Source organism: Phocoena phocoena, chromosome 15 (assembly GCF_963924675.1).
Source record: "Phocoena phocoena chromosome 15, mPhoPho1.1, whole genome shotgun sequence".
Lineage (NCBI taxonomy): Eukaryota > Metazoa > Chordata > Mammalia > Artiodactyla > Phocoenidae > Phocoena > Phocoena phocoena.
Window position 1 is genome coordinate 5,083,383 of NC_089233.1, and position 286,801 is coordinate 5,370,183.

Consider the following 286,801-nt stretch of genomic DNA (forward strand, 5'->3'; position numbering starts at 1 on the left):
TCACATGGCAGGGCCCTAGCTTCACAGGAGGCTGGGAAAATAATTGGCAGCCTCCCGTGGCTGGCACTGGGAGCCAGAAAGAATGACAAAAGGCCACAACACCCATCTCTGGCATTCCCCACAGCTGTTGCCAAACCAGAATCTCAGAGGGCTTTTCACTGCACGGAGCCTCTGATTTATGTCTGTGTGGAGGGGATCTCTGATGGACAGGGGCTTATCTCTAGGATTTAATCAGCCGCACTTTTTAATGCTTTGCGTTGCCTGTCACTTTGGATGTAATTCAATCTGTGTGGTGCCTCTTGAAATTCACCTCCATCCTTAGGAGAAGTGAATGCATGTGTGGCGAGCTCTTACAGGGCACAAGTTAACTCCTGATCCAGCAGAAAATTCCCCCTACAACTCCTACTCCAGAGTTTCGGCTTTCTCTTCTTTATCCCTCAGAGGAGAAGGGCTCAGGCTTCATGACCAGGACAGAGGAACCGTCTCGCTGTAAGACCTGAACTCAATGCAGATTTTTCATCCACAAAGAGAGCTTTGGGCTCCATGCTTCTGAAGACCCTTCCAGCCCAAACTGATATTCTGGGCCTCAGTGCTGCTGCATTTTCTAAACTTCCTGGGGTCCCTCCGGGATGCAGGTGTTGTTGGCACCAAGGACCGGGAGCCAGAAGGCTTTCCAATTGGCCTTGTCTCCTTTTCTATTAAAATGTCTGCTTGCTCAGCAATTCCACTTCTGGGTATATATACACCCCAAGGAATTGAAAGCAGGGACACGAGCAGATATTTGCACACCCACGTTCCTAGCAGCATTATTCACAAGAGCCAAAAGGGTGGAAACAACCTAAGTGTCCACCAACAGATGAGTGGTCTATCCTTACAATGGAGTATTATTCAGCCTTAAGAAGGAAGGAAATTGACACCTGCTACAACGTGGACCAACCTTGAGGACATTATGTTCAGTGAAAGAAGACAGTCACAAAAGGACAAATAGTACATGATTCCACTTATATGAGGCACTTAGAAGAGTCAAATTCATGGAGACAGAAAGTACAATGGTAGTAGCCAGGGGCTGGGGGAGGAGCATGGGGGGTTATTTAGTAGGGACAGAGTTTCAGTTTGGGAAGATGAAAAGGTTCTGAAGACGGACGGTGGTAATGGCTGCGCAACGCCGTGAATGTACTTAATGTACACTTACTTAAAAATAAAGTGTCGCCTTTTATGTCATATATTTTACCATAATAATAATTTGAAAACGTCTGCTTGCTCAGAGCCCAGTGTCTTCAAAGACTCTGTCTGCTGGATCTCACTAGCAGGGCTAAAGCCAAGTAACCTATTGCCAAAACATCCCATCAACTCACTCAGTCCCTAAATAATTGTAATCAATACAGAGAAAAAGAACGAGTCAACCCTTCCCTGTTCTCGCGTAAAGGAGGCAGCACCCCCTGAGCCCTCAAACCTGACTCGTGGAAAGGTGCCAATTTCTGCTTAGGTATTCCAAAATCCACATAGGATGTCTTGTCCCCAGACAAGCCAGCTCATGACTCCAGCTTCCTTCTGAACACAGACACACATACCCAGATTTGAATAAAGACATGACAAATAGAATTTCAACTCCATGCGTCTATACCTCGCACAGAAACAATGCAGAAGAGCCAAATGAAAAAGCTACCCGCCATCACCAGACAGCAACAATCTTTCAGGTCAAATTCAAAGAGAGTACCTGGAACATAGCCAACCACCCCACCAAAAATAAAACACTCCACTGCCCTCAGCCGATTCAATTATCTCTCTAAAAAAGGGCTTTTTTTAACACCTCCCAGCAAGCAGCAGATTCAGTGAGTTGGTGAGGATAACAGTACATAATCAAGCAAGTAGAGCCCAAGGTGTAAAATAAAACGCGGACTGGCTCGGCCAGGAGCAGCGGTGCCCTCACGCCATGAACATAAATGTTTAGAAATGGATATTATCGTTTTTTTTGTCATCTGGAATATTTTCCTCTACGGAAAGCATATTTTAAAATGTCTTCACTATTCTCTACTTGGGAAGCGATGTTGGTGACCAAGTTTCTGTCCTTGACAGGATATCACCTAGTCGAGTCTGTAAAAATCCACCAGCTTAAAAACAAAAATAAACACACAAAGAAAACAGTCTGCCCTTTTCCCTATAAAATAATTCAGGCTCATTATAGAAGAGTGAGAAAATACCAAAGAAAAAAATTTAAAAAAAGAAAAGAAAAGAAGAAATGAATAATAAATAACGGAAGGAAGAAAAAAATGAAACACCCATAGTTCTACCTTTCAGACGTAAGCATGTTATTACTCTAGTGTTTTGGTGATTTCCGTCTAGTCCTTATGAATATGTATGATTTGCATATGAATACGAACATGGGCTTATGCTGCCTCTTTTAACTTAACGTGGCAACATGGCATTTTCCCTTGTTAACGTGGTCACTCTGGTCTTGATCCCCTTCTTGCCTTTTAAGGCCTTTTGGCCTCTGTCCTCTGTGTGGACTCTCTCTCTCTCTCTTGCCTCGCACTTTCCTTTCTCATCCAGCCTTACTGCGATGTGATTTTCCTCTATTTATGCCTCCTCATTGGAGTTTCTGTGCTCGGGGGCTGTGTGAGGCCATCAGACCCTTCTGGGCACCCAACAGCCAGCCCCGTTGGACCCTGGTTCTCTGGCCAGGCCTCTCATCAGCCAGGGCAACCTCTGCATTCAGTCTCCCCCGCCTCACCTCCAGCTCTTTCACCGGCCTGGATTTAAATGGCTCAGGAGGCCTCTGGTCTTTTCTTTGAAATGCTTTCTTGGAGGGCAAAGGAATTTGCAGTTGGTTTTCCCCACAGGAATCATTAGCTTCCGTGGCTTCGACTCCATAGCTATCTTGAAAAGAAGAAAGTCACAGGTGCTTGTTCTCAAAGGAATCTGGGGCGTGGCTGAGCAGGACCCACATAAACACAGCTCGAGCAGAGGAGGACGAAGGCTGGGTCCAGGGATGCCCGGAGACATCCCTCACACCCACGCCCAACAGTCCCAGGAGCCGGAAAGCCCCGGGTCTAGCTGAAGAGCTGCTGGAGGTATTTTGTCCTCTCAAGACCTAGGACAGACCTGGTGTCGGTCCCTGATGCCCAGGTCCCCTCTGCCCCGTCCTTCCTCGGGGTCTCCGCCAGCCCGCCCAGCCTGGGACGAGCCTTACCTGTCCACAGATGGCAGCCTCACCCTTCATGAGGAAAGGTGAGCAGCTGGGTCAGGGCCCATCTCCCCCAAGAGGAAACAGGTGTGAGGAGGGAGACTATGGCCTTGGACCCAAGTGAAGCCCATAGCGGAAGGTCAGCCTCCCTATGAGCCCTTCCTGCTGCTGATCAAATATCACCCCACAGCCTCATCATCCTCAGGGAAAATTAAGATGCCCCAATTCCCGCACCTGTAAAATGGGCACAGCTCCGACCCCAGAGGGTCATTCTGCGACGTAATGAAGTAACGCACCAGAAATGCTTGTGTGTCACCCAGGACACAGCTCCTGTCTGAGCATCTGGAGCAGAATCTGGCTCGTCTGTCCCTGGAATCAGAGAGAGGGACACACACTTGCCCGCTGGAAGAACTGTGGTTTATGGTTACAATCCAGATGTTCAAAGAGCAGTGAAAAGACCTGTGTTTTTTTTGTTTGTTTTGTTTTGTTTTGCGGTACGCGGGCCTCTCACTGCTGTGGCCTCTCCCTTTGCGGAGCACAGGCTCCGGACCCGGAGGCTCAGCGGCCATGGCTCACGGGCCCTGCCGCTCCACGGCACGTGGGATCCTCCCGGACCGGGGCACGAACCCGTGTCCCCTGCATCGGCAGGCGGGCTCTCAACCACTGCGCCACCAGGGAAGCCCGAAAAGACCTGTTTTAATCAAATCTGGCAATTTTAAAAACGGCCACACCTTCCTCTGCTAGTAAGTAATAAATTCACTGAGCAACAGAGAAGGAGCCACACGTTCAGGCCCAGCCTGTTGGCAGATGTTGGAACTGCCCGAAACAGCTTCAGGCTCAAGAAGGTGGGGCGCAGGGAGGTGCAGGAAGTCACCTGGGCCTCCCTGACTTGGGCTCCAGCAGCCGAGGTGGGGGTGAGGGTGCCGCTGGTGACCCGAGGCTGCCTCCTGGGCGCTGGGCCTGAAAAGGAGCGCAGGCAGGATCAGGCATCAACGGCAAACAGTGGCCTGTGGTTCATCTGGGTGACTTTGGACCCAGGTTCTGGCCAGTTGGGCTCTGGCGGAGTCGATTCCTTACTTGTCCTCGTCTTCGGGGTCCCATGAAGGCTTTGCTTCCCCGACATTTGGGGGACAGACAGACAGCAAGAATAAGGAAAGTTCCTGCTTCTGCTGCCCCTCCCTGGGGCACCAAGGGCACCTCGAATGGGTCGGAGTGGCACTGCTGGGGGAGCCTCCCTGGGAGTCCCTCTGCTCTGAAGCTCCCAGGCCTCGCTTCCTAGTGCCGAGGAAGAGCCAGATGATGGTGTGCGTCGGCTGATGGGTCCGGGCGAGGCACCCGCCCGACCTGCCCAGCCACCCTGTGCCCACGTGCCAGCCCCGCCCTGGTGAAACTCCCCCAGCACAGGCTGGCCTGGAGTGGCTGATGCAGGCGGTCACCCCTGTATGTCAGCCTCAGTGTTACAGGTTTGGGGCAAGGGAAGCTGAATCAGGAGGGGATTCCCAAAGCAGCCTCGGTGCTCCCTGTCCTAGGACACCACCTCCTGAGAGCAGGGGCCTCATCTTCTTGTTCACTCTGGTGCCTCAACCCGGCCCGACACATCACGGCCGCCTCCAAAGTTTGTTGACATCACAAGTGAATGACTGGTGCGGAGCAGACATGAGCAGTACACACACCCTGCCCTAGAGAAGCCCTCGGTCCACAGCCACTGGGGAAGGAGTCAGGAGAGGGGTGTGGAGAGCAACCCAGGTTGCATCAACAGCAAGAAGGAAGGGCCTTTTAGATGGAGGGAACACCTCCGAGGTGAGGGGTCAGTGGGAGTGGAAGAGAGGCAGGGCAGGAGGAGAGGCCAGCGGAGGCTGAGGAAGGCCTGCCGGCCAGTCCAGTGGGAGGCCCTCGGTGGACAAGTGCCACTGATGCTTTTCGGAAGAGGACTGACGCATAGACCTTCATCTAGGAAGAAGACACTGCAGGAGGCGGACTGGGGCAGATGGGAGAGAGGGAGAGTGACACAGTGACAGCGAGCTCAGCCGGGGACCCAGCTGGGCAGTGGTGCTCAGGTGGGAGCAGAGTGGGCGTGGAGAGACACAGAAGGAGTTACAATAAAACCCTGTGTCTGGCTGAATGAGGATAAGAGGGCTAAGCCTGCAGCAGATTTTCCTGGAGAAGCTTCCAGAGGACAGTGGATGCACATCTGGCCCCGCCTCTGGCTCACCCTGCAGACTGAGGTGGTGCATTGGCCGGACACACAGACATCAGCCCACCTGGGTCCTGACACGCCACAAACCCACAGCCATTCAACAGTGGTGGACGGAGATCCCACTGGCGCCGGGCACCTTCTAGCAGTGGGGATGCAGCCGAGAACTCAACAGGTAGGGGTCCCTACAGGGGACTTCTGTTCTAGCAGAGGGCAACAGGCGATAACCCTGAGCACAGAGAGTGAAAACTGCTCTGGGGAATGATGACGTCGAGTAGGGGGTCAGACAGGGACAGGGACGGGTCACCAAGGGAGGCAACAAGCAGAGGTGTCCATCATGTTCTCTGCCCAGTGCGGTGACTGACTGCAGCTGATGCTCGGTGAATACCTGAGGGTGTGACTCAGGAGCAGCCCCGAGGGTGCTGGCTGGACCCGCGGGAGGGAGCCACCAAGAATCCTTGCAGAAGACTTAGGTAGCTGAGAGTTGGTTTCGAGGATGTTCTGATGCTCTGAGAGGTTGCACAGGGCTGAGAAGTGGCTGGAGAGCAGTGGACAGCCACAGAAGAGCTGGGCTTGGGTTCAGGACATGAGCAGCCACCAAGGGGGCTGGGCAGCAGGGAACTGTGTGCCAGGATGACGCAACTGCCAGCATCACCTTGGACCTGGAAAGACGTGCTATACCCTGGCTGCTGGGGCCCCGGAGGGCATGCCTGGTCCATAGTCTTCATAGTGGGAGGTGACCTTCCTACTACCAAGATTCATATCATGGGGGTTTCTCAATATGGGAAGGAATTTAGCTTCTGGGCAGGCCAAAGAGAAAAAACCCAAGTATTCATCCCAGGAGGAGAATCTGTCTTTCGCAACAGATTTATTTTATTGAGCAACTATTGCCTTCAGGGTAATATTTGCTTCCCCACCTCCTCTATTCTCCCATCCCTACCTCTGTCCCCGCCAGGAGGCACCCCCTAATAGGGCCTCTCACCTGAGGGGCGCACATAGGGCAACTTGGCTCCCAGCTCATATTCACAAAAGTCCTTCAGTGTTTGCTTTTGACATTATTCAGTTTTGATTTTGAGACTCGCAAGGACTCTGGAGCCAGGCTGCCTGAGTTTGGATCCTGCCTCTGCCACTTACTAGCTATGTGACCTTGGCTAAAGTACTTAACCCCTCTGTTTCTGTTTCCTCTTCTGTAAAATGGGAATGCCAATACCTTACACCAGTCACAAAAAGCCACATATTCAATGATGCCATTTATAGGAAATGTCCAGATTAGGTAAATCCATAGAGACAAAAAGTAGATTTGTGGTTTCCAAGGACTAGAAGGAGGGGCGCGATGGGGAGTGACAGCAAATGAGTGCAGAGCTTCTTTTAGGAATGATGAAAATATTCTAAAATTAGATAAAGTTTAAAGAGTTATCACAAAATGCTTAGAGCAGTACCTGAAATATAGAAAATGATTTGTAAGTCATTGTTAAGGAAAACTCACTTCCAGATGAAGGCATTCACCCTGATGAGCTTGGGGAAAATATGCTCATAATGTAATTTTAAAGTGGTATTCCATTCCTGAATCTCACTGTCTGTCGGGTACTTTTATAAATCCTGTAATTATCTTGGGGATAGCATTGTGCATTCATTCATTTTTACGATATTGGGGCCCCACCTCCATAAATGGGTGGTGGCTCAGGGCTCTGAAAGGCCACCACATCTGGCGAGCTGTCCTTGACTCAGTCAGCTTTAGACACAGGATCTAGAAGGCAACAGAAGGTGAGGACTTCATACAAAGGCATTTAGAAGGAGAGTTGAGGATGAGGTGTGTGGCCTTTGTTTCATTGGCAGAGAACTAGGAAGAGGTGATTTCCAAGCTGCATGGTCTCTTTATTTGCTCAAAGCTGAATTAAAGTAATGCAACCACAAAAAGGATTCAAGTCAGCAAGCGGCAGGCAGAGAAACCCTATGGAGGGTGCCCTATGGCAAGACCACTAGTGCGCATAACTAGGGCTCTCTGGGAGGAAAAGAGCCTTGATTAGTAATGTTTGCCAATTTCCATGGTGTAAATACTCAGGCTATAGACATGATATCACTGGAGTCAGAGTTGGCAAGAGTTGTGCAGTAGTACAGTATTATATAGCATTTCTGCTATACTATATAGCTACAACAGATGTAAATAACCTCAAGGGCTTCCCTGGTGGTGCAGTGGTTGAGGGTCCGCCTGCCGATGCAGGGGACATGGGTTCGTGCCCCGGTCCGGGAAGATCCCGCATGCCATGGAGCGGCTGGGCCCGTGAGCCATGGCCGCTGAGGCTGCGTGTCTGGAACCTGTGCTCCGCAATGGAAGAGGCCACAACAGTGAGAGGCCTGCGTACTGCAAAAAAAAAAAAAAAAAAAAAAAAACCCTCAAAGCATAGATAACAGTAAATGTAGCAAAATAATTGACTTTTTAGTATTTATAACCTTTGCTTTTTAATAACAACTTTGAGATATAATTCACAAACCACAAAATTCACTCCTTTAAAATGGATTTTAGTATATTCACGACGTTGTGCAATGATCACCATTATTTAATTTTAGAATATTTCCAACACCCCCCAAAGAAACCCCATACCTATTAGCAGTCACTCCCCATTTCTTCCCTTGGCCCTAGGCAACCACTAACCTAATTTCTGTCTCTATGGATTTACTTAATCTGGACATTTCATAAAAATGGAATCATACAATATACCTTTCGTGACTGGCTCTTTTCACTGAGCATAACGCTGAGGTTCATCTGTGTTGATTGGTCTCACTGAGGTTCATCTGTGTTGTAACACGTATCAGTACTTCACTCCTTTTAATTGCTGAATAATATTCCATTACAAGGATATACCATATTTTGTTAATCCATTTATCGGTTGATGGACATCTGCGTAGTTTCCACCTTTTGGCTATTATAAATAATGCTGCTATGAATGTCGGTGGACGAGGTTTGATGTGGACATATGTCTTCAATTATATTAGGTGTATATCTAGGAGTAGAATTGTTGGGTCATATGGTGACCCTACGTTTAACATTTTGAGGAACTGTCAGACTATATTCCAAATCAGTTGCCCATTGGCACCTCATTTCCTAAATTTTTCTTTTACATTTTCAATCAGCCATCTGGTGTCACTGGCTCGGGAAGCTGCAATGTTAAACAGTTGCCACTGGTTGTTTTCAACAAACTGGGGGTAGTGCTGTTTGCACTAAGGGAGTTCTGAATCCTGTCAAATAAAGACAAATCCTGAGAATGATGCCTTTCTAGGGAGCTGCCTGACAGGTCAAATAGTGACAGTTTTCTGGGGATGCAGCTTTCGGGAGAGCTCCAAACCTGTTCTGTCCCCTCCAGTAGCTTAGCTAGGCTGTTCATTTTCACAGCTACCGTGGTTGTGAGGTTGATGTTTTTCAAGACTACCACGGAGATGGGAGAGAAGAATGTGGCTACAGCAAGTGAAAACACCGCAAAGCTCACAGTTTTTCCTGAGGTCAGCCATTTTTCTTTAATAAATGCTCCTTGTGATGTTGCAAACCTTTGGCTAATTTCTAGAGTTCTGAAGAAGTTGATTTTGACAATTTTTGCTAGTTTTCTCATTGCTTTCCATTCTGAAAATGCTTCTCCTTATTACTTTTGTTTTTAATATAATTTATTTAATTGCAAGTTTATATAAATTAATTTTCAACAATGGCTGTGTCTAACAACTGGCATGCAAAATTCCTGAAGATTTGACAATTGGCTTTCACAGGCTGGTACCAGCTGGCTCCAGTATACCACTGACAGGACCCTCACAGATGCACCCATTTGATCCAGCTCAGCCCTGCAAACATTTAGGGTACTCAGAGATGCATGCTTATCCAGTACTAAACTGAATCCATATCCCTTGAATCCAGCCCTCAGCCAGAGCTTGCTGGCAGGACAGACAATGCCTGTAGAATCATCCAAGTGATGGCTTGGCATGCAAGAAAAATTGGAAAAAGCCGAGCACAGGTGAGAACAGCTATAGAAACACTGAAAGATATTGCTTTTCATCTTAGGGATCTAATCCCAAATTGTGCCAAAGGTTGTTTTCTGATTCCTAGAGGAAACTAAACAAAGCAAACAGGTTCTTATTTGCTTTATAAATTCTCTAACTGGAAGTCTTCAAGAGAATCACTGGGCAAAGATGTGAGCAGTGAAGTAGGTGGTAGGTTAAAGGTTTCCATTAGACACCGCCCGAGGAATGTGCACCTTAACCCTTGCTCTGTGAAGTGGAAAGGAAAAAAGTTTTTAAAAAAACTTTTCAGCTGGTCGATTAATAACGAAACCTGCTTTGGGATTGTGGTCTGACATGTGGTCGTTGGAGCTCACTTTAATTATGATTAACAGCCACAAGGATTATGAGTCAGGGCTTTGGGTGGGCCAGCACCGCTGCACACAAATCCAGTGACTCCCCACGGGAAACAGTGTGAGCATTCCCTGGCTTTCTCAAACTCAAAGTCTGGAGCTTCCTGATCCAAGGAGAAGCACAACAGGGTGATTGTGGCTCTTTTCCAGACCTTTGCCTTCCTTTCCTTTCCCACATAGAGATCAGCAGACAGCCATATACGCTTTAACCCAGCACTTCCACGTTCCAGCTATTTGTTTACTTAGGTGTTTATTGGCTTGCCTTAATCATTCAACAAATATCCCCTGGGCATGGTCCATGTGTCCACACGGGGTTGGCCCCCCACAGAGAGCTGGCATTTGGGATGGACATTTGAGGAGTCCGGAGAATTGGGGAGGCTCCCCCGTGCTGCCCCATCTGATAAGATTCAAAACAGTCCCTCTCATGCACAAACTGGACTCTGGGTGCATTCTCTGGAAGAGCCCAGCATTTTCCCAGCCTCAAGGCTTCTGATCATTGTCACTTCTACCTGGAAAGTATTTTTTTCTCTACCCTTTCTGCAGAAGGATGCTCTCCTCACGTGTTGGCTGAGTCTTGTCACTTGGTGGGAAGAGGTGGGCACCCAGAACCAGGCACCACTGCTTTGGAGAATTCCTACTGGAGCCACCCCCAGAGGACACGTGCACAGTTCCTGTCCTTAGGGAACTTACAGGGACAATAAAATATGGCAGCTGGGATAGCAGTCTGTCCAGGGCCAGGGAGGGGCACTAGGAGTTGCTAGTCATTTCTCCTGAGGTTGAGAGGTCTTCTTAGATGACATCATTCTTCAGGTGAGTCTCGACAGTGGAAAGGGAGTGTGCCAGGTGGCCAAGAAAGGACAGGAAGGGAACTCTTGCCAAGAGGAACAGCTTGAGCTCAGGAGCTGAACTAGTGGGTGCGAGGGGAGAGGTATTCTATTCTTGTTGAATTGAAATAAAAAAGCCCAAAGCTCCTTGGTGGCTGATAGGTCAACCTAAGAAGAGTCTAAAACGTCTGTTGCAAGTAAAAAAGGCAGAAGACAAAACAGGCCTATTTTTACACGTTTTGAAATACTGAGAAAAAAATTCAGAATGGATTCTGGATGCTTTTCATTATCTTCTTTATACTTCCCTTTTTAAAAAATTGTAAAATAATTGCTGGCATCACCTGCTGCTCACCCACTTCTTGGTCTGCAGGGGGCGCACCGGCGGCCACCCTCCCTCAGCCAGGGTGATGGGCGGGGCCTCCCAGGCGGGTGTGGAGCTGACGATTGGCGGGGTGGGCTGTCTATCACGGCGTCCCGCCCCCCCACCTTACGTCACATGACGCAGCCCATCATGGCGGTGGGAGCGCGGCTGCACTGGCTCGCGGCTCCGCAGAGCTGCTGCCGTTGCTTCTGTTGAGAGGCGGCGGCGGCGGCGCAGGCGGGCGGGCAGGAAGGATGGTGTTTCTGTGGTTGGAGCGGTGGGTGCGGACCAGGATCTGGGCTGAGGTTTGGCCGAAACGACGTGTGCTCAGGAGCAGCCGGCGCGGGTGCCGCTGAGGCAGCGGAGGGAGACAGGACCGACTGACGGACGGACGGACGGAAGGCAACCCGAGAGCCAGTCTCCGGGGCTGCGCCGTGGGCGAGATGCCGGGGCCCCCGCCTTTGCTGCTGCTGCTCCTGGCCGCCGGCAGTGCCGGGGCCGCGCCACTTCCGCAAACAGGTGCAGGTGAGCGGGCCCGAGGCAGGGACGGGGCTGAGGGGACCGGGCTGCGGGGCCGCTGCGACGGGGGTGGCTGGGAAGGAGGCTGCAGGCCCGGTCCGGCCTCGGCGCCGAGGAATCGGAGGGCCTGCCGGGGCGGGAGGCCCGGGGAAACCAGTGATTAGGGAGATTTTGCAGCACGGACGTGTGTTGGGCGGGGTGGGGGGGGGGCGGGCTGCCTCTCGAGGGCCGAAGCGGGGGCGAGGCGATGCGGATGGGGCTGGGGAGGACTGCGAACGGGGCGGCAGCGACCGACCCCTCCCGGGGTAGACTGCAGCACCGGCTCTGGACCTGTTGCCTGAAGGTCCTCAGCCTACATCCCTTGCTGGCAGTTCTGCTTCCTTTTCCAGATGTCACCTGCCTCCTGTGCTTTTCTCACATCTTATAATGAGAACCGTTTCTTAGCCCTAATCATACTTAAATGCAAATGACTTGGAGAGCTGCGCAGAGTTTCCTTCGCTCCCTGTAACTTGTTCTGAAGTTGTAAATTGATTTTAGACGCTGTGCGTTTTATTCAGATTGAATCTCTGGGAATGAGAAGGAAACCACTCTATAAATATCTCTACTTTAGGAAGCCAGTGATTAGAGTAGCAGCCTTTGAATAACTATTGACAGAATGGCCCAAGGGTGATTGAAGTTTCTATTTTAGCTACGTCAGTGTGTGATTTTCTTTTTTTCTCCCCATCGTTTTCGTTTGTGGTTTATTTTCTCAGATAAAACTTCAGTCCAGGAAAGCATCTCAAGTTGGATAACTTTTTTTTAAGGAAAAAAATAATCTAGTCTAATTTACCATTATCATCTGTTGCTTATCTTTGAAATGAGGGGAGACTGAAATTTCATAGAATCATGGAATCTTAGAGATGGGAGAGACCTTAAAGAAAATTTAGTCCAATTTCTTTCATTTTGCAGTTGAAGATAGTGAGGCCCTGGGGGTCAAATGACCTACCCAAGGTGACACAGCTAAATTTTAGGAGGAGCCACAACTTAAACCCAGGTCTTAGATTCCCCTAGCTGTGTGATTTTTCTGCTTTACCACTTCAGGTCTCTTGTTAGCTGTTTAGAATACTCTTGAGGTCAAGAGTTATTTTAGAATGATGTTAGTTGGGTGCAGAATGTGGAAGGTACTGTCCCTGGTAAAGACATATTTTTCAAACACATCTACGATGGAAGCTAAATATAATTGTTTCCAGAGACACACCAGGTCATGTCATTGAGTGCCCTTTAGTTGGGTATAAACTGTTATCATTGTACCATGTAGTGTATTGCTAAATTTCTGCCACTGCCTTAGATCAAATATGTGTAAGGTGAATTCTGTTTTCTGACCTGATAGATAAGAAGAGTGAATATTATGAGGAATGTATAGGCAGCCCAGGTATGAGTCACAGAAAGTACCTGGGAAATTATAAAAGACTGTAGGGAGAAGTGTCGATGTTGATATTGAAACATGTTCATAGTGAAATTGAAAATTAGCACTAGAATAGGACAGTGGATAAAGATTACATATGTGAAAGGGATTCAAGAAGTTTCCAGATGACTTTGCTCTTAATCGAAGTTTTACATATTTTGTAAAACAGATTCTATTTAGGAAACTTTGGAAATGTGGCTGCTTATAAACCTTTTTTTTTTTTTTTTGGCTGAACCGTGAGGCATGTGGGATCTTAGTTCCCCGACCAGGGATTGAACCCATGCCCCCTGCAGTGGAAGCTCGGAGTCTTAACCACTGGTCCACCAGGGAAGTCCCTATAAACCTCTTAATGTGTTTATTCCCTTCTTTTACTATTTCATGGAGGTATGAATCAAAAAATGGAAGTTTTTGTTGGAGTTTTGTATGTAAAACAAAGCAATCAAGAAAATTAATCCATAAATAGAAATATTAAATCTTGGCATTAAAAAAATGTAAAGAACTATTCGGTGACTTGTAGCAGCTTTTGTGGATTTTCCCTCATGTTCTATTGCTTGGAGGGTGTATGGTGAGACTTGTGGCCTATGGATGACAAATACCTACTACGGTTAAATTATGTGGAAAAAATGCACAATCACACATAGATTTGGGAGTTTTTATTTCCATTCAGAAGGGATTGTTAATCCTGGTAATGGGGGTAGATTCTTGACCAAGAAGAGTAAAGAAACCTTTGAGCTAATCCTGATAAGTGAGTTCGCTGGTTAAGAAAGAGGAACCCCTCTGGAACATACATAGTAGATAAAAGAGCAGTTAAACATTGAAAACAACTATCAAGCTTTTGATTATCTGGGGGCCTGTACTCTTTACAAAGGGAGAGCTGGCCATTTTCAAATTCAGAGTAGATCCATTGCATATGGTCTTTGCCTCCTTGGCCTTATTCTGCTTAAAGTTCAAACTGGTTAATACTGCCTTGGAGAAAGCATGGCTTATCAACAGTAGATTGGAAAAAATACTTGAATTTTATCCTTTGCCAGCCTGTTTGCATGGGGAAATGAGACAGTTAACTGAAATTCAGCATTTAAATCAAAGTTCATTTATCCCACGTTTCTTTGTCATCCAGAATCATTTCTAAAAGGTTCTAAAGTTGAAAAAAGGTATTTACCCATTCAGTCATAGTAAGCTTTGTAAATATGTGGATTGCCTTTGCCCATCAGGCAAGAAGGCATTTCTAGGTCGAATTTGGGGGGGAGAATCTCTTTATCACTCTGAGAGTCCCTTATGTCCTCCCTGGGGGGCGGGGGGGGGGCGGCTTTCCTGAGAATCTGTATTTCTGCAAAGGCCCTTATTATATAGACTGAGATCCCGGTCCTCACTTAGGAAGCTTACGTAAAGGCAGGAAGTCCACTGTTTCACACACAGTTCAGTTACCAAACTAAGATTACAGTTAAGAAATTCCTTTTCTCCAGATCATAGTTATCAGACCTTTCTTCTCTTGGCAAATATTTATGTGCCTTTTTTAAGATTCTCAGAATTCACATCATAAAGAAAGATGTTGTATGCGTGAAGGCATTCCTCTAAGTCCACAACTTGTTATTAATATTAGGGCAGTGCTTAGACAAGGAAACTCACTTCTATTGTTCTGTGGCATATTAGGTCACAGAGTACAGAGGAAGCTTTTAGCAGTTCCAGATAAAGGACCTCACGGAAGTCTGTGAAGCCGGTGGGACTCAGCTACTGATTAAACAGCAGCTTGTGACACCGGGGCTTTTGTTTTAGATTAAGCAAACAGGCTTGTATCTTGAAAAAGATTTCTGAAGTAAAGGAAGTGCTTTCTAAAGTGTGAATTTTTGTGTTTATTTTAACAGCTTCTGAGAGCTTTCCATGCAAATTCTTGTCAGGATATATGGCTCTAAGGCTTGAGATCTGATTTAGACTGGGAATGCTGTTAATTGCTTTCAGTAGGTGATATTTTGGGGTTAACTAAATATGTTCATTTGCATAGTGATAGGAAATCTGTCCAGCAACTTGGTAGCTGATCAGCATCGAAGTTATCAGACCTCTGCAGTTTTGCTGATATCGATGTGCAGATGTGCTGACTGTTCACGCAATTCTCTTGAAATTTAGAGCCCTTGGGCCCTCTGTGCTCCTGTGGGCTGTGTCACTTAGAACAGCTGTACATATAATGAAAAACACTGCGTAATGTAAATGTCATATAGGGGATAGCCAGGGTTCTGAGACTGTAAACAGACTGGTCCTCAAAAAAGCCCTTGTAGGTGGACATATAAAAAGAATCCACCTTTTCAGCTCAGTTGAGAGTAAAATTCATGAACCAGTCACAGGAGGAGCAGGCGTTGTGGCCAGAGCTTGGACTTTGGAGTTAGTCTGGGTGTGAGGCCTTCCTCTGCCACTTTAAAGCTGTTAAGACCTTGCCCAGTCACTTGACCTCTCCAAGCTTCTTAGAATTCAACTATTAAAAAAGGATGATGATAATATTTACCTAAGGGGTTGCTGTCACGTGATAGCCATGCGTGCTACAGGTTTGGCCCTTGGCAACATAGATTCCTTCATTGCTTCAGATTTCTTTGTAAATTTGGTGGGTTATCCTAGAATTGACTAATGGTGGGTGGTATGGCTTCAAAGAAGGAAGTCACCGTGGTAGCTGCGTATCATGGAATGCCTAGAACTTATGGATGTAAAAAAATCTTTGTTTCTCAAAGTAGCAGATTATATGATGGGTGAAGATCCTATAGAGAGAAATCTGGCTTATTGAAGTATGATGTATAAGCTGGTAGTGTTACTTCTTTTTTTGCGGTACTGTTGTGGCCTCTCCCGTTGCGGAGCACAGGCTCCGGACGCGCAGGCTCAGCGGCCATGGCTCACGGGCCCAGCCGCTCCGCAGCACGTGGGATCTTCCCGGACCGGGGCACGAACCCGTGTCCCCTGCATTGGCAGGCGGACTCTGAACCACTGCGCCACCAGGGAAGCCCTACTTCTTGAAATTTATAGTCTTGGGGAATTATGCTAGAAAATTTTAAGATGATCTGGATTAGTCTGCTTTTATATAATAAACCTGTTTTTGAACATCGAGATGACTAAAACTCTTGCATGTGAACAATTGCTGGTTTTAATTTACTTAAAGGAACCACGGGCAATCTAAGTTTGGTTGATCCCAAACAAAATTGTGTCCTCGCAGAAAGTGTCCCTGAAGGGAGCCCGTTCACCCAGACTGTGGTAGGACCAGCACGGTTCTGAGGCTTCCCCTTAGAAAATGTCACTTGGAGAGACGAATGTGGCAGACTTGCTTTCTCTCTCTCTCTCTCTCTCTTTTAAAATTATGTATTTTTGCAGTCCTCTAGCGGTGCTTCACTCTTTGAAATTTTTATTTATTACTCAGACACGAGGAAAGGAATATTATAGAAAGGAGAAGCTGGACAAACGTTCCTGGTCTAAAACAAACTGCTGTATCTGGGGTGGTTTTTAGATTCGAATTCCTGCTTTTCTGTGAATCCTCATATGAAGACACTGTAAGAAAGCTGAGGAGCTGTGGCAAAACCTGTGTCAGAGCAAAATGTTGGAGTGAAGTATTTTTAAGTTGTAGTAAATGACTGATTTGGAACCATGCCTTGGCATTACAGTTATTTGCCACAAAGAACAGGCATATCAGAAAAATAACCTCAATATTTCAAAAGAAGGTTTTGTGCAAAGGTTAGCCCAGTGCAGAGATTCCAGATTTCATTGGACTTTATTGTGATTCAAGTGGGCAACATGAGAACAGCTGAAGCCGAATGTCGCAGCGCAGGTGCCTGAGACACGACACGGTGAGCGCCTTTACTTCTCTGAAAGCCTCTGCCCCACACCCACTGCCCTCCACCCTGACTGCAGAAGAGCGCTTTGTACTCTTCTGCTTTCCTGGGGCTTCAGAGGGGTGGTGGTAAACCTAACATTTTATTTTTAACAGCTTGGCAGATTTTGCATTTTACTATATTATATGTTTGTTTTAAAAGGCTTAAATTCCCATTACCTCAAACAGATGTGCCACGACCCGGTGCTGTGGTGCAGCTGGAGTAGCTCTGGGCACCCAGCATCTGACCCCAGTTTGGGAAGCTTTGGGCAGGGAGGTCATGGCAACTGAGTTTCTGCTGTCCCAGCCTCTGCTCTCCCCCTCTCATGGCACTTTCTTAACAGCTAAATTGATCTGCTCATGGTTTGCGAAATATCCTGTGCAGAGTTCCATCTTCCAGCGCTTCATATTCTGTGTGCAGTTGCCTGACTCTTCCCCTTGTATCTTTTAAGTGCTGTCATCTCTTTCTTTGTCTTTTTTTTTTTAACCTCTTTGCAGCCCCAGTTTCCCTACTAAGACCTTTCTCCTTGCCCAGGCTTGGCGATGGCCACCCCTGATGAACTCTTAGAGTGTTTCCTTGTGGGACAAGACGTTCCAGGGGATGCAGCATGAAAACGTGGGAATTTTCTAATTTATTTTCATTTCGCCCTTAAAAATTTTTGACTTATGTGACTTTTGAGGGATAGAGTATATTGGTACACTAATGCATTTGTATGACTTGTAAATAAATTTACATGAAACGGAAGGACTACGAAGAAAATTTACTGGTGGGTTGCGTCATCAAAAAAGGTTTGCGTTTGTTGTACTGGCCTACCGCTTGCACTTAGCAAATACCACCTGTTTTTTTAAGTCCTGTCTCTTCACCTGGATTGTAAGCTCTGTGTCTCATCGCCTCAGTATTTCTCGTGTTTGCGTGGTTTTGAAGTTTGTGGGTGATGCTGAAGTATGAGAGAGATGGTGCTGGAGAACTGACTTCACCAGACCAGCACTCCAGAGCGTGCGTGTGTTAAAAGGAGAGGGTGTCAGCTTAGACCCTGTCATTGTCCTGTGAACTTCATCCAGCCCCAGTCCTTCATCTGGAATGAGGCCATGGATAGTTGTTTTATTTTTAGCCATAAACTTTTTCTTTTAGAACAAATGTAGATTTACAGGAAAGTTGCAAAGATGGTACAAAGAGCTCCTGTGTATCCTTTGCCCAGTTTTCCCTTTTGACGTTGGTAACAACAAGTAGCCGGTACTCATACATTGTAACCAGCGTGCAGACTTCACTCGCATTGCTTCAGTGTTTCCCTGATGTCCTTTTTCCGGTTCAGGATCCCACAGTGTGTCTGGTTGACATGGCTCCTTGGGCCCCTCCAGTCTGTTCCCTGTTTTTGATGATCCTGACATCTTGAGGAGTCCTGGTCAGGAGTTTTGTAGAACATCCCTCAGCTGGTGCATGTTTGATGTTTTTCTCGCTATTAGGCTGGGATTCTGTGTTTTGGGGAGGAAGACCACAGAGTTGAACTGCTGTTCTCATCACATCATGTCAAGGGTGCGTGCTTTCAAGACTACTAGTCCCTTGATCCCCTGGCCGTGCTGTGTCAGCTTTCTCCACTGTCAGGTTACCCTTTCCTCCCTTCTCCACGCTGCGCGTACGCACAGCCCGCACTTAGTGGTGATGAGTTCCGTGCCACCTCCTTGAGGTAGAAATCACCTGGGTTTCTGTACAGGGTATTTAACTGTTCTTCCCCATTTATTTCCTTATTCAATTATTTATATCAGTATGGACACATGGATATTGATTTTACACTTTGGGTTATAATTCAATACTGTTATTTATTTTGCTGCTTAAATTGGCCCCTGGGAGTCCTTTCAGTTGGCTCCTGTGTCCTATAGACATATGTCCATCTTTCTTTTTTTTTTTTTAAGCACTTCCTTGTTTTCTGGCGCTGTAAGCTCACCTTGTATATTCCCTGCTCCAGCCCTAGGATCAGCCATGTCTCACGCAGCTTCCTTTTATTGGAGAGTGATATTAGAAACCAGTATCTGGGCCCTGGATTTGCTTGCTGCTACTGGCACATTTATATTAGGGTTTTTCTTTTTTGTTTTTATTTTAACATCTTTATTGGAGTGTAATTGCTTTAAAATGGTGTGTTAGTTTAAGTGAATCAGCTATACATATACATATATCCCCATATCTCCTCCCTCTTGCATCTCCCTCCCACCCCTCTAGGTGGTTCCAAAGCACGGAGCTGATCTCCCTGTGTTATGCGGCTGCTTCCCACTAGCTACCTGTTTTACATTTGGCAGTGTATATATGTCCATGCTACTCTCTCACTTCGTCCCAGCTTACGCTTCCCACTCCCCGTGTCCTCAAGTGCATTCTCTACGTCTGTGTCTTTATTCCTGTCCTGCCCCTAGGTTCTTCAGAGCCACTTTTTTTTTTTTAGATTCCATAAATATGTGTTAGCATACGGTATTTGTTTTTCTCTTTCTGACTTACTTCACTCTGTATGACAGACTCTAGGTCCATCCACCTCACTACAAATAACTCAATTTTGTTTCTTTTTTTGTCTGAGTAATATTCCATTGTATATATGTGCCACATCTTCTTTATCCATTCATCTGTCGATGGACATTTAGGTTGCTTCCATGTCCTGGCTATTGTAAATAGTGCTGCAGTGATCATTGTGGTACATGACTCTTTTTGAATTATAGTTTTCTCAGGGTATATGCCCAGTAGTGGGATCGCTGGGTTGTATGGTAGTTCTATTTTTAGTTCTTTAAGGAACCTCCATACTGTTCTCCATAGTGGCTGTATCAATTTACATTCCCACCAACAATGCAAGAGGGTTCCCTTTTCTCCACACCCTCTCCAGCGTTTATTGTTTGTAGATTTTTTGATGATGGCCATTCAGAGTGGTGTGAGGTGATACCTCACTGTAGTTTTGATTTGCCTTTCTCTAATGATTAGTGTCGCTGAGCATCCTTTCATGTGTTTGTTGGCAATCTTATATCTTCTTTGGAGAAATGTCTATTTAGGTCTTCTGCCCATTTTTGGATTGGGTTGTTTGTATTTTTGATATTGAACTGCATGAGCTGCTTGTAAATTTTGGAGATTAATTCTTTGTCATTTGCTTCCTTTGCAAATATTTTCTCCCATTTTGAGGGTTGTCTTTTCGTCTTTTGCTGTGCAAAAGCTTTTAAGTTTCATTAGGTCCTGTATTATAGGGGTTTGATCCTCTTCTTCCTGTATCTAATCCTAGGTGTTGGGAAAAGAGAGAGAGTCAGTGAGAGATTTTGGAGGGACAAAGGGCCTCTAAGAGACAGATGACTTGGACGGACCCTGTGCACGTTTGACCGTGTCACTTGACCACCGTTTAATCGCCTATTAATACCATCGTAAATACTACACATCCCACACTTGTGGTATAGTGGTATTGGCAAGATGTTATTTTTATTTTCAGAGCAATGGATATTTGAAAGATTTTATTGACTCTCTCCAAGAGCAGCCTAATCTCTAAGAATAGGAGGGAAACCTTGTAAGCTTAAGTTAGAGAGAATTATTTTAGGGGGCCTATCAGCTTTGGAAATTGTTGAAAGGGATCATAGGCAACTCCTTTAATTGGTGAAAGTTCAGATATAACGTCCAGTGGCAAGTCTCTTGGAAAGTACAGGGGGCTGTAGACTTGCTGTGATTTTTTTACAGAGCTTTTTGTTTCTTTTCATTTTTTATTATGGAAAATTTCAAACATACACAAAAGTAGAATAATTAATATAATGAACCCTCATGTGCCTGTCACCCAGCATCAGCAATTTTGAATTTATGGTGAATCTTGTTCACATGTACCTTTCCCACTGGCCCAGTGGCCCCCACTGTTTTGATATAAATCCCAGCCATGGTATCAAGTTCAGCTGAAATTGTTTCAGGAAAAAGTAAAGATGTTTTTATAAAACAGGATTATTTGCATCAAGATCACCCAGGTACTTGTAGAAATGCAGGTTTGGGGGCCCCCAAACAAACCAGCTCAGTTGGAATTCTGGATGTTGGCCCGGAAATCTGCATTTGTAGTACTTTTCAGGCGATTTCTCCAATCCCGAGACACAAAATATTTTATCTTCTACTAGAGACAAAATAAAATCAGTTATTTAATAGAAATCTGTTGACTTGTGGAGCTAGTGAGACTCAAGGAAGGAAGAACAATTTAAAATTAAAAGATTCATGTCAACACCTAAAATCTGAAGTGCTCTCTGCTCCTGACCACCATACATGAGTATCATTCTGAAGAAACCTCCTGTGCAAAGTATGTGTGCTATAACCACAAAGGAATTTAAACAGGGTAGAACACACTTACAGCACTTAACTGCTCCAAAGACCTTTCCTTTCATTCTTTTTTTTTTTTTTTGTAACTTTAGCCCCTTCTCTGGGAGTCAGTATAAATAATAACCTCTTTACATTTTATAAATCTCCTGTATAAATAATCAGTAATAAAGAATCGTGAGCTGGTAGCCTGACAGTCAGATGCCAGTACTGTGAGCTGTGAACCTCATGGTGTAGACGTTCCTGCCCTGGCCTGCCAGGTTTCTGCCCACTGCAGCTCAGACCAGCAAGGAAACTAAACTTGAGCAGGTATAACTCATGACATTCTTAGTTCTCCAGGTGACAGATGTGCATGCTTTGTGAGAGTCCCTGATTCTTGACCTGTACAAGAACTTGCGGGGTTAGTGTTTTCCAGTATAATACCATGTTGTTAACATTTTGCTATAAAAAAGTTTGTTTTTCTAAACTGATTTATTTTGGAATAGCCTCGGGTTTGTAGCCCATTTTGTATTTTTCAACAGGTACTTTTTTTAAAGCTAGTTGACGTAATTTGATGTACTTTCTGTGGGTGTATTGATGTGTACAAAATATTTTTATGACGAGCTAAAGAAAGCAAACTATCTCTCTCTAAAACTGCTACAGAATGATGATTGTATAATCATTTGGGTTTGATTAAGAACGTCATAGGCCCGGGACTTCCCTGGTGGTGCAGTGGTTAAGGACCCGCCTGCCAATGCAGGGGACACGGGTTTGAGCCCTGGTCCAGGAAGATCCCACATGCTGCGGAGCAGCTAAGCCCGTGCGCCACAGCTACTGAGCCTGTGCTCTAGAGCCCGCGAACCACAACTTCTGAGCCCGTGTGCCACAGCTACTGAAGCCCTCGTACCTAGAGCCCATGTTCTGCAACAAGAGAAGCCACCGCAATGAGAAGTCCGTGCACTGCAACGAAGAGTAGCCCCTAGTCGCTGCAACTGGAGAAAGCCTGCGCGCAGCACTGAAGACCCAACGCAGCCAAAAATAAATAAATGAATAAATAAAAAGAACATCATAGGCCCACACACTAGTACAGATAATTCTGGACTCTGTTTTCGTTTTTCGTTGGGTTTTTTTTTTTTGGCAATACATATGCTTTGCACAGGAGAAAAGAATTTCATTCTAAGAATCTAGGATAGTGATTTTTGACAGAGAAGTTGCTCTTATCCTAAAGTGAAACCACTAGAATTTAATTTTTATTTTTTAAAAATTTTTTAAAATTTATTTGGCTGTGTCGGGTCTTAGTTGCAGCACACGGGATCTTTGTTGCAGCACGTGGGATCTTTCATTGCAGTGCACCGGCTTCTCTAGTTGTAGTGCACCGGCTTCTCTCTAGTTGTGGTGTGTAAGCTCCAGAGTGCGTGGGCCCAGTAGTTGTGGCACACGCGCTCTCTAGTTGTGGTGCACAGGCTTAGTTGCCCCACGGCATGTGGGATCTTAGTTCCCCGCCAGGGATCGAGTCCGCGTCACCTGCATTGGAAGGCAGATTTTTAACCACTGGACCACCAGGGAAGTCCAGAATTTAATTTTTAAAAACTCGTGGGTTTTTTTTTTTCTCCTTGAGGTCCATGTTCAAAGTCCATCCTGAAAGTGTCTTTTTCCCCTTTTTGCTACACTAAACAGGAGGCTTGAGTTTGATGTGATATAACTGCAGCCTTTAATTATGGCAGGTAAATCTCTAAGACTTTTTGGACTTAGAAGACAGAGGAGGATGAGTTTGCAGTCATTTTGCACATTTAAAATATCTACTCTAACCAACCAGTAATTGTAAAATTCTGTAGTTTCAGTTTATTGCAAAACCGAAGGTTGTGATCTACTGGTTACCTCTCAGATCAGCCTCTGAATTTAAGTTTAGCGTGTTTTGCACGCTGCAGATTCTTCCTCAGAACCCTCAATAAATTCAACCTGCGCTCCTTTCAGAAGGAAAAAAAAATCCCTCTTCCTGGTGCTCCCTGGCAGTGTGCCTCCCTAGAATGGCTCTGTGTCAGCAGCAAGTGTTACTTTCCAAGGATGCAGGCTGCAGCTTCCAGGCGCAGAGCCCCACTTGACTCTGACTTCAGACTGTTATTCAAATGCAACACCCGGACACTGATTGCAGGTAAGGCGCTGAAAAATAACAAACTTACCAAAATAGTCCCCTGGGAACACTCCACCAGAGGCCTGATGAGCAGTGCAATCCCGAAGTCTGTAATTCAACTTTGTTTGCTTTAAATAAAAAATTTCAATAAAAGATCTGATTACCAATTTTCACTGTAGAGGCACTTGGAGAACTCATGCAATTTTGGAATTATAATCCTTTTGTATAGAACTTTAGAGCTGAAATGCCAGTTTACAGGTGAGGGAACTGAGGCCCAGAGATGTGAAGCAGTAAATTCAACCCCGTACAGCCTGTCAGAGGCTGACTTCATTCTGGGTTGAGGTGATCTGACATCCAGTCCACCCTGTTCTCCGGTTCACTGCCTCGTACTTTCAGGAAAGCTCTTACTAGTGTGATGCACACGCATAGACTGATTCCAGTTGTTTTTCCTTTGAATATTTATTTCTATTTATTATCTGAAAGTCCTGAGTGAAATTTAAAAATATTTATGATATACTTGATTCTTGAAGTACTATAGATAATTCCTTATTGAATTAGGAAAGGTGCTAACTTCCATAATTAGGCTCACAAAACCACATTCATATTTAATTTTTTTTAATTTGTAAGAACAACAACTTCCACCTATGAAGTGATTTGCACTGTTTAATTAAAGGTGATTTAAAAATATTTCTGACTTGAAAGAAATGTAATCGTAAACTTGTAAATATTCGCTTGTGAACATGAAAAATACTTAAACACTGTGATTAAATAAATGCCTTTGTGGAGGTGTGGACCATGTCTACAGTCTGCTGGAGGCTGTGGATCCCAAGAAGAGTGCTCGCGAGCAGATAGTTTGTGTGTACTTTGAAGAGTCACAGGCAGGTGTCAAGAAATGTATGTGGCGTTGTAGACACGTCATTTTCCTCCTTGTTCTCTCAGCTCCTTTTTTTTTTTTTTTGTAGTACGCGGGCCTCTCACTGTTGTGGCCTGCGGAGTGCAGGCTCAGCGGCCATGGCTCACGGGCCCAGCCGCTCCGCGGCACGTGGGATCTTCCCGGACCAGGGCACGAACCCGTGTCCCCTGCATCGGCAGGCGGACTCTCAACCACTGCGCCACCAGGGAAGCCCTCTCTCAGCTCTTTAAGACCACCTCCTTGATTGATGCCCTTGATCCCATCCTGCCTCATCTCTTGCTTCCCTCCAGGGCTCAGCCAGCAGCAGCAGTAGCTTCCATATTTTCTACTGGACCCTCTCTCTCAGTTCACGTATAAAAGATGACAATTTAATGTATGTATTTTCCCGCATAGCTTTATTCTACTTTTGAATAACTTTATTAGTGTAAGCTCTCAGGAGTAGTTAAAAAAAGAAAAGTGAACCATTCTTATGTTTCTTTTGCTACTAATCACCATATTTCTTTCCAAGACACTTTTTTTTTTTACATCTTTATTGGAGTATAATTGCTTTACAATGGTGTGTTAGTTTCTGCTTTATAACAAAGTGAATCAGTTATACATATACATATGTTCCCATATCTCTTCCCTCTTGCATCTCCCTCCCTCCCACCTTTCCTATCCCACCCCTCTAGGTGGTCACAAAGCACTGAGCTGATCTCCCTGTGCTATGCGGCTGCTTCCCACTAGCTATCTATTTTACGTTTGGGAGTGTATATATGTCCATGCCACTCTCTCACTTTGTCACAGCTTACCCTTCCCCCTCCCCATATCCTCAAGTCCATTCTCTAGTAGGTCTGTGTCTTTATTCCTGTCTTAACCCTAGGTTCTTCATGACATTTTTTTCCTTAAATTCCATATATATGTGTTAGCATACGGTATTTGTCTTTCTCTTTCTGACTTACTTCACTCTGTATGACAGACTCTAGGTCCATCCACCTCATTACAAATAGCTCAATTTCGTTTCTTTTTATGGCTGAGTAATATTCCATTGTATATATGTGCCACATCTTCTTTATCCATTCATCTGATGATGGACACTTAGGTTGTTTCCATCTCCGGGCTATTGTAAATAGAGCTGCAATGAACATTTTGGTACACGACTCTTTTTGAATTATGGTTTTCTCAGGGTGTATGCCCAGTAGTGGGATCGCTGGGTCATATGGTAGTTCTATTTGTAGTTTTTTAAGGAACCTCCATACTGTTCTCCATAGTGGCTGTACCAATTCACATTCCCACCAGCAGTGCAAGAGTGTTCCCTTTTCTCCATACCCTCTCCAGCATTTATTGTTTCTAGATTTTTTGATGATGGCCATTCTGACTGGTGTGAGATGATATCTCATTGTAGTTTTGATTTGCATTTCTCTAATGATTAACGATGTTGAGCATTCTTTCATGTGTTTGTTGACAATCTGTATATCTTCTTTGGAGAAATGTCTATTTAGGTCTTCTGCCCATTTTTGGATTGGGTTGTTTGTTTTTTTGTTATTGAGCTGCATGAGCTGCTTGTAAATTTTGGAGATTAATCCTTTGTCAGTTGCTTCATTTGCAAATATTTTCTCCCATTCTGAGGGTTGTCTTTTGGTCTTGTTTATGGTTTCCTTTGCTGTACAAAAGCTTTGAAGTTTCATTAGGTCCCATTTGTTTATTTTTGTTTTTATTTCCATTTCTCTAGGAGGTGGGTCAAAAAGGATCTTGCTGTGATTTATGTCAAAGAGTGTTCTGCCTATGTTTTCCTCTAAGAGTTTGATAGTTTCTGGCCTTACATTTAGGTCTTTAGTCCATTTTGAGCTTATTTTTGTGTATGGTGTTAGGGAGTGATCTAATCTCATACTTTTACATGTACCTGTCCAGTTTTCCCAGCACCACTTATTGAAGAGGTGCTTTCCTCCTCTGCCATCCGTACACCCTTGTCTCCATCTGCCTCTACAGCGTCCTGTTTCCTGTTTGACCCTGTTTCTTTGTCCCATCCCCATCCCTTAAATGTTGTTCCCACTCCCTTGGCCCTCTCTTTTCTATTCCCCTCCCCGTCTCCTCTCTATTTGCATCAATTAGTGCATGTAGATATTTTTTTAAAGTGAACGTGTTCCAGAGCTTATAATAAAAATAGCTTAGGGTGGGCTTCCCTGGTGGCGCAGTGGTTGTGAGCCTGCCTGCCGATGCAGGGAACACGAGTTTGTGCCCCGATCCGGGAAGATCCCACATGCCGCCTAGCGGCTGGGCCCGTGAGCCGTGGCCGCTGAGCCTGCGCGTCCGGAGCCTGTGCTCCTCAATGGGAGAGGCCACAGCAGTGAGAGGCCCGCGTACCACAAAAAAAATAGCTTAGGGAGCCCCTGTCCCACATCCTGTTCTTCATCCCTACCCTCTGCTCCCCTGGGCATTGCCTGCCAGCTCTTTTAGCCATGTTGCTAAAGAACAGGGTGGAACCACTATTTCTTGGTTTCAGTAGGTACTGAATTTCTGCTATGGAAAAAGAGGATTTATATACTTACACACGTACACACCCTCCCCCTCCTCAGCATCGTTATTTACACTTTTTGGTTAAATCAGCATTCTTTCTTTTTTTTTTTTTGCGGTACGCGGGCCTCTCACCGTTGTGGCCTCTCCCGTCGCGGAGCACAGGCTCCAGACGCGGAGGCTCAGCGGCCATGGCTCACGGGCCCAACCGCTCCGCGGCACGTGGGATCCTCCCGGACCGGGACACAAAGCTGTGTCCCCTGCATCGGCAGGCGGACTCTCAACCACTGCGCCACCAGGGAAGCCCTTTTTCACCTTTTTTAAGGAGGGTTTTCTCAAATGTCAGGCGATCCTTGAAAGCCTGCCCATGTTGAAGAATGAGGGACACCGATGCGAGATGTCCCCTGCGACCCTTTCCCCTCACACTCCTTGTCGCATCTGCCGCCAGGTCCCAGGCACTCCTGCCTCAGTGCCCTGGAGTAGGAGTGTGCCCCTGAGCATCACCACGTGGGAGCTGTGTGACCCTGGAGAAGCATCTTTGCCTCTCCCGGGCTCAGCTTCTTCACTTTAAAGTGGGGCTAATAATAGTACCCACCTCAAAGGGTCGTTATTGGGTTGGATGAGTTTAGAACAGTGCCTGGCACATAGTAAGCACCATTTATGTATTAGCTATTTTTATAACCACCTGGGGCCAAACCACCATCATTTCTCCTGTGAATTATTCTAATATCAGAATGGGTTCCCTGATCACTTCATATAAAGTAACAATCTCCCACATCCCCTCCCTGCTTTATTTTTCCACATTGCTTATCACCGTCCAAGGTACCATATATTTATTAATTTGCCTGTGGTCCATCTCCTGCATGAGAATGTCAGCTGTGAATGCAGGGGCTTTGTTCTCTCCACTTCTGTATTCCCCGAACCTGTGGCAGTGCCTGTTCTGTAGAAGGTGCTGGGTAAACACTTGCTGAATGAATCGATGTGTTGGGTGGGGCTTACTGGTGGGTAGACTTCACAGTCTGGTGATGGAACAGCTGTTTCCATAAGAGACCCTTGTCCCCAGAACGCTTCTCATTATCTATAGGTCTCTTGACTTGGGCTGGACACCTGAGTGTCTGGAAGCACCTAGTTATATTGGGTTTATTTTTCTGTATAACATAAAGACAGTATCAGGGGAGCATTATCAGATAGGAAGCCCTAGGTAATCTTGCCTTGATGTTCCATAGACCCTTGTCCAGTTCAGTATTGTAAGCAGTTTCTGGCTTAGTTATGAAGGTAGTACTTTATTATGGAGAATTTTGAACATACACAAAGTAGACGGAAGAGTGTAATGAATTCTCTGTACCCCTCCCCCAGTCCAACCATCCCTATGGCCAGTCCAACTGCATCCGTACCACCGTCTGCTTCCTCTAAAGAGAGAACTTTTAAAGACATGGCCAGAGAATATGTGTCAATTATATTGGCAAGACTTTCAGTTAGACCTTAGGAAGCTGGAAAGGTTCTGAGACCATAGACTCTATCAAAGTGTTGTAGGAAATATTAAGAAACAGGTAGACATGTTTATCTAGGATGTTTGGGGTCTGCCCTGCCTGGGAAGTAAGGAGCACACATCTAGGTTATCTGTCCTTCCCTTTTTGGCTGTATTTTGCAGGAAGTGTACCGGCTAAGTGTTGTGAATACAATACTGCCATTGACTTGCCTGCCCGATGCTACAGATTTCAATGGGAAGTTGTATGGAAAGACAGAATGTCCTTTTCCCCAGACATTAGTGGTGCACTGAAGTGGCCAGTTGTGGGGGAAGAAGCCCTGGGAAACTGGCCCAGGGTTTCTACTTCTGGGACCAGATCCTGCCTGTTCATCAGCTGGCTTCCTGGACCACAGGGAGGTCCTGATTCAGAGCTGTTACAAACATCTGGCACTGTGGATGACTCCACACCTTAACTATGCCAACAACCTAATTAAGATTCTAGTTCATAAAATATGATCCCTGCCGTCATTTTCCTGGGGTGTGGGCCCAGGGTAGTCTGGCAGAGGTCATCTAAACCTGACATTCCTTTGGCCAAACTGTTGACATTCCTTTGGCCAAGCTCACGTGAGATGAGCTCTTTTGTGGTAGTCTCCATCCTAGTTAGTGATTTTAAAATTGGAATAAAATGAGCCTCTGATAACAGCTTTTAATGGACACAGCTGAGAGAAACAGCGACTTCATCTAAAATGATCTCATTCACCGGTATTCAGTCAGCGCTTAAAGTATATAAGCTTTCTGCAGGTGTGAGAGAACAGTGCGGTTGGCTGACCTTGGAAATTGTTTCTGAACAAGGGGAGCACTTCACTGGTTAGCACACAGCATGGTTTGTTTTTCTAGGCTGTTGATGTCCTGGCTTAGGGGTCTTTGTGGAATCTCTGATTCATCGGCTAGATCATCAACGCACTATTTACTGTTCCCTGCGGTTGGGTATATTTAGTGCTGTGTTTCATTTTCCCTTCCTAATATTAGAATTCATCAGGGAGATTCCAGAGTGTTTAATGTTATTATAAATAGGTGTATTGTTAAATTAAGAGGCAAGGAAAACACTTAGTGACTGAAGATTCTGTGCACAGGAAACCTTTATGATAGATGGGTTTGTAATTTTGAGGTGTTAAATAAAAATGTGTGATTTGCAATGATTGTCTGAATCTTTTTCCTTGAGTAGTATGATGCATTTGACTGGTCTGGCAGATGTAGAACTGCTTGTCAGGATGTTGGAAAAGGAAGGTGGACTTGTTGGTCCTACACTTAAAAAAAAAAAAAAAGCCTGGGCTTGATGTCTGGCACTGGTTTGGAAGATTGCTGGTCCTTAGCTTCTCTGAGTTCTGCCAGGTTTCCTTTGTCTAGTCAGCCCAGTAGGCACCAGCTTTAATTGTCAAGTAGACACATAAATCTCTCCTGTGCATTTCCTGAGGGTGAGGGTGGAGAACAGAAGGGTTAGGTACGTATCTGACACTCGCTTTAACTGCTATAGAGTCCGTTCCCATTTTCAAACCACTGCGTCCTGGGAAGCCAGGGAGGAAGGCTGCATATACTTGGCTCTGGTGCCAGCAAGAATGGATCCCCTACCAGTGGGGATGGTGTTCCTAAATTAATAAATTTTCAGTGTTCAGGGCTGAGCTCAATCACCCTCCAACTTCAGAAGGTGACTGACTGTATTTGGAGATCAGGCCTTTGAAGATGCGAATGTGTTAAAATAAGGCCATCAGCTCTTTCTTGCTAATCCAATATGACTGTTGTCCTTACAAGAAGAGGGAATTTGAACACAAAGAGACATCAGGGATGCTCGCTCAGAGGAGGACACAGCGAGAAGATGGTCATCTGGGGGCTTCTCTGGTGGCACAGTGGTTGAGAGTCCGCCTGCCAATGCAGGGGACACGGGTTTGAGCCCTGGTCTGGGAGGATCCCACATGCCGCAGAGCAACTGGGCCCGTGAGCCACAACCACTGAGCCTGCGCGTCTGGAGCCTGTGCTCCGCAACGAGAGAGGTTGCGGCAGTGAGAGGCCCGCACACCGCGATGAAGAGTGGCCCCCGCTCGCCACAACTAGAGAAAGCCCTCGCACAGAAACGAAGACCCAACACAGCCAAAAATAAATAAATAAATAAATAATTTTTTAAAAAGAAGATGGTCATCTGCAAGCCAAGGCCTCAGAAGGAACCAACCGTGCCGACCCCTGGGTCTTGGACTTCCAGCCTCCAGATTGGGAGACAGATTTCTGTTGTTGACGCTGCACAGTGTCTGGTGTCTGGTTATGGTGGCCCGAGCAGACTAACACGCAGGTTTAGACTCGTGTCTTAGAGGCATCTGTTAAGAGTCCCTGTTACTTGGGGTACCGACAATGGAGGCTCCTTGTGCAGCACCATCGGGGGCCCGTGGAGGAGAGGGTGCCTTTGGATCCTCTCTGCCGGCGTGGGGTGAAACCACTCTGACGGCTTCCAGTGAGATGAGACTGTGCAAAGAGCATGGCGTGTGGAAATAAATACCCACTATCACAGGAGAATATAAGCTGGGGGAAACCCACTCTTTAAGAAAGCTTATTTTTTAAAGAAAACAACTTAAGAGTTACACTGCTAAACATGAATTGCAAAATGGGCAAGTAAAGAGTGTTTGTGGGAGTTGTGTGCAACCTGGGGAACGAGTGATAAGCCATGACTGGGGCAAGGGAGGGACTCCCCAGTGCCGTGGACATAGGGTGATTAGTGATGGGGGAGAATCTTTGCTGAGTAAGAGCATAAAATTACTGAAGGAATGCTACTTTTTGGTCTTATTTGTTTGACCCTGAAAGCATGTGTTTATCCTGTTAACCAGTAGATTAATGATGGATTTCTGGTGGGGGAGAAAGTGAACTTGAAGACTGAGGTCACAGAGAATCCATCTGGAAGGACTGGGAGAGGTCCGTCGTCGCTCCAGGTGGAGAGCTGGGGCGAGTGATGAGGGTGCTGGGCGAAGAGGTGAACGGGGGCTGGAGGACCAGGGATGCTGTAAGGCTTGTTAAGGGATTTGGACTTTCGGCTGACAACCATGGGAAGCCCCTGGTACAGAAGTCAAGACGTGGAAGGATGGAGCCACCTCTCCCTGTGTCCCCTCCTCCTGGTCTCCCTCCCCGTAGGTGCCCACTGTTGCCCGCTGGTGACGTTGTGTACACACTGTTGCGACCTGTTCTGTTTGTTTCTGTTTTTTTTTTTTCTTGTTTTCATTTAAACATACATCCTGGAGATGGGTTAAATTGTATCCCCCTCCCGGATTCATATATTGAAGTCCTAACCTCTTATAACTCAAGAGTGTGATCTTATTTGGGGACAGGGTCTTTACAGAGGTTATGAAGTTAAAATGAGGTCATTAGGAGGGCTGTGATTCAACATGACTGTGTCCTTATAAAAAGGGTAAATTTGGACACAGAGATAGGCATAGAGGGAAGGTGATGTGAAGATTCCCAGGGAGAAGACAGACCTGGGACAAATCCGTCTCTCACGGCCCTCAGAGGAACCAACCCTGCTTCATCTTGGACTTGTAGCCTCTAGAATTGTCCATACCAGTTCGTACTTTGTTACAGCATTTCTAGCAAGCTATGACACACAGATTGTAAATTGTTATATCTACTCTTTTTTCCTATTTAAACTTTTTATTTAATGGATGTGAAGAAATTATTTAATAAATGGAAAACTTCAAACGTACACCAGACTAGACAGAGGCTATAATGAATTCCCAGGAACGAACGTACCTTTCACCCACCCATTGACTCGGATTGGGGCCATCTTTTTTCATAATACCGCCATCAGTTTCTCTGCCCTCATACTATTCTGAACCAAATTCCAGTCATTGTTAAATAGGTCACTATCTCTGAGAGATAAAGACAACTTTTAAAAACAGAGCCCTTATCACTCTCTCCTAGGAGAACTAGATCATGCTTCCCTAATATGGTCAATTGTCAGTGTTCAGATTTCCAATCGTCTCAATGTCATAATTTTTTTAAGGTTTTTGAATCATGATTCAAATTAACACCTGTACATTGCAGTTGGTTGGTCTTTTAAAATCTCTTAGTTCCTTCTCCATCTCTCTTTCTCTCTCCTTGTAATTCATCAGGGTTTTCTCCTTGAGTGTTTTTCGTAGCCTAAATTTTGCTGATTATGTTCTTGTTGTGAAATTTAATATGTTCCGCTATTCTCTTTATTTCCTGTTAATTGGTATTTAGATCTAGAGGCTTGGTCAGATGCAGGTTTGATATTTTGTTACTATTGGATTGTTTGTTTTGGGTAGTACTGTGTAGTGGGTGGTGGTGTGTATTTCCATCTGGAGGCAGGTAATGTCAGGTTGTCTGTCTTTTTGCATTATTAGCTGTCGATACAAGTGTCCTGTCATGAAATATTTTTCTTTTGGGTTTTTTTTTTTTTTTTTTAAATTTATTTATTTATTTATTTTTGGCTGTGTTGGGTCTTCGTTTCTATGCGAGGGCTTTCGCTAGTTGCGGCGAGCAGGGCCCACTCTTCATCGCGGTGCGCGGGCCTCTCACTGTCGCGGCCTCTCGTTGTGGAGCGCAGGCTCCAGACGCACAGGCTCAGTAGTTGTGGCTCACGAGCCCAGTTGCCCCGCGGCATGTGGGATCTTCCCGGACCAGGGCTCGAACCCGTGTCCCCTGCATTGGCAGGCGGATTCTTAACCACTGCGCCACCAGGGAAGCCCCAATGGGTTTTTTTTTCTAAACAGCTATTTAAGAATGTAAGCACTATTCTTAGCCAGCACGCCATACCAAAACCAACAGTGGGCAGTCTTTCCCCACAGGCCGTTGTTTCCTGAGCCCTGTTCTAGGGTCTGTATATCTTGGACATAAGAGGAAATATCTATTTGGTCTTTGTCCCCTCCTCTGGCACGGAGCTCCTGAAACCCTTGGAAGTTCCTGAGTGATGGGGTGACAGGAGCACCTCTTGTTATTAATAACAAGCGCCTTCCAACCACACCTGAATTTATGCTATTTAAGTGACTCTTGGCCCCTAAGTACCTTCAGGATGGGGGCCGGTGGCCAGAGGAACCAACCATGTGATTAAAGGGTTTGAAGTTTCAGTCTTACCCTTTACGACTTGAACCACTGGCTAACCAGATAGTAAATATGGGGAAATTTTCTTTGTAAACTGATATCAGTATATCAGCTGGTAACCAAAGAGGGAATGACAAAGTTAGAATATCAGCGTTTTGCAATCTCTCATGGATCTAGACATTGATCATCATTTCTTTTTATCTGTGAACCTTTAAAATTTTTAATTTAATCTGAAAAAGGATTCACAGGTGACTCTTCAGTTAATTACGCATGTGCTCAAGTTTTAATCATGGTTCTAGGCAGGGATTTATAATGGTTGAATTAATAATCGGATAGCATTCCTCACTTACTCTGCGTCATTACTGAGAAATTGTGTTCCCCAGATTACCTGTTGATAAAACAGATAAGATGCACCTACCTCTCAGAGTTTCTTAGGTTTTCTGCTTATTGAATCAAGTGCTAGGTATCTATTAAAATGGTTTGGAAACTAAAATGAAAACTCATAGACTGTACCTTGGAGATACCATGTGTTTTTGCATCGGTGTCTTGGGGAGGTGTACGAAGTACCCCAAACCTCTAATTATCCTTGTTCTCAGTTTGTAATCTGCGAGGCAGCCTCAGTGTGTGGAGAGACTCCTGTCATTATTGATGTTTTTCTGTAGGCGATGATTGGTTTGACTTAACACGTCTCTGAATGCTGCAGACTTGAGAGTGTCAAAAGAAAACTGTCTTTCTTCATAGTTTCCGGCTGTCGCAATCAGGAACCTTCCAGGGTCCTGGGTTGTAGTTTGACCACTGGGGCCACGGGGATTTTAGTGTAGTTCCTCAGGTCTAGAATTTACTTCCTCTCTGAGGTTTATGCAAACCCATCTCACCTTCCAGCCTATAGGAGGCTGGTTTGATTTCTTCATTTTATACAAGTTTTTCTTTATTGTATGGAAGTGTTCCTCTGTTGGTATACAGTTTTTTTTTTTTTTTAAAGCATAGGACTTTGGGCTGATCAAAAGAAAAATACAGTAAATAAAATAGTTTCTAGGAATGGTAAAACTGTAAAAATGTCTACTAGAGGCTATCTAGTAAATATCTCAGGTAGTGATTTAGAATCTTTTCAGTGGGCCTGGTAGACATTGAGGTGGAGTAGACTTGTATGCCTTGAGGAAATCTGAGTCCAGGAGAGCAGAGGCCCCTGCAGTGTCTTAACAGAAATAAATATGTTATCAAGGTCAGGCAAAACTCCACATAACTAGTTATTTTTAACACGGGTATGACTTTTCATGCCTGCCTGATGACTCACAGAAGACAGTTTTATGGATCAGATATTGCGCTGGCCCTCAGGCAGTTTTGATCAAATTTTATGATAGGGTGTAATGATAAATTATAGATGAAAAGAGAGAAAAAAGTTGTTTACTATTCATCCTCTGGAGTTTGGAGAAGTATGAACTGTCTTAATTACAGTGAGAGGTTTCCTTCGAAGCACTTAGGCTGTTTTTAAATGTTAAAAACAATGAGGCAAATCAATGTGGTATCAAGGGACTTGTACCCAGCACCCCTGAACCCAGAGTCTGGCCTAGACGCTTTCCCGCCTCGTGTCCTTAGGCACATCGGTGTCCTCGTCTGTGACATGGAGCTGGCGTTGTGACGATCAAATGAAATAATACTATATTTTATCAAATCTCAGACATGACCGATAATGACACACCCTTATTTTTGTGCCATTAAGAAAGAAGAGGGCTTCCCTGGTGGCGCAGTGGTTGAGAGTCTGCCTGTCGTTGCAGGGGACATGGGTTCGTGCCCCCGTCCGGGAAGATCCCACATGCCGCGGATCGTCTGGGCCCGTGAGCCGTGGCCACTGAGCCTGCACATCCGGAGCCTGTGCTCCGCCACGGGAGAGGCCACAACAGTGAGAGGCCCACGTACCACAAAAAAAAAAAAAAAAAAAAAAAGAAAGAAAGAAATGTTGCCAATGAAAACAGCTTTCTTTCGAGTGTAAGATAGCCCTGAAATTTAGAGATCTTAAAATGCAGTGGGCAAACCTCATCTTAAAAATCAGTAAAATAGGACTTCCCTGGTGGTGCAGTGGTTAAGAATCCGCCTGCCAATGCAGGGGACACGGGTTCGATCCCTGGTCCGGGAAGATCCCACATACCGCGGAGCAACTAAGCCTGTGTGCCACAACTACTGAACCTGTGTTCTAGAGCCGGGAACCTAGCTACTGAGCCTGCGTGCCTTGAGCCCAGACTCTGCAACAAAGAGAAGCCACTGCAACAAAGAGTAGCCCCCACTCACCGCAACTAGAGAAAGCCTGTGCGCAGCAACGAAGACCCGACGTGGCCAAAAATAAACAAATAAGTAAATAAATTTATTTTAAAAAGTCAGTAAAATACAGTGTATATGAAAGTGCTTTGCCACATAAGCCTCAGGAGTCATATTTAATCCTTATTATATGAGTCAGGGGGAGTGAAACAGAGTTACAAGAAAATACCAGTGAGCAGCACAGGCCGAGCTGAGTATTGGTTCTAGAAGGTCGGCTCTCAGTGGCTCAGGCCCCTTGCTTCGCTTAGTTTTCCAGATGGACACCGGTGTCCCTAGTCAGGGAATTCTGCGTTCTTCTGTGTTCATGTGTGGATTTCCCTCTGTGTTCGATTTTGTGGGTTTAGAGCTTGCACGTGCTTGACAACCTTTGGTCAATGGCGTTATTTTTAAGAAGGAAGGCTGCAGCGGAGTCCGAGCCCCCTCGTGACAAAGCAGGTTCCAGCAGGGCTCATTCTCAGATAGACTTGTGTTATTGGAAAGGAATTCATTCCTGCTCTGCACTTGACGTGCTGACTCCTTTAGGCTTCTCTGCTCTTCACTAAAGAAGAGCATTTTATGTTCAAGAATGTGTTTTACTCACATAAGAGTTTGGTTAGTTTTTGCTTTCTTCAGGTACTGTGATCTCATTTAAGAAAAATGGTGGCATCGTTCCTTAACTTGTCTCCAGGCCTCCTGCTTGGTGCCTCTGAACATGTAATTAGCCGTTGGTGGGGATTTTAAGGAAAAGTTTATTTCTGACTTTACTGTGATAATCATTTCACAATATATATGTATATGAAATTATCATGTCGTACACCTTAAACTTACACCGTGTTATATGTTAGTTATATCTCAAAGCGGGAGAGAAAGAAGAAAAGTGTATTTCTTAGTAGAACGCTGGTAGGTAAGACTTAACAATTTGCTCTAACAAAAAAAGGGTCAAACTAGCCCTAGTTGAATAAGATGCTTTCCAGATAACTAAATCTTTGCTGAAAGTAAGCAGGGAGAATCTTTCTGGTCTAGACAGGGGTTGCAGACTTTTTCTGTCAATGGCTCACATGCAGTATCTATTACAAATTCTTTTTTTTCCCCCCCAAAACAGCCCTTTAAAGATGTAAAAATCATCCTTAGCTGCCCCCGCCCCCGCAAGCAAAAAGTGGTCACAGGCTGTAGTTTTCAGGTTCCTTATTGTGACAGGAGCTCCTTGGAGAAGTGGCTGATTCTAAAGCCGGAGGAGGGAAAATATAAGAGGAGCCTGGAGCTTCCCATAGCATCAGAGAGTGAGGAAGTATAGGAGGAAAAAAGTAAAGGATGGGGCATGTCTGAAGGACCCAGGAGTCAACTTGAAACAGCTCCCAGGGGCCAAAGCTCGAACAATTTGAGCCACAAAGAAATGAGAATAATGGATTATAACCCAAAGAATAAAATAAATATCTTATGAGTTCATAACTTTGTAAATGACTGAATAAGTAAGTGTGGGAGGAGGGACAAATCTTCCTTACAGAAGCGTACCAAGTAGTAAATGTAGAAGGAACGAGGGGAATAGAAGAATCACCACTAGAACCTCACAGTATTCATTGCTGCAGGGAAGACGCACAACTCCGGTGAAAACTATGGTGTAAAGCTTCCCGGAGACCCGGGGCGTGTGAAGAGCCTCAGAGTGTATCCCCGGGTATCAGTTACTCTAGTCCTTTTAACCTGTGTCTACACATCCTGGGACACGCCTCCCTCCGGGAAGTACAGCTTAATTCCCTTACCCGTGCGTGTTCCCTGGACTTTGTGACCCGCTTCTGAAGAGAGGCGTATGCGAAGGGAAAAGGGTAACTTCACTGTGGGCAAACCTGGCAGAAACCCCCTGGGCCAAGGGATCCAGTTTCACGTCACTGGTAATGATTGTGCCAACATCACATGCCCCAGATACGATGTCGTGAGAAGGACCTTTCACCATGTGGTGTTCTAGATTCTTCCCAGATATCTGTAACCTCAGTCCAGTCATGAGAAAACATCAGGCAACCCCATTTGAGGGACATTCTACAAAATAACTGACCAGTACTCTTCAAGAGTGTTGGAGCTATGAAACACGGACAGAGAGACATCAGAGATCGGAGGAGACTAAGTGGACATGATGAGTAAATGCAACATTGGTGGCCTGGATTGAATCCTAGAAAAGAAAAACGGTGTTGATGGAAAAACTGGTAAAATCCAAATAAAGTCAGAAGTTCAATTAGTGTTGATAGTATTGTACCAGTGTTACTGTTTTAGCTTTGATAAGTACACTATGTAAGATGCTAATGTTAGTGGAAGCGAGGTGAAGGGTATATGAGGACCGTCTGCACTGTCTCTGCAACTCTTCTGTAAATCTGAAGTTGTTTCAAAACCAGAAGTTTTAAAGATTTTTTTTTTTGATTTGTACCAATTTTAAAGTCTTGATTGAATTTGTTACAATATTGCTTCTGGTCTCGAGGCATGCGGGATCTTAGCTCCCTGACTAGGGATTGAACCCACACCCCCTGCATTGGAAGGTGAAGTCTTAACCACTGGACTGCCAGGGAAGTCCCCAAATCAGAAGTTTTTAAAAAAAAACCCTCTAACTTCTTATCCTGGGTTGGTCATCAGCTTTATCTTGAGCATTTGAGCATTATTTTATTAACTCTTGGTCCCGTTTGTATCTGGCAGAAAATATATTGATTCACTTATTAAAGTTGATTTTGGAATGTGCATGTTAATATTGTTTATTTCTCTTTCCAGGGGAGGCACCTGCTGCAGAAATTTCCTCATCTTTTGTGATCCTGTCTGTGTGCGGTTTAATGGTATTAATAGTGTTAATTGTAAACTGTGTATCCTGCTGTAAGGACCCAGAAATAGACTTTAAGGTGAGCACAGACGGTAGGAACATTTAAAGTCATCCTCTGATACGTTTACCAATAGAACGGCTGGATATCACAGTCCCTTGGGTGCAGGAGTTGGCAAATTTTTTTCTGTAGGGGCCAGATAGTAAATATTGAAGTTAAATAAAGAGCTATTGTAAATAGTAAATACTGTGGGCCATACAGTCTCTGTCATGGCTACTCAGCTCTCAACTCGGCCTCTGTAGCCACGTGAGCCACAGACAGCATGGGAACAGGTGGTCACCGCTGTGTGCCAGTGAAATCTCGTGTACAGAATAAAGTAGGTGGTCTGGATTTGGCTCACTGGCTGCAGGTGCTGGCCCTGCCTCAGAGCATCACTGACAGTAGCCACTTGCCTGTTCTAAGTTTTGTCAAGTGAGGAATAAGGAATGATGATTGAATTCACTTGCTATAAGACCTGTAAGGAGAAGCAGGCTGGTTTTGATTTTTTCCCAAACTATGTGCTGGTGAGTTTGTGGTTGTTGAGATCATTGAGGCCAGTGTGTTTTGTGTGTGAGGAAGAGCATCTTTCAGTTTACCTCGAGCCCTGAGTTCCCTAAGGAGGAGAAAAGAAGGGTGCCAGTTGTAAAGCTTGCCCAGGGTGGAGGGTGGAGGTGGGGGAGGTGATAATATAGAAGGATTGTTGTCGTAGCTGTTGAGGATGGGTGGAGTCTGCCAGAAACCAGCTGGGATATCCCCTCTAGAACTTACCGCTGGCATGTGTTAGGGCTCAGTGAAGACTTATTAAAAGGAGTACATAAAAGAAGGGGAAAAAAAGGACTGTGCACATGCAGAGGAAATGGTCTTTAATATAGAGCTTTACCAACTGGACTAGGGCTGTCCCAGGAGTCCTGAGGGCTGTGGTTCAAATCAGGGCAAAACCTTTTTCGTGGATGTGTGGACCTTATTTCTCGAGCCTCACACCTGTTTCTGTCGTGTGTTCCCTTTACCTTGGGTCTGGTGGCAGCTCTGAGGAGAGAAGATGTGCTGTCCCTTTGGCTGGACACCAGTGTTATACACACACAGGATGGAGGCTGGAGGACTGGGGTGGGCGTCCGGGGGGAAAGGCTCATGAGCACAGGTCATTTTCTTTAGAAGATTTCACCGCAGACATGGAGGACGTGAGTACCTAGGCCCTCGGATCAGTGCAGACACTTCTGTGGGAACCCAGCAACTGCGCCGCACAGGGCCACAGAGGTGGGCAGAGAATCCGTGTCCCTTGACTGTCAGTCTTGCTGAGGGACTTTGCACAGACCCCTGGCCCTTTGAGGACAAAGATAAAGCCTGATCAGTGTTTCTGAAAATGAAAGCCAGTTTCTCTCTCACATCACGATACCTCATTCTTGCCTCGAATTGTTCTAACCCCCCTGACGCTTAGTGTGGACACAGGGCATTTATGATGACTTAGATTCAGGGAGGGTGTGTTTTTATCGGGCTTCCCCAGGTGATTCTGATGCAGGCGGCTCAGGGACCACACCGTACAGAGGATCCTCTCCAGCTTCCAGACTGTAACTGAAGAAGAGTGTCACCATCTATCATTTGTGGGTTTCCTTTAGACTTAGAAGTGTGGCGTTTCAGAACTAAATGGTCCCTGGGAAGTCATTTACAGGCCAAGAAGCTGCAGTCTTTTACAAGTGACCTGGTCTTCTCTCACGGCCCCGTTGTTGTTTTATACTGTTGTGGTTGTTATTTTTATTGTTGCTGTTACACTGTATTACTTCTGTGAATCTTTAGAATCATCTGCTGCCTAACGGTATATCCTGCCGCTGCCAAGGTTAGGAGTGATGGATGAAGTCTTTTTTTAATGAGAGAACCTTTAGGAATGTCTGAAGGGGAAATTGGACAAAGCTGTTGTGTTTAGAGGTGACCTCACAGATTGAAGTGTCCTGCTCTCCCCTCCCCCGATACAAATAGTGATAGTGTCCTAATGCGTTTGACAACGTGTATGACATACATAAGAATATGCCCTCTTGCATGCATGTGAGAGCATAAATGTTATATCAGAGAAATCCACCCTTGCAACTTTCAGCTTCTCCCTTGCATGGGGGCGGGTGGGGTAGAGGGAGGTCGTAGAAAAGGGAGCTGTGTAGACGAGTGAAAACAGTCTCGTTCAGCTTCTGTCATGGATCCTGGTGGGGTAATGCTCATTAATTATCTGAATGAAAGACCTTTATAATCATCCGTATCTATGTTAGATTAACATGGACACCAAGGTAGGCCCAGCTCACTGGAATGATGACAGGAAGAGTCAGGATAGCTTTCTGCTGGACAGAGTCACTTAAAAGGTTTCCACAGCGTTATTGGTGCAGCCTCAGTATTAAAGTTGCCATCTTTAGAAAGCTGGATGTTCTTAGAATGTTTATTGCACTTATGTGATACAGAGTTTAGTACTGACCTTCCTGGTTCAGATCTTGATAGTTTTGTTTTCCAGTTTAATAATTTATCCATTATTACTCTTTCCAGAGAAATAGGACTCGCTTAAAAATATCTTTTCTGAGTCTTTTAACTATCTTTATTTTGATTGAAATCACACAGCAACTAGAAGTACATATACAATTGAAAAATAAATGTTTTGATTCAATATGCAGAGAGATTTGTGAAAGTGAATAATAGTAATAAAAAGAATACCTTAAACTATAGTAACTTAAACATAAAATTTTGAAACTGGAAGATTATTTCCCTTTTAAGTTCCAGGGTCATTTTAGAAAACTTTGCATTTAACTTCAAGTTATCAGTTTAAAAATTACATAAAATATGTATAATTTATTTTCAGATCTTATTTATTCTGCTATTTTGAGTTGGAGAACACAATTACATATGCTTTTTACCTGAAGTCAGCACAAATTGGAAAAAAAAAATTATGGCAGTGTGTTCCAAATGAGTGAATAAATGTTCATATCTTAAATGTTAGCAGATGTTTTTGGTATTTACTCTCAAGCTGATTTATATTAGATATAACATTGCTCGTCCTTTATTTTAGGAATTTGAAGATAATTTTGATGATGAGATTGATTTCACACCACCAGCAGAAGATACTCCCTCTGTTCAATCCCCAGCAGAAGTTTTCACACTTTCAGTACCAAATATTTCACTACCAGCTCCATCACAATTCCAGCCTTCTGTAGGTAAGACCTTCCATCCTGAGGTCATGTTTCCATGAATAATTTCTGAGAAATGAGAAAGCGAGCCTTACTACTAATCATAAAAAAATTGGACTGCCTGTCTCCTCTGCTTGCTAATTTTTCTTCCTTCTGCTCTCCGGTGAAGCTGAATTCTAGTGGTCAGGCCCATTGCATTCCTGCAAAAGCTGAGTCCTTTCCTTTTGGACCTTGGCTCTGGCATAAGAGTAAATTGGTCTCCTCGATTCTTCAAAGTGGAATACTCTGACAGAGGCTTCTGGCCTCTGTGTTGGTAGGAAGGCTTCTCTGCCAGTTCTCAACACTGCCTGTCTGGCTGAGTAGGACACTGCTGTTTTCTACTGGGATGTCCTGCATTTGGATATTACTTTTCATGCTAAGATAGAAGATAGAGGTTTGACTAGATGTTAATTAATTTCTTATTATAAAATAGAGTATCACTAGTGGTTCAATAATTAGGGATTTCTAATACTGCTGAGAAGGTTCTTTAAGTCTTTGTAGGTACCAAGCCTGCCTTGGTACTGCACACACAGTGGTGTATGTTTAGGGCAGTATAAACTGAACAGTTGATTAATATTGCTATAGGCTGTATTTTAAAAAAAGCTAGCTAAAACATGACACAGCTGGTGTGTTTCATACAAAATATTTATATGTGGTGTGAGGTAATGATCCAGGTTAATCCTATAGGTGGATGACTAGTTGTCCCAGCAACAAGTTTTGAGGAGACGGTTCTTCCCGCCTTGAATTGTCTTGGCACCCTTGTTGAAAATCAGTTGACCATATTCGTTTAGGTTAATTTCTGGACTTTTCAGTTGTATTCCATTGATCTATATGTCTATCCTTATGCCATTACCACACTGTTTTGATTATGTAGCATTGTAGTAAGATTTGAAATTGGGAAGTATGTGTCTTCCAACTTTTTTTTTTTTTCTAGATTGTTTTGGCTATTCTGAGTCCCTTGCAATTCTGTATGAATTTTAGGATCAGTTTTTCCATTTCTGCAAGACAGGCCACTGGAATTTGTGTGTGTGTGTGTGTGTGTGTGTGTGTGTGTATGTATGTATGTATGTGGGCGTGTGTGCACCCATGCATGTATATCATTTGATTCCCTTCTCATTCCCTTTTGTGTACATTTTTTATATTTTTAAAAAGTGATTATAATGGGATTACAATTACCTTAAATTTATAACAACTGAGTTTGAATTTATAACAACTGAATTTATATTCACCAACATATAAAACCTGTTCCTTCCCTTTATGTTGACACACGTTACAGCTTTATACATTGTGTGCCCATTAACATAGATTTATTGTTGACCTTTGAACAATGAGGGGGTTAAGGGTGCTGACCCACATCCCACACAACCATGCACCCCCCAGCCCTGCACACAGTTGAAAATCTGTGTATAACTTTATAGTCGGCCTTCTGTATCCATGGTTCTGCATCCAACTGTGGATTGTGTAGTGCTATAGTATATATTGAAAAAAATCTACATTTAAGTGGACCTGTGCAATTCAAACCTGTATTGCTCAAGGGTCAACTATACAGTTTTTTAATGTGTTTGTCTTTTAAGTCATATAAGAAATAAAAAAGGAGCTACACACAAAAATACAATAATACTGGCTTTTATTTTACCTATGTAGTTACCAGAAATCTTTATTTCCTCATATGACTTCTAGTTACTCTTTAATGTCCTTTTATTTTAGCCTGAAGGACTCCCTTCAGCATTTCTTATAGGGCAGGTGTACCGGCAGCAAACTCCCTAAACTTGTTTATCTGGGAATGTCTTAATTTCTCCTTCATTTTTAGAGGACAGTTTTGCTAGGTATAGAATTCTTGGTTGATGGTACTGTTCTTTAGCACTTTATATGTGCCGTCGCACTCCTTTTGGCCTCCATGGTTTCTGATGAGACATGCATGGAATTGTTATTCTTATTGAAGATCCCTTGAATGTGATGACTTGTTCTCTCTTGCTGCTTTCAAAATTCTCTATCTTTGGTTTTTGATAGTTTGATTATAATGTGTCTTGGTGTGGATCTCTGAGTTTATCTTACTTGGACTTTGTTGAACTTCTTAGATGTATAGATTCATGTTTCTCATAGATTTGAGACATTTTTTACCATTATATCTTCAAGTATTCTTTCTGCTTCCTTTTCTCCCTCATCCTCTGGGGCTCTCGTTATATGTATGTTGGTCTACTTGATGGTATCCCACAAGTCCCTTAGACTTCATTCATTAATGTTTTCATTCTTTTTTCTTCCTGCTCCTCAGATTGGATAATTTCATTTGACCTCCCTTCAGGTTTACTGATTATTCTGTCTGCTCAAATCTCTTGTTGAAACCCTCTTGTGATTTTTTTTTTTTTTTTTTTTTTTGGTTATTGCACTTGCAGCTCCAAAATTCTATTTGGCTCCTTTTAATAATTTCTATCACTTTATTGGTCTTCTCTATTTATTGGGATATCATTCTCTCAGTTTCCTTTGGTTCTTTGTCTGTGGTTTCCTTTAGCCCTTTCAGCATGTTTAAGACAGTTGATTTAAGGTCTTGTCCAGTAAGGCCAATGTCTATTTTCTCAGGGACATTTTCTTTTAAATATCTTTTGTACCAGTGCATGTAGCATTCTTTATTGTTTTTTATTTGGTTTGTAATTTTTTGTTGAAAACTGGACATTTTGAATAATATGCAAAAAAAGAAGAAAATAGAAAGGAAACAAACGACAGATGCTGTCTAGGTCCTGGCAGACTGGCTCTGTGTTGGGGCAGGTCCTCAGCCTGGCTGCTGACAGCTCTGCCTTAGCCTTCACTTCCTGCTTTGCTGAGCATGAGACTTGCCAGAGGTGAAACCTCTGTTCTTCTCGGGCCTCTTCTGAGTGTGTGTGCTTCCCTGGGCATGCAAGTGGCTCTCTAAGTTTCCCTGTTTGTGTAATAATAGCTTTTTTTAAAAAAAGCCCATATCCCCGCAAACCCCCCAAATTTCACTGGGCTTTTCTGCTAAAGCTCCAGCCTGTCTGTTATTGCCTCAATTGGGTTTTTTTATTTGCCCCGGGCAGCAGCGCCTTGGCCAGTTGGCTTTCGTTGTTTTTGAGGCACGTGAAGCCTCTCCATCCTGATAGAGCCCAAGTTAGGTGGAACAAGGGGCACCACTGCAGCAGGCCTTCCGGGAAACCCCAGTCAGGTCAAAAAGAAGCACAGTTCCTGGGGAAGAAGGTCACTGTGCTCCCTCTGAAACCAGCACCCACTCTGGCACATGGGTCATCTTTAAGATGTGCTGCGAGAGAGGTAGGACATGAGTAAATTAAAGGCCACAAAGCAAGTCTTCCTGTTTCAGTGGCCTTCCTCCTGGTTCTCTTTGGTTGCTATAAACTTTTTCCACTCTCCAGAGTTCTGATAAGGTTGATGCTTACAGTTTTTTGACAAGATTTTCAGTGTTTCTAGGGAGGGACAGCCCCGGAGGTCCCTACTTCGCCATAAAAGTAAGGACTGAGTAAAGGCCAGTGAGGTGGTGGTGACTGGTGGTGACTGGTGGTTATAGTAGGGTAGTTGGTCAGAGGATTCCGTGCAAGAGCTTAAAGTCAGGGCAGGATACTCATTCACAAATGCTGTCAGTTTTAAAATTTGAGACCGTTTTGGCATTATTAGTTTGAGAGAGATGTTTTACGTATTTATTTCTACTTTATTATCACAAACATTAAATTTATGTTAGTGTTTGTACTTTATAGGTTATATATTTAATATTTATTTCAGTTAACTACTTATCTTTAGTTTTCAATGTTCTTTTTCCTACAGAAGGTATGAAGTCTCAAGTTGCCCGCCACAGTCTAAACTATATACAGGAAATTGGAAATGGCTGGTTTGGAAAGGTAAACTTTGTTCGCTTTCATTTTTTCCCCTCCTACTTATACTGTTTAGAATTTAAAGCTAATTAAGACTTGTGTTATGTGACATTCCATATACTGTCTGCACACTATGGTACCAATTGAATTTCTCCATTGGCCCCTGAAACCATGTGGAAGTGTGAGCGTCAGCATTCCTGGGTGTGTGAGTTTTTCCAAGAAGGTCTTTTATTTCTATATCAGAGACTTTTCTAGTTGTTGGCAGACAACGGTAAGAAGGGAAAAGAGACGGGAATTTTAGAAGCTTTTTGTCCTCCTCAAATTATTTGTTTCTTCTTTCTTCTCCCCCTTCCCTTATGACACTTAAACCACTTTATAATAGATGGGTAGTATGGTTACAATGAAAACCATTGTGAAGAACTGTTGTGTTTCTCGTAGCCTGTCAAGTGACCTATAATAACACACTTTGTTGATCTTTTTACCACAGAAGGAATGATCTTTTTTATAACAACTGTTTCTATGATGGAGCAATCATTCTTTGTAAAAGGGTGTAACTGAGTGATCATTGCATCATAAGCAGGGCGGTCACGACCAGAAGATGTATTTGCTCTGTAGTCAACCATCTCATGCTTCTGTCTTTCTGATAAGAGTTGTTTGTCCTGTATCTTTTATGTCGTCCAAACTTTATTAGTTACCAGATCTTCTAAGCCATTTAGCAAAACCTATAATGTGTCAGACGTTGTTCTTGGTGCTGGGAGTATGATGTGGAGGAAGATGGTAAAGTCCTGGCCTGTGGAGTCCTGGGAATGTAGCAGCAAACGAGATGGAACCCTTGCCCTGACAAAGCTGAAATTTCTAGTTGGGGCTGGGGGGTGATCAGACAGTAAACAGTCAATGGTAGGAGACAGGCTCAGAGAGGGGTAGGGGAGCCAGGGGACATGAGGTATTTCCTGCATTTAGAGACTTTGACTTTTCCTCAGAGGGGGCTAGGAAGGTGCTCCAGGATCTGGGGATGAGTGATATCACCTGGCTTACGGGTTGAGAGGATCGCCATGTTGTAGAGGGCCACGGGGAAGCAGGGAAATTGGTAAGAAGGCTGCCGCAATTGTCTAGGGAGAGTTGCAGGCAGGCTTGGACCTGGATGATAGCATGGAGAGGTCGAGGTTCCAACAGGAGCACACAGGACTTGGGATGGAACAGATACGGAGTCTGGAGAGGGAAAGAAGTTAAGGATGATGGCTTATGGCCCGATTGGCAAGAAGCATGGAGTTGCTGTGATCTGAGATGGGAAAGACTAGGGAGAAGCAGACGTGGAGGAGGAAGATGGGTTCGCTTTTGGATACATCAGGGGTGAGATGGCTCTCAGATGTGCAAATGGAGATACCATGTAGGCAGCTGGAAATGCAAATTGAGAGTTCAAGACAGAGATATAAACTTGGGAGAACTCAGTATAGAGGTGGTACTTGAGGCTAGATGAAATCACCGAGAATGCTAACACAGAGGAGAGGGGGAGGCACAAGGACCGAGCCCTGAGGCCCTGCAGCGGGGAGGTCAGCACAGTCAGGGAGACCCTGTGAGGGAGACAGAAGAGTCAGCCAGTGAGTAGGAGAGGGCACAGGAGAGAGGAGCATTATTCTGAAGGTCTGAGGAGGAGCTCCAGAAGATGAATTGCAGTAGATGCTGTGGACACACTGAGCAAGATGAAGGCTGGAGAATTAGGACCCAGCAGCATGCAGTCCGTGGTATCCTCAAAAGATTCAGTGCTTGTGACGTCAAAAGGGCCATGTCACATCCTCACGTGTGATGGGTTCCAGGGAGAAACTGGAGATGGCACATTTAGACAACTCTGTTGAGGAGTTTTAGTCTAAAAGGGAACAGAGAAATGATGAGCTGTTTGGGCCCATCCAAGGGCCAAGGGGAGGGTTTTTGATTGTTTTTTTTATAGTACATGCTGCTATTTTAGCATGTTTATATGGGAGGGGGGACTGATACTGTGGGCGGGGGTGTGAGCGTAGAAGGGATCCATAGCATTATTGTAGGACTTGGTCTTAGGCACAGGGACAGTTTCTCTCCTGAAATGGGAGCAGAAACAGGATGTGTACACAGGTGCAGGTGGATTTGGTGTTAAAATGAGCAGGTACACTTCTGATCATTTTATTCAGTAAATAGGAGGCCCGTTTGAAACGCAGGAGTGAAAAGATGTACGTGAAGTTTGAACAAGAGGAGAACGTGGGAAAGTATATCAACTGGGGAAATGGGGGTGGTGGTGAGCAGCGCTGAGGACCCTCACAGATTTAAAATGAGACCACTCATCATGGCTTTTTTCTACTTTTGATGCTTTTTATTGTAGGCAAGTAGATGGATTTAAGCAGCACCGAGGCTTGGCTGAGCTAATAGACCTCAGTGAGAGGGCGCGGGGGTGATGGGAGTGAAGGGTCATGGGCTCTAAGCTGTCAGGGAGGGGAGCGGGGCCTGCAGTCAGGACAGGAGGGTGGAAAAGCGGGATCACTAGTGGATTGGGGGGCAAGTTGTGCACTTGTTGGATTAGACTGTTGAAGTAAGTGAGCTGGAAATCTAAGGATGGGTAGAGAAGAAGTTAAAATTCAAGGTTTTGGACATAACATAATTACTAGCTAGGTCTAGACCCCTGGAAGTATTTGCTGAGATGGGCTCATAGGAAAGATGAGTGGGAGTGAGGTCAGAGAACTGAGAGGTCCCAGTGTTGAGTGAATAGTCCCTGCATATGTTGCCCTCCAAGGATGACCACAGTGCTGGCTACCGAGAGAGAGACAGTGAGCCAGACCACTGCACTGGTCCCCTAGTTATTCTCCCCTCTTTGCAAATCAACACCATGGACGTGTTAGGCTTGTTATATCTGTGCAAACTCGTTATTTGAAACAGAGAATATGGCTTAGTTAATTATCAGAGCTTCCTGTTCTATGCATTCTTCTGCCCTTACATTCCTAATATAACATTAAATTCTGTTCAGCTTCTTATTCTCTATTTTCAGGGCATTAAAATTAATCTATTTTATAAAAATATAAAAAACCTATTTTAAAAGGAAGCCTTTTAGTTTTGACCATTCTCAAATTAGATAAAAATCTTTACTTCATCATAATTTTCATCTTAAATATTGTATTTCATCTTAAATAGTGCCTTTGTATTGTCCTATATTAATACTTAATATATCACTTGTAGCTTGTTCTTATTTTCATTCGCATTTTGTGTTCTGTTAATTTCATAGAGTGTTTTTTTCCTGTGTTTTGACTGAAGCTTTAGTACAAGATAAAGGCCTGGAATAACTGGCATGCCCTGGATTTTTAAAGCTATAATGCAATGATAGTTTGTACACTGGCTGTTTGTCAGTTTATTTTGTCCTGTGTGAAGTAGACATAACAAAATAACACAACTCATTTGAAGTGTTTTTGAGAAATATTTGGGTTATATTTGAACCAAACTAATAAATTACTCTTCTGTAATATCATTGGCAATTTCTGTTAAAGTATAAAACATTTTTAAGTAAATAGAAAAGAAGTACATATAAATATATGAATGTTGTAAACACCTGATGACTGTTTTAAAACTTAAGGAAAATATTTTAGCTTTCCAAGCTTTTCGTGAGGTAGAATTTAAAATAATAGAAAGCCATCTGACTGTTGCTTAATTTGTTTTCCTGTATTCCATTTCCTGGTAAGTGTAACATACTTCTTTATCATGTTGATGGAAGTGAAGTGAAAAACTATTCTTTGGTTTTAGGTGCTCCTTGGAGAGATCTACACGGGCACTAGTGTAGTGAGAGTAATAGTGAAGGAGTTAAAAGCAAGTGCGAGCCCAAAGGAACACGATACTTTTTTGAAAAATGGAGAACCATACTAGTAAGTAAACCGTAATGAATGTTTTGTAAACGTGGTCTGTGGTCTGTTGAAAATCAGGTGTTTAAAACGCCTTTGGGATTTCTGCTTGTAAAATACAAAATTTAAATAAGATCCAGAGTCTCATAGCATAAGACCCAAAATGTCCAGGTTTCAGCTGAAATCACTGATCTTTCCAAGAACCAAGAGAACTCAACTAAGTAAGAAAAGACAACAGATGGTGGGAATGTAATTTGGTGCAGTCACTATGGAAAACAGTATGGAGATTCCTCAAAAAACTAAACGTAGAGTTGCCAAATGGTCCAGCAATCCCACTCCTGGATGGGTCCAGCAATCACACCCCCAGACAAAACTCTAATTTCAAAGAGATACATGCACCCCTCTGTTCATAGCAGCACTATTCACAATAGCCAAGACATAGAAACAACCTAAATGTCCATCAACAGAGGAATGGATAAAGAAGATGTGGTACATTATATATAATGGAATACTACTCAGCCATAAAAGAGAATGAAATAATGCCATTTGCAGCAACATGGATGCAACTAGAGATTATCAAACTAAGTGAAGTAAGTCATACAGAGAAAGACAAATATCGTATGATATCACTTATATGTGGAAGCTAAAATATGACACAAATGAACTTGTTTACAAAACAGAAACAGACTCACAGATACAGAGAATAAGCCTGTGGTTACCAAGTGGGAGGGGGGCCAGGGTAGGGATAGACTGGGAGTTTGGGATTAGCAGACGCACGCCGTTATATATAGAATGGATGAGCAACAAGGTCCTACTGTTACAGCACAGGGAACTATATTCAATACCCTGTGATAAACCAGAATGGAAAAGAATATGAAAGAGAATACATTTACAACTGAATCACTTTGCTGTACAGTACAGATTAGCACAACATTGTAAATCAACTGTACTTCAATAAAATAAACACACAAAAAAAATAGAAAAGACAACAGATACCAACACCAAGATGACAGAGATGTTAGGATTATCTGACAAGGATTTTAAAGCAGCTGTTGTAAAAATGCTTCAATGAGCAATAAATTATAGTACCCTGGGACTTCCCTGGTGGCATAGTTGTTAAGAATCCGCCTGCCAGTGCAGGGGACACGGGTTTGAGCCCTGGTCTGGGAAGATCCCACATGCCATGGAGCAACTAAGCCTGTGTGCCACAACTACCGAAGCCCACATGCCTAGAGCCTGTGCTCTGCAACAAGAGAAGCCACCGCAGTGAGAAGCCCGTGCACTGCAACAAAGAGTAGCCCCCGTTCGCCGCATCTAGAGAAAGCCTGTGTGCAGCAGTGAAGACCCAACATAGCCAAAAATAAAATAAATAAATAAATTTATATTTTAAAAAATTCTAGTACCCTTGAAACAAATGAAGAAAACAAAGTTTCAGCAAAGACATAGACTACATGAAGAAGACCAAAGTGGACACTTTAGAACTGAAAAATATAATAATCAAAGTAAAAACTCAGTGGATGAGTTCAACAGCAGAATGGAGAGGACAGAGGGAAAAATCAGTGAAGTTGAAGATAAAACAATAAATATCACCCAGTTCAAACAACAGAAAGAAAATATGCTTAAAAAAGTGAAAAGTGCCTCAGGGACTTGGGGGACTTGAACAAAAGATCAAGACATCCCAGATTGAAAGGAGATAGAAAGTGGATAGAAAAAGTATTTGAAGAAATATTAACTGGAAAATGTTCCACATTTTGAAAAGACAAACCTACAGATTCATAAGTTGATCAAATCTCCAACAGGATAAACCCAAAGAAATTCATGCCAGCACACATCATAATCAAACTTCTGAAAATGAAAGACAAAAAAATCTCAAAAGCTGGGAGAAAGAAACACCACCTCACCTGTAGGGGGGTTACATTGAAAAGAGGACAAGTCTCAAATTAATAACCTAAGCTCATACTTTAAAGGACCAAAAAAAGAGGAGCAAGATGAACTCAAAGCAAACAGAAGGAGTAGATATTAAAGATAAGAGCAGAGGTCGATAAGATTGAAAACAGTAGATAAAAATCATTGAAACATAAAGTTGGCTCTTTGGAAAGATAATAAAATTGACAAACCTCTAACAAGACTGACAGAGAATAAAAGAGAAGACACAGATTCCTAATATCAGGAATGAAAGAGACCCTACAGACATCAAAAGGATAATAAGGGACAAACAGCTCTACGTATATATATATTTGACAACTTAGATGAAATGAACTAATTACTGAAAAGGCACAAACCACCACGACTCACCCAATATGAAATAGGTTATTTGAATAGACCTATAATCATTGAAGAAATGGAGTTTGCAACTTAAAAACTCTCAAAAAGAGTCCCCAGGCTTAGACAGTTTGACCAGAGCATTCTACAAAACAACTAAAGATGAATTAATGCCAGTTCTACACAATATTTTCTAGAAAATAGAAGAGGAGGGAACACTTCCTAACTCATTTTACGAAACCAGTATTACTGTGATACCAAAACTTGACAAAGTGCAAAAAGGAAAACTGTAGACCAATATCTGTCATCGATGTTGGTGCAGAAATTCTAACCAAAATATTAGCAAATATATAAAAAGTTATATATCATGACCAATTGGAATTTATTCCAGGAATGCTAGTCTGATTCAGTATTTGAAAATCAATCAGTGTAGTCCACCATAATTACTGGGTAAAGAGGAAACATCACATGATCCTGTCAGTTGATGGAGAAAAACATTTGACAAAACTCCATACTAATTCATGATAAAAACTCTTTGAAAACTAGAAATAGATGAGAATCTCCACTTATTAAAGAACATCTACAAAAAATCTACATCTAGCATCATACTTAATGGTGAAAGACTGAATGCTTTTATCCCTAAGATCAAGAAAGACGTAGATGTTCGCTCTCATCCCTGCTATTCAATAAGAGCCAGAAGTTCTAACTAGCTCAATAAGGCAAGAAAAGGAAACATTCAGAAGCCCGTAGATCAGAAAGAAAGACCTAAGTGCCTGTGTTTATATGCAGAAAATCCCAAGTAATCTCCGAAAAAAAAAAAAAAATCCCCTAGAACTAGTAAGAGAGAATTCAGCAAGGTTGCAGGATGCATGGTCAACATACAAAAGTCAGTTTTATTTCTGTGTCCTATCAATAAACATGTGGAAACCAACTTTAAAATAACTTTTATATTCACTCAAAAACAAAAAAGAAATACTTAAGTACATGTACAGGACTTGTATGCTGAAAACAATAGAAACTGATGAAAGAAATCAAGGTCTAAATAAACGAAGAGACATACCATATTCATGGGTTGGAAGATTCGTGAAGATGTCCGTTCTTCCCAGTCAGATTCCTGCAATTCCTATCAAAATCCCAGCAAGATTTTAAAAACCTATATACAAGATTATTCTAAAATTATATATAAAGGCAAAAGTAGGATAGGTGAAACAAGTATGAAAAATAAGAATAAAAATTGGAGGAATCATTTGACCCAATTTCAAGACCTTATATAGCTACGTAATTAGGACTGTGTTTTTGGCAGAGAGATAGACAGAACCCAACAGTAAAAGACAAAAATAAACAAAAGACATCAAGTGACACCAAAGAGGATCTATGGATGGCAATGAAAAGATCAACATCATTAACTAGGGTAATTACAGTCATGATGAGAGACCACTTCACAAGTATTAGGAAAGCTAAAATAAACCAGCAACAATACCAGATGCTGGTGAGGATGTGGAGAAACTGGATCTCTCACACATTGCTGGTGGGAATGTAAAATGGTACAGCCACTTTGAAAAATAGTTTTGACAGTTTGTTAAAAAACTAAACATACACTCACCACTGTATGTATTAGTCAACGTTCTCCAGAGAAACAGAGCCAGTAGAATCTGTAGATAGATAGATGGATGGATGTATGGATGTATGGAAAGATGGATAGATGGATAGATGGATGGATGGATAGATAGGTAGATGGATGGATAGAGAGATACATAGATGAATGGCTAGAGGGATGGATGGATGGACAGAGAGGTAGAGAGAGAGATGGATGGATGGATGGATAGCGAGAGAGAGATAGATGGATAGATAGGTAATTTATTTTAGGGAAATGGCTCATGCAGTTATGGAGACTGGCAAGTCTGCAGGGTGGACCAGCAGGCTGGAGACCCAGAGCAGAGCCACTGTTCAGTTCATGTCCAAGGCCATCTGCTGGCAGAATTCCTTCTTCACTGGGTGAGGCTAGTCTTTGTTCTTTGGACAAAGCCCACCCACATTTTGGAGCACCGTCTGCTCTTACTGAAAGTCCACTGATTTAAATGATGATCTCATCCAAAAACACCTTCACAGAAGTGTCCAGAATAATGTTTGACCAAAATATCTGCATTGTGGCTCAGCCAAGTTGACAGAAAATTAACCATCACATCTTGTAACCCAGCTGTTGCACTCCTAGGCATTTATCGCATAGAAATGAAAACTTATTTCCATACAAAATCTCTTGTGTGATTATTTGTAGCGGCTTTATTTATAGTAGCCTCAAACTGGAAAAACTAAAATGCCCTCTATAGGTGACCGGTTAAACAAACTGTGGTCCATCCAGCCATGGAACCCTGCTCAGTAGTAGAAGGGAAGGGACTGCTGATGCAGGCAGTGACTCGGGTAATCTGGAGGGCAAGTGAAAAAAATCAATCTGCAGGGCAAGTGAAAAAAATCAATCTCAGAAGGCCACATACTGTGTGATTTCACTTACATAGTATTCTCAGAATGAGAACATTATAGAAAAGGAGACCAGATTCGTGGTTGCCAGGGCTGAGGAATGTTTGGGGGCGGCGGCAGTGTGACTATAAAGGGGTAGCAGAAAGGGGTGGCATGGGAGATCTTCGTGGTGGGGGGCGGTTCTGCATTTCTGCTGAGTGGTGGTTGCACAAATCCACACATGTTGATAACAGGGCTTGCAAGCCACACACACACCGCACCCTAGTGTCAGGGCCCTAGTTTGGGGATTGCACTGATTGTGTCAGGTGTCACCAGTGGGAAAAACTGGGTGAAGGGGACATGGGACCTCTTTGTACTATCTTTGCAACTTAATTCATTATTGCTTCAAAATAAAGTTTTGAAGTTTAAAAAACCATTTTGGCATATCTTTTTTTTTTTTTAACTTTGTTTTAGACAAAATATTTTCCAAAAAGAGTTTGTGTACTGCGATTTATGAAAATAGTATATAAGCCAGATAGCCTAAGAGGTAACTGAGTATTTTATTATGTGGATTGAAATGCTCATGGAATATAGTTTGCCTTCTTTTAAACGATGCTTCAAAATGATATCTATAAAGTTAAATTACTAAAGTTACAGATTCTTATGTTAGGAGATGTTTTAATTTGTGAAAATGTTCGCCTGATTGGCCTTGAATTACTTAATCATTACATGACTTAGAATACATCTGTTAAATAGAATCTTAATTGTGCTCTTTTCAGTTGATCATATTTAAATCGTTAAGGATGTTAAATTTGCGGTTACTGTTTGAGCAATTCTACTAGCCTGCTCCCTCATGAACAATACTATGACTTTTATTTTTACCAGTATTCTTCAGCATCCAAATATTCTTCAGTGTGTTGGACAGTGTGTAGAAGCAATCCCCTATCTTCTGGTGTTTGAGTTCTGTGACTTGGTAAGTTTTCAGTAGAAATTCAAAGTCAAGTATTCAGAAGTTTTTACCAAAGTGTTTTTGACAGATAGAAATGCTGGATGAGGGACTGCTTTCACTTCTGTCCCAGCTAGTTATTTCCAAAGAAAAATTATTAATAAACTTGATATATTAGCTTTCAGTGGGTTATATTATAGTAACCCCCCCAAATCTCAGTGGCTGATAAGAGCAAAGTGATTCTCATTGGCTCTGGGTCAGCTTCAGCTCTGTTCCAGGCTATGTTCACCTCTACCCCAGGGTCCGTGTTTTATTCTATCTGTAGATGCTGGGGAGAAAAACGTGTATTCTGGTGATCTGTACAGTATGTCTGTATGGATCTTTTGGGTCAAGTTTATGAGGCTGTTCAAATCTGTATCCTTCTGATTTGTGGGGAGGGGGCAGGGACAGAGGGAGCCTGGGTCAGTTTTCTATCAGTTATTGAGAGGCATGTTAAAATTTCCTGCTCTGATTATGGATTTTCCTTATTTTTCATTATAGTTCTAGTTGTTTTGCTTTGTACATTTTGATACCCCGCTGTGTCAGGGATCCAAATTTAGAGTTGATATAACTTCCCTTAATTTGAAACTTTTATCATTATGAATGCAATCTCTTTAAGATTAAAAGCATTACTGAGGATTAAGTCTGTTTTTATTGATGTTCATGTAGTTAGGCCAGCTTTCTTTTGGTTAGAATTTGCCTGGTTTATCTCTGTCAGTCCTCTTCTCTGGTTGACATCTCTTGTAAATAGCTTACGGTTAGAATTTTATTAACCTGTCAGTCTCGGTCACTTAACATGGAACAGGTCATCCATTTATGTTTATTGTACCTATGAGATATTTGGAATGTTATGTGCCTGTTGTGTATTATTTTTCTTACCTGTTTCAACTTTTCTTTTTTGCTTTTTTTCTAGCCTTCTATTAGATTCTTGAATTTTTTTGTTTGTTTCAGTTTTCCCCATCTACTATTTTAGATACTGTTTCTTAATTTTGTGTATGGTTACACTAGAAGTTACAACATGCATATTTAGTGTAACAAGGTCTAAAATTAATCAATATTTTAACCCTTCTCCAGAGATGCTGGGACCTCATCAAGCTCTCTCTCCATGTAAAGAAACCAGAGTTAATCCTACTTTTCTGTGCCCTCCCCACGTTTCCCCCGTCGTGGAGGGTGCTTCCTGATTGAACACTTGGTGTAGAAAGGCAGCGTGCGGTTCTCAAGGGACCCAGAGAGAAAACTGGCCATTGTCCTCTAGGCCTCCTACTTAGAGGGAGCAGACACGTGATAATTGCCATTTAGCCTGATTATTTAATAGAGGCACGAGAACGAAGAGGAAGGAGTTCGCAAGGATGTTTCTCATAGTTTTATTGCGTAGCTGGTTTTGATTATCTCAGAATTATCAGAGCACTGGTATGTATGATCCTTACTTATCATAATATGAAAATAACTCCTTTTAGTCTAGCTCTTGGTGACCAGTATGATAGGTGACACAGCAGGTGAGGAAAGAAGACCAAAGATGCATTTTTATGTGATGAGACAAGTCTGCTTGTCAGAGTTCTGCTTTTCTGAGACATTTAATGGTATCTCTTTTGGGTCCCTAAGCTCCTGATATTAATTATAAATGACAGTGGGAACGTTCTTCATGAGTGACTGTAACAGAAATAGCAGCGGGAACCACCATCTTCTTGAAGTCGCACGTTTCCAGGCTAATCGAGGTGGTTTATAAAACTAGCTCATGTACTTTGGCATTTTCTTATTCTTTACCCTGTTTGTCCATTCCTGAAAGTTTTACTAGACAATGTTGTTGTTTTTCCTGGAAAAGTAAAAGCTTAATGTTTTCTTCTAAGTGGGTTCAGGTAATGGGTTTAGTTTTAGTGCTGTTCTAATTTGTTTTTGCTTTTGTTTTTTTTCAATTTTATTTATTTATTTTTGGCTACATTGGGTCTTCGATGCCGCGCGCGGGCTTTCTCCAGTTGTGGCGAGCGGGGGATACTCTTCATTGCGGCGCGTGGCCTTCTCATTGCAGTGGCTGCTCTTTGTTGTAGAGCACAGGCTTAGTTGCTCCTCCGCATGTGGGATCTTCCCGGACCAGGGCAGGAACCTGAGTCCCCCACATTGGCAGGCGGATTCTTAACCACTGTACCACCAGGGAAGTCCCCAACATTCTTTTCATAGAACTTTTCCCTCATACTTTTCTATCTCAGATTTAAATGCGTATTCTCCAAGTACTGACACTAGGCTAAGTATTCAGAACATACATATTTACTTACCTACATTTCTGTTGGCTTTCATATTTTGGGGTGAAGATTATGGATACAGCCCTCCAGAATTAGGAAATGTGACTTCTTGAAACACATTTTACGTGACTCTCCTAAGTCATGTTCACTCCTCAGTCGCTCCTGAAGGCTGAACATCTGGAAAGAGCCCATCCCCACCAAAAGCTTTCACTGGCAGTGAGAGCTAGTAGCCGTTTTTATTTAAGTGCACTGCCCAAGGGTACATTGATCAATAGTAAAATTAAAAATAATTTTCTCCCCGAAATTAAACTAGAATTCCCACATGATCTGGCAGTTTCACTTCTAGGTACGTATATCCACACAGTTGGGAGCAGGGTCCCATCTTCATGCCCGTGTTCACAGCAGCATTATTCACAGCAGCCACGAGGCAGAAGCAGCCCAGGTGTCCGTCAGTGGTTGAACAAATAAAATTGGGTCCATCCATACACTGGAGTATTATTCAGCCTTAAAAAGGAAGGAAATTCTGCCGCACGCTGCAATATGGAAGAACCTTGGGGTCGTTATGCCCAGTGAAAGAAGCTAAGTCACAAAAACACAGATACTGTAGGATTCCACTTATATGAGGTCCCTGGAGTGGTCAGACTCACGGAGACGGAAGGTAGAAGGGTGGGTGCCGGGGGCTGGCGGGAGGAGGGGATGGGGGAGTCGGTGTTTAATGGGGACAGACGTTCAGTTTGGGAAGATGAAGAGAGTTCTGTGGGTGGACGGTGGTGATGGCTGCACAGCAGTGTCAGTGTCCTTCATGCCACTGAACTGTACACTTAGAAACGCTTAAGGGCGGTGATTTTATGTTACGGGGTTCTCACCACACAAAAGACCTTGGTAATTACCTGCTGTTGTGGAAGGGGCTGTACCGCTGTTAACTATACTTGGAGGAGGCTGGTATGCCCTTGGGAAATCTGTCAGTCAGCACTTGGAATGTCCAGCCTCATATCCAGGTAAAGGCCGTTAACCCAGGGAGCCCCCAACCTTGCCAGGCAGTGATGTCACATTCATCTCCGAGGGCAGTTTCGTTCTCATCATCTCTGGACCCTAGTAAGTTGCAGAGGGACCAGCTCCTGAGCAGCAAGGGCTGGGCCTCGACCGGGGGCACTGGCCCTGCAGTTAGGTCCTCGGGGCTCAGTGTGTGCAGAGACCAGGTAGCAGAAACGGTCAGCTCGTGTCAGGCCCGTGAGCCTTAGAGGTGCCTTCCTGCCTGGACTGCAGGGACGTTCCCAGCACACCCCAAAGCCTGGCTTCACCTGAGCCCTGCTCCCAGCCTGGATGCCCCAGAACCCTCCCAGAAAGAGGCCAGACTGAGCAGAGGGGCGTCATTCAGGGCAAAAGCACCTTCTGGCCCGGGTCCAGAGGCCAGAGGCCTGTAGCCCAGGATTGGTAATCAGCCGCTGCAGCCACAGTGAAAGGAGCCACTATCTTCACATGTCCTTAGTAGGTCAGGAGCGATTGAGTGAATGTTGGCCTTTTCCGTCGTCACCAGGCAGTGACCATGCTCAGCGATAACATCTTTTAAGGAGAAAGGAGAGAATATTTTCACACTTACTTAAGTCATTCCTTGTGAGATGGAATTACCAGTGTCTGAAAAGCACTTTATCTTAGAATTTTTATGAAAGAAAATGAAAACTCTTCTGAGTTTGGTAGCTGGACCAGAGTCGCCGATGTGTACTGCTGGTGGTGCAGTGTTCGTGAGGGGAGAGAACACGGCAGGGTGTCGTGTGTAACTTGTGGCCATAGGAGGTACACTGTGCTCTCACATGTCTATGCGGGCAAGATTGTTTGGGGGTGAGGGTCACTCAACAGAAATGTATGAGCACCTGTTGAGTACAAAGAGCTGTGCCCAGTGCTCTCAGGAGCACGGGTGAGTCACCCTGACCCTGCCTTTTCTGCCTGTAGAGCCAAGCGGGCCTGCCTTCAGATGCTGGTCCTGCCACTTACTTGTGTATCACCTTGGAGAGTTACCTGACCTCTTTAAGCCTCAGTGTAGACATCTGTAAAATGGGAGTGATACTGCCCACCCTGTAGGCATAGTAGGTGCTCAGGAAGTAGTAGTTATTTTTATTCATTTTTAGTTTCTTAATTGATCATAATTTAAAGGTTTGAGTAGTTCTGTGTAGCAATTCTAACTAGGCTCACTGACTCCTTTGGGAAGGCTTCACAAAGGAAGTGGCGTTTGTTCTGAGTGTGGACAGGTGGGTGGATGGACTTTCCTCCGCAGGAAAGCATCATAGGAACAGCGTGAGCCAGGCAGGGTAGCTCAACTGTGCGTGTGGACCGGGGTGGGGGGTGGGGCGATAGATGGTCCCGCAGTGGGTGGCGTGGGGACCGGGTGAGAGAGCACTGCGTTAGGAGAGGCTGGTTGGCATCCGCTGGGAAAGATCAGCTGGAAGGGTGACAAGCCGAGACCAACTACTTGGAGGCCAGACTGCAGGCCCAGGTAAGGACAAGGAAGTAGATCACCTCCACTCTGTCCTATCTCCCATGACAGTCAGCAGTTTCTTCCTCTGTCACCGGACTCCGAAGCAAGAGATGATAGTCTTTTCTTTGCAAGGGAGCGATCTTGGTGTCGTGTGCAGATTTCCACAGTCGTCTGCGGGCCGGGCTTGCTCCAGCCGCTCAGGAGAGGCAGGGAGGCAGGGTCCCAGGCTCCCAAGGCTGTGGGAAGCTTGGCCACTGCCCACACAGGGGTGGCGGTGTGAGGAGGGAGGGCTCCGACCTGTGCCAGGCCTTGTGCTGGGCCTGAGGTGTTTGCTTCTCCTTCACTGAGTCTTCTTGCCTCAGTCTTCTTCGTTTTACAGATTAGAAAACCGGGCTGCAAGAGATGAAGGGCCTCTCGGGGCCACACCCATGCCCAACCTCAGGACCAGGCTTTCTGTCTTCTCTTCCTTGGTTAGTTGACTTGCCTGATGTCACATGGTTGCTTGTGGCGAAGTGGGGATTTTAACTGATGGCTTAATTTTATTCTTTGTACTTCTATATCAGGTAGTTTAATGGCTGTACGTTTGTCTTCCACCAGTGGGAAGCCTCCATTTTCGAATTGGCCTTTTGTACAGAAAATGCCTAGTCCATGTCCGTGTCTTATGTGTAAATGAGTTCGTTACATAAGCCCATGCACTGGGGCCCTCCCAGGCATACAGAGATGGGTGATGTGTCCCTGCCACTCGGGAGCGGGAGTAGAAAAGAAAGGACATGGGCTTACTGTGGAACAGAGGTGCACATGGACGGTGTCTCTCACTCGGAGCCAGCGGGAGGGACACGTGCAGAGCAATGACACGGCATCATCAGGCTTGGAAGGGGGGTGGCTGGTGGGGGCGCCACATCCCCGGGCCCTGCCAGTGGCTCCCTTCCCCACACGTGGCTGCTGCCCTGGGCCCCGAGGCCCCGGCTCTTTGTGAAAATAGATCCGGGCCTTGGTGATGGGTTGGATGTGGGCGTCTCGAGAGAGAGCAAACTCAAGAATGAGGACTTTGGTTTTGGCCTGATCCACTGGGAAAGCGGTGATGCCATTTCCTGAGATGGAGCAGATCGTCGGAGCTTTGCATTGGGCGTGTTAGGTTTGAGGTGCCTCTCAGGGCATCTAGGGAAGGGTGTCAAGTCCGCAGCTGGACAGATGAGTCTGGGCCTCAGGAGGTGGAGGGGTCTGAGTCAGAGAAATGTGTGAGAGATGATTTTCAAAGCCACAGGGTGATAGAGTCACCCGGAATGAGTGTCACGGTGAGGAGGGATGAGGACCGCAGACAGAGCCCTGGGTATGCCGACGCCTATAGACCAGTAAGAGGGGGAAGGTCCAGCACAGGGGCCCCAGAAAGGAGTGGCCAGTGAGCTCGGAAGAAAGCCAGGAGACCGGTGGGGAAGGAAGGAACGGACCCCTCACTTGGTCCTGCCCAGCAGGAGCAGCTAGAGCCCAGCCCATTGGGGGGCGAGGGGTTCGAGAGAGATTGGGGGGCCAGGAGGCAGGCCAGCCAGTGCAGACCCAGGTTTTGAGGCGTCTGTCCGTGAAGAGGGGAGGGAAGTGGGGTGGGAGCGGGAACCGGGTTTGGAGGCAGAGGGCACTTGCTGGTTCTTTGTGGGATTCACCTGAGAGGTATTTGAGCAGAGAAGGGATGGGCTCAGGGAGAATAATCCGTGATAACAGAAGGTGCTGTGCAGGTGTGGATGTTGGGGGGTGGGGCGGGACTCGAGTGATGGAGGGAAAAGTAGGCACAGTCAGAGGACTTGAGGGAGTTAAGAAACCCTGGGGCTGGGGGCGTTCCCAGGGCTCCCGCCCTACCTCCCTGTCTCACTTCGTCGGTGGACACCGAGCACAGCACGCGGCTGTGGCTGCCATTCTTTCCTCCTTTCACTCAGATTTTTTTTTTTTTTTAATCTTTAAAATTTTCGGCTGCGTTGGGTCTTCATTGCCGTGCGCGGGCTTTCTCTCGTTGCGGCGAGCAGGGGCTACTCTTTGTTGAGGTGCGTGGGCTTCTCACTGCGGTGGCTTCTCTTGCTGCAGAGCACAGGCTCTAGGTGTGCAGCCTTCAGTAGTTGCGGCACGCAGGCTCAGTAGTTGTGGCTCACGGGCTCTAGAGCACAGGTTCAGTAGTTGTGGAGCACAGGCTCAGTCGTTGTGGCGCACGGGCTTAGTTGCTCCGCGGCATGTGGGATCTTCCCGGACCAGGGCTCAAACCCGTGTCCTCTGCACTGGCAGGCGGATTCTTAACCACTGCACCACCAGGGAAGTCCTCAGATTTTTGTTTAAAAACATAAATTTTCCTCCCAAATCCTTCTATTAAATGTATAAACAACTAATTTTTCAGTTATAAAGCTATTTACTTGTTGGGTTTTTACGTTGTATTGGAATTCATTCATTGTTCTCAGTGTCCTGTGAAAAGCTGGCCGAAGCCCTCATGGCAGCTGATGCTGGGATTTATGAGGGCCCTTGTGAGTAACCCTCTAAAGGTCTTCAAGCGACTGATTCCAAGAAGTCGGCCAAGGGGCTGCTCTGGTATCTGAGATCTCAGTGTAAGCACTTTGCTGCCATCTAGTGTCATACATTTTTCTTTTTGAGTGTTTTGCAGAGGGGCGCAGTTTGGGGAGGATCTGAGAAATTTTTAAAACTTGGATAAAGGAAACTTTATTTTAGTTCAGAATACATTGCTGTTCTCAGTGTTTTTCTCTTCAAATAATGGACCAAAGTAATAATCCCTGTCTACTCGCTAGGCATCATTAAAACATAAATTAAATAAGCCAGATATCTAAATACAGCTTTATCAGTTTTGGGTAGAATGAGTCAATTTTTAGTACTTATATAATATAAATTTTTTTCTTTAATTACAGATTTTATGCTGATTTTTCTTTCAAATGGTGGTGCCAGGAGAGCCCTGAGGCTCTTTCTAGAACACAGAAAGAGTCCCTCCCAACCCATCACAGGCCTCATCCTTGCGAAACAGTCATGGGCTCCTCAGTAATCGCTCATGTTTACTCCCCAGGTTAGAGACGTCTTTTCTGGGGTCGCGCTCACTTTGCGCCTCCCCCCCCCCCCCCCCCCCAGTGCGGGTTGGGAGAGGCCTTTAGTTTTTGTCAAGCTGGAAACTTCCAGAGCGTTAGCAGTCTGAAGCAAAATCCCCTTCTGTTCATTATACTTTATCTTCTAGTGAAATCTGGGGAGTGGCCTGTTGTGGGGAGAAGATAACTTTAGAACAGTGAGTGGTAAGGAATATGCTTTAGGGAACCTTGAAAAACAACTACACCCACTCTGCCATTCCTGCCTTCATGGCCAAAGTCACTTGGGAAGTACTTGCTGTTTGCCCGAAGCTTCTGTTTGTTTTGAGAAGTGGCCAGATGCAGCACAGCATAATCCTACTTTTGTGTGAGGATAGTTTTTTCCTTAGATGGATATTGCAAGAAAGGGGTTAGACAAATGCATTTAAGTGGTCATTTCACTGGTAATGTAAGTAAACTTCAGCTCTTTGTTTTCATATTTCGTTTCCATATGAGCTACCTTATGAAAATCCCATCAGCCTGTAGCCTGGTGCTTTTTGCTGGAGTTTTTCTGGGTTAATTTAATTGTCGCCCAAAGCTGGGTTTATTCCCACCACTCCCATGCTGGACAGAGCCTAGCCTGGGTGAAGGTGGGGTTGGCACGGGGAGGGGCATGTATTTTTTTTTTTTTTTTTTTTTTTTTTTTTTTTTTTTTGCGGTACACGGGCCTCTCACTGCTGTGGCCTCTCTCTTTGCGGAGCACAGGCTCCGGACGCGCAGGCTCAGCGGCCATGGCTCACGGGCCTAGCCGCTCCGCGGCATGTGGGATCTTCCCGGACCAGGGCACGAACCCGCGTCCCCTGCATCGGCAGGCGGACTCTCAACCACTGCGCCACCAGGGAAGCCCAGCATGTATTTTTAAAGGGGAAGAAAAGGTGTCTGTTTCTCCGCTGGAGCAGCTTGTAATTGCTAGGGGAGCAAAAGGGGAAAGCACCACGTTCTCGAAGAAATAGGAGGACGGTGACGTGGGCGAGCACACACCTTGGTCCTGAGGGGAGCAGCTGCTGCCCTGGCAGAGCTGTTCACTAAGTTTGGGAGACTCCTCCACAGCTGTGTGATTGGCTTGAATTTACTGGACACTCATTCTTATAGAATAATCGATTTGATCTACGTGCTAATTTGGTTCACTCACCAAATAGAATTTTCTTGGCAAGTTGGTAAACTGTAGAAGTGCAGCCCCACTGTTTGTTAGCTCTGTGGCCTTGGGCAAAGTTCTTAACCTCCCGAAGCCTATTCCACATCTGGAAAGTGTTTTAAATTGTAAGAGTTATTTGAGGGCAGCAGGTGTGGAAACTCCCAGAACAGTGCTTGGCAAACGTTCGAAAGCCCCGGTGGTAACAGCTATTGATATCAACATTATCGTTCATATTAAGATGATGGAAACTGGGAATGAGAACAAATTTAGGTTCTTGGTGTGGACCTAGAAGTTACATTAGAAGGTATTTATTATTCAGTGTGGACAAATGCCAGTAAAGGAATATTGTGTTTTAAAGTTTAATTCTGGGAGGAATTTGCTATCTTCAGTAGCAGTTATAAGGAATGTATCAGAATCTTTAATTGGTTGAGAAAAATTTCCTTCCTCTGGAGTCTTTTTTGACTCAGATGTAAAGAAAAGTGAAAGCTGTTGACTTGCTTTCTAAATGTTATTAACTGATGATATAAAGCTTAAACTTGGAGTTAAAGCACATCAATAAATACTTAATCATGTGGTAAGCAGAATGTAGAAGATTGCCTCCAAAGTGTATTTCCCAAAAGAGATACACCATCCCCCAAGACATACAGCCCTAAAATTAAAGTCATGAAACAAAAACAGGATAAGATAGGGGAGTCCTGTGCGAATACGTGGGGTACTCGGCATTGAAACGTGCGCTGGGTGTCTAAATGTGAGTTTGCCCATTTTCCTGCCCGTGCTGCTGTCCTTTGAACAGGCTTATTTAAATTAACATCACGAATTTTTCTGGAGTGGCTAGAATGTACTTTCTCGCAGTGGTCTCTGGGCAACACAGGGCCCTGGGGAAGCCGGCAGAGAACTGAAGCAGTTACCGGCACCGAGAGTACTTTTTCTTCCTCTTCCACCCGTTTTTCTTTCCTCATCTCCCTCTCTGTTGCTCATGAGTGCTTTGGTGGTGGCCTTTGTGATGTGATGTTCTCCTGGAATCCCTGAAGGTGGTGTGAATGGCACTTCTTTTTCTCTCCATCTCATCTCTTAGTTACCTGGAAATTTCTGTACTTCTGCACTTAAATTGTGCATTATTGCCAATTTATCTTTTTTAACTGTTGTTATCTGTGTGTTTGTATAACAAAGGTAAACTAATGTTTAATTTAGAATGATCCTAAAAGGAGAATAGTGTTTTCTCTACCTTTGAAGTATTTGGTTGGAATTGCTTTTTTGTAATTTCAAACTTGTTCAGGGTGAGCTTATTCTTTATTAAGCTCAAATCGAAATAATTTCCAATAAGTAATCTCAGCCATCTCGGTCAGCTGAGGCGTGTGTGGAGATGCCCGTTGTTCCCCCGGTCCTCTTTGGAAACTGACCTGGGCTGGTTTCCGCAGGGCGATCTGAAGGCTTACCTGCGCGGCGGCGAGCCCGAGCCGGCGCGGGGGGACGCGCAGACCATGCTGCTGCAGAGGCTGGCGTGCGAGATCGCGGCGGGGCTGGCGGCCATGCACAAGCGGCACTTCCTGCACAGGTGGGTCCCTCTGCTCGCGTGCACCTCCCGCACTGCTGACCCCAAAAGTGTGGGAAGAGGCCCTGCAGGAAGCTCAAGGAGGACCGGCTGTAACGTGAACTCTCGATGTATAAACAAGGTGTCCACTCCTGCCCAGTGTCAGAATAAGGGTTGAGCTGGCTCCATTTAAACCAATTCCCGGGGAACAGAGTGCCTTAATACAGCCTAAGGCCTAGAAATTAGTCCCAGAATTTCAAAGAATGCGAAAGAGTGCAGAGGGAACAGTTGCAGTCTTGCATCCTCCTCCTGTCAGCTTCAGGCTCCGGCTCTACCTGCTGGCTTTCACGGCGTGGCCCACCTCCCATTCCGGAGATGGGAAGAAGGGATCTGAAGGGCTGACATCATCTTCTCACAGAAGGTCACAGCACTGGTCTCCGACCAACACCACCCAGGCCAGGCTGGGCGTGAATGGGGGTTGTGTGTGAGCAGCACAGTGGTCGGTATAACACGTTTCTGTCCAAGCCTTTCTGTTCCTACTTGAATAGCTGCAGCTCTCTGGAGCGCATCGTATCTTGTTCAGATTGTCAGTGTAATTTCCGTAATTAAAACAACAAAGGGCTTTGAGTCCTATCTGAGATGATGATTCTGTGAATAGTCTTTTGAGCTCTGATTTATGTTTAAAATTATTTCTCAGGTCTTTGGACAAAACCGGGCAGTGTCTCTTTAGTTGACTTTAAGTCATTTAACTCTTAACAATCCAAAGACCTGGAAAGGAGCACCTGTGTGTACCCACGTGGAGGGTGTCCGTGAAGTATTATATATTCTTTAAAGCAGGTTGCACGGGAATATATTTATGACAACGTTAAAAAAAAAAAGCTTGTATTTGTAGGGGTGTGTGTGTGTGTGTGTGTGTGTGTGTGTGTGTGTGTGTGTGAACAGACATGGAAAAATACCTTACTTCAGGGTGGGAAGGAGGAAAATTAACATTTTTCTTACACATCTATCTTGTCTGACTTGCATAGTGAGCAAATCATTCTGATAAAGTGCTTTTTAAGAGACCCAGAAGATCATGAGTTTCTTCAGGCCCAAGGCAGAAACCCTTACACAAAAGTTCAAAATATAAAGATCTATTTGTTTTATAATGGAGAAGTCTTACATTTTGTTTTTTAACTTCATGACAGGTTAATTCCCAGCATATTTGTATTGTTAATCTTTTGTGAAACACAGATGATTATTACCTAATACTTGGTGTAGGAATTTTTAGATTTTGGAGAATGGAGCATTTAAAAAGAACATCATATCAGAATCAGCAACATAAAGTTATCAGAGACAGCTAGAAATTGTGTTTAAAGCCCAAGTCGGTTTCTACTCTTGTATTTTAAAAATTGGCAAAGATGTCAGAGTAACTGTTATCTTCCTGTGAGTTTCTTTAGGTTAAAGTTTTACTTAATTTAGAATCTTGTGAACTTTAGAACAAATAAAGTTGATAAATTTACTCACGTGGTTTGGATTTAATTCAGGTGCATAAACTCAAGGTAAAGAAAATTCTTGAAACCGTTGACAGCTGTTTCATTTTATTTTAAAAAGTAGCCATATTTTATGTAAAATTTCCATTTGGGGCAAAATTTTGTGCTTTATTTTTTTGTTGGTAGCACAGCGTAATAGCATCTTTTAAAAAGTGAAGTATAATTGATTTACAGTATTGCATTAGTTTCACATGTACAGCATAGTGACTCAGTTATATATACATATATATATATTTCTTTCAGATTATTTGTCATTATATCAATAGGTTATTATAAGATATTGAATACATAGTGGCGTATTTTTAAGTTGGACTTTAGAGTATTTGTTTGCTAACTCAAAGTCGGACTTCCTGTGTTGATTGAAAATAGAATATCCTACACGTCCAACTGGAAGCTGATCTAGTAAAGCACCCCCAATTAAATTTTATTTTTACTTATCGTCTAAGAGGAGACGTATGCCTGGGTCTCGGGTAGCCTGTGTTTCTGCAGTCAAACACGTGACATCCGTGAAGATAAGCAGCAGGAGCTGCCAGTGTGTTACGCTCCACACCATCCTGCCCTGCTGGCCAAGAGCCTGGGACTTCCTGTCCCCAGCCTGTCAGTCTTCCTGAAGGAGCAGCTCCCATGAGAAACCACCAGCTCACTGCAATGAGCTAAGTGCACAGGGCATCCAGCCCGCGGCGTGGGCCTTGTGGTGGCTCACATAGCTGGAGACCTGTGTGACGGTGGCCTTGAGGAGTACCCAGGTGGCAGCTGTGCATGAAAGGACCTCTGTAGGATTTGCCCCGTTTTAAAGCTAAAGTTACTCTCTGCTGAGAAGCACCGAGGTGACTAGTCATCCAGCCTAAGAGCGTGGGTGTCCAGTATTACAGGAGCCCAGTGTTCATATAACCCAGCTTACACGGAAGGTACGTGTGAGAGGGTTAGGAAGGACTGCTGTAGACCTGTGGGCTGGCTGTGTTGTGTGTCGGGGAAGAGAAGCATGATGGGGGCTGACTTGATAAGCAGGGGTCCAAACCCTGAGCAGAGTTGCGTCTTTGTGCCATGTCGGAGTCCTCTTGCCTTAATCCTCTACCTGTATCTCTGTGAGCTGCATCCCACCTTCAGTTGGTAAGTGGCAGAGTCTCTTCACAACCCACATAAGGATCTTTCTTTTTAAACCTTCGTGGCTGCGAACGGCAGGTTGGTGCTGTTAAGTGGCCTCTCCTCAGCTTTACCAGTGTGAGCTACGTTCCTTAATCCTTCTGAGCCTGTTTCTTCTATGAAATGGGGATAATCTTGCCCTGAAGTGTTCTGGTCAAGATTACAGAAGGTAACGTGGGCCAAGCCCTAGAAGAGTATTCTGTAGCTTTCGGTTGTTTGTTGCTCTTTTGATCAGGAATTCAGGGTCTCTGGGAGACCCTAAGTGGTAACGTAAATAGAGGAGCGGATGGTTTGGGAAGTGTCTCCAGCCACACTGAGGCGCTTCCATGAGAGCAGTCCTCCTAGAGATGGGTACACTCTCATTCCAGTGGAAGCAGAGAACAAGTGGTGATGCTTCCTTGTGACTCGGGATGGGAAGCTGTTTAGAACCCCTTTCCTCTGTGAATGCACGCTTCCTGTGTCTGGCGGCTCTGCTCACGCAGCTGGGTCCCACTGACAGCTGAGGCCACCTCGAGCGTGCTGCCAGCCAAGGGGGACGGGGCCAGAGCTTTAGAGCCTTTCAGGGCTGGATCGCTTGGCAGCTTTGCCACTAGACCTGTTTTTCAACTTGAAGGAAGAATATACTGGGTATGTTTGTATTTCCTGACCCAAACCAGCCATTGACGTCAAGAGTTACCTCTGCCATTAAATAGTTACACCTTTGCATTTTCCTATTCTTTAGCTTGGCATGTTATTGGCCTTCAGAGAGTGTTTATTTTTACTAATTTTGAATTGAATTATATCATCATTTAGAATCTGGATAACACTTCAATGTTTTGAAAACATTTCACATTTTAAAAAAATTTATTCTTATAAAAACCGTATGAGTTAACCCTTACAGGTTAGGCCCCCCCTTTTTCTGGCAAGGAAAAACGAGGCTCTGATGTGTGAATTGACTTAGCCCGAAGTCACACAGTTCTTAGCGGTGGAGCCAAGACTCGTTCCCAGGCCTCTGACTTTGTCCAGTGCTTTTGCCACTGTACTCTGGTGACGGGATGTTTGGGGTAGAGGGAGGGAGCCGGCTTAGAAGAAATTCTCTCAGTCACACCATTGTTTTCCTCCTCATTACCCCTGGTTTTCAGGTAATGAGAAGCACTTCCTCCTTCTCTGAGAGCAACAGTTGAATTGTGTAAGAGTTTGACAATGTCGTTTATAACGAGAGCCGCAGGTCTTTTGCAGGTATAACTTTTCATCTTTTATCTAAGCTTCTCATTTCCTGTATCTGAAGACCTGCAGGAAACATGTGTGAGGAGAGAGGCGAGGAGGGAGGCAGCTGGGTGGTCCTGGAGTGGCTCTAGTGGCCTGAGTGGAAGGTGCCAGGGGCTCTGCAGGTGCCCTGCTGGCCTCGCCCTGCTGCCCTGCCACAGATGATACTCACATGCCCCGGCCGGAATGCTGGCACCCAGCTTTTAATTCTGGTCCTAGGACACAGGTGTTGGGGAGGTTGAGAATGATCTGTTGGGGCTTCCCTGGTGGCGCAGTGGTTAAGATCCGCCTGCCAGTACAGGGGACACGGGTTCGAGCCCTGGTCCGGGAGGATCCCACATGCCGCCGGAGCCACTAAGCCCGTGTGCCACAACTACTGAGCCTGCGCTCTAGAGCCCGCGAGCCACCCTACTGAGCCCGTTTGCCATAACTACTGAAGCCCACGCACCTAGAGCCTGTGCTGTGCAACAAGAGAAGTCACTGCAGTAAGAAGCCTGTGCACCACAACGAAGAGTAGCCCCCGCTTGCCACAACTAGAGAAAAGCCCGCGTGCAGCAACGAAGACACAACACAGCCATAAATAAATAAATACATAAATCAATGGAAGGATCTGTTTGCAGGGTCTCCAGAAATTCTGGTTGGAGGTGCTCAGGGCCTCTGCGGCAGGACCCGCAGGGCCGCACGGGTGCAGCTCTTGGTCCAGAGGGTCAGGCTGCTTTAGAGCCTTGTATTCTCCTGCCCACATGTGGCCCCCCTCCATTTCTCCCTTCACTCCAAAAGACAGGGACCACATCTCTCCTTGAGATGGGAAGTTTCCACAGGCACACCTCGTTTTATCACGCTCCGCAGGTGCTGCGGTTTTTTATAAATCAAGGGCCTGTGGCCGCCCTTTGCTGAGCAGGTCTGTCAGCGCATTTTTGCTCACTTCCTGTCTGTGTCACCTTGTGGTAATTCTCGCAATATTTCAGACCTTTTCATTGTTATTATGTTTGTGATGATGATCTGTGATCAGTGATCTTTGATGTTACTTATTATAACTATTTCGGCACTTTTTAAGCAATAAAGTATTTTTTAATTAAGGTTTATACATTGATTTTTCTTTTTTGGACATAATGCTCTTGCACACTCAGTAGACTACAGTGTAGTGTAAACATCACTTTTCTATGCACTAGGAAAGCAAAAAATTCGTGTGACTCGTTTTATTGCGAGATATGCTTTATTGCGGTGGTCTGGAACCAAACCCGCAGTGTCTCCCACGTGTGCCTGTATACTGTCTATAACAGTAGGAGTGTCCCGAGGTTTTCCCCAGATGCCTCCACAGGCCTGATGTCTTCTGGATGATGTGCCGTGAAAACACGGCTTGTAAACGTAGTGTAAAGAAGAATTGAGCACATCTACCTGGAAATTGAGATCAGCACGTTTATTGAGGTGCAGCTGCACGCACGGCACCGTGCTCTGACTGGTAATAACGGATTGTTGGTGGTGGTTATTGATGGTGAAAGACGGAAATACTGACCCTGGCAGAGTCACTTCAGTTCTCTGTGCCTCAGTTTCCTTTTCTGTAAACGGGGAACATAATAGTGCCCACCCCAAAGGCTTGTCGTGAAGATTAAGTGAGTTAATACGTGTCAGGTGCTTAGAGAAACACCTTGTGTCAAGTGCTTGGCTCACATTAGCCATTATTGTACGATTGGATCAGTGTCGTTGTACACACCAGGCTGTCACTGAAGTACATCAGCCTTAGCTGTTGCTGTCCTCATTCTCATTATTCTTACATTTCAGACATGGGAGCTTTGGAAATGAAAATCATCGAAAATAAGAATTTGATAGTTTTTGGTCTTCTACAGTCATATAAAGACAAACGTTTTAAATTTTGGACTATAGAAATCCAACTTCTGATTACTTTTATTTGTGGTTTAAAACTATAAATTAGGTATCCAATTCTATTTTAATTTAGTGGCTTTTTTATTCATGTGCCAATTGATAATTAAAAAGATTCTAAGGGGTAAAGGTGAAATCCAAAAAATGTAATCTGCTATTTTTATGGGAAGTTCCTTTAGAAAAAGTAGTTTTTACTTTGCAAATTAGGTGTTTTTGAAAATTAACTTGTTCTTAAATAAGCTATGTAAGTAAGTTGTTTTAAGTGAGTCTTGAAAATATGCTCTTTGCCTCCCTCTTGGGGAGGTGGAGTTTGGAAGAAATGAGAGTGATTTGGAAAGGGTCTCCTTATAACGCTTGCATATCTTTGAAAAAGGAGTTAAAAACCAAACATTTTTAATAATGTAGATTATTTTCGAGTGCTTGAAGTTGTAACTTTATTCTTCTTTACTTACATTAAAGAGACTACTACTAGACTATTACTCAGGTAATGCAAGTTATTTTTAAAAATTCAGACAATTTAGCCAATTTAGAATTCTTTCTTGGTAACTCTAAAAATACTAGGAAATGAGCCGTAAATCTGGTATTAATGTAGAACAAGGTATGGATAATGGTCAGTATTTAACCTTAGCAGTCAGAGTGATGTACAAAAAAATCTGATCATCTCCATTCTTTAAGTAATTAGGAATATGGTATTATCTTTATCTGTGAAAAAGGATTTTAAAACACGAATTATTAAGCAGGGAGCTCAGTACACTAACTGATTACTCAAGAAAGCCTTTAGCCATAGCAATTTCGTGTCACATCATCCTGGGTGTTGATTCTCCTTGTTCTCGTGTTCACTTCACTCTTTCTGTTTTCAGTGATTTAGCCCTGCGGAATTGTTTTCTTACCTCGGACTTAAATGTGAAAGTGGGAGATTATGGAATAGGATTCAGCAGGTACAAGGTAAGCCAAAGGTTTAAGGGTCCTCTCCTTGACCTGATTTAATTTCATACTCATGAAGTGGTCATATCACGAAATGCCATGCCTTTTGGGAAAGCGCGGTAAATTATTGCTACCTGTATAATAAAATACACGTCATATAAATACTTCTCTGTTACATGTTCAGTAAAATTTCAGCTCAAATTCAGTAAGCTTGGGATTTGGATTTTTAAACTCTGTTATAATTATATCCCCAAAGAAAATAAATGAAGTATTTGAGATTTTTATTCGTGTGTGTTTGTGTAGCCCAGCTGAGTGAGGTGCCATAATGTGGGGCAAAAAAATATCACGCAAATGTAAGTCAGTTCTTTGTCTACATGGTAGCTCTAGCGTCTTGAGCGCTTGCTGTATACCACCCAGGCACTATGAAGTACTTGCCTGCACGAGCTCATGTAATCCTCACTGTAAAGGGAGGTAGGTGTGTCTTCTTGATCTTACGGGTCAGGAAGACGGCTCAGTATGTTTGTTGCTTGCCCAGAGTCACAGAGCTGGTAAGTGGTTGACCGTGGACGCAGCCGGTCTGTCTGATTGGAAAGCCTGCGCTCTTACTCATTAACCGCCCCACTCCCCTGTTCAGGGATACGGCCCAGCATATTTTACAAGATGTTTTGCTCAGAGTCTGTGTTCTGTGCATCAGACACGGCGTACCTTCCTTTTCCAGGAAGGATGACTGAGCAAACGTTCATGGCTCAGAGACCAGCTCGTGAGGCCCAGGAGGCTTCAGGGAAACCCTCACCCACCTTCTGCCCAGAAAGTCGGTCTCGTGCCACCTTCTTTTTCTGACATGTTTTTTTGGGGTGGAGTTTGTGTTTTCTGAGAATGACCTGGAATTAAATCATTGAGCTCACTGAAAGTGTTATAAAATTCAAAATTCTGTATGCTTTCTAACAAAACAGGAGGATTATATTGAAACAGATGATAAAAAATTTTTCCCTCTGCGATGGACTGCTCCAGAATTAGTAACCAGCTTTCAAGACAGACTACTAACTGCAGATCAAACTAAGTATAGTAATATCTGGTATGTATAGATTTATCATTCTGTTAGGCTTTTGTTGTTAGTAAAGTCCTGACTTCTTTCTTCTCAAGTACTTTCTTAAGGGAAAGTAATTGAATAAGACGGAGGAACACCAGAGTGCCTGATGGTGTGAAAAAAAAAAAAACAATTTATTGACATCATAGCAATTATCACAGTTGCCATGATGCTGTTAACTTTTCTCTTACCCATTTGACAGTAATAATCTCCATAAAAGCAGGAACCAAGGCTATTTTCTTTGCCTACCACAAGGCCTGGCTTATAATAGATGTTTAGTAAATATTTATTGAAGTGAATGAAAAAACAGAAAGGTTTGGACCATTGTGTAATACTGAGATGTATGTCAGTTTAATGGAAGTTGAAAAAATGTACCTAAGTCTTTAGCAATTTCTATTACAGCTTCCTTAATTTACGTCTACACTTTTTTGTGTTATTGTCCCGCTTTTTCTACTTTCTTTTTCTCTTCTTGCCTTCTGATTTTTTTTAAACTTTTTTCCTCTTAGCTTGGGAGCTGTATACTCTATTCCTATACTTTTATTGGTTACCCTAGAAATTATAACATGTATACCTCACTTAACTTAGTCTAATAGTGGTTCTTATCTTGGCCCTGTTTCTGAGCAATACAAGGACCCCAGGCTACTCTAACGTACTTTAACTTGGTTTAGTTTTACTCTACACACACACATGCAATTGTATGTCATTATTGTTGGGTATGATTTTTTTCTTTTAACCCTACAAGACATTACTATTATTTTTTTTAGCATCAGTGTTTGTTTAGGTTTATCCACGTAATCAAATCACTTTGCTGTTTTTTTTTTTTTTTTTTTTTTTAAATCTCAGACCTTCCATCTGGGATCGCTCTCCTTTTGTCTGAAGTATGTCCTTCAGAATTTCCTTAAGTGAGGTTCGACTGGTAATAGATTCTCAGGTCTTTCTCCGTAGGTCTGAGTGTACCTTTACTTCGTCCTCGTTCTTGAAGTATATTTTTACTTGATGACAGTTATTTTCTCTCAGCATATTGAAGATCTCACTCCACTGGCTTCTGGCTTCCATTGTTGTTCTTGAGAAGTCAGCTGTAAATCTCCCTAAGCTCTTTGGAGGTGACGTGATGTTTTCCTCTCTGGCTGCTTTTAAGCTCTTCTCTTTGTCTTTTGGTTTTTGTAGCTTCACTATAATGTGTATTGGTGTGGATTTGTTTGTTTTTCTGCTTGGGATTTTTTTGGCTTTTCATATCTTAGGTTGGTGTTCACAGCCCTTGTTTACCCTTCAAATACTGCCTCTGCTCCATTTTTTCTCCTTTTGGAAGTCTGATTAGATATGTGTTAGACCTTCTTGCTCTGTCTTCTGTCTCTTATTCTCTCTTTTATATATTTCATCTCTTTGACTCCCTGTGCCACACTCTAATTTTTCAGACCTGTGCTCTATCCACTAATTCTCTCTCTTTTTAAAATTCTCTCTTCAGCTGTGTCTATTTTTCTGTTAAATCTCTCTGTTGAATTCTGTAGTTCAGATATTGGCTTTTTGGTTTTAGGAGGTCTATTTGATTATGATCTACATCAGATAATTCCAGTATCTGAAGTCTTTGTGGACTTGATCTTGCTGGCTCTTGATGGTGGTTTGTTTCCTTGGGGACTTTTTTATGGTGAGGATCTTGGAAACCTAGAATTGAGAAACGTTTCTCCAGAGAGGGTCCACATTTGCTTTTGTCAGGTACTTGGGAGTCCCGTCATGTAAGGGACTACTCTAATCCAGGGCTTTATGTATCCAGCTCAAGATCTTTTAGAGCACTCAGATGGTGTGAGTTTGGGCTGTAAGTCCAAGTAAGGGCCAGCTCTGTGGTTACAGCTTCTTTGGGACTACACTCCCCCGCCAACACACACACACGTACTCACGCTCCCACACGTCCACTAATTCACAGGACCTCAGTGCCAAGGCAGCTTGCCTTCCAGGCCCCTGAGAAAGGCAGGGGGCAGGTTTATTCCACTGTGAGGAGGTCTCTGTGAGACCCCTACCCTTGTGCAGGCGCAGGGCTTTGGCCTGTCCACCGCCACCATCACCCCCACTGAGCCTGGCGCACCACAGACACAGAGGCGCAAGTTCTGTGCTTCAGCAGGTGCTGCAGTCAGAGGTGGTTTTAGTGTTCTGCTTAGTTCGCTAAGCTCTAGACTTTGTCCAGGTAATTCCCTGCTATCTTACCTGCTGTTTGTTGTGTTTAAGAAGTTGCTTTTCACGCTTCATTCATATTTTTACTATTCTTGCAGGGTGATTGAACTGAAAACTTAGCCTGCGTTCCCGGAGACAGAGTCTCCCCCTTGTTTCTGACGGGTTGAGCAGCCTCTGGTGGCAGGGCTGGCAGTGGTGCCAGCTTCCATGAGAGGCAGGGACCAAACTGCCCTGTGCCAGGGGTGAATGAGAGGGTCCTCTCTCAGTGAGTTTGGTGGAAGAGGGGATAAGAGCTACAGGACATTTTTCTTCCCAGAAGAAAGAGGCTTGCTGGTCCTCAGGGAGACACAGGCCAGTGTGAGGCAAAGAGCTGGAGAGAAAGGAATGCTGGCGGTGGCCAATGGCACTTGTCCCCGAGGAGACTGGGCGGGAAAGACTAGGGAATAGAGAGCTGCAGGGCAGGGTGGGCACACGTCTCCTCTTTCTATGTGGCCTGTGCCAGGAGAAAGGGATGCTCAAGGAAGATGTTAGGAGTCGGGGGAGCGGGGAGTTGAGAAGAAAACGCATGCTTCACGGTCTCTGAAGAACTGGGGAGGGGATTGGTTTGGGAACAGGCCTTGCTGGGAGAGAGAAAGATAGTTACATCGGGGATTTGGAGAAAATAAGGCAGGTAGAGGTGCGTGCCCAGGGTCAAACCAGGCTTGGTGCTGATAACACTCATTTTGCCCCTAATCATAGGCCACCTTTGTGGTCTTTAGCATCTCATGTAAACTTCTTATTTTCCTCAGTCAAATAAATTGTTAATTCCCTAAAGTCACTGGCAGTGTCTTAAACTTCTGTGTATCCAAAACAGCCCTCTGCCCCTAGCAGTTCTGTGCCAGGGAAACTTCTCCCGTCTTGAATTGGATTGGGAGATTTGGGTCCTTTTCTTTCCTTTGGTTGAAATGCCCTCTCCACTTAGATACTGAATATGTTGATTTTTCTCACTGATTTGTGAGATTAGTATAAGAGAGTTTAACTCATACGTTATATTGTACTCTACCACGTCAAGTAGTAAACTTATTTACTCAAGTACGGCTCATTATCCACACAAGCATTCTGGTGGGTATAGTCACGGAAACCATCAATAGCCAAACCTGGCTGGACGTCGGAACCATGAGGGAGCTTGTTAAAGATGCAGCCACACCTGCATCCACCAACGAAGAGTCCTCGGGGTGGGTGGGGCGGGGAGGGTCCTAAGTACCAGCATCCGGTCAGCCAGGTTTGGGAGCCGGTGCAGAAAATAGACTGTAATGTGCGGCAGAAGTGGAGGTGGTGGGAACGAACGCAGGGATCACACAGAGGAAGTGGAGAGGAAGTGTCCCTCTGGCTTCAGCCACAGAGGCCGTTTCCACGGGGATAGCACTGGGCGCACGGGCGAGTGGGCCGGGTACTGCGAAGGTTGGCCCTGCCCGTGGTGACGGCTGTGCACCTGGAGGTGGTGAGGGGCTCGGGCATGTGGCCGCTTCTGGCAGAGTAGTGGGGGGCGTCCTTCCGAAGAGCAAAAAGCCCCAGATACTCAGGAATAGCTACAGCAAGAAATACATGGGGCAAACAGGGAAGGATTGTTCATGTCAAGATTTCCGACGTTTACTGCTGTTGTGAATGGGATGTTTTTTCCCCCACCAAAAATCTCAGAATTCAGTGTATTTACCTTGTACCTAGCTGTGTTGCTGAACTCTTAAAAGTCATCGAGATGATCTTTCTAATTTCTTGAGTTTTAAGGTTGACGGTCATATTCGCTTCTCCGGGTAATCATGCCTCTTAGCTCCATCTCATGTTTTTTTTTTGCATTGGCCAAAATTCCTAAAGTAATATATTCCGTTAGTAAATCTGAGGAGGTATTCTTGTGGTCCTCATTTTAATGGGCCTTGTGCTTGAAATTACTAGTGACTGTACAAGTAAAAATGTAGGTGTTAAAACTTCGACATCCGAAGAGGGAAAGAAATAACCGTGTTCTTTTTTCTGCAGGTCCCTGGGCGTGACACTTTGGGAGCTTTTTGAGAATGCCACTCAGCCTTATTCCAACCTTTCCAACTTAGAGGTTCTCAACCAGGTCATTCGAGAGAGAGACACAAAACTCCCAAAGCCCCAGCTGGAGCAGCCTTACTCTGACAGATGGTAGGTAACTTCACGTCACGTTCTTTTCAGAAGATAAGGAAATCCTGTCTGCATGGGTCTTAGTTATGTATTCTCTAATTTTGAACAGTAAATGTTATGAAAAGCAATCGTTTGTATATTATTCATGACTGATTTTAGAATTAACATCCCTTTTTTTAATGTAATGCTATTTTTAAAAAATGTGTAGAACGAGCAGGAATTTATGTATTACATGCAGTAAGAAAAATGTGAAGTCTGAGCTAATTAGAAAAGTCAATTCTGAGGGAGTTTCCTGTTGTGGAATTATTTTTTTTTTTTTTTTTTTTTTTTTTTTTTTTTTTGCGATACGCGGGCCTCTCACTGTTGTGGCCTCTCCCGCTGCGGAGCACAGGCTCCGGACGCACAGGCTCAGCGGCCATGGCTCACGGGCCCAGCCGCTCCGCAGCATGTGGGATCCTCCCGGACCGGGGCACAAACCCGTGTCCCCCGCATCGGCAGGCGGACTCCCAACCACTGCGCCACCAAGGAAGCCCCCTGGAATTATTTTTAAATGAGGCTGTTTGTTTAAGTGATAACCTGACGTGCAAGAAGAGAGACGGGTGGCATAGACATGTTCATATTTAAATTGGCACATGCGGCTCATTTGCATAATGTATGTTGACATTTGCAAAACAAATTTACTTCTTATGATGCTCCAGACCAGTTCTTACTCGGTTTCCAATTAGGATCGGGCTCACCTGTGTCAAGGCCTCTGTCTGCGTCACCCTGTGCCCGGCTGATGTTGCCCCTGGAGCTCGGTGCCCCTCTGTGTGGGCGTTGCTCAGCCGCCCTACTTGCTAGAACTAACTCACCCAGAATAACTGGACATTCACGCTGTGAACTTAATACCATGACATCGTCTTTGTCTTCCCTTCCACTCACGGCAACAGTTTAAGATGCTGGCCGTATTCAGCCAGACCTTCGAGGACCAGCTCCTGGTTGCCGCCGTCTCTGGGCTTCTTTCTCTACTCTTTCCCTCCACCCTCAGCTCCTTTCATGACCCGAGGAAGCCGTGTGCTGCAGGAGATCATGGTGTCACTTTTTATTGGGGGAATAATTAGAGATTAGTCACGACAGCATCTGTCTGTGTGAATTCTTGCAAAATAAAGTGAGTAAATCTCAGAACATTAGATACGGGCATCCTTTACTAAGCAGAATACCTATGGCAGTTGTGTTAAGAGGAGAGCGTTTTAGAACTGGTTCTAAATTCGGTGGCTAAGTCTCTGGAAAACGCCAGAAGAACAGATGACAAAGCAAAAGAATTGCAGTGACACTGCAGTGTCCTGAGGGCACAGAAATCTGTCTCCATTTTCCCTTTCACGCTGATACCACCGTGAGCTGAACCCCTTCAGGTGGTCGGTAGCGATTAAAGTGTCGAGGCTTCTGGGGTGTTGAGTTGGCCCAGGGGTCCTTGTGAGGTCTTTCCTTATTTTAAAACAATTCATCATCTGTCCGCTAATCACTTGTCTGTGTCGCCCAGGTATGAAGTCTTACAGTTCTGCTGGCTGTCACCAGACAAGAGGCCGGCGGCCGAGGATGTGCACAGACTGCTCACCTACCTGCGGATGCAAAGCCAGAGGGACCCGGAAGTCGACTTTGAGCAGCAGTGGAACGCACTCAAGCCAAACACAAACAGCAGAGATGCTGCGAGTAACGCCGCCTTCCCCATCCTCGACCACTTCGCCAGGGACCGGCTCGGTCGTGAGATGGAGGAGGTCCTCACCGTGACCGAAACCAGCCAGGGCCTGAGCTTCGAGTACGTCTGGGAGGCGGCCAAGCACGACCCCTTCGAGGAGCGCGGCCGGGGCCCCCCGGACGAAGCCGTGTCCTACACCGGCATCTTCTTTGCCACCGAAGCGTTTGAGAGTCCGCTCTCAGATCCCGGGCCCGGGAAGCAACATGACAGTGGCCAGGACGTCCCCCTGCGGGCCCCCGGAGTAGTGCCCGTCTTTGATGCCCACAACCTTTCCGTCGGAAGCGACTATTACATCCAATTAGAAGAAAAAAGCGGTAGCAACTTGGAGCTGGATTACCCACCTGCACTGCTCACAACGGAAATGGATAATCCAGAAAGGGTCGGAGACACAGCATCCCAGCCTCTGACCCTCAGGAATGTCGAATTTGAGGAGTCTAGTACAGATGAGGATTTCTTCCAGAACACTACAGACCCCAAGGATGCCAGGGTACCCGAGGATGTGCATGTTACCAAGGGCCCCGAGAGCCCTTTCGACAGTATATTTAATGATCTTGACAAATCAGAGGCTTTGCCCAGTCACCAAAAAATATTTGACTTAATGGAACTAAATGGAGTCCAAGCTGACTTTAAGCCGACCACCTTAAGCTCAAGTTTGGATGACCCCAGAGAGTCAGTAATTACGCACCACTTGAAGAAAGAAAAGCCCCGTAAGCTTTTTGACTGTGAGCCTCTTTGCTCATCAGAAAACCTCGTGCACCAAGATGGTTTCGATCAGTTGGATGTTGAAGAATTGTCAGAAAACTTTTTATTTCTTCAAGAGAAGAACTTACTGAAAGACTCCTTGTCCAGCAAAGAACATATAAATGATCTTCAAACAGAACTTAGAAATGCTGGTTTTCCTGAAACCATATTAGAAAGTCCGAGTAGAAACTCGCTAGATGCTGAGTTTAAGTTTGCTGAAAATAAACCAGGCTCTTCTTTGCTGCAGGAAAACGTCAGCGCGCAGGGCAGAGGCCCGGGCGTGGCGCCCAAGGACGGCACTTGGGACGCGGCCTCGCCGCCTTGCCCGAAGGCGCAGGTACCTCCTACCTCGCTCGAAACAGATGGGCCGCCTCACGATGTCGCTCCAGGTGTGCCCCTGAAGCAGGGCGGAGCTAAGCCCATGTGTTTGGATGTCAGTGTCCGTGAAGACGGTGTCTGCCGAGAGGTAAACCCAGACTCCACACCCGCCCCGGTGGACACATCTCCCACCGGCGACGGGTCCCGAGACCTGACTCCCCAGAGGGAGGGGGCCTTGAGACTGACCCAGAGCGACTCAGGCCTTGTCCACAGCACTTTGGCCAGTAAGGTGAGTATAGGGAACAGCCTTCCAGAACTGAGGCAGAACTTACAAAGTCAACCACCTTTGGAAGACCACTGCCGTCGAGGCCTGCCCGAGAGATCCTTAGAGGCCGTGGATGCTCTGAGTCAGCTGGGCTGTAAAGATGCTGCTACAGAGGAGCGGGGCTTGGTGTCTGCCCTCTCCTTGGACTCTGCCAGTCAGGACAGCCTTCTAGAGGACAGCTTGTCGACGCCCATCCCGACTTCGGAGCAGTCCGTGGAGACCCCAGGCTCCCTGGACTCGGTGGATGTCCGTGAGGTTTTACTGGGCTCCTTAGGCCCTCACACGCCACAGAGACTCTTGCCCCCCGATAAGCCTGCGGACAGTGGCTACGAGACGGAGAACCTGGAGTCCCCCGAGTGGACGCTGCACCCGGTGCCCGACGGCGCCATAGCCCCCGACGCAGGCTCGGCGGGCGACGGCGTTCGCGGGGGGCCACCTCCCAACCCCGTCATCGTCGTCTCAGACGCAGTCGATGGCCACAGGGGTGCAGAGGTCACCTCTCAGACTTCTGCCCCTGGCTGCCAGGGCTCGTACCGAGACTCCGCTTACTTCTCGGACAATGACTCTGAGCCCGATAAGAAGTCAGAGGGGGTCCTGGGAGCCTCGGCATCGGCCTTGGGAGCAGACCAGCCCCTGCCTGAGCCAGGCGCCCCAGAGCAGAGTCCCAGCCCCCCGGACGGCTGCCTGGAAACCAGCAGCAGCCAGCCTGGCCAAAGGTGTCCCCCTGCTCGGCAGAACGCCAGTCACCTGGAGTCAAGAGAAGCGGCAGAACCAGCACCCGCTGGCGCTTCCAGGCAGATGCATCCCCCCGATGACGGTGAGGCCGGCAGCCCCTCAAGTCTGCTGAACTCGGAGCTCAGCAGCGGGGATGACCTTGAGGCCCAGGAGGAGCCCCCCTGCACGCTGGCTTCCACCGGAACCAACACCAACGAACTCCTGGCGTTTGCAGATGCCTCCCTCCGCTCTGGCGGCCCAGCAGCCCCGATGGCGGAGAAGGCCTTGCGCAGCCACTCCGAGGGCCCCAAGCTGAAGGAGCCAGACGTCGAAGGGAAGTACCTGGGGAAACTCGGCGTGCCAGGGGTGCTCGACCTCACCGAGGACGGAATCGACGCGGACGAGGAGGACGAGAACAGCGACGACTCGGACGAGGACCTCCGGGCCTTCACCCTGCACAGCCTCAGCTCCGAGTCGGAGGACGAGGCGGAGCACATAGTGCCTGTGGTCCTCAGCCGTGAGGACGGCCGCCACCTGCGGAGCCTGCTGAAGCCCTCAGCCTCCGCGGACCAGCCGCCCGACGACTGGAAGAAAGAGAAGAAGGCGGTGACGTTTTTCGATGACGTCACAGTCTATCTCTTTGACCAGGTATCTGTTGTCTGTCACCTCCAGGTTGTCCTGCTAGGGAATTCCAGAACGTGTTAGGGGAACAAGGTGCTTGTTTTTTCTGATTGCTGTTTCGAGGCCACGGATTGTTTTGTGATAACTCAGGAAAAGGAATTTGGGGTTGGCTACAGTGTCAGTTCCAAGAACACGCAGAAATGGGGTTTGCACAGGGAACAACTGTTACATTACAGGAAGAAGATCTGCGTGCTCTTCCTGGGTGTCCTGGCCGAGTCCTGCTGAAGTCGCTAACCCTTTCCAGACCAGATTTTTATACTCTTGACAGTCGGCAGGAACGCCCAGCGTGCAGGTGCTGCTTGAACAGTCCGAGGCTCACGTGTAGGCCTGGAGACACCGACCAGCGGCCCTGCCTGTGGAGTGGGGACGGGGATGGGGCAGCAGGACAGAGTGTGTGGCCCTCCCGGCCAGGGGCTGGCCCTGCCCTCCTCCCTGTGGTTGCGCAGGCTGCCTGCTGTCGCCACTCAGGGGGCCAGCCTTCGGCCTCTTTAAAAATGAGGCAGCCTACAATTCAAGCTTTTTTTTTTTTTTTTTTTAATGTTCTTTGTTGACTAGTCTTCGTAGCCCTTGAATTTGCTTCTTGAATCAGCTGGATTGTAAGTGAAGCTCCCGTTCTAGAAGGCGTGGGAGTCCTTGTTGGTTTCTTCTTGGATCTGCTTGCCCTCCCTTTGTGTTTAGTCCTTGGAACCGAGACCTTGGTATCTCAGCCTCTCGTTCAGCATTGGGCCTCTTGGGCCCCACACTTGAGGCTCTGCCCACACCCGTGGGGGTCCTGGGTGCCGCCCCGCCTCTTCCCTGGGAGCTGGGTCTGCTTTCAGTTGCTCGTTACTTTATGCGTTGTCGCTTCTGTGTGTTCTCTTTCTACGGTGTCGCTCAAAAAAATTTGAACTGTGGCGTGTGGGGCAGGGAGGGTAGAGGTAGTTAAGTGTTTGGGAAAAGAAAACGGAGACTCCTGGCCCCAGCCTCAGTTCACCAGATCTGTGAGAGGGGCCGGGAGGCTTATACACATCCCAGCTTCAGAACCTGAGGGCTCAGGGAGCCTGGGAAACTGGTTTGCCATTTTTTTTTACTGAGAGTGGAAGAGAGAAGGGATCACCTGGCCCCAGATTTTGTGTTTTGTTATCAGTCGTTCGAATTCACGTATCCCTTTCTTCACCTTCTCTGTGAACTTGAATTGTACCGAGACTTCACCACAGAGCAGACAATCTGTAGGTGGGATAGAAAGAGTTACAAAGTGTGTGCTGTGAGCAGTGGTGGGTGAGGGCTGGGGAAGATGTCTGGGGGGTCTAGTTGCAGCAGAGGGATGGACTCAGCTCCCGTGGAAGCGCCCGCCTTGGCTACAGAAGGGCTGCACTCGTGTGACGACTTTGCGGGGGGTGGGGGTGGCGGTGATGTTTTGGTGGCTTCAGAAGACAGGGCAGGATGGCGTGAGATCGAGATTCAAGGCATGAGAACGAAGGTACAGAAATCAAGTGTAAGACATGCTTAGTAGACGTGAGATTTGAGAGGCTTAGTGTCGTGGAGAAAGTTGGGAAGTGGGTGAAGTCCTGAAAGTCTTCCTTTCTGTGGTCTCGAGTCAGTTTTCTCATGCGCTCCAGGCAGTGTCCTTGGAGTAGCAGCCCCCTGCTGGCTCAGGCTGGCGGCTGGTAGATTTTCTCCTGCTTCTCTTACTGTACAGCTTAACAAGCTGGTTTTGAAGTAGCTTCAGCGCCTTAGCTCCAGAGTTTTAACTGAGCACTCCTGGGTTTTGGCAGTTCTGTGTCTTGGTTATTTCACTGTTGGTTCAGCAGATGCTTGGTGAACACTTACTGTATGTAAAGCAACTTTCTCGTGAAATCACGGCACAGTGAGTGAGCGGTCTGGGTGCCGGCACTTCACGCGCAGGGTCTCCTTAGCTTCCCCACACATCGGTGGTCTCCCATGTGCCTCTCGTGGGCCCTAAGTGGGCCTGGCGGGGTGTTTGACCCTCAGCTCTCACACTGCCCCTTCCGGACGCACAGTGTTCTCAAGGCCAGAACGGTGGACAGTGATGCTTGCTTACAATTAACGGGACGCCTGGCTGCCCTCCAGCCTGTCACAGGGCAGATGAGCTCTGAGCTCAGGCCCATGCGTCGCAGCGCTGGTCACTGTAACGACGGGGCCGGGGCTCGGCAGTGTGGCCTTGGAGCCGTGTAGAGCCACGCTCGGGACACCTGCGTCGTAGTCTTACAGCCAGGAGCCCCCAGAGATGTGAGGTGGACTGCCTGTCCTGGGGCAGATGGGGAGCCTGGGGGCCTGTGTGCTGCTTTTCTGTATTCACAAAAATATTCTACTGGGATTTTGATGGGAGTTGCATAAAATCCATAGATCAGTTTGGGGGAGAATTGACATGTTTACTGTGTTGGGGCTTTCAACTCATGAGCACGGCACGTCTCTCCATTTATTCAGTTCTTAGTGTTTTGTAGTTTTCAGCAGGCAGATCCTCTGTGTGTTTTGTTAGATCTATACCTAAGTATTTCATTTCTTGGGGAGCTAATTTAAAAGGTAATTTTAAAATTTTGGTTTCCATTTGCTCGTTGCCAGTATATAGAAGCGTGATTGACTTTTTTCTTAATTAATTAATTAATTAATTAATTTTTTATTTTTGGCTGCGTTGGGTCTTCATTGCTGCATGCGGGCTTTCTCTAGTTGCGGTGAGCAGGGGCTACTCTTAGATGCGGTGTGTGGTCTTCTCATTGTGGTGGCTTCTCTTGTTGCAGAGCACGGGTTCTAGGCATGCGGGCTTCAGTAGTTGTGGCTTGTGGGCTCTAGAGTACGGGCTCAGTAGTTGTGGCACACGGGCCTAGTTGTTCTGTGGCATGTGGGATCTTCCCAGACCAGGGCTTGAACCTGTGTCCCCTGCATTGGCAGGCAGATTCTTAACCACTGAGCCACCAGGGAAGTCCCTCAACACATTTTCCTTGATTTTCCTTGAGACTTTTCCTTTGACCCACGGATTATTTATAAAAAATATTGTTTAATTTCCAAGGGTTGGAGATTTTTTTTTACCTTTCTGCTACTGATTTCTAGTGTAATTCCATTTTGGTCAGAGAACATATCTTGTAGGGTTTCAACTCCTTTAAATGTGTTGTTTTGCTGTAGAGCCGGGATATGGTCTATCTTGGTGAATGTTCCATGGGCACCTGAAAGAGTGTGTATTTTGCTTCTGGTGGGTGGATTGCTCTGTAAATGTCAGATGCAGTTGGTTGTTCATTTCTTCTGTATTGTTACGGATTTTTCTGTCTACTTGTTCTGTCTATTACTGAGAGAGAAGTGTTGAAGTCTCCGGCTATAATTATGGATTTGTCTGTTTTCATTTCTGTCCGTTTTTGCTTCATCTGTTTTGTAGTTCTGTTAGCTTCATACACATTTAAGATCATTATATCTTCTCGGTGAATTGACCTTTTGTCATTATATGATGTCATTCTTTATTCCTTTCTCTGATATTCATAAAGCTACTGTGGCTTTCTTTTGAGTAGTATTTGTATGATGTCTCTTTTTTCATCCTTATACGTACCTGCATCCCTGTACTTGATAGTAGTTTCTTGTGGAAAGCACATAGGTGGTTTTCAAAATCTATTCTGAAACTTTTTGTCTTTTAATTGGTATTTTATGCCACTTACATTTAATAGAATTATTTGTATTTGGATTTAGGTGCACCATTTTATTCAGTGTTTTTGTTTGTTCCTCTGGTTGTTATTTCTTTTCTTCCTCTTTTTGCTTTCTTTTGGGTAATTTGAACAATTTTTAGAACTACCTTTTATCTATGCATTTCTTACTATATGTCTTCTCTTAGTGTGGTTTTTGGAGTGGTTCTTGGGTTTACAATGTACATACTTAACTTTTCACAGCCTCCTTAGAATCGGTGTTTTACCATTTCAAGTGGAATATAAGAACCCCTGTAGCCTTTGGGCCCTTCATCCCCCCCACCCCTTTTCTTCAGGTTGTCTGATGTGTCGTATGTTTATTTATCAAAAACCCCATCACACAGTGCTCTATGCTTTACTTCTAGTCATCAAACGTTTATGTTTTAAGAAACTGAAGAGGAGAGGAATAGGATTATATCCACTCAGATAGTTACTACTGTTCTTTTTTCATTTCTCATGTTCCAGGTTCCTTTTTATTATCATTTCCCTTCTGTTTGAAGAAGCTTGTGTGACCTTTTTTTTTTTTTTTTTTTTTTTTTTAACAAATTCTCTTAGCTTTTCTTCATCTGAGAGGGTCTTTATTTTACACTCATTTCTTAAGGATATTTTCTCTGAACATAGACTTCTGAGGTGATAGTTCTTTTCTTTCAGCATTGTCCCTGGCTGCTTTCAGGAGTTTTTTTTTTCTTTGTCTTTGGTTTTCAGTAGTATGATTATGGATTTCTGGAATACAGGCATGGATTTCTTTGTATTTATCTCATTTTAAGTTTGCAAAGCTTCCTGAACCTGTAGTTTTATGTCTTTCACCAGATTTGAGAAGTTTTCAGCCATTGTTTCTTCTTTTCTTCTTCACCACACTCTGTCTCTCTGTTTCTGGGACTCCAGCGTTACACCTTTTGGTGATATCCTAGTATATAGGCCCTGAGGCTCTGTTCTTTTCTTTCCCTCCAGTGTTTGCTTTTGCTGTTGTTCAGACTGGATCATTTCTGTCGATCTGCTTCACATTAACTTATTCTGTCCTCTCTCATGTCCATCCTGCTATTGAGCCCGCCCAGTGAGTTTTAAAATTTTGGTTATTGTATTTTTCTGTTCCAGAATTCATTATTTTTATCTATTCTTTTGCTGAGACTTTCCCATTCATTTCCAGTGTGTTTTCCCATACTTTGTAAGAGCATATTTATAATTGTTCTCAGGGAATTCCAACATCTAAGGACATCTTGGCATTGGCATCTGTTGATTGTTTTTTCTCCTGGGAATTGAGGTTTTCCTTATCCTTTGTTTGCTGAGAAAGTTTAGATTGTCCCCTTGCTATTTTATCGGATTCTGTGCCTTGTTTAGATTCTATGGATAATGTTGATATTTTCTTCTTGGAAGGCGTTGACCCAGTTGGGTTCAGGTCACAAGTTCCAACCCGCCTTCTGGGGATTGGGGTCCCCTTTCAGAGCCTTTGTTGTGCTGTTTGAACCTGTCCTGTGCGTGTGCCACCCCCTGGCCAGACTGGACCTTGGCAGTGGTCTCCCTGAAATTCAGTTCTCAACGCTTTGGTGTGCTGTTTAGGGTCAGATCTACCCTGAGCAGCTGGGGCTAAGCCAGGAGCTCATAAACAACTGATGGGATCCCTTTTTTGAGCTCCCCCCTGCCTGGGCTGTCCAGTGTCTTGGCCACTCTTCTTGGTCCTCTGGCCAGAAGACTGGGCTTCGGGTCACCACAGTACGCTGTGCAGCTGTGCAGCGGGAGGACGGAGAGGGAAAAGGCGTGTGGGTGCTCCAGGCAGAGAGGAAGCTCACCGCCCTCAGAGTTACAGGTGCCTGCCACCCCTGCTGCTGTCACCCACGATTGCTTGGGCTGGGAGCAAGAGAACAGGGGGAGAAAAGCAAACCCCTGGAATTTCCTCTCCTCTTTCTAAGCATCAGAAGACCCCCCCCCCCGTTCCTGCATCTGGAGCCAGGACCCAAGTGGCGGGGGTGGGGTGGAGGGGTGGGGTTGGTTCACCGCTGGCTTGGTGTCCTTTGACTCCCGCGCTCTGCCCCAACCTGCCTGCTGCGTCTCCTCCTCCGAGGTCTCCCGTGGCCACTTTGTATGTCTGCCCAGGATTTAGAGCCCGTTCCACGGGAGAGATGGGGCGTGGACTCCCGGCCCACCTTCCCCAGGGGTGGGAGGGACAGGTCACAAATGGTCAGCGAGGGCCCCTGCCCCAGGGCTCCTGAAAGCAGGCGCTGGCTGATGGGAACTTATGTTGGGCTTTTCAGGAGACCCCGACCAAAGAGCTGGGCCGCTGCGGAGGAGAGGCGTGCGGGCCGGGGCTGAGCAGCCCCACACCGTCGTCAGGCTCCCCCTACCCGAGCAGGTGCATGAATTCCGAAAGTTCCACTGATGAAGAAGGTATCTCATTGGCAGGTTTAAAAGGCAACTAAACATGAGTGTGATGTGAGCTGTTTCTGAGGATAACTTCACATGTCTGTTGCCCTGCGGGTGTGGGGTGGGCAGCTCTGCCGTCTGCAGCCAGGGTGGTCTGTGCCCCTCTGAGCCCACCTGGACGCCTGCACTGCCCTCTCTGTTCCTTAAAACGAAGTCATGAAAGGAGAGTTACTTTTATGTCTTACTTCCAGGTGGAGGCTTTGAATGGGACGATGACTTCTCCCCGGACCCTTTTATGTCAAAGACAACGAGTCACCTCCTCCGCTCCAAACCTTCCCTTCAGACATCCAAGTACTTCTCCCCGCCGCCGCCGCCGCGGAGCACGGAACCCAGCTGGCCTCACGGGGCGCCCTACTCCAGGTTCTCCATCACGCCCGCCAGCATCGCCAGCTTCTCTCTCACGCACCTCACAGACTCGGACATGGAGCAGGGAGGTGAGCAGGGGGCGGAGCCAGGGCAGGGCCGGCTGCCCGGGAGCGGGGTGCTCTCCCGGTGCTGGCAGACAAGGCTGTTCGAGTCTTTACGAAGAGCTCACAGCCTTGGCAGTGTGCTCCGGAGCCCCGGCCCCCACTTCCGGGCTCCGTCTCTGCCCTGCTGGGCCCGGTGGCCCTGGGGCTGCTCTGCCACCTTTCTTCTCCTTTTTCCCTTTGTTCTATCAGCTCCCAACCCCCATCCCTCCTTCTCTCCCCCAGAGAGGAGCAGCTCTTCAGAAAGCTCATGCTCTGAAGAACACTCGGCCCTGACTTCGGGCTTGAACCCAAATGCACTCGGGCCCCTCCCCCGGGAATGTTGATTTTGCCATTAAGTCCTAGTCTTCGTGTGCCACCAGAGGGCCCGGGGGAGGTCATGGGCCAGGCACATTTGAAGTAGTGGTATCTGAACATATGGATCCTTTTTTCCCCACAACTAGATTGAAGATAAATGTTAATAGGTACACTTTTTTGATGTGAAGTTTGCAGATCAAATAATAATAACTGCGAAATATAAAGGCTTTTATTTGTGTTTGTCCTGGGTTTAATTGTGCCGATTAGATAACGCCCATGACCTAATGATCTGTTGGGGGCAGATGTGTGGGGCTCAGAGCCAGTTCTCTCCCGCGCCCAAAGCATTGGCACTGAGCAGCGTGTGAGCCGCGCAGATGTGTCTGCGAGAGAGCCTGGCAGGTGCTGCTGTCGCAGGAAGCGGTGAGCGGCCGGGCAGGTGGCTGAGAGCCACACTTCTAGCTTCAGTTCCTCTTTCTGCAGCGAAGCTCAGACGCCGTCCACACTGTTTTTATCTGTGACGATCGTTTTAACACACAGCTTTGCTTGCTCTCTCCTAATAGGAAGCAGCGAAGATGGGGAGAAAGATTAGGTGATGCTAAGGCACCGTGGGCCCAGGCGGCTCCCCGGCGGCGGCGTTTCTGGCTGCCCAGTGGCACCCACTCGACAGCTGCTGACATGGGAAGCGGAGGAGGACTCAGGAGGCCGAGGGAACGGCGCCGCAGGACGCCCGGCCAGGCGTGGTCTCCCAGCTCGTCCAGCTCGTCCAGAGCTATTTGCTGCCCTCGCCGCCCCGCCAGCTGGAAGGGCCGGCGCACCTGCCGTCCACGGGGAGCCTGAGCCTGGCCAGCGTGGGGGGCTGTCGTCTCTGGGCGGTTTCTGGTTCCCATGTGGGGTGTTCTCCGCGTCCGCACCTGTGCATCCCGTCCGTGCACAGGTCCCCGAGGACCACGATGGGAATTGGCACCAGTGAGCCATATTTATTGTTTTTAAAGAAATCACTAATTGCTTTCTGTAATTGCACTGTGGATAAATGTCCTGAGAGTCCCTGATATTGTACAGAATCTTAAATTATTCAAGGAAAATAAGGCAGGTCAAGCTGGTGCTATCCACTAGTTTGATTTTTTTTTTCTTCTGTTTTATAGTTTGTTTGCATGGTACTTGTAAAGCTTAAGTATTTTGAGTGTTATGCTGTCTTTAGCAATTGTTGGAATTGTACATATGGTACTCTTTCGTAAATGATAAATGATTCTGAATGTTAGTGTTTTATGTTCTTATAGGAAATATTTTTGATGAGTCCAAGAAGACTGCTCTGTTTTGCTGATTGAATGAAACACATTTCTGTCTCTTCTCTCTAAGGTGGTTTTTTCCTTGTTGCAGTTGAGGCTTCTCTGAGGGGCTGACGGGTCTTGCAGCCCCTCTGTGTGATTCTCCCACCCTCCCCTCCCCCAACTTTTAAAAAACCCTTTTGGTAAAAATCGACAGGTGGTTCCCAGAGCTCAGCTTGGTTGGAACATCCAGGTCCCCCCGTTGTCCCCAGGGGCCGCGAGGCCTCCTCCCAGCTGGGCCCCAAGTCACTTCCCCTCAGAGCCGGCTCTTCTGCTTGGTTTCTAGAAGCGCAGACAGCGGTGGCTTGAGGGCCCTTGTGTGGTCACTCCTCCCTTCAGGAGCATAGAAGCGGCTCCACGGAGGGCCCTGGGGGCCGAGGACGGTTTGTGTTCATTCTGTCTGTGCGCTTGAGGTGTTGAGCTTCTCACAGCCCCCAGAGCCAGTCCGGATCACGTCCCGTCCATGTGTGGCTGGTCTCTGTAACCGAGGCAATACACTACATCCCGCAGCCGTGAGGACGACGGAGGAGCCTCCACAGCCAGCACGTCCTCCTGGTTGGGCCCTCGGGCAGCCCGAGTGGCCGTCGCCCCCAGACGCCGCCCCGGGCTCATCTGCACTGACCCCCGCCTTCTGCGTTAAGCCCCCAGTTCTCCCCTTGCTCTGAAAGGACCGAGTGTGTCCAGTGCAGCCTCGTGATGTTGGCAGGTGTCGGGTGTTGGTAATAAGAAGCTGACCTCACTCTGCGGCCCTCGAGTTCTGCTCTGCCAGCAGCGTGGCAGCCAGTGTATACGGGTGGGGCCTTGGGGCTGGGTCCCCGCACGCCGGCCCCTCACCCCAGGGGTTTCCGGCGCTGACGTGCTTTCCCGACTTGAGCGAGAGGCTGGGATGACCCTCCAGGCCCGCCTGGGGCTGCAGGACATCGGTCACGGGAGCTTGGGGACCCGATGCAGGTGTGTGCGCTGGCTAGAGTTGACGTAGTAAATTGTGACCTATGTTATCAATTCTGGCTCGCCCCCTTTTTATACTAGCAATGACTTTCCAGAGCGGCAGGGGCGCCCTTCCCCTCCCCCGGTGTGAGCACAGAGCACTGCCAGAGCCGGACCCTGGGACGTGCATGTTGAAAACACAGTTAACAGGGCATTAGGAGGTGATTTTGCCAAAACTGTCATAACTCTCAACTTCTTGCTCTGGAGACTTCCAGGGTTTTCTGAATTTTTACATCTACCAGTCTTGGTTAAAAGAAAAATGAGAGGCAGTTATACTAGTTTTTTTAAATTTACAGGTTTAAGGAGTTCAGATCTAATGACTAAAATCAAGTAGATCCATAGACTAGATAGTCTTCTTCTACAGTCAGCCTGTGGTAAATTTATTGATGCTTTGGGGCTGTACATTTTTCACTATGATTAAGGAGATTTTTAACAACATAATTCCCATTTTAATTTATTTTAAGGTCTACATCACTCTGATACAATGAATTGCCAAAAACATTTTATACAGGGAGCTAGGGGTGGGGCTGGGTTGGAGTAGTAGGTCTTAGTGTGGTGTTGCATGGTCGGGTAGATTTTATATTTATAATGAACATGGGAATTAACATGTTCTTTTGAAATCTCAAGTAATACACAGGAAATTATGTAGATTAAAATTTTCTGCCCATTTTTGAAATGTCAGCATGTGCTTTGTTGTTTGTTTCAGTTTTCTTTTCACTCGGTTACCAGTAGGTGGGTTTGTAAACCGCTTTTGTTCTAATAAGTTACACAATGAAATAGTATCAGTGGAATTCTCTAGGTCACGTGGGTGAGGTTTGTCATACCTGGTTCACAACGATATTTCCTGGCCTCCTTTGGGATCTGTCTTACTTCGGTGGAGTTTACGTATCTTAAGTCCTACAATAAAAATAATCTAACCTTCATCTCCTTCCTAGCTAGATGTTAATTTGTGTTATCAAAGGACTTGGTCATTAAGCCGGTAAGAGCAATGTAGAAAAAGTGCTCCCCGCAAATCCTTCTGAAACTTGGACTGTGCGTCTGGGTAAGAAGCCATTCATCTTAAGGGTGAAGAAGCTCCAAGAAGCTGAATGGAGGACAGAGTATCTGTTCTATTTTTGAGTGTACAGGCGATTGTTTCTATGAAAATGGGTTTATCTGAGAAAGGCCTTGGTATGTCTTGCTGCCCTGAAACCCCTTTCAAAGCCTCCTTCTTTTATTAACACTTTCCACAGGGTGTCCGTGGGGTTAATGGCTTTCTGTACGTTTGTCCTGAGGGCCCAGGTGCAAGGGAGGCAGCTCAGCCCGTCATCTGAAAATTCCAGAAGCGAACCAAGTGTGAGGCTGGGGACGCCGGGCTTCAGTTACGAGGGGCTTCAAAATATTAGCCTTAGGAGAAGTAGCCTTAAAATGAGAATGGGCGTACACAGTTACTTCAGGTGTAAGTCTCAAAAACAACGTTCCTAAGTAGTAACGGGGTTGGCCCAAGCTTTGGCCATCAAGAAGTAAAACACTCTTTGGTATGTAAATTAATTCTTAAAAGATGTGCGGACAGTATTGAATCGCCAACAACCTGTTATTTGAATGGCTGGAACACGGTTAAGTTCAAGTTGGCACGGGCGTAGATAGACGGTAACAGCGGCCCGCTGTGAGTACCCACTGCTTCATTCCAGCCGCAAATGAGGACGCGTGGGGCCATCCCACCTCCGAGGTTTCCCTGTTGTGCTTTAACACAGTTGTAAGAGGTTCACGGCAATATAACAGTTAATGAACTTTCAGTTCCAATCGTGTACATTTTTAAATTGTGAGATTTTTACTGTATATTGATGCATAGTATGATTCAATAAACTGCTTGTAATTTAAAAACTATTTAATATTCAAAATAAATATAGTTATATATTTATAGATTCTGTTACCGCATTGATTCTGTGTGTTTTCCACGGTGTAAGGCCTGGGGTGGGCGGTCTGGCACCGCCCCACTGTGGGTGCTTGGAGCCTGCAGCCCTGGGTCACTCACTGCCCTGGTCTCTAGGGATGGGATGCCCTTTTCTGGGACAGACCTAAACCCCACGCACCCGAGAACACGAAGATTTGCGTAATCACCGGAAAACTAGCATGGACTGTTTGTGCTGCCATAAAGTGTACCTGTAATTCAAACATTGATGAATTTCAGAAGCATTTTTTGTTGTTTTTTTTAGTATTTATTTACTTATTTGGCTGCACCGAGTCTTAGTTGTGGCACGCGGGATCTTCGTTGCCGTGTACGGGATCTTCACTGCGGCACACGGGCTTCGTAGTTGCGGCACGCATGTGGGATCTAGTTCCCCGACCAGGGATTGAGCTCCGGCCCCCTGCATTGGGAGCGCGGAGCCTTAGCCACTGGACTGCCAGGGAAGTCCCAGAAGCGTTTTAATTTCTGAGATCCAGCCTCTAAGGAGCGCTAAGCCCAGAGGCTAATCAGCTCAAAACCAGCCTTTCTGCTCCCCGGGTGTCCCCTCCTTGCTGTCCTGGTCCCAGCTGTCACAAGCAGGGAAATGGGCCTCCTTGTACCAAAATAGGGGCCTGGCCCCAGCTCAGGTTACACCAACTGCAGAGTGACCCTCGGGGAGTAGATGGAGGAGACCTGTGCACTCCCATTCCCAGAGCCCAAGACAGGCAGCGCGTGGCAGTGTCCGGGGGAAGTGCGGGGCCAGCGTAGACCCTGGGCCTGCAGGACCGGAGCCGGTGGGAGCCCAGGACCGTGTGCCGCCGCGGGTCCTGCTGCGCTCCGGCGCCTCCCATCAGCCCCCAAGACCCCTGTGCAGTTGCTGCTTTTAACGCCTTATAGTGAGTGCTCCGGTCAAAGGTGAGGAAACTGAGGCAGGGGACGATGAAGTAAAGCAGGTGGGTGGCAGCCGGTTTTGAGCTCGAGCTGCCTCTAGCCCCTGGAGACCTAAAACCGATGACCAGTTATTTCTCGGTGAGCTGCCCACAGGCGGCCGGGCAGATGCTCCCCGGGCAGGGCTCCGCCGGCTCGCACCTGGCCCGGCGCCGCGGGCGTGGCGGGGTCGGGTCCTCAAGCCCCCGGTGCTGCAGGGTCCTCCCGAAACGCGGGGTGAGGGCGCGGGGTGCCTGGGCTATTGCTCTTCGGGGCTGTGGCCGCCGCCCGTTTGAGAAACTCTTATTACCGCAAAACGGCTTTTGCACGAATCTGACTTTGGCTCCGTGTGCTGAGCCTTAACCCCAAGGCCAGGTGCGGCGGCCAGGTGCTTCCCCTCCGCGCCGGCCGGCTAGCAGCGAGGCCGGCGGAACTGGCTCCGGGGGCCTGCGCGGGGCGGGGAGGCGGCCCGGGAACCCTTCGTGGGCGGGCGGGGAGGGGCCCCAGGTCCCCAGCCGGCAGGTGCGCCCCGCCCCCGCCGCGGGGCGGGGACACGCGGACTCCGGCCCCGCCCCGCGCCCGCCCCACGGGCTCATTTACATGCGGCCGCCGCCCCGCCCGCGGCGCCTAAAGCGACGTGTCCTTGCCCCCGTGGGCAGCCCCAGCGCGTGCGGCCACGGATCCCCAGGTAACGGGGTTGGGGTGCAGGTGGGGCGGCGGGGAGAGGACCCTGGGGCAGGGCCGGGTGGCGTCTGGAGGGAAACCTGGGTGGAGGGTCCGGGTCTCGAGCTCTGGCCGCCGCCATCCACGTGTTGGGCCTGGGGACTGCGGCGGGCTCTGGTCACCGTCCGCCTCTCACCTCCGACGGCCTCCTCACGTCCACAGCCATTCTGGCACCAGTGTTGTCCCTGCATGTGTGACGTCCAGTGGGGCAGGACTGTGAGTGTAGTGGTCGGAGTTGGTACCTGTCCGTCCAGGCGACCAGGAGGTAGTGCAGCCTCGGGCAGAGGGCCTGCCCTGGGCTAGGATGGGGCCGCGCCTCTAGGCGGTCTCAGCCAAGTGTCAACGGCCACCTAAGCCCAGGAGGCACTCAGGAGGCAGTGAGGGGCATGGGGCCGGAGAAAGGTCCAGGGGTCAATACGTGTCACCCAGTGGGGAGAGGGGGCCACCAGACCAGGGAAAGGTCTGAGGGGTCAGTGTAAGGTCAAACAGGGGCATGGGGGGTGGGGTGGGGTCAGCTCAGGGCCCTGCGAGTGACTGGGAAGGACCCTGGGGTCACTGTGCACCAGCTGGGCAGCCGCCACGGGGGACCGCTGCCCTGAGCGTCCACTGGCCTGCCGAGTAACCGCGGGGTGGCCTGTGTTCTGGATTTCAGCTCCAAAGGCCCCCCCCTCAGAGCCACCCCCCCCACCCCCCAGGACAACCAGTCTGGAGCCATGAAGACCAAGAGCCGGCCTCCCCGGCGCCGGGTGCCCCCGCAAGACCCAGAAGCCACCCCAGGGGAGCAGACGCCCGACAGGCCACCGCCGGGCTCGGGGCCAGACGCGGCCAAGGCTCTGCGGAGCCGGAGGGCGCGCGCGCAGGGGGCGCGGGCAGAGGGTGGGCGCCGGCGGCCGGGGCCGGGGAGCCGGCGGGAGAGCAGCGTCCAGCGGCGGCTGGAGAGCAACGAGCGGGAGCGGCAGCGCATGCACAAGCTCAACAACGCCTTCCAGGCGCTGCGCGAGGTCATCCCGCACGTGCGCGCCGACAAGAAGCTCTCCAAGATCGAGACGCTCACGCTGGCCAAGAACTACATCAAGTCGCTGACCGCCACCATCCTGACCATGTCCAGTGGCCGCCTCCCGGGCCTGGACGGGCCAGTCCCCAAGCTCTACCAGCACTACCAGCAGCCGCAGCAGGCGGCCCGGGGCGCGCTCGGGGCCTCCGAGGCCCCGCCCGAGGGCCACCTGCAGAAGTTCTCCACGCAGATCCACAGCTTCCGCGAGGGCTCCTAGCACGCCACCCCGCCCGGGTCAGCGGCCCGGCCCGCCCCTCCCAGCCCTGGGCCCTCCGTGCCCCGCGGCTCCGTTTCCCTGCACACTCTGCGCAGCCCTGGGCACGTCCCAGGGCCCAGGGACAAGACCGGTGAGTGGCCTGGTGGAGGCCACGGCTCTGGGCAGCATGAGGCCCATACCTCCACAAGGTCCCAGGGCTGCCTCGTCATCGTCTAGGCAGGAGCTGGCCGGCCCTTGTCACTAACTCCTCTTCACTCCCGCTCCCTCCCGAGGTGAGGGGAGATTCCACGCAAAGGTTTGCTTGGGTAAGTTCCCCAGTTACTGCTCAGGCCCAGGCCCAGGCCCAGGGCGGAGCCTCCCCCAACCTGCACCATAGCCTCCTCGTTCGGGGTAAACTGAGGCACGGAGCAAACAAAGCCCACAGCCTCGAGGGGAGTGGGGCTGAGCAGAGGTGCTTGAGTGTCTAGTTCAGCATCTGTCAGCGAGAAGCACCTGTCAGGTCCCCTCCCATTAATTCTGAAGGGACCTTGTCGGGGAGAGGGGCTGGGGTCTTGGCTCCTCCGGGTGGGGCTCCTGACCGTGGAGGGTCTGCGGCCCGTCACCGAGGGTACCGGAGACGGGGCTGGGGGGGGTCGGGCAGAGAGGCTGCTAGGCCGTGGTTCCCCTGAGCGGTCAGGGGTCTCCTGCAGGGAGAGGGTCTGTCCCCAGGCCTCCCTCAGGGTCCCACCGAGGTTTGCCACTCATTGTGGTGTTTGTGGTCGTGTAAGTGGCAGAAGGTAGTCTGACAGACTTCAGGATGTTCTTGGGTCCTGGTTGTACTTGGGGCCCCCTGCGGGGAGGAGCCTGGGGTGGCAGGGACTCCCCTCCCCCAGCGGGTGCCGCTCCTTAAAGACGGGACTGAAGCTTGGCAGGTCCCCACCGCCTCGGGCCACGCTTCCTTCTGTGGCGTTCCCACCCCGCTGGCTCTGACAGGCTTGGCGACTTTGCTCCCAACCCTGCTGGCAACTCCTCTCCCTTGTCCGGCTGCCCACAGCCAACATGGGGAGGGGACAGGGCCCTCTGCCTCTCGGGTAGGAAGCCCAGCCACAGGGCTGCGGAGAGGCCGGAGTTGGCCTGGCACACGGGGCCGGGTTCCCCGTGGCCAGATCTGCCGCAGAGCCGTCAGGGGCCAGGCACCTCTGCACGCTCTGCGTGGGGCTGAGCCAGGCCAGGAGCGGGGCTGCCGCAGCTGAGGACCCAGCCTCCGTGTACGGCCTCACCCTCCCGCCCCGGCAGTCCCGGCCCCGGCCACTTAATGCCCCGCCCGGCTTGGCATCAGCCCTGGCCTCGTCAAGGACAGCAGGTGGCACCCCTGGAAAGAGCCATGAGGGGCTTCAGTCCCAACTTTCCAGGTCAGACACCAGCCGACACCCCTGCCCCCCCCACCCACAACACCCCAGTCGCTAGGCCCCAGTGCCTGGTGGCCCCCGGAGGCCTGGTCTGGTCCTGGCCCCATCGCCCCAGCCGACCTTCAGCATGGGTCGGGGGGGGGGACCCCAGGTGTCCTGGCCTGCCCCCCAGGGGTGGCCACGCGGGAAGGTCAGTGGTCAGGGGCCCACCAACGGGAGCCGAGATTGCAGGCAACTCTGAGCTCGGGACAGATGGGGCCCACACGGCCCGTGGTAGGAGAGGGAGGCCTGCAAGCCTGGCACCTCTCGTTCTGGCTGAGCTGAGGCCAGAGCAGGGCTCAGCGCATCCCTGAACTTGCCGAATGAGCCGACAAACTGAGACTGAAAGCCTGGGGTGGGGTGCGCCCAGCAGAGGCTCCGTCCAGCAGCCCATGCCTGGTGACCGGGGGCCTGTGGATCACCACCTTGCAGAACAACAGCCTTTGTGACTCTGTCCCTCTGTCCCAAACTGGCATCTGCCCCCACTCTGCTTCCCAGAGGGTTGCCTGGGCCCAGATGTGCAGTCTTTTCCGCCCGAGGCTGGAGGGCACTTGCCTGCCCTGTGGCCACATCACGAAGGAGCCTTAAAGGTCCCAGTCCAGGTTTGGGGTGTTGAATATGGGGAAAGGGGTGGTGAAGGGACAGGTCTGGTGAGCCTGCTGCCAGGTCCGCTCCGTCAACCCTCGTCTTGGACTCCAAGCCCAGGCTGGACGCTTCTGTCCTGCAAGAAGGCCCTGCCCTGCCCTTCCAGGCTGTGCATTTCCTCAAGTCAGAGACTCACGCACTCTGAGCCCGGGCCGCCCGGCCGGCACCGGGGGCCACGGACCCACCTGCAGACCAGACCTGCGTGAGCTCGGGGGCGACAGAGAAACAAGAACTGCGACTTTTCTATAGAGAAAACCTACCTGGAACTGAACGGCCAGTGCCCCTGCTATAATTACGGTGAAAATGGTTCTTAAGTGATCCCAATTTGCTTTCATTTTTCCTAACAGCCTCTTCAAAGTACTAATGAAACCAAAATAAAAGGTTTCATGGCAACTGCTACTTTTGCCCCAAGCTCGAATGGGTGGGGAACTGTGCCTTTTAATCGTAGCGCAGCAATAAAAATATCGCGTCCTTGACGGTCTGGCCTACGTTTTTATTGAATAAAGCATCCGAGGACTCGAGATGTTCGCTGATGCTGAGCAGGTCAGCAGTCGGCTCTCCGCAAGGAGGGGACACGGTCGCCCTGGAGAGAGGGCAGGGAGAGACCAGCGAGTCACAGCAGAACGACAGGGCGCTGCCACAGAAGAAACGGTAATGCCCGCGCGGAGAAACCTGACAACCACGAGTGTAAACAGACAGGAGGGCGCCGCCCACCCGGCCCTTCACTTGCTTTGCCTGGGCACTGCCCCCAGACTCTTGCCTCCCGGTCCCACCTCCAGGAGATGAGGCAGAGGCCAGCGGCCCCTCCAGTGCCCCTCAGGAGGGGGCCCAAGGGAGACCTTCTTAGAGTCAGCTTCTGGGAGGCAAGCACCGCCCCACAAAACAGCGCACAGCTGAGCCCTCCTGACGGGAATGCCGGGGAAGCTGGCGGTCAGTGAGCAGAGACGGGACACGCGCTCTGATGACCCCGGGCAACGCGTCTGGCTGTGGGAAGCAAACTTGAGACTTAACCAAATGGGGCCTTTTTCTGATGAAAAAAAAAAAAAAGCAGCTGAGAAGCTGCCCGCTGGGAGTGGGGCTGCTTGGGGGGTGCCTCCCTAGGGCTCTGCTCCGGGCTGAGGCCTCCAGGCCCCTCTCGGCTGGTCTCCACCCTCCCCATCCCGTGACATGATCCGATGTAAAAGGAGCCCCCAGTCCCCAACCCCGTCAGAGGAAGGGCTGGCTGAGGACCGACGACGGTGACTCTGCACTTGGACGGCTTCTCGCGGCCATGGGCGGCCCCTCCGTCCTCCGACTACCCCAGGAGGGCCCGGCCCACCCGGGGAAGAAGACGCCCCTCCCCAGCACTTATTTCCAACCTTCCAACTCCTTGCTTAACTTTTGAAAGGAAACCCCGTTTGCGAATCCTGCTCAGAGAACTGATCAGGTCCAGGCGAAGCCACCCTGAGCCCCACAGCCATTTTTCTTTAGGGGGCAGGGCTGACGCCGTCTGGGGATGCCTGGGGCTCAGGGGTCCTTCGTGGGCTCTCTTCCCCAGGGGCAGTGCTCCTGGAAGCCTCCAGGCTCCCGTCCTGGAAAGGGAGGAGGCAGAGAGGGAAGGGACGCGCAGGAGAGGCCGGGGCGAAGGGGTCCGCACCGCACACCCCACGTTTTCCTCGCAGCCGGGGACACACAGCGTCCACAGAGCTTCACATTTCTGGGTTGTTTCAGTGCCTCCAAGGTGGCCATGATCTCAGGCCAGGTTCCCTCCCCAGTCTCGGGTCTGGGCCTGGAGATACCACTCCTGGGATCCACGTTTCAGCACGTTCAGCACGAGAACAGCTCCCGACAGGAAGGCTTGCATCAACCTTGGTCCTTCAAACCCAGCATCACACCTGCTCCAGGTGAGGGGAAGCAGCCTCAGCAGCAGGCGGGATTGGGGGTCTCCTGCGGGGCACCGGCCACCTGCGAGGGCCCACTGGGGAGGCCCTGCTCCTTTCTCCACTTGCCGGCTGTCTCCTGGGACGAGCTCCTGGGGGCCCTGGTGGCACTGGCCCGGACGGACAGGTGATCCCAGCCCCCCTGAAAGGAGAGAGCGGAGTGACCCGGGGCTGCCAGGGGTCGAGGGGCAGAGACCATCCTTCTAGACGGTTGGACTCTTGGGCGGCTCTGCCCGGGGCCTCCCACCCGAGAGCCCTCAGGGCTCGGAGCCCCAGGCCAGCACAGCCGCCCCGTGCCCAGCCCTGCTTACCCCGATGCCATAGTCCCAGCCCTGCCCCTTGGGCTCCAGGGGCTGCACACCCGTGCGGCGACACACAGTCCCCCGGCTCAGGCTGTGGCTCCCCTGGACTTTGTTGGCGATGACCCAGACCTGGAATGCAGACCCACTGAAGGCCCGGCCCCACCGCTGCAGGGGGACCATGGAGACGGCAGCGGGGAGACCAGAGCAGAAACCCGGATCCCCCCAAGTCCCCGACCCCGGGGCAAGCACCCACCCCCCGCCCCTGTCGCCCCAGACCTGGTCCAGGGGCCCCACGGACACGTGGCGCACGTTGTTGGACACGTGTTCCCAGCTGGTGCCCTGCGGGTAGCTGGGTGTGACACCCTGGCGGTACCACAGGTTCCCTAGGAGAGAAGCACCGATACTGTGAGGCCCCGAGCGTTGGGATCCACTTCGGAGTCTGCAAGGCCGGGAGGTCTGACCACGAGACAGGCGGGGTCTCCCTCTGCATCCCCCCCACTGCCCGGGGCTCCTGCTGACCCACAGCCGGAGAGACCCTGGCCGTAGCCAGCCCTGCCCTTCCCACGTTTGCCTCCCCCTCACTTCATAATTGCCCCGCTGTGCTGGGCTGGCGTCCTCGTCTGCTTTCTATGCATGAGAAACCGAGGACAAGGAATTCTTTAAACAATAAAGAGACCTGGTGTGGAATAAAATCCCTGGGTTCCAGTCCCGATTCCGCCCTTTCCTCGCCTTGCTCAGCTGGGACAACAACTACAGACCATTAAAGGGCACGGGCGGAGCTGGCTGGAGGCGGCACGGGGGTGGGGCAGGGATGGCCTGGGCCGGGCAGGTGACCTCTGCCAGCCCCAGCTGCCCTGGGGCTCCTGAGTCACGGGCCCGGGTGGCACCGTCTAGAAGATGCTCCCAGGCCTTGGCACCGGGTCCTCCTCCCGAGGTGCAGGCAGGCCGGAGCACCTGGGGGGCTGGGGGCCCCCGACCCTGCATGACTCAGGGGAGGGGCCTGCTTGGAGGCTGACCTCGGGCTGGCGGCCTCTCATGGGGCTTACGAAGGTCTCATGTTGGGGCCTGGGGTGGGCGAGGGTCTGGTCTCATCCCATCAGGGCACTCAGGGAACCCCAAACCTCCCCTGGTGACCGCTGGGGATCAGAAACCACTTGCCGTTTTCGTCCAAGGCGAACACCGCTGTGCGCCCCACGGACACCTGTTTCAATCTCTGTTTGGGAGGAGATGGGATGAGGTACCAGCAGTCGCCTGCGATGGGAGATTGGATTAGGGATGCAGCACCGAAACTGTCACCCTGGTGCTCCTGGAGCACGTGACCTCCTCTGCAGCTCATGGGGTCGAGCAGGTGCGGCTGGCCTCTGTCCCCAGACTGGCCGGACCACAAGTGTGAGAGGGCCCAGCGCGAGCTGACCTGTGTCCTGCTGTCCCTTCGATGCCCCGGCCTGCCCAGCGCCCTCCCCAGGGCCCGCCCGAGGCTGTGGCAGCTTCCAGACGGTGGGGTCCGATGGGCTGCTGTCCCGAACAGGGACAGGAAGGTGCCCGGCCCAGCACGCGGTGGAGACTCAGCCTCAGGGCCACTGTGCGAACCCACTGCCCCTCGTGGAGGGTGGCGATGCGCCAGCCACCACCCACCCACCCACCCGTCGGTCCATCCATCCCTGTGCCGGACACTGCCCAGAAGTCCAGAGAAGAACAAGCCTACACGGCCTGCGCTCCCGGAGGGCAGCCAGGGTGGACACTGTGGACGGGCTGTGCCGGTGCCCAGGGCCGTCCCCGAGGGGCAGGAGGCCAAGGGTGGTGAAGGGCAGCCCCACTGCCAGGTGACCACCCCTGGGTCAGTCAGTCCCAGCGGGGGAGGGCGGCCTCTGGGGTGAGCCCAGCGCAGCCCCTGCGCCTGGTCCACAGGTGTGTTCGGTAAATGCTTGTTGAACTACACGGAGACCCGTCAACCGGCTTCCCCGGAAGCGGAAGCAGCTCCAGCCGCCCCCGGCGCCCGTCACAACATGGCAGCGGTGGCGGCAGGTGGAGATCCTCCCGAGGGGTGGCACTCACCAGCCGGCTTGGACGGGGACACGGAACCACGGTAGAAGGCGGAACCGTCCCTGGCCACGGCCCACACCTGGTAGCAGCCCCCGATGGAGACGGAGGCGAAGGGCTGGTCGGTGCCCACATGCAGCCAGGAGGAGCCCTGCAGGCGGGGAGGAGGGACACTCAGGGCGGCCGGGCCCCGCCTCTGTCACCCACCCGGGTTCCGGGAGCTGGCGGCTCCTCACGCTAGCTCACGTCCTCAGCTCCAACTGCCCGCGGGGCTTGGCGACCGCTCGGGCCACGAACGGTGTCCACCGGTCCCAGGGAACGTCCCGGGCAGAGGCCTGGGGAGGCCTGATCCCTGCCCGACTCCACCAAAGGGCCCTATCTCGGTAAGAATACGCCAGAGCTTCCAGGGGGCTGGCAGGTGGGCAGGCCCTGGGTCCCACAAGGTGCTCACCGCGGGGTTGAGCTCGGACACGCCCAGACGGCACAACACGTCCCCCTTGTCACTGACGGCCCAGAGCGCGATGCCGGGCCCGCTCCCGTGGGCACCCGGGCTCTCCGGAATGATGGACACGTCCCCCAGGGCGATGGGGGCCACCTCCAGCCAGGGCCCGCTGGTCACTAGCTTGCACTTTCTGTGCGGCAGAAAGAGAGCAAAGCCCCGGGCACCCTGATGCCGCCGTGAGCCTCAGGGCCGTCTGCTCTGGACAGAAGGGAGCAGCCAGGCCCCTGGCCCTGGGGAGGGCTGGGGCCACAACCTCCGACCCCCCAGAGGAGCCGGTGGGCACCACCCTTCACGCCGTCCGCCCCTGCCTGGCCTCCAACCCCAGCCGGGCCTTCCTCCCATCCTGCGGGTCCTGTAGAGCCTGCCAACATTTGTCTTGTTTGTTCTTGAAAACAGACTCTTCAGAAACAGCACTGGGAGCCCGAGGGCACTTCCTGGGCTGACATTTACTTTGATCCTCTTTTCTCCTCCTGCCTCTAACCTCCCCTTTGCTTCCACAGGGACTGAGGCCGAGTCAGGGAGGGGCATGGCGGCACCCCCGAGTTACCTCCCTCCTCACCTGGTCCAGCACCTTCTCCTGACGAAATCCTTCATGGTTTTGTGCCCGTGGTACAGGCTGCAGAGGAAGAAGCTGACGTCGAGACCATGCCGTGGAAGTTTCTGGAAGGTGACACTGCACGCACATCCTTTCCCCAGGAGTTACAGAGCCCAGCCCTCAGTGCGAGCCGAAGAGGGGGCTCGGGGGCAGCAGGTAAGGGAGGACACCGTCCTCCTGCTTCAGATGCCTCTGGCCCCGCCCGGGCCTCCCTGCGGGGTCTCCCTGGGGCTGGCAGCTGCCCAGCTGGGGGGTGAGCTCTAGCTAAGGGGCCTCTGAGCCCTCCCCACCCCCAGGCGCCATCAGAACGCTTCTGGGGAGCAGTCAAGCTCAGGGCCCAAGGCCAAAGCAGGGGGATCAGTCCAGGATAAACCAGCCTGGGGCTCAGAAGCCAGGCTCAGGCCCTGGCTCAGTCTCGCCCGGCTCCATCCTCCATCTGGACATGAACCATGTACCGTGAAGGGTCTGCACTGTGGGGCAGGGGGCAGGGACTCTGCCTGGCTGACTGGGCCTGACACTCAGGGTCGCAGCCCCCTGAGGCCCCCTCCCCACGCAGAGAGAGACATGCTTACGCAGGGAAGTCGCTGGCGTACTGCCACCCCTCCTGGTCCGTGCCCCCAGGGACGCTGAAATCCACGAACCAGTCAGAAACCTGGGGGACGGCCGGGTCAGTGCGGGCAGATACCCCCCACTGCAGCTCCCGCCCCAGCCCCAGCCCGGAGCTTACCCAGGCCCACTGCAGGGACGGGGGCTTTGTGCTGGCCTTGGTGCACTCCTGCAGGCCCGTGGCGTCACTCCACATGTACCGGTCGGTGGGCAGACCCCTGTGCAGGACAACAGGGCTGAGGTGACACCAGAGAGAGGGGAGAACGGCCCCCCTGCCCAGGCCCCTGGGACGGCTGCATCTCTGGAGGGGCGAGAGGGCGGAAACAGGATGGCCCCAGGGCGGGGACAGCAACGGGGGGACCCTACATCACACGGGGGCCAGGCGCCAACCAACCACAGCCAGGCCACCCACCCGAGGGACCCCACACCTTGTTCTCTCATGATGTGGGTCATCGTGTCCCGAAAAGACGCTGAAGCCCTAACCCCAGTGCCTATGAGTGGGACCTCATTTGGAAATAGAGTCTTTGCAGAGAATCAAGTTGAGATGAGACGGTTATTTAGTGGGCCCCAGTCCACTAGGACAGCGTCCTTACCAAACGGGGACATCTGGACCCAAGTTTCCCAAATTGGGAAGACGACGTGAAGACAGGGAGAAGGCCATGTGACAACTGAGTCACCAGACAAGGAACACCAGAAGCCCCCGGAAGCCAGGAGAGAGGCCGGAACAGATCCTCCCCAGGGCCCTCAGGAGGAAGCAAGCCTGCTGACACCTGATCTCAGACTCCGCGGCCTCCAGAACGGAGAGAATAAACGTCTGCTGTTTAAGCTGCTCAGCCCGTGGTGTTTTGTTACAGCAGCCCCGGCTGACTGATACACTCCCAGCAACACACAGCGCACGGTGGTCTCTGCGGGCGGCTGTGGCCCTGGCTCTGCACTCTCTACACGGGCTGGGGAGCCCGGCGCTGCTTTTCTTCTCCCGAGGACCAAGCAGGGAGTGAGGAGGAAGGGGACAGGCAAGCAGGTCAGCATCCCACGTGGACCCTACACACAGCCGGGGCGGAGGCTTCCAGAACACACGCGGGCAACGTCTATCAGCTCCCTTAGAAGGGCTCAAACCCTAAGTTACTGGGGTGAACGGAGAGACTCGCAAATATTTACACACGAGGAAATCCTTTAAACTGTCCAGACGACAGCAAAAGGTCACAAACAGTCTACATGTCCAAGACCGAGGAGGGGTGAGATAAGCCAGGTCCACCTTCGGGGATCAAATTGGGAGGCTGTCACAGGCCATCTGTACATGTCTGACTGTCCCCCTGCCTCCAGCAAATGCGGGCACACTGGGGACGGGCAGGGGGACACACACCAAAATGCGGAGAGTGGCTACTATTTTTGGTTGGTGGGATTCGAATTTATTCTTCATGTTATTTGAAATTTCTTCCTTTCGTCAATTTTGAAAACACAAAGGAAATTTAAAAGTTTGTGCCATTTATCATAGACTCAAAAATATGAAATACCACTTACAAAAGATGTCAAGACCCCGTTATAGAAAATCACAAAACCCTATTAATACGAAATTAAAGATCTACATAAATGGAGGTATGAACTGCGTCCAGATTTTGGAGATTTAGGAATGTGAGATAACGTTTCTACCCAAACTGACCTATAGATCCAAGGCCATCCTGACCAAGACCCCAAGAGCTTTTGAGGACTGCTTCTAAAGTTCACCTAGAACTGATCCGGGAAGAGCCAAAGCTAGATGAAGAAGATGAGAGGCTTTGACAACTTCCCATAAAGGGACGGCAGCTGGAACAATGTAGGGTTAGCACGAGGATGCCCAAAGCCGCACAGAAGAGAAGGGCTTGGGAACGGCCACTGCCCCCGTGGACACTGGAGTTAAGGCAAAGGTGGCCGCTGTGATGCAAGGGGGAAGGACAGTCTTTTCAATAAATGGTGTGGGTCACTGGAGAGTAAAAAACCTAAAACACTTTACCCCTACCTCACCTTATATACCAAGTAGTTCAGGCCAGGGGGTTCTAGACCTAAATGGACAAGACAGAGGAATAAAGCTTCCGGAACAGGGTGGACAAAAACACGCCTCACAGGCCTAATCAGGACTGTTTCAGCACAGCCTACAAAGCAAGGGTCGTTTTTACATTTTTAAATGGTTGAAAAAAATTCAAAGAAGGATAATGCTTTGTGACACGTGAAAATTCTACGCAATTCAAATTTGTGTCCAGGTATAACGTCTTATTGGGACACAGCAATGCTCACTCGTTTACGTGGCTGCTTTCAAGCGGCAGCTGCAGAGTGAGTCACTGTGACAGAGACCCTAAGGCCCACCACACCTGAACTATTTCCTATCTGGTCCTTTATAGAAAAAGTTTGCTGACTGCTGTTCCAGAGATAGAAGGATGTATTAATCCCCTTGGGGTTAATGAGATTTCTTAAGAGGTTTTTTTAAAGGCCCCATCTTTATGTAAAGAAAAGGATGATCAACAGGACTACATTTAATAATGAAGTCACCACTAACAGGGTGAAAAGCAAGCTGCAGAACAGGAGAAATAACAGAGAAAGGGCTCGCACCTTCATATGTAAAGAGCACTGGCAAATCAAGAAAAAGAGATCATCCGACCAAAACATGGGACAAGGACTCGAAGGGCATTTCACAAAGGAGGGTATCCGAGTGCCAGTACATGTTTGAAAGGTGCTGTGTCCCATTAGCCCCCAGGAAACAGAAACTGGAAACAGGAGATATTACTACACGCTCATCAGTGTGTCTAATACATAAGAAACCAGCAAAGATGTGGGGCGTGCCCTGCCTGTGAGAGTGTGGACAGGTCCACCCACTGCAGAGAACTGGCTATTCCAACACCAACTGGGTGGACTGCAACACCACTCAGTCCCCACAAGGTAAAGGCACGGTCCCCAGCAAGACCGCCCCCACTTCAGATACCAGCCATACTGCACTTCTGACCAACTGGCTACAAATGGGGGGCAGTTCTCATTACCTCCTCGGGTTTGATAGTTTGCTAGAACGACTCAGGGAACTCAGGAGAGCTCTCTACTTAGGATCGTAGTTTTATTATACAGGATATGAAATGGGACCAGTCGAAAGAAGAGACCCACAGGGCCAAGTCTGAGAGGGTCCCCAGCGCAGAGCTTGGATGAGGCTCAAGTTTGAGAACCGCTGTTCTGGCCGGCCGAAACCCCTGCAGTGGCTTTAAGAGGTAAGAAACACCACAACTCGCTTGCTTTCTGAAACAAACGAACCAAATACCCCAGGACAAGGTATGAGAAATACGTTTCTGTGCTGAGTGGGCAGGAAATAAATAGCTGCATACCATCTAGATTTTCTAGAGTGTCCCGCCTCTGCACCAAACGCAACATATTGACGGTCTTGTCCCAAAGCCTCACATTTGGAGAATTAAAATAATTTCGGTGGAGGCTGTGATGTTCTCAGCAGCTTCAATTAAGCAAAATTTTGTAAGAAAGTTAAGTAACCACCCCACTCAAAAAAGCACCAGCGGGGATGGGGAGGGAGGTGGCGATGTTCTATTTTGTGACCCGGGTAGTGATTACGCTGGTGTTTGATCTGTGAAAATTCAATGATATATATGGACATATCAACATATTTAGATACATCTCACCGTATGTACGTATATGTGTATGTTACACGCGCTTTATGTATGTCATGCTCTCAGTAAGCGAGTTTTTAAAATACGCATTATACTTTAAGGGAGAAAATCCTGCTAAGCGGTAAGATCCAGTCAGTTCCACATCTGGGGCCAGACGCCAGCTCTCCCGCTACAGCAGATGCGCCTGTTCAGCTCGGTCCTGTTTCCGCGGGCGCGCGACTGGCTCACCTGCTGGTGTAGCCCGTGACGGGGTTCCAGCGCTGGTTCTCGTAGATGTAGACACACTTTACGTCCGACTGCGTGTAGATGTTGCTGGTACTGCTGGCCAGGCCTGGGGGTGGAGAGGAGGGTGCTGGACCCAGGCCACACCTGCCCGCCCGACCAGGTGAGAGCAGGCGGGAAGAGAGGGCCGAGAGGATTCACAGGCCGGCTGAGCTCCTCTGGGGTTACCCAGGGTTGCATGTCCTGGTGGCAAGAATCTGACACTCCTCCACCTCACGCCCTATTCTCACCTGCTCCTCTTCCCCCACCTTCCAGCCCACTCACCTGGCACTGGGCAGGTGTGAGCCCCCCCCAGCTCATTTCTTACTAACAAAGGTGCCTTGGACCCCTCGTGTAAGCCCATGAGCCCCACTTTCCTCACCTGTAGGACGGGGACAAGAGTAATTCCTGCCTCACAAACAGGGAAGCTGTTAAACCTGCACGGATGTGCCTTCCTGGGGTCTCAGTGGACCACAGTTCTACAGGATTAGCCACCTCCACTGTGAGGCGTGTGGGCTGGGGCATGGAATGTCCCACTTCGGTGTTTGTTTCTGCCTCTGTTTACCAGTAGGAGACACAGGGACCCTACCTCCACAACTCGGGGAGCCCCCAGGGGTTCAGCAAGCTCTCGTCCCCTAAGGCACAGCCCATCTAAAGGGGAGCTGGAATCCGGGCCTGGGAATCAGGAGACTGGCCCTGGCGGCTGTCTTTCTAGAACCTTCACGGCCTCCAGCTCAGCAGTGGGTGCCCAGGAAGGCCCACTGGGGGCCTGGTCTCTGGGCTCTCACGCTTTGTGCGCTGGCCCCGGGATTTGGAGGTTGGCAGTGGTGAAGGTCACCTGTCAGCCAGCTGTCAGCTGAGCATCGATACTGGCGCAGCGGCTCCGGCGTGGGGCAGGGAAGCCAGCCAGGGATTAGAGGGGGGACCGGCCCGTGCGGGAGGCTGGGGGCAGGGCTGGGGGAGCCGGTCCTGCCACCCTCACCTTGGAAGCAGCCTCCGCCGTAGCCACCCGTGTACACCCAGGCCGTGTGGTCGTAGCCGATGCCCCACACCACGCCCCGGCTGTTGGCCTCCACCACCCGCAGGTGGCCTCCCATTTGCCGCCAGAACCTGGAGATGAGGAGGGAGGGAGGGGAGGGGAGAAACTGTCCCGCAGGGCTTTCCAGCGGCTACCCCTCTGCTCCGTGGCCTCCCAGACGTCCTGCTTCACTCACCTTCGGCCTCCAATGACAGACTCTATTGAGCACAAGGGAACCCGCCTGGCTTCCCACTGGGAATTAACCAGCTAAGGCGAACCCTGAGCTGGTGCAGGAGCCGGTCAGGCCCCCAGCGAGCGGGGGCTTCAAGAGCCCCTGATCCCTGGAGTTATGCAGACGGGAGCGAGGTCAGCAGCCTGAGTCCCCCCTGCACCCTGGGGTCTGGGACGGGCGCGTCACGCCAGACCAGGAGGGGCCACCACTCGGGCCAGCACGGCCTCCTGGAGTGCAGGGTCCAGCTGCCACCTGGGGCGCGCTCCTGCGGGCGGAGGCCCTGCCACTGTCCGGAGGCAACTCGTCTGACTGGGCGCCGGGCACACAGGGCCACCAAGAGCGGACGAGCGAAGGGCAGACAGACATCCCCTCTCCCTCCCGTGCAGGGCCTCCCAGCCTCACCCACGACCCCCTGGTCCTCACGGGCTCTGGGTGACCTTCTGGGCCAGGTCCCCAGCTCCGTCAGGTGCAGCCAACTCACATCTGGTCACAGGGCAGCCAGTGCTTGGGGGCCTCGAGGTCTGGGCTGGGCTCGCTCACGAAGATGTCCCCCTTGCAGGTGACGGACCAGATGGCCTGCGGGGAGGGGCGGCCGTGCACCCTGCGGCTCTCGCAGCAGGACAGGTCGAGCAGGGCGAGCTGCGGCGGGGGGATGGCCGGTCAGCGAGGCTGGGCGCCCAAGACGGAGGCTCCCTCATGCCCGCCCGCGGGACCCCCGCCCGCTCACCCAGTCGCTCATGTCCTGCTCGGTGGCAGCGGCCAGGCGCACAGGCCACCTCTGCCGTGTCCTCTCGGGGGTGTACACGGCGAAGGAGTGCTTGGCCTCACTGAGCACGGGGACCAGCGCCGTCACCTCGTTGAGGAACACGTGGATGTACTGTTGGCAGAGGACAGGCAGCAGGGCCGTCACCGGGGAACCCGCGGGGCTGGGGCTGCCTTGGGCCCCTGGGTGGAGCCCCCGTGTGGTGTGGCGACGGGGACGGCTGGGTCACCCTGATTCGAGAGCCGACCCCTGGGGGTCCCGGGCCTGCGGGGTTTAGTGGTGGGTGGCAGGTTCTGATGGGGAGGCCTTGCTCGTGAGCAAGGGCCTTAGTGATGTTTTCGATGTGGACGAGGGCATTTAGAGCCAGACTGACTGCATTCAAACCCCAGCCCCGGAGGGGGCGGCTCTGTTTCCAGAGCCTGGTTGCTTATCTGGAACATGAGGGCCCCTCAGCAGCTGCTGGGGGTGAGGCCGGCACACGCCTGCCAGCCACTGCCCGGGTGCTGCCACCGCGGACGGGTGCTTTGCAGATGCCACACGCTGTCCTGGGCCAAGCATCTCGGGGCCCGTGTCCCGTGCCCACTCCTGCACCCCGGCTTTGCAACCCCTCCCCTGGGACACCCCACCCCCCTGCACCTCCCCCCTCCCCTACACACCCCACCCCTGCACCTCCCTCCTCCCCTACACCCCCCCCCGCACCTCCCCCCTGGCGCCCCCACCCACCTTCTTCTCCTCATGGACCACGTAGTAGATGAAAAGGATGCTGTCCCGAACCCCATCGTGGCCCGTGAACTGTTCCAGGGCCACACGGACATCCACCCACTTGTGGGGTTTCCAGTCGCACCACCACTGCAGGGCCCCCGTCTTCACCCACACCGACTGCAGCACAGCGGGACGGTGGGACAGGTCACAGGCAGGCCCTGGGGCGCCACACTCCGGCCCAGTCCCCGGCACCCCGGGGCCACTCTGCTCCCTTCACTGCCACACTGGGGGCTCCTGCCCGGCCCTCCTGGCTAACCCCCTTCACCCTGAGGACAGAAGTGACGCCATCAGACACCGCCAGGCCCTGAGCCAGCGAATTGTATGATTCTCAAACAGTCTGTGGGATCGGCACTGTTACCCCATGCTCTGGATAGGGAAACTGAGGCCCGGGGGTTCTGTGCCTGGCCCGATGTCAGAGAGAGTCAGCGGCAAAGCCGGGACCCACGCCACCCGAGACGCAGCCAGGTCCTCTGTACCTACAATGCAGTGGGGCCCGCACGGAGTTCTTGAAGGCAGGTGAATCAACAAACGGACTCATTGCTTCATCTTTGATTCTACACGGGCCTGGAGGGGACGGCTTCACATCCGAGATGGACAGACAGAAGGATGGCTGCATCCATCTGTGTCCCTCCCACCTACCTCAGGGCTGGCATGCAGCAGGTGCTCAATGAATGTGTGCTGGAAAAAGTGCACCCGGGCACTGCCCACCTGCTCCACGGCCTGCTCGTAGTGTCGGAAGTTCTCCAGCTCCCGCTTGGTCCTTTCTGTGAGCTGCTGGAAGATCTGCTTCCGCCAGGCGGCGGTCTGGGCCGGCGTGATGGACAGCGAGAGCATCTGCATGGAGGCGGACAGGCCTGCGGGCCGGTCGGAGCCTCAGGGCTGGGCAGCAGGCCAGGCCTCTCTGCTCTGTTTTTCACCAGTCCTTTCTAGAAAGCTACCATCTCTGTAACATGTCCCGTGAGCCCTCCCTCCCATCATTCACCCTGATAGGAAAGTTGATGTCCCCCAGGTCAGCCTAGAATGGCCACCACTGCTGGGACAGGGGGAGGGAAGGGGCTCCAGGCCCACGCCCTTCCTCCTGACAGCCTGGACTGGTCTTGGAAGGCTCCAAGAAAGATGGGCTGAGCACGGTGGGGGCATCAGGCCTGCCCCACCTCCCCTGGGGCACCCTCTGGGGCGCTGGGCCGCTGCCCTTACCCGAGTGGACGGTGAACCATTTGAGTGTGGTATGGGCCTCCACGGCACAGCCTCCTCCGGACACCCAGGCCCACAGCGCGTGGCAGTTGGCGCTGTCGGGCTCCTCCAGGCCCAGCGGGAGAAGCGCCAGTGAGGAGAGGTTGGTGGCCTCGGGAAAGTCGGCGGCCGCATGGCTGGGCCCTTTCTTGGGCTCCTTCAGGTCGATGTTGGTCCAGGGCAGCTCGGCCGGGGCGGAGGCAGGGCCAGCGACCTCCACGTCATGCTCAGGGTCAGGGTCAGGGTCAGGCCCCGGTCTCTTGGCTTCCGAGTCGCTTGGCACACGGGACTCACCACCACCCCTCACCTCGTCGCCAAAGAAGCAGCCGGCGCTGGAAGGAGAGGGGCAGACCCATGATTCCCTCTGGGAAGGACCATGCGCTGTGTGACCCCTGGCCAAGTCATGGCCTCTCTGTGCCACACACACCAGTACCTGCTCCCCAGGGAGCTGGAACCCCTGGGAACTTTTTTTTTTTTTTAATTTTTGGCTGCGTTGGGTCTTCGTTGCTGCATGTGGGCTTTCTCTAGTTGCGGCGAGCGGGGGCTACTCTTCGTTGCGGCATGTGGGCTTCTCATTGCGGTGGCTTCTCGTTGTGGAGCATGGGCTCTAGGTGCGTGGGCTTCAGTAGCTGTGGCATGAGGGCTCAGTAGTTGTGGCTCGCAGGCTCTAGAGCATGGCTCAGTAGTTGTGGCGCACGGGCTTAGTTGCTCCACGGCATGTGGGATCTTCCCGGATAAGGGCTCAAACCCGTGTCCCCTACATTGGCAGGTGGATTCTTAACCACTGCTCCACCAGGGAAGTCCCACCCTCAGGAACTCTGAAAGGTCCCCAGGCCACACCCAGACCAACCAAATCAATGTTAGGTGGAGATCTGGCAGTATTATTAGTTTTTATCGTAAAATACATGTGATGTAAAATGTACCATTTACTATGTTGTGCAACCACTACCAATTTCCAGAACCTTCTCATCTCATCATAGAAACCCTGTACCCATTAAGGAGGCACTCTCTAGCCTCCTCTTTTCCCCCAACCTCCTGGCAACCACGAATTCGCTTTCTGTCTCCATGAATTCGCCTGTTCTGGACACTTCATATAAATGGCATCGTACGGCACGTGACCTTTTGTGACTCGCTGCTGTCAATTAGTGTACGATGTCAAGAGTCATCCATGCTGTAGCATGTGTCAACACTTCCTTCCCTTGTATTGCTAAATAATATTCCGTTGCATGGATAACACTATGTTTTATTCATCCATTGATGGACATTTGAATTGTTTCCACGTTTCAGCTATTGTGAATAGTGCTTCTTTAAATATTCATGTACAAATTTTTGTTTGAACATGTTTTCGGTTCTTCTGCGTATCTATCTAGGAGTGAATTTGCTGGGTCCTGTGGTGACTCTAACTTCTTGAGGAACTGCCAGACTGTTTTCCAAAGTGGCTGCCCCACTTTACACCCCACCAGCAGTGCAGGGGAGTTCTAATTTCTCCACATCTTGTCAACACTTGTTACCGTCTCCCTTTTTGATTACAGCTATTCTGGTGGGTGTGAAGTGGTATCTCATGTGGATTTTTTTTTTTTTAATGTGGTTTTCCTTGCATTTCCCTCATGTCCCACGACGTTGAACATCTTTTCCTGTGCTTGTTGGCCACTCATGTATCTACTTTGGAGAAATGTCTATTCAAGTCCTTTGCTCTTCTGAGTTGAGTTGTTTTATTTTTTTGTTTTTGAGTTGTAAGAGCCCTTTATGTATTCTAGATAACAGACCTTGCTAAATATATGATTTGCCACTATTTTCTCCCATTCTGTGGATTGTCTTTTCATTTTCTCGATAGTGTCCGTGGATGCACAAAATTTAAAAATTTTGATGAAGTCTGATTTATCTATGTTTTCTTTAGTTTCTTGTGCTTTGGGTGTCATATTTAAGAAGCCACTGCCAGTATATGTATAGCTGATTCACTTTGTTATAAAGCAGAAACTAACACACCATTGTAAAGCTATTATACTCCAATAAAGATGTTAAAATATATATATATATATATATATATATATACATATATATAAAAAGAAGCCACTGCCAAGCCCAAGGTCATGAAGATCTGGCGTCAGTGGTTCTGGAAATTCTCAGCTGATCCCAATGTGCTGCTCCCTTTGAGAACGGCCAGCTGAAGAGCCTAAACCCTCAGGTGAATGTGAGCAAACCCTGCCTGGCCAGCCTCCGGGCATCTCTAGAGCGCTGACCACCAAGCTGGGGGAGCAGAGGGTGTGGACCAGCGTCTGAGGGGGTCCCAAGCTGCAGTCGGACGGCAGCCGGCTGCAGAGTGCTGTGCCGAGGGCCCTGGGCCCCACGACCGGGCAGGTGAGCGCTGGTGGCGCCCCCAGCCGAGACGCTAAGTCACCTGCCTGCGTTCTGAGGGCCAGTGGGCAGGGCTGGGATGGGTCCACACGCCCTAACCCCAGGGATCTCAAGGCGTGGTCCCCAGAACTGCGGCAGGAGCACACCTGGGACCTTGCAAGACACGCAAAATCTCAAAAAAGTAGCTCTGGGGGCGGGGCGTGGAGATCCCCGGGAACGAGTTCTCCAGGTGATTCTGGGGCACGTCTTAATTCAGGGCCTCTTCTCCAGGCTAGAAACCCTCCATCTTCTTCTCTGCCTTCCTTTAACACAGGGGCCGGAGCATCCTCCCGCAAAGAAGGCTCTTGTCTCCCAGACCTTGAGGCTTCAGGACCAACAGGCCAGCCCTGCTCTGGGACAGCCCCCAGCCCCTACATGGGAGGACATCCTGGCCTCGCCCAGCTGCCCTCTCCCGCCTCCCGCGTGCTGCCCCCGACCTCGGGCCGAGCAGGACCCCAGGCACAGGAAGGGAGAAGGCCACACAGCCGCGGCTCTCGTGGGTCGGGACCTGCTTTTCTCCCGCCTGGGGTGAGGCCGGGCAGCAGCCTCCTCCGACACGGCCCCCCACCCCGGACCGACCCCGCGGAGCCCCACCACCTGACCACCTGAGGAGGCTGGACAAGCTGCCCGAGTGTGAGCCATCACACTCCCGGCCGGCGACGATGGCCTTCCACGTCTTCCCGCTGAGCTCGCTCTGGGTGACGCCGTGACGGAAGTACAAGGCCCGGTCCGCCCAGCCGATGCCCCAGACCTGGAACAGAGAGAGGTGCTGCTGCGGGGGGGTAGGGGGTGGGGGTGGACCTGGAACAGAGAGAGGTGCTGCTGCGGGGGGGGGAGGGGCGGGTGCAGACTGGGGCTCCCTTCCCCTGGGGGCGTGGGGGGAGCCCCCCAGGTCTGGAGGACACGCCTGCAAATGCAGGCAGGGGGTGGGGGGGTGCGCCTGTGTGGGTGGGCTGCGAAGGGGCTGGGGTGGCCGAGAGCTGAGTCCAGGACTCAGATGCAGGGAGCGGAGCCCCGAGGGGGCTGGGGGAGGGTGCGGCTCCAAGGTCAGGAGGAGCAGGGACCCAGCCTAGCTCCCTGACCTCAGGCAGACTTGGGCCTTTGGGACAACAGCGTCCAGAGGAGGTGCTGGTGCCGGTAGGCACTGTGCGGAGACAGGAAGTCCACCCATGTCCCCAGCTTCCCTGTGGCCTTGGTGGGAAGGGAGCTGTTCTCCAAGTGAACCCAGAGGATGGTCCTGGTCCTTTTAAAGATGCAAAATAACCTCCTTGATTCTGACCTCAGTTTTATGGGGAAGGTGGCCGGGCGGGCGCTGAGGAAGGAAAGTGTGCTGGGCAGCTGAGGGGCCCAGGGGAGGGGCCTGGGAGCAGCCCCTTGGGAGCCCTGGCCTTGGGGGTGCCTGAAGGCGGAGCCGTGGCCCCAGGTGGCCTTGCTGTGGGGGGGGGGGCTACGGCATCTCTGTCACTTGGTTATCGCACGTGGCCTCCGTGCTCAGGCCCATGGGCACCAGCTGGCACCCCCTTGCCCCTGCCCTTGCGTGCCCAGCTCACCTGGGCAGGTGAGGAGTGTGTGCGGACACAGGAAAGGCCAGCCCCCCCGCCCCCAGGAAGAGCTTTCAGAGCATCGGGAAAGGCATCACCTTCACACCCTAAGTCTTAAAACTAGCCAAACCACATTATCCACCAGAAAGAGGCTACGACAGGAATCACGCAGGCGATGTTTAAAAGATGCTGCTCTTACAAAGTTGGAAGATGTTTTGTCCTGTACTCAGTGATCTGATTTCGCCCTGAAATTTCTCAACAAAACTTTCCAGTCTCCAGGATGAATGTCCCTCCCCAGATCCGTGCTCGCTACCACTGCTCTGAGGGTCCTCGGGGGTGTGACCCAGGACAGTGGGGGCTCCAGGACTTGGGGGAAAGCAGCCCCCTTGGGTGCCCTCGCGGGCCTGGAGTGGGCAGAGGTTCTGGGATGCCCTCCGGTACCAGCCTCATGAGCATGCCCAGTGGAAAGGGATGGCGCGAAGCATGGGGGGCCCCATTCTGATTCCTGTGCCGTCCCCCACCCCCACCCCTGGGGACCAAGGCTCCGGACCACACACACCTGGTCGTTTAGCCCCACGTTCACCATCATCATTTCTCCAACCATCTCGATCCAGCTCGTGCCGCAGGGGTTGTGAGAGTTGACGCCTCTTCGGAACCAAACCTGGGAAAGTCAGAAATAAACACACCTCCCTGGAGGGCCACTGAAATAGAAGGGGTTTTTTTTCAAGGCCTGGGAAAACAAATGAATAATTTGGTCCTTTGGTTCAGGCCGCAGACGAGCACAGCATATTGTTCAGAAAGGATGCCCCTGACGTGGGGTTAGAAAGAGATCACGGAAGCAATGCGAAATCAGCTTACTTCACTGGACTTGCCTCTGATAAAGTCAAAATGACAAGCTCTGGATAGAGAAGAGGGGAGGCATTCATTTAGCTGAGGGCTTCAGAAAATTAGCTTCTGATTATTTGAAACGTTACAGCCTGTTGCACAGTAAATACAGTCATTCTGCACTTTGTACAGGGGTGCAGGCAACGCTGGGGGGGTCACCAGACATCTGGGAGATCACCAGTGACGTCAACAACAGAACACGCACGGTGCCTGGCTGACACTGGATTTGTCCCAAAGGGTGTGGACCACTCTCACGAGAACAAAAAACCACACAACCCTCAATGTTAAACAGAGCCACTGGACCCAGCCCCCAGGGACCCCGTCCTACCTTACGGTCCTTGGTGACGGCCCAGACGACACCGACTCCTGCGGAGACGTGCAGGATCCCGTTTTCAGACGTGGGAGGCTCCACCACAGACCACGAACTTCCTACCCGGCCCCAGAAGACAGTGCAGGTGGCCCCCGTCACCGGGAGCTCCGGGGAGAAGGTGGGCGGCCCCGCCCTCCTCTCCTCCGCAAGGTGCAGGGCTGCCCACCTTTGGGATTGTTCCTGTTGATTCCTTCCCGGACCAAGGCCTGTCCCTCCCAGAGCGACACCCACAGCAGGTCGTGGGGCCCACAGCTGATCTGAACCGCCTCCCCGGGGGTGTCCACCAGGGACCACGACGAGCCTTCGGGGTTGGGGTGGCTGACGTCCTCTCTGTACCACACCTGGGTGGAGAGAGAAACCCATGGGGAGGGTCAGGCAGGGTCAGGCCGGGGCTCTGTGGCCGGGTTGGCTGCCCGAGCTTGGCTGCATTTGCATCAGCCCACGCATAGCCCAAGCATGGGGTCTCCAGGGGACCGGGGGTCTCCAGGGGACTGGGGACCAGGGTGCCGGGACTGTCCAGATCTCGCTCACCCTGCCCCCACTGCCGTCGGGATTCTCGACCAGATTAGATGACTCCCCCACCCCTGCTAAAAAATGCGACACTGACACCTGGATTTTGGCGGTCCTAGGGGACAGACCTCTTCTGTCGCCTGCTTGACTTGTGAGAACGCCAGCCCCAGCCCGGGTGTCCTGCGCCCCCTAGTGGCACAATGCCCTCAGGACACCTGTCTCTAGGGGAAGCCAGGGGCCCCAGCGGCTGGATGAAGAAACCCCCAAGCCCCCTTCATAGGAATGTCTAAAACGTCCACTTCTTTTTCTCCTTAACCTTAAGACGGGGAGCATAATCACAGGGAGCATAATCAAATATTTAAGACTGAGCCACCCGCTCCTATTGCCCAAACTGGCTGATTTCGTCTGGAGGGGGCAGCACATCGCCGCGTGGTCCATGAGGCCTCCCAACCCTGTCACCTTGCCCTTTTTTTCCCTTTTAAAATTCTTTATTAGTTAGTGGGATTTATTACTCATACTAATTTTATTTGTAAACTTTAAATTCTATGCTATCTGAACAGACTGCCTTAACACTTGTGAATTATGTGACATGATCTCACTTATAATAATGAATAAAACATTTTCAATGGTTTAGCATAGACAGAATTTTCCAAGGACAAAAGAGACAATAGACTGGTTATAAGCCTCCACCATGATCACCATCACTCACAAATGCGTGTGCTATGGGCCCTGTTTGCACGTGATGGTTTGCTGGGTGCTTCTTCGAACACCTTATCCAGTGAATAAACCAGCAGCTGGATCAACTGCCTTCCTGCACTGCAGAACCCGGTCTTGGCAGCCCCGCTTCTGCTACCTGCTGGTTTGGGCCCAACTGTCTGCCCGGCTCCTCCGGGAGCCCCGGGTCCTGGTTTCACCTTTTACGGACCACAGGAGTGATGCAGGGCAGCGCTGGCTCACACCTGGCGCTGCTCTCAAACCCGTTCTCCCCTCTCTTTGCATCCAGGTGGCGTGGCCCCTCGATGGGGGCTCTGTCCCCGGCCAGCTCCCCACCACCCTTCAGTGTGGCTCAGAGAAAACTACTATGGGTTGACCTAAGCCCAGACCAAGCAGGACCTGAAGGTAAGCCTGATAAAAGCCTGCTGTGGCTGCTCCAAAGCCAATCAGAGAACTTTGGTCCATTTGTGTTAAGGGTACTGAACGGTCACGAAGTACGCTCTACAGCCGCAGCCGAAGTGCTGGGGCATCTGCACCCAGGCCCATCCGTGTCACTGTCACTGTTTCTGTCAGCAGTGGGTTTTATTCCTTTGCTTAGCTCACAAGCTCCCCGAGAAAAGAATCTCCTCTCCTCCCACCCACACAGCCACCTCCACCCACCCATCACAACAGCCATCCACCCATCCACCCACCCACCCACCCATCTACCCACCCACCCACTCATCAATATGCTTATCCACGAAGCCACTTGTTCATCCATCCATCTATCCCTCTCCCTGTGCATTCATCCACATAACCGTCCATTGATCCATCCACCCACACACACCCACACCCACACGCACACATCTATACCCCTATCCGTCCATCTACTTATTCATCCATCCTCCTACCCACCCGCCCATCCACAATGTTACTGGAGACCAGCGTGTGGGAGGCAGCACAAGGCAGTGGGCAGGGAGCTGAGATTCTATCTGAGGAGCCAGTATTGATGCCCTCTGAGCCCAGGGTGGACACTCATCAGTGCTCCAGGGGCTCAGAGGAGGGACAGGCCAGGAGCAGCCATGCGGTGGGAGGTCAGAGGCTTCTGGGAGGAACAGGACCCCGTGGGTCCCCAGGACAGCAGGATTCACAGGAGGGGGACTCTGTGGGGACCCCAGTAACAGGCTGACCACTCAGGGCAGCCCCAGCTGCGGGGACAGGAGGCGAGGAGAGGGTCCCGAGGAGAGCCCTCCTCCCTCCTCCACCTCTGGGAGGACAGTGGACGACAGCTTCTCTCCTGCCCGCTCCCTGCGGCCGGCCTCCTTCAGCCGCCTCCCATGCCAGGCCGGGGGGGCGGGGGCACAGGCCTCACCTTCCCCTGCAGAGACACGGCCCACACGGACAGGCGGCCCACGGGCTCGTCTGTGATCTCCCAACCCCCCACAGAGATGTCGCTGAAGGGGTCAGGCAACCGCTGGGGGTCATCCTCCGACGGGATCTGAAACGAGGAGGTGTGAGGCAGCAGCGGTCAGTGCCTGTGGCACCTGGGCCAGGAGGTGGCCCTGCTCCCCGCCTGGTGGACACCTGGACGTGCACACTCCCACCCCCGGCTTCCCCTCCGGCCCTCAGCACGCTGCCTTCCGTCCTCCAGCTCGGCCCCAGCGGACTTCGCAGGGCCGGCAGCATCAGGACGGAGGGCTCCCAGCCCTGGGCCCCCTCTGCCCTGTCCTCCCCCTGTTGGCCGCCAGGCCGGGGCTGCTGTCCCCAAGGAGTCACTCCTGCCCCTGCTCTGCAGTGGCCTGACCGCTGTGGCTCCTCCCTTCCCCCATCACAGAACACGGCCCTGCAGTGAAGGCCTCCCGTGACACTGGCCGTCACCTTGCTCCCAGGCTGCTCCCAGCCCCAGGGCCAGGCAGGCTGGGCTGGCAGCCCCTCCTCGCGGTGTGGACCCTGCAGAGGGGTCAGGCGAGGGCCTGTGGCCTTCCTCTCGTTTGAGGCCACGTAGGACCCCAATACAAGCCTTGCGTCCCTAAGCTGGTTTTTGTGGGTCACTGGAAAAATACAAGAGCCGGAGCGGCTCCCACGTGGGATGGGGGGCAGGGGAGGAAGACGTGCACAGACTGAGCCTGAGTCTGGGACAGGGCAGCATGGAGACCGGGTCAAGACAATTCTGTGCCGTCCGGGGCCACGGTCTGGCCCGGCTCCCCGACCAGCCATCTCCCAAACGAGGGCCGCCCAGGGCCACAGCCTTCCGAACAGGAGAGCAGGAAAGGCCAGGCCAGGCCCCGGGGCGGGCATGGCGTCCCCAGAGCAGGGCAGGGAGGGTGGGGCTGAGGGCCACGTGACCCTCCCCACTACAGGGCTGCGCTCTGGGCCCCGCCCCCTGCCCCCCGGCCACACGCAGGACCCCGGACCTTGGCCCAGGTGTCCCGGGACTTGTATCTCCTGTACCGGGTCCACCGCCGGCGCCGCACACAGGAGTTCCACTTCTTGTCCCTCGTGTACGTGGCGGGGAAGTCAATGGCATATGTCCACCCCTGCAATACCAAGATGGGGGGACGGGCCGTAAAGCTCTCGAGGAAAGACGTGAAAGAGCTGGGGAAGGGGGAGCAGGATGGAGGAGGGGTGGAGAAGCAGCAGCGCGGCCCGAAGCATCGTCCCCATGGATCCCGTCCGGCAAGCGGGGAGCACGCGGGGCCCAGGCTGAGGTCTGATGCCACGGGGTGCTGGGGGGACAGGCCGAGCCCAAGGCGCTCCCTCCCCACAGGGGAGCCCCGGCGGGACCCGAGTGCACCTACCCCTTTCTCTGTGGGTTCCCCTCCAAAATTCTCATCCACGTACCAGTCCGACTCCCACTCCCAATGCGGCGAGGGCAGCGCCACCCCATCCAGCGGCCGGTGCTGGAGCCCACTCACGTCACTCCACGGCCAGCGGTCACTCGGCAGGAGCGTCTCACAGAAGCCGCCCACGGGGTTCCAGCGCTGGGGGCCGGAGGCAGAGGCCAGCCTTAAGCCTGGTGGCCAGGGCCTCTCCGAGGCCAGTGGGGACCTCCTCTCGTCTCCAGGGCGGGAAGGGAGCAGAGGGCCTGGCTCTGCATCGTGAGCCCGCAGCCCAGTCCGGTCCCAAAGGGCAGAGGACCTGCCGCGCCGAGCAGTGGGGGACACGACCGTCCTGGGCTCCTGGAACCCGGCCCGAGCCCCGTGCCTGTGCGGACCCGGCCAGCTGCCTGGATAGGGACCCACAGGGGCTCTGGCCTCAGTTACTCGGATGCTGCAGCCCTCGGATCTCAGCAGAACGAAGGCGGTGAAGGCGGGAAGAGGCCAGGAGCCTGGGGTGCGGGGGCCCTTACCTCCCGGCAGAGCGACCAGCCCAGCAAGCCCGCCGCTCGGGACCCCACCTGATTCTCATAGGCCTCCTCCCGGCAGCGGATGGGGACGTCGCTGGCGCCCACGTGCACGTACACCTGGTTGTCGCAGGCGATGCCCCAGCAGCACGGCGCGGCCGCACTGACCCGCTTGAACTCCAGCTGGGCGTCCCTGCACAGCTCCCAGTGCCGCCCGGCCGTGGACAGCGTGAACACCCTCCCGAAGAGATCCACCGCCCACAGCTCCGAGCTGGGCATGGCCGCGGCGCTGCGGGAAAACAGCGGCGGGAGGGCGAGGGTCAGCACCCACAGCCGCTCCCGGCCCGGGGCCAGCCGGGCCAGGCAGGAAGCCCGGGCCATGACCATCTCCTGCCGCAGGGGGCTGAAAGGCCCCCCGCAAAGCAGGGGCAGAGCCCAGCTGCAGTCCAGGGCCCTTTTCTCTTCTCTGCCTTTCGCCCTTCTCGTGATGGGGATTTTTTTTCAAACACACAAAAAAGTCCAGAGGACAAAACGTGTAACATCCGAATACCCACTGCCTCCAATTTAATGAATGTTATTATTATCTGGTCATAGTTCGTTCAGATCTTTCTCGTCTAAAGAATAAGTGAAAAGTTGTAGATTTAATGAATCCCAAACCTACATGCATCCTGCTGCCTCCCTGGGAGGCCTCTGCCCCACAGTGGAGAGGGACCCCCTCGTGCTGGTCCCCCTGTGACCTTCCTCTGTGCGTTCGTGGGGTGTCCCCACAGGCCCGGCACCGCCCCCCCCATCCCCCGAGCACCCTGTATGGTCGCGCAGGAGCTCTGTGGCTGTGTGCGTGGCAGGGATGGGAGGGGCCTGTCTCTACCCTCCTTGTGCGACCACCTTCCTCTCTTCCCCGACCCCTCTCCTGCCATTCTCCAGTCCGGTTCCTTCTTCTCTCCTCTTCCTTTCTTATTTGCGGGGGGTGGGCAGAGTCACGGCTATGCTCTACCGCTGACCCTCCCACCCCCAGGGCTGACAGTCCTGCTGGGACGTAACTCCTAGAGGCGTGGCTTTTGCTGCCGTGGCCAGGCCCACGGCAGCAAAACAGAGCAGCTGGACGAGGGCAGTGCAGGGAATCCCAGTGAGCAGCTCTGCCGGACAGGGCGGCTCCCACATCCAAGACCCATCACTGCCCCAGGGCGAGACACGGCTTGTCTGGTTCGGAAACCAGAGCTAAGGGGAGACAGAGCCTGGGCGCCTCGAGGCCGGGGCCGGGCTATTCTGCTCCCGAGACCTGCCAGGGGCACCAGGGCGCTTCAGAAAGCGTGACGACTGGAATGACAACATGGACGATGGAACGCGTCTGGAAACAGGAGCATATGCTACGAGCAATGAGGCTCTTTCGGAAAAAAGTGTGTCTTACAAACACCGGAGAAGAAAGAGCGCGGGCGGGGAAGGAAGTGACTGAAGGATAAAGAACAGGAAGCAGGGAAGTGGAGCAGGCGCCAGCTTTGGGAAACACCCAGAACAGGAAGTGGAGGAAGACGACGGGGGTGGGGGCGGGGAGCCTGACTGGCAGAGTGGAGGAGCTTGACCCCTCCACCCGGGGCCCCAACGCCCAGGTCAAACACACGGGAAGTCAGGACGCTAGCCTTCTGAAGCCATTTGAAAACTGGCATCTGTATCCGGGTGCCTGAGATGGGACCCCTGGAGGAGCTGTGGCACCCCCAGATGCCCCTCCACTCCTCCCTGGGCAGGCCTGAGGGTCCACTCTCTCCCCTGCGGCATCTACGCCGTGACTAAGAGTGCCCAGAACCACGCCGGACCCACACCATCCCGGCCCCACCACTTTCTAGCATGAACAAAAGCCCACTACTGACTAACCTCTCTGTGCCTCGATTTCCTAATCTGTAAAAGGAAGAAAGGAAGACTAAACCAGTTATGTGGCTGTTGTGAGAACTGAATGAGATAACACAGGCACAGAGCTACAATAAAGTGCCCAGTACCCAGCAAGAACTCAATGAGTGTTACTGAAATCATTTTATTACTTGCCATTTGCTCTCACAAGCTGCCACTTATCTTCTATCTCTTAAAAACAAAAAACTCAAAGCCCTTTCTGGTCAGCCTGAGTCTTCGGCCTCTTCATTTCCTCTGCATCTCCCAGTGCTCTGCACAAAGTGGGTGTTTGTTCAAAGTTATGGAAAATCACCGCCACCTACATTCACCACACCACCACTCCCTGAGCTAAGAGACGGAAATATGGCTCCAGGGAAGCTGAATGTCACCAGTTACTTAAGGTTAAAAGTAAGGTACTAGGAGGTGGATAGATAATGTGATAAAGCAAGAATGGCAAAGTGTCAATAGTAGAATCTAGGTGGTGGGTGTGTGGGTGTTGACTGTATAATTCTTTCAACTTGGCTATATGTTTGACAATCCTTATCACAAATTGTTGGGGAAAAAAAGTAAGATTTTTACATGGGGGGAGGGGTGATGTCGGTTCCCATGGTGACATTTTAATATAAATACAGTCTTCAAAGGTATTTCTTGGCTCACAGGTCACTGTACAAGTAGCCAGTTAAGTCAGGCTCAGTCTGCATTGAGCTCAATGAATGGTGATGTTGAACTTGGATACACTTTCCTCCAGAGAAATGACTAAGCAGATAGATGTACTTTCAGCCTTCTGGGCAACTACCAGAAGACTCTACTGCAGAGAAAAGATGGGGGGGTTATGTTTGCAAATTCCCTTTGGTGTGGAAATCCCGGTACCCGTCACTTCCCACCTAAAGATGACACGAGGTGGACATCCTTGGTCAGCCTCACCTCCTTTCCATGCCAGCCAGGATGTAGTCCCAAGATCTCCCAGGCCACTTCCTGGCTGTGAGGTGATGGGGTAACCTGTCCAGGGACATGGGGTCACTGGATCAGAGAACTCTTGAATGGGAGGTTGGAGCACTAAGCTGCATGATTCTGGGATCCTGGGATCTCTCTGTTTTCTAGGAGTGGAGTGAGGGAGGCAACATCTTCTGAGAAAGCAACCTCCGATTCACCAAGAACTTCTGCACAATGAATTCCAGGTGGACCTTCAGTCATTCTTCTCTGTAGGCCTGCTCACCACCCGCAGAGTCATCTACCTTTCTGCTCGGGTTAATTAACAGATCCCTTCATAGATGTAAAGGTACCCAAGGGAAGGTGGGGGTTGAGGGAGTAGCGCGGGGCTGCGGTACAGGGAGGGACACCGTCCCAAGGGAGTGCCTAAAGCATTTACTTCCCAGGCCACCTTAGGACTGCTTCCTGCCCAAGATTTCCTGCGGTTTTTTTATTATTATTATTATTACACCCTGTCACACCCACCCCCTGAACAAACAGAGAAAACCCTGGCTACTAAAGCAGCTCACTGCCCACCAGTTGTGGGAGCTGCTGGAAGGCGACATCAGGGTCTAAAGAGGTGGGAGAAAACAGCGGGACATGCACGCTAGTTGAGTCCTTCCATTCCCACAGGGAAGGAGGTGCCCTGAGCCGCCAGCTCTGAAGATGAACCCCCGGCTCCCATCATCTGGGCGGTCGGCCTGGTTTCGTTCAGGTTCCGTGCCCTTGGGCGACAGGTGGGTCCCCTGCCCGGCCACCAGTAGCATCTCAGCGCCGGGCCCTTACCATCTGCCTGAGCTAATCCCACGCCAAGCAGCTTTGCTCTCACCACTGCCCAGAGGAGGGACAGACGGGCTCCTCGCAGCTCGATCCTCTACACCCGCCAATCACTTCCCAAGTCACTCCAGCGCAAAGGCTGGTGCGGGTGTCACGTTCAGGGGTCGGGGTGGGGGTCCGGGGACGGCGACCCGCCGGGTGTGCAGGAAAGAGCACTGGCACAGCCCCTTCCCACCTCGCCGCGCGTGGGGCAAACGCTGCTGCTGCCTCCGCCGCCCCTACCTGTCCGGAGGGGTGGGGGCGCCCGTCCCACCTCCAGGCCGCCGCTGCACTCACCTGGGCCGGCGCCCGGAGGGCGGGGTCGCGGCGATTGCGCCTCTGAGGCCGGCAGAGCGAGCAGGCTCTCCCCCGGGGCCGGCGAGCCTGTGGGCAGGAAGCGGCAGCCAGGCCCGCGCCCATTGGCCGGCCTCGCAATAACGCAAACGCAGGAGGCGCGCGATTGGCTGCGGCACGCTGCGTCACCAGCCGGCTTTGGGGTCTCGGCTGGGTCGCACGCCCGCCCACTTCCGGGATCTCGAAGAAGTTGAGCTTCGGGGGTGCGGTGATGGGGCGAGCTGCCCGCGCTCCCGGTACCGAGGCGGGCCTGCAGACGGCCCGCCGCCCCCCAGGACCCGGCTGGTCGCCCCCTAAGACCGCCCGCCACCCCCAGGTCCACCTGCCGGAGCAGGCGGTGTGCTCTCTGGGCCGCAGGCGAGGAGAGGGGCCAGGTAGGGAGGTGCCTGGGTGCGCGGCTCTGCAGGGACTGGAGGAGGGGGGAGGGGAGCCGGCTTCTGGGCCGTTGGTCTCGGGCATCGAAACAGGTGTCTAGGTGGTTTCCATCTAACTGAGATGTCTGAGTACACATAAAGTTTCTTCTTGGGAGAAATTGTGACTACGGCGTGGTGTGGTAGCAATAACAGGTCACCGTTTTGTTCAGGCTCTTGTGTTGCCAATGACAGAAAACCTAATTCGAGGTAGCTTGTATAGTGATACTGCCATGTGAGCGCTGGCTAGGTGCCAGGCTCTGGTGTAAGTGCTGTACATGGACCTTGGGATGGAGAAAGAAAAATTTAAAAAAAAGGAGTTGTGACTGATGAAAGGCCAGGCACAGCCAGACAGAAAGGCTGAAGCAGTGTCACTTGGACCTAGTCTCCCTCCCTTCCTCTCTGGTTCTTGCTCTTCTGAGGACGCACTGGGGAAGCCCTCCATGGGTTGACTCCAGAGGGAGAAAAGGCAGAGGCCTCTGATTCACCCTGGATGGCATTATGGAGTCTTGTGTGTAACGAGGGAATGGCATTTGTGGACTGGCTTAGTCTGGAGATGTGGGTTGTTGTGGATGATATGTTTGTGTCCCCCCCAGAATTCATCTTGAAACCCTAATCGCCAGTGGGATGGTATTTGGAGACAGGGCCTTTGGGAGGTAATTAGGTCATGAGGGTGGAGCCCTGATGAAGAGACTAGTGCCTTCATAAGAAGAGACACAAAAGACCTCACGCCTCTTCCCCTTGTGATGATACAGTAAGAGGGTGGCTGTCTTCAAGCCAGGAATCAGGCTGTCCCCAGATGCCATCTCTACTGGTGCCTTGATCTTGGACTTTCAGCTTCCAGAATTGTGCGAAGTATTTGTTGTTTAAGCCCCTAGTCTGTGCCATTTTTGTTGTAGCAGCCTGAGCTAAGACCCTTAGCATGAGGGCTCAGCCAGACAGAGGGCGTGGGTTCCTCAGAGGAAAATTAGGGTACTATTAGCAGGAGCACGAGTGGCCACTAGTCTGCAGAAACATTAGTCTCAAAGTCGAGACCACTGGACTCTGTTCTGTGTGTGACACTTTGTAGCCATTTCTTCTCTCTGGCCTTGGTTTCTACTTTAGAAGAAGCGTGAATTCGGAGCTCTCCATGGTTCTTGCAGTGCTCATGGGCTGTGACAGAGTTGAGTGCCAGTTTTCTTGGATTCAGGGTCTGACCCAGTGGACTCTCTGGGGACTCATGTTCTTCCCCATCGGCCACCCCCACCCCCAGTCCTTCCAACCTTGGCAGAGCTGACTCTTCAGTTATTGTCAGGAGGTCTGCATTTTTCTGCCCTCACCGCAACGGATTATCCTCATTCCTATTTCTGCTTTTTAATCGTAGCCTTCATTTCCTGTTTCTTTTTTTAAAACAATTATTTATTTTTGGCTGCATTGGGTCTTCGTTGCTATGCGCGGGCCTTCTCTAGTTGTGGCGAGCGGGGGCTACACTTCGTTGTGGTGCGTGGGCTTCTCGTTGCGGTGGCTTCTCTTGTTGTGGAGCGCGAGCTCTAGGTGCACGGGCTTCAGTAGTTGTGGCTTGCAGGCTTTAGAGCGCAGGCTCAGTAGTTGTGGCACGCGGGCTCAGTAGTTGTGGCACGCAGGCTCTAGAGCGCAGGCTCAGTAGTTGTGGCACGCGGGCTTAGTTGCTCCGCGGCATGTAGGATCTTCCCAGACCAGGGCTTGAACCCGTGTCCCCTGCATTGGCAGGCGGATTCTTAACCACTGCGCCACCAGGAAAGTCCCCATTTCCTGTTTCTTCTCCATCCTAACGCTGCCACTTCTCTCCTAGGCCAGACACAGTGGGTTCAGGTTCCAGGTCCATCACTTACTATGTGAGCCGCTCACCTTCTGAGCCCGTGTCCTCCTCATCAGCAAAATGGGAATAACACCACCACCTGCCTCTTTGGGTTGGAGGGAGGATGAAGTGAGAAAGTGCGTGTGGAGCATTTACAGCAGTGCCTGGCGCCCGCAGAGCACTCACACATTCCTAGTATTATTCTTATCATCTCTGTGTAGCTGGGTTGGTGCACTTGCCATTTGCATCACTGCTTAGTGGAAGTTCCAGAAACACTTTAGAAACAACCCTGGATCCAGCGCCCTCCCAAATGATTGATGGAGAGATGCTTTCAAGGTGACGGACGTTACCGTGTATATTCTGGTATTTGGGACAGGGAGGGATGGCTGGACTGATGCCAGGATGGGCTGGCTAGACGTTCCCAGTGGTCGCCCATCAGCCACAGGCAAGAGCTCAGGCTCTTCCCAGCAGCCTCCCCGCCGGCTCCACGTTTTGTGGTGCCTCATCCCCCGTGAACCTATACGCTTGAGCCTTGGCAGAGGTCCCTGTGCGGGCCCTCCCCACTCTGTCAGACCCCTAGGCTTCCCCCACGCAGCTCCCACTGTGCCAACGTCCCACCCACCTTCCTTCTTCCACTGTCCATTCTCATTCAGCCTCAAGTCTCAGATCAAAGGTCAAGTCTTACTGAACCCAAGGGAAAGCAGATCTGCGTTATTGCACCCTCATACTTTGTACTCTCTCCATTCCAGCCCATCACATGTTGTATTGTAATCGTAATCCCATCTGTCTCCCTGACTACACTGGGAGATCTCCAAGGGAGTGCCTTTCTTACTGACATTGGAATTTCCACGGCTTTATCATTGCCTAACACACAATAGGTACTCAACTTTTATTAAAGGAATGAATATCCCTCCCTCAGTCCCCCAGATAATGGGTAAGTCATGCACTGAAAAATGTTGGAAGAGCCCGAAAAAAAGGGGTATAGATTAGCAGAACCGACCCTCACACATCTCGGCCCCCTGCGTCTCACCCCCACCTCCACCAGCACTGTGCGTGGCTGTCTTCACCCTCTCATGAGGCAGTAGGCTCTCCGCCATGTGCCAGATGGAGGTGGCCAGGTTGCTCCTAAACTCTCTGATGGCGTATCTCTTTAGCACTGTTTGAAGTTTCCTTTCTCTGTGGAAACTATTATTCACTCGGAGTAAACTCTTACTCACAAGTGGTACACAGTGTTTTCACTTTAATTCTGCTTACTCTCATTCCTCCCTTGTAAAGCCCATCAGTCACATGTCTGCCGTGAGCCTGGTACCCCTAGGGCGAGACCCTGGGCAGACTGCCTTCTCCAGGTCCCTTCTCACCACTCAGCCGGTGGTGCCCAGCTCCCGGGTGGCCCACACCGCACAGGTCCTTCCTTTACACTCTGCTAACGAAATTAATTTCAACACTTTCGTTTTTCCTTTGATACTTACGGTGCTAGATGAAGCAGCTAAAAATGTGCTGTTTTCCCCGTCTCTGGCAAAGGGAAACTTGCAGAAACGGTCTGTAGAAAAATGCGACTCAAAGGTCGTGTGCACGTCCAGATGCACACAGCCAAGTACGGGCGACGCCGCCTTGAAGTGAAGAGATGATGTTTTTGTGTCTAAGAGAAAACCTACAAAACCTCTAAAAGCAAACAAACAAAGAGTGAGCGAAACCTGGAAGCCAGTGATAGGCACTGTCGCAGCTGCCTGACCCTCGCCCAGTTATGCAAAGTCATGTAAACACAGCCAGGTCAGGCGTTCATTTGACAAACATTTTAGGAGTGCTTACTATGTGGTAGGCTCCATGCAGGCACTGTTGGGAGTTCAGATTAGTCAAGAGTCCTTTTCACCTGGAGCTGCAAAGGTCCAAGAGGGGAGAGAGAAATACCTTAGAAGGCAGGAAAGACTGTAGCCCGTAAGGTTTTTTTTGAGTTGTGTGTATAAAGGCAATTAATTAGGGGTTAAGGAGGAGAAACTGATAAGGTCAGGGGTAAAGTACAAGGGTCAGGAGTAGACCAAAAGAAGACCCAGGGTTATGTGCTTAGCATGAGCTGTGCTCCAGGAAGCAAAACAAAACTTGCACTCATACATTCAATCCCTAGTGTTTATATACCTGTAGGTATATGGGTCTCTGTATTTATCTGTTATCTGCCAGAAGCTTCTTAGGATCCACCTTCCGCTTGCTTTATGTGTTACCCTGCGCTACGCCACATGACGGCTACCGGTCGACAGCAGTTTGAGGAGCTTCTAATGGCACTAAACTCGCACCGAACATTCAAAACCAGGCCACCAGGGGCTTCCCTGGTGGCGCAGTGGATGAGAATCCGCCTGCCAATGCAGGCGACACGGGTTCGAGCCCTGGTCCGCGAAGATCCCACATGCCGCGGAACGGCTGAGCCCATGTGCCACAACTACTGAGCCTGCGCTCTAGAGCCCGCGAGCCACAACTACTGAGCCCGTGTGCCACAACTACTGAAGCCCGTGCGCCTAGAGCCCGTGCTCCGCAACAAGAGAAGCCTGCGCACTGCAATGAAGAGTAGCCCCGCTCGTCGCAACTGGAGAAAGCCCGCATGCAGCAACAAAGACCCAACACAGCCAAAAATAAATAAATAAATTTATATATAAAGAAAAAAACAGTCGTCCTGTAGACCCATTCAGTGGCAGGGCTGGGACTGATGCCCAGGGCTATGTACATGAATTTTACTGTCCCTTCCATCTTGCTTTGGACCCGGGGGATGGGACAGGTGGTGAACACTGGTCACCAGTGGCAGCATTCTCACCCCCTTGCATGGTTGCTGGCCTCAGATCCCACGTGAACAGAGGGCTCACACTGCCTGGACTGGAGACCACTTGCAGGAAGCTCCTGAGGTCCCCTCACAAGAATAAGTCCCAGCAGGAGCTCTTCAGTTACTTTAAAGCCAATAAATGTGCAGGTGCAGAGAGGAAAAACTCCAGGCTCCTGCTCTAAAGCGCTTGCTGCCTACCCTCCTAAAACACCAGCTGGATCTTACTGCTACCGTGAATGCCTTTCATGTAAAATTCCCGAATTCCTCTTTCTGGTCCCCCATTGTATTTCCAAGTATATATTTTAGGGGTCAAGTACTCTGTGTGAAACCTCTTTTCCAATTTATGTTTTACAGTTACGGTCACGCCTCTTTCTCCCCAAGTGATAAAGCTCATCTATTAAAGGAAGCTTTAGGAATGCGAGTTTCGGGATTGTTTGACAAGCTACTTCGCTGCCTGGTGTAGTTCTTTGGGCATCATGGTAAGTACTTGACAAATACTAGTGAACGGTGAGAGGTGGGGCAGCAGGTCGTGGAGAGAGAGGATGAATCTGATTTAGGTATCGAGAGGCTTCCATAGGTCACCTAAGATAAATGTCTTCTGATCCGAAGGAAGTCAAATTAAGGGAAACTTCATAAAGGAAATTCCTCCAGAAAGTGGAAAGGACCAGCAAGGGGTCAGGAGCAGCATGGGATCCCCAACCAGGGCCTCTGACCACCAGGAAGGCAGGTGAGCTTGCCCTGAACCCACACAAGGAGCCACTTTCATCCCAGGTAGAAAGGAGTCAGTTGGGTAACTGTGTATGTGGGCCAGGGGTCTATGAGAGCCCAGACCCCCGTCCGCACTTGACCAAGGACGACCCTCGGGCTCAGGGTGGGAGGTCACATGGTGGGTCCAGAGGCAGCTGGGGTTCACCCTTCAGAGCCTGGCTCCTGACCCCTACACTGCTGCCTCTCTCAGTGGTTTTCTGATTTCTCTGATGGGGCGACAGTTTAGCAGAGGCTGGGATACAGTAAAGGAACAAGGATGTGGCTCCCTCAGGGGAGAGGGAAGTGGACAGAGGGAACGTCAAGTGCAAAGGCCCGGGACCAGCAGGCAGGCCAGGTGGCGGGAGACCCGGCACAGGACACCGTGAGGGAGACGGCCTCTGGGTCTGCGGCAAAGCCACAAGCTCATAGTGAAACTCCAGAGGGAACCGCTACTATGATGTGTGCACAAAGGTAGTTGTAACTGCAGAAGATGGGGGAGAGTGGCCCCCGAGATCTCAGCACCCCCCATATAGCCCCCTCCCTTGAATGGGGGCTGACCCGTGACATCCTTCTAGCTGGCAGAACGCTGCAAAGGGAAAGGGATTTTGCAGGTGTGATTAAGGTGCCCAGTCAGTTGATTCTGAGTTAATCAAAATGAAGATTATCCTGGTCGAGCTTGGCTGAATTAGGGAAAAGCCCTTTGAAGAGAGGCTAGGAAATTTCTCTCCTGCTGGCCCTGCAGAAGCAAACAGCCAGGCTGTGAACAGCCTCCGGGGACTGGGGGCAGCTTCTAGATCCCAGGGCAGCCAACAAGAAGCCAGGACCCTCAGTCATCAGCTGCGAGGAAATGAATCCTGTAAACACCTTGCATGGGCCTGGCAGCGGATTCTCCTCACTGAGACCTCCAGGTAAGAATGCAGCCCGATCGACCCCGTGACAGCAGCCTTGTGAGACCCTGAGCAGAAGACCAGCTGAGCTGAGCCCAGACTCCTGGCCCACGGAGACTGTGAGATAATTAATGGGCATTGTTTTCAGCTGCTAAACCTGTGGTCCTCTCTTGTATAGCCCAGAAAACGAACGCAGTGGGCGGCTGCTAATGTATAAGTATGCTGTCCACCCCCTGCCCCACCCCGATTATAAAGTGATGCTGGGTATTTGTTTCTGTCTGTGTAAGTAGAAACCGGTAAATGCATGGACCAAGGGACAAAGCTAGTGGCTCCCCAAAAGCAGGAAGTGTCCACACTGGTGGTCGCTCATGAGGGCCAGGAGGGGTCTGCCCCAGCACTCACACACGGAAGCCAGGTAACGGGCAGGCTCAGCGGGGTGTTCCCAGATCTGCACTCCCCAGGTGTCCTGAAGAGAAAACTTAACCATGAAGATTCAACCCTTCATTTCTGGGCGGTGGAATTTCTAGATGGCCTTGCTAATTTTAATGCAATACTAATAAGACACACATAACTCTTTAATAATGCTAACAGATAAGTCACTAATTCATAATGACAGGACCAGGTTAGTTGATCAGAAAAACCCAAAGATGGATTACATAATACTGTATTACCAAGCAAGACTTTACAAATGCATCGTTTTAGGGGAAACACAGGGCAGCAAAGAATTAAAACCTATGCGAAGGGTTTGAGCTTTCAAATCTGATCGATGTAGCAAATGGCATTTACTTATAAACAGCAACTTTCAACTGATGGCCTTGGGAAGAACCATCTAGATCCAGCCCTATCCAGGAATTACTCCATCTATAACCAAAATGCCTTAACTCGGCTGATTAGAGATGGTATTCTTCTTCTCTGGGGCCGTCAATCCTGGAAGAATATCGAAGTAAAGATAGCTGTAACCCAAAAAAGGTATTTGAAAAGGAAATAACGAAGAGATTAGTTAAATCCATGATGTTGATATTTGGAGTAAGAAATTGGTTTTGTAGTCATCACGTTAATATAAGCTTCATTTGCTGTCTGAGGTGTTTGCAGTATTCGAAAGAATCAACCATGCCGTATTTATAACTGCAGGTTACGTTGTTTAAGAGAATGACTTTAATGTATTTGTAATCGTTGTTTAGATGTGCAAAACAGAGAAAGAGGTGTAAAATTTGGTTCATTGGACATGAGAGTTACATTGAGCATTAAACAAAGTGCAGGGAGTGTGGATGCTCCTGGGACGATTGGGAACCCCAGCAGCAAGTGAAAGGGATCTGGGTATGGAATCCCAGTTGGGGGACCTGGCCTTCCGACAAGCAGGGACATATATCGATCAGACAGAGGACAGAGATCATGGGTATCTCAGAGGAGGAGCAAAGATCTCCAAGTGGAAAAAACGAATTACACAACAAGACAGAACATGTCCCCACGTGGGGAAAAGGCAACCCTAGTCTATTAGGTATGCATGTAACTGACAGGAAAGATGACAAGATCCACTCCACACCATCCACCAGGATTGCTGGGTGGGGGGCAGCAGGGGGGCGGTCAGGTCCCACCGGATGTCAGTGCCTGATGTGCCGCTGCCCTGTGCAGGGGCCCCAGTGCTCAGAGGCAGTGACCACACTTGGCTGATGGTCGCTCACTTGGTGCCGTGTGCCGTGTCCTGGACCTCGCGCAAAGGTCGGGTGAGTACGTGCTATTAATGCCTCATTTTACAGCTGAGGAAACTGAGTCACGAGGGGGCTCCTCCTTAGCAGGCTAAGGAGACGGAGTAGCGGACCCCAGACGGCCCGGCCTCCTGGCGCCTGCGTGCTGAGCGTGGAGGCTCTCAGGCATGGTGTGAGGGGCGCCTGGAGAGATGGGAGGCCTGCAGGTGACAGAGGCCAGGACCCGCAGCCCTGAGATGGAAAAGCAGGCTGTGTCGCCTTTAAAAGAAAGACCACACGATTACACCTCCGACAGGCTACAGGTAGGAAGACAGGAAGGAGACCTGTTTCCACTAAAGGCCACTCCTAAGTGAAAGGGGTAAGGGTTACGTAGTGGTTAGCGCCAAAGACCACAGCTTACGCTACAGCACCCAGCCCTGCTTGCTGTAGGGATGTGAACTGCAGGTAACAGCTCAGTTTGCCAACGAGTTCCTTGGGCAAGGCGGTTCGTGGTAAGCATATGGGAACCCTCCCACACAGCACACCTGTTACCGCTTTCCACCTGCAGCAGCTGAAAGTACGGGCAGCCCAGGGAGCACAGGACATGCCCTGAACAGAGTGCACGCCTCCGGGGTCCTCCCACCGGCTCCCCACACAGACCCCGGGTACCCCCTCCTCCTGGCGGAGGTGCACGACACCACTCCCCTTTCCTTGGGTCTTTGTCAAAACTGCAGAAGGAACTTGTCCTCAGAAAGTAAAGGGAGGAACCCGTGAAAGCAGACGAATGAACAGTGGCCCCATTTGAGGGGGGCCTGGCTCCTGGAATTTCATGGGATGTTCGTGTCAACATTCCCCACCCCTCCAGTCCCTGCTGACACTTTCTAGGGACACAGGAAACACCCTGACGCTGGGCCTTTGTCTTTGGTGCCGGTCACATTTTGTCACCTGAGTGGCTCTCCCGCCCCTACAGACCATAAGTCATGGTTCTCATCAAGGATCCCCTGGGCAGTGCTCTTAAACGGGCTTCTCACCAAACCCTCCCAGCTCCCAGAGGTGAAATCTGGTTGGTGGCACCTCGAGCCTCTTCCTAGTGGCGGGACTCCAGGCTCAGAACCTGAGAATCTTGGATTGTGAGCCAGCATTCTGTCCCCCCGGAGGCCCGGCCCTTCCCGCGATGGCCCCGCCCCCGTGGCCTTCTCCATCACCCATTCATGACGGCCCCTGCCCACCTTCTGCTGGAGCGTAAGCGAACTCTTCCTGGCTCCCGTCCTCAGGCTCCCGCCCACCGCCCGGGGGCATCTCACTGAAGCCAGCCATGTCCACCGTGCAGGGAGCAGGTAGGAGCCACCGAACAGGGCTGGAGAAGGGACCCAGGGTGGGCCTGGCCAGAGGAGGGTACGGGGCAGAGGGGCCCTCACGGCAGAGGCGGCCTCTCCTTCCTGAGGACCCCTGCCCTCTGCAGTCTTCCGGGCCGCTTGTTTTACAAAGCCAGGACCCCGTGACGACATGGTTTCTTCTGCTTCCCTCTGCGGAAAACTGAGGTATGTGGCAGAATAGACTAATGACCGAGAGAGCAGGAGACCAAGACTCTCCCAGGCCCCGCAGGGCCCCTTAAAAATGACTGACGATGAGGGGAGGCGGATGGGTGACCCACAGAGGTCCCGCCCTGACCTAAGGAAGTGACCTCTCCCCTCAGCTTGGGAGTGGTCATTCGCTTGCCCCCAACCAAAGAAGATGCCTGCTGTCACCAACTTCAGTGCTCTGGTAAATGGTAACGAGTCCACTTGGCGGCAGATTTCAAAGGGAAGTACTTGCTGAGTAACTTTCACTGATGCCTGGCAGAGGGTAGAAAATTTGAGCGGTCCATCATTTCCCCTGAATGACACTCTGTAATCACAAAACACCGAGTGAGTCCCAGAGAGCGGTCATCGTCTTAACGAGTGTCTCTCCTACTACCTGGGCACTCTTGATTTTATAAAACCAGGAATGGCCTTCTGGAATGGTCCAGACCTATTTCTAGCCTGAAGCGGGGGCGGGGGTGGGGTGGGGGACACACCTCACAGTCTCTGGGCCGGAGCTCAGTCTGGAGGCAGAAGGACCTAGGTTTGAACCCTCACCTGGGCAAGTGACCCTGAGTTCCATTAGACATTCATTGAGCACCTACTACGTTCCAGGCACTGGGGATGCAGAGATAAGTTACAAGGGGTTCAGTGGACCCAGCTCAGTGGGGAGGTGGCCTCTTTCCTCCAAGTTGGGGGTGATACCTGAGTATCACGGCCTTGATACGAAGTATGAGTCCCTACAGCGTCCAACACATAGCAGGAGCGGGATACCCATTGGTTTCTCTCTCGAAGTTCCATTTAGAATTGGCGATTCTGTCATAATGGAAGGTGATGGGGTAAAACTGCCCCCCACAGAAGAGACGTTGTATTTCTGAAAGGATGGTGGGTATCTTCGTGTAAGGAAGCCTGGCTCTCAGAGGTGAAGTGACTTGTCCAAGTCACCCGGGGAGTTTGTAGAACCGTCAGGATGGGGACCACGTGCCGCTTCAGCATCCGCATGTGGCTGAAGTTTTCTTGGACTCCCCCTGCCCGCAGTCAGGAAGTCCTGGAGAAGCACCCTGTCCCGTTACTCTGAATGTGGCGGATGAAAAAGGTGTTCAGTTCATCTTGCGTGGTTGCCATAAATGTGTGGACTTTTGTGTTTTAGCTCATCGTTAGTCCAGATCCATCACAGACATCTATTGATACTGCAGTGTTTTCAGAGGTTTTGAGGACAGCTGCTTGGTAACTTATTTAGCTAGAAACTTTCTATTCAGAACTTTCTCTCTGTTCTTGCGAGAATTGCTAGAAAATGTTGACTTAAGGAGATGCTTCTGTGTTTCACTGCACAAGTAAGTGTGTTCTACTGGGCAGGATTATGCAGTGAGGACCACCTCTTAGAGACTGAAGGGCGTAGTATGGATTTAAATATAGTAAAACATCCAGGCAGACCTCGGAGGTATTTTGGGTTTGGTTCCAGACCACCGCAATAAAGCGGGTCACACAATTTTTTTCCTTTCCCAGTGCATAGAAAAGTTATGTTTACAGCACACTGTAGTCTGTTAAGTGTGCAACAGCATTAGGTCTAAAAAAAAATGTGCATACCTTAATTAAAAAATAATTTCTTGATAAACAATACTAATCCTCATCTTAGCCTTCGGCGAGTCGTACTAGTAACAGTAAAGATCGCTGATCATAGATCACCACCACAAAGATAATAATAATGAAAAAGCTTGAAATATTGGGACAATTACCGAAATGTACCACGGAGACATGAAGTGAGCAAATGCTGTTGGAAAAGTGGCGCCGACAGACTTCCCGCGGGCCTTCAACTTGTAAAAAATGCGGGTCTGCAAAGTGCGGTAAAGCAAGGTGCACTAAAACGAGGTCTGCCCGTGTATTGTACTGGCGATAAGACTGACCTTGTGATTTGCATGAAATTGTCGTTTGTGTTGTGTAAAAACATCTGTGCTTAATTTCTAAAATATTTAGAAAGATTTTCCTGGTAGAAGTGTAAGGCTTGCCATCAAACGTAAAACTCGGTGTTCATCTAAGATAAACATTTAGCAAATATTTGGCAAGGGCTTTCTCCAAGCCAGGCACTTGTAATCAGTTACAGCCTTGAATTTGGAAATGATATTTGCTTCCTTTTTAAAAATTTTACTTTATTTTTGCCACAAACCCAACCACGTGAGGTGCTAGCTTCTCAGATGCGCAAGCAGCCCATGTGACGGGTTATCAGCACTTCTCAAAGCCTGCCAGAAAGGGCGCAGTCCCGGTTTTGGTTTCCTTTGGCTATACCTGAGGACAGTCCTTGGTGACAGTCAAGGTCTGGAGGACAGTGGCACCTTCCCTGGCCCCCTGGCCAGGGGCCAGCACGTCCCCTACCCGACAAGGTCCCCTGCTGAGTGCTCCCAGCGAAAACATGTACGGATAGCAGTTAAAATCATATTCTCGTTTCTGTGGAACTGGCAATGCTAAAAAAAATTCTTTTGTTAATGTATGCATGATATAAAAGTGGATTGGGAGGAGGATTTCAGAGACCTGAAAAATACGCACAGAGGAAGGTATGTTTCCAAGCCTTCTTCAAGAAGAAAGTGTTTCTGTTAAAATTAGCACACAGTGGCTGGCTTTCCTCTCATGCGTTTGTCATGGAGGCCACGTGCCGGGATCGTTAGGGTCACCTGTGCTGGATCTGGGATCCAGAGATCCACCTTCTGTGGCCGGGAGAGGGCGGAAAAGTCACGGAACCTCTGTGTGCCTGGGTTTCCTCGTCAAGCGATTGGGGGATGTTGGTGACTACTTCTCAGGATGGCCCCCAAGGATGAACTGAGATAGGAAGTAGCTTGGAGGTGAGGTTACTCCCGGAGGCTGGACTTGCTTCCTGTTTCATATAGAAAACAGAAGCAATCAGAAGCCAGCGTCCCCTCCCTCCTCCTGCCCACCTGCCCGAGTGCCCACATGCTCCACTTTCTCCTGCTTCTGTGAGTGGTTCGTCTGGGACTCTGCCAGGGACCCCACACCCTTTTTCCTCCTCCCCCCCTCTTTCTCCCACACCCCCCTCGTCTGCATCCAATTGTTCCCACCAACTTACAAACTGTGCTGTTACTTCCCCATTCCCTTAAAACACCAGCAAACTGGCAAACACACAAAAGCTGGTCCTTCCGGCCTCCTCACGGCTGGCTCTCTGACCTCCTTCCAGACTCTGCCCACCTACTGGACCAGCCGCTCTGAACAGCAAAGTAAAATCACACACCACTCACTGCACCGCCTTGCCTGCCTCACTCCCGATGCCCTTGACCTCATTCTGCACCCCCCCCCCCCCACCGACTCTGCAGCACCGGCCCCACCCTATTGGAGTGTCAGCTCCACAAGGCAGGATGTCGCCAGTTTTGTTGCCTCCTGGGGCAGAGTGTCTGCTCCAAAATACTTGTGGGTGAACTGCCACTGAGACGGCGCAGGTCTTTATCCGAAGGCTAGTGCTTCGCGGATGCATACGCTTTCCTTTGCTTGGGTGTTGCTTCAGGATGTGCGCGTTCTGGGTCCACCCGGGCCGCTCAGCCTCCCCACCCGCCCCGTCCCCTCCTGTTGGCTCCTCCCGATCCGCATCCAGGTCCTGGCACCACTGTCACCTGAGCCCGAGACCCGAGCATCCCGAGTCTCCCATATCCAGCCAGGCGGTCGCCAGGCCTTAGCGGGCTCTCCACCTCACGCACCTGGCCTCTCCTCCCTGTCCCTGCAGCTGTCCTTCCTCGTTGATCCCCCTGCGCCTCTCACCCTTCACGCTGCTGCCAAAGTCATTTTTCTAATAGGAGAGCTGACGCTCCTACTTCTCTGTTTCAACTCCCAGCGGTTCAGCCCCCTCCCAGGGCTCCGGCCGCACCGGGTGACCTAGAGTCTCGGCAGGTAGTGGGCTGCTGCTCTCTGGGACCGCAGTTCACTCTGCCTGGAATGCTCGTCCCCTGGTCCCTCGGGACCAGTCACTGCTGGCCATACTTTCAGGTGGGGGCACTCCCGGGGCACTTCTATCTCTCCCCCCTCAAGCCTCGCTTGCTGCGCTGCTGCTGTAGTGAGGCTTCCTACTGGACCGCCCCTTTTCCGTGGCCAGTTATCTTTGTTCCCCTCAGGCCTTGCTTGGGGGAAGCTTGGAGAGCCGGTCACCCTCGGCTCAATGAAGGAATGACAGGGAGGGGCCTGCTTTGTTGGGAAGTCCCACATCCTGTCATTCACTGAGACATTTCCAAGCTCGGGGGTACTGCTGGGGGCGAAAATCTATTATTAGACGAGAAGGGAGCCTCAGGCTATGGATTTTCCGGAGTTTGATCTGTAAACACAGACAAGTGAGGAAGGGAAAATTAACCATGAAATTGAAGCGACATCTGCCAACTTAACTTGAGTCTGATAGGAAAGGCTGAGTGGTAGGCGGGGAAGGATGGGGGTCCCGCAGGAGTGTCCACAGCTGACGAATATTAGGAGGCCTGCCGTGAACCCACTTTTCCTCGCTCCTTGGTGAGGCTTGGGGTCGTGCCCCAGTTTTCCCTAGGGCGGGGGGGGGAGCGGTCTTGATTTTGGCCGCTCTCACCCTGTGGTTGGTCAGAGCTCACAGCTGCCCCTTGGAGTGCAGGGCCTCCCCACCGTAGACAGGACCTCTGCTGGCCGGAAGTCCTTGGCCACTCGGGGCCAGCCTCCATTCTGGACCTGGCTCTCCCCCACCAGTGCCAGCCAGGCCCTTACCCGGCCGCCCCTCCTCCCTTCCCACTGGATTGTTGGGCTACACTTGCGATAAAGAATCTCGATGGTCTCTTAAGAAAAGTTAAAAATGAGGCGGGGTCTGAGAGTTGTCCCCGAGCTAGATCAAAGTGTGGGTCACGTGAGAAAGGCTGGAAAACCCCAAACGCTGCAAAAGGCCCGGGAGGGGTGCAGGGGAGCTACAGGGTGTCAGGGCCTGAAGCTCACACATCTGTTAAAGTTTTATTACAAACATTAAGCTCTTAGCATGTGACATAGTGCTTCCGTGAGGTAGTGGGACTGAGCGGCCTTGGTGGTACAGTCTAAGTCACTCCCCTCTTCTGAGCCTCTCAGGACTGTGGACCAGGGGTCAGTACTTCCTTGGGTTGCCGTGAAGATTGCCGGAACCGAGGAGCAACAGTGGGACAGAACCTGCCACACAGCGGTGCCCGATATTTAGGGTTTGTTCCCAACAGGGGGGTTAATTTGTAATCAGTGGCCAGAACCCCTATAAGTTACCGAATTTAGTTTGTCAAAAAGAAAACCGAGGAATTGGACACCAACTGAGGACGAGCAGGCACGAGTCACAGGGTCGCCCGGAACGCGGAGGCCCCGGCCCCTCTGTCCGGGGCGCTGACACCCAGGGGGCGGCCTGGGGACTCGCCCGGCCAAGCACCTCCTCCGGGCCGCCCCTGCCCCCGGGCCTCAGCCCTCCTCAGTGCCGGGAGGGACAGGTCTACAGGCCATGAGGTCACGCCCCTAGTGCGGCGTCTCTGGGTCGGCGTGGGGGCGGGGGCTCTCCTCGCTGTCTGAGGTCTGGGCTCGCGGATGTCGGGTGGGGACGCCCGGACTGAAGGCCCGCGGGGCGGCTGAGAGCGGGCGCGGCTCCTTTAAGACGCCGCCGGCCCCGCCCCACCCCACCCCCCCCCCGGGAGCCGCGCCACGTGACCCGGGTCTTGTGACCGGCGGGGGGAGGCGCGGGGGGAAGCCCGCGGCACCCGCCTCCAGGGGGCCCAGCCCCACCGCCGCCGCCACCGCCGCCGCCACCGCCGCCGCCGCCGCCGCCGCCGCCGCCCGCGAGGAGCGGGTCCCGCCGCCGGGCGTCCGGGCGTCCCCGCGAGTCCGAGTCGGAGCGGAGTCAGAGCGCGAGCGGGAGCCGGGCCGGGCGCGGTGGGCGCCGCCCGCCATGGACCACAAGCCCCTGCTGCAGGAGCGGCCGCCCGCCTACAACCTGGGGGCCGGCCAGGGCGACTTCGCGTGCGGCCCGCACGGCTACGGCGCCATCCCCGCCGCCGCCCCGCCGCCGCCCTACCCCTACCTCGTCACAGGTGGGCCCGGGGCCCGGGGAGCGGGGTGGGGGTCGTCCCGGGACTGGAGCTGGCCGAGCGGGCGGGGCCCGGGGCCCCGGGAGCAAACTTTGGGCGGAGTTCTGTGGCGACCTTTAACCCCGAAACCAACTTTTCTCCGGACGCGGCAGGGGCGCGGCCGAGGGGAGACCCGGTGGTGGGCAGTCTCCGCTCGGCGAACCTGATGTCGGGACCCCGAGTCTGGGTGTCGCCCGATGGCCCTCAGCCCACCTGCGCGGTCGCGCGCGCCTGGCTCGCCCTTCCCGGGAAGCATCACCACCTTCCTGCAAATTAACTTTATTAATGAGATGCTGTCTGCAAGTTAGCACCTGATAAAGCCTATAGTAGGCACTTAGTGGACGCTGTTGTTGTCTTGATTTTGAAAAGCATGCGAGTTTTTGGTGGGGAGTGGGGAAGGGCTAGAAAAGTAGACCTCTGACTCCCCGCGTTTTCCTGCCTGCCCCCTTCTGATGTGCTTTCCTGCCCACAGGGTTACCCACGCACCACCCCAGGGTCTACAGCATCCACAGCCGAAATGTCACCCGGTACCCTGCCAATTCCATCGTTGTCGTTGGAGGCTGCCCTGTCTGCAGGTATGTCATGGGCCTGGGGGCCCCAGAAATCTCTAAGAACACACTTAACCGAAACTCATAAAGCCAGGATCGTTTGGAGACACGGTCAGTCTTGGGACAGGCTGCTCACTGGGGTACGGGAGAGAATGGGTTCAGTGGTCCTTGGGTCCACGCACCTTTCATGGGGCAGAGGAGGCTGGGTTCTCTTTGCTGGGGGAGTTACGGGCTTTGGCGGCCATTGAGTCCGGAGTGGGTGGGATGAAGAAATGGTAGCAGTTGGACTGGCAGCCTCTTATCTCCGAATCTGGGAGCTGCAAGTTTGCTCTGCGGTTGGTTCTTGAAGGTGGCAGAAGGTTCCCTTCTCCCGGGAGGGTCAGTTTGAAGTGCGTGGGTAGGAGAGCCCTGACTCAGGTGGCCCGTGTTGGAGGAGCTGGAAGGCCAGGGGGCCAGGGGAGCGGCCGCTGTCAGGGCTGCTTTATGCCATCAGGGCCCTTACCTGCATAAGGGCAGCAACGCTGAGGTTCTTTGGGGTGGGAGTGATATTTCAGATTCTCAGCCTTGAGCCTCCAGAATTTTCTGTTTTTGTAGGGCCTGAGAAGCAGCTATTAGATGCTTATTCTGTGTGGGTCTTGAGAATTCGAATTCAGATAAGATTTGGTTCTTGCCCTTGGTGAATTCGACTGCATGGACAATTTAGAAAGTCAGGGCAGACTTGGCAAGGACTGGGTTTTCAGCCTGGGTGGGGAGGTGGGTGGCGGAGGAAGTTGGAGTTCGTGAGATGGAACTGAGAAGCCGTGGCTTACACTTAGGCTTAATTTCAAAAGTGTATCAGGGACGCCCAGAGTGGAGTCGAAGGGAAGTTAACAGTTTGAGTCACAAGGGTCAATTGTGTGGGGAGACAAGGGCCTGGGAAGAGGGGGAACGTCCGGAAGTGGGGGCAGGAGGCTGGACCCCCGGAACCAACTGTGAGTTTACTAAAGGGGCTGTGGGCAGGGGAGAGCCCTCTGGGTTGCGTGCCGGCCAGGTGGACCTCGATATGCAAACCCTAAGCAGGTGTCTCTTCGGACACATCTGGTGATACTCTGGCCTTTGGAGAATGTGAAGGGGGAGGGGAGACAGCTGGCTGCCTCCGGAGAGGAGCTCTCTGCAATCTGCACTGGGTACCTGTGGGCGTCAGAGTTCTTGGGGTTGGGGGCATGTGGGTGGGCTTGGAGATGGGGGGCACGGTCTGGGAGGCTGGTCCTTTGCAGAGAGAGCCATTGGGAATCCTTTTGGAAAGTTGCACAGAGAGGTGGGCGATGGGAAACCCACTGTGCTTGGCTTTGAGGCTGGTTCAGGGTGCCCAGAGCCTTGCTGTGTGCACGGCCCTTCTGTCCCCAAGGAGCCTAGCTGGGCGATTCCAAGGCCCCGTTTCCGGGCGGGAGGGGTTCCGAGCAATATCCTAAGTGTAAGGAGGGGCTTCAGGCTGGCAGCTGAGGCGGCGCCGCACCTGGAGCAGAGCCCTCTGGCTGGGGTTTCAGCGTCTCCCCGCAGGGCCCAGCCTGCCAGACGAGCTGGGCTCAGATCCTGGCCTTGCCAGCTGCCAGCTGGGCCCGTTTCCCCATCTGGGAGATGGGGTGTCTGATGGGATGGTCCAAGGCTCTTGCTGGCCCAAGGCCCTGAGCGTGGAGGAGGTGAGACCAGCAGTGGGGTTTACGGGGCGCGGATCCCCCAGGGTTGTGAGCTTCCAGGCTGCTGCAGGACGGGGAGCATTTCCCCTGACCCCTCCCTTTCCCTGGGGTGGGAGCGGTCACAGTGGAGGCCCCGGCTTCTGCCCTCAGCCCCCAACGTGCAGAGTGTGGGTCACCATCTCTCTGCTCTTCTGAGGAGGGTCTTGGGCTCAGGGCTGCTCTAAGGCTGAGGGAGGGCGCCTGCACCGGAACAAGTTTCTTCCCTTCTGTCGGGATCGCCGGCCTCCCGGCCTCTGGGTGGTGGGCGCAGCAATGGGGAGCAGGTGCTCTGAGAACAAGTTTGGGGGCCCGGGTTGGGAGCACACACTGACGCCCTCCAAGGCATGTCCTCCATGGGCCCTTCTGTCAGCTTGAGGACGGATGCCGGCGGTTAGGGCCCTCCCGGCACTTTGGGCTCTTACACAGGGGTGTCCCGGCCCCCTGCCTGCAGGGCCCTCTGCTGCCGGCGTGGGCCGGGGGCCCGGGGAGGTGGGCAGCAGGAAGCAGGGGAAGGCCGGGGACTTCCAGGGAAGCTCCGCGGTGGTTTGGGGAGAGGGTGCCTAGTCCCTGGGGACAGCCGGTGTGGCCCCTGTCCAGCGTCATAGGGTTGGGAGACAGGCGGCTTCTCATGTGACCACACTTCCTTCCTTCCCAGCCAGCCCGCCAGGCTCCGTCCCTGCCTGGGAGCTTGGCAGGAGTTTGCCGAAGTCACACGTCTGTGATTCCCTCTGAGTGAGGCCTGGCGTCAGAGGCCTGTGCCACTTGTCACTTTGCCACCGTCTGAGCCTTCCCTTGAGCAGCCTGACCCCGTCCTCCCTGTTTAGGCGCTACGAGAGCATTTCTTCTACCCCTGCGGGCAGTGAGCATGCGCCTCACCCCACCCCTGCCCACCCGCGGCCCCTGTGGACCGAGCACCGCCTTGGCTGGTGGGGCTTCGGCCAGGCCTCGGGCCTCTCTGAAGCTGTCCTCCTCTGGGGCGTGGGCTGTCCCTGGATGAGGCCACTTCGAGTCTGGGGGCCCGGGGCTGCAGTGGGAGGGCCTGTGCAGAGGGCGCTGGGCAGCGCGGGTCGGAGGCTGGAAGGGACGTCGAGGCGCGGGGCCTGGCTGCACCCGGCTCCCCGCTGGGCGTCCGGTCTTGGGGGTGACCAAAGAGGTAGGAGGGAATCCAGGAACGGCTGGGGTCTTGGAAGCCAAGACAGGGGCTCCAGGAACAGCTGTGGAGGTCAGGTTCTGCCCAGAGGTCAGGACAGTGATGAGGCTGGGGCTCCGGCCTCGCCCCTAAGAGCGGGCTCTCCCCGGCCCAAGCACTGATGAGCCGGCCCTGGCTCCCGGGCTGCCGCGGGCAGGGCGTGCCGACCGTGGGGGCCTGGGAGTGCTCGGGGCCTCTCCGTCCAGCTGTGCCTGGGGTCCGGGGAGCCCCGGGAGCCCCAGGCAGGCCTTGCCACCTTGCAGGCCCTCCCGCAGCATTTGTTCTGCTTGGGGAGGCTCTGGGCTACCCGGCCGCGGGCTTGCTCGGAAGCGCCCCTGGAGTGGCCGGCGGCTCCCCGCCCCCGTGGGACCCTGGGACAGCTGGGGGCGAGGTATGACCTGGTCTCTGGAGGGGGCTGGCCAGGTGCCGTGGGGCATCATGCCCACCCCTGCCCGTCTGCAGGCTCGTGGCCACCTGCACGAAGCCCTCTGCTCCCCTCTCGCGGCTTGTCTGGGGTGGTTCTGTGGCAGATCCTGACCTGAGGCGGCCTTGTGCTGGGAGCAGTGGTGGCACTAACTCGGGGGGGCTCAGAGGGTAGGGAGGCCCTGGGCTGGGGTCTGGATTGTTCCCAGCCAGGCCACTCGCTGCCTGAACAAGGCTCCGGGCTCCAGCTTCGTGTAAGGGGGACACGATGGGACGGGGAGGACGCTGTGAGGAAACGGGGGTGGGGTGGGGTGGTGGTGAGGATGGGATGGGACGTGTGGGTTGCAGGGTCTCCGCCGCGCTCATCCTGGGGCCCCACCCAGCCCAGCTCCCTGAGCAGATGGGTGTCGGTGGAATCGAGTGGCCACTCTCCCCGTAAGGTCAGAGTCCCTTAAGGAAGTGTTTCCAGAATCAGTTCCCAGGTTTCTCCAGTTTCTGCTCAGGAATGGGGGAGGGGCCTTTTAACCGCAGCCGGGCCGCGGCGCTTGCTCAGTTTGGGTTCTGAGCCAGTGGATGAAGAGGTGAAACTCACTCTGAAACGGTGAGGGCTTTTGAGGGGCTTGGAGAGAAAGAGGCCACGCCACTTAGGAGAGGCTGGCAGGACGGGCAGGGGGTCCCCTCCCTCCTACGTGGCCCGAGGGACAGGTTTGCTCTGCAGCCTGCTGTTGCCGCGTCAGGACTGGCCTAGAGACCAGATTGTGTTCTCAGTTTAGAAGATTTTGGATTTTTAAAAACAGTAAATCATGCTAGCACTGCTTTTGAGGTTTGGGCAGTACCCATGGTCAAATATTAACATTTCTGCAGCAAGACACAAATATTTCCATTAAGGGGACACATTAAGACTATAAATGGCCACACATCAGTTCAGGTCACATGTGGCTGCCAGCTGGGTTTGTTACAAACTTATAAAAAAGTTCTGCGTTCAGAGCTTTTGGCATTAGGAATTGTGGGTAAGAGGTGTGGACTGCGATGCGGGTAGCAGGTCCCTTGGGCTGGGAAGACACGTTGGCGGGTCGGGCCGTGGTTCTTCATGGAAGGTCTGAGTGTGGAGCAGACCTGCTAGCAGGGCCCGGATTCTGCCCACCTCCCTGGCTGCTGAAGGGAAACGGCCTGGCTCTGCCGCCTTCTTGGGGTGGGCTGGAGGTGAACGGGGGAGAGGGCGTGGGGTCTCGTCCCATCAAACCCGGACTCCTGACTGAGGGTGTTGGAAAGGGGAGGCCCAAGCTGCCTGCTTTGCTCTGGCTTGAGTGAGTGATGGATCTGGACAGAAAGCACTGCAGGTTTGTGGAATGAGGGAGCGTGTTCCTCCTGCCTGGGGTGCCAGGCCTCCCCCGGCTGGTCTGACTGCTGCTGGGAAGCTGTGCGTACACAGGGGCAGTCCACTGGCCTCATGGTGGGGAGGGCCCGGATGAGGGTGACCAGCCCTCTCCTGGGCTTCCTCTAGCTTTAGACAGTGTCGACCAGGGTCTGGGGTCTGGGTGGAGAATTAGGGAAGGGGCAGATGGGGGGCTGTTGCTGTTTGACCCCTGACCCCAGAGGACAGGAACAAGTCGCAGACGGGCCAGTTCACGTGGGTGCGGGCACCAGGCAGCCCAGGGCAAGCCCCCGCTCCTCCACTGTGGGGAGACGGCCGCCACTCGGAGGGCGTCTCCAGCCAGGGGGCGCTGGGTGCCCTCGCAGCAGGGCGGGACCCCGCCTGGCCCTAGCCTCCTCCTGGGATCTCCTGGAGCCTTTGAGTGGACACCCTGGGTTCTAAGCTCTGCCTTTGAACAGCTTTGATCCTTAAGTGAGATAGTACGGAGTGTCTGGTAGTCACTCTTCTCGGGCCTCAGTGGCCCCTGGAGGGGACACGAGGCACCCTGGTGGCTCAGAAGGTTCTCAGCTGGTGCAGGTGACACAGCTGTGAGGCCTAGTTCAACTCTGTCCTGTGCTGCTTCTCCTCCCTTGGACATTCTAACCGAACGTACAAACCGGTGTGAGTCTGGGGATTTCAGCTGTAGGTGGAACCTGGTTCGGTACCTGGAGGAAGCAGGGAGATGGGGCCATGGCTCCCCGAGTGGTCCCAGGCCGCCGGGCCGCCTCCAGTTATTCTCAGGTGGCCTGATTAGTACCAGTAGGTGTAGGAGCTGTCAGCAGCGACTGCACAGAGCAGGCGTGTTCCGGGCCCGGGGCAGCCTGTCACGGCCTCCTTTGTGTGGAGCCACAGGTGGGTGGCTCAGGGCCTTCTGGAAGCCCCCGCTCCCTACTTCGGCCGCGTGGCCTCGGGTGCCCTCTCAGCATGTTCTTCTGCCGCCTGGTCTGAGAGGGCCGCGAAGCTGGGGCAGGTGGGGTCTGGGAGGGCACGGGGCACAGCGTGGTGACCCGACAGCCTGTGTTGTACTGTCTGTGCCAGAAATGGCGGCCCTGCTGACAGATGCTGGCCAGCTGATGCCCTTTCCCTTGGGGCGGGCCTGGCCTGTGGGCGGCGTCCGTGAGCCTGGGCTCAGCAGGTGCCTCCGCTGCAGGGCTGCTCAGAGCCTTTCCTCAACTAACTCGGGGCGTGAGGCAGGTCCCCAAGACCCCCCCGCCCTTGGTCTCCATGCAGCGCTCCCAGGGCTTCCGGTGGCTAGGCCCGCTGGGAGGTGCTCTTCTCTGGGGCAGGGCTTGGAGTCGGTGTCCCGGCTGAGCTGCCCCTCCCTGGGCCCCCACAGCCCTGTTTGCCCGCCCCGCCCACACTTGTTGGTTGGGCTGAACCTTCCTCTCCACACAGGCGGCCAGAGGAGGGTCGTGGGCATAAAGGATCCTTACCGTGTTTGAGGACAATAAGGGGGCTTCAGGGAGCCCAAGGACCTTGGTGTGTGCGTGGGGGGACAGGCGGGGTCCCGAGGGCGGGGCACTGGTTCTGCGCTGCAGCTGGGGCGGGGCTGGGCCTGCGGGGCCCGAGAGACACGCTTCTGGGGGGTGGGCATCATGGGCATCACCCGAGGAGCTGAGCACATGGCTCCTGCTTCCCCCTGTCGGGGCCTTTGAAAAGGACCCGAGACCCGGGGTGGAGCCCTCGTGGGCACACAGTGGGGGGATGACCCCTAGCGGTCCCAGGGATTATGTACTGTGCACGTTGAAGGTTAATGACTTTTTCCGAAGAGGAAGCTTTGAGATTAAATTTCTCAAGATAAGTGACATTGTGTGAACATGGCTGATTTTAGTCTTTCACTAAAACCTGCTCCCCCACCAAAACCAATAAAAATCACACAAAATCCAAACTCTGTCACTATTTTCGGAATTTCCTTGTAGGGAATGGGAAAATAAGTCTAAAACTTTTCAGCGTTGGGAAAAAAATATCCTAAAGTGATTTGGGTTTCTTGGTTTTGTTCTTCTCAGAGACGTAAGAATTTTTATAGAAACCAGCATTTGCCTCTTGTTCCTCATTTTGTAAGAGAAAACATGTGGCAGGTTATATGGCAGCCGGATGTTCTTGCCTTTATCAGTAGGCGCTGGTGCCTCCCAAGCGGCTCTTCTCTCCTCTTCACGGTTTCTGTGCAGCCACCGGTGGCAGCTGGCCGTCCCCTCCACGACCGGCGCCCCAGCTCTGGAGGCGCCTAGGCTTGCGGACGTGGGTGGAGGGCGCCTTGGGGACAGGGGTCCGCTGGGCTGGCAGGCCTTGGGTCTGCGAGGGCCCTAACCCGCGTGCCCCCTCTCTCTCCGCAGGGTCGGGGTTCTGGAGGACTCCTTCACCTTCCTGGGCATCTTCTTGGCCATCGTCTTGTTCCCCTTTGGGTTCATCTGCTGTTTTGCCTTGAGGAAGCGAAGATGCCCCAACTGTGGAGCAAACTTTACTTAAAGGGAGCAGCACACCTGGTTTCCCCACACCCAGCTCTCTTTTCTAATGTAAATGTCGTGTACAATAGCTTCGTGGGATTCAGCTTCAGGACTGTTTTGTAAAGGGAGGTGGGTGGACTGGGCACGGGAGCCGCAGGGAGTGTGGCCGCACAAGGCACTGCTCCCAGGTCAACGACAGCTCAGTAAGACACTGCTTTTATTTTTCGCAGTCTTCAGTTTGGGAAAGGTGAGAGACATACTGCTTTAAATAAATGAGATCCATACCGCTGTTCACCTGGTTTTGCTTATTCAGTGCACACTGCCACTTACAGAAATCAAGTTTTGTTACGAAAACTTCAAACATATACAAAATAGAGAAGAGCGTTACCTCTCCTAACTCAGCTTCAACATTATCCAGTTCACACCGACCTTCTGTTATTCCTCAGTAGGCATTTACAGCTCAAAAACTGTGCTTGTTTTCAAGTTTGTATTATTATAATGAAACCTAATACCTTGACATTTACAGAGCACGCACCCCAGTGCCCAGGACCTAAGGCAAGGCCTCCCGTGCTGTGTGACGCAGGTAAGTGACGGCTGTCGTCCCTTCTGTGGAGGTGTAGAGGGTCTGGGTGAGCCAGGTGGGCCTGCAAGTGGCATCTGATAATCCCAGGACCTGTGCCATCCCTGTAACCAGAAGACCCCCAGCAGCAGAGCTCTGGGGGCCGGGGCCACGGTGTGACACCCCCTGCCCCTTTTCCCTTAATTAACAAGCCTCTACACCTCACTCCCTCCACAGTGTTGAAAATAAAGGGCTTTTGTGAACCCTACTCTTAAATGGTGAGAGGAGCAATGGGCCGTGTGACTAATCTGATTGTGTTTTCTTGGCTGGTGGAAGGGTCTGCTCTCAAAAGACAAGTGTGCTGCTTGACCGATGCCCTTAGCCTGCGGGTCCCAGACCCCCACCACCAAGTGGTCATAGCTGACCAGCCAGGAGGAAGACAGGACCAAGAACCCAAAGCGTCACACGCTTACACTGGTTTGCCTGCATTTGACCTTGACCAATTTCAAGCTTATAGAAAAATAATAGTCATGGCAAAGCCAAAAGCTGTGGTCAGCAACAAGCACCCCCTCCCCTGCCCCCCATACAGTGGATGGCCTGCGTGTGAGTTTCCATGACCACTCCCCACTCCTCCAAATTGGGCGTAGTCCTTGACAGCCAGAGATAAACCCTGCCACTGGCTCTGCCTTGCTGTGCCACTGCAGAAGCCCAGGTTCCGGGTACGCCGGCGTGGGGCTCAGCCGAGGTACAGCCTCCCACTACCCTCCCCTGGCTCCCAGAGGTCCTCCTGGCTTCAGCAGTGCTGTTTGCAGTTTCAGCACCTGACTGAAAAGTGGAGAAACTTGCACCCCAATAGGTTTCAGAGTAAATCAGTGATGGAGGCAGCTTTGGTCAACTAGCTTAGTGAGAGGACCCTGGGTTTCTACGTGCAGAGTCCCCAGATGCATGTGTTATTACCCTGTGAGCCAGGCCCGCATGTGGCATGGCCTGGCATGTTTTCATTGGTATCCCAGTTGGTAACTCACAACGCCGAATTCAGTACCTCTTAGAAAGTATTCAAGTGCTAATATCATGGCTGTGATAGGGGACAGGTGAATTCTCAGTGCTCTAGCGCTGTGTCTAAATCACGAGAACTTGCGGGATGCTTCATCTTGGGTAGGGCTGCATTTGATTTAAGCAAACATTTAGAAGTTTTTAAGTTAAAAAATTAAATTTTATACAATATTCTCATAATTTATATTGCTTAAGGTTATTTGCATGCTGGGATGCAAATCTACACGGTGATTTCTTTAAACATCGTAATGCTATTTAAGAGCACATGCTTTATAAAATAAAACTGTGATCTTATTTGCATTCAGGTGCAGAAAGCCAGTCACAGAAGCGTCAACTATCCCTTATTCTGGCTATTAAAAAAAAAAAACATAGACTATTAAAAGAAAATGATACAATAGGATTGGAACCAAATTTACAGTTCTTGAACAGAACAGGAAGAAAATACTTTAAATGATTGAATTGTATCTAAACTATGACGTAGTTACCTTAAAGACAGAAATTTGTAAACCCAGCTATGTTAAATTAGAAAATGCACTGATTTGCTCAAGTGGAATACATGTAAAATCAGGCACCCTCCGGTGAAGCTTTACAACAGGACAGCACTTTTCACAAACGTATACCTATCATTTCCCAAGCAAGAACCGAACGGGGAACCAGAGGAATCTGGGGCCACCTTTTCATCGAATGACTGGTGCTGAGCGATCATTTGTCACCGTTGGTCGGAGTTTCACAGTAGCAAAGGGATTTTCTTTGCTGGGGAGGCGGGGGGAGAAAAAAATTGTTGGCAGAAATACTTCAAGACCAGGGATTTGGTTCGGAAAAAGAGCTAATAACTCTTGCTCTTGTTCTGTAAAATTATATATTATATAAATCCCAGACATTTTCTGAACATGAAAGTTCTGTTCTGTGACAGTTCTCTCCATGCGCCCATTATAAGCTAATTGTTTCATTTTGGCTGCAGTGAGAAAGGCCTCAGGCCTGGGGGTCCTCTGGGAGCGGGGCCTGGAGGGCCTGCCCAGCATCTGCCCTGATCCAGAAGGGAGTTCCCCTGGCCTCGTGTTGCGTTTGGCACTTAATAATCAGCTGCTGTCCTAGAAGGCTCTCCCCCTACCACCACCTTCCCGCCCCACACAGGACTGCAGAGAGTACGCTGCCCTCTGTCTGAAATGTTTAAAGCTCTGGACAGTTCTGTAATGGGCGGTGGGCTTTCCTGGCAGTCCAGTGGTTAGCACTCCATGCTTTCATTGCCGAGGGCCTCGGTTCTGTCCCTGGTCGGGGAACTGAGATCCTGCAAGCCCAGTTCTCCTGGGCTGAGTAAGGGGGAGGGCCCTGGTGGAGGAAAGTAACATACCTGAGAAAAAGAGGCTTTGCAAACCCATTTGCATCATTCTGTGGGAAAGAAAAAGAAGTTTATGGAAGGCTCATGAAATTGGGACATTTTTAATAAGACCTGAAGGTAAAGACATCTAAAGCATACGGCACTGCTTAAAGCTATGCATGTTTCAAAGTGCCCTGGAGTCTCAATTCATTTGTCTCATTTATCTAAATTCACTCGGAAGCGTAAGGGCAAGAACGGAAGACATTCTGAAACACAGTGAGGGACCCTTACAAATGCTGGAACATCTTAGAGGGAAACACAAGGTCTGCTGCTCCCTGCCTGTGGCCTGAATTCACGTGCAAAACTGTAGTGATTATGGTTGGCTTTTTGGGAGCCCGATCCTGAACGATGCCATGAGAAACAGTAAAAAGAAAACTTTGTTGGGTTTCGGTGCCGTAGACTGGTGCCAACTGCCAAGCAGAGATCTGATCTTGTAGAAGTTCCCGTAATTGCGGGAGAGAGAGGACAGAACAGTGCAGGCACTGTCTTTGCCTTCAGGAATTGCCAGAGCCCTCTCGGAGCCCCAGCCTCCAGCTCCTAGGGGCTCGGGGTCTCCCAGTGTGGCCGGGGACCAGGTGATTGTGTGTCCTCTCCTTCATTCCACAAAGAATCTGCTTTAAATCTGCTCTGACTGTTGTAAGAAATCACTGGCCCAAGCTGGCGGGCTTATTCAGATGGCTGCCCAGGAGAGGGCAGTGTCATGCCATCTGACCAGGGCCACCAGGCCAGCTCCCAGGATGCCCCATGGTCTCAGGGCTTGCAGGCCTCTGAGCTCCTCTCACTTCCCGTTGCCAGTTGCCAGCCTGGGGCTGAAGGCCACGCCTGGAGTAAAAGCCAGGCCAGGGCTCCCTTGGGATGGCCTCTCCTGGGTGCTAGATGTACAGACTCAAGGCAGAAGGGGGCTGGGGGCACCAGGGCTACTTCGCAGACCTGTGCCTGCTGTCTCCGGGCCTCTGGGGACCTCACACCTTGACCTTGAACCTGGGGCGAGTAAGGTCATCCCGAGGGGGAGCCCCAGCACCAGGGGCAGCCAGCCCGATGTCCGGATTCAATGTCTCCCTCTCAGGATTGAAGCACAAAGCAGCTGCCCTGCTCGTTAGCACATCCTAAAAGGGCCTGTCCCCGCAGGGCTGCTGGGCTTGCTCAGCAGGCCTCGGAGTGAGCAGTTTCTGGTGTAACATTCATGTTACAGGATGAGTAAGGGCTAACTTATGATTTATTTAAAAAATACCCCAGAATGCCTGTCGTGCAGTCCCACACACGCTCAGGGTGCTGGCATTAACCTGCTGCCCAGAGCAGGTGCCCCCAGGCTGGGGAGGCTGAGTCCAGGCTGTGACTGTGGCTCAGGGGGAGGCCGGCTGCGTCCTCCCGGCCTGGAAGGCCCACGTCCTGCCAAGCTGGACTCCCCGGATGGGGCCTCCGCAGGGCATGTAACAGAAACCACCTTCCTGCCTGTCCTTGGGGCAGGACACTGTCCCCCTCCCCTGTGTGTCCTCAGCTTGAGGAGTGCCCCCACTGCCCTCAAGGCAGAAACCTTGGAGCCTGACTGAACTCTGAAACGAGCTTAGCCATAGTTTCACAGGCTGTGTTATCTGGCTGACACGACACGGTGAGAGAAACAGAAACCCTGGAGGAGGTGCACTGAAGTCCAGCCCTGGCGGTAAAGTGGCAAGAAGTAACAACTTGTGCTATGAGGAAAGAGAGCAAAATGACTCCTAAGACGGCAGCCCGAAGCTACCGGGCCCTGGCACGTGCCCCAGCGAGCCCACTCCTGGTTGGTACAAGCAGCATGTGCGCACGTTAGCACTGAGACCCCCGCTAGGATGCATGGGGCAGCCCTATCCCAACAACAGGAGAGATGTCAGGCAAAATGTTCTCTGACATAAATCGTAGCAATGTTCTCTTAGGTCAGTTTCCCAAGGGAATAGAAATAAAAGCAAATATAAACAAATGGGACCTAATCAAACTTACAAGCTTTTGCACAGCAAAGGGAACCATAAACAAGACGAAAAGACAACCTACAGACTGGGAGAAAATCTTGGCAAACTGTGTGACCGACAAAGGCTTAGTTTCCAAAATATACGAATAGCTCATACAGCTCAATAACAAAGAAACATTCCAATCCAAAAATGGACAGAAGGCTTAGACATTTCTCCGAAGAAGACATACAGATGGGCAACAGGCACATAAAAAGATGCTCAACATTGCTAATTATCAGGAAAATGCAAATCAAAACAACAGTGAGGTTCCACCCTCACACTGGTTAGAATGGCCGTTATTAAAAAGTCCACAAATAACAAATGCTGGAGAGGGTGTGGAGAAAAGGGAACCCTCCTACACTGTTGGTGGGAGTGTAAATTGGTGCAGCCACTATGGAGAACAGCATGGAGGTTCCTTAAAAAGCTAAAAATAGAACTGCCATATGAATCAGCAATTCTACTCCTGGGCAGATATCTGGACAAAGCTCTAATTCAAAAAGATAAATGCACCCCATCGTTCATAGCAGCACTATTTACAATAACCAATACACAGAAACAACCTAAAGTGTCCATCAACAGATGAATGGATAAAGAAGATGGGGTACATATATACAATGGAATATTACTGAGCCATAAGAGTGAAATAATGTCATTTGCAGCAACATGGATGGACCTATGGATTATTGTACTAAGTGAAGGAAGTCAAAAAGAGAAAGACAAATACCAATATGATATCACTTATATGTGGAATCTAAAATATGACATAGGGACTTTCCTGGTGGTCCAGTGGGTAAGATGCCACGCTCCCAATGCAGGGGGCCTGGGTTCGATCCCTGGTTGGGGAACTAGATCCCACATGCATGCAGCAACTAAGATCCCACGTGCCACAACTAAACATGCCACAAAGATCCCACATACTGCAACTAAGATCTGGTGCAGCCAAAATAAATATTTTAAAGAAACAGAATATGACACAAATAACTTATTTACGAAACAGATTCACAGACAGAAAACAAACATGGTTACCAAAGGGGAACACGGGGAGGGATAAATTAGAAGTTTGGGATTAACAGATACACACTACTATACATAAAATAGGTAAACGAGATTCTACTGTATAGCACAGGGAACTATATTCAGTGCCATGTAATGTACTGTAATGAAAAAGAATAGGTTTAAAAAAGAATGCATACATATGTATAACCGAATCACTGTGCTGTACACCTGAAACTAATGCAACGTTGTAAATCAGTAACAGGAGGGATGACAGCCTCTGTTGAGACACCATTGGAACCACAGGACGACACAGTTCTGTCTACGCAGGGCCAGACCAGACAGGCACCCAGCGTCCAGAGGAGGGCAGTCTGGACTGTGAGATGGGACAGTTGGGGGGACTCCTGGAGGTCCGGTAATGCTCCAGTTCCTGATTGGGTGTTGGTTATATGGAGTCACTTTGTGACAAGTGACTTTCCTTGCACTTTTCTGTATATGGTATTCAATATTTACAAAAAAAAAAAATAGGACCTTTTCAGAAAGGTGTCCTCTTTAACACACCTGCCAGCGAGCTTATTGCCACGGCCGCCCTCCTCCCAGCTCCCTTCTCCTCCGCGAAGGCACCTCCTTTGCCCAGCTCAGGATCCGCTGGCCTCAGACCCCGCCGGCTGAGCCGGGAGCCGCCTGTCCCTCTACTGCCTCCCCGAGCCTGCGGTGAGGGGTTTGGGGTCTCCCCCGCACACCCCATCTTTCCCTCCTCCGTCGCCTGGCACACGTTGCCCTGTCCAGGAGCACCGAGGGCTCTGGAGGCCCTTCTTGGTCGTTCTCTGACCCATCTCGGCACAGCTCCTGGCGCGCCCGGGGCACCTCCTCTGTCGCAGTGTGGGCCACACAGCATGTGCTCGGAAGAGCCCCGCCCCGCCCGCCGCCTGGGAGACACCGGGCCTCCCTCACCTCTCGGGTCCCGCCCCCACTTCCCTCAGGCTTCACAGAGCACGACTCCCAGGTGCTGCTCCCTCTGCTGGGCTGCACCCGTGGCCACGGCCTGTCGTGTGTTCTGTGTCCCCTCTTGGCAGCCAGCATGCTTCCCTCCCCGCGAGTGGCCAGGCTGCCAGGGGAAAGCGGGGCCGGGGAGGCCTGGGGACTGGATGGCGAGACAGCCCACAGGCGGGAACAGGCATGGGACATGCCTGGTGACTTCTCCCGAAAAACCCCAAACCCCAGTCCACCTGGAGGTGGCCCTTGCTGGCTGTCACGGTGTCCGCATCACGCCCCCTCCCCGCCACCCCAGAGTTCTGCCTGGGTGTCTCCTGCGTGCCCGCGTGCCTTGAAGATGACGGGGTCCCAGCCTACAGGTCAGCTCAGACCCGCAGCCACAGGCAGACGCACAGAGATGATGGGACCCGCAGCCCGGCCAAGGCTGTTGAGAAGCCTCGCAGGGAGTCCTCCACTCCCGAGGACCGAGCCATCCTGCAGACAGCAGGCCCTGAGGGACGGGCGTAGGGCTTCCTTGGTGCCTGCCCTCCTGCACGGCTGCTTCCTCGGACAGAACGTCCCCTCCTCTCCACCGCCAGCTAGAGAGCAGCTTTGCGTGCCCCGCGGTGTGAGCAGCCCTGAGTGACACTGCTTTACGTGTTAACAACTAACTCAGCCCTCAGCTGCAGGCTGGACTCTCCCAGTTCACCACCTCTGACCCAGTTCAACCCTTTTTTTTTTTTTTATTTTTGGCTGCATTGGGTCTTAGTTGCTGCGCGCAGGCTTTCTCTAGTTGTGGAGAACAGAGGCTACTCTTCGTTGCGGTGCGCAGGCTTCTCATTGAAGTGGCTTCTCTTGTTGTGGAGCACGGGCTCTAGGTGCACGGGCTTCAGCAGTTGTGGCACGCGGGCTCTAGAGCGCAGGCTCAGTAGTTGTGGCACAAGCCTCAGTAGTTGTGGCTCGCGGGCTCTAGAGCGCAGGCTCAGTAGTTGTGGCACACGGGCTTAGTTGCTCCGCGGCATCTTCCCGGACCAGGGCTCAAACCCGTGTCCCCTAGCATTGGCAAGTGGATTCTTAACCACTGCGCCATCAGGGAAGCCCAACCCATTTATTCTTAAATGGGGAACTGAAGCCCAGACGGGGAAAGCCAACTGCTCTGGTCATGGAGCTCTTTTCTGAAACCAAGGTGCCCACTCGGTGAGGCGGGGGGTAGGGGTGGGGGGTGGGGGGTGGAGGCAGCACCCACTCAGCGCAGCTCCTACAGGTTGGCAGACGCGCTTTGAAATCAAAGTGTGTGGGTTTGAGGGCTTGGTTTCTCAATAGCTATTTAAAGCCCAGTTATCAGATTACTTAAAAGCTACTGCCACTAAGGCAGAGAGCACGTGACCGACCCCCAGCCCCTCGGTAGTGAAAAGATGGCATCTCATCTCGAGATGGGACATCCCAGGGCAGCTGGGTCCACCTCACTGGGTTCAGGAACATTTTCTGGTGGGTGGCTCCCAGGTATACCCTAGGTATCCTGGTGTTTAAACAAAACTCTACGTGTAACTGACAGTATTCTGATGGTTGTGTGTGTGTAAAAACTACATATAAAAGTGTTGGGTGGGGGGGCTTCCCTGGTGGCGCAGTGGTTGCGAGTCTGCCTGCCGATGCAGGGGACACGGGTTCGTGCCCCGGTCCGGGAAGATCCCACGTGCCACGGAGCAGCTGGGCCCGTGAGCCATGGCCGCTGAGCCTGCGCACCCGGAGCCTGTGCTCCGCAACGGGAGAGGCCGCAACAGTGAGAGGCCCGCGTACCACGAAAAAAGAAAAAAAAAGCGTTAGGCTGCTTTACCAGCTCCCTCGGACCCCAGAGTTTGGCTGAGACAGAACATACTTTTCTCCAGTGTTATCAGCTGGTGTAAACAGTTTAGGAAAGATAAATGACCAGCCCAGTTGGGCGTAAGAACCTCTGAGATATGAAATTCCAGGGCTGTGTCTCCAGCCCTCAGGGGGTCCTGGAAGGGCCTCATCGTGGTACCTGCTTCTCGACCATCACCCTCTGGATCGGGTTTCTAAATGGAGTCTCGTTCTCTCGTGTGTGGCCTGTGCCTGGCCGGTTGACACAGCAGCCGCTCACTCTGTGACTAGGTGAAAACACAAAACTCAGCTCCTCACAGTCGCACCCTCCGCTTTCCAAGTGCTCGGCAGCCCCTGTGTCCAGTGGCCACTCTGCTGGGCCGCCCAGTTCTGGAACATTTCTGCCTGATCCATAATCTCTCCGGGTTCGTTTACCGACGCACAGATGATGGGATCCTGTGTCTGCTGCCTTTGCAAGAGGCCACGACGACCAGGTGGCCTACTACAAACAGGCCTTTTCACCTGCTCCCCAGGGGCTCTCTTTGGGGCAGAGCTGGTCCTTCTGTCCGCTCTGCTGTGCTCTTGGACTCCCACTCTGACTTGGTAGCGACGAAACGCGGTAGCTTGTCTAACGGACAGGTTGTAGGCAGTGGAGGCATCTGAGGGTGTACACCGCTGACAGCTGCAGCTTTTTCTTTGGCACTTTGCAGAGGATACTGAAATGTTACTTCAAAAGATGAAGCGACAGAAGTGGAATACGAATCAGTCATTATACCGCATGATGCATCTGTGAACGCCCGGTACTTACTTCTGGGTTATTACCGTCTTCAGCCCAAGGTTAGATGCACGTTTACAGACATGGAAAACTGAACATCCAAAAGAGTCAGGGTGACTGGGTGAGAGGCTCTGAAATGACGGATGGCAGCGCCTCGTTCAGGAAGTGCACGAACCTTGTGGCCTTTGATGATTTTTAAAAACCAATTAATATTTTCTTGTGGCCTTTATTAATTAGCATTTTCCATTATTCTCCAGATCAGAACATAGTAACCTATTGGTACTTCTTAAACAGCACACAGGTGACGGTGGTACTTGTCTCATCAACGGAGTTCTGATGGAGGGACACCCACGTGCTGCTGATCCGTGAGGATGAGAGGGGCGCAGAGGTGCTATTCATGGGCTCACAGGGTTCCTGCCACAGGCCTGCAGCTCATCACAGACCAGGCAGCAGTGCTGGGGCTTGTTAGAAGCATAAATGCTTCTAAGGTGATATGAGAAAATGCTATGATCCCACCATGAGGTTGGGTGCTGGGAAGGGAGGGGAAAATATCTGTATATCTAAATATATCAATATTTATCTATATCTCAAAGGAAATATAATGAAGTGTTAACAGGAGTTATCCTAGAAGTGAGACTATAAATAGAATTTTCTTTTTAATACTGTTGTATGTTTTCCAAATTTTCTACCCAAACAAAAATTCTCTGGATTATTTTTATGAACAGAGTGTTATTTTTAGAAGTAATATTTAAAATGAGATGTAATGATTAGATGTTTTAATTTTTACAAGGAGACCGTGACCAAACTTGGACTTTGCTGTTTAGCCAAAACCTGTAGCTTCGACTGCCCACCGGATTTAAAAGGAAACCTAATTTCAGCATATGTTTAATGTACCCAGCAAATGGCAACATTTGAGGTGAAAAAATATTAAAACATACTTCTGTTTACTTAAAGCATGGGATGGATAAATATTAATTTAAGAGTTCATCCTTATTTCTGTCTCAAGAGTGGGATAATTTATCAGTTTGATTATTTGCAAAGTAGAATTTTAGATAAAAATTTTACCATAAAGCCATTCTGTAATATAGTAGTCAAATCATAAAATATATAAATACCTCCATGAAAGGCAACTTTTATCTGTTTTTTAATCAAAAGTGGGAAGGGGGTGGTTTCTCAAATTGTAGGTACTTTAACAAACTATAAGTAACTTCGTCTTTAATTAATACAATCATACTTATGGGATGCTGATTATTTTTAATTATTCAGAACCTCCAAAATAAATATTTATATTTTCTAGTAGTTAAATGTGTAAGAATGTTTTTTCTTTCTAGTGCTGGCATGTTAAAGATCTAATGTATGTGCTCGTTATATAAATTATCCCCCCAAAAAAAAGGCTCCAAAATATGTAAACATGAGTAAACCAGACCTGCTCCCAGAGCTGAGACAGAACAGCACTCTCTCCCGTGTAGGTACCAGCAGTTAGTCACTAGCTCTATCAGTTCTTCCCCTTAAGTACTGACAGATCCTGTCGCCCCATCCCCAGCAGTGGACGGGACTCCTACCGTCCCCTCCCTGGATGACCGAATGCCGCCCGGAAGGATGGGAAAGGACGCAGTACAGCCCAGGCGGCCCGGCTCGGGGAGCGTCACCCCTGGCCTGCCCATCCCGCCGCTTCTCCGCCGTTGCCCCAACCGCGCCCAGCCACGCAGACCCCACGACACCGTCTGAAGGCTTTGGGTTTCATCAGAGCTCTTCCTTCAGGACTCAGCTCAAATGCTTGCCTCCAAGAAGCCACTTCTGATGCTTCCCAGGCGCCTGAGCCAGGGCCTTCCCCGCCTCCCGTCACCCTGCACCTTTTCCACAGCCCCAATAAACAGCGCTCACTGGATTCAGTTCCGGGGTTGATTCCTATTTGTTACCCTAGAGCCTAGCCCAGGGCCTGGACCGTAATAAGCTCGTCAATAAATGTTCCATGGACGAGTTCCAGTGCGACCCACAGATCCCCTCTACAAAGTGTACCTTCACGTGCCATGTGATTGGGTTTAAAAAAGTTTCGTTGGTCACAGTAGTCTGATACCATAGAAATGTTTGTTGCCAACGTTATAAATGTGACCTCACTGTAACTATCGACTCTATACCTGTTCCCTTTTACTGCAAGGTTTCACTTATTATTAAGAAAAGTGTTCGTCAACATTCATTATTCTGACATTTGCAAAATCAACGCCAACTAATCGCCATTGGAATCACAGAAGGAGGGCGTTTTCATTACATATTTAGAGCTTTTTTTTTTTTTTGTGGTACGCGGGCCTCTCACTGTTGTGGCCTCTCCTGTTGCGGAGCACAGGCTCCAGACGCACAGGCTCAGCGGCCATGGCTCACAGGCCCAGCCGCTCTGCGGCATATGGGATCTTCTCGGACCGGGGCACGAACCCGTGTCCCCTGCATCGGCAGGCGGACTCTCAACCACTGCGCCACCAGGGGAGCCCTGTTTGTAGATTTTTTGACGATAGGCCCCCTATTTCTGTCTTGCAGGCTGGAAGGCCTTTTTCAGTCTTTCATTTTGGTGCCTTTTATTTTTTTATTTCATATAAGAATATTTAAAAGCTCTAGGGCTCCCCTGATGGCGCAGTGGTTGAGAGTCCGCCTGCTGATGCAGGGGACACGGGTTCGTGCCCCGGTCCGGGAAGATCCCACATGCCGCAGAGCGCCTGGGCCTGTGGGCCATGGCCGCTGAGCCTGTGCGTCCGGAGCCTGTGCTCCGCAACGGGAGAGGCCACAACAGTGAGAGGCCCGCGTACCGCAAAAAAAAAAAAAAAAAATCTACAAACAATAAATGCTGGAGAGGGTGTGGGGAAAAGGGAACCCTCTTGCACTGGTGGTGGGAATGTAAATTGATACAGCCACTATGGAGAACAGTATGGAGGTTCCTTAAAAAACTAAAAATAGAACTACCACACAACCCAGCAATCCCACTACTGGGCCTATACCCTGAGAAAACCATAATTCAAAAAGAGTCATGTACCACAATGTTCACTGCAGCACTGTTTACAATAGCCAGGACATGGAAGCAACCTACGTGTCCATCGACAGATGAATGCTTAAAGAAGGTGTGGCACATATATACAATGGAATATTACTCAGCCATAAAGAGAAACGAAATTGAGTTATTTGTAGTGAGGTGGATGGACCTAGAGACTGTCATACAGAGTGAAGTAAGTCAGAAAGAGAAAGACAAATATCGTATGCTAACACATATATATGGAATCTAAAAAAAAAAGGTTCTGAGGAACCTAGTGGCAGGACAGGAATAAAGACTCAGACGCAGAGAATGCACTTGAGGACACGGGGAGGGGGAAGGGTAAGCTGGGACGAAGTGAGAGAGTGGCATGGACATATATACACTACCAAATGTAAAACAGATAGCTAGTGGGAAGCAGCCGCATAGCACAGGGAGATCAGCTAGGTGCTTTGTGACCACCTAGAAGGGTGGGATAGGGAGGGCGGGAGGGAGACGCAGGAGGGAGGGGATATGGGGATATATGTGTACGTATAGCTGATTCATTTTGTATACAGCAGCAACTAACACAACATTGTAAAGCAATTATACTCCAATAAAGATGTTAAAAAAAAAAGAAATAGGGGGCCTGACCGGAGTGTCAGGGCAATGCTGGCCTCACAGTATGAGTTAGGAATTCTCTCCTCTCCACTTTTAAGGAAAGTCTGAGTAGGACTGGTATTAGTTCTTTAGACGTTTGATAGAATTCACCAGTGAAGCCATCGGGTTTTTGGGCTTTGTCGGGAGACCTTAAGTTACCGGTTCGGTGGGGAGGGGCTTCGGGTGTGGAGCTCTGCTTGGAGGCAGCCCTGGGACCTCGCAGACCAGGATCCCCAGGGTGTGAGCTGAGGACCCCTGCACCTGGTCCGGGGGGCAGGGCAGCAGCTTCCACGAGGGCCTGCCACAGAGGAGGCGGCCCCAGGGCAGCCAGGCCACCCTGGGCCTCGGGAGAAAGCAGTGTGCTTGAAGCTCTGCTGCCCAGCAAGTGGGAAGGGATAAAAAGGTGGGCACTGCGTGCGGTGCTGCTGCCTAGCTGGTCTCCATGCTTTTCAAGACAGCCTCCCGATACTGACAGTCTATTATGATCCAGCCAACAGAGAGGTTTAAAAATAAAGAGCTCATTTAAACTGCCAAATGCTTAATAATGAATATCATTACTGACTATATTGATACCTAAAACCAGGATTTTTCAATCTATCCATCCAGTGCTTTCTTCATTGAGCTTTATCCACGTGGTAAAAATACTGAAAATTAAAACATGTTATTTTCTAAAACCGGTGCTGTTAGCTAAAATGTGTTTCATTTGTAAGTCCAGTGCTACTATGGCCTGGGGGCAAGATCCTCTCACCCTAAAAGGCACTACACGGGCAGGCCTCCTTTTACTGCGTTTCCCTTGATTGTGCTCCACGGATGCTGCTCTCTTTTTTTCCTTACAAATTGAAGGTCGTGGCAAGGCTATAGGCATCATTTTTCCAACGGCACTTGCTCACTTCATGTCTCTGCATCACATTTTGGTAATTCTTGCAATATTTCAAGCTTTTCGTTATTATTATAGTCACAGTTATCTGTGATCAGTGGTCTTTGGTGTCACTACTACAACTCACTGAAGGCTCCGATGATGGTTAGCATTTTTTATCAATAAAGTATTTTTAAATTGAGGCTTTTTGAGACATTATGCTATTACACACTCAACAGACTACAGTATAGTGTAAACATAACTTTTATATGCACCGGGAAACTGAAAAGTTCCTGTGACTTGCGTTATCGAGATGGTCTAGAACCAAACCTGCGACATCTCTGAGGCCTGCCTGTACAACCTACATCCACGGAGCCGGGCGGTCATTATCAGTGGCTGCTGACATCACGGAAGGAAACAAGCAGACGCCTATACCCACCACCACCGCTGATGAAATGCTCTACGAAACAAAACAGGCAAACTAACAAAACAACAACAGACTCTGATCAAGGCGGGAAATATAGAACAAAGGGGAACTCAGTAAAGGACACCATGTGCATGCAGCCAGCAAAAATCCAGACTGGGGACACCCTCCAGGACCAGTAACCTGGGTTTTCTACAGAGAGATTACAAGGAAAAAGAGACAGGGGAGACCTCTAGATATGGAAAGACTCACCACGAGACTGAACCACCAATTACAATGTAGGGAGCTAGCCTGGGTCCAGATTCGAACAACTGTGCTGTCAAGAAATTTCTAATGCGACAATCAGAAATTTGAAGTGACCAGGTGATGATATTCAGGAATTATTGTCAATTTTAAAAGATATGATAATTGGCATTGTGGTCATGTGAGAGGAAAAAAGAGGATCTTTAATATATTTACAGATGAAATGATATGTCGGTTGTTAGCTTCAAATTGATCTCGGAGTGGGTGGGGGAGAGAGGAAACAAGATTTATAAATGAATTGTTAAAGCTAACCTGGGGGACCAGGTCATTAGATTATTCTGTCCATTTTTATGTTCGAATTTTTCCATAAGAAAAAGTTGAAAATCAAAGCCAGGAGAAGGCACTACAGAGGGACAGGTCCCACCTGAACAATGGGCCTCATGTGCCTGGATTCTGAGCTTTGTGACATGCAAATTGGAAAGGTTTTTTTCCCTAGCAAAAGGAATTGTTATGCTTTCAGAAATGCCTTAAGATCATTTCCAAAGAGTTTGAATACTGTTTTAAAATATACTGGGGCCTTTAATAAAATAGCATTTCACGTGTGCCCTTCCCAAGCAGTTTGTCCAGTTTTGACATCTACTGCTAACAAAATGGAAAAGCTCCATTTTCTTCTGAAAATAATTTTTGGAGTTAGTTGGGGTGATTTGCAAACAATCATGCAGTATGCTTATTTAAGAGGAGAAGCCAAAGGCATTTTTGAATGAGATTTCAGAACAGTGCATTTCCTGGACCGAAACACGTGCTTCGGCACGGGCCCCGACACCTGTGCTCGCACTGTAGCAACGATGGGCCCGTCGTTGGGAGCACTCCCACCTCCTGTAAGCGCCCCCGCCCCCGCCCCGCTCAGAGCCGAACAGAGGCCCCCACTAGGGGTGACAACACACCCCATGGGAGGCATGGCTTCTGCACACACCACAGGAAGGAGCACACGATAACGAAGGGTAACGGAAAACAAGCAGAAACATCGGCCCAGGCTTACTGCACCGACGGCTCGTATCCCACTCCTCTCCGGAGCACGCTCACTTTCTCACTCTGCAAAACACCTCTGGCACCAATTCTCTTCTTTTGAACTTGTTCAGCACCTCCCTGCCCGCCCCGTCCGCTGGTGATCCGTCCTTCGGCACTGACAGACGTCCCCCAACACAGCCCTCGAGCCTGTCCTCCCAGCTGCACCCGGGCCCTGGCCCTCGGCCTTCCCGTCGGCACAGTGGACCCGCATCCCTACCCCGGCCAGCCGGCTCCTCCCCGTGTGCTCTTCTTCCTTCTCAGTCAGCCCCTTTCCTCCATCCTTTCCCCCTTCTCTACTGTATAATCTACACTGAAAATAAAATTTAAAAAAAGACGAGAACCCCTCTGGAGGCTCCACCACCCTGGAATCCTCACCTCCCTCCTCTGCTCCCTGAGGGTGCCGAGTCCACCACCCTCAGGACTTTTAAACTTTCTGCTCCTTCTGTCTGGGAAGCTCCTCCCCTTGACCCCTGGGTCTCAGATGTCACCCCCCAGAGAAGTGCTCCGTTGCAGGCTCTGTCATGTGCTGCCCAGATCCCCTTCAGGACTGGGACTGATTCTGGCTGTGGGGAGATGGCCCTCGGCTGGCAGCGCTCCTTGGGAATCACTCTGGCTGAGACCCCGGCCCCCAGATGCTGCCCCAAATCCAGGTAGCTCCAAGGGCTGTCCCAGCCCAGAGGTCTCGGTGGGGGCAGTGGAGGCTCCGGCCCAGCTTCTCCCTTCCATACGGGGCTCGGGCGGCTCTCATCAGCACCCGCCCTCGTTCTCAGAGTCGGCTTCCCAGAACACCCAAACCCTGACCTCCATCCAAGGTCACCCGACCCCTCATCACCTCGCCTTGCTTCACCCCTCCGTGTAGCTTCTAGCATCGATATTTGTGTTAACTTCTCATGTCTGCTGCTTATCACTAGAACCTAAGTTCCAGCAGAGCCCGGGGCTGGTCTTGTTTATCTTTGCGTCTCCAGAGCCCACACTGGGGCCTGGCCCAGAAGACAGAGTTGTCGGAGGAACAGACGAAGTGACTCACAGCCTCTGTGCCTCTTACCCACTTGTTTAGGATTACAGATAACGTACACACAGGGTTTACACAGCACACTTTCTGAAGGTGTCATGATCAGATCACTATGTTCAACCTTAAGTCTTCCTTCAGAAAACAGTATGAAAACTGAAGAAAATGCAGAAAAAGGTCACTACAGGTCTAAAGGACTGCAGCCACGAACAAAAGCAAGGAGAGCTTAAAACCTGATACAGTCTGGCAAACGATGGGCCTACTGTGTGTAAACTGTCATTTACAGATAAACTAAAAACAGAAGGGGGACTGAAGGTAAGGAAGCTGAAAGGCTGTGTGGCAGGGGAATCTGCAGGCCCTGGGAGGGAGTCTCCACCCTGCCTGGGGGTCAGCACCTTCCTGTGTGGAGGGAAAAGCACCCCGCGTCACCAGAGCCTGCTGTTCAGGACCGCGGTACACTGGGCCTTACTCACAGGAGACGTGGTTTCTGGTTTGGACACTGGTGCTTTAAAGGTAGAAGCGTTTTGGGAAACCGCTCCTTTCTTTTCTGCAGCCGCCCCTGTGGACGAACATTCTAAGTAATCCGGTGGGGGGATGACGACGCTGCTTTTCTCAGATAAGTTCATCGTGCTCACGCTCCGTACTGATACCGAGCTAGCGAACAAGAACCAGAGGATACAAGTTAGATGAGACCTGGCCCCTGCACCCCAAACATCCCCAATCTCCTATGGCCAGAACTGCGGTGGATTAATAATCTAATACAGTGAGGGAGGAGGAGATTACCACACACACACATTGTATATGACACTGCAGTGTTTCTGCTGACTTATAAATGTACACTCGAAAGAAATCCTTTAAAAGACATGACAAAGAAAAGGAGAGGAAAACTGGCTCAATTGGGCTGGCTCTTAATTCAAGGAGTTCAGTAAGAAAATACAGCAAAATGCCTTAAGCAAAAGCATCGAGCACTTCGGACTAAAAAATCTCAGAATTTTAACATCCTAAAAATATTTAGGGGTGTCCCTGGTGGCGCAGTGGCTGGGAGTCCGCCTGCCGATGCGGGGGACATGGGTTCATGCCCCGGTCCGGGAAGATCCCACATGCCGCGAAGTGGCTGGGCCCGTGAGCCATGGCCGCTGAGCCTGCGTGTCCGGAGCCTGTGCTCCGCAACGGGAGAGGCCACAGCAGTGAGAGGGCCGTGTACCGCCAAAAAAAAAAAATATATATATATATATATATACACATACACATATGCATATATTTAGTTTCATTTCTTGGCCACTGGCAGCTGAGCTATTCTGCAAGGGACAGAAACACACAGATGGCTCGGAGCAAGTGTAATGGAAGGACTTGCGGGGGGCATCAGGTGCGGCATCCGCGGTCCGCTGGGGACAGCGGGGTGGGTCAGGACGGTTGCTCTGACATGGGAAACACTGTGGCCAAGGTGGTTTGTGGTCAAGACGATGCCACGTTCAGTTTGGACATGTTTCTGAGGACCCACACCACATACAAACATTCACATCTTGGCTGGGAGAGACCTGCCTGGGTTAGTCTAGTCTTGGGTCCACCACTTCCAGCTGCTTGAGCAAGTTATTACACCTTTCTGTGCCCCCATCTTCTCAATTTTCAAGCAGGGACCTATCTCACAAGGTTGTATGATGATTCAATGACCTGGTCAGTGTAAGGCACTTTGGACAGTTCCTAAGTGATGGGTGATAATGATCATTATCTGGATGGGATACAGGCGTGAGGGGGCGGTGTTGGCACAGAGGTGCTGACTGAAGCCCGTTGATGTAATTCAAGCTTAGGGGGTAGACACGGTGGCCCAGGAAGCACCGAAAAGGAAAAAGGGACTGAGGGCAGATCCCGAGGACACCTATGTCTAAGCACAAGGCAAAGGAGAGATCTGAAAGGGTACTGAAGATGGATGGGTGGTGAGGTGGAGGGAAAATAAAGAGTGCAAGGGCAAGAGAACATTCCAGATAAAGTGTTCATCAGTGTTAAAGGCTGCCGAGTAAGACCAAGACAGAGCACGAGGGCCTTGGATTCAGCTGCGGTGGGAGGTGGGGAGAGTGCTTCTGAGGCTAAAGGGGGGTTCTGGGGCGTGTCTCTTTCCAGCAGATGGTCAGTGAAGCGCGTGGGCAACAGAAGTCAGGAACGAAGCAATCATGGAGCAGCAATCCCCCGCAACCCCCCACTACTCCACACCATCTGCGGCTTCCCCGTGGGCTGTGCTACACATGCAGATTAATTCCGACACGCCTGAGAACACGAGGTCGAGGTGCGTTTTCTGCCCCTGGGCCATCTGAGCCACAGGCAGGTCCTACCTTGGCCCGGGCACGCTCACGGTCTCCTCGTTTTCCTCCAGCAACTTTGTGTATGACGACGGGAACCAACCCCTCCTGCAGGTGAAGAGTGGGGGAGAAAAAGACCTTGCTGGGATGCTCCCAGCAGACAAGCAAAGCATAAACACACCCAGGAACGCTCGGTCACAGCGCAGGGGCCGGAACGGCTCGGTCACAGCGCAGGGGCCGTGGCCGGGCCACTCTCATCGCAGTCTCTCATATACAGAATTACTTTTATTTGGATTCCCTTTTTGCCTTTGGTTTCCATATTGGTTTTACTTAATACCTGAATAACCTGCACAGGAACTTGACTTAACCTACTTCCTGTAAAGCTTATGCACGTCCAGTTGAAATGATGACACTGGCATTTAAACTATTCACATGCTAAATCTTAACAAAGTATATCTTGAGAAATCTGAAGTCACGTGAAAAAAACATTTAAAACTACTTTCAGAAGTGACTCCTATTTATTTACGCATCAAATTCATCTATATATGCACACACATACAGAAAACAGTTTGGGAATGACTGGGCATAGAACAACTGCAGTTAACTGTAACTGTCACTAAACTATGAACCTAACTGTGGCGAAAATGCTAATCTGCCCACAAGGAAGACCTGCTACGAGGAGAGACAGCAGCCCTCTCGGCGTGGGACCGCTGGACCCCGTGCGGAGGCCCCTCCCGAGACCTACACTTTGGTGTCCTCATGCTCTCCGTACAGCCAGCCGTCCTTCTCCTCGGAGATGAGCAGCGTGATGACATCTCCCTGCGCGAAGCTAAGTAAGGTCTGGTTCGCGCCGGCCGTGTGCGGAAAGATGGTTTTCACTTTCTGCTTTTTTACCCTGTTCAGTCCAGTGGCAACAGAAACCGATCGCTGTAAACTGGGGTCATCTGAAGAACCTGTCAAAAATGAACCGAGCAGTGATGGCTTTTCAAGGAAGGATGATCAGGCAAGTTCAAAGGAGCCAAGCCCAGGAAAGCACCCGCCCCCATCTCTCCAGCACACTCATTCCACTGAGACACCAATCGGATTATATTTCCACACCTCCACCCATGTCTGGATGGACACGGACAGCAAGGGACAGCAGCAGAGCCATGGCCCGAGGCCTCTCAGAGGAGGATCCCTGTGGCTAAAGGCTCTTTTCCAGACCGAGAGGATAAAGTAGTGTAGCCAAGCTTCATCTGCACTGATTCAATCAGGACGGCTCTTAAAGAGGCAACGTTCTCCACCACCAAGCGGCCCACTGCTTTCCTTGCCGCACTCCCCCACAACAAATCACAAGGCCTGTGCCACAAAAAAGAGAGAAACTGGAAATGTAGACGTTCTTGCTGCCATGGCTGCTCACCTGCGAACGTGGCAGGGATGTAGTGAGGGTGAGTCACATGTATTGACCCCTCCTCCTAGGTGCCCGTGGCAGAAGCAGGAACCAGATGGAACCAGATGCGGGCGGCCTGGCTCCATGGCCTAACACTGCACTCCGTCATGTCTCAGCTCAACGCAGGCTGATATCTACCAGCACTACTGCCACCACCGCACAATTGGAATGGAAAAATTTTTTTCCATATTTTTTTTCCACTCAAATTTTGCTAGCCCACTACTTACTATAAAATAATGCAAAATCTCTTTCTGCATCATTCTCGCAAATTCTTAATAAGTACAATGTAAACTTTGCTAGCTCTTCAACATGCCGCATAGTCTACCTCAGCTGTATCGAATTCAATGATTTTCATTTAGCTTTTACCAATAAGAACCAAAGGATCATTTGAACGATTGGGCGGCACACAGCACTGTATATTTTAACTTTATATTATATATAACTTATAGTTCTTCAAAGGCAAATGGCTACAGAGTATCATCTTTCCAGCTGACATTCTGAAAATCCCATCTCTTCCCCAAGAGCTGCACGTGCTGGACAGCCCGTGGGCTCTCGCGAGCAACACACCGTGTGACTGCCACAACTTCACACCCAAGGGGCCCAAGTCCACCCCAAAAGAGACGGGTCTGGCGCCACGACAGTCTCGAGGTCCTGGGTGCCAAAGACTCTGTGTAGGCAGAGTGGAGCCTAACCAAAGCCACCTGAAATGCCTGCAAACAATAACTGGTCCCAGTCTACTGAAACAGAGTCAACCGGGTTAAGAAATGTAAGCAGTTAGAACCTAAGCCCCCAGAAACCATGAAGTGCTCTGTTAGAGACAATGAAAACACTGATTATAATTTAAACAAAGCTTACTGGTAAGACTGATAACCATTAATTTTGTCATGTGAACTTCTACAGTTTGTTTCATTGAAAAAAAAATGAAATTTTAGTCCAATTGCCACAAATACATAACACAGCGTGAGGCTCTGTAGTTATATCCCATTTCTTTTAAAATATAACACCTTTCAATAGGAATGTTCACTGTATGTAAACATCAATCTGTATATAGAATTGGCATGTGTCAAAGCAACGTGTCTTATGGTTTTAGAATAAACCTAGACCCCATCACAAGGTGTGAGTTCCTCCAAGCCAGTGTGGAGGGGGTGCTACCATACATGTGTATTTACCTCTATCTCAAGGCACACTTATCCTAAATATTTAAAAAATTTTAAAGGTACTTTAAAAGAAATCCAACTAAGTATCTTACCTGTTGAATTATTTTTTCTTTCTGAATTCTGTGCAACTGTGGCTGGGTTATTAAACATATCAATCAAAGGGCTGGTTAACGCTCTGGCTGAAGGAGCCGAGGGGATCTTTGGTGAATATTTAGAAAGGGTGTCATAATCTCGCCCAACCTGTGAAAAATTCCTTATTAGTTTAACATTAGTGTAACACAGCAATGGCATTAGACAGATCCCCAGGACTGTTTTGCATTACATGCTTTAAATTCCATTTTTTCCCCCAATTTTTTGTAGGGCAATGCCCCTTTTTGAATTATTTCAAGAACACCATGTCCTTTTTTCCATTTTTGTCTTTTTTTTTTTTTTTTTAAAGCAGTTATTCCCCATCTTCCCCACCCCTTGAAAAGCACTCATCTCCTTCCTGTCTCTACGGATTTTTAGGCTCCCTTTTAAGTGCTGCTTGGCTAAAGGCATCTACATTTAAAATTATTTTTCCACAGAATTTTGAGTGCATTACTCCATTACTTTCTAACATCTTGTTTTCCAGTATCAGTGGGATTCTCTTTTCTTTATGAGTAATCTATTTTTGCCCTCTCTGAAAGTTTTCAGAATCCTCTCTTTATCGCTAGCATTCTGCCGTCTGTTGAGGTTCTGGTCTTTTCTATTCAGCCAGGATCACCCTGCCTGCTGTGTTAAAGGCCAGTCTACCGCAGTCATCTCTGCCGGACCTCGGTTAGAGCAGGGTGGGGGTAGAAGTGGTGGGAAACAACAGTGTGTACCCGCGGGCTAGCCGTGGCCTAAGAGAGGGAGAGGGTCGATGTCCGGTGTCCGCGCTGCTGGAAGGATGGAGTCGCCATTTACTGGACGGGAAAGACTGAGGAGAAGCGGGGTTAGAGTGAGAGAGCCTCAGGTATGTGGTTTTGGACACGCTGAGTGGGAAGATCCCCACTAGACATGCGGGCGGTGAGGCCCCAGGCGGCAGCTGGACGTACCTCCCACGTTTCAACCCAGCTAACATTGATAACCTCTTTGATTTTTTTTTTTTTTTAAATCCTGTTTTTGCACTGTATTTTGGGAGAGTTCTTTGGCTTAATTTCCCAAGCTGATTCATTCTGCTAAGGAGCCCAGCTCTTGTTTTGGGGTGTTTTTGGAGGGGACGAGGGGGAAATGAAAAACTTTTAGAAAAATTTGGAACAGGTACAAAAGTAGAGAAAACAGCACAATAAATCTCCATGTACCCAACACCTAGCTTCGACAATTACCAATCCACGGACATTCTCGTTTCCCGTATGCCCCATCCATCTTCCCCCACAACTGGATTATTTTGAAGCGAATCTCAGACATACCATTTTAACTAGAAATAATAATCCTTTTAAATTTCCAAGACAGCTGACTCTTCTCTGTGGTTGTAATAGCCTTTCATCTCTTTTCTCCTCTGCCCTGTTGGCTCTGTTGCCCCCTTTACTCGTCATTCCAGTTTTTACTTTGGTGCGTCTTTTTATGACACTGGTTTCCCCCACCTGTTCAGTGACCGCTGGTTGTCTGTCCATCTTTGTACTGGGTGGCAGTCCCCATTCTTTTTACTGTACATGACAGTCTGTGTCTTCCCCGTGCTCCTGATCGCATGCGATGTGGGGAAGAGGTAAGACACACCCCCAGGAGTGAGCCCCACCCTTCGGTCCACACATGCTGTTTCAGTTCACAGATGAAAGCCCGGGCTGCCTGTGGTTTAGCACAGGTGGGACAAGCGGAGAGACCAAGCAGCCTGGACAGTCTGAACCAGCTCCCCAGCCGACAACACTCAGGACACCCCAGCTTCTTCCCCGCTTCTTGGATCCACTGGCTCTGAACTGACAGCTCCACCCTCTGCAGGAACCTTGCCCTGCACATCTTCCCTGGGGCTGACCTGTCCTTCTATTTCCATTCTCCACACGCTGACCTTGCCTTTCTCGCTCTGGAGACTCCTTCAGTGTTTCTGGTCCATTGTCAGCACCTGCTCTTTATTTTCCCATGCGGTTATGGATCTATTAGGCAGGTTGATGACTGGTCATTAATATCTTTGCTGTCATTTCAGAGGGCTTTATATGGACAGGGAGGGTGGACTGACACATGTGTTCAAACTACCTGCTGGATTTGAATCTCGTCACGTGTTTGTGAAAAAATAATAAAGCCCATATTCAAAGAGCAGTGAACTACGATGCTTGAATTCGTTACCTGGAATACTGGGGTGATTATTTTTTTCCTCAGGTGCCTTATGTAGTGATAAATGGCACCAGAGTTTTGCTAATCTGTGTTCTAAGACACTTTACGCTTCCTTCAATGGGAATAAACTTATAAAGTTGGAATCATTACAATTAAAATCAGTAAAAAAAAATCTCCAAAACAAAGATTACAGTGCTAACACAGTGTGAAACATTTTCACATCTAGTTTCAAATCTGAAGGTAAGGGGATAAAAGGAAAGGCAGGCCCTAGAAGTAGTACATGAGAACCCGTGATTTCCACTAACAAAGAAGGCCTTGGTCTGTCGTGCAAATATGGCTGAAATCTTATTTAGCAAACATACAACCAAAATCTTGAGGAGACAACCAGCTCTTACCATGCTGCTTCTCTCGATCATGGGTGAAGGCAGAGGCGTTCCAGACATTGGGGTGGAGAATGGGGTCTTAATTTCTTCGATCATATTCATGATTTTCTCTGGTACTTTGGTGGCATCACCACATGTTTCTTGCCACTTAGGCAGTTTGGAATTGATCAATTCTGCAGACTATAAATTCAAAAGAAACAAAACCAAAGACAAATGTGTACTGTTGGAAGGACTGACACAAATTACAAATACTACTAATGTATTCCTGGCTTACCACTGGAAGTATGGGAGCTATGAGTTCAATTCAGTGAGGAGCTTAAGCACCTATGGGGATCTGCTGTGTCTTATTTGCTGAGGATGTAGGCTCCTGTTCTAAAGGAATTTACCACCTCCCTCAGGGTGAATACAGAGTTCAAGACTAATACAAGGATTGTACATGATTCAGAAGAAGTTCAAAAACTAAAAGGAAAGGCGGATCAATCCGTCTTAACCCCCATGTTTCCCCGTGGTCCCAGAACTGCCAATCCCCGCTGTCTTCCTCCCACAAGAAGCACCTCTGACTGAGTGACAGGACCAAGAGTGGACTCTGTTTGTGTGTGTACGTTCGTGTGCCCTAAACACTGTCCTAAGTACTTCATCCTTGTTAATTCACTGCATCTGCCCCACAATCCTAAAGTAGGTACCATTCTCATCCTCATTTCACAGATGAGGAAACTGAGAACTTTGAGAGGCTAAGTAACTGGTTAACACAGCCTTCCGTGGTAGATCCAGGACCCTGAGGTTTCAACTACTGGGACCTCAGGGAAACCGGACTGGCGTGTTAGAGGAGTGAATCAGACCTGCCCTGAGAAGTTCCTCTACGGGGACATAGAGACTAGAAGCAGAGCGTGGTGGGTCTTCAGAGTCGGGGGCAGTGTTGAGGGGAAGCCCTGCCCACAGGCCGGCTGGGGCTCTGGGGCAGGCAGACCATGGGCTTTGCAGAAAAGCTGGATTGCAGAACAGAGAGATGCAGAAGGACAGCGACGAGACCCCTTAGCCCCAGAGGCAGAGGCATCTGTCCTGGTTCCCACAGCCTGGCTCTTCCTCCAACTGGACTCCCAGACTCCCCGGAGCCTTTCCGAGAACCCCTTTTTCCAGGGCGGCAATCTAGTTGGAAAAGGGAAGTAGGGGATCTTTTTTGAAACTATTTTCATAACAACCACACTGTTTTTCATCTAGGCTCTGTGTCCATCAGAAGTGGGCTGGGGGAGTTGGTGTAAATCCTAAGCCCCGCCCCTCACACCACCCTGTCCCCTGCCTGTGACGCAGACACACCGCGGACCAACTACTAAGCCTGCTTCATCCAGGACTGGTATCAGGGAAAGCACAAAAGCGGTTTCAGAGACTTGAAGAGACTTCTGCTAGGGAAAGGAGGAGATCTGGCTTGCGTCACACTAAAAAACGTAATAGGGACTCAAGGTTAAGTGTAAGAAAGACTGTCAACAACTAGAGCTCTCTGGAAATAGGCCATGTTGCCTCACGACACAGCAAGGACCCCATTGCTGGGGGCTGGTGTCACCACAGAGAGCTTCAAGGTTGCTTCTGTGCCCCTCCGGCCCACGACCCTGCCCCAATAGGACAGTGTCACCATGGAAACATTAGTATGTATGCACTGGTGACAAAAGCGATCATCTAATGCAGCATATTTTTCTTTCCTGTAACAACCTGAGACCTTAGGTATTTAGATTTGGTAGCTGAATATTCCTTAAAGTTGCAAAAACTTTATGGAATATGTAACCTGTGATATATGCATACATACAAGTCCAAGTTTTTTTTCCCCCTGAAAAGAGGAAGTTGCGCTATATTCAAGCTCTTACAAAGCTTCTCATATCACGGAGTGCTCTCTAAATTACTTTACTATGAATAACAATGAATATTTGACTTCAGTCAATGCTAGTTCTGGATGCTTACATAAGCCCAATAGAATTCATAATTTAAAAAACAAAAAGAGAGGAAAGGAAATTTAACACAGTTTGTAATGATTCCTGGAAATATAACCTCACAACTGCATGAGCTGAAGGAGAGGGATAAATCCAGTCACGCAGCTGATGCGACCTTGAACAGACACACAACCTGAGGAGGAGTGAAAAAGGAGCCCCGACCAGCTGTCCTAAGGCTGTGAATGGGGTCTGTGGCCTGGGATAGAATTTCCAGCAACACCATCTACATGGACCCCCAAGGTGAGCATCTCAGGCCACCCAGGTGGGCTGGACCTGGGGCCTGCCGGGACTCATGCCGTGGTTCTGGGGAAGGCACTGATGTTGAAGATGCATCAGAAAGAGTCTGAGAAAAGCTGACTCATGGGTGAGAAAAGGAAAAAAGGGCCATTTCTCAGTTATTCAATAAGTATGAATGTGTTACTAAATTAAACATTATAAACAAGCATTTGACCATTTCATCTACATTTCTAAAAGTTTACACATTCAAGTTGGTCAAAAATTATTTCCTTGGGGAATTTCCCTGGTGGTCCAGTGATTAGGAATCCACCTTCCAATGCAGGGGACGTGGGTTCAATCTCTGGTCAGGGAACTAAAATCCCACATACCATGGGACAACTAAACCCACGCGTTCTAGAGCCCGCGCACTGCGATGAAAGATCCCTCATGCCACAGCTAAGATATCCCGTGTGCCACAACTAAGACTCAATGCAGCCAGATAAATAAATAAGTAACTATTATAAAAAATTTATTTCCTTGGAATCTTCTCCCTGGCAAAATAAGCCTTTCGCTTTATACTTGGGCACGCATGGAAGGTGAAGCATTTCAAGGGCATTTAAATATGAATAAAATTAGTCCTCACAACGCAATCTGCCACCACACCCACCTGTAAGTGATACTGATGAATGTGATTTGCGAAGCTGCAGTGTTTGTCAACTAGGAAGCAGAAGCGCCTTTTCTCTTCAAGTATAGCTTCTTTGCAACCATCTGCAATGAATTTCTGGATTTCATTCTGGCGAGAAATGATGGTTTCTACATACTAGGAAAATAAATAATAATTATACAAGTATGACATGAGGAATCAAATAGCTACACAGCCTGACACTTATCTTCTCCCATCTTTATGCTTGGTTTATTCTGATAATGGAGTAAGTGCTAAATGCAGATAAACATTAGACAAAATGACGTACTTGTAACCTGATCGGAGCAGATGGCAAATTCTCATTAAGATCCCTGACTCATGCTTGGAGAGAAGTTGCCAAAGGCCTTACATTCCACTAGGTAATCTGCACAAAATATTACTTTGTAATCCAGGGATATGATCATGTTTTACTGGAAAATCGTGGGACCAAAAAGTTCAGAACCAGAAAGTTCAAGTTCAAATCCCAGTTCCAAGTGCCAACCATGTGACTTAACCTAAGCCTCACTTTCCCCATCTGTAAAATGGAGATAGTAATGCTTATACTGGGGAGTCCCTGACCCTCCCTGAGTTGGGAGAAAATGCCAATGCTCTTGATTAATTATTAACTTAACTCTGGGGAACTCTGCGGCCTTCAGCTCCTACCAAGTCGAAATGCTTATTTTTAACTTTCAACAGCAGAACAGTGACGGACGAAGTATAGACTGACTGAGGTGAGCACGCTTCCCCGTTAACTGTACAGATCATCAACCCCAAAATAAAGTAAAATAGTGCTGAAAAGTTCACCTCCATCTCCTTGTGTTCATATTTGAGTGCATTTCGTCCTCCTTGACTTTTCCTTCTGATCTTCTTCAATTCTGCTTGAGATTTCTCCAAAGAATCTAATTTATTCCTGTGTTCTGCTTGGTATCTTTTGAGAGTCGCCTGTAAGTTAAACATTGCACTTATTTTTACTGCAGCACCAGGCAGTGTCAGGCTGTTACTCTTGCTGCATTTCCACTGGGCGTGGTGGCAAAAGGCCCACGCTTCGCGCTGCCCTGCCTGGCTGCAGGTATCCCCACTTCACACCACCCCCCTCCGCTCCTTCGACTTCAATGTCCTGTCCTGAAGTTCCCCATTTATATGATGAGCCCCTGACCAGAAGGGCAGCTTCTCGGAGGAAAACAATGTCGTTTCTTTCTTTTATTCCTTTTTTTCCAAGGTTTTTGGACACTGGGTGGCCTGTAAGTGCTTTGGTGAATAAATGAACAATATCAACTCACACACTTCTGACTGTTTTATGACTTAACGATTTCAAGGAACAGAATGAACAAGAGCCATCGCTTCCGGTGATTCTGAGGGCTGTGAAACAGAGTGTTCTGGAGCCTCACAGACCTGGGTTAGAATTCTGGCTTCATCCCTCATTTCCTGTGTGATCTCAGCAATTACTTAATTTTTCTGAAATCCATGCTTACCCTCTAATCTGTACAGTGGGGATATAGTAAGAGTACCTATGTTACAGAGTTTCTGTGGGGATAAAAATCAGACAATGCACGTAAAGGGCTTGGTATTACATCCTCCGGGCCACAGAGCACGTGCACGCAGGGCAGCAGGACGACTTCAGGGTGACCCCCACCGCTTGCTGCCGTGCGGGGCTTGTGAAGAAGGGGAGCTTCGGGCGGCCAAGGAAGCAGCTAGTGTGTAGCAGAAAGGCGAGCAGAAGGAGCAAACTGCTGGAATCGACACTGCCATAGGGCAGCAGGAGAGAGACGCCACGATGGGACCGGGGCCCCAGGGAGCTCCAGACGGCGTCCTCCCACACGGCTCACGTCTGCAAGTGCCGGTTTGTGAAAGCAACAGCTGCTCTAACGCAGATGCAGGTGTCATCCACATATGCATGTTCCTTGAAAACAATGTTTTCCAGAAGTGTATGATTCCCTGCAGGATTTCCCGCTATGCTCTTTAGTAAAGATCCCAAGTGTTAGCACTTGGCCCACTCAGCCCAAAGGGACCTTGTCGGTGTTACGCGGCTGTGTACACACTCGACACTCGACGGCCAGCTCCATCATACCTGCTGCTGCCAAGTCAGCAGTGGGGGAAGTTGTCCTCGAGCTCAGCCATCAGGCAAGTGCAGCCTTCGCGAGAGCTGGGCCCCCGGCCCCGGGCCACCTCCACCTACGGGAGGTGGAGCAGAACTAGGTACTCACGTTCATATATTTTACATCAAGCTCTGTCTTCTTCTCCAGCTCATGGATAATCTCCTTATGGAATTTTCTGAACTGTGAACACAAGGAAATGAAAAATTCAGACCAGGTTTGAGACTTGAAGTGAAATAAAATTTAAAAATAAGTATATTTGGTAAATATAAAAACAGTTCACATACATTTTCATCAAGGCTCTCGTTGAGTTTCTTGTGGATACTCGAAATCTCTATGAGAACGTGGCCTGTGGACAAAACCAGGTACGTAAGGGCAAAAAGCCATTGCGTGGTTTTTGTAAAGATACGAAGGGAAGTAAAGTGGTGGATGAAGCCCAGTCCCTGGCTGCTCCCAGAGCAGGTGGGCACCAGCCCCATGGCACTGGGAACACCGGCTGCGTCCCGACGGCGGGGGTGGGTCAGATGGACACAGCTGACAGCAAACTTACTCCACAACATCGTTCGTCAAAAGCTCGCCAACTTTGTCTTTAAACTCACGTTGTTCTCTCGCCATTTACTCATTCCCTAAGCTGAATCCTATTTATCTGGTTTAATTGTTAAATTCTCTTACAAGAGATTATTTTGGTCATTATAGTACTAACTATAGGAACAAATGACTTATTTTCATCTAATCCTGGGTAATCTGATTATCTGTCAGGCATAAAAGATAGAGGTTATTTTCTCTTCCTCATATTAGTTCTCATATCATTCTGGAAAATCTCAACACCACGGGAAACTGCAGCAGGGACAGTGTTCTGCCTCGCGTCTCCTGGGGCTACACGGTTCTCTGAAATGACTGCGCAGAAGAGAACGTTCCGGGACAAAGGAGTGTTGCTCCAAAAAAGCAGCGAGATGATCACTTGATTTGCAAAGCACATGTCCTGCGGCTCGCGGCAGGGCGCTGCCTCCCCGCTTCTAAAGGTGAACAAGAGCCCCCCTGCCAACTTCTCTACAGGAACTAAATGGGTCTGATACCCAAAAACTGGGAGCGAAAGAGTTATTTGGAACCACCACCAAATCATCCCAAACCACAAAACATGCCGAGCGGACCATCCTACGGTTCGGTGGGCAGATAAAAAGGAGTTCTTTGGGCAAACTGAAAGGCTGTGGATGAGGGAGAATGAAAAGGACGACTATGGTGGACACGGGGGAAGAGGAAAAGATTACTGACTAGACTCTGGCTTCAGCGAGCACCTCTGTGCAAATGACTTTAGTAGGCCCAGTTCTGGAAACACCTGAAGACATCTGACTCTAAGGGGGCAGCCCAGGCTCTCCCCCATCTTCAGACTCAGAAATTCTGCCCGTCCTGAACACGTCCACCTGGATGTCCCACTAGTCACCCCGTATTCGGCAGGCCTACGAGTGAACCCCACCCCGCCCTCATTGTCTCTAATCCCAGCTCTTGGCTGCCAGCCAGCCAGTCATGAGGGGTCGACACCCCGCCTACGCCCAATGACAGACTCATTCCCTCGTGCCATCACTTGGGCACCTCCGGCATGGAACCATGCCTCTTACTCATCCTGCTTCCTTGGGCAACAAATGTGCCAGCCCTCCCCTACCCAGGAGAGAAGGCACGTGGGGATGACGTGAAGTCGATGTTCACTCGATGACCTGTTCTAGGAGAGGTGGGCAGGGGTCTCCCCAGGCCCTCTGCCCCACATGTTTACACCTGCCAGTTGGACCTCTTAGGAGGCGCCCTCCTCCTTCAAGCTCTTATTTCTCATGACTCCCAGCTTGTTCTCTTCTGGATCTCCTCCCTCACAGGTGCCAGGGATCTTTCCAAATCTACATGTAAAATGTCACTCCCTCCCATGGGGTCCCAGATAAAACAACTCCTCGGCCTGACCACCATGAGCAGTGTTGCTTAAAATAACCATCGTGGGTGGTGGGGACAGAGAATCTCCTGGAAGGATATAACCATGTTAATAGGTTATAAGTACATGTAAGTCCCTAAGCACCACGTGATTCTAGGAACAACATCTGCTGGATAAGCATAAGAGCGAGGGCAGACACGTCCCCAGCACTGATGGTCCACGTGCCAGGGTATCAAGGTACCCACTCTACACCCTCAGTGACACTGACTCCATTTATCCCATAATTCAGTTCTCCTAAAGCTCAACATGAAACAAATAAACCAGAGTTCTTCACAAAGGAAACCTTTATATGACCAAGAATATAATTACATTAATATGTCATTTCATATATTGAAATAATCTGAGTTACCTTCACATCTATTTTAAACCCATAACTCCGAGTTGGAGATGAAAAATAAACAACAACAACAAAAACCACTTCAATTAATTGAAAATCAAGCACTCTATCCTGGGCAAATCAGATCTACTTAAAAAAGAAAAAGGTCTAAAAATAATTTTGCTTAAATCATTCAGAGTGATTCAGGCTAGTAGCAAAGTATTCACATTTTTTTTTTCATGTTGTCATGAACTTAATTTCTACAACCTTATATAACATGGACCTCTGAGAAGCGTGTCAACAGTATGTGCTTGTGCAGTGCCCTCGGGAACGCCAGCGCTGCTAAAGCCGCCAGCGCTGCTAAAGCCGGCGCTCTGGCCTGAGGGCCCCGGCCACCCGAGCCCCCTCCTCACTCTCCCCCTCCTGTCCACAGTCTCTCCCCGCCCCGCAGGCGCCCAGTGAAAAGGCCCAGTGAAACAGCCCATTCACTCTGCGGGCAGAGACGGAACACCTGACCTTCCCCCCTGTTATTCCTGTCCCTCACAGTTCGTGGAATTTAAATGCCAACCTCATAGCAGCAGCCACTGAGTCCTCAGTCATAAAAAGGATTAAAAAACATCTTTACTGTGCTTTTGCAAGCTGCCAAAAGAGTATCTTGAAACAAAATGAAAACAGCCTTTATGTTCAATCTACAGAAGTTTATTCTTAACATAGCAAGTGTTACTTTATGTCTGAAATGTGGTATCGCACGTTTTACTCTTAGCCCTGTAACCTACTTTTTCATAAATTACATTTGGGAAGAAAAAAAATTTTTGAAACGAGAGGGTGCAGTCGAGAAAGCACGGCCCAGATTCTAACGGAGCAGAACTAAGTAAACGCCTGAACAGGAATCAGAGTGTCGATCCCAGAAATTACAGCATCGTATGTGCTGGATCAATCATTTCCTTTTTTCCCTTTTAGGTTCTGAGTTAATATTTTGGGATGAAACTCATAGTAAGTACAGTAATGTAATTCGGTCTGAATAAATTATATTCTTAAATAGCAATATTAAGGGAATTTAAAAATATACAAATTTTTCAAAATCATGAACTTGATACAACTAAAAGTCAATGTCTACCATCAATTTTTCTCTAAAATTCATACAAACAATAGCTCTTCATGGTATCACTCTAATTTTAGGAACTATGAACAAATATGTCCAACATTTTGGACAGTACTGTATGAAGATACACATTTAGCCAATAGGCAGTATGGACTTTAAAAGTTAAACAAAAATTAAATATTACTAGTATGAACACAAAGAAAGTTTTCATCTGAAATACAGGTTAGTCATTGGACTATTAATATATTTTCAACTAGATAATTCTTCATCAATTCACAGTATAAATTTAGAGGAACCAGATGGACACTACTAACAGACGTGAGTAGCACAGAACGTGTAGGCATAAATATTCTTTTTCATTTATATTTGATTGTGGATAATCAGAACATTTATTATTTTCAGATAGCTCACAGAGCAGTGACAGGCACACACTACTTCCTCCGTGTGACTTTGAGTAGAATCAGACAATAAAACAACAAGATGGAAGCCAACCCACTACTGGGCTAAAGTTACACTGTATGGATGAAAGGAAAACTGATAGAAAAAATGTCACTGGAAAAAGGATATACTTTTTCTGAGAGTTTTTCAAATACCCAGTGTGATGCAGAGAAAAAATAATGAAAGTAAAAGCAAATTACACATAGATGGGATACGTTAAAAAACACAAGTATGTACTCAGGGTCACCAACACTTAGCAGAGTCGGAGTAGTACCCACCAACATGTGACCCAGCTTGGAGGGCTTTGCCAGCATCTAAGAATAGCTCCCAATGGCTGTTCCCAAGTCCCTGGATGCAGGTGGAGGTGCTCTTCTCTCATCAGTATTGAAATTGTGCAAATAAACAATGTGCACATAGGCACAATGCCAAGTCAGTGACAGGGTGAGCATTTCATCCAGCGTTCCTCCAAAGTCTAGCTTTTGACTTACCCAATCATAGTTCTACAGTTCTAATTAACACCTTGCATGGAGACTATAATTATTCTACCATTGATCATGATTTATCCCATCTGATGAAAACAAGTGAGACAAACTGAAGTTATACAACAGAATTATATAGTGTTCCAAAGTTCTTTCATTGTCAGAAATGAAAGTAAAGTGCCAAGTAACAATTGACTTTGATAAGAAAAGATGCATGGTGAAATCTCCAGGGTAGCCACTAAAAGAATAAAGTTCATGTAACTATCAAGCTAACAGAGAGGAGAACAAATAGTCAAAAAGAGGACTAGAGAAGAAATTAACATAGGACAGAGAGTAGAAAGCAAAAGTAATTACACTGGAGGTAAATGCAGTATATAGTTTAATTAAAAGACAAAGATTGTTAGGATTAAAAAAACAACACCCGGGGCTTCCCTGGTGGCGCAGTGGTTTAGAGTCTACCTGCCGATGCAGGGGACACGGGTTCGTGCCCCGGTCTGGGAAGATCCCACATGCCGTGGAGCGGCTGGGCCTGTGAGCCATGGCCGCTGGGCCTGCGCGTCTGGAGCCTGTGCTCCGCAACAGGAGAGGCCACGACAGTGAGAGGCCCGCGTACCGCAAAAAAAAAAAAAACAACACCCCACTATATTCTGCTTACAAGAAACCCACTTAAATACAGAAAGGTTGAGAGTAAAAGGATGGAATCAGATACACGGCAAACACTAACCAAAAGAAAGCTGATGCCGGTACATTAAGACCAAACAAAGAAGACAAAATAGTCAAAGAAGGCAAGAAGCATTATTAGAGATAAAGCAGTCATTTCATAATGGCAAAAGGTTCAATTCATCTGGAAGATAGAAAAATTTTGTATTTGTGTGCATCTCAATGTAGTCTCAATGTTTCTAAACCCAAACTGAATTATAAAAAAGAAACAGATAAATCAATAGCCATCATAGGAGATTTTAATATATCTCTCTTAGTAAACTGATAGAACAAGCAGACAAAAAAATCAGTACAGATATAGACGACTGAATAATGCAATAAATAAACGATCTAGTGAACATATTAATACTATATAATACATATAAAGAATACATTATCTAAAGCAGAAACTAACACACCATTGTAAAGCAATTATACTCCAATAAAGATGTAAAAAAAAAAAAAAGAATACATTATCTATATACACCCTACATGTAAAGCTTATCCAATAACTTCATTTTAAAGCAAACACAAAATACTAAAAAGGGGGCTTCCCTGGTGGCGCAGTGGTTGAAAGTCCGCCTGCCGATGCAGGGGACATGGGTTCGTGCCCCGGTCCGGGAAGATCCCACATGCCATGGAGCGGCTGGGCCCGTGAGCCATGGCGGCTGAGCCTGCGCTCCGGAGCCTGTGCTCCACAACGGGAGAGGCCACAACGGTGAAAGGCCCGTGTACCAAAAAAAAAAAAAAAAAAAAAAAAAATACTAAAAAGGAACCACAAGAAAGCCTCCTGGTATTTCAGAAAAACTGAAATTATACTTAGGATGTTCTTTAAATGCACCACAATTAAGCTAGAAATCATTAATAAAAAGGTAACTAGAAAATGTCCATATATTGGAAATGAAACAGACTTCTAAATAACCTGTAAGTCAAAGAAGAGAGCACAATGGAAGTTAAAATGATTTTGAAATGAAATGATAAAAGAAAATACAGCATATAAAACACGTAAGATGCAACTAAAGCTGTGGTTACAGGTAATTTTATAGCCTCAAAATGCATATATTAGAAAAAAATGAGTGAAAAATCAATGCTCTAAGCACCCATTTCAAGAATTTAATGAAATAATACCCAATAATAAAAAGAAATGAACTAGACATAAAAATATGGATGAATTTCAAACACATTATGCTCAATGAAAGCTACGTACTGTATGATTCCATTTATAAAACATTCCAGAAAAGGCAAAACTGACAGTTATCTGATAAACAAATCTGCTTACCCTATTACCCAGCAATTCTACTCCTAGATATTTTTCCCAAACGAGTGCATTTGTTCACCAAGACATGTACAAGAATGTTCACAGCAGTTTTATTCATCACATCTCCAAGTTAAAAACAACCCAAATATCCATCAACATAAGAATGGATAAATTGTGGAATACTCACTCACACAATGGAGGAGCAGGGAGACCTCAAACTGTATATAAACTCCCCTCAAATCCTTGACTAACACTTAAATTGCACATGCTCAGGGTGAGACTAGGAAATGCAGCAAAAGCAACAGTTGGAAGGTTGGAAAGCTTAGCGGATGTTCTCAGGATACACAGTGTTGGGAATATAGAGTTTGAAATTCAAGGTCTGGTAAACACCACAGGCTTCCCACTGAAACTGAGAAGGGCTATACCTTAGGAATGAGGACTGAGTCACAGGACTACGGGCAAAACCAAAATAGATCCACCAGAAAAATGTCCAAAATTAAGCCTCCACAAAGTCAGGTGATTCATCAGTAATTAACTGTCTGCTAGAATAAAACTCCACACTCTTAAGAGGAGGGTAACAGAATCCAAAGTCTCTACAATATTTTACCACAATATACAGAATAGGAAAAAAAAAAAAAAATCAGTAGACAGGGTGAATAGTAAAACTACAAACAAACTCTGAACTCTTTTTCCCAAGAGTTAGTATGGTCATTTTTTGGTATTTAAAATATATTTCATAACTCTAATAATAGTTAAGTTTATTTATAACTTATAACAAACATATTAACATATAAATTTCTAATATAAAATAAAAATTTCTAATAATTCCAAAGCTATTTTAGATGTATTATAGGATCGAGAAAGTGTGTAAATATGTTGATGTTACCAGGAGCCAGGGTTCTCAAACATTTCCAAAATACGTAAGTGTAAGTGCATTTGCTCATTTATTTGTGTATGAATATATGTGTGTATACATATACACACATGTCTATTTTTGTGTATGTACACAATATAAGCTATACACATGTATATATTTCCTAGCTCTGTTGGCTCAAATGACCCAGATGACATCTCAATAGCAATGAGCACACCTAGTACCCAAATCTTGGTTTCTAAAATCATTCCCCACTAAGGGGAAGCAACACTCCTCAGAAAAATGGCTGTGGATTCCACAGCTGAGGCATAAAAGGACAAGATGAGCCCAGAACACACTGTTACGCAAAAGAGTAAGGAAGTGCACAGGAATGAATGAATGAACGAATGAGCAAAAGAGTCAGCTCAAAAGAGCTCCTACAGGCCAAACATGGGACAGTTTGAGCACCAAGATAAGGACAGTAATATATTATAAATCACTGAAAAATTCATAGAATCCATGAGACCACAGCAATAATAAATAGATAAATTTAAAAAGAAAGAAATGAGGGAGAAGGGAGGGCTCCTGCTAAAAGTGGAATGCCAAGTGCCAACTGGTCAGTATGAAGGGAATGTTAGAGCTGCAAAATCATCACAGTAGAGTTTGCAACCATCACAGTAAAGACTGGTTCGGGCAAAAATCATTAATAGGTGTTAAATTTAGGATACAAATGTTGATGAGGAATAAGATATTTACATAGTCTGAAAGTAGCAACAGAAAAAAAAAGCAACTGTACATTGGAGAAATCAGACAACACCTTCACTGGACAGTCAAAAATAATGCCACAAATGAGAGGCAGGTAACACTGTGTGTCCAAATTGATACTCTGAGCACAAATTGCCTTAGATAGCATTAATATAACCTGAATCTAATCATGAAGACCTGGCATTTGAGAGTTATTATCTTGCGTTCCTAACTATTCATCCCCTTTTAGGGTTTCTGATACAGGGCTATCTCATGCTAGTTCTTTATTGCCAACATTAAATTTATTTGCTTATTGTTGGAGAAGAATAAAATGATTTTATCCTTCTCTGATGGTACATCCAGTACTAGCTGACAAAGGTAAGGAAGAGATGAAGAGGTCTGTTGACAGGAGAAATAACATCAATGTTCTACTTATTTAATAGTAAGACCCCTGAAAACCTTGATTTTAGAAAATAGTAGAAATGGCCAAAGATCTGAAAGTGACAAGTCCTCTGAGCCAAACAAAAGTTGTAACCATAAACCTAAACACCACCCCTGCCCCCGACCCCACCAGAGTGGAGTCTCTTTTAGATACAGAACGAACAGAACTTACTTTTATATAAAAGTCTACAAGAGATTGCCTAAAGGATGTTGGTTTTTCATAATTAGAGGCCAGCAGCTACTGCTGATCTCTTAGTGATAGAGCACAAGATCTATAGGAAGAAGAGCTCATGAAGAAGATGAAAGGCTGGTAAAGGAGTCTGGAAAGGGCCGGGGTACTGTGGAAGCTAAAAGATTGAAGCATCTTCAGAAAGTGGGGTCCTCTGGGCTGTCATCACCCACAGAGAACTCAAGGGACACGAAGACTGGGCAAAGGTCAGAGTCTGCCAGAAGTTACAATGGTGCCAGAGAAGCCTCTTAGCTGTGCACACCTGGGAAGTTACTTAACCTCTTTCCAGGTAACCTCACCTGTATGGTGGTAACTAGCATACTTACTTCACAGGCTTGGGGGAGTGTGATACTTTCCTGTGAGTTGAAGAGAAATACTGGCTGATAAGGTGTGTGCGTCCAGACAGAAGTAGCAAATTAGTTCAATAATGCATGATATATGCCAACAGCATGGGGCCCACACTCCTCAACACGCCATTTTCTGGGTGAGTACTTGTTTTCTAGAAATAAAATCCACATACTAGGTTGCCAACTTGTAACTAGTCACCGTGTTTCATTATTTTTTGTTCCTTATACATATACATCTATATATTCTTTAGTATGCTTTATTGTACTATGTTTAAAATGCTTCGGAATAACTCTTAAAACTTACAGAATGAAAGAAACAGACACCGACCTCTCCTAAACTCATCTCCTCCCTCCCCACCCCCGATTCCCAGGGTCCCCAAAGGAAAAACTGTTACTCTCCTATTATCAAACAGAACACAGTTAGAGAATACACTCTGCTTTCCTCCACCTCACAGCCTTTACAGTACTGTAGTTAAACAGTATCTATCAGGATTGATCCATGATGAGAAGAGATACATCTGACCACTGCGGGTTAGAACAAATTGCAAGGGCACTTCTGGTTTTGCTCCAACGTGTAAAAAGCCTGGAAGTCGTCACTCCCTTACTTACAACAAGAAACAAGCTAAACAAACTGAAAAACAACTCTGAGATTCATCGGAGAATTAAGTTCACAGGCGGATGTGGAAAATCAGAGTTTACCAGGAGCAGAGACTGATGCTGGAGCCATGGCTGCCAGGAACCCAAACGGTAACTGAGGATTTGCTGGAGGCTCAGTGTGGACCAGCTTGTGAGTTAAACAACAGGCAGCTCACATTTTCATGAGTTTTATCTGTAGGAGGCATCCTTGCCACCAGGTTTTTATTGTTAGGAATGGAGAAAATTCCTCTGGGGCTTCTGGCAGGGGGAGGGAGAAAAGGACCGTTTTGAAAAATCTGCCCAGAGTTGTTCTGTTCTTGTTCTGTTCTGTGTAAGGAAAGCTAGCCCTCCAGGGAAACACTTTTCCTCAGCTTTATCTGATCTGGGGAAGGACAACTAGGTACCTGCAGCCCCTCTAGCCTTCCTGTCTCAATTAAGGGGAGGGGGAAAAAGGCTAAGAAACTCTTCCGAAGGTCACATCCCAGATACTGTGGCCCACTGTAAAAACCAAAAATACCCAACAAAACAAAACAAAACAATGGAGATTTAAACGTGAGATTATAGAATGGTCCCCCTCTCCAATATTTTACCACCACATCACCCATCAACAGGACTCCGGGATAATAACAGTGGATTACAACTGACACTCCATTTAGAAGGATTTTCAAAAGAAACCCAAAGACAACAGGGGAGACAAAGACACTGGAGAAAGGATAGTCCTTTCAACAAAGGATGCTAAACAACTAGATACCCACTTGCAATGAATCTAGACACTGACCTTATACTTTTCACAAAAAGCAACTCAAAATGGAGCATACACCTAAATGTAAAATGCAAAACTATAAAACTTTTAGAAGATAACACCAGAGAAAATACACATGATTTTGGTTTAGCAATGAGTTTTTAGATATAATGCCAAAAGCATGATCCATGAAAGAAAAAAACCGGTTAAGTTGGACTTCGTTAAAATTACAAACTTGTGCTCTACAAAAAACACTGTTAATAGAATGAAAAGACAAGCCACAGATTGGGAGAAAATATTTGCAACACACATATCTGATAAAGGAAGGACTTGTATCCAAAATACATGTAAAAAATATATAAAGACTGCTTAAAGCTCAACCATAAGAAAACAAACTCAGTTAAAATGTAAGATATACAGATGGCCAATAGGCATATGAAAAGATGATCCATATCATATGATTAGGAAACTGCAAATTAAAACAACAAGATACCACCATACACCTATCAGAATGGCTATAATCCAGAAAACTGACAACACCAAATGCTGAAGTGGAGCAAGAGGAACCCTCATTCATTACGGGTGGGAATGCAAAATGGTACAGTCACTTCTCAAGATAGTCTGGCAATTTCTTACAAAGGTAAACAGTCTTATTTGATCTAGCAATTGTGCTCCTAGGTGTTTACCCAAATGACTAGAAATATTATACCTGTGGAAAAACCTGTACAGTATATGAATGCCTATAGCAGCTTTATTTATATTGCCAAACCCTGGAAACAACCCAGATGAGTGGACAAACAAACTGTGGTACATCTGTACAACTGAATATTATTCAGGGATTAAAAAGAAACCAGCTATTAAACCATAAAAAGACATGAAGGGAGTTTAAATGTATGTCATTTAGTGGAAGAAGTCAGTCTGAAAAGGCTGCACAGTACACAGTTCCAACTAAATGACATTCTGGAGAAGGCAAAACTACAAAAACAGTAAAAAGATCGGTGACTGCCAAGGACTGGTGGGGGGTGGCTGTTTATACATTTGTCAACCTCATAGAACCCCAATATAACCTATGATCTTTAGTTAATAGTAATGTACCAATACTGGTTCATCATTTGTAACAAATGCACCACACCAATGCAAGATGTTAAAAACGGGAAATAGTGAGTGGGGGAGAGAGTGTGTGTGAGAACTGTGTGAGATCTATTCAATTTTGTATAAACCTAGAACTGCTCTAAAAACTAAAGTCTATTAATTAAAAATAAATTCACAGCAGTCATCTGGAACCTGCAGTGATTAGGAACCAGCGCCCTGCTTGGAGGAACACACACGTAGTGTCTGAATGTTTCTGGCAGTTACACAAGGAAGAGAACTTGATCTTCTGATTCCGTTACCTTTGTGCCCCCAAGTGCCTGCCTGGAACACACCGGCCTTACAAGTCTGGTTGTTAATGGATATACTGAACAAACAAATGAAAGGGTGACTGCAGTGAAGCATGGAAGTTCAGTGATAGCCGGAGAAGAAAACCAGCAAAAGCTGGACCTATCAGAAAGTGGCATCTGTAGTGTTTGATTTTATTGGTATAAATATATTGATTACAGAAATGCCTACAGGAAAAGTGACTTTTGCGGAACCCAAATGCCTGGTCCCTAACGTGTGAGCGCTGGGCATCCATCTGCAGCCACAGCAGAGCCGGCTGGCTCCAGGTGGGGCTGTTTCCATCCTCAGGGCTCCAGGAGCAAGTTCCTGTCATCTTTTGTTTCCTATCACCAAGATTTAGTAACACTGAGGTCCAGTCTCAGAGGCTTCTGAGTCACAAACAAGACAATTTTTTTAAAAAAACAACAAGAGACATATTTGTTTATAAAATTTTCATTTTGCCAAGCAAGAAGCTACAATCCCAGACTCTGTGGGTTCATTGCTGGACACCTGGCAACCCGAGTTGTGAGGATTAAGTGCCTAACAAGTGGAATGTGCTAAGAGCAAGACACACACTAGACACTCAGTGTTTGATTCCTTCCAGCTTCCTGATAAAAAGTGGGAGAGGAAGGGAGAGACGAGAGAGAAGGGAGGAAGCTGGTATAAACTACTTATTTTGGAAGTTTGGCAATAGAAGAAAAGTGAATTAAGAAGGTAGCTAGAAAAAGAAACATTAAAACATTTTTTTCTTTTTTAAGAAACATTTTCTTTTTCTAAATAAGGTCTGCAGAAAGAAAAAATGGAAACTAATAAACCACATATGACTGACACACTGAATTAAATTTAAGCGTATGTAAGAATGCTTTTAAAAATAAAATATTACTATTATTCTAACAACAGGACTTAAATCTCAATGGGAATTATCACTAGAAAACCTTCTGGATATTTTAAAATCAAGTCTTTTCAGTTAGGTATAGAGCAAATGCAATCCCACAATATCAGCGATCTAGTCTTCTCAATACCTAAGGTAATACCTAGTAGAGATGTCCCCTCAGAAAATTATAACCAAGTATTATGTCAAGGAGGGTGGAGATTCAGGGCTTAGGTGATAATTCTGTCATTAGATTGATTCAGGAAGCAAACTGAATGTTTATTATCCACTTCATTTTTGATTAGCAATTAAACTAATTTAGCCTACCTGCTACACATAAGTGCTGTCAAGTTAAACAAAGTACAGGATTTGCAATGAAAATATTTCCCAAGTTGGATTTTAATGTACTACTCTTCTTTTACCTAAAAGAACAATGTGAATTTGTTCAAGTGTATCAATTATATCACACAAATAATTTATCAATTTTGCATCCATATACAGATTATAAGCAGTTGTCTTCTTTACGTGTGAATGTAAAATACAGCATTAAAAGATGAAAAGTTTTCCATAAGTTATTACACCAAGTGAGGTAAATTAACATTAATTATTTATTCTCTTTTCATCGATTAGTAGATTAAGGTTAAAATACAACCATTTTGATGCCAACAAAAATGAGAGCAGGTGTGCATTATCAATAATGAATGAAGCTGACAACCAGTTAGTCTTAAGGAATCACTAATTAACTGCAGGCATTTTCATTGAAGCTTGAAAAATGCTACATCTGAAAAAATTTTAGGTTCTTTAAAATTATTAAAACAGGACCCCCAAACACAAAGATGAGGACAATACACAGGTAGAGGAGGCACTAAGAGACAGTTTCCGTCCAGTATTGCTGAGTAAAACCATCTTAAATTTTTAAGTGAAGAAATTTTTCAAAAGACTATGGTTTTTTATTGTTTTCTTTTAAGGCAACCAGTTCTAATTAGGCAAGTTTAAAAACACAAAACTGGGCTACTGCTCCCAACTTTTGGATGGAAAGACATTAATCTAAAACCATACTCCCCATGTGGATGTTGGTCAGTCCTATGATGACGTGAATTTAAGGGAGATTCCACAAAATCCAAAATCTATTTTATTATATCTCTTGCTCCGAAGGGACAACTGAGCAAACAGGATAACTTGGTGCTTTCACAGTTCAAAAGTATTCCTCACCTTCTTCTACTTCAGACGGCAAGATGACAACTGTATGATCCTCATGGACAGCTTACAGGTGTCAAGTCCTTGCCTTGTGCCAAGCACGGTGCTAGCTGCCTTACAGAAATGGCCTCATTTAGTCCTCACAGCCCAAGAAGAAGTAGCTCTATTATCTCACGGTACAGAAGGGGAAGCTGAGACTTTGAGAGGTTAGATGATTTTTCCCCAAATTACAAAAGTACTAAAGGTGGTGGGGCTGGAATTTGAACTCATGTCCGACCCTGAGCCTGTGCTCTTAACTACTTTGCATCCTCACTCAAATATGCAAAAGGAATTAGATTTTCCCTACCGGGTACCCTAGGACAGAATGATGCCCAGTATGTGTGAATTACAGGGACAGGCATGTGTACCCAACATCCACCAGAACACTTTAATTATTAGGGCTGTTTTAAAATGGAACAGGCTACCTCTGGGGGGACAGTAACACAGAGGCACAGACGCACTGGGTGAGGGCCGGCCTGGCTGCTTGAAGCCATTTCGGCTCAATGTTTGGTTTGTGCAGGAAGTAAAACCAAAGTAGTAGGACTGAATCCCCAAGGCAGCCCATGACAATCAACCTCCCCACACCTGTCACAGCCCAAACACACCACACACACAGGCCCTAACTCCAAGTCAAACAGAGTGGTCGATGGCCACCTTGCCTGATGCACCTAAACTTTTGAAACAAACTAAAAAAATGCTTTAGGAAAGGAACTAGGGAGGCATAAAAAGATGATGATCCACTGCAAACGGCAGGGAACCCCACAGCCTGCAGTACAGCTACACTGGGGAAGAGCGCTCACAAAAGGGCTGGGCTGCCAGCCCGACTGGCACGTTACTGTGGCTGTGAGGCTTTATGTGGGGTGGGGAGGGCTGGTCCCTGCATCCCTGGTTCATCTGTATGATGGACATGTAAACAAACAGTCCCTGATACGACCTGGCGAGAATCAAATGAGAACACAGAGGTGAAGCATCTGACTTGCTGTGATGCTTATAACTGTTGGTTTCCTTGCGACTGAGGGAAGCCACAGGGCACACTGGGAGAGCGAAAGAGGGCCCGTCTTGCCCACGGGGATAAAAAGCTACTCGTTCAATGAACTCCTGACCTACGTTTCCAGCTGCTGCCTCAACATTTCCGCTTGGTCTAACAGGCATCCCAAACCTAAGACATCTACGAACAAACCCTGACCCCTCATCCACCACACCCTCTCACAGCTGGCGGCCAGTGTACAGCAAGCCCACTGCCTCTCCCTTCAATCCCAGGCCGACCCAGCGTTCTGGCTCACCTGCACTGGGACAACAGCCTCCCAGCCCGTGTCCCTGGCTCCCACCCTTCTACAGCCTATTCTTTGAGCAGAGCCAGGAAGAACCTTGCCACTCCGGAGTCCAAAGCCTTCTGAGGCCCCTCACCCTCACCTCAGGTCAAAAGGCAACGTTCTTACCATGACCCACAAGGCCCCACAGAGCCTGGTCCCACCCGTGCAGCCCACCTCCAGCCCTCATCCCCTCCCTCCCCCCATCCTGAACTGTACCTCAACTGACCGGCTTCCCAACTGGGACCCAAGCTCACCAGGCCTCAGGAACGCCGCACTTGCCGGCCTCCGCGGAACGGTCTCCTGGGACCGCTCTCCCTCCTGACTTTATGTCCCTGATGCCCCACCCAAACCAGCTGCGCTCACCCCTTTCCTCCATCAGTGGCCCTTCGCCTCATTACTGCCCGGCAAATTAGACCTGTTTACCACCCACTAGAACGCAAGTTTCCAAGAGCAGGGACTTGTACGTATTGATTATCCCTAAGTGATCAGAACAACGCCTAGCAGAGATGCTCACTGAATTGAGCATACTGTTATTTAAATGAGGAAAGAAAAACTACTGTAATCCCTTGATTACTGAATATTTGGTTTTATGTGCTTTTCAGAAAACCATAGAAGGACTTTTTTGTTTAGTTAAAGGACAATTTTTCACAAGAGCAAAGAAGAACAAACCCTGTAGTCATCCCACTACCACAATGCTCACCCTCCTCCCCAGCACTGGGACTCCACCTCCGTGCCAACAGAGGAAAATTTAAAGCAGTGAAATGTAGGCAGCCATCAAAATGATGAGTAAATGGATTACTCATGAATTCAAAGAAATATGTGTGGAATGTTAAGTTAAAAAAGCAGTGCCCCCTCAATGTGCACTGCAGCACTCTTTACAATAGCCAAGACATGGAAACAACCTAAGTGTCCACTGACAGATGAATGGATAAGAAGATGTGGTATATATCAATATATATAACGGAAAATTACTCCACCATTAAAAAAAAGGAATGAAACAATGCCATTTGCAGCAACATGGATGAACCTAGAGATTATCATACTAAATGAAGTAAGTCAGACAAAGACAAATATCATACGATATCACTTATATGTAGAATCTAAGAAAATGATACAAATGAATTTATTTAAAAAACAGAAATAAGACTACAGACATAGAAAACAAATTTATGGTTACCAAAGGGGAAAGCAAGGAGAGGGATAAACTAGTAGTCTAGGATTAGCAGATACAAACTACTATATATAAAATATAGGTACTACTGTATATAGCACACCAAACTATATTCAATATCTTGTAATAAACTGTAATGGAAAAGAATCTGAAAAAGAATATATATATATATGACTGAATCACTTTGCTGTACACCACAAAGTAATGCAACATTATAAATCAGCTATACTTTGATTAAAAAAAAAAAGCAGTGCCCAAGATAGTTTATATAGCCACGGGTTTTAATTATTTTAAAACAGACATTTTAAAATAATAAGGAAAGAAACTGTTTCTTAGGTTCATTTTTCAGCAAAAGCATTAATTTTTTAAAAACTTGAAGTGTATTTTAATACTCATTATAAAACAAGTTCTAAACTTCCTAGAGGATTCATAAGTTGTTTTAAAGTATTAATATGACGTGGAAAGTTGGGCAGGATTGAGTAGAGAATAAAAGTGAGATATTAAAACATTTAATCATACATATATGAAGAGAAAAAAGAAACCTTAGTATGTCACAAGTTTCTACTGTTATAAAAATGGAAGCTGCTATCAGCTATGGCTTTGAGTTATAAATACCCGAGACATATACACATATTAGCTTCACTGCACTCAAGAGTTACAGGAATAGACTTAATCTGGACACTAAGAGTCCAGTTTTTAGTTGTAAAGAGCATGCCATTTAATTTGCCTTTTTAGTCATCTCATAATTTTTATCTTTGAACTCATGCTCCTAAAATATTAGTCAGCTTTTAATAATGCAAAACCTTTTAGTCCTAATAATATTCTTACTTCAATTTGAAATGAGACATACAAACACAGAATCTGTAGCCTATCACTCAAAGTAATAAGGCTCCAATTCTAACCTACACTCACAATCCTCTCCATGAACCCTGAATCCCAGGCAAACTGAAATATCCCCTGTCCCCTCCACCTGCTCCCTCCACCAGAAACCAACCCCTTCCTACTCAGGATTACAGCATCCCACGACTCAGTCTGTCTCTACCTCCTCTACCTGCATGTGGGTGTGATTGCCTCCTCCCATGAAGTCCGGTAGCCTTTGTACCTTTTACTCTTGCACTGGGTCCTGTATTAAAGCTATGTACGTATATATTTTCATAACCTCTCTTACTAAGCTGTAGATACCCTGAAGGTGGGGACCAAGTTTATTAATGCTGTAAATGACAGTCATGGTTTCAAGAAAGCCCAGAAAAACCTGATTCATAGAGTTAGAATGCAAAGAGCCCAACACCCTTATCTGATACACTCATTTAGCCCATCAACAAACATTTCTAAGCTCATCCTAGAGCTTACTTCTCACTGAAAGTTTCACTGAGCAGGGCAGTGGTGGCACATTTGTTGTAACTGCTGCCATCTCCCCCTCTGGAACCTCCCTAGAGCAGGTACTGCTAAAGGACCATCAGGATACCTCCCCCAGCCTCAGAATCCTTCTTGAGACATTGCTGCAAGCATAGCAGTTCATAGCTCCTTTGCAGGTTTTACAGGAGGACTTGTTCCAAGGCCATTTTCTATACTGAACCAAATGCCGGCTTCCTGTCACTTCCTCCCACTGGATTTCAGGAACAATACACGAGTGACTACACCCTTCTGTTGCACACCCTGTCTTCCAGATTTTAAAGACTACTTTTGTAATTTTGTTCCCTGTGTAGAAATCCAACTTTTGTGGAGTCCTCTTTAAGGAGTACAAAATCACAAATTCAAAATTAAGTACAAGGTTTTAAAAGATGTCGTGAAACTGAGAGGCCTTAAAGCTTAAACTCGGAGTCTGTGGGAAACCCTGCACTCACCATGGAATCAACCAACTGGAATTTAACCCCAGCTTCACTCCTAACTACTTGTGTGAAGCTAGGCAAGTTATTTAACCTAAGTTTTCGTTTTCTTGTTTATAAAATGGGAATGATACCTCCTTCCTCAGAGGACTGCTATGAGAATTACATGAGACTCTTGAATTTCCATTAACGCCAACAAAATTCATTAAAGTTTTTTTATATTGAAGTATAATTAACATATCATATTGTATTAGTTTCAGGTGTACAAAATGATACAATGTTTGTGTACACTGCAAAACAATCACCACAAGAAGTCGTTACCACCTGTTACCATACAATGTTACCAAAACATTTTGTGTGTGTGTGATGAGAATTTTTAAGTTATACTCTCTTGGCAACTTTCAAATATGCACTACAATATTATCGACTATAGTCATCATGCTGTACATTACATCCCAATGACTTATTTTATAACTGGAAGTGTGCACCTCAAAATTCATTTACTGTGTAATTCATTCACTGTGTAATTCATTCTGAGTCGGGTGGGGCCAACTAAAACCCTTCACAGGGGCTGGGAAATGTGTACCACTAGCCTCTTGAATCATTACAGTGTCTATTATATTGTGTTTAGTATGAATTAATTAGGATATCCCATATATTGGGGACTTCTCAGAAGTGGCATACTTATTTTTGGGGGGGTTCTTTGGTGGTAGAATACACATAACCTAAATTTACCAATAGTGACATTTAGTACATTCACAATGTTGTACAACCATCCACACTATCCAGTTCAAAAATTTCACTACCTGAAAAGGAAACCTGTACCCATCAAGTAGTTATTCCCCATTCTCCCCTCTCCCCAGCCCCCGGCAATCACCAATCTGCTTTTTGTCTCTTACGAATTTGCTCTAGAACTTTTGTATGAATGGAATCTTACAATATGTGGCCTTTTAATCTGGCTTCTGTCACTTGGCATGTTTTCAAGGTTCATCCACGTTGTAGCATGTGTCAGTACTTCATTCTTTATGACTGAATAACACCCTACAGTATGGATATACTATATTTTGTCTATCAATTCATCAGCTGCTGGACATTTGGGTTGTCTCCACCTTGTGCCTGCTGGGAATAATGCTAAGATTTTGTATGAGCATATGTTTCATTTCTCTTGAGGAGACATCTAACGAATGGAATTGCCAGGCCATAAGGTAAACTGTATTTTGAGAAACTGACAGACTCTTTTCCAATGCAGCTGCTCCATTTTACATTCCCACCAGCAATGCACAAGGGTTCCCATTTCTCTACATCTCTGCCAACACATGCTATTGTCTCTTTGATTACAGCTGCTGTGGGGTGTGAAGTGGTATCTCATGTGGTTATGATGTGCAAATCCCTAATGGCTAATGGTGTTGACCATCTTTTCATGTGCTCCTTTGTCATCCTTACTTTTTTTTCCCTTCAATTGAGGGATAGCTGATTTACACTGGCATCCTTACTTTTAATAATTTTAAGGCATCCAGACCAGGAAAGAGTACCTAAGGAAGTGCATTTACTTCCAAGTGGCTGAAGACCAAAAACATTCAGAACCCCATGTGCGTTAACAAGGAATCTACCACGTCCCCCCCCGCCAAGGCTGTCACTCTCCTGCAGCACGCCCATGTGCTTAGGAACATGTGGCCGGCAGGGTCAAGGCAGGCCTCACCCGCACCACGATTCCAACTACACCTGTCTCTGCCGTGTCCCTCTCCCTTTAACTTCGTTGTCCTCCCCCCTCAACCTACTGCAGGGGCCATACCCTTTGCTGTGTCTGGTGCCTCTGACCAGAGACACTCTTTCTTGCTGTGAAGTCCCTTCCCCTATTTGTGTGTTAGAACTGTGTGTTTTTGTTTGACTCCTAATTTCAGGCCCAGCATAGTGCCATGAATAGAGTAAGACATTTGTGAGAGGGCATTTGTGAGAGGATGCGGGTAGCTCTCATGACTGACGTGAATGACGACAGAGGCGGTCACGAGGCAGAGCCCTCAGGCCCCTGCCTCGTGGAGACCTGGACAGTTGCTGCGGCCCCCGACCGCTGTTCTTTGGCCACAGCTGAGAGCCTGAGAATAAGGAGTCCTAGCCTCTCCCCATCCGGAATTGACAGGACACATGATATCCTTTGAGGAGAAAAAGACCAATTTAAATAATTGTGAAAACTGGGTTTAAACAAGATAATTTTCCCTTCACACACTTTAAAATTCAAAGATTTAAGAGAACGGGCAAGTATCATAAAGTGCATTGAAAAATAGGTAATGACATTTCAGACTGACATTCAGGATGTGCCCATCATGCCGTCGTCAGGAAGCATTAAATGTTAAAATGACTCATCTTGATTTGACATCTTAGCTTTTATACCTGTAGTTTTTACTAATTATAATACATCATCTGCACGTATGGTTACTTCAAAGCTGGGAGAAGGAATGCTTTTCTTATAATGACTTCTGTAGGGAGGTACAATTTACAACACAGAACATCCTCTCACAGTTTTAGAAATTTATATAAACTTATACCAATATGCCTAGATGATATATGGACTTATATGGTATGTGCTTATATAGATGTTATAAATTATACATTTATAAATTATAAGCCTATCTTTCTCTACAGTTAGATCTTTTTTTGCTCCCAAAGAGGTGCCACCTGAAAATTGAAATGGCAAGTCATTTGCAAAGTTGGAATAAATGGTCATGTAATAAATGCTACAGTGAGAGGCCTGCGTACCGCAAAAAAAAAAAAAAAAAAAGTGAGCCTCACCTGCAACTAAAAGATAAATGGTTTTGGTCAACAACAACTGCTTTGACTCAACTTAGCTCTCTCATTGACTCTGGCATGAATTCTTTTATTTTATCTAGACCTTAGGAATCTATTCATGATATTTCTCTGAATGAATAACATTTAAAAATTTTTTCACGTATTGTTTTCTCCTCTTTTTTTTTTTTATTTTTTATTTTGCGGTACGCAGGCTTCTCTCTGTTGTGGCCTCTCCCGTTGCGGAGCACAGGCTCCGGACGCGCAGGCTCAGCGGCCATGGCTCACGGGCCCAGCCGCTCCGAGGCATGCGGGAGCCTCCCGGACCGGGGCACAAACCCGTGTCCCCTGCATCGGCAGGCGGACTCTCAACCACTGCGCCACCAGGGAAGTCCTTTCTGCTCTTATTTTTAAGACCCAAGACTGTCAGGTTGGATTTTGAGTGTCAACAAGACAAAACTGTAATAAATATATATTGTTTAATTGCATGACCAATGAACACTCTATCAATAACAAAAGAAAACCTATGATTTTCTAGGTTCCCTGATGGTGAGGAGATAAAATCTTCTGTTGTGATCAATTTAAGAAACTGGCCCAAACAATTTAACAGATGATTCAAAATAATGTGGGCTTCCCTGGTGGTGCAGTGGTTAAGAATCCACCTGCCAATGCAGGGGACACGGGTTCAAGCCCTGGTCCGAGAAGATCCCACATGCCACGGAGCAGTTAAGCCCGTGTGCCACAATTACTGAGCCTGTGCTCTAGAGCCTGCATGCAACAACTACTGAGCCCGCGTGCTGCAACTACTGAAGCCCGCACACCTAGAGCCCGTGCTCTGCAACGGGAGAAGCCACCACAATGAGAAGCCGACGCACCACAAGGAAGAGTAGCCCCCGCTCGATGCAACTAAAGAAAGCCTGGGCACCACAACGAAGACCCAATGCAGCCATACATACATGCATACATACATACATACATAAATAATGTAATAGCTGGCTGAATTGGAACATAATAACACAGTCTAAATTTATGTAATGCTGAGGTCCTTATACCTCACAGGAAATTTGTCAACTCCCTGAAGAAAGTCCCCTGTTATTCCTTGAGAAATAAGTGAGAACAAGCTTTATTTTTCTATGGTTTAGAGATGAAAAAACTGGTTCAAAGTTTCTTTTGAATATTTTGCCAAAATATTTTCCCCTGACCATTTCTGTTTTCCCTTTCCACCATTTCCACATTTCCTAAGTCTTAAAAAATAAACGTCATTTGATTTAGGGGCAAAACTGGAAGCTTTAGACAAATTTCAGTTTCCTCTTTTAAATGAGCACTGTTCCTTGAGTTGAACTGTGTATCTGTGATAAGGATTTATGTGCATAGCTACAGGTACACACCCTGACGACCTGAGTCACATGAATTATTATTCATATGACTTACTATTTAACAAACACAGTGGATTAAAATATTTTACCTGCCAAATCCTGACTACAGAGCTCTGGTCTTTGGCTTTGCATTTGTCTGTTCGTTTGTTTCTCCCAACAGGGCAAGGCGGTGTCGCCCCAGAGCTGCTTACATGCTGTGGTTATTGGGATCATGCTGTTAATGTGTGTTAAACCCAAGCACTTAGTAACAGACTACAGGAATGATCCTGGCAAGTATAGTCTTAAACCCAAGCACTTAGATCGCAGATGGTAAGGAGCTGCTTTTTCTTTGGAGAAAAGGATATCAAATCCCTCACACGATGGCTCCGTCCTGAGTGACTTAAGCAACTGGATGACCCTAAAGGCTTTCTGCTGTCAAGTAAGGGCCTGCAAGGGGGCCGGGTTGTAAACAGTTCAGGTCTCCTCTGTTGCAACCGCTTAGCTCTGCCAGTGTAGCTGCAGACAACACATGAACAAGTGGGCACGGTCGTGTCCCAATAAAATTTTAGTTTCAAATCGGTGCTGGCCAGCCCCTTGGCTCTTGTTTGCTCAGTTAAGGTACAACTGATAAAAGGTGATGCTTTAACAAAGCGAATTTGAAGGCTACTTCAAAATATATGCTAATTCTTACTGTAATTGTCTAGTGGTTCAGCGCATTTAGCATAAAAATGACTAAAATTTGGCAGTTCTCTTGAATCATTAGAATTTTCCTATTACTTTCAATTATAGTTGAGAAAAAGCAATGACACATTTCCTCAATATTCTCTATAATAGGAGAACAGACTCTATTCATAAAGGACCTTTTGTTTTCAAGAGCAAACCATTAGGAATGACTCCTGGGAAAAGGATGTGTATCTAGCCTATTTATAGAAAATTAAAACCTGCCATTATTTAAGTTTTAGATAATTAGAAGAGCTTACAAATTTTAGACATTTAAAGATATTTTCCATAAAGTCTGAGTCACTTTCCCTGCAAAACTGGCAGAATACCTTTATTAGTATGGATATGACAGAAAATAAAGGAGCATTTCATTTGCACATTCTAAATATTTTACAAGAATTTTATCAAATGGTAAGTCATATTCCATCAACTATTTTTATTTTCTAAGAATTAAACATATTTAAATGAGAGAAGCTCCACCATTGCTTGGCATTTCTACTTTTCATTTCTTGGTGACTTCCAGTGGCAAAACTTTTACACCTCCATAGGTGACCCCAACATGGAAGAGAACAATAATAAAACCCATACAGAAATATTTCCACATGAATGAGAATCAAGAGGCACAATAAAGCATCAGCAGAATTAGACTGTCAAGAACTTCAAACTGGGACTTCCCTGGTGGCGTGTTGGTTAAGAATGCCTGCCAATGCAGGGGACATGGGTTCGAGCCCTGGACCTGGAAGATCCCACATGCCACGGAGCAACTAAGCCCACGTGCCACAACTACTGAGCCTGTGCTCTAGAGCCCGCGAGCCACAACTACTGAGCCCACATGCCACTACTACTGCAGCCTGCGTGCCTAGAGCCCATGCTCTGCAACAAAGAGAAGCCACTGCAATGAGAAGCCCGCATACCACAACAAAGAGTAGCCCCCACTTGCCGCAACTAAAGAAAGCCCACACACAGCAATGAAGACCCAACGCAGCCAATAAAGAAAGAAAGAACTTCAAACTGCATTGATAATAAAAAGAATCAAAAGAGAAAAACAAAACTTTATTAAAAGTTGATTGGCAAACTCAATGATAAAAAGACAAATAACCCAAGTAAAAATGGGCAAAGGATCTGAATAGACATTTCTCCAAAGATGACATGCAATGACCAGTAAGAACATGAAAAGATACTTGACATTAACCACTAGGGAAATGTAAATCAAACTCAAAGGAGGTAGTACCTCACACTCACGAGGATGGCTATAATCAAAAAGACAGACAATAACAAGTGTTAGCAAGGACTTAAAGAAGTTGGAACCCTCAGACACTGCTGGTGGGAATGTAAAATGGTGCATTCACTTTGAAAAATACTCTGGCAGTTCCTCAAAGGGTTAAATTTAGAGTTAACATATGAGCCAGCAATTCTCCTCCTAAGTATATACCCAAGAGACAGAAAAACGTATGTACACACAAAATTTGTACATGAATGTTCATAGCAGCAGTATGTTTTAATAGCTAAAAGGTAGAAGCAACCTAAATATCTATCAACTGATAAAACAGATAAACAAAATGTGGTATATCTATACAATAGGATATTATCCATCCATAAAAAGAAAGGAAGTACTGCTACATGTTACAATGTGAATGACCCTTGAAATCACTCTAAGTGAAAGAAACCAGTGACAAAAGATCACGTATTGTATGATTCCATTTATGTGAAAAATCCAGCAAAACCAACTCTATAGGAGACAAAATACATTAATGGTTAAATACGACTGGAGTTGGGGGTGACTGGGAGGTGACTGCTAATGGGTATGTGATTTCTTTCTGGAGTGAGGAAAATGTTCTAAAGTTGACTGTGGTGATAATTTAAAACTTTGTGAATATACTAAAAACCACTCAACTATTCGCTTTAAACGGGGCAATTGTACTATATGTTAATCAGATCTCAATAAAGCTATTAAAATGATAAAAATTAATTCACAGATTTCAAAAGAACTAAATAGAACTTATAGTAATGAAAAAGAATGACAAATTGAAATGTCAACAGAATAAAAAAAGTAGAAAATAAAAAAATTTAAAACGCCATTTACAATAGGACAAAAATGTCATAAGTATCTAAAACTGTATAAAATGTATACACATGTATAAAAACGTGCAAGACTTCTACAATGGAAATTACAAAATAGTGCTAACAGAAATTAAAGAAGTCCCAAGTAATTAAAAGGATATACCATCTTCGTGGATTAGAAGATTGAGTCAGTTCTCTCTAAACTCGTCTATAGATTCAATCTATAGTCAAAAATCCAAGATTTTTTTTTTTAGTGAGAATTGACAAGCTGATTCTAAAGAACGTGTACATGCGGAAGTCCTATAATAGCTAAGACAATCTCAAATAAGACCTACTTACTTTACTTGATATCTCCTACTAGATATCAAGATTTATCATAAAGTTACCGTAATTAAGACAGTGTGGTGTTGCTGCAAGGACTGCAGATAGAGCACACAGACAGCAAAGTGTGTAGGTGTGTTGCCTCCCTGTTTCCCAGCGACAAACCCATGTGATGTGTTACAAATATGAATAATTGAGAGAGGAAGTACAGCAAAGACATTAAAAGTGGTAACAATGACTGTAAATGGAGTTACAGAAGAAATACCTGCCTGTGGGAACGTCAACACTGCTACTGTTTGAGAGACCCTGGATGTACAGCCACAAGAATGGAGTGAAGCCCAGAATCATCAACATAATTGAGGAAAACGGTTGTGGTGAAAAGGATGAAGGTGTTTCCGAGAAAGTGATACCAGCCCAAAAAACTTCACATTAAAGGAACTCTCAAGGCTATCTCACAACATTGAAATCACCGAGGATAAAATGCTGGAAGCTGATCCAAGCTTAAAAGGAGCATGACAATTTGCGAAAGCATATTGTATCTTAAGTTATACAAGAAGGCGACAAGAGTTGTTGAAACGACTCGAGTTTTTTACAAATAAATAAAAATGCTTTAACTATCAGTGTTTCTAATGCTTTAAAGTACTGTGTACTAAATAAATATTTTATTTTTTCCATTTCCTTACACATTTATAACTGAAAGTGAGAGAGTTTTTAATGTTTCTGGCAAACATTTTTAAAGGTCACAGGACAATCATAATTTTCCCCATTGATTATTAAGATGGCTTTGCATGGTTTTAACTTGTGTGGTCATCTTTGTGGTCCTACCTGTATTTAAAATTAATGAGTTAAATGTATCATTTCAGAAATTAGAAAAAGAACAGCAGAATAATCCCAAAGATAGTACAAGGAAGAAAACAAGTAGACATTAATGAAATAGAAAATGAAGATACAATGGAGAGAATTGAAATAATTTGTTCTTGAATAATCAAGCAAAAATGTATATTCTTACAAACGTATCACCTACTTTATGGAAGAGAATAATGTCAATGAAAAAAAATTGGTACTGATTTTTGAATTCTCAAATACTTGTGAACACATGAAGCGGCAACAGAGAGGCATCTTTCTGGTCTGTGAAACTTTAGAAAACACAAGGCACGTTATCTCATTTCATCTTCAAACAACCCAGAACATGTTGCTGTCCTCTCCCTTAGTCCTGCCGACCCCTCATAAGGTGGCGTGTTGCCCAGGGTGTAGGTTGACAGCGGCACTGTACCAGCACAAGCTTTACTGAGTACCTCTCAGGTGCTGGGCAGTCGCAGGGGAAAATAAGACCTGGCCTGGCCGCCCTGTCCTGGGTCACAGGATCGTTCCCAAGCAGCACCAATGCCGCCTACCATCCTCTCGCAGAGGTCACGACCTCCACAGCCCTTGCTCTGCCTTGCTTGGCTGCAGAGCACATGGCTAAGGACACAGGACGCAGTGCGGTTGCCCATGGAGGTTACCTCACCACCATGCAGAAGGCTGTGACTGCCAAGTTTACCCTATGGTCTACCAGCCTGCCCAGGGAAACGCGGGGCGAGCATCCACCCTGCATACCTCGGAGGAAACATCTATCCACAAGGCTCCTGAGGATGAGATGAGGCAACACACGAAGGACCCGGCACACAGCACGCACTTAGTGAGACCTGAGTTTCTATGTGAAGCACAGCTGTACAAAAGTCAAGCAATACGTGTAAGAAGGCATACATATGTAAGTAAAACTTCTGTTAGTTCCATCTTCCTCAACCCTGTAACACCTGGTGTTTACGGTCAGGACCCTAGTGAAGCCACCATTTCTGAGGGGGCCAGTGAGCTCCAATCACCACACCTGCCAGCCCCTCCCCAGTCTTCAGCTGCTCTGACACCAACGATTCCCTCTCATCTCCTTCTTGAAAAGGTCCCCGTCGTGGGGTTCCTGTTTTCTTCCTCTTCAGCAACCTGTGATTGGCTGCCTCTTTCCTTTCCCTTCGCCTCAGTGAAGTGCAGTAAGTGCAGAGGTGAAGAGCTCAGATCCTCAAGTCGGACCACCTGCTAACTGTGTGACCCAGGCACACACTTCACCTCTGGGTCTTACGTGGAAAACGGAGACAGTGGAAGTGCCTGCACCCACATCTGTGCAGGATGGCTCTGAGGACTAAATGAGATGCTGAACTAAAGGCCCTGTCAGGCACTGGGTCCTGTTCCCGAGGAGAGCAAGCACTCAATGTTGGCTCTTAGGCACAAACTCACTGGAAGAAAAGCCTGGAAAGAAATATGGCAGTGATGAAAGAGGCTGTGAGACCGTGCAGGTACGTCAGCAGAGAGGAAGATGAGAGGAGGAAAGAAAGGAGAGAGAAGCGGAGGCAGGGAAGATGCCCCAAGAGTTTGTGATGAAAAGATACCCAACGGCTTGAGCAGAAAAGCAAAAGGACAGAAAAACAAAAACTACCCCACATCCCTAATTCATCTTCTGTGCTTGGGAGTCCCACTTCCCAAATAGGAATAGACTGGGAAGGATGGCTGTGGTCTACTGGAGAAACAACAATCATAAATAGAGTGTGAAGTACACACACGATAGTAAAACCACACAACCCACGTGGGAGAAAAACACTATCCCAATCAGAGACACAAGCAAAACGCAGCAGCACTTTGCAGCTCACAGCACAGCTAACGCAGTAACGCGTGTTAAGTCCTTTCCTTTCACTGAAAGCCATTGAAACAAGACCTCTGATAACCAGAGCTGGCTGACTGGTGGCACCATCGGGTGTCCTCCTAACAGCTGTGCCCTCTCCCCCTCGATGTATCCCTTGGCCAACCATGCCTGGGAATAGTGCTGCTGGGTCATGGGCGTGTGATCCAAATCAGGCCAGAGAGAACAAGAGGGTGTGTGCTGGGGCTCCTGGGAAAAGGTTTCCTCCTCTGTAAAGCGTGCTCCTTCCTGCTTCTGGACATAGTGGGAAGAGGGAGGGTGTGATGCCTGAGACTCACAATGGCAGGGCAGCCACCTTGGTACCATGAGGAGCTGGGCTTTAGGACGAGAAGAAAGAGAGAAAGAACCAGAGTCCTTAGTAATGATTAACCAAGAACCCCTGCTCCTGGCCTTCTTATGTGGGATAATAAACATCCTTATTGCTTACACCACTGTTAGTCGGGTGTTTTGTTACTCGTGGGCAAGAGCATCTTAAATGATTCACACAGTACTGGGTGAGCTGATGCCGAAAGAGGGATCTCAAAATGAAAACACCCATAGCTAAAAGTCAGAAATGGTACTGCTGCAGCCCTGTGCTACTAACAGAGGCCGACCCAGAAGACAAAAAGTAAAAGGCTAATCAACACACACACACACACACACACACACACACACACACACACACACACCTTTTCTTTCCTCTAAAGTGAGAAGAGACTGAAATGTTTAGCTTTGCCACCCTGATTTACATTAATAATTTATTTGGCCAAGTTTTCCAAGTTGAATCCTCACTACAAATTTCTATGAATTAAGTAAATATTTTTAGCCAGAGGGTATTCTCCTCCCAAGGTAAAAATTTTAAACGGAAAATTGTATAACTATAGGATTCTTTTTGCGGGGGTGGGGCGTGGGAAAAGAAAGCCTTTTCAGAGATAATACTCTTCAGGAATGAAAAATTTGAAATGATTCATAATCTTCACATATGTAATACCCCTTCAGTTTTTAACAAATGGAATTTGTAACATAAGTTTCATAATAAAGTATGAAGACCAATACCAAAATGTCAGTAACTAGATCAGAAAATCTTCTTGAAAAACAAGAAAGGTACAATCAACTTTAGGTTTCTCTTTTTTCTATGAATTGTCCAGTGCTTTTCCATACAGGTATTTAAACAGATATAGGGTAGTATTTTAGTCTAAACTTTAACAACAAAATAAAAAACTAAGCAAATCAAAAGAAGTAAATGTCAGGTCTCCAAAAGCAACTCCTACTAGGATTGCACTTTATCATGGAATGGCTGCAAATGAGTAGGAAATTAACTACATGATAGAGTGAATATAAGCAAAAGGACAACTTGGAACAAAAATGGCAGCAAGTAATTTCCATTCCCTCTGAATGAAATACAAACACATGAAAGAAACTGCACCATTGCAACATATTTTCCTTACTGAAACTGAAATTTTAAGCTCGTGTTTATAACAACACGGTTGCTGTGGAAACAGCTGATTCAACATTATGAACCCACAGCTGAATCAAATAAGGTGTGGAACAGAAGTCTTATTTAAACAGTGGCAAGAATCATAAAACATTAAAAAGGCAAACTGAATGACGGTGAGTCAAAGCGCCGTATGTTTTAACATAAGGGTCATACTTCTTTTTCCCCTGATGCCTGACACAAATAGGCTGTTTCTTTTTAATTTAGTTCTATTTTTGGAACCCTATAATCACCCCAATCATCCCTCAAATGTCCTAAATTTTACTATCTGCTTCTGTCTACATAACACAGTGTGTATTTTATTAAACTGATCCACTTTGGACAGTTACTATAGTTCAGACCTTGCCAGAACAACAGAATACAAGTCAGGGCTTTGAAATTTTCTACACGTAACTGATTCTATTCAGTATCGCAGTACTGACTTATTCATCACCCAGCATCACTTCAGGCTTAGCTTTTGCCTACAGGTTTCAAGACTATGAACTCTTCCGGTACAAAAGCTGTCAGAGAATGTTAACGAGCGCCCAGATCCACTGCAGACGCAGCAGCCCAGCCCCCAAACCCAGAACCATCATCACACCTTGAATTTGTTCCTTGGCTTTTATGGGTCAGTTAGGAGTTTCCCAACCAATCCTGAAAACCCTCAAGACACTTATCATACGAATGGTGTGAATTATTTGAACCTTAAACATATGCGCCTTTGACCCTCTGCTTCCCTTTCAACGTTTTAATTGGAGAGGAACACACATTTCTTTAAACACACACTTTACCAACCTTTCCTCTGGTTTTCTGAACCTTTCAAATTCTGACAAACATTTTAAACTCTGAAATGTTACCCTCTGTCAAGTAAAACATATTTAACAAGTTATTAAAATGATGGTTATGTGTGGGACTATTTAAAAAAAAAAAAATCCACCTTTCCCCGCTTCGGAGAGGGTACAGTGAACCGGCTCTGTAAATAGAAGCCTTGGTGCTGCCGAGGGTGCGGCTGCCCTCGCCCTCCGCGTGTGCACAGGGGATCGATTCATACCAGCAAAACCGGAAAAATCACAACCGAGAGCAACTGTGGAAGCAGCGACAGCCAAGAGCAGAACGTAAAGGGGCTGGACTCTCTGCAAGGTGAGTCACAGGAAACGCTCTGCCAGAGGCCGGAGGCTGCGTGCACATCCCCTTCAGTTAAAAATGTGGCTCAAGGCTCCCCCGGCTTCACCCTTCAGGGATCAGCAGGGAACTAGAGCCCAAACCTCAGAGGCAGAAGCCCAGTTCCTAGTGGCCTGCCCTTAACTAAGCCTCCACTTTGGACAGACCACGGAGGAGTCAATCACCGCAGAGGTGAACAAACCCGAGTGCTGGGCTAGCCCTCTTTTCCATTCTGGTTCCGGGCCACTTTGTATGTTCTCATCAGGGCTTGCAGGACAAAGGCTCCGGAACCGCGCTCAAGTTGGGTGTATATGTAACGGACGGTCAGCTCACCCAGCTCTGTCGACACAGGGGACCCGCTGGCAATCTCACCGATCTTGGCCACTCCATCATAGTAGGCTTTTCCCGCCAGAGTCATAGCTAGACAGAGAAGGTGACACACACAATCGTCACTTACACATGGAAAGGAGGAAACGACACAGAGGTTTTCTTCCAAACACCCCGGAGTCCCTCGCGGCTGAGGCAAGCGTGGCTCTCAGGGGCCAGGGCTTGAGCTAGCGAGCTGTGCCAGGGGCAGAGGTCCCTCCACTGCACTCCTGCAGGCCCCCCACCCACCGGAAAGCCCTCACGGGATCCTCGCCTCCGACCAGCCCTGGGGAACCTTCAGCAGCGGCAGAGGCTGGGGGTCCGGAGAAGGTTCTGCCTGCTCCTCAGGCCAGCTCCAGAGGGGATATGTTCCTAACACGGAATTGGGGCTGGAACACATCCACTGCAGCAAGCTGGTCATTCTACAGCAATACAGGTCTGCAATACTGTTAGCTAGAGGGGCTTGTGTGGGCTTGTCTAGGTGCCTGGGCCTTCTATGGCATTTTTACTTTTTCTATTGAAAAAGATATTCTGAGACACAAGCAACTACCATACTTGTTGCCAGGAGAGAAATCTATGAAATCTGAAATACATTATCATTTCAAAAAAAAAAATGAAATTACCTGAAAAATAACTGAATGCTCTGCTTTTCTTTCTGCTCTTTTTTGGCAGAGACAGGAAAACTCTTACTGCTATACAAGCTGGATTCTAATTATCTTAAAAATCACATTTCTCCTTTCAAACTGATTCTGAAAACTACATTATAAGGTACAGAAATATGCTTCTGATTTGTTTTTCTTTTCCTTTTTTTTCCCCTTTTTCTTTTTTGGAGGGTGCGGGGAGGTTGTAGATGGGAGTCAGGAGCAAGACAAATCTGGGTTTGAATTCTACTGTTACTTCCAACAACATGACCTTCCTGGACAAGTTAGTTATCCTTTTTGAAACAAAGGATTTGAATCTATAAAATGCCCTAACAGTGTGAGTATTGGACAAACTAATGGAACTGCTAATACCCATTCCTTCTGTCACTTTACACAGGCTGGGTTTCAGGAGACTGAAGGTGTACAACAAGCAAGCTTTTCAATAAGATCTAGCCTATTTAGTGTGACTTTGGAGAAAATATTTTATCTTGCTCAAAGGCCAGCTTCATACACAGACATCACTTTGCCCGGGAGCTTTGGAGACCACAGGATTTGGGAGATAAAAGAGCCCTAAGCAACCCCTCTCAGGCTCTTTTCCTCTCACTAAGAAGAAAACCTGAGGCCACACCAGTTTATAATGGGTATAGTTTTTATTTTTATTTTTTTATTATTATTTTTTTTTTTTTTGCGGTACGCGGGCCTCTCACTGTTGTGGCCTCTTCCGCTGTGGAGCACAAGCTCCGGACGCGCAGGCTCAGCAGCCACGGCTCACGGGCCCAGCCGCTCCGCGGCATGTGGGATCTTCCCGGACCGGGGCATGAACCTGCGTCCCCTGCATCGGCAGGCGGACTCCCAACCACTGCGCCACCAGGGAAGCCCATGGGTATTGTTTTTAAAAGATGAATTTTAAAAGGTATTTCAAGTTTTAAAAAGGTGGGGGAGGAGGTCACAGAATGAATTAATGCCCAAGTCCCGCTGAAGATACTGCAGGCCAAAAAAAGTAGTATTTTCAAGGCAAATTAATCTATTTTTGCATGTCTTGTAGAATTAAAATATTATGAAAGTTACAGCTTTTACTACATATATATACAAGTTCATGAAATCTAATGCTCTACTATACTATTGTTTCATAAGACTAAGGATAACTGCAAAGCGTAATTATAAAAAAGAGCAGTAACAAATAGCATTTATGTAAACTTTCCAAATCATTACTTAAATTAATTAATCTACCACACTACATTAAGACATAGGGTGGTGATGTTATCACCCCGTTTCACGAAGTAGAGCACAGAAGAGATATTCTGGGACATGCCCAAGGTCAATGGCGAAGCAGAGGCAGTGCACACAACCCCGGCAGTTCTAAATCATGGTGCTTTTTGACTCTTTGGTCTCAGCTAGCACTGAAAAAGAGATGACTCCACCGAAAAACAAGGTTTATAGCCAGTAAACTGTCAAGTTAATATATGTAATATTTTAGTGGGAAGATTTAAAATTGCAAGGTGCTGATAAGCTGAAAAGCAAATTAATGGGGGAGAATGGTAATACAGGATTACACAACACTTAAATAAAATTTTTGGTTTGCATCCACACATTGGAATTTTTCCATTAACTGTTGACTTATGTTTAAAACTATTTAACCTTCTTAGTCTAGTAAAATATCCTGCTTTTATGATAAAGCTGCATTAACTTAAAAATTATAATTTATCCAGAAAAAATAAACTAATATTTTCATAATTCTGTCCCCTTTTGTGGATATATTAGAGATTTTCTACCACTTACTGTTTTAAGGAATGAAGCTTATTAATTTTTAGTGGTTGATCAACTACTTCATCAAGCTAAACTACACATTTCTACCAGAAAAACTTTCCTTAAAGTATCAATATGATTTCAATAGGTTACAGTTCTGCTCAAAAGCCTTCAATGGCCTCCCACTGGCCACAGGGTAAGCCTGTCACACTCCACAGAGTTCATCGTAGATTTTTACAGTCATGGCCTTCAATGAATCACACCTCCCGGAATTCCCAGGTGGTATAATTGTCTAGGATGCTGAGCGGCTGTTTGGTCATGTGACTTGCTTTGGCCAATGGGGTATGAGCAGGCATAACTCCCACGGGGCTTGTACTCTTGGGACAGCCAGCTATGCCTGAGAGAAGAAGTGAGCTCAGCCCCAGTCCACTGCAACTGCAGAGTCCCAGGAGTACAGACAACTGCACTGCCTTTACAGGACGACTGAAAATAATGAACTATTGTTGTCTTAAGCCACCAAGCTTAGAGGCAGTCTGTTATGCGGCAATAGGTAACAGATGCTGCATCCAAATGCATTCATAGCAGGACCTTATTCCACCTTCTGTTTTACTGTTCCCTCACAGTTCTCACCCATGCTAGCGTGGACCCCTGGTCTCGGCTTGGATGCTGTCTTTTCTGCCTGAAGCACTAGTAAGCAGCGTCTGCCTGCTGAAACCTAACGTCTGTCAGCTGGCTCAGCTCCTACACGGCCTCTGCCTGCTCCGCACTCCACCGGCCTCCTCTCAAACTCCTGGGCCGCGGCTCGGCCGCTGCTCTTCATCAGCGGTGCTGCCGCGCTGGGCTGTAATCTAACTGTTGACTGCACACCTGGCATCCTCGACTATACTACAGATTCTTACCAACGACTTTACACATTTTATTGAAGTTTCTCCATGGCTTCGGCCAAAAACAGATGGCCTGCAGAAATCCTGGAACACATTATGAAAGGCAGAATAGGCCCCAGGAGGTGTTAAACTGGTAGAGGCTGCTGGGGAGAAGCCCTGTTAGCAGGAGGCTAAGCTGTGGGCTCTTCACTGCGTCACCTTGTAAAACTCTGCCTCAGAGAGGCAGCTCGTGCTAGAAAGAAAAGAATCACTGCAGGTCAGAGTGATTTCCTTCCCGGGGATGGATAAAGCGATGACTTTGTGGTCTGGTGACTAGGTAATCATCAGGAGAGAGTCAGCTTCCAAAACAAGGCTCCAGTTCTTTGAAGGAGGGAGGGGGCACCCATAGAAGTCACTGGTACGGCTAGAGGGAGAGGGAGGGAAATCTCAGGCCTGCTGCATTTCCTGACACTGAACACGTCTGGCCAAGAGCACAGAGATCCAGAAGGAAGTCAACAAGCAGTTTACTTTTGCAGTGACTGAAACGATAGTTCGTCCATACTCCAAAGTCCCGAGTCTCGCCAGCACCTCCCCTTTCCTGGAGCAGGCTCACACTGAGGGTGTGAGGGCGCAGGTTTATTTTCAAAACATCATCGGGGAGCAGCCAAAGGTGGGGTATTGTGAAAGAGAGAAAGAAGAGGGGAAAAAAAGACACAAAGCTTGGTCTGAAGCTTTCTTCAAATCTCAAACCGCTGGAAACTAAATTTTCTACTTATGTTACGTGCTGGTCTTAGTGAACCAGGGTAGATGGTAAAACTGGGGTCTGAATATTTTGGGGGTGACACTTGCTACATATGGAGAATTGTTCTGACCCTGTTAGAATTCGGTGATTGTTAGCATCTTGAGTTTTCAAGGTGATCACTGATAAGGGACTTCCTTGATGGTCCAGTGGTTAAGACTTCACCTTCCAATGCAGGGGGTGTGGGTTTGATCCCTAGCTGGGGAGCTAAGATCCCACATGCCTCGGGGCCAGAAAGCCAAAACATAAAACAGATGCAATACAGTAACAAATTCAATAAAGACTTTAAAAAAATGGTCCACATCAAGGTGATCACTGATAACGTTCCCCTTTTGGGAGGGGAATGCATGTGTAGATGCACATTGGCTTCCTCAGATGAAATCTGTTCAAACCAGCAAACAACTCTGGTTCACAGAGAGACAAAAGCCAATGCCTGAGTTCATTTTAAATTAAGCACTCATTTTGAAATGAGAATCTAAGTTCAACCTTTAATTTAGATGTCTTTCCATTCAGGCTAAACATTTTATTTCTCATATTACTATCAAAAGTGATACACCCAAAGACAAGAAATTCTTCTACATAAATAAAAAGGAGAATAATTCCTATGCTTCAGGATCTTAAAATTTTAAGTACACTTTTTATATATGTTATTAGTTTACAAAGAATTTGGTGTAAAAAGTAGAAAACATGTTTATGTCAATGATATAAAAGATTAAGCAGTGTCAAAAAGCAAAATCTGATATTTAAGATATGTCACTTTTGGTAGCCTATTATTCAACTTACTCATTTCAAGTATACTAATATCCTATCATTGCAAAGTTCTACAGATTAATTATAAATGGTTTCTACCAATTTAAAGATATTTTAAAAATTCAGTAGCAAGCATTTAAAAATAATTAAAATATTTAATGAATGGCTTTCATATGCATTCTATATTTATAAATTTAGAAAACAGACTTACCATTAACAGCTTTTTCATAATTTTTTCCTAGGTTTATTAAATTTCGTAGCCCAGGATTGAACTGTTCCATAACATTCTGACAAACAAACAAAAAAAACAAATTAATAAAATAAGCGAACAGCAGACCAAGCAATCTTTAGATGGTGTCACTGCATAGCCTAGGATACCCACGTGTGCCTGATGGTACCGTCCACAAAGTCATGATTTGAAAGTAGTGAAGAGCACTTCCATCCTAACTGACGGAGTAGTGAGGTGCGTGTGACCCTGGCAGTTCCCTGCCTGCCCAGGAGCTGCCTAGAATTTACTGTAAATGAAGCAGGTAGCAGACATTCCATCTCTACAAAGTACACCCTGTGGGGGCCATGAGTCCAGAAGCTGATGCTCCCTTTTGGGTTTAGGTAAGTTAATGGCTGTCATGATAGTGCTAAGAAACAGGGGCGCATGATAGGAACTTAATTATACGGGCAGAGTTTTGGCTATCAGTAGAACAGGAATTTCCAAGAGATGTTGTTTTTGCTCTGCCTAATTACTGGGGAGGGGATGGGGGTGGGTGTTGCTGACGGCCCTAAGACATAGGCCAGCCTAGAACTTTCTTTCTAGGTGGTCACTGGCATTTTTTCCCAGCCATCAGTTCATTCATTATTCACGGAGTGTGCGGTAGGTCCTGTGCTCACAGCAGTGGAGGGGGAGATGTGGTTTCCCATTATGGACTTCATGATGCTCTATCTCTGCAGATGTCATGGTTTTCATTTTTAAAAGTGTCATTTCTATATCACCAGAAGGTCATAAACATAGAGAGAAGTGCTATGACAAGTATAAAACAGGCAACTATTTAGAACATTGGCCTAAATTTAAAATGCTACCCTAAATCTGAAGTACAGACAAGAAATCATTCCTATGGGTCTCTGGCTTCGTGACCCAGAACATACGGTGACAGTATATCTGTCACACCTACAAACCATAAGGTTCACAATATGAATCATTCCAGATAGACCAGCCAAATCCCTTTACCCACCTCCCAAAATGTGTACCTTGTTTGTAGAGGACCAAGCAACAAAAAGAATAAAAAACCATACAACATCCAAAGCGGCAGATACTTGACACATGACTCTTTGGGATAAAAAGGTCCTCCATTACGAGTTAGTAGAAAAAGACTATAATAACTTTATTAGACAGTATAACGGCTTATCGTGAAAAAGAACCCCTGCCCCAACCCTTCCCCCCCCCCCCCCCCCGCCTTACACCCACATAACAGCTTGCTTGCAAGAGCTCTTTTGTATTTGCTGCCATAGTTTTGATGAATATTCTTGGCTTCTCAATTTTGGACAATAAGTACTGGATTTCTGCTATGGTAGACAACCCTACTTTCCCTTTCCCAGTCTCTCCTATATAATTAAATAACAGTTTCCTGGTAAATCAACAGTCAAGGTTTATTATGACTTTGTAAATACTGGTCACTACAATGCAAGGAATGTAGAAGAAGTATGCTTCCTTTCTTGATATACTCTTTTTGTTTCTCCTGGGATTAATAATTGTCTCATTCCCACCCCCACCTTAGATTTTTCTATGTATCTACCTTAAATGTTTCCACACGCTCCATCGGATCTCATAGGAGCCTATCACTGTTTTTCAAATGTACAAAGCTGTCAGCTAATCTTCCATTCCATTTTTTCCCCCAGAACTTCCTCCAAGGACTCTCCGTCCTCTTACTCAGTCTGGCCTGACCGTTCCTGCCACACTGTTGCCCTTGCATGTCCCTTTCTGGTCCCCTGTGTGACAGTCTCAGCTGGATTCCACATCTTCCTCCTTCATTTATTTTTTTTATTTTTTATTTTTTTGCGGTACGCGGGCCTCTCACTGTTGTGGCCTCTCCCGTTGCGGAGCACAGGCTCCGGAAGCGCAGGCTCAGCGGCCATAGCTCACGGGCCCAGCTGCTCCGCGGCACGTGGGATCCTCCCGGACCGGGGCACGAACCCGTGTCCCCTGCATCGGCAGGCGGACTCTCAACCACTGCGCCACCAGGGAAGCCCCCTCCTTCTTCATTTATTGCTATCTGCTGGAGGTCATTCTCCAAGAGTGACCTAAGAAATGAAGCAGGAGGTAAATTTGAGTCCCCACATGTCTGAAATTATCTTTACTTTGACATTTAACTGGTATTTCGCTGGGCTGTGTATTACAGGTCGAAAGTGATTTTCCCTTAGGATTTTAAAGATATTGCTCCAGTCTTCAATATCCAGTTTTGCTATTGAGAAGTCGGCTGTCATTTGTATATGACTTTTTTTTTTTGGTGGGGGGCAGGTGGTGGGAGGGGGCTTGTTTATTTCTGGAACCTTCCTCTTTATCCCTGTGCTCTGAAACTACCCAATGGCCTGTCTCAGTGTGGGTACTTTTTTCATTTATTTTACTGGGCACTCAACAGACCCTACCCATAGAGAAGATTACGTCCTTTAGGTCTGAAAAGTGTTCCTGTTTTGATTCTTGCCTCTTCATTCTCTGGAACTCTGAGGAGGATTTTGTATGACCTGGATTTATTCTCTGATCTTACCCTTTTTCTCTGATTTTCCACTTTTTGTTCTATCTCTGACAGACATCCTCAACTGTACATTCTAACTCCTCTGATGCTTTTCAAACTTTTGATATATTTTTAATTTGGGCTCTTTCAGGTTTTTTTGGTTATTCCTTTTTAAAAGCATCCTGTTGTTTTATGGATACAGTATCATCTCTTATCTGAATAAACTGTAATTTGGGGGATATTTTCTGCCAGTTCCCCGTACTGTCTGGTTATTTCTTCTCATTGTTTGGTATCCAACTGTCTTTTGTGTTGGAGGCTTTCCCCAAATGTCTGGTGATCCTTGACTGTCAGTTTGTATGTAGGAGTAAAGCCCTAAAATGTTGGCTGGGAGTGTGTGCGCATGCATACAGGGTGGCTACTGACCAGTAGGCTTCATTCAGAGTGACTGGACAGCAAGTCAGCTGCAAAGAAACTGGCCAAGTGACGGTAACCAGGGGCCACTGGGTCTCTCCAGAGAAGTTTCTAATTTCCTATCACTGGGCGGGGGAAGGGGCAATCACCAGGTGGTCAGCTTTCCCAGGTCTGGAAGGGGGTTGGGAATCCCACAGGTTTCCTGTGCTGATTTTTCCTGAATTCCAGTACCTCAGCTGGTGTTTCCAAGTCAAGAGTGCCTCTGATTCAACACATCCTGAGACTGAATCTCCAGGCTGCCACACCAAGGGCGCAGCTGTAATAGTGGTGGCTGGGGCAGGAAAGGGGACCTGGCAGTTTAACCACCTGTGTAACTCCTATTCTAGCCCTGAGTGTCCCCTACATCTCTACCTTCTGTGGGGCCTGTTCCCCAGCCTTTGGGGTTCTCTGGGGTGAAGGGCTCAGCTATCACTGGTACTCCTCTCTGCAGTTTCTTTCAGTTCTCTTAAGGCAGTTTACTACACCTCCGTCCATTTCTAACAACCCAAATTTCTTTAGGCCTTTTGTCAACTGATATTTCCTTTTTCAGGTCTCTACACTATGGATTTACAGGCGTTTTCTTTAAGTTCCTTTGCCATCATTTTAATGTATTCTCAAAAGGAAGAGAAGGAAAAGACTTGAGGTCAATAGGCCACGCTTAACTGGAAGTCCACTCAGCTTGTTTTCCTGGAGCCAGTCAGCTGTTTGAGCCTCATTCACAACCAGTAGCCATGAAGCTCCAGAGCCAATGCTGACCCCTCACCAGTCCCTCTGCAAGATGGTCAGCCTCAGTACCTGATCACGGGGACCTGTCACCACAGCTGCTATTTCTATCATCTTTCCTCAAGTTCTTTGTTTTGTTTTTAAGCTTTTAATTTCGAAATAGTTTAAGAGTCACAAGAAGTTATAAAAACTGTACAAAGAGTTCCCATGTATGCTTCCTCCAATGGTAACTTATATGGCCATAGTACATCATCAAAACCAGGAAACCAACATTGGTACAACACTATTAAACTATAGACCTTATTTGGATTTACCAGTTTTCATGTCTCTAATCTGCAGGGTGTGTGCTTTGTTTCTATGAAATCTTATCACACGTATAGATTTGTATAACAGTCACCATCACCACAGTTATTATACAGAACTGTTCCATTAGCACAAAGATCTCCCTGATGCCACCCCTATACAGCCACACCCTCCCCACCAATCCTAAGCCCTGGCAACCGCTGATCTCAGTCACAAAAATAGTTTTGTCATTGTGAGGATGAAATATAAGTGGGTCACCGTATGTGACCTTTTGAGATTTACTTTTTCACTCAGCACAATGCCCTTAAGAACCATCCCAGTTGCTGGGCGTATCAAGTTTGTTCCCTTTCTTTGCTATCAGTGGTCCAGAGAATGAATGTATCACAGTTTAGCCATTTAACTGTTGACCATTTGGGTTGTTTCCAGTTTTTGGCAATTACAAATAAACCTGATATGGACAATCATGTACAGGTTTTTGTGTGAACGTGAGTGTTCATATCTCTAGAATAAACACCTGGGAGTTCAGCTGCCACGTCACATGGTAGGTGTACATTTAACTTCATAAGAAACTGCCGAACTGTTTTCCAGAGTTGGCTGTACTATTTTACATTCTCATCGGCAATGTATGAGATTTCAGTAATTTTTAAAATCTAATAACTTCATTAGAAAATGGTTGCTTTCTAATAAAAAAACTATTTTTCAAATACCTCATCTACAATCCTTAAAATAATCTTACAACACCAAGTCTGGATGGTAAGAATATAAGTTCTAATAAAAAGATAAAACTATTCTTAAAACATCATTTAAAATTCTTAAAATAATCTCACGTGGCTGAGTCTAGATGGTAACATGTATAAGGAAATCAACAGAGCAAGCTCCGTCCTCTAGCAGATAAGCAGTTACAAAAAGAAGCTAAGATCTGTGTTTTTTCTTAAGATTATTCTTTGTTCAGCATATTCAAATAATGGGAAAGTATAATTTGATTTCTTGATATAATTCTTGAAATGTTTACATATAACTCCCATCTTAAAATTTCAAAAACCATGAAATAATGAGAACTTCCAAAGTTAATACCAAGCATAAACCACTATCCAAATGATTCAACAGGAAAAAAGTTCAACTAAGACATGAGACTACAATCAGCTTCAGAGAAAATATAAGAATTTTTAAGCTTGTTAAGTTCAACATACACTTCAATTCTTTATTTTAGGTTTAGCTACAGAAATGTTTCCCCTGGAAATTCTGGCCTCTCTGAACAGTGGAAAATCCATTTCTACACTGGCTGTTGGCCATTAATCTAGTTATTTTAGCTGAAGTACATGTTATTTTTAAACCCAGGAACAAAAAAGCAGTGCGCTGTCATATTCCACAATCCATAAAATTTTTACAGTGGATGTCCTTGTGAATTGGATGGGTCCTACATTTTGGAGGGAGGGCAGCAGCTGGGTCAAAGGTCATGCTGTGTCAAGGCCTGTTAAGACCTGAATTGTTTATAGAGCCTCAAATGTAGAGAGAATCACCAGCAGTAATGACCAAATCCATTTTAAGTTTGGCGCTAGGAATAAAAGGTTTAAGATTCCAAGTACAAAAACAAAATAAAGGGGTGGGATAGGGAGAGTGGGAGGGAGGGAGACGCAAGAGGGAAGACATATGGGAACATATGTATATGTATAACTGATTCACTTTGTTATAAAGCAGAAACTGGCACACCATTGTAAAGCAATTATACCCCAATAAAGGTGTTAAAAAAAATAAACATAAAAAAAAACAAAATAAATTATAAAAGGCATTATCGGGCCAAGAAGCACTATTTTGTTACCATCTATAACAAAAGCTTAGTATGTATCCCAACAGTTACTGCTTGGCAAGGAGGATAATGTGGCAAACCACTTTGAACCAGAATGAGTTTCATCTTCATTCAGGGAAGAATATGGACCATCTAGGCTAAAATAAGATGACTGGCAACATCACTGTTGTACCTGTGCTGTGTCTCGTAATGAAGAGGGCTGGTCCTATCACAAGAGCTCCGCAGCACTGGAGAATCAGTGCTCAGCTATTTCCAAAACTGCTGAGGAACAGGCCACTTGGACCCTACAGGCAGTTTCCACCAGATTTCTAGTTGGTCCATTTATCCCATACATTTCCTCTGCCGCCTGTACCATTACAGATCATAATTTTAAAACGAATTATACAATCTTACGATGCTTTTTAACTTTCTCACCATTTAGATTTTTCTTTCGTTATTGAAAAATTATTACCTTTACCAGTATGAAACTATAGACTATGAAGCATAAATACAATTACGACTAGCTAGCTAGTTAAACTGAGCTGATTTTAAATTCCTAAGAATTAGTTTCTCTTTCCATTTCTTTTTCCAGTTCTCTACAAGACCAAGGACAACTTATTTGATATTTTCAGTGCTTAATTTTCTCAGTTGAAAAGTGTGGGTTATATTTACACTGGAATAAACCTTAAAAGTGACTTAAGAATCTCTAATACAGAGTTTTTTTATAACTTGATTCAGGTACTGTATGTCTCTGAAAATTTCGTTATTTTATTCTAAATAATCTCATACAAATTAATCTAGCAATGTTACAAATGCTTAAACTAATCAAGGCACATTTTAATTCCGTGTGACAAGAATACCTGTTCATAAGGGCTAACTGAGAATACTTCTAGATAGAAGTCATTTGTAAAAAATCTCACTTCCTCTTGCATGTGTTGTCGGAAGCTACTGTTCCTAGACTAACATCATCAGTATGTAATTATGTCCCCTGCCTTTAGGGAAAGTACTGACGAGTAAATTTGGCAAAAAGGCAGATGCCTGTGGGCTGATGGTCAGAAGAGCCATGTTTTTCATACCCATCTTGAAAGGGGAGCAGAAGCCAAGTAAAGGAAAGTTAGACAACTAAGATGTTTTTTGTTTGAAATATTGAGCTAGAGCAAAAATACTCATATTCAAAGATATAAATACACAAAAATGCTTCCCGTCAGTCAAATGTGAACAATGTTTTGGCCCCCTAGTCTGTATGATCTATCTAGGCTACCAGCTAGCAACTTGTATTACGTATCAATTTGTATCATTTATAATTTGTAACATGCCACCCTAGTAGCAATGAACCTGAGGGGTGGGGGAATATTGCATAAAAAATACTTTGGCCTTGAGTCCTCAGGCAAATCGCATCCCTCCGTGCTGAGCCTCAGTCTCCTCCTCTATATGGGAAAACCTCTAATTTCCACCTCATGAGGGGTACGAGAATTCACTGAAATAATAATATTTATGGAGCACCTATTGTGTGTTCTTCAAGGCACCTGACAGTGCACTGAATCAACTGTAGTAATTAACGTTGCAAGACAGAAGACAGAAAATATTAGTCAACTCTTCAGATGGATGAGCATTCCTATTTACACAGAAGTCTCCAGGCACTACCGCTTCCTTTCTGTAAAATGAAAACAAACGATCCGGGCTCTCCTGCCTCAAAGCATCACGTCAGGATGAGAGAGACCGTGAACGCAAAAACTTCCAGAAGTCTGCAGTACAAAGGAAACTGGAGGTGTAATTATTATCTGCTTTATTCAGTTCAAAACTCTTTATTCTTTTTCTCCTTTTGAGATACATTTTGACACTCTGCAGCCTACATTTCAGGCTCTGTGCCTAGCACTTCACACGGGTTTGCTCATTAGATCCTAACAAGGCGATGGTTATCCTCCCCATTTTACAGATGAGACGTGAAGCTCTGAGATGTTAAATGTAAAAACCTCACCGAAGGGCTTCCCTGGTGGCGCAGTGGTTGGGAGTCCGCCTGCCGAGGAAGGGGACACGGGTTCGTGCCCCGGTCCGGGAGGATCCCACATGCCACGGAGTGGCTGGGCCCGTGAGCCATGGACGCTGAGCCTGCGCGACCGGAGCCTGTGCTCCGCAATGGGAGAGGCCACAACAGTGAGAGGCCTGCGAACCGCAAAAAACACAAAACAAAACAAAAACCTCGCCGAAGATCCCACAGGCAGTGAGAGGCAGAGTCAGGCCTGGGCACTGACTTTGCGCGCACCACTCAGGCCTCCAGACAAGTTCCTTGAGAATTGTGCAATAAGGTGGGATGAAAACGCTTTTATGACAGAGAGCACTATTTTAGGGTGAGAAATTATGGGAGTCTCTACAATAGTTTTTCTTTTTGGATGCCTTCTTGTAATCTTACTCCTGATTTTAGATGAATATAATTAATCTTCCAATAGCATCACAATATGGACCGATTCTACATGGCAAGTCTTTCCGATCTTCTTTTCTTTCCCTTACAAAAAGGAGGGAGTGGGGGAGAAAAAGAAGATTCTCCAACTACCTGCAGTCCTCCCAAGAATTCATAATGGTTAACACTGTCATATTAATTTCCTTTGCTGAAAAGAAATCAAAACGTTACAGAACGACACTGCAAAACCACAAGGTGTTTCGGCCACCCTATCCAAGTCTCATATCCCTTTTTCTTCTCCCCAGAGAACCACTAGTTAAGACTGTAAACTTTCTAACTCATATTTATACACACATATAGTCAGGACTGATAAATAATTTTGCTTCGTACATTTAATAAAATAAACAGTATCATGTAATACATTTTACATCCTTTTTTAAATTCAGTGTTATGCTTCTGAGACCTGTCTACCGTGATATGTATTAACTGGGTTTATTCCGATTTAACTTCTGTATGGTATCCCTTTGTGATGGCTAATTTTATGTGTCTGCTACAGTACCTAGTCAATTGAATACTAATTTCGGTGCGGCCGGGTAGGAATTGTCGATGTGGCTAACTACCAGTAGACTTTAAGAGATTACCCTCAGAAATCTGAGTGGGCTTCCTTCAGTCGGCTGAAAGGCTCTAAGAATGAAACTGGGGTTCCCTGAGGAAAAAGACCTTCCGCTCGGAGACTCCAGGTTGCCGGGCTGCCCCCCAATTTCACATCTTCCAGGCCGCACAGCAGCACGAGCTGGTTTCTGGACTTCCTCTACCGAGAGACATTTAGGCGGCTTCCAGGTTTTTGCTAACACCAACTGTGTGGCAAGAAGCTGTCGATGTCTCCTTGTGCACGTGGGTGAGAATTCTCCTAGAAACACAACTGCTGGGGCATGGGGTACGTGAAGATTTTTCGGGTTCGTTAGCTACTGCCGGATACTTTCTCCGAAGTGGCTGCGGCAATCTGTGCTCCTACAACCGCTGTGCTATTTTACCACAATCACCAACACTTGGTGTTATACTTTTTTTGCCCAATGGGTGAAAAACAGTACTTTTTTTTTTTTTTAAGTACAGTAAACCGTTTCCCTTGTCAGCATTAAAAAAGGGACACAGGACTGGAACTATCTAAGCAGGGGAAGAGAAACAATGAAAGGTGGTTTTATCTTCAGCTCTCAAGTCTATCATGGAATAAAGTCATTAGTGACTTTTGTCCTTTTCACCACAGGGTAAGAAGAGGCACCAAAAGCATGGATCATGCCTGCAATCAAGCCAGTCTGGGCTGTGGCCTCCCCTCCCTACCCCCATCTCTGTGCTCCAGGACAAGGGCCTCTGGGTTGTGCTCGGAACAGGCCAAACCAATTCCACCGCAGGGATCCTGCACCTGCTCTCCTTCTGCCTGGAGGCCCTTCTCCTGGATACCCGCCCACCTGGGTCTCAGAGACAGCTTCCTCCACCCTCCTCCTCCTGCCCTCTCTCCAGCTGTTTCTTGCTTCTCTTTCATCAAAAGGTTTGTCACTACCTTACAGGATATTACCTGTTTACTCTGTCTCCTTAGTAGAAACTAAGGAAATTAAGTAAATTAAGGCCAAGGACCATTGCACCTCCAGCACCAAGAACAGTACCTGGACTATCTAATGCCCAAGGTATACTTGCAGCAGCAGTTTTTAAATTCTTTTAAAATTACATGAGACGTATGTGCTCGTGGACGGATCAGCTGCATCATGTGCCTTCAGCTCGTCTGAACACACAGACGCAATAACCCGGTGGGCTCAGTAGCTACAGCAATTGGTGGAGTGAGGTAATGCACTGCTCGCAGATTCATTAGCTCAACGTAACAGCTCCAACAGAGGCTCAAGATTCTGCCCTCTACCTACTAAGTCGTAACAGGCTTACAAAATCTCCAAGTGCCACATCCTTCCTTGTGAACTTTGCTTCCCAACCCTATGTTTTTCCAAGGTGACATTTAAATTACTTTTTAAGTATTAGGCGATAACACAGTCCTTAAAAAAATACGTTGCTGGAAACAACCCAAATGTCCATTAACTGGTGAATAGATGAAAAAACTATAATTTTATAGTTTATAAGTTACACCTCAATAAAGCTATTAAAAAAAAACAGCAAAAAAAAAACAAACAAAAAAAAACAGCAACAACAACAATCCAGCAACAACAAAAACCCTGCTCTTCTCGACATCCCAGGCTGCTATGGGTTCAGGCTCTAAATCCTCAATGCTGAGAAATACCACAAAGCTGTGGTTTCTAACTAGCCTGCCCACAGAAGACCCAGATGTGCTGAGATGCAGGCCATCCTCTGTCCTCTGTGAACACTGGTCCAGGACCAGAGAGAACAATGCTCCCGGTCTGCAGAGCATGTATGCCCATGTAGCTGTTAGCAGCAACTTCCGCTGCTCAATCAGTTAGATCCATTAGTAGAAAAAGATAACCCAGCTATTTTGAGACCAATCTCCTGCTTGGCAGTTATCTTTCCAGCTATGATTGGGGAAGGAGTTTGGCAAAAATGTTTCTCCATTTTCTTTTTCTCTGGCAAAAAATCATTACCGTGTCCCTCTAGAAGGACAGTTTCATAGGAAATCTTCAGCCCACAGAGGGAACCCCACTCCATGAAACTTTCACTATGACTTAAACACTGTTTTGCCTTCCTTCTTCCTTTCCTTTCTTTATTCATAACCAGGCTTTGGTTTGTAGATAATTATTTCTGCAAAAGTGGTCCTTCATTCAGAGGGCAAAGGGCATGCCAGAAATGAAGCCACGAGGTGCCAAGGGTTCCATGGCTCCCCCCCCACCCCAGCAACATGACCTCTGCACCAGAAGCCACTGGGCTAGTGGTCAGTAAAGAACAGGGCCACCTCTTTGGGCTTTGCCTCTCCTAGAACATTCTGAGAGAGTTCTGAGAGCATCTGGTAGATCCCAAGCTCCTTTAAGAACCAACCAAGTGATGAGAACCAGTGTGATCAGAACCAGAAAGGTACGTCTTGCTGCTTCTTAAGATCCGTTACTAGAAGCAATTACATCTCCGGGACCTTTTATTTCATTGGTTAAAGAAACAGATTTCTGTGACAAAACTCCACCTTCCCTACTCATTTAGGCAGCAAGAACTGCTCTGAAGCCAAAGCACAATTAAGCAAAACAAAAAGGTCCCAATATACTGGTGTGAGAAAGAAGTGTGTTCTATAACTGTTCAAACGTTTTGGAAGAAATTATCAAACATGTCAAGAAAATGAGGTCCCAGAGCTATCCCACCCAGTAAACTAGTGTATTAGTTTTCAATTGTTATTTTTAAAGAAAATTGTGGAGGGAGAACCATGTTATAGGTAATCAGTGTTCATGACCATCTGATAACATAACTTGGGGAAAAAAAATGGCCTGAACCCTATTCAACACTTTCAGTGAAAGAAAGTTTCATTTTACTTTAAACACTAGACAAAAGTTTCACATGTGTCTATGAGGGGAATCATTTGAAACCACGTTTCCTTGTAGTTTTTTTTTTTTTTAATTTATTTTTGGCTGCATTAGGTCTTCGTTGCTGCACGCGGACTTTCTCTAGTTGTGGCGAGTGGGGGCTACTCTTCGCTGTGGTGCGCAGGCTTCTCATTGCGGTGGCTTCTCTTGTTGAGGAGCACGGGCTCTAGGCGCATGGGCTTCAGTTGTTGTGGCACACGGGCTCAGCAGTTGTGGCATGAGGGCTCTAGAGTGCAGGCTCAGTAGTTGTGGCACACAGGCTTAGCTGCTCTGCAGCATGTGGGATCTTCCCAGACCGGGGCTCGAACCCGTGTTCCCTGCTTTGGCTGGTGGATTCTTAACCACTGCGCCAGCAGGGAAGCCCTTCCTTGTAATTTTAAGTATAGATGATTACACTGGGTCCAAGGTCCAGCAGGTGCTATAACTCCATATAGCTGCATGTATTTCCTGGCAGCACTAAAAACCCTTTCCAGGCTGAGAGTAGGCAATCCTAGCTTACTAACTGCCAATGCTATCAGACATGGTAGCAATGTCTGGCCCACACTGGCCTCCATCAGCAAGAGGATTTGGGGACCCTACCCCAGATTTCAAGCAACTTTTGGACCTTGAACTTCAGAGGAAGTAGTACCTGTGAGACTAAAGTAAAAAATCACTTCTTGGGCTTCCCTGGTGGCGCAGTGGTTGAGAGTCCGCCTGCCGATGCAGGGGACACGGGTTCGTGCCCTGGTCCGGGAAGATCCCACATGCCGCGGAGTGGCTGGGCCCATGAGCCATGGCCGCTGAGCCTGCACGTCCGGAGCCTGTGCTCCGCAACAGGAGAGGACACAACAGTGAGAGGCCTGCGTACGGTAAAAAAAAAAAAAAAAAAAAAAAAAAAATCACTTCTTGAAACTCCAGCTATGATAATATTAGCATTCATTTTTGCTTGGTTCCTACAGGTCCATGTTCTTATTTGAAAGAATGGAAATAATCCTTCCTATAAGCCACAGTGCTGGGACAACTCTTACATAACTTTCGATCAGAATCTAGAAATTTGCTTCTTTCCTGGTATTTTTGCGTGTGTGTGAGAGAGTGAGTGAGAGAGTGAGAGAGAGAGAGAGAGATCATGGCAAGTATTAGAGAACACGTACTTATATATCACTCCACTAACTTGTAAAGTCCTCACGTTTGGGCCTTTGAAACAACTACACATTTGTTCACTCTTTATTACACACATACAGTGAGCCTAACCTTATGTTGGATGTACAGAACCCAAAGATGAATGAGGTAAGAGTTCCAGCCCTTGAAAATGCATGGTCGGGACTTCCCTGGCAGTCCAGTGGTTAAGACTTCTCCTTCCAGTGCAGGGGATGCAGGTTTGATCCCTGGTCGGGGAGCTAAGATCACACATGCCTCACAGCCAAAAAGCCAAAACGTAAAACAGAAGCAATATTGTAACAAATTCAATAAAGACTTTAAAAATGGTACACATAAAAAAAAAAAAAAACTTTAAAAAAAAAAGAAAAGAAAATGCATGGTCTAAGGGAGACAGGTATGATAAAATACCCAGGCAATCTAGATTGACATGGTGAAAACAAGAAATGCAAAACACCTTTAATATAACTTGAAAATCATTTAGAAATATATAACTTTACCACAGATAGATGGCATGTATTAAGGAAACAGTAACTGATTAGTTACTGGGTTTAAAATAGCTGTTGACAGACATACGCTTTGAAGGCTACAGGGCGCGCTAGACCATTTGGTTAAGTGTCCTTGCCTGCCTGGTTATTATTAATTTTAAAAGGTGTGTCATGGAATAAAAAGCAAGCAATGAATTTACAGGGAAGAATGTCTCATGTGCTCAGTTGCATGTGTTTAGAAAGTCCCCAAGTACTTAACGAGCAACAGGAACTTTACCAGATCAAAGTATAGTTGACTCTTGAACAATACGAGGTGCAGGGGTGCCCACGCTCCCCACAGTTGAAAATCTGAGTATAGATGGCCCTCCATATCCACAGATTCAATCAACGCGATGGTGCAATACTGTAGTGTTTACTATTGAGAAAAATCCAAGTATAAGCAAACCTGTACAAATTCAAACCCGTGTTGTTCAAGCGTCAGCGGTAAATTACTGATTTCCTATCGCAAGCGACATTCCTTTTTTTAGTTCACTAGTTCTTTCCAAACACCACTCTTACATAATATCTGGAATAATTCTAATGAACTGCCCTCAATAAGATCCTGTGAGACAGGTCGTTCTGCTTTGCATTAAAATCCCAGCCCTTGAGACTTCCCTGGTGGTGCAGCGGACAAGACTCCATGCTCCCAACGCAGGGGGCCCAGGTTTGATCCCTGGTCAGGGAACCAGATCCCACATGCATGCTGCAACTAAGAGTTAGCATGCCACAACTAAGGAGCTGACAAGCCTCAACTAAGTAAGGAGCCCGCCTACCGCAGCTAAGACCCGGCGCAACCAAATAAATTAAAAAAAAAAAAATCCCAGCGCTTGCAATCTGAGAAATATTGTTCAAAAACCCAAAATAATGTAAAAATAGTTCAAGTTTGTTAAATACAGTTCTGATACCAGTAAGGGGAATCAAAACTTCTAAAACTTTTGTTTTGTTTTCATCTACTTCTCTCGTATAGCCAACTTTCCAAAGACTTCTTACAAACTGCCTAAGAAACTCTTCTTGACCTTAACCTGTTCATACATCACTCTTTTCCTCCTTTCTTCCAATACTGGGACAAAGCAAACAAAGTCTGAAGAACGGAACTGGTAAAGGCAGGACGCCTCTGGTACTGCTGGAGGTGGGGGGAAGGAGCAAGGACGCAGAATTGACGATCCGGGGCAGGCCAAGGCGGAGGGGAAAGGCTGGCATTGTTGTCCTGTCATAAACTATAAACTTTAGAAAAGCACAGGCTGTTTCTTCTCTAGGGTGGTTTCCAGTGGTGACCACAGTGCTTGGTACGGCCTGGGGCACAAGAAGAGAGCTGCAGAAGGAATAAATGTAGGTGGGAAGCTTAGTTAGTGCATCCCTAACAGATGCTCAGAACGCGGTAGCTGTGATTGTTAGTGTCATCTCAGTTTCACTGGCCATGGAGCAGGTGAGGATTTAGTTACAACTGTGAGATAAGCATACATCCATACTTATTCAACAAATATTTCTTGAGTTCTTACTGTGCCATCAGCACAATGAGAGATTTCAAAAAATCCTCAAGGAGTGTACAGCTCGTCGATTGAGAGACAAATTTGTGCCAATAGTATTAATACTATTCTTTTACCTGCCTATGTGTCAGTCACTCTACTAGATGCTGAGGATAAGCAGTAAACAAAACACATGAAAATCAATGCACGTAGGGTGGTACGGTCCAGCAAACACAAGCTACTACTGCTCACAGCCAACACACTGTTCTAAGAGCTTTCGTTCATTATTATGTTTAATCTTCACAACAACCGTGTGAGGTGGGTACTATCCTCACCCTTGTTCACAGATGTGAAAACTGAAGGCAAGGTCAAATGGAGGAATATGGCATTATCAAGTACATACCAGAATCTGGGGTAACACAAAGGATGGACTGGTTTGCTGAAGAAGTCATCTGTCTCAGGGGCACAACAGTTGGACTGTCATGTAAGAACAGCGTTTTGCATGTTTAAAGTGTTTACACACTTAGAAATATATTGTACCATCAGACATAGTTACGGCCGGCACCTCAAGCTGCTCCAAGTGTAAGATGAAGCCCGTAAAAAATACACCATTTGGTCAATTGAAACCATTAAAAAAGTTTTTTTTTAATTGCAGCACTTAAATATAAGGAATTATCATTGCAATTTTCCTGATTCTCTTCTGTCATTTGAGTTTTTGCATCCAGAAATGGATTGGTCTGTTAGCTTAGGTCTCAGGCATCCGAGAGGTGACCAGGGTTGCCTCTGGTCCTCCTCTCCCCTCCCTTCCCCCAGCCCCCCCCCCCACCCCGACTGGAGCTTCTCTTCTCCTAACTCAGGAGGGGGCTGCTCCATCCGGAAGGTCAAAGGGAAGCACTTAGGGTGGCTAGTAGCTGGACTTGTCATCTGAGATCTGTCCTGACCCACACCCAGGTCTTTTTCATGTTTATTATAAGCAATATGTTCTTATCATCTAAACTTTTATCCCTTCTTACTTTGGCAGGTTGTTAATACCAATTTTGTACCTTTTCTGGTCCATCTTACTGCTTTCGTACAGTTCAAGGATACAGCTGCACCTCGAAGTGGATCAGCTGCTTGCAACATCAGGAGTAAGACTTTGAAAAGATAGTTGTAAGAACTAGAATTTGGTTCTCAGTTTTGTTGAATTTTTCTTCTGTTGCACTCATAGTCTCAGGTTAGTAAGAGTTTAAAATGTACCCGCATAAGTAAAAATTAAGAGAAAATGGTAAGATTTTAAATTAGGTTTACCCTCAGAAGGTTAATTTGCGAAACAGAGGTAGAAAGTGGCACATTTTACCTTAGTTTTTAAGACTTTTTATCCATTAAAATGGAATAGATTTGTCAATTTCTAGGGGTTTTTTTTTTAGCTTAAGTATTATAAAAGTAACCCGCTCACACAAAATGTAAACACCCCAGAAGGTAGACTGTAAGTAAGAAGTAAAAGCCCCCTGCCCCCTGCCCTAGAGCTAACCACAGCTAGCCGTTAATATTTTTGTTGGAGGAATTGCTACTGTTTAGGGACTTTTAACCCCCAAATTACTATATAAATAAAACCAGTTTGAGCAACAAACCCAGAAGTATCTTCACCCACTGGCTGTTCTCTCTCAGAACACAGCTCTAGAAGGCCCTGAGCAATCCCTTACATCTCCGAGGGGTGCTTATTTATTTTGCTTCCTAGATTGGGAACACATTCTGGTAATATTTTTCATTTATTTTGAAACGAGAGAGAAACCAGTAACATTTCATCTCATTTCCACAACTCTTACCTTTAACCATAAAGATCTGAGTTACAACCAGAACACAGTCCTTAAAATAATGATAAACCAGAAAGACCGACTCAAGGTCTGGAAAACATAAAGAGAAGTATAAAATCAAGGCTGAGGAAAGTGAGAACAGAAACATACAGGCCTCAGGGGCCACAGAGCTGTAATTACTCTGGACACATCTACAAGTACAAAGTTTATAAGGGAAATTATAGCCGGTAGTGCTAGACATGAAATCTAGGGTGTTCTCCCAGCCAATGTCCACAAGCTACTCTATGTTATAGGTATACACGTTCTACTACTTTTTTTTTAAACCCTCTAAAGGTTATTTAAAAAAAAGAGAAAAAAAGGAAGCAGTTTTAAAAGACCTACTTAATTGGTTGAGGTTCAGGAAAGGTACATTCTCACAGGATCAGATTACAGCATAAATTGGGGCAAGTTTTCTGGAGGGCATTTTGCAATGTATCACAAATATGCTCTACAATGTTTACTACCCTTTGACCCACAACTCCTGCTGGGGATTTAGTTTAAGGAAAAGATCCCAGATTTGTGCACAGCTTTACCTGCAATGATGTTCAGTGCAGTACTTTAATAGCAAAGTATTGGCAACCATCTTACATCCAAGAAAAGGGGAGTGGATCAATAAATTCTGATGAAGAATGGAGAGTCATCAAAGTGATGAAGCACACAATACTGACTGACATGGAAAGATGTACTGAAAGATACTGCAAAGAGTGGCAGTAAGAGTTAACAGTGTGGGATTCTAGGTGACTTTTACTTTTGGTGTAAATATTCATAGAAATTTTGGAAATTCTCTGGTATCAGAGAAAAATATAGTTTTAAAGAGCCTCTGAGGTTAAAACCAACACACACATGTAAATTAATAAAACATGAATGACTGTGGGAAATGCTGAGAAGTATAATCTGGGGGACTTATTCACAAACATGTACAATCTAAGTGGGGAGAAGACCCAAATTAAAAATAACAGGGACTTCCCTGGTAGTCCAGTGGCTGGGACTCTGTGCTCCCAGTGCAGAGGGTCCAGGTTCGATCCCTGGTCGGGGAACTAGATCCCGCACGCATGGGGGATCTACTAACTACAGTGGAGTTAGATCTACTAAATACAACTACTACAGTGATATGGATGAATCCAACAGACACATTGGGTGAAGGAAGGCAGATAAAATAAGCCAAACTAATTAGCGCTGCTAGACGTCAGGAGAGCAGTTATCTTGGAGGGGACACAGTGACTGGCAGGGGCCATGAGAGGGACTCTGCGGGCTGGTCGTGGTCTACTTCTTGATCTGGGTGCTGGTTACACACGTGGGTTCAGTTTGTGACAATTTAGTGAGCTCTATACACCTAAGCAAACCTTTCAGTGGGCATATTAAAGTTCAATAAAAAGTTTTAGAAATAAGAATGGATAAACAACAAGGTCCTGCTGTATAGCACAGGGAACTATTAAACCAGAATGGAAAAGGATTTTTAAAAGAATGTACATATATGTATAACTGAATCACTGTGCTGCTGTATAGCAGAAATTAACACAGCATTGTAAATCAACTATACTTCAATAAAAATAGAAGTTTTAGAAATAAAAATATATACATTTGCAAATGTTAACAGATAAGTTAAATGAATATTTGTGTTGCTTTTATAACGATTTTTACTTTTGAAGTGCAGAATAAATACCTGTGTGGAATGTTGAGGGGGAAAAAATCCAACTGGTTGCAATTGCACAGACATTAGGTTTCCCCTGCAGGTCTGCCTGCAGCTCATTACGATAAAAGTGCAAGGCAAGAATTAATGCCTAATCCTGGAATAATGTCACAAGTGTAAACTCAAAAGCAACCTGAAACTCGGTGTCACAAGCCCAAGTGGCCCCAGCCTTCATTAAAAGGACGTTGCTGTCTGCTTAGCAATGTTATTGTAGCTCTAAAACCTCTTTCCAATCAAGAAAAATGTTATGACAAGAAAGGACATTCCGTGTTTGGCTTTGTGTTTTCATTTTACCTACAAAAAGCTACAATACTGGCTATGCAGTTTAATATTCGATACCTGGCAACGCTTTCTGCCGCTACCTGGCACCTGATTCTTACAATCCCCTTTTTTAGTCATCATGGAGCCAAGAGCAAGTTGTCTGGTCTTCTGCAAGTCCCATTTTACCTTCAGCATACCTGAAGAAAGTAGTGCTATGGCGGGAACACATGAAGGTATCAAGTAGCCTACACAACAACAACAAACAGCAACTGAAAGCTTCAAAAGCTAGACCTGTATGCCACAGTCCACACTGGAAGCCAACCAGGCACGGACTTTCACTTACATGTCCCCACTTAAACCCAAGTCGAGAAAATAAACCACCCTTACACAAACAAAACCTAGCACATAGGCCTAGACTGCTCGCTTTACCCAGTGAAAAAGTACCTCATTTTCTTATTTAAAGAAAGGTTTGTTCAAAATATGTCAACGATGATGAGTTAACGATGACAAACTTCTGCGTGACATCTTAGATGACTGAAGTATGAAAATGTATTTGGTTTGTGCATTTGTTGGCCACTACAAGCTAAATTTCTATACAAAAAAGGAGAGGGATGGAGGCTGGCAGGGGAACTGGCATGTGGGCACTGGTCTCTCACAGACTTTGGGCCTCACTTTCTCAATGGTAAACAAGATCCATGTCCACCTAGACGGCTGATGTACACTTCGAATGAAACACAGTGTCAAGGGAGGGAGAGGGGAGACTGGCACAGGACAGGTGCTAACGAAATTAATTAAATGTTCATTTATTCAACAAATATGTACACCTACTAGGTGCCAGGAATTGTTCTAATTGCTCAGAACACAACCAAACAAAGCTTCTTTCCTTTGGGAGCTCACATTCTAGTTGGAGTAGGAATAAACATACATGATAAGTAAATATATATTACATGCTAAGGTCATAAGCACTGTGGGGAGTAGGGGAAGGTAAAGTAGGCTTAGGTGGGACTGGGAGATGGATGGCGTCATCTGGGATTTTAAAGCTGTTTGAGTGGGACTCTGAGAAGGTGGCATTTAAACAAAGACCTCTGTGTCCCCTTCCCCATCACTGCTGCTTCAGCAAGATTAATGTAGGGGTGACATCCCTGGATGACATCACATCCAGCCCTCCTCAACTTCCTAAGACCAAGAGTTCTAACTTCTAGGAAGGTTGTGGTTACTTTTTTGCGTGTGTGTGGTTACTTTTAATTAAGGGTTTTTTTTGAACTTTACTTCTTCCTTGTACCACTAAAGCATGTACTCATTAGAAAACCATGCAAAATCACAAGCAAGCTGCTGTGGGAAAATTATGGGCATAGTATAGGCTGAAGAGTGGGGAGGGAGAGGGATCTTTGGCTTAATTCTAATTAGCAACAGTGACACTACCTGACATTTTGGGACTTACTACCATGCCATTTGTTTGTGACGCCATAAAATACACATCTTCCTGGGATTTAGCGTGGCTCTCCAGTAATCATTTGTCTAAGTATACATTTTAGAAAACTCAGCAAATGTTTAAATAAATATTTAAAGGTATTTGATACTGCATACAGAGGATCACACCACTTTATAATTCCTCCTTTTCTCTAAAGAATTTATTCCTTTTTTCCAAAGTTAGAAAAATTTGAGTATTAAAAAAAATCTAAAACCCATGTAAGTCATAAAATCTCATTTGCAGGTGGCTTTTGTAAACACACCTGGTTAGGTTATGTTTCTATTAGTAAAACATTCTAGTTTGCCAGGTAACATAAAGGAGATCTCTTTTCTAGGTTCATCAACACTGCAGGGCGATTTTTACCATATTAAACTTAAATCCTTTTCAGCTTTTGTCTTTGTGGGGCGGGGTGGGGTGGGGGAGGGGAAGAACCCAAAGAGGAGGTGGTGAAAGGATGGTGGGTTTTCAATCAGACCTGTGAACGTAAAATTTCACTGCATTTCCATCATAGTCAAAGCGTGAGCTAGCAGCATCCACTCCATAGATTACATATAAACTTGTTATCTGGAGCTGTAAATTATTATCCCACCATCCCAACCTAAACATGACCCCAAACATTAACGAGGAAATGGTGATTAAAGTCAGTCAATAAACATCTGTGAGCTTTTTGTATCTTTTAAGACACCTGGGAGTAGAAAGCAATAAGGTACTGGTCTCTAATCTTCAGTGTATTACAACCTTTCAAAATATGAAAATGATTTACAATGCTTTATGTCTATAAATACACATAACCAAAACTATAAAATCCACACTTTTTCCCTCCTGCCTCAGTTCTTTGAGAAATGCGACATTGGCATTTGTGACACTGTAATTCACTTGAGTACACTCCCTCCACTGAGTCACCACTAAAAGTGAAAGTCAGGAAGAATTGGGAGAAAAAGCAGAGAAGAGTGACTTCAGGATTGCATGCCAGAGTTGGTATCTCAGGTTGGAAAGATATATGTGTCTGTGTTTTGGAGGCAGGAGGAGCACAACTCCACTCAAATTTGCAATGATCTGCATTCCTCACAAAAGTACAGTTTTACCGTCCTTAACGGGACAGTCATCAGAGTAGCCACTACTCCCAAGTCCAAGAGTAAAAATGTTACATTTACACACTTTATCAACATGCCCCACTTCCTACCCCACCATCTTCAGGATCATTTAAATATTAAACAATCTCAACCCAAAGGTAAAACTTTAACATTCAAATTTCCGGGATTTCTAAAAACTGCCCTCTATTAAGGAAACATGAACAAGGAACGGATTTTGGTCACATTTACTTAGTGAGCCCCAAAATACCATGACAACTGTACCTACTGTATCTACCTATGCAGTATAATCTACATATGACAGTATTTGTGTATCCAGATGAAGGGAACCAATCTTTTAAACTTCGAAGGATTATGAAACTATTTTCATGCTTTTATCCTTAGCCAACAAAAGTCAATAAACTCTGATTTCAGGAATTCACTCAGACCTTGCAAAACTAGAAACTAAATTTTAGGGTTAAAAAAAAAATAAACTATAAAAATGACCCAACTGTGGGTCTTTAAAATGGCTACAAATGCATTTAGAGAACTTGAGTTCCATGAGCCTAAGCCGAATTAAAACAAAAGTTGTTTTGTATTCTATTAATATCAGATGATTAAACACATATCTTATTTCAAGTGGAATTCATTTATAAGTACTTAAACTTACTAAACTGGCCACTAATCCTAAAACTGTTCCTCGTAATAAGTGAAAGTTAAGAGAATGACCATCGACGCATTCCTTGAGGTTAGGTCTATTTTATTCAAACCTCGGGCGTTCTTTGACTCCCATAACCTCACAAAATAACCGACGTCTAAAAAGCCAAGCTGAACTTAAAGCTGTGTGAGGCAGGGTCGCAGAGGGAGCGCCCCCCGGGGGCCCCCGCGCCGAGCTCAGCTCACCTGGCGCTTGTTAATTACCTGGGAGTTTCCCCCCTACATTCTCAGAGGAAACTCGAGCTTGGCTCTTTGCTCTCCGAGAGCTTAATCGCCGCAGCCACGCCGGCGCGGTCACCGACCCCAGGGAGAAGCTGGGGAGGAGGACGCGCCCCAGGGGCGACACAAGACGCCCCCGCCCCCAACTCTCCCCACAGACGTTTGCTTGTGAAATGTGTAATCTGTTGGGCGTCTCCAGCGCTGGGAGGGGAGAGGAGGGGGAGGGGAGAAGGGGAGAGGAGGGGGGAGGGAAGGACATTCCCGTGTAAAGTCCCCTCCTCACCCCGAAGGTGAAAAATCCCGACCGTCTCCCCCGGCGAGGACTGCCGGCCGCCGGCGGGGCCTCCCCACTTCCCCGGCCTCGAACCCCCGTGCCTCCACTGTCCCCGGGACTCCCGCCCTCGAACCCCGAACCCCGGCACTCCCAGGGTCCTGGGCCGCCCCGGGCCAGCTTACCCGGTAGGTGCTCTCCGTGAGCCGGTTCACCTCCTCCGGCCCCCGCGACATGGCTGCAGCCGCCGGGCTGGCGAGCGCGGGAGAACGCGGCCGGGCCTCGTGGCCGCCCGACCCTGGGCGGCGGGAGCGCCGGGGCGCGGCTGAGGGGCCCTCGAGGGTGGGCCGCCTCCACAGCCGTCGGCCGGGGAGTGCAGGCGCGCGCCTCCGCGTCCGAAACGTCAAAACTTGCAGCGCTACCGCCACCGCCGCAGCCGCCCTGGAGGAGCTGAGGAGAAGCGGCCCAACCCTTCTGGAGCGAGCAGGGCTGGCCCAGCGGCCCCACCTGAGGCGGGCGGGGTGGGCGGGGCGGCCGCGAGGCGGGGCGGCCCGAGTGGGCGGGACTACCCCACCTGAGGCGGCAGGGGCAGTGGGAAGGAGGCGGGCCGAGCGGGCGGCCCGTGGTGGGCGGGTCAGTGAGGCCGTGTGGGCGGGGCAGAGGCGCGCTGAGCCAAGTGAGCCGAGCAACCCTTCTTGAGGCGGTGGGTGGGCGGGGCGAAGGTGAGCTGGGTCAACCGTCCCCACCTGAGGCGCACTGGGCTGCTGGGGCGCTGGGGCCCGGACCCCGCGAGGCTGTTCTGCTTGGAGCCCATACCGAAGTCCGTCAGGCCTTTGTGGTCCTAGAGCCCTGTAGTGCCCTCTCAGTGCGGGCGACGAATGCCCTGACACCCACGCTCTCCGCGGGCGCTACCCCCAGCTGCCTTTTGGGGACTCGGAAAGAGGGTCCCACGTCCCCCAGTTGTATTGATTTCCCTGCTTGACCCCTTCCTGCGCACCCGTGTCCCTGACCTCAAAGATCTGCGGGACCCCAGGACATAGGCTCTCATAGGTGGAGGAAAGGGGCTGCCACTTGCAGCCCTTTTTGGAAGCTCCTGATATATGAAAAAATTAATAAATGCCACGATCTGGTTACAGAAATAGCAGTACGTTTTTAAACTTTGCTCTAAGAAGGACCTTTAGTTCAATGCGATGTAACCGTGCTATTCACAAGATCGAGATTTAGAAGACCGTGGTGAGTGCAGGTGTTGTGGAGTAACTCCCCGTTCTGTCTCCATCCCAGCCCCAGCCCAGACCCTGAGGATCCAGAAAAGTTTTCCGAGCGGGAAACACGGCTTCGTATCTGAGACACTCATCCAACAGGGCAGGAGATCTTACGCTGGATTTTAAAAACTTCTATCTGGGTGCAATTTTATCTTTTATGGGCTTGTTAGGTCATGAGGCTTCTAAACTGCTCCTGTTATAAAATTCACTGGGAAATGTACACAAAGAAAGCACTGTGTGACCTAGGTGGGAACACCAGAGCATGAGATGCAGCTGGACTTAGAACCAACAACTTGGACTCTGGGACAATGTTATCAGGTTTTGCAAGCTATAAAGCATATCATGCTTGGGAACCAAAAGGTTATGTGTCCTTGGCTGTTGGGGGAAATAACACAACAGCCCTAGGCTTCAGGCAGTGGAAGCAGCTGCCTCTTTCCTAACAGATTTCTAGCATTTGACTCATAAGATTTGCCAGGTGGGTTTTATTTGCCATATTGAGTGAACTGATGACCTTATCATTATCACCGTTACCTATTGGGCTCTTCAAGGATGTCTGTCGGTTTTTATTTAAACTTGAAAATCGCTGCCTTAACTTTGCAGGTCAGGTTGGTTACCTTTTGTTTTAGAACCTCCCTCTGTGCCTTCTGATGAATGGGGTCATTTCACCCTTTGCTGCAAGGCAGTCAGCCGAGGAGGAGCCAGAAAGAGAGCAGAGGCTTAACCTTTAACACCCCACAGCTCAGCATTGTGGTTTGGGGCAATTAATAAACCGCCATAAAACCAGCACATACCTCAGATGGCCCAGTTTGATTTCCAAGGTTGGAATTTGATTGAAGGACCAGGTTCACAGTTGTATGCAAATCTTCAAACAGATATTTAACTGTCATATTGAACTCTCCTTTGTGGAAATAATTTCCTGGTTAGGACAGTCCTGCTCCTTTAGAAGTCTTAGGGGATGGTCAGCTCTTGGTCTACACCGACATCAGGACTAGGGCCACTCAGTCCCAAATAACAGGAGAGTATTGATTATCTGCTCTGTGCCAGGGGCTCTCCTGGGGGCAGGAGGAGTGCAGAGCGTACTGGCCTTGGCCCAAGCCTTTCATACATGTGCAGGAGGTAGCATTTAAGGAGGACTGCAATGAAAGCTGTAGTAGAGGTACAGTCAAATGTGCTATAGGTTTAAAAAGATGGGAGCACTCTCCAAAGGCCATTTGTATTAGGCTCTTCAGGTGTGTGGTTTCATGCAAACTTGAAAACCCTCAGTCTTAGTTGTTCTGAGATTTCGTGATGCTCGGCGTGAAGTAAAGTGAATCAATAGAAAGGAATGACTCAGGAGAAGGTGAGAGGCAGATTCTGCTTGCCGAGAAAGCACTGCAGCTGCTCTCCAACTGCCCGGAACCCCGGCCCAAAGGGCTGACCTGGCCTCAGAGAAGATCAGCTCCACACCTTCAGGGGCAGGCAACCAAGCTTTCCTCTCTTAGCTCCTGCTTGCGTTTAAATAACCAAAAATCCTGTTTATGTTAACAAAAGTTGTAAGATGCAATTGCCGGTGACAACATCAATAAGATTTTGAAAGCCCCACTCCAAACTGTCTCTTGTTTTGAGGTTTATGCCTTTTTTTTTTTTGGCCGTGTCGTGCAGCTTGTAGGATCTTAGTTCCCCGACTGGTGACCCCTGCATTGGGAGCACAGTCTTAAATTAACCACTGGACCACCAAGGAAGTCCAAGGTTTATGCCTTCTTCTGAACTTACTGTGGGGCCTGCCAATGGGCTCTCTGCCTTGGTGGGTGCCCTGGGATGTCCACAAGAATTCCACTATGTTTTGTGACCAAAGGGGTCCAAGCCGATAATAGTAATTTGGGGCAAATTACCATTTAAAGACCCAGAGATTAGATGTGGCTTTAAGTGTTCTTATTCTGAAAAAGCAAATGTAAATTGAAAACTCACTTGCCTTTCTGTAACTTCCTTCCAATCCAAGCAACACTAACTTCTCCAGCATGCCAAATTTATTTCTGCTGTAGAGTTGTTTTTTTTTTTTTTCCCCTAAGTTCCCCAACCAGGGATTGAGCCATGCCCTCGGCAATGAAAGCACAGAGTCCTAACCACTGGACTGCCAGGGAATTTCCCTGCTGTAGAGTTTTTCACTAGCTGTTCCCTCTGCCTAGAATGTTCTCCCCCCCACAGTATTTCCCTGTAATGTGGATTTCAGCCTACAGGGACCTTCCTTCACCTGAAGTATTGATAGTATTTCAGGCCACCTCTCACGCGGCATTCTATTTTAATTCTAATACTGCTTATCGCTAGCTGTGGTGGGCTGAATAAAGATTCCCCAGGATGTTCAAGTCCTAACCCTCAGAACCTGTGAATGTTACTTTATATGACAAAAGGGACTTTGAAAATGTGAACAAGATAAGGATCTGGAGAGCAGGGGATTGTTTTGGATTACCTGGATGGGCCAGTTATAATCACAAAGGTCCTTATTAGAGGAACACAGGAGAAGTCGGAGGAGGAGGCAATGTGATGGCAGAGACTGGAGTGATGTGCTTTGAAGATGGATGATGAGGCCACAAGCCAAGGAATACAGGGGACCACTAGAAGCTGGAAAAGGCAAGTATGTGGATTCTCCCCTCAGAGCCTCCAGAAGGAACTAGCCATGCTGACATCTTGGTTTCAGCCCTGTAAGACTCTTTTCAGACATCTGCCCCAGAGCTACATGAGAATGAATGTGTGTAGTTTGAAGCCACTAAATTTGCAGTAATTTGTTACAGTGGCCAGGCGAAACGAAGACACTACTAATCTTTTTCTTGTTCATCTTTTTGTTGATCATGTCCTCCCACCCACTACCCACCTTAAGAATACAAGTGTCACAAGGGCAAGGATGATTTTTGCCTTGTTCACTGCAGGCTGCTCAGTCCCTGGCACATAGTAGGTGCTCAAGAACTGTTAGGAGGATAAACATATGAGGTAGTCAAGATGCTCTTCATTTCATAAGAAACAACTACAGCGGGGGGTTGCTTTCTTCAGTTTTCAAAAAACAACAGAATAAACCACTGCAAAACAGATTGTGGGTCGGAAGTCTAGAATGGAATATACAGATTCTACTCAACAACTATCAAAGGGTAACAAAGCATTGGCATGAACAGAATTTGATAAAAAGCTGTGAATTTTCTAGCACAGTAAATTGCAGAGTAAATACCCAGTCACTGTTATATATTTATACGCTAAAAATGTTAGTGCTCAGAAAAGGTACATACTTATCAAATTCATAAAAACACTAAATGAGGGACTTCCCTGGTGGCACAGTAGTTTGGAGCCCGCCTGCAGACGTAGGGGACACGGGCTCGAGCCCTGGTCCAGGAGGATCCCACATGCCACGGGGCAACTGGGCCCGTGAGCCACAACTACTGAGCCCACGAGCTGCAACTACTGAAGCTTGAGTGCCTAGAGCCCGTGCTCCGCAATGAGAGAAGCCACTGCAATGAGAAGCCTGCACACCACAATGAAGAGTAGCCCCTGATCCCCACAACTGAAGAAAGCCCTTGCATAGCAACAAAGACCCAACGCAGCCAAAAATAGAGAAAGAAAGAAAGAAAGGAAGGAAAGAAGGAAGGAAGGAAGGAAGGAAGAAAGTTAAAAAAAAAAAACCCACAAAACACAAAATGATGTATCTAAAGCATAGGGTTGTATTCAACTCTGGTATAAGCCCTTCTAGGAATAAGAGTTAAATGCAACATGTATTAATTTACCATAAATGCTATATGATCATGAAGTTTCAACAGACTCCATAAGATACATATGAAAACCCATTTTGTCACTTCAGTGATATTCGAAACATTTCTGCTTTTCAACTTTATTCTGTTTAGAAAGCTCAAATCTTAATCCATCCTCTCTGTTGCTCAAGAATTATTAACAAGTATCCTGAAAATGTTATTTTGTTTATTTCTAGAAGTGATATTTTATCCAGCAACACTTCAATAGTTGTTGTGTTTTGTGTCAATGAACGCTTAAGTTTGTCATGATGAAATCCGAGCTGGAGGTGCTGAAAGGGCTCTCACTACTGACTGGTAGTTTAGCTGGGTGTAGAAATCATACCCCTCTTTTACGTTTTTCACATCTTTATCATTCTGTGCTGCATTCCAGGTAATTTCTTCAGAATCATCTTTTAAATCACTCATTCTTTATTTGGCTGTGTTAAATTCCTATTTAACCTGTCCTTTGAGTTTTAAAGTTCAAGATTTGGACTTCCCTGGTAGTCCAGTGGCTAAGACTCTGTGCTCCCAATGCAGGGAGGCCCAGGTTCAATCCCTGGTCAGGCAACTAGATCCCACATGCCACAACTAAGAGTTCGCACGCAGCAACTAAAACAAAAAAAAAAGAAGAAGATCCTGCAAGCCATAATGAAGATCCTGCGTGCTGCGGCTAAGACCTGAAGCAGCCAAATAAATAAATAAATAATAAATATTAAAAAAAAGTACAAGATGGTTTTTCATTTCTCTACATTCTATTATATTCCTTTTCAACTATCAGTTTCTTTTTTTAGAAAACAGCTTTATTGAGATACAATTCACATATAACATACCCATTAAAGTGTACAATTCAGTGGTTGGTAGTTTATTCATAAAGTTGTGCAACCATTACTGCCATCAATTTTAGAACATTTTCATCACCTTGAAAAGAAATCCTGTACCTATTAGCAGTTTCTCCCCATTTCTCCCCAATCCTCTCCCCCAGTCCTACACAACCACTACATCTGCTTTCTGTCTCAGTAAATTTGCCTATTATGAACATTTCATATAAATGGAATCATACCATATATGGTTGTTACAATTGGTTTCTTTCACTTAATACAGAGTTTTCAAGGTTCATCCTTGTTGTAGCATCTAACACTACATCGTTCCTTTTGATTGCCAAATAATATTCCATTGTATGGATAAACCACATTTGTTTATGCATTCATCCCTTGATGGACATTCAGGTTGTTTCCACTTTTGGCTATTGTGAATAATACTGCTGTGACCATTTGTGTGTAAGTTTTTGTGTGGATGTATATTTTCACTTCTTTTATGTACATGCATGGGAGTAGATTTGCTGGGTCATAAGGTCATTGTGTGCTTAACATTTTTAAGAATCACCAAACTGTTTTTCAAAGTGGCTGCATCATTTTACATTTCCACCAGCAATGTATGAGCGTTCTACATCTTTGCCAACACTTGTTATTGTCTTTCTTTTTGATTATAGCCATCCTACAGGGTTTGAATTGTGGTTTTCATTTGCATTTCCCTAGTGGCTAATGATGTTGAGCATTTTTCATGTACTTCTTGTATATCATCTTTGGAAAAATGTCTATTCAGATCCTTGGCCCTTTTTTAAAGTGTTATTTTATCTTCTTATTGAGTCATCAGAGTTCTTTATTTATTCTGGATACAAGTCCCTTATCAGATACATAGATTCACAAATATTTTCTCCTTTTCTATGGGTTGTCCTTTGAAGCACAAAAACATTTTAAGTCCTATTTATCTATTTTTTTCCTTTTGTTGCTTTTGATTTTGGTGTCATATCTAAAAAAACCATTGCCTAATCCAAGGTCACAAAGATTTACCCCTATATTTTCTTCTAATAGTTTTAGGTCTATGATTCATTTTGAGTTAATTTTGGGGTGTAGTATAAGAAGAGGTCTAATTTCATCCTTTAGCCTGTGGATATCCAGTTGTTCTAGCACCATTTGTTGAAAAGATGATTCTTTTCCCCATTGAATTGTCTTGGCACTCTTATAAAAAGCCACTTGAGGGCTTCCCTGGTGGCGCAGTGGTTGAGAGTCCGCCTGCCGATGCAGGGGACACGGGTTCGTGCCCCGGTCTGGGAAGATCCCACATGCCACGGAGCGGCTGGGCCCATGAGCTATGGCCGCTGAGCCTGCGCGTCCGGAGCCTGTGCTCCGCAACGGGAGAGGCCACAACGGTGAGAGGCCCACGTACTGCAAAAAAAAAAAAAAAAAAAAGCCACTTGATGTAAGGGTTTATTTCTTGACTTTCAATTCTGCTCAATTGATCTATACATCTATCCTACCACGACACTGCCATACTGTCTTCATTACTGTAGCTTTGTAGTAAGTTTTGAAATTGGGAAGTGTGAGTCCTCCAACTTTGTCTTTTTGTTTGTTTGTTTTTTGTCTTTTTCAAGATTGTTTTGGCTATCCTGGGTGCCTTGTACTTCCAAATCAGTTTTAGGATTTGCTTGTTAGTTTATGCAGGAAAAGCATCAGGAATTTGGATAAGGATTTTATTAAATCTGTAGATCAGTTTGGGAAGTATTATTATCTTAACCATATTATACCTTCTGATCTATGAACACAGAATGTCCTTCCTTTTATTTAGGTCTTCCTTCATTTCTTTAAACAACGTTTTATAGTTTTCAGAGTACAACTTTTATACTTTTGCTCAATTTATTCCTAAGTATTTTATCTTTTGGATGCTATTATAAGTGAAATTGTTTTCTTATTTTCATTTTCAGACTGTTCATTGCAAGTGTACAGAAACATAATTGATTCTTGTAACCTGCACTATTGCTGAACTTGTTCATTAGTTCTAGTAGTTAGACTGAGGAAATTCCCTTCTATTCCTAGCTTATGGAGAGTTATTATCATGAAAGAGTGTTGGATTTTGTCAAATGCTTTTTCTTTGTCTATTGAGATGATCATGTGTCTTTTGACCTTTATTCTGTGGATGTGGTGTATTACAATGACTGATTTTTATGTGTTGAATCCACCCTGCATTCCTGGGATAAATTCCACTTAGTCATGGTATATAATACTTTTATCGTTGCTGGATTCAGTTTGCTAGTATTTTGTTGATGACTCGTGTCTTTATTCATAGGGGATATTGGTGTATTGTTTTCTTGTGATGGCTTTGAATGGTTTTTATATTAGGGTAATACCAGCTCTATAGAAGGAGTTGGGAGGTGTTCCCTCATCTTCTATTTTTTGGAAGAGTTTACGAAGAATTGGTATTTATTTTTCTTTAAACGTTTAGTAGAATTCATCAGTGAAACCATCTAGGTCTGAACTTTGCTTTGTGAGAAATTTCAAAATTACTAATCCAATCTCTTGCTATAGATCTTTCAGTTTATTTTTTAGAGTGTTATTTCCTCAGGTTTCTATTCCTTCATGTCTTTCATTGTAGGGCGCGGCCGGATAGCCATTGCGCATGCACTAAGTATGCCGCTAGGGCGTATGCACCTAATATGCTAATCAGGTTTTGAAGCAGTGGCCTATCCAAAGTCCGGCTTGCGAAATGCGATAACCATACGGACGAATCAGGGACTTACACGAGTCCTTAAGCCCTTATATAAGCAGACAGGCTCGAGCGTACGGGGTCTTCCTTCCATCCGCCCGAAACCAAGCTGTACTCCAATAAAGTGTGATGCGAGAAGAATCTAGCGTGTGGTGATTCATCATTCTGCTGGTCAGAAGCGGCTCGCCGCGTTTCATCATTTACGATATTACTTTATAGTCTCTACCAGATACTTCTGTGTGGTTTTTGTTTGTTTGTTTAATCTTGCCGGGTTTGGTTGTTTATTGTTTCATTCATCCATGGTTGTATCTGCTGATTCTCTGGCATGGTGGATCCATCATTTCCTTATCTATTTTGGTAATTTTTAATTATGAGGTCATCTTTTGTAGTGATCCTTTGTCATTAGGAACCCCATGTGGCCTGAATTGTAAAGTATTCCTCCAGAAGTGTTTTGTATTTGTTCCTGCCGGGTACTCCAAGGAGCTCCCCCAGGAGACTATAAAATTCAGACTCTGTGCCTGCCCCATATCACAGGCTTGGGCTGTTAATTTCTCTTGGGATATTTTTTTTTTTCTGTTCAAGACCCCAGTTAAGTCAAATTCCCATGTCCTCCCCCTGGGCCAATAAGTATTTAAGTATTTTTGAGTGCCCCTCTTATTGACACGTGGTCTTTTGAGGGTCCCACTGTGTGAATGGGTCTTAGTGTCTGCTCTCCTTTTTACACAGTCCTTATGTAGGTAAAACACCTAACATTCAAAACACCTGAACATTTGGGTCCATTTCCAGCTCCCATACTCCCATCCACACCCCTAAGAGCTGCCATATCCTCTGTTCCAGGGCTCGGGTTTTCTTCCCTTTGTGTTTTTGGTATCTGTTTTCCTTTTATCTTGCAAACTCAGCTATGTATTAACATATTTTTGCTACGTTTAACCTATAATTTAAAGTATTTGTAGCTGGAGAAATTCTGGGTCAGTCAGCCAGAAACCTAAAAGGGCCTTTGTAGTTTCCTTGTGAGACTGCTTACGGAGTGATAAAGGCTGGGAGAGCAGGAAGGATCGTGTACCAGTCTGTCTCTATCTGTATGTGGGCCTGGGCAAGGCATTTTTCACTTCTTGGTCTCAGTTTTTTTCACCTCTGTAATAGGGTAGTTGGTCTTCAAGTTACTTTTAGTTCTAAAATTGTCTGTTTTTTTTTTTTTTTTTTTTTAAACTTCTGTCCACAGTGCTGATTTTGAAGTCTTTCTTTTTCTCTAGGTGCAGGTTGGTCTCTGTAAAGAGAGGCTCTTTGCCAGAGGCCAAGATAACCTGAGCATTCTTTATTTTTCCAAGGGCAGAAAGGGAGACACTGGTCTGTTGTCCTGAAAACACCACAGTGAGTTGGCTTCACGGGGAAATGGCCAATCTGTGGAAGCGGATCTGCCTGGCCTATCTTCTTCTGCCTTGTCTTGATTTTTCCATGGGAAAGCATCAGCAGAGAGAGCTCCAGACTTTCTTTTCCTAAGCAGATTTGTTTTCTGTGTTTAGCAAATTCCAAACATCGACCACATCTGCAAGTTTCCTCTTTGTAGGACTTAAATCGTTGCTGGGTATGCCCAATGTTTTCCCTTGATAAACAAGCGCAGTAAGTTCTGGAACAATTTTACCTTCACTTGGGAATTTTTCTGAGAGAGAAGACTTGGGGAAAGATGCTCTGAAGTGCTTTTACAGAAATCTATTGAGCCAGATAAGCAATTCTCATTTCCTTCCCTGGCCCTGCTGTGAAGCCACAAGGAAAACACCTGGATTGTCAAGCAGTTCCACAACGTGAACAGCAGGGGGCGCTGAGGGGGTGGAATATAAGGGAATATTCTTTTCCACTAGGATGATCTGTCTTTCAATGTTTCAGTTCTCTTTCAGGGAGAGCAGAAGCCTGTCTCTGATGAACTTTTTTTTTTTGTCTGCAAGCCCACTTATCACACACCCGTCTTTGTATCCATGTGCCTGCTGGGCACCACCTCATCACATGGGGCCCCTTCAACTTTGGGCCCTGGCATTTCCAGTGAATTTGTTTCCAGACCAGCTCAGACCTCTGTAACCTTTCTTTCTGTCTACACGATGCTTCTGCTCTGACTCTGAATTTCCATGGATCTATGAGAGCAATAAACGATGAGAGAATGCAACCTTTTACTAAAAGGGGAAGTATTATCCCCGTGGATCTTGAAATTCAGCACAAAGTGAAAATTTCCATTAGGCAAATGCATACAATTATAAATAATTAAGCAAAGGCCTTGAGTAGTAATTTATGTGTTTCTTTAAAAATGTCCCCAACCTACTGACATTGGCCAGGAAGCACAAGAAATCTTGAGAATCAATGGAAACTCTGCTGAGTGCTAAAGGCAGACTTTGCCACGTAAGCCGGTTTGTAATGTCCCATTAGTATCCAATGACTATAAAACTTTTAGGATGCGTTTGGCTATGGTGTCAGGCGGTACCTGGGGCCCAGAAGTAGGAGTCACAGATTCATGGTAGAAAGAGCTTTGCTATTTTAATACTCTCAATAGGATGCACTTAACAATGAAAAGCATGCATTCTAGGCTTCATCTGTTGTGTTTACAGATATTGAAAGTCTATAGTTGCTATAACCTTGGTAAGGCAACAAGCAGGCACATAACGGCAAGTTTTCTACTATGTGGGCTGGAGTTGGGAATGGCAGAATAGACACAGTTCTGGCCAAAGAGATGAAGTAAACAAAGATCTGCTGAGGGGGAAAAAGCAAAAGAGTTGGGGGTTCAGGCAGCCGTTTGCTTGGCTCCCTAATAGCTTCCCAGAAAGCAGATGTGACTTCGCTGCTGCCATCTTCCAAGCTCGAATTAGCAAACGAGACTGACATCAACAAACTGAGATTGGCAAGTGGAGAGAGAGAGAAAAGGAGGACCCTGACAGTATCAGTGAGCACAGAGTTTTCTGTTCTTTGTTGCCGAAAGCATTCCTAAAGTGACGTACATTGTCATTAAAATTTGGGAGAATTTGAGATTGTGTTGAAGTCAACAAACACAAATGAATCTTCAAATGAAAAATCCAAATGGTGAAAAAGAGCTTCTTGAAACTTTAAATATATTTACATTTCTTCATCTGAGGGATGACCATCTTTTGGAGATAAAACAAAAAAGACCCATGGACTGTCAAATAAGAACGTGATTATAGAGACCAAAGGGGGAGAATGTTATTAAAATTGGGACTGTCTTGGAAAATCCCCTATTGTGTGTTTATATCCTCAGGCCACTTTCCAAGAGCACTTTTATTTTACTTAAATTGAAGAACACAATTTTACACCCACTTTTCCAAGAAACACATTTCTGAATCATTTTTCAAAGTTGGCAAATAAAAACCGTGTAGAGATAAATCACCTGCTTTGCTTAAATCACCTGCTTTGCTTTTGAGTCAGCCATTGTTCCCACCAAACAACAATGATGACAATATCCCCAGGGGCCCTGAGTAGAAAAGTCTTCATGCATTATTGTTAACTAAAATAATAGAACCATCTCTAGGGCTGTAATTGAGTTCATAATTCTTGGAAGATTTTTCCCATAGTAGCAGCTTTCTTCTAAACGTGAAAGGAGATGAGATTTTGGCACAGAATATCAGAGCTTCTGAGGTCATGAAACATTTGGATCTTTGATATTAAGCAGACAAAATATTTGGGTGTATTTCCTTTCCTTCTGACTGAGCTAGATGTTGGGTTATCGGGTTGACTCTTGGGTGTAGACTCAATGGATTCTTCCTCCATGTAGAAACAGCAGCTGGGAAAAAGGAACAGCGTTTGTGCCTTGTAATGTTGCCAGGCTGTTGTCAGCCTGACTCGACATCGGGGTAGCCCTAGGCTCCTGAGGCCTGTCCCCACTGTGACTTGGTGACAGGGGTCTCCTGCTGCCACTGAAATGGGACAGGGCACCAGGATGGTGTGCCTGACATGGCGGGAAGGGAGTTGGATGGTAGGCCTGGTGAATTTCATTTCTGTTTAGTGATAACAGTCCCTATGTGACTTGGAGCAAGTCACATCCTGTCCCTGGGCCTCCATGTCCTGGTAGATCGGAATGAGGGTGGACAGTCCTGCAGATGACCCCGAGGGCAGCAAGAGGCCTCTTTTGTGGCATTTCTCTAGAGATGCAGCTACCCGGCCAAGCTCCCTCTCAGAATACACAGGAGCGAGAAGCAGCTGTGTAGGCCAGCCGGTTACCCTGTCCTGGGACTGCTGGCTGAAGGGAGGTCATGGGTTCACATTCTGAGGCTGCAGCCTGCCCCTTCCCTCCCCTGCCAGGCTGCCTTTGATCTCCAGATCACTTCACTCCACCGTCAACAGACATTGCAGCTCACGCTGAGATCTGCGGGGGGGCCAGTTCTTTCCCCCTCACCTTCAGGCCCTGAGCCTGTTGGTGGAGGCACATGGAATTTCCACACCCCTCACAGGTTGTGCAACTACTGTATAGATGCATTTTAAGTTTAATTATTGTTATCATTACTTTGTGCAGAGTGAACACTTGTTGATTTATTATGTTTTTCGATGGCCCACCCATCTGAATCACCGATGTTTAGCAATCGTCATGGGAGAGAAAGGGCTAGGTAACCAGGCTGAAAGCAACCATTCCTGGGTAACCATCTGGAGAAGACTGCTTTGGAAGAAGCCAGGAACCTGCTGGAATTTGAACCCACATGTAAGAGATCTCCATTCCCTGATAGATTTGTTCTAACCTGGTTTGCCTGCCTCTCTGTGGAATACCTCTCTCCCCTTTCTGCCTTTTGAAATAATTTCTCCTGGCCTGATTTTGCTGCCTCTGCACCAGTGAGTAAGCAAACCCTCTGGTCACCTGCTTGCTGTGTGTCTTTGGGCAGGATACTTCCCCACTCTGAGCCTTTTTTTTCTCATTTGAAACATGGGAATGAGATGCTGTGAGCTTTACACACAGGGCACTGATGGAGGCTGCCACAAGGTGCTGAGTGAGGGGTGGGCATTCTGAGACGCCCTTTCGTCGACCTTCCTTACGTCAGCGGCCATGTCTCATCTGTAGGGTTTCACTCCAGCTGGGTCACTCCAGGGAGCCAGATACTTCCTTGTTTGGGTGGGTCACAGTATGACTCACCTTGACCAGCAGCTCACCCTTGAGTCACCAGGAAGCCCGGGATGGATGTGACATCGTCGGTAAACACAGCCAGTCATAGATATGGGGGCAGCTCTGTTTGTCTTGGAGATAAACGCCACCACTCTGGCTGGTGCTCAGTGGAGGAGATGAAGGACGGCAGGCCCTGGGCATTAACTTGGTGTGATGACGTTCTGTGGAGGGACCCCAGCATCTCAGGGTGGGAGACATCCTCAGGGGTCATCCTGTCACTTTGCTACAGGAATCGAGAAGGGGGAAGCTGTGTCCTCAGCTGTGCAGGGAAAGGGTGCCCAGAGGCAGCCGTTCCTGTTGCCTGGTTTGCTGCTCTGAAGCTGAGCTCTAGTCTCCCCTGGGGTTGCTGTTATTTAAAGTCCAGGCAGAGAATCCCCTAATGCCCTGCTCCTGTCCTTATGTGTCTCAGCTCGACTATGGTGGCTCCCTTGAGGGCAGGGTGGGCTCCGAGCTCAGTGCCTGTGTCCACCACGGCAGAGAACGTATAGAGACCAATCTTCTTCCCTGGGTAAATGGAATACCCATTGGGACTGGAGTTTGCCATTTTCTTCAGGGCCATATCATTCTTGGTGATGACATGCTTCTGGACCCCAGGCTCTGGCCCAGCCCGGCCCCCCACTGATGTAGCAGGTGCCCCTGGCTCCCTCCAGGGCTCTCCCGGGGCCAGGCTGGTGAGGCATAGGGCCTGTAACATGCCCCGTGAACCCTACTGGAGTCTGAGGCGGATGGAAAGGTCAGGAAGATGATCCCATCTTTCTTTGAGGATTTGCTATTTTGTTCATCATAGTTTTTTTTTTTTTTTTGCAGTAATTTTGATTTTCTAAAATGCCGCATTAAGATATCTTGCTCACCGAGTCAATTCTGTGCTGAGTCAACTGTCACCCTCACCTCACCTGTCTAGTCCTGTCCTTCCTGAATGCCCTCTTGTTGCTGTCCGTGAATCAGAGAGGTGTGGATGGACAGAAGGAGATGATCGCCCTGGGCCGCCCAGCCCTGGAGTTCCAGCTTGCCCTGCAGGGAAGGTCAAATCCCAGGGTCCAGGAGGGCCTGGTGTGTGCCCGCTGCCCTGACTGCCCGCTCTGCCCACTAGATGGCGCGCTGGTTGCACGGGTTAGCACGGGGCCCCCTCCACCCCAGCTTTTGTGAATTGCTGGCCAGTTTGGAGAACACCTGTCCAGTTGATCCCCACCGTGGGCCCAAAGCATAGACGAGACTGAGGCACGGAGAGGTGAGCTGAGGTGACACACCTGATGCCTTTAACATATTAACATTGGCTGTGGGGTCTGGCATTGTACCTGCCACAGCCAAACTCCCCTTCCTCCTGGATCACTTTTTCTTGGTCTGTTTTAGAGGCACCTGTGCCAACCTGGTGAGAGCCATTGGACCCCTCCTTGGAAAAAGTTTGAAAATAATTTCCTGGGCTTCCAGAACAGCCCAGGAATAGATGAAGCACCTCTTTCCTGCACGTTTGCAGTATATGCGTTTGATTTGGGGTTTAGAGTTAACTCCTGACATTCTGTTTCAGATACGAATTTAACCATGCAATCCATCCATTCCTTGAAGAAATATTTATTGAGCACCTACTATGTGCAAACCACTAGAGATACTTGCCTTTGTGGAGCTCATGTTCTGGGGAGTTGGGGGTGGCAAATGATAAAAACAGGCAAAATTATAGTAGTTATTAATGCTCTAAATAGTCTCAGTTCTCCCTTTTCTGGGCGCATGGTAGGATTTTACTCCCTGATCTTGCGATTGCGTGAAACCACGTGGCCAGTTCTGCCCAGTGAATTGAGAAATGCTGTTACTTCCAGGCCAAAGCATTTAATTGCTGACGAGAGACCCTCTAGAGCCTTCCCTCTGCCCCTGGACGTGGAAACTAGAAACATTTCAGATGGAGGCTGTGCAGTCAGCCTACCCTGAGCCTTGTAGCACAAGTGAGAAATCAACATTTGTTTCTTTAAGTCACTGAGATTTTGAGGGCGTTTGTTATTGCAACAACAAAAGAAATCTTAAACAATTATTCAAAAGTAATTTGGGGGCTTCCCTGGTGGCGCAGTGGTTGAGAGTCCACCTGCCGATGCAGGGGACACGGGTTCGTGCCCCGGTCTGGGAAGATCCCACATGCCGCGGAGCGGCTGGGCCCGTGAGCCGTGGCCGCTGAGCCTGCGCATCCGGAGCCTGTGCTCTGCAACGGGAGAGGCCACAACAGTGAGAGGCCCGTGTACCACAAAAAAAAAAAAAAAAGTAACTTGGCTAACTTCTCTTCATTTATTTGATATTTATTAATATGTTACTTCTATGATGACAATAAAAATGATATTCTTAGGAAAAATAAATAAAATGTCTATTAGACCCCAAGTGGAGATGTGTGGGAGACACTGGATGATTGAGTCTGGAGTTAGGAGAATATAAATTTGGGAGTCATTGACGGAAAGATGGTATCAATAGTTTAATGTCTCAAAACACTTTGGCTGGTTATAAAGAGAAACTTTGAAGTGCAGCGTTATAGCCAGGGCCAATTCTAAGGGCTTAGATGAGGATTAGGGAAGACGATGTGGTGAGTTTACTGTCACCTTTGATGGTGTCAGGGAGGTTATTCTGTTCTCTTTGCTTTAGGAATGTCAAGGTCATGGTCCATTGCATCATGCAATGCTCCTCCATCCTAATAAATTTCATCTTTTGCTAAACCCTGGGAGACGTTCTGCTTTCCCTGAGGAACTGACATGCTTCCTCTTTCCCCAAAATGAAAATCATGAAAAGATTGTGTGTCTTTTCTCTTCAGTTGCCAGGGAGCTCAAAGCCAAATTTGAAACTCAACTTTACTACATTAACCACTTGCACCTGTAAAGCCTACATATCTGTGTTTTTACTTTCCCTCCCCCTGACTTCTTACTTTAAATTCCCAGTCTTAGTTTAAAAAATTTTTATTTTATCATGTGTTCTTTGCTAGAGTCATCTCAAGTCTATATGGAATGAGGTGGAGTGTAAAATAAAGAAAGGAATGTAACTGAATAGAGTTGCAACTCATTTATAAATGAAAAAGATATTGAAAATTTGTCTCTAAGGTAATTTCCTATATGCAGTCTTATATTCCAGCTGAATTTCATTATAAAATTGAAAATGTGTTCCTCAAGGAAAAAGAATCCTAGTTCTGAAATGTTATAAAAATCACACTTTTAAATTGCAGCTAATATGTAAATTCACATATCTTAAAGAAAGCAGGTTATTGTAAGATACTGAGAATAATATGCAAAATAAGTCATAGAATACAAATGCAAAAGAACTAGAGTTGTTTTGATGTTTTAGGACAAGGATTTAAAGCTTGTGGGAAAAAGAATGTTGAGTGTTGCTAACAGGACATGCTGCTCTGTGAGACTCCACAGCCCACCTTTTTCTCGGAACTACTGAAGCAGGTTTCTCAGGGCTTAGTCAGCCTTGACTTTGCCACACACCTATAAGCACCTGATTTATTAGTCTGTCAATATCGGCTCTTCAAATCATTCGTTTTTTAAACTTATTTAAAGAGGAACTGGTCTAAGTAATATACAGTAGGTGTGAATTCATGGATTTGCTGTTTTCTTAATGCACATTTAAATCAATGCATAGCTATTAAATGAAAAAATGATATAGTGTGTTCCCCTAAAAGCACCTCTTTCACCACATGCCCCCCCCGCAGCACGTGAGGGGTTCTGCTCGCAGCCTTTGGAAGTTGCCAGTGGGTCTCGAAAACAACTAGATAAACTAGGCTGAAGGGAGGAGGGGCCCTGGCATCAGCTGAGATACATGTGTAACTGATTCAGCAGAGGGGGGAGGCTCCCCCCAGTTAAAGAGAAAATGAGGTGAAGTGCGGATATTCTTGCAGAACACACATGACAGAGTCCTGTAGAGTGAATGCTGCATAGAACCCTTGAGAAAGATCTTTTTGTATACGAGTAATCACTGCAAAAAAAAGCCAGCTGGGATGAGGACACCGCACTGCAATATGGTCACCACCCGCACCTAGTCCCCCTCCGGCTCTTGCCTGTTGCGATGCTCACCCATTTGGGCCAGCTGTACGAATACATCATTGGTTTCCAATAGTAAATCTTACTCTTGGCTTTTAGAACTGTGGTTCTCAAATGCCGTCCCTGGACCAGCATCAGCATCACCTGGGCACTTGTGAGAGATGCAGACTCTTGGGCCCCACCCCAGCCCTGCAGGGATTCCGATGGATGCTGACGTTTGAGGCCCACTGTTGTACAGTCAACAGAAGGCCATTGGCAAGGAGACCTGGGTTCAATGTCCAGGTCTGTAGCCAACAAGCTGTGACCTAACGTCAAATGACTCACGGACTCAGTTTCCTCAACCATAATGTGAGAAAACGCCTGGTTCTGAGCAGAGGTTCCCAGCCCAGAGGTCTATTAGAATTACCTGGCATCTTCTCAACTATGATGCTGCTACACCAGCTGCTGCAATACAGTCAGCCCTCCATATCCATGGGTTCCACATCTGTATTCAACCAACCTTGGATATACATAGTATTTCCAACTATTTACATAGCATTTACATCGTATTTACAACTATTTACGTAACATTTACATTGTATTAGGTATTATAAGTAACCTAGAGATGACTTAAAGTATACGGGAGGAAGGGCAGTAGGTTTTATGCAAATACTACACCATTTCACATAAGGAACTTGAACATGCTTGGATTTTGGAATCCTCTGGGGTCCTAGAATCCCTCCTGGATACTGAGGGATGACTGTACTTTATGTTTCTGTTTATATTAAAGTCTGAAACAGGCAAAAACGAATCTGTAATGGGAACAATCAGAGCAGTGGTTGTCTGGGAGGGGTGATTGGGAAGGGGCGGGAGGGAAATTTCTGGGCTGATGCTCCTATTCTGTCTCGATGGGACTATGGGTTACCCAGGTGTATGCAGTTGTCAAAAATGTATTGAATGGTACGCTGAAGATTTGTGCATTTTATTGCATGCATATTTTACCTCAAAAGAAAAACAAAAGAGCTGTAAACAAATATCGGACTCTAGTTAATAGTTTATGTGCCGAAGTGTTTAGGGATGAAATGCACTGACATCCCAATTCATTTTGAAATACATCAAATTATTAGATGGCTTGTTGACTGGACAGAGAAATGGCTGGTTGGATAGATATGTGATAAAGTAAGTATAATATTCAATAAGATGTTAGTTGCAGAATCCAGGTGGTGGGTATACGAGTAATCACTGCAAAGTTCTTTCAATTTTTAAGTTTGAAAATATTTATCATAAAATGTTGGAGGGGAAAATTCTGATGCTGGTATTCTACACTCACGTCTATTAGCTCAGGATCCTTCCTACCATTGGAAGGAAGGAAACTTCTACCGTTGGAGGGAGGTACATTTCTTTCTACAAGGTAGCAGTTTTTAAGCCGTTCGTGCAGACATTCTGGGGAGAGGTGACACATGGGGAGACTGTTGGTTTTTACTCCTGACAATGAATTTATTGGGCTGGAATCTTCCAACAGGTAACGATAATGGGAAAGGCATAGGTGGTGCACCTGAGCTTCATTGCTGTTAGAGCCACCCCGCCCCTCAGCTGCAGGCATTTGGGGCCCCGGCTGCCACCTGTTCTCTGGGTGCAAGATTAGGGCTCCCCTCTGCGAGCTTCTACTTGCCTCCACCACCAAGGGGAGCTGTCACTCCAGCAGTTGCCTGAAGTGCCCACAATATTCAAACCCAGAGCTTGGGACGATTCTGATTCTGTGCCCCCTGAGGGGATTACAGGGCTCTTCCCATCATGCCTCGCTTCCCCTGTTAATCCATAACCCCAAAAAGGACCAAGCCTCCGAGCCATGGACCGTCTTTCCAGATCTGCATGTTCTCTGACTCAATGCACCTCCCCACCCCCATCCTTCCTCAAACTTGACTGATGGCACTGTGAGATCCATGGCCAACAAACTCCCTTCTGGGTGTGTTCTCCTGGCTCTTACCTGGCTCGTCGCCTCGCCCGGTGCCCTCTCACGGGTGCTCTTCTCTTACACCCCACGCACTGCAGAATCCTGCAGGGGTCAGTATCCTCCGTGCTCCCGTGACATCTCCTTCTCATTCAAAACCCAGCCATATCACCTGCTGTCCGTCTGCTGGTCATCTCATTTGCTGGGGACATGGTTCCTGGCTTACTGTTTCCTCCATCCTCCTGTCTTATTCTCCAGGACCCATGGGGATGAACAATCCTACCCCCGGTCTCTCGCTACCTTGATTCCCTCACCTCCAGTGATCTTTCCAACACTCTGATCCAGCCACCCCTTCCTGTGGTCACACCCAGGACCCTGACTTTATCTGGAAAAGAGATCCAAGCATCTCTCCTGCCCCCCACTCGCTCTAGCACTCCCGCCAGCCTCATCCGGAGCTCCCACCATCTCACGGAATGACTCCCTCCCTTACTCATCACCCCTCGTTTAATCACCTCCCCTGTCTCTCTCCTGCCGTCATCCCCGACTGAGCACACCCCAGCGTGGTTGACACACACACTGGCTGGCTCTTCTCCATCTTCTCCCAGCATCCCTGTACTGCCCGGCAATCCCACTACTTTCCCCGTAGGTTGTTCTCCTACTCTCTGCAATGAGGACTTCGTACCTCCTCTTCTCTCCTCGGCTGCCCAAGCTCCTACCCAACCCCCTTCTGCTTAGCGGACGCCCCCATCTCTAACTTCATCCAGGAACGACAAGCCAGCAGAGTGAGCTCTCTCCTTCCTGCCACCGTCTGCCCGCCGCTTTCCATTCCCACTTCACAGCGGAAGAATCGTGCCTTCTCCTCCGTGAAGCCAGCTGCCCCCCTAGATCCGGTGCCCATCCCTTCTTGCTGCTCAGGCTTGTCACTCTTACCAGATCCCTGTTTCCTAGTCAACTGGAAACTTTCACTAGAGGGCGGAGAACTGGCTCTATAGCTGGGGACACAAATGTCACTGAATTTTTCTAATTGCCACCTGGCTAATGACAGGCCTGGGGGGGGCGTCCGGTCTTGGTACAAGTCTTTCAGGTGACCCTGGTCTTTGGTCCACACGTGTCCCTCTCGGGGTGGCTTCTGGGAATTAATGAGCTCTGACACAGAACAGCATCTCAAAGCTCTTCCAGACCTGCATGTCCTCATCCAATCCCCCCACCCTCACCCCGCCCGGTCCAGGCATTCTCACCCCCGGCAGGTGAGGAAAAGGACACCTCTGTGTCCACGGAGGACATACCTGAGAAAGCACAGCCAGAGCTCCCAGCACTCAGAAGATGCTTGCTACCCCGGGATGGTCGCGCAGGGGTGTGTAGGGGGCATGTCTGAGGATGCTCCTCCACTATCACTGAGCCCGGGGAGGTGAAGGCGCTCTGGGTGTCCTCGCTCAGGGAGGGGTCAGGCAAGGAGGTCAGAAACCCAGCAAAACATTGTGCAGCAGCCAGGTTAACGGGTTAGATGAACGCAAAGCAGCATTTTTAAAGCCGAGAGCTGCCTGGAAACGGAAGGACGATGAGGCCCACAGTGCTTGCACTTGTGGCCATTAAAATACCTGCACAAAAAACAACACAGGTGTTTCAGAGCACACACGAAAACAAGTGTACACGTGGAGCCCATCGGAATGGTTATCTGTGGAAGGGGGAGGTGGGGTAACAGAGACAGGAGTGGGGTCTTGCATGGGGTCCTGCTGCCATGGGCCATGGGCTGGACTGAGAGTGGGGTACACTCGGTGTTCTCAGCTGAATTCCCCGCATCTAACGCAGCAAGGTGACCTCACCTGTGACTCTTACTCCAGTCTCCCCTGTGAAGTGTGGGTACAGCTCACAGACCCACACTTTCCTGGGCCTCACAGCCCCTCGGAAACAAGCTTCTGTTGGTAAAAGCCAAGAGGCCACTCCTTGCTGGAAACATAACTGAGGTCCCAACCATTAAAAAGCAAAAAGGTTCCAGCACCCACCACCTGCTGGTGCATTTCCCTATTTCCAGTGACACTCAGCACCCGGGTCTGGGCCTCGAACTCCTGGGGTCTGGTCGGCCCAGTCTTGGGGAGCCACGAGGGTTTGTGTGTTCATTGGGGGTGGGTACTCCTCTGGGGGAAAGGTATCAGCACACCTACCTGAGACGACGGGGCCCAAGGGGCTGGTCTCAGAGCCGGGGGTCCTGAAGTTAGTGAGCTGGGCCTGGAGGGGGCTTCCGGATCCCTCTTGTCTGCAGACCCGTGGTCTCACACCAACGAGCTTCCCGGGAACAGCGTCTGATTCCAAGCTACCAAGGTGAGTGAGGAGTTGGGAAGAGTCGCACGTGGTCAGGGGGTTCTTGGGGGCCCAGAAGGGCCGTGCCACTGCCCAGGCCCTGCCGATGGTGGCAGGAGGGGATGGAGCTCCAGAGGAGGAGCGAGGGGCAGTCGAGGGGCCATTGCCGCGCTGTGGTAGAGAGACCCTCACTTAAGCTAGACCCGTCTCCTCAGACCCTCACGAGGAAAGTGGAGGTTTGCTCTACTTTTATGTAGAAATCCACCCAGATTGGACATTCTCATGAGAATGTCACTTAAACAGAACAGACGTCAGTTTGCAGGTGAGAACTTCCGTGTTCATAGCCCTGGGACACACACCCGACCTTTTCATGGAGGAAATCAGGAATTTGGAAAGTCGCTGTCATTTTCTGTGCAAAGGAAACTCAAATGTTTCCCTCTATAGAAACTTGTAGTTAGAAAAGAAGGCAAGTTGCCAAGGGGGCGGTTGCGGGCGGGGGGGGGGGGAGAGAAGGACTGGGAGGTTGGGATGAACAGATGCAAACTATTATGTAGAGAACGGATAAACAACAAGGGCCTACTGTAGAGCACAGGGAACTATCCTGTGACAAACCATAATGGAAAAGAATATAAGAAAAAGAATGTATATATATGTATAACTGAATCTCTGCTGTACAGAAGAAATTAATATAACATTGTAAATCAACTATACTTCAACAAAATGAAAAAAAAAAACAAGGCAGAAGTCTGATCTCCTGTTTCTTGCAGGTGAATTAATCACTTCTCATCTTGTAATATTTACAGAATAGGGATGATGAGCTGAGGGGAAGGAGAAAAAAGAACCTCTTAAAAAAGAGGAATTTTTAGGCACAAAAAGGAAACTGTATTAATCAAGGTTCTCCAGAGAACGGAACCTATATATATATCTATCTATCTCCCATGATCCAGCGAAGTTGATACATATAATTAACCACCATGGAAATCATACCTGTTAAGGAAGACAAGATGCTCCTTAGAAAGGAGGAGAGGGCTTCCCTGGTGGCGCAGTGGTTGAGAATCCGCCTGCCAAGGCAGGGGACACGGGTTCGAGCCCTGGTCCGGGAAGATCCCACATGCCACGGAGCAACTAAGCCCGTGTGCCGCAGCTACTGAGCCTGCGCTCTACAGCCCGTGAGCCACAACTACTGAGCCCATGTGCCACAACTACTGAAGCCCGTGTGCCTAGAGCCCGTGCTCCACAACAAGAGAAGCCACCGCAATGAGAAGCTTGTGCACTGCAGAGTAGCCCCCGCTCGCCATAACTAGAGAAAGCCCGTGTGCAGCAATGAAGACCCAATGCAGCCAAAAACAAACAAATAAATAAGTAAATTTATTAAAAAAGAAAAGGAGGAGACACAGGTGATGAGGTTGGGTAGGAGCCTTGAGTGGCTGCATAGGAGGACTTCTGGGTGTGGACCAAGTGGGTCCTTCTAGAACCTTCTAGGAACTGTTCCTCTCATGTTATGGTCTAGCACACCTTAGCATTGGAAAGCACAATTCCTGCTTTGCTGGGATTCCAATAAAATGGGAAAGCAGAAATGGCTGGTTTTCTTTAAGCTGAAATTTAAGATGTTTCCCAGGGTTCATTTACAAAGCAGTTCATTTAATAATAATAACTTTTAGCCACCAACGATAGTATTGCTTTTCCAAAAAAAAGAGAAACGTTTCTAATGGGCTGACCATGAGTTGCCAGCCTTGTGTTGGCTCATGGTGGAATAATCAGGCCAGGCCAAGCTGGGGGGCACCCACATTTTTGGGTTCTTCCTCCCATACAAGGTCCAATGCTGCCTAGACTGACCCCATGGAAGAAACTGCTTCTGAGGTTGGGGCAAAGCTCTCTCCCACTTCCCCCTTCTTCCTGTGGTCCCACGTCTCACAGGTGCCACAGCAGGACCCAGCCATCCTCTCTGGGCCCAATGACCCAAGTGGTGGGCTGCTTTGCAGACAGCGCTGGTGTGGGAGAGATGGCCAAGTGTCCACTAAGTCCTGCTCTCCATCTTAGAGTTTAGAGTTGGGCTGGTGCTATGGACTGATCTCCGGTCCGTGGTCTTGGAGGGACGAGTCTGAGTCACAATCTCCTGGGTGCTCAGTGAATGTCTGTGCCCCACCAAATCCGTATGTTGAAACCCTAATCCCAAGGTGATGGTATCAGGAGGTAGGGCCTTTGGGAGATGATTAGGCCATGAGGGTGGAGCCCTGATGAATGAGATTAGTGCCCTTATAAAAGAGACCCCAGGGAGCTCCCCTGCACCTTCTGCCACATGAGGATACAGAGGAAAGATGTCATCTGTGAACCAGGAAGCGGGTGCTCACCAGACACAGAATCTGCTGATGCCTTGGTCCTTGACTTGCAGCCTCCAGAACCATGAGAAATAAACATCTGTTGTTTACATGCCACCTGGTCTATGGTATTTCTGTTACGGCAGCCTGAATTGACTGAGAGGTGGGAAGGGGAGGCCCAGCCTGTCTCTGTTTTCCAGCAGCACCCATCGCTTCTCGTGTTTTGGTGGGCTCATACATGGCAGGCTGTGTTTTCCCAAAAATGACATTGACACTGTTTCTGGTCTCATCTGTACTTGCTACTCTCCCCTTGAGAGGTGGACCAGGGGTGGGTCTTTGTGACAGCCTCAACCAATAGACTAAGCAGATGTGATCTGTGGAACTTCCAAGCCAGGACTCAGAAGGTGATGCAGCTTCCGCCTGTCTCTCTTTTGTGACATGTGTCGTTTGGAGCCTGAGCCACTTTGCATGAGTTTGGCTGCCCTGGAGCTGCCATGCTGCAGAGATCACAGGGAGGTAAATGTGCACGAGGCCCCCGGTTGAGTCTTCCCGGACCCCCTCCCCCCATGTGAGAGACCCTGAGCAAGAGCCACCCAGCTGAGCCCAGATCATCCCACATTTGTGAACCAAAAAATGTTTGGTCATTGTTTCAAGCCACTGTTTCAGTGTGGTTCGTTACACAAAAACAGATCAGTGGAATACCACGTGGCCATATTCACCAATAGCATGTGAAGCAAAGTGAAGCGGGTTGTTTCCAGATCAAGGTGGTTATGAAGTAGGGAGATCATATATCCGAGTTTGCCCTTACTGAGTTTATTGTCTTGGTATAATTCTTAATAACACCCCCTTTCACTCTCAAAAGTGTCCTGGTTTGGGAGATATGTTATATAGTCACCCTTTAAGAACCAGATGTGTCTTATAACTCTCTTTCCTTCCCTTGGGTTGGTACAGACAAGCATAGTAAACTTGGAGGAGCCCCAAGATGGAAGGGACCTGGGTAACTGAATCACTGCATAGAGGATGATTCCAGATCCCAACTCAGGACTCTAAGTGAACAAGAAATAAACTTCCAAGGTGAGTGACTTTTTTTGAGCCCTGACGCAGTTTATTTGTTATAGCAGCTAGCATGACCCTTAAATTGGTTATGAGCAAAATTAGAAATCTCCATCTTGGCTTACAAAGCGAGAGTACAAGGCGTCAGTGTCAGGAATCTGAGCCTGTTCGTTTCACACCTTCAAACCCCTAAATTGTGTGGATCCATAGCCAAGGTTGTGCAATTTTTGTGCACAAATAAATATATGTATATCTTTTAACGATTCATCACAAGCAAGAACAATGTTTCAGTCAGTTTACTTCCCAGTTCTGTCTTTACCAGATCAGATGTGCTTGTGACTGTGGATTCTTCAGGTTGTAAAGGAAGAAAAAATCATCTGTGTTCAAGATGACTGTGGGCTTTGGGAGTCAGGTGGGCTTCGTGTAAATTAGTGTGAAGATGTTTGCTAGCTGTGCTGCCAGGAAAACATCACTTAATCTGTGTCCCAGGTTCCCTGAAATGACGATAATAATATTGACTTTCCTCTCCTTTTTTCTCTTTCTCCCCTTCGTAACATCTTGACAAGTTCATCCATGCACACATATGAAATAAGAGGTCCCAAAGTGCATACGGTGAATGGTACGTCTGTCTGGGTGACTTTCAGTCTTCACCTTGAACTTGGAGTAAAGTGGTGCTACAGAGAGATGATGGGTCAGGACCCACGTCCTGGTGCAGCAGATGCTCTTGGCGCCTGTCCCACCCCATGTCCCCACGTCCACCTCTGACGTCATCTGCAGCTCAATGGAAAGCTGGTGAGCTCAGGCCATGTGCAGGGGTGGCCCTGCCACCAGCGGGCCCCAGGGACAGCCTTCACCAGTGGAAGCAGGAGCTGGTGCACAGATGCCCCGGTCCGTGGTCTTGGAGGGACGAGCCTGAGTCACAATCTCCTGGGTGCTCAGGTGTCCTGGGTGGATTGAGAGCTGGTGGCCTTCAGGGGAGGCAGCTCAATCACCGCTGATGAGCTTTTCCTTCTTCTCACCTTATTAGATTCCTAGGGCTGCCACAAGAAAGTGCCACAAACTGGGTGGCTTAAAACAGCTGAAGTGTATTGTCTCACAGTTCCGGGACTAGGATGGCAGAATCAAGGTGTTAGGGTCATGCTCCCCCTGAAAGCTGTAGGGGGTTCCCCCCTGTGGCGTCCCTGGGCTTGTGGCTGCATCACTCCAGGCTCTGCCTTTGTCATCACGTGCTTTCCTTGCGTGTCTCTGTCTTCTTATAAGGACACCAGTCATCTTGGATTAGCAGTCTACCCTTCTCCAGTATCACCTCATCTCAACAAACTGCAACGACCCTATATCCAAATAAGGTTACGACCTGAGCCTCTGGGGGTCAGGACTTCCCATCTCTTTTGGAGGGATCTGTTTCATTCTCTTTGATCCCTCCTTCCTCTTTCCCAGGATCACCTCCAGTACAACTACCTGACCCAGTCCTTGTCACAGGCTCTGCTTTTGGGGGAACCCAAACCAAAATACCTGGGGCCCGTCTCCCAGCTTCACGGTTCCCCAGCTCCGCGTCCTGACTTACTGTGTTGTGAGGTGTGTTAGTCTCTCCGTGCCCTGCCACGCTGGAGGTTTGTGACTCAGATCTCCGTGTGCTGCAGATCCGGGGGCTCTGTGGGGCGGCAAGCTGAGTGCTGATTCTGGGACTCCCGCTCCTTCCAATTCTAGATGCTGCCGTCCTGAAACACGGCCTTCACAGCGAACGATGGAGGGGAAGAGAGAGGGTGGGAGGTTGACAGAGGCTTATATTCGGGTGTGGAAGCAGCATGCATGACTCCTATGCATATTCTGTGTCCTAGAACCAGTCCACCGGGAAATGTCATCTGTGTGCCCAGGAGGAGAAGGTGGGCTGAGGGAGTATCTGGTCTGCTTTTGCCAAACTCGCCCTCTGAAATTGCAGTTTCCTTGTCTATAAAATGGGATTCACTTTTGCCCTGTATCCTTGAGTCTCAGCTCTGAGTTAGGAGAGCTGCTCATGACAGCCTGGCGGCACACAGTAGGAACAGACAAGTGAGACTCTGGTTTGTATTGCGGCCAGGTGGGGCAGCCGTTTGATTGCCACATCAGCTGCTCATCCCTACGGGGCCATCCCTAAGGAAGGATTACAAGTCCCAACCCACTGACATCAGGCTTGGCCATGGGATGAAATGTGAGTGGAACTCCTGGGGGTCAGGAAGGATCTGTTTCATTCTCTTTGCTCCCTCATCCGTCTTTCCCAGGATCCCCTTCCATTTTCTTGTCCTACATTACCCCTTCCCTCTGCTGAAAACCCAGAATGTGCCAGTAGAAGTGGCCCCTTTAGCCTTGGTCCTAGAATAAAGAGGACAGAGAGAAAAACCATAGCTGACCTGCAGTTAACAATGAAGATGATGAGAAACCAGCCTCTCTCCCTATCTCCCTCCCTCTCTCTCTCTTTTTTCTTTCTTCCTTCTTCCCTCCCTCCCTTCCTTCTTTTCTCCCTCTCTTTTTCTTTGCCACTGGGGGCTGTTTGTTACAGCAGCATAACCTAACTTTTCCTGACTGATACATCAGCAATGCCCTCATCTGGCCTTGTCAATGTCCTCCTCCCTGACACGGTCCCTGAGTAAGGAAGTGTCTCTTGACTTGGGTCCCAAATCCTGGTGTGGAAACTTTGTGATCCAAGCTGGATCCTATGGAGCTCCCTCTTTCCTAAGGTCCAGGAATTAGGGACAAAAGACCAATTATTCATATCTGTCAGCCCCAGAAGATGCAATCAGAGAGAGGCAGAGAACAAGACAGACCATATCTGCCCCCAGACCCTAAGACCCATCTGGTCTGGACTGAGCACCTTGCTGCCTCATGAGAGAAGAGGGTGGGGGTGGCTGGCCCAGCCCTCTGTTACATCCGCGTGGGAGGAGGAGGAGGGGGCCAGGGAGGAGGGTTGGCCAGGCCTGAGTCTCATCACTCCCTAGGTTCACCAGGATCACAAGTCAAAGGAGAGAGGTGAGTCCTAGGGACATGTGAGTCCTCAGATAACAGTGACCTTCCCACTAGCGAACGGGCTCCAAAGTGGCCCTGGGACTCAGACCCGCCCATCGAGGCTACCCCCACTCCCTCACTCACAGAGGGGGGCTGGGGTCATGTCAGGAAAGCTTCCCGAATGAGTTTTCACCCTAGAAGACACGTGAAAGCCAGGTGAAAATATGTTTGCAAAACTGCTTTGTAAATAGTGAAGCGTAACGCATATGACGGATGTAATTTTGAGAGAGGTGGAGGAGAACTCTCATTTTAATCCAGGGAAGCTTCCTGAATCAGACCTCTCTTTCCCGGATCCTGATTGCTTGTGGAGGATGCTGATTAGAAGACGTGGGAAATACTTCTTTCAATCTAGAACAGGCAGGTGGATGTTTTGGTAGTAGGTTTTCCTATGGACCAGGCGGGTGGAAAACTTTATCTAGAAGTGCCTCCCGTTAGTGTGGAATCAGCGGCATCAGATGCCTCTGGAGACAGAGGCTGCTCGTGGCTGAGAACTTGCTTTCAATTCCACCTCTCAGCCAGCAGGAAACAGAAGCTCCGAAGACCTTAAAGGAAACCGAGGGGCAGCCATAAACTCTGTTTACAGCCTTCTAGGGCCCGAGAGAACCGCTGAGGAAAAGGAGTTGTCTAAGGAACCAGATAGTTATTCTATTATTATTATTTTTAACCTGAAAATAAAAACTCACCGCTGATCTATGAATCATGAACCGGGCTGACCACGAGGCCTCCAGCCGGAAGGGTCGCTGAGGCCCTGGAGGTGGCTGGCCGGGCCCTCGGGAGCAGTTTCTTCTCCTCTGGGGCTTGGGGTGAAAGCGTAATTTTCCTTTCTCTCCCTCACGTCCAGCCGTGCCCACCTCCAGTTTCTTCCCCGGGCGGCGCTCACATCCTCGTTTCCGATGATGCTTCCCCTCCATTTCTCCCTCTCCTTTTTCTGAAAATTAATTTATTTATTTTTGGCTGCGTTGGGTTTTCGTTGCTGCACGCAGGCTTTCTCTAGTTGCGGCGAGCGGGGGCTACTCTTTGTTGCAGTGTGCAGGCTTCTCATTGCGGTGGCTTCTCTTGTTTTTTTTTTTTTTTTGGCTTCTCTTGTTGTGGAGCACGGGCTCTAGGCACACGGGCTTCAGTAGTTGTGGCATGTGGGCTCAGTAGTTGTGGCTCACAGGCTCTAGAGCACAGGCTAAGTAGTTGTGGCACCCGGGCTTAGTTGCTCTGCGGCATGTGGAATCTTCCCAGACCAGGGCTTGAACCCGTGTACCCTGTATTGGCAGGCAGATTTTTAACCGCTGCGCCACCAGGGAAGCCCTCCCTCTCCTTTTTACAAAATGTATTTCTCCATCCACTCACTTCCTTTCTGCTTCCTGGGAGTGATGACCAATACCCCACAGTGCTAATATCATATAAAACATGCCAGAAAGTGCCAGAGCACAGAGAAGAAGACACCCCCTTTTTCAGACACCCCCAGGCGCTGTGGCTGGAGGAAGGTGGACTACGGCCCAGGGCCCAGGCCCTGGATGACCCTTGGGGGCCTGGTTGCCGAAGCAGCTCTAGGACGTGGTGGGCTTGATCAGCTGGAGGCAGAATCACAGAGCAGGGGTCACAGGGCACTGAGGGGCTGGTGCAGGAACTGCTGGTGAACGCTGGACTCCCTTCCGCAGGAGCTCAGGGCCCAGGTGGACAGGTAGCTGGGCAGAGGGCACTTTGGAGAGATTTAGGTGAGAGGGGCGTGGGAACAGAGAGGAGCCTGACACCCTGGGAGGCATCCCATACCTGGGGGGCTAGGAGCTGTTCTAGAACCCTCCACAGTGCTGCTCTTTTCTCCCTCACTCACCCCTGAGCCTTAGTGGGAGCAGTGGGTGAGGTGCAGACACAGGACCCTCTCCCTCCCACCTGGTAGGTAACCGGTGAGGGGCTGGTGCTCACTCTTCAGGGGACATCCACCCATCCGGCAGACACTGACTGAAGTCTTCTGTGTCGAGCAGAGGCTTTAAGCTCATCGACTCTGGGTGCCTCCACCACTGACAAGCTGTGTGACCTTCGGCAAGTGACTTAAACTCTCTGTGCCTCGGTTTCCTCATCTGTAAAATATCTTATTCACAAAAGTTAAATGAGGTAACATTTGTAAAGCATTTGGCCGAGTGCCTGGCGTACAGTACACATGATATATGTGTTTGTTCAATAAAAATAAGCTGGGAGACGAGGGATGTTCCTAACTCCATGGAGCCCCCACGTCGGGGGTGGAGACAAAAAACAGACATGAACCAATAAATGATAGAATTGCAGTGTCAAGAGGAAATTAAATCAGCAACAGGATAGAGGGTAAGTAGCAGGCAGGGGAGTGTTATTTTAATCAAGGAAGTTAATGAAGGCCTCCCAGAGGATGTGGTTTCTGCATGGAGACTGAAATGATGACCAGGACCAGCTGTGCAAAGATCAGAGGAGTGCAGGAACTTCCCTGGTGTCCAGTGGCTAAGACTCCGTGCTCCCAATGCAGGGGCCCAGTTTCAATCCCTGGTCAGGGAACTAGATCCCACGTGCCGCAACTAAGAGTTCGCACGCTTCAACTAAAGATCCCGCACACCGCAACGAAGATCCTGCATGTCGCAACTAAGACCTGATGCAGCCAAATAAATAAATATTAAAAAAAAAAGAAAGATCAGAGGGGTGGATTCCAGGCAGCGGGCACAGCATGTGCAAAGGGCCAGTGCGATGGAGGAAAAGTTAGGCAGGTGTGGCTGGAGCGTGGGGGCCAATGGGAGAGGTTGTGTGTGCAAGAGTTTGGAGAGAAGAAGGTCCCACGGGGGTTGGCAGTCGGGGGAAGGGATTGAGGTTCTTTTTTAATTGCAATAAGGGACTGTGTTCACTTTCTAGGGCTGTGGCAACAAAGTACCACAAACTTGGTGATTTAAGACAGAAATGTATTTTCTCATAGCTCTGGAGGTCAGAAGTCCAAAATCAGGGTATTGGCCATGGTCCCTGCAAAGAATCTGGGCTGGGGGGAGCCTTTCCTGCCTCTCCCAGCTTCTGGTGGGCCCAGGTGCTTCTTGGCTGTTGCTATATCCCTCCAAAGTCTGTCTCCGTCTACACCTGCTATTCTCTGTGTGTGTGTGCTCTCTTTTTTTTTTTTAAAGAAAGAAATAGAAATTTAAAAAATTTTATTGTAGTTGATTTACAATGTTGTGTTAATTTCTGCTGTACAGCAAACTGATTCAGTTATACTCTGTACCTTTTTTATATTAGGATACCAGTCATTGGATTTAGAACCTAAATCTAATATGATAGCATCTTGAGATCTTTAACTTAATTACATCTGCAAGGCCTTTTTTCCAACTAAGTTAACATTCACAGATACTGGGGGTTAGGACTTGGACACAGTTCAACTCACTCAGAGACCACTGGAAGTTTAAGCAGAGGAGAGCTATGATCTGCCTTATGATTCAACAGGATCACGCTGGCTGCTGTGTGGAGAAGAGCGTGAAGATGGGGAGGCAAGTGCGGGCTCTTGCAGGAAGCTGAGCCGGAGATGACGGGTGAGAAAGAGAAAAAGGCATTTTCCTGTTGGACATAAACAATTTCACGGATCACCAACCTCAGACAAAGCCACTATGTGACCACGATGGGTTAAGACAGCAACAACACTCTTCTGAAATCACGTCTGAACACAGACAAAAAACATGGACATCATCCAAACCGCAAAATCAACCAAACATCTCCCATCCTGGCTAACGTGACTCTTCTTTCCTTTTTAAACTTATCACAGTTCTAGCTTTGTCCCGTCCTTCTTACCTTCTAGATAAGAATTATTAAGATGCCCAATCAGAGCACCACCCCTGATTCCTGATAGCATCTAACCCAGAGTGAAGGCTTGATTCCCTGAACCCTCCCCCAGATCATATGACAGAAGCCCAAGTCCTGTACGAGGTCCTGACTGAGATGCCCCAGGGTTCCCCATGGTGTGTGTTCACGCTTGCTGCATCAAATTAACAAGCCCAACTTTTCGTCGACAGCCGTGCTCCTGGTGGTCTCTGGTTGAGGGGCAGGGGGGCTCGTGGGACCAGTGCCCCGAGCTTGGTGTAATGCTGTGCTGCTGCCATAATGAAATTCTTAATAGTTTTTTTTTTTTTAATTAATTAATTAATTAATTTTTGGCTGCTTTGTGTCTTCGTTGCTGCGTGCAGGCTTTCTCTAGTTGCATCGAGCGGGGGCTACTCTTTGTTGTGGTGCGCGGGCTTCTCATTGTGGTGGCTTCTCTTGTTGCGGAGCACGGGCTCTAGGCGCGCAGGCTTCAGTAGTTGTGGCGTGTGGGCTCAGTAGTTGTGGTGCACAGGCTTAGTCGCTCGGTGGCATGTGGGATCTTCCCTGACCAGGGCTTGAGCCCGTGTCCCCTGCATTGGCAGGTGGATTCTTAACCACTGAACTACGAGGGAAGTCCCTCTTAATAGTTTTTGAACACGGGGCTCTGTACGTTCATTTTTCACTGGGCCCTACAAATTCTTTAGCTGGTTCTGCTGACGAGCGTTGACAGGGGCTAATGCCAGGGTCATTGTGGTCCAGAGAGTGACAAGTGGGTGGATTCAGGACTGTTTTGGCCCCCATCCAAAAAAAGTGAGAAAATGCAAGGAAGAGGGAGAGAAATCCTGAATGTGGGGCTGTGTACACTGTGCTCTTTATCAAAGTGGGAAATAATTGGGTGGTGAAGTCAAGCAGGTTTGGGAGTGGGAACGGGGAGACAAGAGCCTCCACGGGGTGAAAATATACTTCTTATCACACATTAGGAAATAGACACGGGATGTGACATTTTAAAAAATTGGTGACTCACTATTGTACTACTATTTTGCAAGCTATTACCACAGGGGACGGGGTAGGGGAGGCAGAACTGAGGAGGAATTGGGACTTGGGGATCTTTCTTAACTGCATGAGAATCTACAACTATTTCAAAATTAAAAGTTTAATTAAAAAAATTGGTGACCCAGAAAATCAGGACGTGAGTGGAACGCCAGGCAGCTCCGGGCAGGTGTTGCTCATCTGTATTCATCGGTTCTTGAATCTGCAAGGAGTTGGGGGGCAGCTGACACAGGCGGACTCAGCCCAGTGAAGGGCCGTGGATGGGGTCTGCAGGGACAGTGGCAGCAGCTGTGGCACCTGAGCCTCCTTCCTGGTGTTCTCGAATCGGGGCTGATGGGGTGGAGAGCATCTCATCTCTCCGAGGTCCTGCCAAACGCCGGGCATGGACTTGACAGAGGAAAGTTCCTTGAAGAAAGTGCCTTGGGCACTCAGCTCCTTTAGCCGTTTCAGGTCACTGCAGTAGGGCGGTCAGGCACGGGGAGCTTTGGGCTTGGGGACCGTGACCGGGAGCAGAGGCCAGAATGACTTCCGCTGGTCTCCACTTTCATGCTTCCGTTAGCAAGAACTCGTGTGGCCGGGGGGTCGGGGGGAGCATCTCATCTTGATATTTGCAGGTTTATTCGTGGAACTCCCCACACATCTGGAAGAGAATATATGACTTGCCCCCTGGAGGAAATAGTTAAATGAATCGCTAAAGCACAAAACATTCCTGTAGAATTGCTCCCATATTTTATTAGACGCAGGTGAGCATGAATTATTGTGAAGTCAACAGGAGGGTTTGCAAATTCGGTTCTTGCCTTTCCACAAACAACTCTTCTATGTCTAGATTGTTATGGAAAGGCTTTGATGGATGTTGGCTTGTGATGGGACTGTTGAATAACTCACGCACTTATCCATCCATCCGGCCAGCCGGCATTTATTGGGCACTCACTGTATGCCAGGTAATGCCAGCTAAGTTGCAGCTCAGGTATCATTCTCACTGACCTGCCTTCCAAAGACACCATCAGATGTACAAGGTCCTTGTGAGATGAGCCAATTTGGGGCTTTACTGTCGTGGGAGGGACACCATGTTGGGGGAGTGGGCTTCCTTTCGTGTATCTCAGGAGGCCACTGGTCACAGAGAAAAAGGCCCATTTCCATATACCTCTCCATGGTTGGAAATGCTACTTACATTAAATTTCTCTTTCTTAGAATCTCCTCATTTGTGTCAAGGTGTGAAATTTCTTGGGGGAAAAATGGACACAGTCATATAAAATTAGCTTTCAAGTTGAATGGATCTTATTAGTTTCTCACACTCCATGTACTTCTGCCAAACTGATCCTGGCTGGGCACCCAGGGGGTCTGGTTTCCACTCAGAATGCTCAGGATGGGGTCGGGAGATCTGGGGATAGGAGGATAAATGTCATTTGTTTCTCCTCTCCTATATGGCAGTTAAGCATCACAGCATGGCTTGTAGGATCCCTGGAAACCCGAGGGATTGGGGACCCTTTCCCCACGCTCCTTCTGCCCCCACAGAGAGGGGGTGGGGGACAGGAGTAGAGTTTACCTCTCTGAGCTGGGGATGGGAGCACAGTCACCAGTGACAGGGTCGGGCTCAGCAGAGGGTGGGGCTCACCCCACCGGGACCCCGGACTTGGAGGGCTGCCAGTGGCACTGCAAGCTGATGTTCTGCGGGCGGGGCGTGGAGTCCGCCCCGAGGAGGGAGACTCCTTGAAGAAGAGCAAGGGGTGGGAAGGGCGCCCAGAGGCACGGCCTCTGCTGCACGGTTGATGTCTGGGGTTCTCACAGCAGCCTGTGGGACGCCTGAGCAAGGGAGTCCCTCCTGCCCCCAATTTGTGGGCAGAGAAATAGCTCAGCGAATTCAATAACATGTCCAAGATTACCCAGTGAGTTCTGGAGGCTGGACTGGAACTTACCATCCTTTCTCTACACCACGGCTTCCCGGTCAGGAGCTCTGTGTTGACCCCGCCCCAAGGCAAAACAGTGCTGTAGAAAAACAATTGGGGGTGTCTGTGAGGAGGGCCCTGGGCAGGGAAGGGTGCCCTTCACTGCATCTGTCCTCAGGTGAGGTCAGTTGAGAATGACCCAGGGACGCCTAGAAGCATCACCTCTCCTCTGAAGACTACAGTTCATGATCAGGCCAGGCAGACGCACGTGCTCTCCTTTTCATTCCAAGTAGTAGGCACCTGGATTGCTTAGAAATCCAGGAAACAGAGTTGGTTAGAAACAGGAATTCCGATGAATTGCTCCTGAAATCCAAAGAGCCCAGGGAACCAGTGGGGGAGGAGGGGCATCTGGTTCTTAGGAATCAAGTGCTCATCAGCAGCGCTTTTGGTTCAAACTTTGAAATTCATACTGAAAAGGGGTGGAGCCCTCCTTCCTCGGTCTTCTGTTCTATTCAGCCTTCAGCGGATCGGGTGAGGCCCATCCACTCTGGGGACCATCCCACTGATTCAACTGCTAATCTCATCCAGAAACACCCAGAAAGAATGTTTAATCTGGGCATCCCATAGCCAGTCAGGTCGACACATTAAATTAACCATCACAGCTTGGAAAGTTTCTTCCTTTCATTCATGAAATTGGAGGCATGGTCTTTGTAGCTCAGCTTATTTCCTGGGGGAGGAGGGGAAACATTGAGAGCTACTGGGGCCCAGGTCAGGACTGAATTCTTTTTTTTAAAAAAATATTTATTTATTTATTTGGCTGTGCCAGGTCTTAGTTGCAGCACACAGGATCTTGGTTACAGGATCTAGTTCCCTGACCAGGGATCGAACCCAGGCCCCCTGCAATGGGAGCGCGGAGTCTTAACTACTGGACCACCCGGGAAGTCCCAGGGCTGAATTCTTGGAGTCAGCAGTAAGGAGTGGAGAGAGGAGGCTGGGCAGCTTTGGTGAGGAGGGTTTAAATGCCAAAAGACAGGAAAAGGTATATGAAGAAGCATCCATGTGTGATATTCTTCGAGAGTCATAGATGGGATATAGATCAGAATATCTTTTGATAGTTTTTATCTAATGGCATTTCTTGGAAGGTGCTGCCACATGGGGCTGTGGGATTAACTCAGATACGTTTAGAGAGTGGCCATCAGAATCTGAGAACTCAGGTGTTGTGTTCAGTTGCACCTCCTATTAAAATAATCACTCAAGATCTGAGCTCTTGTGTAATAAAGAATGTGACTGGTTCCTGGGAGGGAGCTTCTAAATCTTTGGAATTCCCTGAGTGACAGGAGTGTCTGTTATACATGGTGGACTCCTAGGCCCACAACTAAGTTTAGGTTATTGAGACGACTCCGGATGGGGGTGGCCACACCAGAGACCAACCACATTACTAGCAGGCTGGGTCCTTGAGCCAGGTGATGTCAGCCTGCTACGATCTGAATGTTTTTGTCTCCCCCAAATTCACGTGCTGAAATCCTAACCCCCAATCTGATGGTATTTGGAGGTGGGCCCTTTGGGAGGTGATTAGGTCATAAGGGTGGAGCCCTCATGAATGGGACTGTGCCCTTATAAAAGAGACCCCAGGGAGCTTCCTAGCCCCTTTGGCTATATGAGGACACAGTGAAAAGATGGCCATCTGTGAACCGAAGCAGGCTCTCACCAGACACTGAATCTGCTGGTGACATGATCCCACATTTCCCAGCCTCCAGAACTGTGAGAAATAAATGTTTGTTGTTTGTAAGCCACCCAGTCTATGGTGTTATAGACTGCTGTTTATAGCCACCCAGTCTATAACAAAATATAGACTATACAGTTTATATAGAGAGTCTATATTTTGTTATAGTAGCATGAATGGACTAAGAAACAACCCAAACTTTGCGGGTAGGATGGGGTAGGAGGGTTGGAGATTGAGTTCAGTCACCTGGCCAGTGATTCAACTAGTCCTACCTACAGTGAAACCCCAATAAAAGCTCTGGGCCCTGACACTTGGTGGAGATTCCCGATTGTTGAACACATGGGTATGCTGGAGGGTGACACACCCAGACTTCACGAGGAGGGGGAACAGAAGATCCTCCCAGACCTCGCCATGGGGCCTCTTCACTTGGCTGGGCCTGATCTGTATCCTTTATAATAAAACTGTAACCAGAAGGACAGCACTTACCTGAGCCCTGTGAGTCATTCTAGCAAATAGTTGAACCTGATGGGGGATGTGAAAACCATCCAGATTTGTGGCCACTTGGTCAGAATTGTGGGTGGCCTGGGGGCCTCCAAAGTGTGGCTGGTGTCTGAAGTGGGTGCAGTCTTGTTGGACTCTGTACCCTTGAACCTGTGAAACTTGTGCTAACTCCACAGGGGTAGAGTCAGAATTGCACTGCGGTAACTGCAGAGACAAGAGAACACCATGCCTTACTGCATTTCTTTCAGGCAAGAAATATCTTTTGTGAGCTTATTTTGCGTCAGGCATGGCAGTGGGTGCCACACATCCCACCTAACTGTTGAATGTCATGTTACTAAAGGAATTCATGAAGCTTAGAATATCGCTAGTGTCAAAGGGGCGACACTGTGAAAAACACACTGAGATCGGAATGACTATTTTTAGGAGGATGCACAGATTTGGAGAACCAGATTTTCACATAAATTCATTAAACCAAGGAAGTCTAAACGCTTCATGAAGTTAAGGGCTGCAAAGTAATCTTCAGGCTTGCTTTAAGAGGTATTCTGTTTGTGAATAACTTGGAGTCGTTTCTGGCTAGAGAAAGGATGCTGGCGGCAGACATCCCTGCTCTGTCCTTAGGTCTCCTGGGATGTGCCAGTTGCACTGAGTTTGTTGACTACTAGGTTGGGGTAAACTGTTGGCAGGGACTTGGGGTGCGCCCAGGGCATAGTCTACTAAGAGGAAGAAGGGCTTGGGGACATCCTGACCCTCATGGGGATGGGTGGGCACGGGCAGAGAAGAACTGGTGGATGAGGGTCTGCAAGTTCCTTTACTGAGGTGTTCCTGGCCTGGAAGCCAGGCCCCCTGTTTCTAAGGTGGTCAGTCTCTGTTGTAGGGACACTCACTGGATTAGGGCACCTCGTGATTCAGTATGATCTCAACTCTAACCTTATTACATCTGCAAAGACCCTGTTTCCAAATAAGGTCACCTTCTGAGGTTCTGGGTGGATATGAATTTTGGGGGACACACCATCCAACCCATTACACCCTCTAAGTGTCAGTCAATTGGTAGACAGACCAAGGGGACCAGAAGAGGCCCATTGTCAGCATTATCACAGTACAGCTGAGCTGGGAGGTTATCTCAATGGGAAGAGGGAATATTTATAAACTCCTGACACTGTCCCCAAACACAGGAGGCCCAAGGTCACTTCCTTCTTTACTGTGAAGAACCTCCTGAACAGCCTCTGCCTTTCCTGCTGTCCTCAGCTCTTTGGGAAGAAGCTGAATCCTTTATTTAAGGTCTAAAGAGATTGTCTGAACAAAGACTAATGGGTTAAGCCCAGGGACAAGATGACAAATTGTTCTCTTCCGCTGTCTCAGCCCCAAGGAAGGTTCTAAAAAGAGACTAGGATGCTCTGGGCTGGAGCAGAGGGCTGGATGTGGCCCACCGCGGCTCGCCCCTCTGTCTGTCCATCCCACCCTGACACCAGCTAGACCCCCAAGCAGAGAACAATGCTGCTGCAGCCAAGAGCAAATGGTTTCTGACTCCAGGCAACTTGTTATTCTTTTGTTCAAAGAATAAAAGCACAGTTTGAGACCAGAGAGAGGAATTAGGCCCCTAAGAGTTCTGATACCGGAAGGGGGTTCCCTGCTCCTTGCCTGACTTCCTCCACCTACCCCTGCCACCTAGACTCCAGCTAGGCCAGTGAGGGGAGTCTGGTCTGCACCACTACACGGGGGGGCCAGAGCGGAAGGCCAGGTCCTGCTGCCCAGGTGCGTGGGCTGGCAGAGGAGGGGGCTGCCACCCCACGTGAGAGGCAGGAAGGACTGTCCCTTCTTCCCCATCCACCAGGCCCTTGCCCAGGGTGAGCGGGCAGAGGGTGGTCTTTGATTCATGGTAGCACCAGCCCCGCCCTTGACAATTGATCACAGTGGTCACTTGTCCACCATGACAGGGATGGAGAAGGGAGAGCCGGGTGGGTGCTTCTCCCACAGTCTTCCTGGGAGGTGGAAGTGAAAGCAGTTTCTATTTTATGGGCCAAGGTGGGAGCAGAGGAGGGGAGCTCAGCCTCCTGCTCAGCGGGTGGCCAGGGCTGGGTTTCCCATGGGGCCCGACAAGGTTCGGACACCCGCTGAGTTTGGATCCGTGAATACCGGGCAAGGCCTGTGGTCTCCGGCACCCAGCGGACTCAGCCCCAAGACGAGGTGGCACTCAGGACGGCTGTTTCCTGGCTCTGCCCCCACTAAACACGGCAGGGAACTCCGGGAGGCAGGAGCCCACCCAGTGCAGAGCTGAGGGCTGGCTAAGGGGCCAGAGCGGCGCTGTGGTGCTGGGGCCACAGGTGCTGGGCTTGGGGCTGGAGGAGGACATTGGCAATGCTCAACTTCTTCCTGAGAAGGGCCTGGTGCAGAGCGCCGATGGCGATCCTCTCAGATTTCCAAGCCGCTTGTGGCGTGGGGGGCTGGGCGGCGTTGCAGAACAAATGGGGAGTGGAACTGGGTGTGGCGAGGGCGGGAGGCAGCCTGGCAGGGTCTTACCTTTGCTGTCTGCCTCTCTGACCCGTCCAGAGTGAGGAGGCCTCTCCATGCTATCTGCCTGTGCCCGGGAGGCAGGCTGGCGGCTCTCAACAAGAAGCATCAGGATCCAGCGGGCCACGGCCCACCTGAGTGGGGCAGGTTTTCCTCTCTCTCCTGGCTTTGCAGAAGGGCTGCCCTGGGGGACAGTGTGGGTGGCCCTGGGGACCGGAGGGAGATGAGCTCAGCATCGCAGATCTTGAACCAGGGGCCAATCTGAGAAGTAGGAGGATTTGAGGGGTCAAGGACCAACCTCCCAGGGAGTCCCCACGGCCAGCCCAGGGCACAAGAGGGCCCGGGGGTGGGGTGGAGTTGGAGGAGGGCCCAGCCCAGGCTTGAGGAGCGTCCGCTGCAAGCAGGAGTAAATAATGAAACACTGCAGCTACTTACAGAACCACCATCTGAAGGATGCTTGTGGATTTTTTTTTTTTTTTTTTTATGTTTAAAAACTGCGTTGGGTCTTTCTTGCTGCGCGCAGGCTTTCTCTAGTTGTGGCGAGCAGGGGATACTCTTCGTTGTGGTGTGCGGGCTTCTCATTGCAGTGGCTTCTCTTGTTGCGGAGCAAGGGCTCTAGGTGCACAGGCTTCAGTAGTTGTGGCTCTCGGGCTCAGTAGTTGTGGCTTGTGGGCTCTAGAGCGCAGACTCAGTAGTTGTGGCGCACGGGCTTAGCTGCTCCGCGGCATGTGGGATCTTCCCGGACCAGGGCTCGAACCCGCGTCCCCTGCACTGGCGGCTGGATTCTTAACCACTGTGCCACCTGGGAAGTCCCGTGGATTTCTTTTGACTTCTCCTTTGCACCCGTGGAGTGTCTGCCTCATGTGTTCCTACCTGCCGGAGAAGCTGAGACTCCAGGCTGGCTGTTTTAGGTTTGGTTCCTGGTTGAGCAGATTGCCCCAGAGGCACCAAACATCTGGACTTCCTCGGCCTCCAGTGTACCCCAGCCAGTGGGGATTGCCGGAGTTGCTGCCGGGTAGCCCTGTGCCCATGCCTGCTACATGAGCCATTCATTAGGTTGTGTAACAGACAATCCCAGTTAGGAAAAGGGAAACCACGTGGGTATTTTTAAAAAAGAGTGAATTTGTTGGTTACTCTAGTGATTAGAGAGTGGAGAAGCCAAAGGGTAAAGTGAGGCAACTCATGGATTAGCAATGCAGGAAGCCACCACCATCCCTGGGACTGGAGAGGCCAAGGGAGGAAGTGGTTATACTGGACCCCGGGATCTGGAGCCATTTGGTGGAAGGGGGAGTCACGGCAAGAGCCACGGACCCTCGGGAGCTGGGGCTGCAGAGGCAGGGACTGTGCAGCAGGTGCCAGAGACGTGGAGGAAAAGGAGCTGTGCGGAGAAGTGGGGGGACAGACCCTGGCTTCTTTCATCCTGCTTTCCAATTTTTAAATATTTGGATAAAATACACATAACATAAAATTTACCATCGTAACCATTTTTAAGGGCACAGTTCAGTGGCATTAAGCACATTCTCATTGTTGTGCAACCGTGACCACCGTCCGTCTCCTGACCGCTTTCATCTCGCACAACTGAAACTCTCCTCATTAAACCGCAGCTCCTAGTCAGCTTCTCCCCTGCTCTCCCCAACCACCTTTACTTTAGCTGCCGCATGTAAGTATGATCTTTCAGTGTTCGTCTTTTTGTGACTGGCCTATTTCACTTTGCATGGCGTCCTTAAGTTTCATCCATGTTGTAGCATGTGTCAGAATTTCCTTCCTTTTTAAGGCTGAATAATATTCCATTGTATGGATGGACATTCTGTTTATCCATTCACCTGCTGATGGACATTTGAGTTGCTTCGAAACCTTTTGGCTCTTGTGAATAATGCTACTATGAAGAGAGGTGTACAAATTTCTCTTTGAGGTCCTGCTGTCAGTTCTTTTTTGTATAAACCCAGAGGTGGAACTGCTGGATCCTACTGTAATTCTAGGTTTGATTTTTCTGAGGAACCACCATACTGTTTTCCACGGCAGCTGCACCATTTTACACCCCCACCAATGGCACACAAGGGTTCTAGTTTCTCCACGTCTTTGCCAACAACTTGTTATTTTCTGTTTGTTTTTTTCTTTGTTTGTTTTTTAAATAGCAGCCATCCTCACGGGTGTGAGGTGATATTTCATCGTTGATTTGTATTTTTTAATGATTAGTGACTTTGAGCATCTTTTCATGCACTAGTGCCTCCTATTAACCAAACTTACCCAGAAGCCAGAGGGCAAGTGGGCTTGGGAAGTGTAGTTTTTTGCATTACAGAGTAGAGCAGGGAAGGCAAGGCCCAGGTGACAGCTGTGGGTGCGTGTGAGGTGGGTGGGTAGAGCAGGTGGCACTGGAAAGCCAGCAAGTATCCAAGGTAGTGGAAGCTCACAGAGAACAGTAGTGACATAAGGGACTCAATCTCCAGCGCACATCAGTGTCCTGAGGAGGAAACCAGAACCCAGGGAGGGGTAGGGACCTGCTGAGATCTCAGAGAGCAGGTGGCAGAGCTGGGGTTTGCCTGACTTCCAGATGAAAGCTCTTCCCACTCTGTGCTCCCTGCCATCCGCATGGTGCCTGCAAGGATGAGGCTCACCGGTTATGAATGTGCCTTGCATCTTCACACCTCATGGTTTTGCTTGTGCTGTTCCCCCTGCTTGGAAGGCTTTTCCCTCCTTGCCCACCTGGCAAACTTGTACTCTCGGCAGCTCAGCTCAAATGCCCACTCCTCTAACCTGACCACCAGGGAGAGCAAACCCCAGACCATGAACTATTGGCTCAATCCGTCTAAACAGCACAGAACAGTGACGGGGTCCCTGTCTTCACTCCATGTTGGATGCCTAATGTTTTTCTTTTCCCAGCATGCTGTCCATAGACTTCTGATGACTCCAAATTTCCTCTAGGGGTATCCCCCCACCGTTTCTTGTGGATTGGGTAGTGATGACACCCCTCATCCCCAAGTTTATTATGCAATCCATCTTCCTGGTCACAGTGACTGGCCCTGAGACTTTAGCTGAGCCCTTGGACAAGAGAGACCGTCTTCCACAGGGCTGGCAAGGCCATGAAGATACCATGGGGACCAGGCCTGCCTGAGAGTGAAGCCAACAGAGGGGAAAGCACAGTCCTGGGCTGCAACAGCAGTGAGTCTTTACAACATTGTTTCTGTGCCTGGATACAGCTATGCCTGAAGCCACCTTTCACCTGTAGACGCTAATAAGTTCCCTCTTTTTGCAAGACCAAGTTGTGTTGGGATTTCAGTCACTTACCACTGGAAGCCATGATTAATGCATGTGCCTTGTGCCCAAGTCCTGGCCTTACATGCCTTGTTGATTCAGAATTCCTTGGCTCGCAGCTCTGTAGGTCTGGTCCCCAGGACAAATGGTCCTTCTGAATATCCTGTAGTATGTGGTCTGCACAGAGAAAAGCAGATCAGGAATCGGTGGGATACCACCTGGGGAGTTTCAAGTCAGGAGGGCACACTTTTCCTGATTCCAGGCTCGGTGACTTGCCCAAGGCCCCCAGGTGGTGGGTGGTGGAGCTGGGACCAGCCGGGAGGTCGGGCCCCTTGGCTGCTTTGCTCGAATCTGGGTCTCTGGCAAAGGCTCTAGGGGGGTCTCCTTGTTAGGCCAGGATAAGAGACCCGTTCCTCTTCCTGAAACAGCCACAGAGCCGAAAGAGCATTGCTTGGTGAGAGAGCAGAGCGCTGAGGCTTGGAGGCCTCGGTGGCCCTGCCCTTGCTGAGGCAGGCCTGTCCCCTTCCCAGTTGCCCAGGAGGGCCACTGCAGGGCACATGGTGCCCTGTGCTTCAGGGACAAAGCCGGAAAGAAGCCCCAGTGCCTCGTCAGCTCGGCACCACCCCCCGCCCTCCCCGGGCACTTTACACATTCAAAACCTATTTTAGAAGTAGCAGCTCATCTGATTCTTTTTAATGCACTTCCAGGCAGCACAGATGTGCATCAGGGAAAGAATGTTCCTTGAACCAAAGTGCTTCTGTGGGCCTCATGATCCTCTCCCTTGGTGCCCACTGCCAGGCCAAGAGCCTCCTATGAATCACGCATTGGCTCTGGTGATGGCTGCACACAGAGGGTACAGCTCTTGAAAAGGGAGGGGTGTCCATTGTGCACTCAGGAGGCAAGGGTCAGGGACTCCGGCTGCGGGGAGGAGCAGACTCTGAAAGGGAGGATGGATGGGGGCTGGAGGAGGTGAAGCTGGCAGTGTCCAGAGCCCTGCCGCCAGGTCACGTGGGGATGGGCACCTGGCTACTGCCCCTCCCGCGCTGTCATCCATATGTGAGAGACTTTATCCTGAATGGAGGATCTGGCACCTGAACAGTCCCAGATGGACTGGCTTGCAGGGAGGTGGGGTGGGGAGGGGACCGACAGATACAAAACAAAGTGCAGGGCGGGGCGGACTCTCCACAGGTGAGGAAAGGACGAATGACCAGACTGAGAGATGCAGAGCCACACGGCAACTCCCAGATCAGAATGATCGCACAGAGCTCCTTAAAACACAAAGAGACATAAATTAAGCCTTGCAAGCGCCTGTCCCGAAAAATGTGTCAGCCAGACAGATGACGGAGGGAAGACGTCTGATGTTTCTGTCGTTTGCAAAAATACATGTTTTTGATTTGGAGGAGGAGGCACCAAAAGCCATGATTTAACTTTTAAAGGAATTTTCAAAGGTTGTTTTTTTTTTTTTTTCCAAAGCTGAAAAATGTCCCTGGAAGGGAACGTGAGCCATGTGTTATTGAGAGATGTCAGTCTCTCCCTTCAGTGATGTGAAGGAAGCCCAGGGCTACACCAGCCAAGCAGGTATTCCCAACCACGGTGGTCTCCTGGGGGAGGGCCCGGTGCAGGGGGCGCAGAGCTCAGCTCCAACGTCCATTACACACTGAAGGCTCATATGCTGAAACACTCAGGATCTTTCTCTGACTCATGATGTCAACCCACTTCCTGGGCAGTGTCCCTGTGAGTCTGGAAGGCATGGAGCTGCCTGTCTCAGGGGGCAGCCACTCATCCCCAGCACCCTACGGATGAGGACTCAGGGGAAACCAGCAGGAGTGGATCCAAGGTTTGTGAGGCCTGAAGCTCAGCCCATTTGATGGATTCTCTTTGAGAGAAAGAATACATAAATACAATACGGATTTAGGTATGAAAGCAAATGTTGATTTACAGTGAAAAAGGAAATCACCACCAAGTACCGGGAGCCCTGGGAATCTAGGTCTTTATCTTCTGCAATGCCTTTAGGCAATTTACGAGACATGTTTGCTGAATCCAAGCTGACTTCTCTCCCCACCTAGAACACTCTATGACTGCCAGCATCTTCCAGCTCTTCCAGGGGCCCAAGCAAAGGAGGGGTCCTGACACTGGGGCTTTGTTAGCTTTACCGAAAATCTGCCCCTGGAAAACAAGGCTGCCTAGAAAAGTCATATCTCTGCCTTGCCTGGGTCTGCCTGCAGTGGGACCCAAGATCTGTGAGTAAATAAGAGGCAGGAGGATTTGGAAAGACCCAGGACTCCTGTGCTCCGGGATTTGGGGGCAGCTGCCCAGAGGCAGCCAGGCGTGGGTTTGCAATTTCAGTTGATGGAAACCTGGCCAACTGAATCATATCCTGTTGGGAGAAATATCACATAGCGAGAAGGGGCTGGTAAGCCGGGGCCTGGAGACAGCTGTGGGCAGAGCCATCCAGCTGGGGCCAGGGAGGAGGCATCCTGGCTCTGGCATCCAGGTTGTCTGCCAAGGCTGATCCGTGGTGTGGGAGAGGGAGCCTCCGGCTGCCTAGACCCAGAGCCCCCGCCCGAGCTTACCTCACTCTCCTTGCTCTGGTTCCAGGCTAATCAGGTGAATTTGTGGGCATCACAGTCATTCTCCTGGAGGCCTGCCTGCCGGACAGGAGAGTGCAGATGGTGTGGAAGGAGGTCTTTCCACCAAAGTGGCCAGCCGACGGTTGTCTGGCTCTCCTTAGAGCCTGCCAGAGGGAGAGAGGGTGCTGTCCTGTCAACCTGCACATCCGATAACTGTATTTCTCAGGGCAAATCATTAAATCGACATCATGGTTTTTATTTATCACTTTCTTTGAACTTGGTTCATGCCCGCTCACCCCCAAGAGAGATGGAACGATTCACTATGCCCACAAAACCACGTCTGGTGCAGAGCCAGCGCCATAAATATCACTCGAAGGAATGGAAATTAGATTTTGAGCCTGCAGGAGAAGGCCAAGCCCAGACAGTAATGCATTCCCAAGGAAAATGGTCACCTTGTGAGGGCCAGGCTAGGGGAGCAGCTGGCCTGTCCTGGGCGCTCTCTGATGTCTCACAGTGAGCTGTGGGTTTTTTTTTTTTTTTATTGGAGTGTAGTTGATTTACAATGTTGTGTTACTTTCTGCTGTACAGCAAAGTGAATCAGTTATACATATACATATATCCACTCTGTTTTAGATTCTTTTCCCATATAGGTAATTACAGAGTATTGAGTAGAGCTCCCTGTGCTATACAGTAGGTCCCTGTTGGTTATCTATTTTATATATAGTGGTGTGTATGAGCCATGGGTTTGAAGTGAAAACTGCCACAGAAACGTGGGTATCCCTTTGTTATGGGCTGAATTGTATATCGAATCCTCCCAATTCATCTGTTGAAGTCCTAGCCTCCAGCAACTCAGAATGTGACTCTATTTGCAGATAGGGTCTTTAAAGAGGTAATTACATTAAAATGAGGTTGACAGCCAGCTGGGAATGCTGCTTTCAGGGTCTCGGAGCCGAAGTTTCTGTACAAGCCCAGCGGAAGGCTCGTCCAGCACGCTCCAGGGCTGCCCTCCCTGCCGGCTTTCCGCTGGCACCACGTTCACTCAGGAAGGCCCTGGTCTTCTCTGCCCTGTTTGTCCCGGCTGTGACTTTCCTCATGCCACCCCTGGAGGCGGCCCCTGATATGTGTTTGGAGAACACACGCAGGCTTTCGAATTCTTTACCGATGTGGAGTCAACTACCCTCAGCTTTGGGTAAGAAGCCAAGGGGGCCAACAGTCAATTCCAATTCCAATTACATTTTGTAAGTAGAGATCATGCAGATGTCAGTGTTGTTTATTCCAAGGAGCCCATGACCGGAGCGCCAGCCCAGCCTGGGCGGCCCCTCCACGGGAAGCCACGAGTCTGTTTCCAGGCAGGCTTCAAATGAAGCAAAGTCTCCACTAGCTGTGACCACCACTCTGCTGCCCATCACTTCTGAGAAGATTCTGAACTTCTGCCCAGAAGTCTCCATTCTGGAAGACTGCATGTTTGTGGAAGACTAGTGAAACAGGATGTACCCAGCCAAGGAGAAACAGCAGGGCATTGTACACAGATGAGGAGAGGGACATTTCTTAACCGGGTCCCATTTAATGTGGGCTCAATAAATGTACGTTTGAATTGAAAAAAATATTAAGTCGAGGTCATATGGGTGGGCCCTCACCCAATAGGACTGGGGTCTTTATAAGAAGAGGAGATTAGGACACAGACACACAGAGAAGGAAGATCACGTGAAGAAACGGGGAGACGACGGCCATCTACGAGCCATGGAGAGAGGCCTCGGAAGACATCAACCCTGCTGACACCTTGATCTTGGACTTCCAGCCTCCAGAACTGGGAGAAAATAATGTCTGTTATTGAAGCTGCCCAGTCTGTGGACTTTGTTAAGTCTTCCTGAGCAAAGTGATACATTCTTCACCCCACCCTGCTGGCCCCTGTGGAGCCCTGTGGATGAGAATGCCTGCACTCTCCTGGGGCTGCTCTCTCCTCTCTACTCCCTGCCCTGGAACTCCATCTCTTGCTCACATGGCTGTGGCAGTCTCCTCCTCTCTGCAGCCAGGGTGAGTCTTCTAAAGCCCAAACTGACCACCTTCGTTCCCAACTTGAAGGCCTCCATGCCTCTCCACTGACCAAAGATAAACCTCAAACTCCTAAACGTGGCCCTCTGAGCCCCCCTCCTCCAGAGCTTCATCTGCCCCCATTCCTACTTCCTACTTTGCTACAAATTGTCTACACTCTCCCCTCACTGCACAATTTTGGGTCTCTGTGACTTAGTTTGTGTATTAATTTGCTAGAGCTGCTGTAACAAAGTACCACAGGTGGGATGGCTTAAACAACATACATTTATTGTCTCACAGTTCGGGAGACCAGAAGTCCAAGATCAAGGTGTGGGCTGGGTCAGTTCCTTCCAAGGGCTGTGAGGATCTGTTCTAGGCCTCTCTCCTGGGCTTGTAGATGGCCGTCTTCTCCCCGTGTACCTTCCCATGGCATCTCCTGGTGTGACTGTCCCTGGGTCCACATTTTCCCCATATAAGGACACAGGTCATATTGGACTAGAGCCCACACTAATGACCTCATCTTAACTAATTACATCTACAAGGACCCTATTTCCACATATAGGCACATTCTGAGGTGCTGGGGGTTAGGACTGCAACATATAAAATTTGGGGGGACACAGTTCAACCCATTACACGTGGATATGCTGTTGTCTCCATCTGGTATGTTCTTCCCCTTGTTTCTTTTTCTGGATAACTCAGTCATCCTGGAAGATGTAGTCCCAGCTGGACCCTGCCCCGCCCCATCCCCTCCCCATCCTCCCCTTACTCCTGACCTGTGCATCCAGGCCCCATTCCCGTGGGCCCTACCCACCCTGGCCCCGCCTTGACCACACCCCAGCACCACTCCTCTCGCACCCTTCACCTGGCTGTCCCAGTCTGCACCGAGTGTGGGGTCGCTGCACCCGCCTCACATCCCCTCCCTCACTCTCCCCAACCCCAGGTACCTTGGGTCCCCCTCTGCTTTGTCCTTTAATTCTGCTCATCATCTTCCTTCTCCCTCTGCCGTTGTTTGTTTCCAGAATTAATGAGACTGAAATTACTTTTCAGAACTTTTGGGGGATTCGGGGCGTCCCTTCAGGAAGGCAGGAGATGCCTGGGGGAAGCCTGGTGCTCCTGAGTCGTTGAACAATTCTGGGGTCGAGGAGGCACCCTGCAGGAGTGCTTCTGCAGGATGCAGTCTGCAAACAAGGATTGTTGATGTGCACGTCGCCGGGCCTGGGGCAGGAAGGGGCGAGCTAGCGGCTCCTGACAAGAAGGAGGAATGTTAGTAACAGCAGCGGCTCACCTCTGGGTAATTTACCAGCCGTGTTGATGCCACCGTCTGAGTTGATCCTTATTAACAAATGAAAGGGACTTCCCTGGTTGTGCAGTGGTTAAGAATCTGCCTGCCAATGCAGGGGACACGGGTTCGAGCCCTGGTCTGGGAAGATCCCACATGCCGTGGAGCAACTAAGCCCGTGCACCACAACTACTGAGCCTGCGCTCTAGAGCCCGCGAGCCACAACTACTGAAGCCCGCGCGCCTAGAGCCCGTGCTCCACAACAAGAGAGGCCACTGCAATGAGAAGCCCGCACACTGCAACGAAGAGTAGCCCCTGCTCACGGCAACTAGAGAAAGCCCGTGCACAGCAACGAAGACCCAACGCAGCCATAAATAAATAAATAAACGAAACAAAACAACAAAAAACAAATGAAAGGCAAAAAATTCATGCTGGCATTGTTTCTATCCCCATTTTAAAGACTGGGAAACTGAGATCTGCCTCTTTGGAACAAGGAGATGTGACAGGAGAATGGGGAGGAAACCTTGAGCTTGGACAGGGAGTTGGGGTCCTGTTCTGAAACCACAGGAAGGGGAAGCCACAGAGGGAAAGGTGGCTGAGAACCAGCACAGCTGTCTCTGTGCTTAGCATCTAGGCCAAGCTCAGCACCTTGGCTGCATGAGCCCAGGACCAGCTGCAGGCCTGCATGGGGCCCACCAGACCCCCACGTGGTGAGAGAAACTTCCTTCTACCCCAAACCCTGGGCTGAACTGACCAAAAAAAGGACCTCCCACATTCTTCAGGTTTTCTTTATTTGAAAAGCCG

General features: G+C 48.2%; 5 protein-coding genes across 5 annotated transcripts; 3 read left to right on the top strand and 2 right to left on the bottom strand.

Annotated features, from left to right (window-relative positions):
• The first annotated feature begins 11,093 nt into the window (after positions 1-11,093).
• LMTK2 (lemur tyrosine kinase 2) lies at positions 11,094-89,382 on the top strand. Its single transcript, XM_065892967.1, has 14 exons — positions 11,094-11,490; positions 38,185-38,304; positions 41,300-41,444; positions 45,243-45,316; positions 49,046-49,164; positions 54,742-54,829; positions 65,206-65,342; positions 71,977-72,061; positions 72,994-73,115; positions 77,304-77,453; positions 78,952-81,913; positions 87,861-87,993; positions 88,221-88,463; positions 89,354-89,382. Exons 1-14 carry the CDS (start codon positions 11,401-11,403, stop codon positions 89,380-89,382), a joined length of 4,497 nt encoding a protein of 1,498 aa, XP_065749039.1. The 5' UTR covers positions 11,094-11,400.
• Positions 89,383-95,395: 6,013 nt separating this feature from the next.
• On the top strand, positions 95,396-95,953 carry BHLHA15 (basic helix-loop-helix family member a15). The gene has a single exon (XM_065893638.1). It carries the CDS (start codon positions 95,396-95,398, stop codon positions 95,951-95,953), a length of 558 nt encoding a protein of 185 aa, XP_065749710.1.
• Positions 95,954-99,924: 3,971 nt separating this feature from the next.
• Positions 99,925-121,908, bottom strand: TECPR1 (tectonin beta-propeller repeat containing 1). Its single transcript, XM_065892328.1, has 24 exons — positions 121,684-121,908; positions 121,085-121,267; positions 120,701-120,823; positions 119,659-119,784; positions 117,250-117,424; positions 117,042-117,142; positions 116,388-116,489; positions 114,893-115,038; positions 111,858-112,225; positions 111,369-111,514; positions 110,622-110,777; positions 109,863-110,012; positions 109,617-109,774; positions 108,868-108,995; positions 107,853-107,955; positions 104,111-104,207; positions 103,956-104,035; positions 103,348-103,404; positions 102,738-102,918; positions 102,302-102,437; positions 101,405-101,497; positions 100,523-100,629; positions 100,256-100,375; positions 99,925-100,086 (listed from the first exon to the last, which is right to left on the bottom strand). The coding sequence occupies exons 1-24, from the start codon at positions 121,906-121,908 to the stop codon at positions 99,925-99,927; spliced, it is 3,423 nt and encodes a 1,140-aa protein (XP_065748400.1).
• A 19,350-nt stretch (positions 121,909-141,258) lies between these two features.
• On the top strand, positions 141,259-149,658 carry BRI3 (brain protein I3). Its single transcript, XM_065893020.1, has 3 exons — positions 141,259-141,597; positions 142,106-142,208; positions 149,256-149,658. The coding sequence occupies exons 1-3, from the start codon at positions 141,456-141,458 to the stop codon at positions 149,386-149,388; spliced, it is 378 nt and encodes a 125-aa protein (XP_065749092.1). The 5' UTR covers positions 141,259-141,455; the 3' UTR covers positions 149,389-149,658.
• Positions 149,659-151,655: 1,997 nt separating this feature from the next.
• BAIAP2L1 (BAR/IMD domain containing adaptor protein 2 like 1) lies at positions 151,656-237,526 on the bottom strand. The gene is made up of 14 exons (XM_065893018.1): positions 237,255-237,526; positions 214,722-214,797; positions 209,679-209,765; positions 178,961-179,022; positions 178,785-178,856; positions 177,385-177,522; positions 176,566-176,718; positions 173,716-173,883; positions 171,145-171,292; positions 169,212-169,419; positions 168,500-168,574; positions 166,646-166,826; positions 152,330-152,367; positions 151,656-151,731 (listed from the first exon to the last, which is right to left on the bottom strand). Exons 1-14 carry the CDS (start codon positions 237,303-237,305, stop codon positions 151,656-151,658), a joined length of 1,533 nt encoding a protein of 510 aa, XP_065749090.1. The 5' UTR covers positions 237,306-237,526.
• Between the last annotated feature and the right edge of the window lie 49,275 nt (positions 237,527-286,801).

Bases quoted from the DNA above. Each gene is read 5' to 3' on its own strand.
- LMTK2 (XM_065892967.1), top strand. From the start codon at position 11,401: ATGCCGGGGCCCCCGCCTTTGCTGCTGCTGCTCCTGGCCGCCGGCAGT. The intron at 41,445-45,242 runs GTAAGACCTTCC...TTTTTCCTACAG, and splicing joins ACAATTCCAGCCTTCTGTAG to AAGGTATGAAGTCTCAAGTT. The intron at 49,165-54,741 runs GTAAGTAAACCG...TATTTTTACCAG, and splicing joins AAAAATGGAGAACCATACTA to TATTCTTCAGCATCCAAATA.
- BHLHA15 (XM_065893638.1), top strand. From the start codon at position 95,396: ATGAAGACCAAGAGCCGGCCTCCCCGGCGCCGGGTGCCCCCGCAAGAC.
- TECPR1 (XM_065892328.1), bottom strand. From the start codon at position 121,908: ATGCCCAGCTCGGAGCTGTGGGCGGTGGATCTCTTCGGGAGGGTGTTC. The intron at 121,268-121,683 runs GTGGGGTCCCGA...TCCGGCCCCCAG, and splicing joins AGGAGGCCTATGAGAATCAG to CGCTGGAACCCCGTGGGCGG. The intron at 117,143-117,249 runs GTGGGCAGCCCT...GGGGCCGGGTAG, and splicing joins CAACAGGAACAATCCCAAAG to GAAGTTCGTGGTCTGTGGTG.
- BRI3 (XM_065893020.1), top strand. From the start codon at position 141,456: ATGGACCACAAGCCCCTGCTGCAGGAGCGGCCGCCCGCCTACAACCTG. The intron at 141,598-142,105 runs GTGGGCCCGGGG...TCCTGCCCACAG, and splicing joins CTACCCCTACCTCGTCACAG to GGTTACCCACGCACCACCCC. The intron at 142,209-149,255 runs GTATGTCATGGG...CTCTCTCCGCAG, and splicing joins GGAGGCTGCCCTGTCTGCAG to GGTCGGGGTTCTGGAGGACT.
- BAIAP2L1 (XM_065893018.1), bottom strand. From the start codon at position 237,305: ATGTCGCGGGGGCCGGAGGAGGTGAACCGGCTCACGGAGAGCACCTAC. The intron at 171,293-173,715 runs GTAAGAGCTGGT...AATTTTTCACAG, and splicing joins TGATCGAGAGAAGCAGCATG to GTTGGGCGAGATTATGACAC. The intron at 169,420-171,144 runs GTAAGATACTTA...CATTTTTGACAG, and splicing joins AAGAAAAAATAATTCAACAG to GTTCTTCAGATGACCCCAGT.